The sequence below is a fragment of the Pseudochaenichthys georgianus genome, chromosome 5, assembly GCF_902827115.2.
Source record: "Pseudochaenichthys georgianus chromosome 5, fPseGeo1.2, whole genome shotgun sequence".
Taxonomy (NCBI): Eukaryota; Metazoa; Chordata; class Actinopteri; order Perciformes; family Channichthyidae; genus Pseudochaenichthys; species Pseudochaenichthys georgianus.
Window position 1 is genome coordinate 6,915,988 of NC_047507.1, and position 285,930 is coordinate 7,201,917.

Genomic DNA, 285,930 nt, shown 5'->3' on the forward strand with positions numbered 1-285,930 from the left:
GCTCTTAACATCCCGATAGCAATGAATATCTGAAGTGCTTTGACAACAAATCCATAAAAAATGTCATCTGGAGAAGCCGTAATACTGTAAAAAGTACAACCAATCCGTTTAGTCGGCCCGGCTAAACGGATTGGTTGTACTTTTTACAGTATTAATTGGATGGCCTACCTGCCTGTCAGCCTTCCATCGGGGCACAAACTGATCTCGTGCCCTCATTGGTCATGTGCGCGTTCGTGTGTGTTGGAGGAGGGGCTCTATAAGAAAGTGGCAGATTTTCTCCGGTTGTGTATTTTCAAATTCTAGCGATCTCGAGCCGGTTTCTCAAACTTACCTACCCCACCTTTAAGGAAGTAAACAAAGGAGTCAGGGGGGGGGAGTGTGGGAGAGACATTTGTAATTTTAGCCTTTGCAGACCATTTACATGCACACAAACCGACGTATATACCAAACGGAAAGGAAGGGAAAACCCAAAACGGTTATTAGGGCCCCTTTAAAGAGCTGCATTACATTTGAAATAGACCCTTTGATTTGGTTCTCCTCCCAGGTGAGCCGGCCCCTCGCCATGAAGAAGGAGGGCATCCAGACACGCAACAGGAAGGTGTCCAACAAGAACAAGAAGAGCAAGAAGGTGGCCATGTTTGAGTCGTACTCCGATGGGCCTCAGCCCATGGACAACTGCGGGCCCTACTCCCTCGGACCCGGTTCCCTCCTCTCCTACAGCCACGCACCCCACCTCATGCCGACACCCCAACCGCTGCACCCCTCACACTCATTTCAATACACACACCACCTCAACACTGGTATGATGCCCACAATGGTGTAGAGACAGGCCCCTGGGGGCAGTAATATATCGAGCAATTGGCCAGTTATTTGTGTGAATTTGTACATATCCGTTTCTACATTGGTTGTGAAGTTTTCTGTTTATTTTTCACTGTATTTTATTTGTTTTTATCTGATCATGTAGGTTTTGTTTGAAGTCAGATGCAATCACTCAGCTGAGGTTGCTGCGCATGTAAACACACTGATAAGGGAATGAAATCAACTGTAAATACTCATTTGACCGCTTGATCTCTTCTATTATTCATGATGTGAAATGATTCATGAAGCTTTGTGTCTGTTTTGTATCCATACATTCATATTGAAACTCTACAGTCCAAAATAAAAACCGTGTGACTTATTCAGCCGGGAGTTATGAGGGCTTTTGTTTTGGATGTCATTTGAATTCTCACTTTATCCGTTTAGCGCGGTGAGCCGACCGCAGAAAGTTCTCTGTGTGGGTGCATTGTCCTCCTCTGCTCAGGTGGATACAAGTCTCTTTGTGCAGGAACGCTGCACTTTGACAGAGTGATTGAGCGTAGCGGGTTTATGCTAATTCTCCATTCTGTGGAAAGGAAGAACATTAAACTGAAGTGCTTAAACACTTTGACCTGGGTTTTAAATGTAGTGTATCAGTGACTGAGCTTCAAGCACACACACACACACACACACACACACACACACACACACACACACACACACACACACACACACACACACACACACACACACACACACACACACACACACACACACACACACACACACACACACACACACACACACACACACACACACACACACACACACACACACACACACACACACACACTCTCTCTCATGTTTGCTTTTGCTATTACTGTTTAGGGGATTTTTCATGCGTAAAATGTCCACTCTCGTGAGGGTCACTCTACAATGTGTCTTGACATGACAGATTCTGACATCCATTTTTGTTTCTTCCTCACAGAAGTGGAAAGTTAAAACTCAAAAACTGTACTAAAGTACAATTTTAATGTAAAGTATTTCCATGTATTCTAACATTATACTTCCACTATGAGAGAACATTTTTACTTTTACTACAACATTTATACAAAGTTACAGATTCAATTATTTAAAAAAATAATAATAATAATAATAATAACATTACAGCATCGTATTAGGTGATAATAGCCCCACATTCATCACCAGACACTTACACATTATTGTGAACTCATTATTAATGAATGAGATGATATGGCCACAAATCACCATGGACTTGAGTATATTGGACGTTCTTTAGATTCTTTATTTGAGTAAAAGTAGCAAAACCACCATCACTTTGACCACATACTGTAGTAAAACAATAAAATAAATAAAAATGTCCTGCAGTAATTAGAGGACACATTCAGGTTCCAGTTTCCATTATTATAAAAATAGATAACTGTATCATACTGATCAAACTTGAGCATGTCTTACTGTATGATTAGATTACACTACATAGTGCACGCTTTTTCACAGGATTTTGCAACATAAAATAACTGTAAATCCATAAATGCAGAGAAACATGTTTCTTGTCCTTGTATACCATCTCCTCAGTAAGGTAGTGTATTTCAGATGCATGAGTGCAGTGTGTTGTGCTGAGCTGCAGGGCTGGGGTTGCCACTGAGCTCTGCGAGATGACTGATAGGTTATCACCGAGGCCACAGACCCCCAAACATCCACCTGCTGCTGGCAACACCACCCTCACCCTCCCTGACGGTTAGACAGCAAGGAGCACCCTGTCCTCTTTAGGACATGATACCAGATGCAATAAATCATTTGGTTTTATCTGCAGGCACATGAAGCACTGCTAGGTTAAATTAACTCTTTTACAGATAGCTATCTTCATTGGTTTTAAGGAAGATGTTATACAAGAAAGCATATAGATTTACTTTCAAAATAAACGAGTCATGTTCGGGTCAGATGAACTCTCGGTCGTGTTTCATGATCTGTGGGCACACACTGAGAGTGTTTTCATATTCAGCAAATGTGTACACGCTTCACTGCAGACCTCAAGAAGAAATAAGACTTGCATTCATGCACGGCCCTGCGAACATCTGGGCCCGACACACACACACACACACACACACACACACACACACACACACACACACACACACACACACACACACACACACACACACACACACACACACACACACACACACACACACACACACACACACACACACACACACACACACACACACACACACACACACCAGATCATCATCAAAATATCTTGATGATCAGCATTTGTACGAGTTCATTACCAAACGTCTAACTCGTGATCATTTCTCGTGCAGCATAGTTTTATGAGCAGTCCACTAACCAACAGAAGTGTTGTCATGCATATTTCCCATGATTCCCTCGGGACTGTGGTGATGGGAAGTTAATGTATTGGTGTCATGTGATGTAACAGGGTGAAACGAGGGGTGTTCTATTTGATTGTATTTACCAAATGTGCCCAAAGTCGACCCTAAATCACGACAGGTGAATATTGTACTGATACCTCCTCATGAAACTTCCCCAGTTCATATCTTTCACTAAGATAATTACTTTTTCTATTGCACGTTTTCTAAAGTGTCCTATTTAATTTCTAAACAAGGCTTTATCTTATCTAAATAAGTGTTTAAGTGTAAATACTTATTTGATTTTTCCATTTTATTAATTACATTACAAGTTACTTGTTAGACGCTTTTATCCAAAGCGACTTACATACTCAATACTGTGGACAATCCTCAGGGACACAACGACATGCTAATGCGGTGGGGTTTGAACCTGATCCGAACACCAACGCACAACCCACTGCACCACACGCCTTAATAATTAATTGAATTTATTTTAGTGCTTTACATTACATATTACATATATTAGCCATGTAATATATTGAATCTGTGGACAATACTCACAAGAGGAAACTACGTAAAAATTAGATAAGAGAAAAGTATTGAATATTGTTATTGTATAAGTTAGGAGAAATCTGCAGAAGCTCAGACACATTTGTACTTTGTTTGTTTTCTTTCAACTAGTCTTAGAGGAAGAATCATTTTCAGTTTCTTTTTTTCATAGATAACTTTTGGGGGATTATACGTTGATGTGAAGTGCATATCATTCAGATTCAAATGTCTTAGAAGTCATTCGTAATAATATGAAAAGAAATATGTAACATTTGTATTAATAAAATAAAACCTATTTTCCAACATTTTAGATGTAAATATGCACGTGCTAACTTCTTGTGGATTAAGTAGAAATCTAAAAATGCTAATTTAGCGTTTTAGACGTTTACTTTTCTAATCTTATGGAAGAAAAATGCCCAAACTTGCAAAATGGACCAGTGCATGAATACATTTGAAGTTTCTCTTGCTAGAGAAACATTCAAACTATAGTGAGCCCAAGAAATAAAATGGTAAAACTTTCACAAGAGACACAATACATTGTAAAAGAAAAGACATGAAATAATAAAAATGAACGGTCTCAATCCGCTGTTTATCTGCTGCTGTGACCGCCAGCTCTGCTCTGGGGAAATGGCAACAAATGACGGGGAAAGATTAGGAACCACAGGCCGCCAAGTTCACTCACAAACCGTCCGTTAGCGCTCCTCTGCTGCTGAAGGGTTTTATTATCTTTTATGATACGTTGTGAGACTATTAGACAGATCATAACCACCTTGGATATAATCATGATGTGTTTGAGAGTCATATCCAACAACAGTCTTTCTGAAAGGGGAAACAGAGGCTTGTCTGAATAACAGAACACATGTCAACACTACTGTTATAATATAGATTTGAATGCAACTGCCTCAGTTTACTGTGCAGGCAGCATGCTTCTTTTGAAACATGTGGTGCATGTGCGCCCCCTGAAGGGAAGGAGACAACACTGCAGCTCCACTTTCTCACCAACTGACACAGAATGTCCAACTCCACACACTGCAGTTTGGAGATAACACTCTTTTATGTGTGCGTATGTTGTCATGTCCATTGATGGCTCATATTATGATAGCATACTGAGCTGAATATGATTACGTTTTAGACACAGCGGGTAACATCAAGAATGTACACAATAACATTACTTCTTGAAGATGCTCGAAATGTGATTCTTGATTCGCTTCAACAACGACAATCGTGTCACGTAATACAAAAGAATATGTGTTGAATTAATCTGGTAAAAGCTTTATTTATACAGGCTTTGGGTAAAATACATTTAAAGTGGATTCCCTCATTAAAGATATTTGATCTATCCTTTCATGTAGATCAGAAATATTTGGGATACTGTTTATGAAAACATTTATGATTGCTGTACTTAATAAACAAGTGATGTCTATATCAGAATATTGGTATATAATCTGATAAATTGGTATTCAGTGGGCACAAAAACACATCTGCTCTTGATTAGAATAAAATAAATGTTCCTGTCAGGCCGAAGCAGCAGAATTATCTTTGGAGCCCCCTAGGCATGTAAAACATAGATACAGATAATGTAAACATAACATTTTTGGTATGTATGTAGATATAAATATCTTTCTCTGCACCAAAAGAGGAGATTATTTGGGTTTACGATGGTGTGTTGCATTAGAATTTTATTTCCTTCTACAAATTTGAATCGCTGAATAAGTCTGAGATGTGAGATTTGTAGTCTTTAGGAAATGCAAAAAATGGTCCATCCCAGTTGTTGCTTAAAGTCTGAGGTGATGTCTTTGAATGTGTTGTTTTTCTCAGTCTGAAACTAAAATAAAGGCATTTTAATATCAGACTAAACGGAAAATAATCTGCAGGTTATTACTTAATCAATTATCAAAATAAGGATTATTTTCCTGTCTATCAACTAACGGTTTACTAATTCACCTACATAACAACAAAAAAAGACACAAGAAAAACATAAATATATTTATTTTTTTAAGCATGCCTAACACTCCAGTACAGCCAACAAAGGAGCTGAGCATTACACAGTGAAGAGGAAGTATAACGTATATTCTATTTGTCAGTTTGTAAGTAATAAAAGTTTGGTCCTTGGAAAACGCACAAAGGAGAAATAACATAAAATAAGCAGTCTCATCAAACCAGCTGAATCTGTTTCACTTAGCTTATCAGTTAAAGCACTTCCAGTCCGGACGTTCACACCCTTTAACAACTGAAAGTCTTGGCCGTGTGTTAAAAATAATAAAAGTTACAGGACAAAGCGGGGTGAGAGGTGTTCCGGCTCACAAAGCTACATTTTATAGAGACTCCCGCAAACTGCTGTCAGCCAATCCACATTCTGTCAGTGCACAAGCAGACTGGGCTTTTTGTAAACATCAACTATTTAGTTTTTAACTTTTTGTTGGCGTAGCAATACACAGGGGGGTGCCACGATAAAGCACATTCACCGTTTCTTAGTGACGACCACACCGACCAGCATTCCCATCAGCAGCGCCACTCCAGCCAGCAGCCATCTTCTCATCCTCTCCTGAGAGCGCCTCACTTCTGCAGCGCCGTCCTGCCCGAAAATCTCAGCAAAGCAGTCCTGGAAGACAGAAATGATTCAGACGGACAAAACAAAAACGAGAGGATTTGCCTAGATCCGTACCTATTCCTATCAAGGGTTACTTCACATAAAATCTACAGTTTGGGGTTAAAATATTACTTTTACACCTATGAACAACATGTATGTAATTGCAACTTTAAAATTGATGATCTAAAAATTGCAATAAATGAGAAAATGTGTGTGTATTTAGAGTATTTGTATTTTCTGTTTGTTTTTCTAATAGACATGTATTTGTTGTATTTTAATGTATTGTCACTAATATATTAATGAGGAAAGAAAGACATTTATAATTCGCTAAACATTGAAAATTGTTGGAGTTTAATATACCTGTTTTTGTTTGCAGATGACAACAAGAAAGATGATAACAAATGTTTGTTGATATTTTTAAATACTGGTTAATAAAAGTACCTTTCTACGGAGCCCCCTAGGGGACATGGAGAAGAAGAAAAATAATATTTAGAAAAAAAAAAAAAAAATGGAGTGGTTCATCGATTTTACTTTGATCTTGGCCTTAAATATAAAGATATAACATCAGTGCTTGGCAATAGGCACGGGTTTCACACATAGACTGTATATATAAAAGGGTTTCACATAAGTGAAGACACCTCAAGAAAACACTCGGAGCGAGGGACATGCACGTTCCTCTGAGCTGAGTTATTGACAGATTCGAATTCCGCGGATCAATAACTCATGAACATAACGTTGTAAAAATACAAACAACATGACTTTACAATCATAGCAAGGTAGACAACGAGCTCCAGAGTCGTTTTTATCAGAACAGTTCGATACGCGCCGTCATCCGAGCTAAACATCAAGAATTGGTCACAATCTGCAGCTGGAGGAGGGAGAGGAGGAGTGCTTAGGGACCGTCTACAAACTGCAACGGGGTTTTGCGAGATCTCGCAAAAGTATTGCGAGATCTCGCAAAGGGGTTTTGCGATATCTCGCAAAAATATTTTATTTAAAAAAAAAATTCAAATAATTTTTTTCTTCTTGTCCATGTCCCTTAGGGTGCTCCGTACCTTTCAGATGTTTTAATAAATAATATAATGAGGCATGAGTGCACAAATGGCACAAAAGTGCTCCATGCTGCAGGAGTGGTTGGAGAAGTGATTGATATTTTTCTGGCCACTCCTTGGAATAAATGCTGTGACTCAAAGCTGACTGGATATAGAGCCTCTAGGCAGAGAGTTTCCGATACCAAAATCTGATTATTTTTCTTGTGTTATTGCTTTTTAAATCACTAGACACAGTGAGGGATGCACTGATTAAACTTGGGAATAAAAAACAATAATAGAATTCAGTGAACGGATTTCTTGGACAATATATCTTCAAACAAAAGTAGTTTTCTTGATATGCCTACAAAGGCGATCTGCTAATACCGAGTATTGATTTGCTGTTTTTATTCCCACACTTTTACCTCACTGTGTGCCACTCATTATCTGTTTTGGATAGACTCAGTCAGTGCCATTAATAAACCTGCATGTTGACTCCCTTCCTCCCTGCTGACTCACCCATCCTCCCTGGCTCTGGATCCACGGACTGATGTTCTCGTCCAGGTACATGGTCATCCAGTCTGCGATGCGGGACACCAGCTCGCTCATATCCTTCTCCACACACTCCACACACAGCACGCCGCCGAATGCAAACAGGCCCACCACACGTCCCCAGTTGACCCCGTCCCTGAACACCTCGTCCATCACGCTCTTAAAGCTGTGGTAGGCTGTGTCAGGAGTGATGTCGAGCTGCGAGGAGAGGTCACTAAACGCTTGCGTGAAGCGCAGTTCAAACTCATTGGCCGAGTCCCTCAGAGCCTCCTTGACCAGCTCCATATCACCCGGGGGGGGGGACGCCGTCCCAGGCTGGCCGCCCCCGTTGACCGCCAAGCCGTTGCTGGCGGCCGAGCCGGCCTTTTCTCCCTCAGTCCTCCTGCCAGCGTCCTCTGTCCTCAGCAGAGAGCATGGGTAGTTCCTCAGAGACAGCTTGTAGCTCACAAAGAACTCCACCAGCTCTCTGTTCCTGTGCGACATGATTTCCACAGAGTGATCGTCCAACACACAGACAGGCTAATCAAACCCCATGGTTTCTCCTGCCATTCCTCTCAGTCTGTGCGGCGTCACATTAGAGCGTCTTCTCCTTATGGTGCAGCCTGGAAGCATACAGAGAGGGGAGTGAAGTCCATGCAGTGGTGCAAAGTAACTAAGTACTTTAATTCAAGTAACACACTCAAGTACAATTTGGAGGTACTTGTACTTGAGTATTGAACGTTTTTTTGGCTACTTTGTACTTCTACCCCACTACAATTCAGAGGCAAATATTGTAGTTGTATTTCACTACATTTTTTAAACCTTTGCTTTAGTTACACCTGGACTCAATTAAAAAACCACCCAGGAATAAATACAACTGTCACAACTATCTGCACCTTAGCCAGCTTTGATAAACACATTAATGCATCAATAAATATAATCAAAACATGCACTTTTACAAAATACTTTTGTACTTTGACTAGAGTAACATTTTGAATGCAGGACTTTCACTTTTAACAGAGTATTTTAGACTCTGGTACTTCTACTTTTACTTAAGTACAAACTTCCACCAATAGGTACATTCAGCAACGTTTAAGTGTTTTAGCACCCGTTGGTTTCTATTCATTACTGTACGACATGAATATGTAACTGGAGACTCATAAAACATTCAAGACTTGTGTAATTCATCACAGAAAACATCAGGCATGACATTCAGTCACAGTCTGAGTAATACTTTCAAATGAATACAAAGTATTTGCTCTGCATTAGTACACAATAAAGTGAACATGTTGACTGCACGGGTAAGCAATCTGCTGATAACTTTCACTTTTGTTATTATATGAATTCAAACTAATGGGTGTCTGGAATGGCAGAAAATATGTATGAAAAAGCGAATAGTGTCGCAAACATTTGAAGCTAACACAAATAATCAAAACAAAGCACCCTCACAAGCTCAACATTAGGAAATACAACAGCATTAAACCATTACGATGTACATGAAGACATATATGTGCCAACCTGCTACCTTGACAGCTTTAGTTACACGTCACGAGATATAACTAGTTTTAGCTTAACGTGCTAACTAGCTGTTTATATTTAGTAAACGCATCTAAAACCGACCACAAACTACATTCACGGGAAGGATATGAGGTAATCATCATTTGACAGTTATACTTACAACTGCTAAAAAGGTTGTTTTCCCTTTCAGAGTGCAGCTATGGACTTACTAAAAGCTGTAGTTGTGAATAGAAACAGACTATGGACATTTTTGCAGCTGCACACTATGGTCTGGACTATGATGCACGCTGGCGGTTGGCCAATTCGGCTACTGTACAGCCAGAAGTCCCGCCTCCTTCGGCCGCTGGACCAATCAGCGTCTGAGAAAGACCGGAAATGAAGGGGCCCGTTGAAATACATTTATTAGAAAAGCATTTACGTTTCTTTCCTGGAGAAATGTTCGTTATTTCCTTTTCCAGAACGAGCAGTGGTGTAAAGTAACCTACTACGTTTACGCATGCACTTTAATAACTAACATTTTGAGAGACTTGTACTGTACCTGAGTATTTCAATGTTTTGCTGCTTTGTACTGAATACCACAGACTACTCCAACATTGATTTAGTTACTTTGAAGATTTTGATTAATGATGTGAAATATAATTACAATACAATCAAGATTTTAGTTACACCTGGAGTACATTCACAAGCTACCCTGCAATGTGTACTTTTACTTCTGGTACTTTAAGTATATTTTGATGCTAATACTTTTACTTGAGTAATATTCTGAATGCAGGACTTGTAACTTAGTATTCCTACACTCTGGTACTTCTACTTTACTTAAGTACACAATCTGAGTACTTCTTCCACCTCTGAGAAGACATGGATAGACCCCAAACCTGATTCAGAGTTATCATACCAAAAGAACAATTATAATTAAAGTCAATTATAATTAAATGACAAAGAAAAAAGCTGGGGAGATATTTTCATTCAAATCTTATGTCCTTAGTTCTTGTCGTAAACAAAATGTGATCTCGTTCATTTAAGATTAATTCTGTGAATTAAAAGTTCAGTAACGTATGAGCTCTAGTTGACAACATGCACTTAACCTACATTTACTTACAAAGTCTTTTTTTTTTACAATCCTTTTTATATCACTTTCTTTACATTTAAGTACACACTAAACTTAATCCAAATAATATTAATTTTTTTCGATTGAGAATAGACATAACTACATTAAACCTTCATACATAGCTATGTAGCGTCCCTATTACACATGTAAAGCTCTATTATGTTCTATACATGAGAAAATATCTATTTCCATAAGACCTGAATCAAAAATGGTAACAGACTTCAAATGTTTTTATTTACCAAACATATTTATTAAAACATGTACATGAGCATTTAGCATATCCTACACGTTCTAAATGTGAAATAACAATGTGATAGTTTTCTGTCCCAACAAAGAAAATATGTAAGAGGGGAAGTTTGAATAATCATTTAACCAATCTTGGGACAGTTAAGGTGAATAACATAGGAGGAAACTATCAAAAGAATAATGGCTAAAATATATACAATGTCAATTACATATGCCATATATTTATGCACTACATGTCATTCCCCCCCACCCACAATCTAAATGTTTCGTTTTAGTCACTCATGCCATTTGACCAAATATGTGTGATTAGTAACCATCTTTAGACCTGTTCTTTTTGTTTGCCTTTCATACTGTTTACAAGGCACACTTCCAAGCAGCGACACTAACACAAAGTCATCATAGCATTTGCTTTCTCATCTGGCAAAGAGCTTTCCTTTTCACTAGAGGGGTCGTCAGTGTTCAAAGGTTCAGCCTTTTCTGTCAGGTTTGCTGGCGCCTCAGATGGTACATTCTCATCTTGGTTAGAGTCAGCATCTCCATTCTCATCTTGGTTAGAGTCAACATCTCCATTCTCATCTTGGTTGGTGTCAGCATCTCCATTTTCACCTTGGTTGGTGTCAGCATCTCCATTTTCACCTTGGTTGGTGTCGGCATCTCCATTTTCACCTTGGTTGGTGTCGGCATCTCCATTCTCACCTTGGTTGGTGTCGGCATCTCCATTCTCACCTTGGTTGGTGTCGGCATCTCCATTCTCACCTTGGTTGGTGTCGGCATCTCCATTCTCATCTTGGTTGGTGTCAGCATCTCCATTCTCATCTTGGTTGGTGTCGGCATCTCCATTCTCATCTTGGTTGGTGTCGGCATCTCCATTCTCATCTTGGTTGGTGTCAGCATCTCCATTCTCATCTTGGTTGGTGTCAGCATCTCCATTTTCAGTAGGTTTATCTACTGTTTCTGTTTCACTGTCTGAGTCAATGGAAATAGTCTCTGTGCATGTACTGAGTTTTAAGGTACATTTTAGTGTCTCACTCGGCTTGTTTTGGTCTGTGCTTGGAGTACCAGACTTGAGGCCTCCAGATCTCCCCGTGAAGGTGCCAGTAATCGTGCTTTCCACAAACTCCAAGTCATGCTTAACTTTCTTTACAGCGTGCATGTCAAAGCCGAGCAGGACAGACAGCTTCTTGGACTCGCAGTGTCTTTCGCACATCCTTCGCTTGCCTGAGAAGTGACTAGCAATGTCAGATTTCCAGAGCCACAGACTTGCAGACAGCGTCTCCTCTTCCCAAGTAGAGAGGTATGGTCGCTGGTTGAAGTAGGCCGTCAGAAAATCTTTCCGGGCCTCGTAAGTCTTGTGCTCGTAGCTTCCAGGATCCAGAGCGAGGCCGTGAAGTATGGACTGATTTCCAACAGTTGTGGAGGACATATTTGACTCCTTGCTCAGTTTCATCTTCTTGGGGTCGGTTGAGGCCTGAGTTGGTGGCTGCCTCTTGAGGAAGCCAGCCCCGGAGGAGTTGAGCGTCAAGGCGGACTTGAAGCCTTGGCTTACCTGGTTCCTACCAACAGCTCTGCACTGCACAAGATGCAGCGTGATTGTGGAAGCCACCATGTTACTGGTGTACACACCCAGGCAATGAATGCACTTGTATGTCATCTTTCTTTCAACAGGATGCATTGTTTGGAGCACTTGGTGTCGCTCCCTCAGATGCATGGCCAAAGCCTCGGAGATGGGACCTTTGAGGATGGTGAAACAGAGCGGACACAAAGTCTTCCCGACCTCAGCCTTCTTGCTCTGTCCGGCAAAGTTTCGAACAAGTTGTTCACTTTTCTTTTCAATCATTCTCGGATTAGTTAGCTTGGCCAGCTTTGAAACTTTCTGAGCAGACTGATCTTGACCATTACTCGATTCCTTCATGTTGAACGTGAGCACAACAAGCTGTACGTTGATGGACTTATCTTGTTTAATGGTGAGATCAAAAGTTAGAGGTGATGCACCTGGGGGTCCAACAAAGTCTTCAGGATGAGCCTGGGCGACGTGTTCAATGATCTTCTCAACATTGTGGAAAGCAGCGTGGCACTGCGGACAGGTGAGCCCGTGGATTAGCATGTGGTTAAGCAGCGTGTCACTGGGCAGATAGCGGTTGCAAAGCAGACACTTGCTGGTGAAGTTGTGGATTTTCATGATGTACTTGGCCAGTGCCCATACTTTCTTTGCCTTGTGTGCATTCTCAAAATGAGCACTGTAGAGGTTCTCAGGAAAAAGCTCATTGCAAACTGTACATATCTTCCACTTCTGTGTCTGCGATGTGTTTACACCAGCATTACTTTCAGCCACAGAGCTATTCCCAGGAAGTGTGATACGCACCTTGCCGGATGCGATGGAGTACTGACTTTTAACAACAGGGGCCATTGGCTTTAAATAGCCAATCACTGATTGCGCCATTGGTTCAATTCTAATTGTTTGGCCCCTAATGATCACAGGGGACTTCTGAGAAGCAGCTGGCAAGGATTGAGGCCTGGAGACAATAACATTAGCATGTCCAATCATAGTTGTTACTTGAGCACCAATGCGCTCGTGGTACTCTACAACATGCTGCACTAAAGCTTCATAACTACGAGTGGTAAACGGGCAGCGTTTACAGAGGATGTTGTTGCCATTGACAGAATTAGCACCTTTTTTGACAGATGAATCAGAAACCATACCAAGATATGGTGACACAATATGCTGAAAATGTTCCCTGTAGATGTGCCGTCTCACAACATTGTAAAGAGCGTCCCGGAACGTGCACTTTTTGCAAAAGTACATTGCTTTCTCCACACCATCTCCCTGTCTCACCCTATCAATTTGCACTTTGTTGTTCTTTCCCAGCACAGCTCCCTGTGGATTCCCATAACTTTGCTGTGCTGCTTTGGGTATGTGGAATATTTTAACATGAGTCTCCAATGTCTTTTTGCTTGCAGTGAATGAGCAGTAAGGACAGTTGAGCTGAATTTTACCATCAAAGATTTTTCTGTGTACATTGCGGAAGTGATTTTTGTAGCCCGAGTAGTACTTGGAAGAAAACGGGCACTCCGTGCAGCAGAATGGCTTCGATCTGTATTCCTATAAAACATCAGGGGGAAAAACAATGGTATTAAGACAAAAATAGTTATTTGTGCATAAGAATGTGAAAAGGCCTTGGACACAGAAATCACTTTTACCTGTGTTTTAGAATATGATGGATCCCATGAGCAGATATTAAGGCACATACTGGCCTGTACATATTGCTCATCAGGGCAAAACTCTTTAAACTCCTGTGGAAAGATTTAGGATTGTTATCGTACACAATAAGGATTAGTTCATATTAAATCAGGCACATTTGACTGCATACAATATTTTGTAATTATCAGCCAGACCGGTAGGTTTAGATACACACCTACACACACTTATAACTATGTTTAAACAAGAATGAAAAAGATAAATAAGCTTTAACTTTAATGCAAATAAAATAGACTCACCTCTGCTGCCTCCTTACAGTACTCTAGTCCAATGTCGCCAAGTGCTCTTTTCACATGTTTCCTAGCTTTCCTGAGCCTTGCAAGGTTGTTCACTGGAAGTTGATACATCTCTCCTGAAATCAAATTAACAGCTCATTAGTCTGAGGCAAACTTCAATTGTATTCAAGGGAGGAATTAGTACTAGTATATGTTAGCTAAGTAAAAGTAGAATTAATACAGTACAAAAAATGTACTGTTACATTTAAAAAGCCCTGCAGTAAAAATCTTAAGTAAAAGTACAAATCTATAAAAGTATTGGCATGGTGCAGCTACTTTTAATGCTGGATATTTAAACCTAACATTATATAATCATAGTTTATTTTTTAGTTTATTATATATAGTTTTAGCTAGTAATCTGAATCTGGAAAGTAACTAGTAACTATATCTGTCAACAAAAAATTAGTGGAGTAAAAAGTACAATATTCTAATTTTAGTGGAGTAGATTACATTAGATTCAACTTTGTCATTTCACAGAGTACAAAGAAATGCAGTTTGCATCCAACCAGAAATTGCAAAGAGCGGTAAAGTGCATGAGTTTCCTATGAATTCACATAACAGAACAATGCTGTAGTAATGTTAGTAATGTAAATAATGTATAAATAAATAAATATATTTGTATCAGATGCAGATTTAGAAGCATATACGTATACGGTGCAGGGTTTATGCATGTAGTTACATTCCTATGTAATACATAGTAAATACAGATGTTATACGTAGTAGAAAGACATCGTTAATGAGTCACAAGGAGTGAAATGTACCTGATTTGATGCCTTATTTATTATGTAATCAGAGTTACACCACATGTTGTTAGCTTTCTGTGCTAGCGCTAGTTGGTTAGCCAACATTAGCTCTGTTGCCCGCGTATGTCCGTAGGGTTACTTAGCTAAGCTAGCGTTCCATAGCCGGTTAGCGTTATTTATTTCTTCATTTAAACTATCAGTTCAATCACATATTTACTCACCTTAGGATACGACTGTAGGCTAGCTATCGCCGGTTGCCTCAATACATAAATGGCCAACAAAGAAGTTGATCGGCTGATCGGGACGGGCAGATGAGGTGATGTTCGCTCTCCTCTGAGCCCGGTGCTGATGCTCCACAGCTAGCTCACTAAGCTAGTCTGCTAGCTATATCAGCTACAGTTAGCCAACTTAGCTTGAGGAGAGAAGGGCAGGACAGAGGGGTGCACATAAAATGAAAACAATATACAAGAATAACTGTCAGGACCACCCAGTTCTCTGGCTAAGTCAAGTTAGTCTTGTGTTTGATCTGGTGGTCAAGCTAGCCTGCTAGCTAACGCTATCCATTACAAACAAGCCAACTCTCAGTCGAAAATGGCGACGATAAAAAGACGGAAGTCGTAGCAGGGAGCTGGGCAGGCGCTGGTTGGATGGGTAAAAGTTGGTCTATTGTGGTTGTTTTGGAAAAATGTTTTATTTTCAGCATTGGTGTAAAGTAACTGCGTATATTTACACAAGTAGGCCTACTGTACTTTAGTTCAATTTCGAGGCACTGCTACTTTGTACTTCTACCCCAATACAAATTAAAGGTAGGCCTAGGCCTATTTAGTGTACTTTCACTGCATTTGTTTTAGGATTTTAGTTACTTTTCAGATTAGGGTGCGAAATGTAAACAACAATTAAATAAGACTTTAGTTATACCTGGAGTAAATTCACAAGCTACCCTGCAGCATACAAAGTCATTCAAACTAGCTGCACATTAACGAGCTTTGAAAATACTTTAATGCATCAATAACAATATTCAGAACATGTTTTTCATATCGGCCAATCTGCAAAATGAGCACTATATGTATATTTTGATGTCAATACTTTTGTACTTTCTTGTGAACACATTCTGATTGCAGGACTTTTACGTGTAACAGAGTTTTTCTACACTGGTATTTCTACTTTTACTTAAATACTTAAGATCTGAGTACTTTTTCCACCTCAGATTTTCAGTCATACAAAGCAAACATGTATTGCTCATTAATTCATGAGAACACTATAGACACACAATCATTGAGTTTAACTCTTGCTGCGACCATAACCATGTTCAGTGATTCCAACCCCGACCCCAGACAATGTAGATAAGAACTCTGCCAGTCTGTAATTGGGGGAAATACATTTTACAAAATGATCCTCCATTTCCAACAGAGCAGTTGTGTCTGAAACCAGAAATATGTTGTCATTCCAGTGGTTCCATAACTTCCAGTACAACGGTGCGAGGCCCTGTCATCACCATCCTGGAGACTGTCCTGTAGTCCAGGTAGAGAACACACTGTCCATTCACCTGGCACAAAAACTGCCGCACCTAAAGAAGATAATGTGAAGTACACAGGTCTTAAGAGTCAAATATGTGATGTTTTTCAAATTCCTTTGAGGGTATTGCACTTTTTTCTGTGCCATGTGTGAAACATATATCTAACCTTAACTCCAGCAGCGGCTGCAGGGCTTCCAGGGTCAACAGCCTGCATATAACAGGGAGCCATGCCTCTGACAACAAAGCCCCAGGCCAGGTCATCTCCTATCACCTGTGATGAAGGTGAGTGACATTACTTTGTGCAGTAATTAAATGGATTATATTGTATCAATGTTAAGAAACAACATTATTATTCCACATGGAAGAATAATCTCTCAAAAATGCATTACATCTTGTTCCTAGGCAACTTTGAAGTGATTTAATTCTCCACTTAATTTAGGAGTATTGTTGTTAAGTTGATACAGGAATAATGCTGTTTACACACCAGAGATGCCTCCAATGTTAGCACTTAAAAATCAAAAAAGTTATAACAAACTCACCGTCAACACTTTCTTCATGAAAGGCGCACCAGGTGCCAATAACTCTTCACATGTATAACTTCTTCTAAGTACTGGAAAAAGGTTTAAAAACAAATCAAGAACATTCACCATTTCCAGTTTTGGACCTCAATAGAACATTTCATTTATTTGACACATGAATATTAATTACACACTTGCCTGATTTAGGATTACATATTACTGAAGTTGAATTGAGCTGGACAAAGGGTGGAAATCCAGCAGAGTGAAGCTGAGAGGAATTCAAGCTGCCTTGACGCCCACTGGTAACCTGTTCCAGATATGTACCTGACCCCACCGTAGTTAATTAGTAGTGACTTTTATACTTGATCATTAGTATTCAAAGTTTATAAAATAGGCAAAAAATAGGGCAAAAATGGAAAGAGATCAGTTTTTACCTGACTGGAAAGCACTACTGCCCTCTTGAGGATGGCTTTTGTGCAAAACAAATGGACTTTCAAGATGGTTGTCCTCTTGTGTCAATATCACCACATCTTCGCTGTCCTCTTCACTTTCACGCAAGAGTTCAGATAGGTGGCGTTTGCGACGAAAATTGATGCAGAACTGATACAGCAGTCCACTGTCAAAGAAATCATACTTCTTTGCCACTAGTGGTGGGAAAGGGACAAAGAAAGACACAAAACAACACGTTTTAAAATGTATGGGATTTAAAAAACAAAACTCCATGAGGGTTTTTTCTTCAGATTTTAAAAAGTGCCAGCCCTCCCCACTGCCAACAACAGCTCACAGTCCTGTTGCTATACATCAAAGGGAAAGTAAAGACTCCCCTCACCATGCTGAATGATGCCATGCTCCTGCAATATGCGGCACATATCCAGGGCCTGACGCCGGCTTTCTGCCTCCTTGTTCTGAAGGAGCCAGTTGATCAACTGGCAGCCAGGAAAGGAGCGCTGATAGGTAACGCCATGCTCCACTCTCAACTGCAGAATGGAGTCCTTGTCCCCTATGAGACTTGAGAAAGAGACACAAAAACCCTAAGTAGATTCGTCATGAAAATGCTGGATATAGCATTTCAAAGTTACCAATTTGGGATCCCAACTAGTACACTCTTAGGTCAAAGAAGAGTATCCCCGCACCAAAACGAACTGTAGCTCTTACTGTTCAAAAAGTTGTTGTCCTCGCATGAAGATTTTCACCTCCGTGTTGAAGGGAAAGGTGCCGTCATCCTTCCGGAAACGGTACAGTAGTTTGGCATCCTTCAATACTGACCTCTTATCACAAACTATGAAAAGAAAACATACGGTTTCAAATCACATTACATGTCACTTTACTGATGATCCAAAGCAATTTAAGTAAACTTTAATACCATAAACATGCCTACGAGAGTAAATGTGGGTTAAGTATCTTGCTCAACATGTCAGCTGCAGGGGCTGGGGATCAAACAATTGACCATCTAAATTGGTTAGCTCCCCTGAGCCACATCTGCTCCATTGGATAAGTTTTGAAATAAGTCTGTCTTTTCATAAAAGTTCAATAGAAAAACATGAATTCAGAGAAGGTCTTCATATATCCCCTTTCAATCGGCTTCATTGTTACCGTGGTGAATGATGTCATGATCCATGAGGTGCTGCATGAGGCAGACGGCTGTCGCTCGATCCGGAGCTTCCTTATGGCTCACCAGCCAGTCTATAAGTTCCTGTGCCACAAAGCAGTTTGGATACGTGCGCAGGTGGTAGCGTCGTTCCTTGATCAGTTTTCCATCGTGTAGCCTCAACCTTGAAATTAATCAGCCATATGTTTGACCTAACACTTTGAATCCCCCATAAACCGGACCAAAGACATGTCATACATCCACTCCAGCTCTCCGTTCTCTCTTCATACCTGAGTTGTTCTCCAGCAATCATGACCTCTCCTTTATGTTGTCGGGCCATAGCTTTTCTCGTAAAGCTGCTTGCTCTCTCCATGTTTGTTTTATGTGGACTGGAATGAAGCTAACTTTCCAGTATGGCCCCTGTTGTGTTTACAAAATAGCGTTAGAAACACACAGAACCCCAATTGCCATGTGGGACAGATGTTGTGTATACAGAAAGAAAGGAAGACTAGGCCATGGTACATTTCTGTCAGGCATGCCACAGACAGAATGCAGAAACCTGTCAAACCTTTTGTTTGTATCGTTTCTTAAGGCTGAACTGTAACTGGCTTTCCTCTTGGCTGTTTTTGACGGTGCATAGCGCATCTTGGAATCTTTTTTTTTATTCAACTTTGAGAGAAACAAGTGAGTGACTGTTGATATCCACATGATAGTCCTTTCCTAATTGCTTCCGTGCTGCTTATGCACTGACGACAGCCAGTTAATGGATGCTGTGATGTTGCAACCCGAAATGGAACAAAACTCTGGATTATCTAGGGTGCTTCATGGATGTTAAAGCTTCTTAGAAGACTTGCTGTTACATGTCAGCCTTCTAGCATTGGATGAACTTGAAGTAGGTCACATTTTAAATATGGATGCACTGATCCAACTTTTTTTAAGCCTGCATACTGATACTCGGGCTTTGACTACCAAACTGATACCGGTGTTAGATTAATAAACTGTATGCCTTACTGTGTGTGTGGAAGTGACTGGGATCCTTGTTGCATGTTTAAAATAAAATCAGGCCTGGCTTAAACATTGCTTTGCTAACTTTGCAAACCTAAAGGTCACACATAAATACAAAGTGTATTACTGAATTGTTAAATAAAATATGAAAACAATATTGTATGCACCAACAACTTGATGAAAATGAATATCTTCCAAATGAACAGGAAGTTCTGAAAAAAATGGTCAGGATTGGTAAATTCAGTATTTAACATAGTTGAGTAGATCGGCCCCATTTAACACAACAGGCAGTGGCGTTTCTATATGTACAAAAGTGGTGGGGCACAAAAAACTCAGATGTCTATATATAAGCTTCTGCAGAGAGGTTCATGGCTGGTGAGGCACTGGCACTGACTCTTCAGGTTTACAAATATATTAAATCAAAATATAATATTATTTTCAAAAGCTTTTTTTGTCTGATGCTTCAATTACTTTTAAACAGACAGTTCAACAGAAGGATACCCACAAAAATGTAATTTTATCATTTAAATATTGAATTGTTCTCTCTTAGTAAGATCCCATTTTCAATAACATTGCAGTCTTACCTTGACTTGAAGATTGAGTCCATTTGCCTATCCTTCTGGACAAAAATCTCTATTACTTTTTTTGTAAAAGTCCTCCTTATCTTCTTGTAGTTTCAAAAGTCTATCATAAATCTAATCTAATCAATAGATTTTTGATTCGAAAATGATAAAAGTAGGGTAGACATGTGGATATTATCCAGCTGAACAAAACGTACATTTATCTAACAGCTACGTTTCCCACAGATCTTATTTTGAGCTGTTTTCTAAAATCCTATGGAGAAATCTCATTGCTTTTAGGTCGAGGGAAGCCATGCGCAGCTTACTTCCTGGTTTTAGGACGCCTCACTGCAGCTCTCTCGTCTCCTCTTCACACAGCACACTTTTCGCGGCACACGTACTGACAGCCAATCAGCTCTGAATTATGTGAGATGACGTATGGTGGGGATGGCAGCACTTTGCCCCTATGGTCATTATTTTTTGCCACAAAATACTCTGAGCATGCGCAGTGTAGTTTTTGCAGTCACCGTTCACTTAGACAGTCAGAGGGAGGGGCAGGATCAGATTTTGTCCCACATGGCTCTAAACAGCTCAATAGGCACACACTGTAGACACTAATTAGAAGAACACATACTAAAACAGCAATGTACAGACGAATCAGATGATTAAACATGATCTTAAAATATATTTAATATATTTTTTAATTAATTTTTTGCATTTTGTTGTAATCATTATTTTAATACTTTCTGCTGACACTAGGTGGGGCTGTGCCTGCCCCTAATGACCAGTCGCCACTGACAACAGGGGATAGTATTTTGACGTCATCAGCAGCAAGTCAGCCATTTTTGGAGTATACCAGCCAACGCAACCTCTTAACTTAAGACTTAGGGCCTGCAAAGCAAGCCTTATTTTTCACTTTAAAATGTTTTATACATGGTCAGTAGGCACTGCTGTGTCATGTCAGTAACAGCCAATCCCACAACAAGCAAACAAACAAAACAAAAAAGGACCATGCGGTTACATTTTATTATTTCTAACATGGACAGTTAACCACTGATGTGTAGCAAGAGATGCCAAATGGCTTTGTTGGCAGCTTTCTGCTGACTGTTAAGTCAAAATGACAAAATCCAACTAATTGAGTCTGTATCGACCTGATCCGTATTGGTGCATCCCGACTTCAAGAGTTTGCATATTGCGACAGAAACATTTGCAAGTTACAGCGGTTGTCTTCTATGTAATGTGGTTTCTGAATTAGTTTTGTAATCAAGGACATCACCGGTTATGTAAAGTGGGTCTTTGGGATGTGAAAGCAGCATCCATGCTTTCAGCCTCTCAACACACAAATGCTGCCTACTTTACAAAAATGGGCAGATCTAAACCCGTACTATAGCCCCTACCTTAACCGCCTATAAAGAAGCTACATCATTAGTGTAGTTTGTAGGTGGTTAGGCACAATTAATATCCAACTAATATCCATTTTCACTTAATGGTCTCACTCCAAATAAAGTGAAACCCTATTTACAAGAGCCGTTGATGCTTTATGGGTCAAATCAATGTTAGTGTGTTACAGCATGTGTTTTTGTAGTGAATTATCCGAGTGCACTTGGGCTGTTAGCATCTTATCATTAGCATAACTTATACTACATACTTCCCCCCCGCCATGCTGACGTAAATCCTACTGTGCGTCCCTGAGCCATCCCCACTCAGTCACACTGTCTCCTCTTTTCCTTTATTCCCAGCAACTAAACCTGACTGGAAAAATGCCTCTGCGTCCTCGGACAGCACTTTCTATTGGTTTTGGCTCGAGTCCTCTATCTTGTCAGTGAAGCTTTTCGCTATCTTTGGAGGAAGCGGTGCCTGAGAGGGTCACCTCAGGGCAGGAACGTCGATTAACCCTTTGATTTCCTGTGCGGCCGTGTCACTTCTGGACACCGCTAGGTTCCCTGGATCAGACCGTACATCCTGGAACATGCCAGGTTTTTTTTTTTTTTATTGTGTTAGAGATGTTGCTGAGCTGGGACTGCAGATGAATACGAGCCTTTCAGCCAACTCCGGTTCAAAAATACATTAAGAAAGAATATATTTGTCAGATGCTTTGCCTTTTCCTTCCTGTCAGGGGCTTAGGGTAGAGAACATCTCTGTATTCACATAGTAAATACATGCACAATGCTACATGAGATTAACCAATCATTCTTAGCATTTTATCTGTCAAAACAGCAGTAATACAGCCTGAACACATCCAGAACACAAATACAATTAAGAAAATAAAGAATTATATGAAAAGACCCGACCACTGATAAGCGGGAGAAGATGGATGGATGGATGGATGGATGGATGGATGCATGAAAAGAGTTTTCTAACATGTTTTTACCCGACAACACAAATATTCCTCTTACAACACTTTACTGGCTCAGAAACACACTCGTTCCCTCTTATGCAAGTCTGTGATGGTGCACACTTCATATCTAAGGGTAGATATTAAGATTGGGATGTCTGCAGTGTAGACTAGAGGCCACAAGGTGTCAGTGTTCTCCTGTGTGCTTACCACAGAGCATGGCCACAACAACAGTGTGAAATAAAGTGTCCTGCAGCCTCCTTTTTGTTGTAGTTTAAGTAAAATCAGGCGTGTGTACATGACCACAAATCCAGATATAAATATAAACCAACTTAAGGTTGAAAGAAAAAAATGATATCAAGCTAGTTTAATATTTAGGCAAAAGTGACTATTATGTTTATTGGATTTGCTTAATGAAGATAAAAACACTGCCTCGACTCAGTGTGTAGGTATTTGACTATGATTCATCTCAAGATTCATAGACTCATAGGCTTTTTTGTCATATGCACAATAGCTACTATTGCACTATCTATACTAGATAGATAATGTTTTTGTAAGTGTTATGCTATGACGTTTGTATATGTTTTTGTCGCTGCTTTTTTTTGCTTTCGACAGCCCTTTGAGGCATTTCTTATGATTTGGGGCTATAATACATTTTTCATTTGATTTGATTTAGATGCAGAATACTTTTGGCAATGGAAATATAAGTCACAGGCTCCTCCAACAATGCAACATCAAATGTACTTCACTTAAAACAAATACAAATAGTGCAAGTAGAAATAGAAATCAAAGAAGAGAAGTGAGGAGAAGAAGTGCAAGTATAGTACACATTCCTGTGAGATAAATAGGCCTAAATATAAAATAGAGGACAAGTAGAATATACAAAAACATATTGTATAAGATAGTGTGTAGCTGTGCAGACATTTATAGGTTTTGGTCAAGTGATCATCACGAAAAGCTCGTGGGGACAGACTCGTAGCAGCTTTTATGCAAATTGCCTCCTCAGCGTCTTTTCATTGGAGTGCAGCGTGGAGGTGTAGCCTGGAAGGCGTGACATCACAGCAATGCAGCTTTATGAAGAAAGTGCGCTTCTCCTGAGCAGGCAGAGGTGCGTCCAGCTCGCTGGCATCAGTGTGGAGTCTCAGTGTGTAGCGAGTGAAAGCAAAAAAGGCTGCGCGGTGCAGAATTTCCACTTCAGAGTTTTGGACGCTTTTTACGCACGCATGTCTTTTCCCTTTGTGAGCTGAAATCAAAGTTTGGAATTACTGCCATTTTTCGAAAGTAAGCACGTTTTTGCTGACTGTGTGAAATAGCGTCGGACACTCAGAGCTCTTTGAAGAGACCAGCTTTGTCAGTTAACATGTCCGCTGAGGCGCATTCACATTTGGGACTTCAGAAAAACAACATGGATTTCGTCGGCGACTTCGACTTTGCGAAGTTCGGCGTTAAGAAAGAATCGATGCAAGGGATGGACCGCTCCTTTATCGGGCCATGCAGCCAGCTCCAGAGACCGGACTCGGTCTCCTCCACCCCCGGCAGCACACCTTGCAACTCGGTACCCTCGTCACCGAACCTCAACCCCAGCGAGCCGAGAAATAACCCCGGGGGCGACCAGTTCTGGTTACCCAACAACGGGGGTTACCCTCAGCAAATGTACCCCCAATCTTTCGGTCTGACACCCGAGGACGCAATGGAGGCCCTGATCGGAGCCACGGCACAGCAGGGACACCCATCTGTGCCCCACGGCCACCACCAGCCACCTTTCCAAGCTGAGTACGATGGGTACGGCCACATCAACGAGCCGGTACAGCAGTACCCGGGACTCCCGGGTCACCCCGACATGCAAGGCATCCCCGGCAGTCACTGCGAAGACCCTTATATGAAAGATGACATGGGGTGCGATTCCCCTGATTCGATGGATGACGAGGAGTCGGACCTCGGTGCGCACATCCCGCACAGCCGCTACGACCGGCGGTCCAACGCGGACAGCAACTTCTCCGACGACCAGCTGGTGTCCATGTCCGTCAGGGAGCTGAACCGGCTCCTCAGGGGCCTGGGCAAGGACGAGGTGATGCGTCTGAAGCAGAAGCGCCGGACCCTGAAAAACAGAGGTTACGCACAGTCCTGCCGCTACAAGCGCGTCCAGCAGAAACACGTTTTGGAGCACGAAAAGACCAGCCTGGTGGGACAGGTCGAGCAGCTGAAACACGAACTGAACAGGCTGATGCGGGAGAGGGATGCATACAAAAGTAAATGCGAGAAACTGTCCGGTGCGAACTGTTACCACGAAACCGGGTCCACCAGTGACAACCCCTCCTCACCCGAGTATTTAATGTGAGTTTGTCCATCCCGCAGAACTGACCCATCTCCATGGCATTGGAGGCATTATGTTGACAGATCGCCCTGCTCTTTAACAAACAGGCCCATGGATTCTTCAAATTGTAATTAATGTTGGACTTAAGGATATCTCTCTAATAATTGTAATAGAAACAACTAGACAACAAGTTATACATGGAAAATCACAATGAAGCATGCATGCAGGACATGTATGAGATGTTTTTATTTTATACAGGCGTATCTGTATTTTGTCTCACAGGAGATACTTGAAATCAGAGAATATTCCCTTTTTATTAATATACTACTTAATCCTTTAGTTACGCTTCAATACTTTGGTGATTTCTTTTGTTGCTTTGCTTAGTTTTTGTAGCTTCAATTATATTTTGTGTTTATGCTTCATTAAAATAGAAAAAACATACAGAAGTTAATTACGCTAGGATAATGACTATTCTTTTTTATGAAGCTGATTCTGCTGGACAGATATGTTCCTCATTTGCTTTTCTTTTTAAGATAATATATGATTATGCAAATTGTTTTCACCCACTATGTTTTTAATTTGTTATGGATCAATAAACCTATCTTGACTTTTTAAAAATTGTGTCTCATCTGCTGATAGATTTACTATCCTATATAAAAACATCCACACAGTGAAATATTTAACACGCTTTCAAATGTTCATACACCACACCAGTCACCTGTATTAGTGTCATAGTGTGTTATCATATGAGTGCTATGCCGACATTTTAATACTTATATACTGAGTAATAAATGCTAAAAGCCCTAAAAGAAGTGCAATAACGTTATCTTTGAGAACTCTTTAACACAATATATAATTTATAGAAATAAAAGTGAACTCACTCATTGAAGTGCAGTGACTGCTAAGACAAGTGCACAAAAACATTAGCTCAACTTTATACTCGAATGATGTTCTCTGTACACACATTCACAGTGTGCGTTTGGAGAGGTCATGTTACTTCATCGTCGTGTCATAAGTATTAATATTATTACAAATAGACGGCCAGAGGAACTGGGACTCCCTCAGTGTTGTGTCTGTGTTAGTTTGGTGGAGAATGAAAGGCCGAGTGGATTTACTTTATCGTGTCACAAGTATTAATATTATTATGATCGGACGGCCGGAGGAAGGAGTGCCAGTTTGTGTATTTATTGGTTTGGCCGAGAATAAAAAGGCAGAGTGGCTTTCTCTTCTCCTTCTCGACCTTTGCCCTTCATGGAGAGCTGCTTCCTGTGGGACCCCTGCATGTGAGAGCATAAAATGGAGTGGAAATCAGGCTTCCCCTCCGCTCTCTTCCTCAGACAAACACCTCTGCATTCATTAACGGAGGAAGAGAGAAACAACGACCACGTCGGCACAAACTGCTGCTCGTCTTGCCGATTTTTTTTTTTACCTCATAGGCTTTTTTTTTCTGTCCTGCTACATTTTTAAATCCTCTTGCACATTTCCCTGACAACAGATCGTTTTCAGTTCAGGACTACAATAATATTTGGATAACCGTAATAGCTCCAAGGCCATTGTGATAATAATGTGTGATAAGTGGACACATTGTAAATGGAGTTTACAGCAGTCTCCCAGTCTCTCGCTGTCAGAGGAGACTTTCTCTCTGTTCCCACCCTTAGTGAGAGCTTGGCAGGTGGCTCTGTTAACGGCCCTACCCTTTAGCCTGGAAACCAGGTTCTCTTTTCATGTGTGACCCCCTGACAGGTTTGACCTCAAAGCAGCTCTAAAATCAAACCACAGGTGCAAAAACACTTTCCTCCCTGAGAACAGGCCGAATCCCTGAAGGTCGGCGCGCTGCACCGGAGTGCGTGACGTAAATGCGTGCGTTTGTGAACATCAAGGATATAGCAGAAAATAAACCAGATGGTTATGGCAATGAATAAAGCTCCTCTATATTTTAATGTTATCGGGACAGGCTCGTTAATCAGTGGCTCTTATATATGGCACAAGACTTTGTTTACAGGCACAGTTCAATTTTCTTCTAGTTTAAAAGTGTACTCGTAAAATATCCTCATTAACAGTAAACCCGCTCAGATGACCGCGATGCAGAAAACTCTTCCCAGTTATTATTGAAGAATTTTGTTGTTCAATTAGTTCACATGTTTTGTTGATTTGTGTTGTTGTTTTCAATAAATACAATTGAACATGTCTTTATGTAATTTATGACACAATCAGGCAAATTATTAAAACCTTCCAAAACGTCTACAGCCTTTGAGATTGAAGAAGGCGTCCTCAAGTAAAATAAATAGGAACGATATAGTATGTGGACATGGGGATATGAGACTAAATACTGGTTTATAAGTGGGATGTTTTCAGGTGACACAAATGTCGTCCTTTCTTGGTTTCAAAGACTGATATTTTAGTAAAGTGATGGCGTGATGTCGCTGGCACATTGCTTGTCTCTAACCACTTAGCCATTACATCCACATTACTGATAATTATTCATCAAAAACCTCATGGTGTAATTATTCTAAAAGGCCAAATAGTCAACCCAATACTGATATCCAGCTATTTGATTCAAACACGAAGATATTAGCTTTGTTCCATGTAAACCAGCTTGAACCTGATGTGTACATGTATATTAGTAAATGCACAATTGGAACACAAGGTACAAGGTGGCATGTATGTGAATACTTGCATATATTTTACATTGCATCAGATGTGTTTTCGTAGGTGTGGTTTTTCAAACAGGGCATTTCTTTGTTCGGTGCGGTACGTTTGCGCACTTATACATCACATGAGGATTTCTAAGCTACGGCGGAATAATACAGTAGAAGTGTTGGCGAGGAGAGCAGTTTGTGGTGCTGTGTGACAGTGTGCAGGGTGCCATTGTAGAAACGATTAGCCAGCTCTTTTTCCTCGCATGTGATAGGCTGCTGGGCCTGATGTGGGAGCCTCACACTACCCCCACTCCCTCTCTGCCTCCCTCCCCCCTTCCCTCCCTCCTCCTCCCCGCCACCAACACCCCCAGCCCACAGCGCCTGAGGCTGGCTACTGAGTCAGCAGGAGGGAAAGGTGTCTGCACGGCTGTGGCATCGGAACAAGAGAGAAAGCAAAAGAGCTGGAGAAGGATAAAGAGCAGTGAAAACGATTTAGAACAGACGTGCTTGCATTTTTTAAAAACAGATGGAGAGAAGGAACGATTGCACGGAAAAAGGAGATGATGAAGCAGGGTAAAGAGGAAGAATCATCATCTCTTAAATTATTTCCAAATCACTTCTGCAGAGGCCTTTTTTTATTACATCGTGACTAAGATGTCCACTCTCGATGTAACCACGACACGCTCTTACACGATAAATAACGCCTATAGTCGACTGGCCTTTCAGTGAAGACACTCAAACGTGTCCATCACAATCTGTTAACGGTGGTGCCAACCTCTCGGCCGAGTGCTGGGGTTCGCCAAGGCCTCGCTGCGTCTCAGACAGCGGACACAGACAGAGGAATGCTGCAGATACTCACCATTGTGTGGGGAGAGGCAGAGGAATGCAGGCTGCCCGGCTGCGTTCACTGTCACCAATGAACACAGCCGGAGGCCTTGAGCCACGAGGGACACGCCGGGCCAGCGGAGCCTATGGCCAAACACCACTCACCACCTCCATCGGTGATATCATAGCCATCTTCTTGGACAGTGTTGGTTTGGCCCAGTTCCACTGTCTAAACACTGGGTATCTTGTTGCAGAGCACCTGACTGACTGTCCGAGGAAAACACCAGAGATAAGATAGAAAATAGTCAAATAGGAATCAGCTGAGCAAATATTCATTTGATTCAAACAAACCCCATTGATCAATCAGTGAATTCTGCGTTCACATTAATGATTGGCGCTAATCTCCTGTGGCTAAATGTCAACTGACGAGACATTTGACCCCCGATAGCGAGACGTTTCCAGCCTCAGCCAGTTCTTTCACGCGGTGTTTTGCAACAGTTAAAGTCTCATATTGTCTGCAAGAGTAGCTTCACGTGAAGAGTAGAGCTGAGATTGGGATGGAGGACAGGATGGACGAGGGGCTTCCTCTTTCACTTCCTATATGAGGGTCCAGTCAAGTGACTCTCTGTGAGAGTGTTGGGTTGTGTGTTGCAGGAAAACGCAGCTTCGACGGCTGCGGTTTCCGTTCAGGATGTCCAGTCGTTTCTGTGCGCAGTTGTGACACCGTGAATCATGCAGAGGCCACACACGCACACAGACGTCTCCATGGACATGGCACACATACACACACGAGCAGACATGGCAATGCGAATACAGACGATCGTGCACTTTCTTCCTCTCTTGCACAAAGCCACACATTCTTATGAATATCATGTGATCCTGACTGTTAATGTTTGTCACCTTCTTTTTTGATTGCCCGAGCTGCTGTTTGGACTATGGTTGCTTTTTCTCAGTGTAGCCACATCCTCAAAGATTCCTCTGTAATTATGATTGTACTACTGGTAATGAGTTAGTTTATCACATGATGGGCTCTGCAGGCTGCAACAGAGTGGATTAATGTGTAGCTTCAGAAGTACAATAAAGCTTGTCTTGCTATCTTATTGGCCGTAATAAGGAATCTGGCTTGCTGTGGACGTTGTGTTCAGCGTGATCTCCTGGCGATCTGATTGGAAGGCCCGTTGATAAAGTTCTTGTCACGTTTCAGTGGACACCACTGACAGAGGTGTGACAAAGTCCTGTCACATTACGGACCCTGGACTTCGGTTACCGAGCGAAGGGCAAACCACTGTATGTAATGATTATACACGTTGCTTCCAGCGTGAAATACACAATAGCAAAACAGCCTGGGGTAAAAAACAGAGGTGTTGTACTCGCATACGAAACAGGGGTAACACTAAGAGACTAAGAGACTAAACGGTTAAGATTCATTTCAGGAACAGCACACTCGACACCTCGACTTGCTTACGTACTTGGAGCGTATTCTCCAGTTTTACGAGTGACACTGCAGTTTTGCAGCATAAACAAGAGGCCAAAGAGTAAAGGAAGGTTCACTGAAGAGAAGATTAGAAAAAAAAGAACAAATCTCTTTTCCTTTCATTCCCTGCTAGGATTTCCTGTTCTGTTTTATGGGGGTCATGCAGCTGGCAGGCGCCCTCCTGTTTCTGTCCATAACGATGACAGGCGTCCATTAGTGCACAGTAGAAACACGAGCCACAGAGGTTAGCTCAGGCTCTCCCCCCACCTCCCCTTTCCCCCTGACAGGCTCTTCCCTTTCCACAGCCCCTGGCCCCCTGTATACAACCTACCTATCTATAGGGCAGATAATTGTGGCTTTCAGTTGCTGTTGGCAGCGCTTCGCTGATTAAGGGTCAGCTCCTGCTCAGACGCCAGCATGTGCGCCTTGGCGAGTTTAACACAACCTGGAAATCAGGTCCAGGCCTCAGGGACCGTGTAATGTCTCTGGTATATAACAAACTCGCATCCAGGAAAAAGTAATGGTGGGACTGAAGAGCCCTGAGGATGAGAAAGTAAACAGTTCTTGCTAACTTTGAGGAAACTAAAGGGAAGAAAAGCATGTTTTTATGGTGGGTTTAAATGTAGGAGATAAATCAGGAAACAGATAACAGGTTGCCCCGTATTCTCAACGATAGATGAAGGATGTGTCGGGTGCGATTGGAACAAAACAGGATACATAGGAAGGCACTCCAAAATGTAACAACAAGTATATATTATGTATACTTACAGTAGTTAAATCATAAAAAGGACTACATGTTTAGGGCAAAGTAGGTCTTCGTTTCATGTTAACATCTCCCTTGTGTCGTATTATTTTGTTTTTAATTGTTTGATGTGTTATTGCCGATGTAAAGCTCTTTGAATTGATTTGTGTGTGAACATGTGCTTTATAAATAAACTAACCTTAACCTTCGTTTGGCCCTAATAACTTTAAGATGTTTTGGTGGGAATATGTTGGTGTTTTTTTAGACCCAATTGTTATAATGAAGTCCTCATGGTTACTTGCTCTTACATCGGAGCTTTCAAAAAGCAGGAACCGCAAGAAGGTATCTGCAGAAAAACTATTATCTTGAGCAAGTTTAGTTGGTGAACTGATATTTTTGTTGACACACCGTTAGTTTAGAGTCTCTCATAAAGACTGAGAAAAGTAGACATGAACATTTGAAAGGGTTTGAAATCAAAACGGTCACTGCCCACGTACCATTCGACACCCTTCTTTATAAGTTTCTGCGGGTGTCACTGACATGAGAATCTGTCATACGTTCTGCTAAAGTCTCGCAGGCCTCCTTGGAATTGGGTGTGTCGCTCTCCCACTAGTGTGTCATGTTAACATCTCCCTTGTGTCGTAACTCTTCCCTCGTGTTTCTCAGAAGGCCTGTGCTGAACTTAAAGCCATATAATCTTTTTTCTTTAAGAGGATTTTAGCACAGCGGTATCTGTCCCTGCGTCTTTGGCACAACAGTTGTTCACACACCCATTCTTTGATTTCGTGGCCATCTTTGTCATCATGCGCGATGTTGAGGCTCCGCTACAACAACAGAGTAACAACCATCTGTGCGCTGTGGTCGGACTGTCGGGGAAGAAGCGTGTGATTGGCCACGATGGAGCTTATAAGGCGTCTATTTAAGGGGACGACTGCCTTTTATACTAAAGTGAACCCATGTACTTGTTTGCTCTTTTTGTGGTCAAGATACAGGAAGTACTTTGTTCTGGGATTCAACGGCAGAAAAAAAAGAAACACTTACTTCTCAAAAGAATGAAATGAAAGGTTACGGGAAACAACAACGTTTATAGAGGGTGTGATACGTTTTCCCACTGAATTTAAGATAGATAGTTTGTGAACCAAATCCTTTGAACCTAATGCCAGTCACATACATCTTGATTGTTGCAAACAGAAATAAAATTCTCATGGTTACATGCAAATAATGAACGTTAACAAAAACAGTACATGCTTATACCTGCTATACAATACCAATATTATTGATCATATATTCATTTAAACCTGCTTACAAAACTGTTATTTGGCCAAAAACCAACTGTAGACAAGCAACTGATGATTCGTTACCGTTTCAAAGGATTAATTGTACCGTTTGCTCTCTTGGCTCCAAGAGAGCCGGTACACGGTGCACGGTAGAACATCTACACATCTTCAATTGCAGACTGAAATCTCATCTGTTAAGACTACACTCAAATAAAATCAATATCTGTATATTTGTAGGGGTTGTACCTACTATATTAGAATACAGTGGCTGTAAGTCGCTTCGGATAAAAGCCAAATAGATGTAGCGTTGTGTTTTGGGAGCCGGCAAGCAGCAGCCACTTTGCTTAGCTTAACCAAAAGACTGGAAACGGGAGGAAACAGCTAGCTAGCTCGCCTAAAGGTTGAAAGGAATCTTCTTCCCAGCCCCTGTAGAGCTCACTAATTATCACAGTGTGTCTGCCGTTGTTTATTCAGAGCTTTTCATGTTGAAAAAAGCTGAGAGCAGCAAGAATGAACCAACACAGTAAAAGTAAGAGTGCAAATTTATGCCTTAAACATAAAAAAAAAGCTTAAAGATTTTAAAGGCTTCATAAAGCTGGGAAGGGTTTTCAAAGTTGGATGAACATTTTCTTAATCTTTAAACCCTTCATTTGATCGATTTAATTTATAAAAAGGCTTGTTATTTCAAAAACAATGTGTTCCATACAATAAGACTAAGTGTATTCAGCCATGCCATGAATCTATTCGGCTGTACCAGGGCTTTGAGTTGAATGCTAACACCAGCATGCTATCATGCTAGTAATGACAATAATGACATGTTGACACTTAGCAAGTATAATAATGACTCTCTTTGTTTAACTAACACTTCACCCTGAGAGGACAATGTCACATGACAATCCATCCTTTAACCCTTAAGACATATCTTTCAAAACCAAACGCATATCAACCTCATGGTGGCAAGGAGAAGAGGAACAATATGAAAATCACCAAAGTCAGAAGGATTCTTCCTCTGAGGTACATTAATATCTGTACAAAATGTAATTCTATTTAATTTGTGTTGAACTGTTATAGTTTGTACCACAGTGTCCAATAATTGATCAAAGCTGCTGTAAAAAGTGTCAATCTAGTGCTGAACTGATTTGTACTGTGTTATTTGTAATATTATCATGAGATACAGCTGGTTATTAACTCACTTTACAAGTCCTTATAGTCTGCAAAAGTCAAAAAGTAACTGGATGATTTCACCAATGTAAAACTGCAAAAAAGCAGTCCATTGTGAGAGAAGAGAAAGTGAACAGTGTGAAGCAACACACCGCCCACACGTGGCTGAGCATTGGTCTGCAGCACCAACATGTCCGGCCTGCAAAACAACACATGTAGGTGGCCTCTGAGCTGCGTCCCGACCAACTCTGACCTCAGGCTGCACATCAGGTATTGAAAACCGTTCCAACTGTCCAATTGTTGTGGGAACCTCCCATCTGCCTGCCTCCCGTCTTCTGATGAAACATCAGACACATATCTGACATGTGTGAGTGAAAACAAAACCATGACACCCGATCAAGCTGATAACGCAGAGGCTTCAAATGCGTCTCTGCCTCTGTGTGGCTGCTCTGGTGAAAAACATTTCGGAGTGTTCATGTCAGTTTCAAGTCTCTTTTGTACAGGCCAGGTCAAAAGGTCGCCATAAGTCTGTGAGTGACAGCAGTAACGGCGAGCGGGGCTATATTTAAATCCCGCAGAGAGGAACAGCTTTGACTCATGTGTGGACCCTGCGCATCCTCTTTCCGGACTGAAAAATGAATCTCCTCGAGTTTCCTAGCATCAATAGGACTAAACGTCTAAAGACCCTGATTGTGTAATGTATTGCTAAATTAGCAGATATTGTCAAACAGCAACCTTTGACATAAAGGGGGGAAAAAAGAATTTTCAACAATCCTTTCATGTCCCCTTTAAAAGTTATAAAGTAGGTTATTGGAGGGAGTGTCACTGCCTGGCTGCAATAGATTGAATTGATCCGTGATAAAGTGAACCCTCCCTTTAATGATTATTTCCCAATGCTAGTTGAGGAGTTCAGCTGCTTTGTTGTCTGAATAGATCTGGAGTCTAACTGCGTTGATTCGTCGGAGGTGTTTAGTAAATGCTGTTGTTGTGGTTGATCGGTGGAAGGAGTGGAAAGCAGGAGCGTCGGGCTTTCCCACAGAATCCGAGGAGGAGACTTTGAAATAGGAGCAGCCTCTCTGAAGCTTTATCAAGCCACGATCACCTGATAAATCTGTCAGAAGCCACAGCCATAGGAAACCTGTTATTCATATGTGCTAGTAAAACACATCTTTGAAGGACTAATCCCTTAATCCTGATGCATTGTTTCATCAGCAGAGGAAACACTTGTTATCTCGAGCCGTAGTTCCCAAATAGTGTCGCATAAATGTTTGAGATTAATGAGGAAAGTGTGGCAGGTGGATCCCATGTTATCCCTTCACTCCCTGTGTTTTCCGAGCGGCTAACCCCCGGGGGCTACTTTGACATGCACATGCATACCTATCTGTGCCGCTATCTCTTTACAGTATATCTGTGTCAGCAGCGGGCCGAGGCAGGAGCATGAGAAATGGAGGCGAGCTCGGTCCTCAGTCCCACGGATAGGGGCTGTGCACTCAGCTGTAAACGGTTTCTGTGTGTGTGTGTGTGTGTGTGTGTCTTTATTTCCATCTGTTTTCATCACCTCTGGAAAGGTGGCATGACGACTCTTCCCACAGGAGCGGCGAGAGCGTTGCCGTCCCGCACCTTCCTCCTCTCCTCACCTTACTTGATGACATGGGCCTTATCGCTGCATCTGCAGGGCCAGTTAGTCCTTCCCCTTTGTTTGAGGATTAGGGGACGCTACTGCACCCATTGTGAGCTCCGCAATGTCAAAATTGCGAGGCACAAATATCTTCCTTCTTTGAGAAGTCGACACTCAGGATCAAACGATTACTTCAGATAATCTCGAGCATAATTGAATAATATTCGCAGCTGCCTAAATGAACTCTCTCTGACTGCTCAATATGCAAATGTCTTCTTTTACTCCACATTGCATTAAATCATCATTTTGTTTGGCCTTGAGCTGTGGGGGAGAATGTGTTTACATCCACAAGTCAGGCATTTGTCAAGGTGCGTACCTGATATGATGCACTAAAAAAAGAGTTATCTGCAATATCTCTTCTCAAAATAAGGTCAAAATAGACTCGGCGTCACTTCAGGAAGACTCGGAAATGTTTTACAAAAGTACTGACGGCATCAAAGAGGGGATGCCTTTCACTCCATAGCGAGCCACCGTTACAAAGAGAGTTGACCTTGCCTTTGGCCTCTTGGCTGTCTGACAAAGCAATCCCCATGCTCTAGTGCAGTACGGCTGTCCTCTAAATGAAAGTAGCTGAGAGGCGAAGGGCAAAGAGGCCTATGGAATATCAATGTGCGATGCTCTCAATTAAGATTAAAGCTTCAAATGGAATCCTATGGAGCCCCTTCCCTAAGAAATGCTTGACATTTTACCCTTGCTGACTCTGTATAAAAAAAAACAGTCCTGCGCCACCAGTACCACCACCACCACCACCACCACCTCCACCACCTCCGCGGACGCTAACTAGCTGCCCCTCCTCGGTGATTCACTGAATTCATTCTGCAGATATTGACTTGGGCTACAGTCACACTTCTAAGAAATAAGTGAAATGGATCATCTTACTGCCAGCGGATGATAAGAATACTGAAATATGGAAAAGCGTCTGGATCAGCAAAATGACAAACTGGGGTGGTGGGGGGAAATATGAGGCAGTCATGATAAACCCTTAGAGACAAATTCCCTACTGCTAGATGGAGGAGAGGAAAGAGAAGGGAGGAGAGGTAAAGGAGAAAATAAAATATACTGCAACATGCCCGTTTTAAATGCATGTTTTAAAGGGGGCCTCGTTAATTTACAGTACGTGCATCCTCTCTCTGAATGCCAAAAACACGGACAGACTGCACGTCGTAAAAGTATATTGGCCAATCTCATCAAGATTTAGTCATTTTCGGAATAAGCCTTCTATATTTTCAGTCTTGTAAATTCATCACCTTTTGTCTGACAATAGCCTCCAGTATTGTCTGTGTATTTTCAAACACTCCCTATTAATAATAAGCAGCCAATTAGAAAGCAGCAATCTATTCCCTATAATTAGTACGATGTTTGAGGTTTATTTAGCATTTTTTTCTGGAGATTCAGCAGATGTCGTTTCTGGGCCAGTGGCTTTCCGCTTGAGTATAACAACACAAGTCAGTATTTACTCGGAATATGCGGCATATTTCCTGGTGATTTACAGAAAACGATGTCAAATGTTTGCATCATATCCTGTAGATTAATGCGGATTATAATGTTGTTTACAGACTGTGTATCTGCCAGAATGGAAACATGAGCTGTGCAAGCATTTCCCTTTTGATGAATTTGGTGCAAAAGACACCGAGGAAACCAACAATGTGTTTCCATTTAAATCAAGACAGTAATTCAGTAAAAAAAAACACATGTGCTCATCTTATTAAAGCATGTCAAACTCAAGGTGGGGCTCAGTTATATGTTTAATAATGAGCTTACATCTTATGGCGGAAAGTAAAAAAGGGAGCAGGGACTGATTATGAATGTGATGTAGAAAATAAGATCAAAATGGAGCCTATCGTGTAAACTCCACCCTTGATAAACAGAATTCCACATCACGCTCCAACTCTGCAGTTAACTGAATCAATGCAATTCCACTTGTGCTGATCTTGCAGACTGAGGCCCTTCCCCCATCCTCCCTCACTTCCCCCCTCCCTCCCTCCCTCCCTCCCTGCCTCCCTCCCTCCCTCCCTCCCTCGCTCTTTTTCTCTCTCTCTCTCTCTCTCGAACACACACACACACACAAAACCCGTCTCCCTCCCCGTGCAGGTCTACCCATCGTAACACATTAGCAGTAGAAGCCATCACACAATCAAGACAAGGCAGTGTATGAGACGTCAGGCCAATTTGTTTCCTTCTCGGAGCTACATCACATTAGCAGGGTGGCTATACCCTTGAGCTAAATCCAAGTTCACACAGAGGGAGCGGGGCTGCCGGACAGGAGGGCAGCGATGTCAGCACTTTTCCGACGGCTGCTGACATGTATCCAGCAGACTGACATGTATGAAAAAAACAGCTTGATAGTTTGAAATATGGCCCTTTGGATGTTTTTTTTTGTGGGGGCATTTCCTGAGGCATGGATGAGAAAGAGTGCACTGTCAGAAAATTAAACCAGAAAAAGTTCTTCTGTCAGTGGTCAGGACATCTGTCTAGAAAGAAAGAAAAAGACTGGATCATCACAATCTCATACCTCCGAACTAATTTGATATGATTTTCCGCATTGCCCCCCTCCCTGAATCAGAAGACAAATGTGACTCGGAAAGACCAGTCAATAGTTCAATTATCTGATGTCTCACTTGCTTAATTAAACATATAATTGACTATCTAAAGAGTAATGATAGCCATCCCATTACCCATGAATCCGATGGATTTGGCATAACCACCACTTGACCCGGCGGTGGATTGACTGGCCTTCGGTACGGGGTCAGAGTGTATCCACTGTTCAGCGCCGTAACACTCTTGCTCTTCCCGTCGCACGTCTATGGATGTGGCGCTCGAGTCTGCCATAAACAGTTGGAGGGAAAAATGCAATTACTGCGAGATTATCATACTGCTTCCGTTTGACTTTTCTGACTGAATTCATGAATATATATGAATCCATCTTGCATCTCAATCTGGAATCCCCCACATCTTAGCCCCCCACATCTATGTTTGGCTGGTGGCATTTTCTTTGTTTCCTCAAAGTGTGTCCTCACAGGAAGATTAAAGCGTTACCCTGGAAAACCTGGATAATTCAGAAAAGTACAAAACATCAAACATTTGAGCCTACGTTGCTGTATAAAAGAAAATCCCTGTGAAATAAATTCCCAGAAACGTAAAGGTAGAATGCATAAAGGAAGTGTTTTTCCTAAATATTCAGTTAAAAACCTTGAAAATGTAAACTTTTCGTAAACGAAGACCGTTTTTATTTAGCTTCATGACCAAGCAGTTTTTTTAGTTTATCCAATTGATATCTGAAAGTTTTCATAAGTTTCAGGTCCGTAGAATTTCTTCAAAACATTGAGGACTATTTAAAATGTTGAAATATTCAAACACCTTTATGGTTCTCTCGTATCTCTCCGTTTAGTATGAAACTATGAGATAATTAGCTTAGCTGTAGCTAACTCCTTAGCCATAAGCTAGTTTCAGCATGTAGCATCATGTTAAACTACACATTGCTGTTTTAATTATTGAATGTGTGTACAGAATAAAAGAACAATCTAGAAGGTGTTAATTAATGACTTGTTTAGGGGTTGGTAATTATATTTTTCCACTTTGGACCGAACTAAGCTAGCTGTTTCCCCCCTATCTTTATGCTAAACCTAGCTAAGCTAACTGTTCCTTGGCTGTTTCTTAATACTTAACAGACATATTTAACAGAGTTGTGGTTATTGCCACTCATTTGGTAATTATCTAATCCCACAAATGTTGTGTTGCACTTGATAATGTTACCCTATGATAAATTATACTTATGAGATCCACACCAATACCAAAACTGTGTTCATTTAAAATGATTGAATACCTATAAATGCCTGACAATACCTTTACCCAACCCCCAAACACACACTCAGACACACACACACTCAGAGCACCATCTCTCCCTGAATGTATCACCAACCTTTGGACTTCACCACTACTCCCCTTAATAGCTCAATCTGACGGATCATTTAAAAGCCAGCTGAAACAGACAGATGGATAATGGATTGCCTGGCAAATCAATGCCTGGATCAATGGAAGACATGCATCAATAAATGGATAGAGAACTGCTGAAATAGACACCAGAGCTAATGTGGAACAATGTAGAACATCATTGTGTGGAGCTCACAGCGGGGAAGGCTAAATACGAGTCCCAACTGATAAGGTGTCCTTTTGAATAATGGAGACAACAAACTGAGAGTGATAAGCTAAACTTAAGCTTAGCTGCTATAGTGAGGCTGTGGGAGCTGCGTATTTAGCGCCCATCCCCAACACACACACGCACGCACGCACACGCACACACTCTTATAAAGGTTACCACCACCAGGCCAATTTCTCTGCCGTAGCTCCATAGAAGCTTCCGGACAATTTACACGACTGTAATCATGTGACGAGGCTGTGAGCTGCACTGTAGATACAGTATCAGGGGGACAGTCATTAACAAAAGGGCAGATCTGAGTTTTAAACAAAACACAAAGTCCCAGGAATCTTTCCTCCGTCCTCTCCAGGGTCGCGTGAGCAAACGCAGCGTCACCTTCGTCAGGGACAAACTAAAATGTTGTTTTTCAGATGCGCACGTACAGAATGCTGAGCTAACATGCAGGGACACATGGTGTTGTGGGGGAGCAGCTCGCCACAAGTGTTGAACTTGTGTTGGACCCAGGTGGCGTTTGTGACCAGAGCCTGACTCATTGCTGCAGCACCGGACGCTCCAATCTTGTGGTTTTAAAACGTTGGATTGCGTGAGGCATCCCACTCACTGATAGCCACATGTAATACTGCCTTCAGCTGTTGTGTATACGCATACACAAATTAAATACAATTCTTATTAAACCACAGTTCGCACTCCTTACACAAGCAAGTGGCAAGACACTACAGCTGTTTCTCATGGGCCCGTGCCATAAATCTCTGGTGAATGGCTGGTTTAAGGGTGGGTGCTAAGGAGCAGCTGTACCCGTCTAAAAATAGCGGCAAGGCTGCTTCTGCCGGACAGTGTGTTAAAGCTCAACATGCAGTATAAAGCACAAAGAGCCTATCAACAATACCTTCCACCTGCATTAGCCTAACGGCGGCCTGGCGTCAGCAGAAAAACGCAGGAAGTGACTGACTGCCTTGCAAACTGAACGTCCTCGTCTGACTCACACATCCAAACAACGGACAGATTCATGAGCACATAATTCAGACACGCTTTATTTTTCCAATGAGCTGAACATTCGTTACCAGTGCGTGGTGGCCTGAGGCAGAACGCTCCCTCTTCGCTGTAGTGACAAGCACCGGCCGCCCCGATGGAAAAACAAATCCAAGATGGCACAGTAAACACAAAATCATTATGACAGGCAACAATGTAGGACTCAGCACACTAAGCACATTTTATCAGTGTTTTCTTTTAGTCAGAATTAAAAACACAGCCTGAAATGTCTACATACAGTGCTTGTTCAAGGTGATAATAAAAAGTATGAGTGTACAAACCTGATCCTGTTCGTGCGTGGGTGTGTGGGGGGGTGTATTTGGGGCGCGCACACCTGTTTGGGTGTACTGTAGGGTAAATGTAATTGCTAAACACAGAGGCTGGCAGTGTTTCGAGATACAAAATTGTGCCTCTGGGAGTCACTATAGCTCACAATCTGACTAATGAAGGCCAAGTAATCAAGCTTCAAACTCATCAAGCATGTTTGCAGTAATTAAAAGGTTTATGTTCAGCACCAGGAGAGCCGTTTGACTGTCAGTTGGTGTCAGGAGCCAAACCTGATGTTTGCTCTTTTTAGCAGCCCGAGCCCAAATCTGAACATTTCACACAAAATGCACCGCTTGTTTGTTTGTTTGGGAATATACTGCCATAGCACATTCTTTGGGCCACCGCTAGAAGTCCAATCTGCCAATTAACACCCAAGCACATAAACGTACACAGTGATGGATATCAGTCCAATAATCAATTGTTTGACGAGTGTTGTCTGTTTGAATTATCCTGATCTATTGTGTCTTGTGGGACTCTGAGGGGCTGGTCATTTATTTATCTTATTGTTCATTTAGCAGGGACAATACACAATACATAAATTGTCCCAGATGAAGCTTGAGGTTCATTTTAGGTTGATTATAGTGAGATAGATAGATGCTCATCCAAAATTCTGAATTGTCTTTTGTCACTGCAGCAATCTTGTCAAGCATTCAGTACAAAATATTTAAAAGATAGAATAAGATACACATCTGATAAAAGATCAACAGCTAATATACATATTTACAGTAAAGGACAAGTGTAATACTCTACATTAGACAGTTTCACCCTGCAACAGAACTATATAGAAACAGAAACATATACATTGGGTAATATATACACTATAATTGTGGAAAGTAGCTGTTGTGCAAATTGTTCTGGGTTATAGATAAGGAGGATTTAATTGAAATCAATACCTTACACTCACAATAAAAACACCATACAAAAGAAACGAGGAAAATAACAACCACCGTGAAACAAGAACACACGACAGATACTGAATGCCAGCTACAGAGCATAGTCCAACATCCCAACAGCATTAAGTACAATACTTAAAATAGTAAAAATACACTTAGTACCAATACTGGACATGTTGTCATATCTACATTGCACATTGCACGTATCCACATACAAATCTGCATGTGTACTGGACAATCACAGTTGTTGCTATACATTCCCATCTTCATCCCTTTGACATTCAGCGTGTACTTTAACCTCTGCTGGTTTTACACCTGCACAGAAAAGGCTGCTCACATCTGCATGGGTGCGATTTGTCATTATGCACAACAGCATATGCGTGCTGACTAACTGCATTAGGCGTTAACACAATATTTGGGAGGATATAACGTTACACCTTCTGCCAGACATGCTGACATCCACAAGGATTTTACCCAGCATGCAGCAGGAGAGGTTCCACCACTACATCTCTGGGGACCACAAGTGACCTGAAGAGGACATCAGGCGGCGGCTGTTTGTCTCCTCACTGTGAGGCCTCGGCAAAGTTAAAAATGAACATTTCACAGTTAATATCAGAAACAAATAATAACAAATAGTCTAAAATATGTATTAACTCGTGATCATTAAGCATCATTGTGATGAAAAAGACAGATAGGTTGCTGTTTTATTCTAAGATATAGCCTACATAAAGGGTATTTCCGGAGTTTATTATAAAGGAAGTAAATAAAACGAGGCAGTGAAGTTGTTTAGCTGAGGACAGAGCTCCCTCTGGTGGCTGAGTGCTGCTAGTGCTACAGTCAGATTACTGTGAAATGTAATCGGTAACTGAGTACAAATTACATGGCTGTTGTTATCATTAGAAACAAAAAACATCAGATTACAAAATTGTAATCTTATCGAAATACTTTTGGATAGTTTTAAAATCAAACATTGGCCCATGTCATCAACATTGAAAAACATTTTAAAGGCAAATAAAATGCCTTTTGCATAATTTCAGCATTCACTCTTTGTACCAGTACTGTTTTCGTACATGTACAGTCAAAAAAAAGTATTGGTACAAACTCCAGGTGTGCTGGTTGTATTCTACGACAAATGGGATGCTGTTTATTTTAGTTTGAATGTTTTTTGTTGCTGCTTTTTAATCAAAGGCCACACATCCACTGCCCAGCATGTCGGTTTGAATCCTGCGCCCGCGCGACATTTCATTTATATTATCATTAAAACATGCTTAAAAATGTATGTAATGTCATCAATTACAAACTTGCAATCTTAGAAGAGTGATATACAGTAAAACATTTCCCATAAAAATGTAATATTTGAAAGACCTAAAGAAAAATGTTATGTTAGTAACATCTAGTTTCACATTCTTTCAAATATAATGTTTTAATGTTCTTATTTTTTGTGCTCTGATTATTAAATCATGTATGATCCAACCCAGATTACAGTTAAAGCTAAACAAGTACAAATATTAACTTTCAACCAGGGTAAAACAAATCAAATCATTTAAAAAGTAAATCACAGATATGTTTTTTTTAATTGTCTCACGTGAAGTGGAGCATGGAGCTCTTCTGTGTAGCAGTGAGGGTAATAGGTGCAGTTTGCGGTCTCGTGTTTTATCCCCCACTGCTTCCTTCATTACAGGCGGTGGTTGCTTTGCAGCAGCCAATTAAAAGCAAATACCGTTCTCTCACATTTCACCACCATTGTATTTACTTGTGGATCAATTCCCTTTAGTTGCACCATTTCACATAATGAATGCAGAGGCTGGTGATGTGTTCGCACCGCAGGAGGGCGGCCTGCTGCTCGCACCTTATTGCCGTGTACAGTAGCAGTTAAAACTCCAGGCCATGTGAAGTCTGCATGGTAACAAAGCGGCATCTTGTAAATGAAAAACATTCATAACACTGGTTGTTAAAGCTGTCGTTAACTGCAATTTTTTGTATACAGTTAGTGGTTACAATCATGGTTCATTATGAGCATTCAGTACATTTCTCTTTAAAACAAACCAGAGGTTATAATCAAAGATTTAAAGGCTTCATTGTCATATGCAGCAGTTGTTGGCTATGTTAAATCTCAGGCTCCTCCAACGGTGGAAGTAAACTAGTGCAATAAAACAGAGCAAGAGACACAGAATACTTGTAAATGCTACTTTTTGCATATCATGTATTTTGTTTTTGCCATGTTTGTAAAATGTAAACTTCTTAAATGTTTTATGTGAGGGACTGCGGATGGAAATGAGCTCAAAGCTAAATCTGGCACTGCTACGCTTGACACATTGTAATGTTTTAAGTGTTCATCACTGAGCGTTGTCCCCGCCAAATAAACGATTAAACAAGTGATGCAAGTCAAATGCAGGATTCTGTAAACGGAGAACATGTTACACAGCATGAGATAAAACTGGATCTAAAATGAAATACTGTACAGTGGAATACAGTACTACTTATTGTAATAATATATAAATATGTGGACTGTAAACAGATGTATGTGCTATAAACACGAGTACGTGAATACACTTCTCAGAGTTATTCAACAGACTATCGGCATGGTAACACCAATACAGGTGAAATACAACTAGCCAATGAGTCCATTGTTGTGCCATCTCTATAGCCTGTGCAGTACACGGTATACTTCCACCTTTAACACTTTCACCTGGCTGCTGTTTCTCTAAACTGTTACTCGATGTGTATTTTATAAATATTGTACTTTTATCTTTAAACCTTTGTATGCATGCTTCTTAATGAATAATCAAGCTATCGTTGGCTCTTTACTTGCTGTAACAAATGTAAATGTCCCCTCTGGGACGAATAAAGGTTACTCTGATAAGGGTTATTAGTGATTTTACTATTCCTTCAAACGGCAGGCTGTTAGAGGCGATTATTTGATAAATCAATCAAATGAGCGATAGACAGATTTGTTGAAGCCCTTTATGATAAAATCCTCTCATAATGTGTCTAAGAAACTATAATAGATAGTTGTCAGAATAATGAAGTATACATTCATTATATATTTTGTTGAGTTGTGAACTTACATTATTCCAAATGTTTCCAACTATTTTAAAACTTGTATTCAAATTGGTGTTGTCTGCCAGAAGCTGCCATGAATTGACTTCCAAGTACAAACCATAGACTGTATTTACAAAGAACAACACCTCAAATGTGACTTAACTACAGGTCGTTTAAGTAATGTTACGTCTCTTTCAACCGGTCTTAGCAACCACACAAAGCACTTGTTTCACTTAACAGGGCCGACAATAATGGCCGACTTGATTCTGAGATGTAAACCTAAGTAAAAGTACACATATACAACATACTACTTTTGAATTGTAATATGAAGTATATAGTCTGTAATATGAAGTATATAGTCTGGGAGGCGTGTGGCGCAGTGGATTAGTGCGTTGGTGTTCGGATCACAGGTTCAAACCCCACTGCAGTCAGCATGTCGTTGTGTCCCTGAGACACTTCACCCCAAGTTGCTCCTGTGGGGATTGCCCACAGCACTGAGTATGTAAGTCGCTTTGGATAAAAGCGTCTAACAAGCAACATGTAATGTAATAAGTATCAATGTGACGAAGGTGGCTTCGTCACTATGGACTGACGGCTTCAGGCCGGGTGGTATGGCACTTTATTAGCGTGATTGCACAGTATATGTTGCTGTGGCTGATGGTTGTGGGCACCTGGTGTCCTGTGTTGTCTCCTCCCCCCTCACCTGTGTCTTGTTGTGATGATTGGAGTGTGGGTATTTAGGCTCTGTTGCCCTGTCTGTTGAGAGGCTGGGTGTGTGTGAGATCCTTGTGGCTGCAGGATGTGGACGAGGAGAACAGCAGGATTGAGGCGGTGAACTTTGTGCCCATGTTTTAATAAATGCCCACGTCGGGTTATATTTTTGGACGTTCTGCCTCTGCCTCCTTGCCGGGTCTGGGCCGCTCAACGGTCAGCGTCACAATCACCATTTAAAAAAATACATTTATATTGTGTTTTAGGCAGTTTATCATTAATTATCTGTGTGATACTTTGAAATGTGGGTAAAAGTGTGACGGCCTTAGTTTAAAACTACTGGACTGCAAAAATACATTTACTAATAAGTAACCTTTCATCTCGAAGAATGAGATAATCAGAGAATCACGTTTTACAGTCGACCAACTACACCCACCATCTTCCATTCACCTTTGGATCCCTGCTCCGCGTCACGGACTGGAACCACACTCAGGTCTCTGCTCATAAAGCTACCTGTGCATCTTTATATCAACTACACCTTAATCTCCTCGATACAGTTAAACATTAGTCACAATAAAGGTCGGAGTGACATTTATAACTCGAGTCATTCAGAGCACACGTCCCACCAGAGCGACGACGTGTGTTCACCATCTACAGGAGGACCTTTGTGCTTCAGAGTGAGATATGAAGACGTAAACACAGCTTGTGCCAGGCTCAGCGGCACATGGCGCACCTGTAGAACCAGAATCACCTCAAGTAGGTTATTAATAATATACAGCTTGGCATGCTCTCCAAATCACTTGCTTCATTACAAATAGCTATGTATCTAAAATCACAGACTCCAGATATATACATTGATAATAGTGCGGCACAATTTGGAAGAAATAACTGTGTTTATTTTAACTGAAATTGCAAAAGCTATATTAGTTAATTTTTTTCATTTTTGAAACATTGTTGATTTCTCTTGTGTTTTCTGAACTTAAAGGTGGGGTAGGTAATTCACTTCAGAAACACTTTGTTATATTCCATGGAATGCTCTTCCCGATAGCAATGAATACATAAAATGCTTTGACAATAAATATATAAAAAAAATTCCCCTGTGGAAGCCGTGGGCGTGGCGCTGTAAAAAGCACGACCAATCATCTGATTGAACTGGATGGCCTACCTGCCTGTCAGCCTTCCATCGGGGCACAAACTTATCTCGTGCCCTCATTGGTCATGTGCGCGTTCGTGTTGGAGGCATAGCCTGTATATATAAAAGGTTGGAGGAGGGGCTCTGAAGGAAGGTGCAGACTTTTTTCAGTTGTACTTTCAAATTCTAGCGCACTCGAGCTGGTTTCTCCTTTCTTACCGACCCACCTTTAACACGTAATCAGAATATACTAAAATATGATAATTTAATATGTTCCGATATTCTGTCTCATAGCAACTCTGGCACTTACTCCATATTGCGGTTTAAATTAATTGTGCAGCCCTAACTGACAAGAATCTGTGTTGAATGTAAAACAATAAAAGCACATATAACAGCATGTAATCAGTGGTTTTAAAATCCATAGTGTGTGAAGAAGTGTTTCCTTAGCATTCATCCTAGTTTCTTGTTTGTAATCTGTGATGGCGACTCTTCTCCAAACCCACCCTGGACAGGAACAGTGATTGGCTGAATCATCAGCAGCGGTGCCAGCATCACAGATGTCTTCTCTCAGCTAATTGCATGAAGGCACTGCAGTGCACAAAGCACAGGTGCTCCGTCACTGGGCTCCAACTTCTAAACACATTTCGCCGTGAGATAGTCCTCAGACTCCTCACAATGATTTAATGATAAGTAGGAAATGTTAGAAAAGACAATAAACACTCATCTAGCAAAACACTACTTTGTTTATTAGCAAAGCGCAGCGCGAGCCAGCCGCCCCCAGGAATGTTGTTCAGAAGCAGAAACAGCAGCCAACTGTGATGAAACAACCAAAACAGCACTTTTCACTCAAACTACAGCAGATATTATCCAGTGCTAATCGCCTGTGCTGTGTAAATGACTTTGAATTAAACTGAGACGTTTTAAAAACAGTTATCTTTGGTTACAGTTCTGCGTTACACAAATAAAGCTTTAGACGTGGAAAAGACAAAAGTGAGCAAAGCAGACTACACAGCATTCATTCTACATTCTATTTTTAGCTTATCTTATTCTATTTTAGTTGCATTTAGTTCTCCTGCATTACTTGCAAACTAGTCTTGCAATATTCTCTTGCACTATTTTATTTGGATTTGTTTTTTGTCTTCTATATATTCATGTTTTATTGTTGGAGGAGCCTTTGCTTGCATATCTACACTGTAGCAGTGCATATGACATTACATTACATGTTACTTGTTAGACGCTTTTATCCAAAGCGACTTACATACTCAGTACTGTGGGCAAGCCCCACAGGAGCCATTTGGGTGAAGTGTCTCGCCCAGGGACACAACGACATGCTGACTGCAGTGGGGTTTGAACCTGTGACCCCCTGACCCCAACACCAAGGACCTTTCCACTGCGCCACACGCCTGTGACAATAAAGTCCTTTAAAAAACCTACAAAAAGAACAAAAGAACCGACTGCATAAACCAGAACCCTTCATTTAAAACAGAGGATCCTCCAGAAACCTTGGCACAGCTCTTCCCCCACCACCTCCTTCTGAAAAGTCCCAGAGGACAAACTAGTGCACACATCTGGCTCTTGGCCACGTGCCCATGCCCGCACTTTCACCACGCAGTCGGGGGTTTGGTTCCTGCTCGCTGTCTGTGTGTTCCCTCTGCTGGCTGTGAGCTCCAGGCCCCCTGAGTCATGTTGGTGACGTCCGCCAGCTCGCGCCTCTGGGACAGCGCGGTCACCATGTGCTCCAGCTTGCAGCGGATGTTGGAGTAGTGGTGCTGGCGCTCCTCCTTCAGCTGGTTGAAGCAGTGCCTTACGGGGCCGTCTGCTGCCGAGCTCTGCCTCGGAGAGGAGAGAGAGGCGTTCTGGGTTCGAGGCGTGATCTGTTGATCGGTCTGCGTGTCGCTGTCCGTCACCGACAGGCCGGTCTGAGTGGAGGCGTGGCAGGTGATGGAGCGCGCCGGTTCTTTCTCCGCGAGCTGATCTGCGGGTAAACGCTGAGTTGTGCTTCCTGCCAGGATCTCCTCCTGCGTGTGCGGCCCCTCCGCCCAGTCCTCATCTAAAGCGGAGGTGTTGGACACCGGGTTGCCTTTGTGGTGATCTGGAGTCGAGGCTTCGCACGGGGGCTGGACAGAGAGATTTAAGGCTCTGCGGCTCGGTGTGCTGGTGAGACGTGCTGCCTCTAGAGGCCTCTCTCTGGCCAGGTGCGGGGAGGAGGCCCCCAGCTTTTTGATGAGGAGCTGCTCGAAGATGCCGCTGTTCCGGACACTCGGAGGTCCTCGAGTGTTCACAGGTTGAGACTGAGCGTACAGGATCCGAAACTCCTCGTCAAATTTCTCCGTGACCTGGCCAGAGAGCTCGATCAGGTTGCTGCTGTTCAGTTTGCCGTCGGTCCAGTTGTACCTGCACAAGAGCGGGATTTAAAAACATGTATGCATTACAGAAATACACAAAGTAATCAAGGCTCATATAAACATACTTATAATGCATTTTAAAAAAGGCTTCCTTTATAGCTAATAAGTTATATTTACTTTTTTAAATAACATTTGGAATAAATTGTTTATGCGATCTTTGGATTTGCATAATGCTAATTCAAGGCTTTTAGATAAGAGTTTATTTTTACTATTATTATTAATTATAAATATTTCAAATAAAAACTAAACGAAATACATAAATACAAAATTGTAATCTCTCGAACCGAATATTGATTTAAGACATTTTTGTACTAAATCTAATGCCCTTTGTTTAAAGACTTGCAGCTGCAGGAACCCTGTGTTACTCTGCTTATAGCCGTGTATAATTATAGTTAAACCACCTTTAAATATTCATAATGCAATACAGGACCCCGCAAACGATAACGGCTCCGTGTGTACGTCCTATACGATCATTTCCTGATACCGATGAAGCCATAGCCCCGCCTCTCCCCACCCCTGCTGCTCACTGCTGTAGCATGCTTAGTAGCTACTGAGCATGCTACTGATGTTAGTGTAACATCTACAGCTCCTCTACCACAACCATCAGCAACAAGTGGACATGGAGAACTACATGAACTACATGTTGCTAAGTCCACCGCGGGGCATAAACAGAAGGGCAACCATGGCAACCATGCACGGGGGGGGGGGGGGGGGGGGGTCTTCTTCGCTGCTTTTGGTGTATTTTGTGGCGGAAGTACAGCGCCACCTACAGGCCCGGCATATGTACTACAGCGTCTCCAGCGGTCTCGTGTGAACGGACAAGTTTCTTGAGCTGATACCGTGTGAATGAAGACTTTTTTTATATTGATTTTGGTTAGTTTGCGTTCCATGAATCCATAATAATAAGTATTATGGACATTCCTTAACGCTCATTTCAGATTTGTATTAAACAGCTCTATAAGCAGATTATAATGCATCATAAGTATGTTTAAAATACAATATAGTGTAGGGCGTCATAGAAAGTTTCATTTCATTACTCTCTGTTAGATGTGGAGGCATATCCTCGCTGCACAATACACAGCTTAAGCATTTGCCTTCAGATAAAATGCTTAGCAGGCGTTACCTGTAGGAGCCTGTCGCCACCCTGTTGCCGTCGATCAGCATGAACCTCTCGTGAACCTCCCCGGTAATCCTGGCTCCTGATCTCATGTAATAAGTTGTACCGGTTATGGTTCGCACTTTCATTTGCTGAACGGATTATAAAGGGAAAAAAAGAGAAGAACAAAGGGAGTGCATTAGTGCAGACACGACCAGACGTATCAAATATTGAAGATTTATTTGTATGGTATTTTTTTTAAACTAGTTGCAGCTCAAAGTGCTTTAACAACATTGCATCACAAATTAAAAAAGAGAACAAGAAAGTAACTGCAGGTCAAACGCTTAAAGCTCATGCACACATAAAAAGCATAGTATAACAATTCAAGGGACACAACGAGAGATAATAAAATAAATAATGATCCTTCTCTGTAATAAATAACAATAAAGATTATTCTTATTATTTATAAAGACCTATACAATAAAACAATTATTTAAAAAATAAGAATACAAAAATTTGAATAAGAATTTAAAAAGGGGGATATCGCTAATAAAACAAAAATAAATAAATAGAAACACAGTTGGGGAGCGTATTTAATAAAAGCTGCTTCACCCATTTCATTTTGGGTGGATTCTGTTCAAGCCATCTGAAGAGGACGTCGGGCTCGTCCATTACAGGGCACATTTTAATCTGATGCCATCTTGATGTTATTATTGTGCACACAGCCACACCCAGCTCAACTGAACCAACCACATACCCGAAGGTCGTCCAGGCGAACGTTGACATTTCTGCACATCTTGAGGAAAGCCGGAGCACACGATTGGTCGAGCAGGATGTAGACGGGGACTTTGCGTAGGGTGCAAGCCTCCTGAAGATCCTTAAAGATATCCAGGTCTGTCAGGGAGTCTGTAACTATGGCAATCACCTGCAGTGGAAAATTACAGAGGTAATATAATAGAATTCCTTTTAGGAGCTGCAGCAGCGCCACACTCAGCACATGACTGTGTTTTATTATTATCAAATGATAAAGACCTTATTCAAACAGAGCCGTGAATCTGTCCCCTAATGTTTGTGCTGATGAGCTTTCTATTGACTGTGGTCTGTTACCATGGCGATTGGCGGTAACGCTTGGTCAGCAAACAAGTTATACTTTCATGCAGGAGACGAGCCTCTGTTCTCCACAAGCTCAAATGGAGATTTCTCTGTTTTTTTTAGCAAGGACGAGAGGAATTTCACACGCCGTGGTAAAGGTTGTGTGACGTGTCGAGGATTAGACATGGATGTTTACATAGCTCAGATTTATTTCTTTAAACTGTGTGTTCTCCACATGCAGCTTAGTCAGGAGTTCCCTGCTTATTTTTAGGGAAATGTGTAAAAAACAGTCACATTTTTGTGGAATACAGGAGCAGGCTGTTGCTCGTCAGCTGCCTCGTATAACGAATCCTGTGTGTGCCGCGAGCGGTTTGAGATTACAAAAGGACAGCCAACCGTAAACCTGGACGAGAATATTTGCATAAAGTTTTTCGACTTGAGCGGCAAAGGTTAATCGATTAGTTGTCAACTATTAATTTTAATTGCCAACCTTTCTTTCTGATCATCATTTAAGTATATTTTTAAATAAGGTACACAAATCTGATTCTAGCTTCTCAAATGTGAATATTTTCCAGTTTCTTTGTACTTTGTAGACTTTGTAGACGTAAGAGTTGTGGGTGACAGAAATACATTTTAGGAGGTCAACTTGGGCTTTGGAAAACTTTCTGACTTCTTAGAATCCAAACCAATGGAATATTTGTGAAAATAATCGTCCAATTTCTCTACAATGAAAGTATTCTCTAGCTGCAGCGCTGGTTTAAACTGTCTGCCTGCACACCATCCTTTCAGCCACAACCCACAGAGGCAAACCAGTATTTTAATGGCTCTGAATGAAGAGGGAATGCAAACTTTGATAGAAGGGAGCACAGCAAGTCGAGGCACATCTGGCACGCAGGCCCGAGGTGCTGCACACACTCCCTCCATAAAGGAATGTTTCTTTAATAAAAAACATGCCGGACTGACAGCTCACAACAGGAAGCGTCACCATGAATATTCATGGCCAGTTTTTTGTGTTAGTTAGATCCTTTTGGTCATTACTTTCTGTCTGATCAACACATCAAAGACCTTCCAAATCTACTCACTGATCAAGGGAACTCCCTACGGACAATCTGGCATGTATTTTAAGGATGACAAAGAAGATGTAGAAACTTGATTTCCCCTCCAAAACAAGTTCAATAAGTGACTATATACACTCACTGATTTTGTGACTGCGGGAGGCATTTTATACTTGAATTTGACACATATTTAAAAAAAGAACCCTGTTTTAGGATGATACCAAAAAGCAATTAAGCCTAATAAATACCATTAGAAACTATTGTAATGTTATTATTATAAATATGGATGAGTAGAAAATACAAAAATTAGTAAAACTGGATATAGTACACCATGTTCCCTCATGTACCTGCAGGACATTTCTAAAGGAAATAATATAATCAGTTGCCAAATCGAGTATTTTTTAAAGGGGGCAGCTGTGCTTTTAATAGTTTTTACAAACCTCTGGCACTTTTCCAATACAATGAAGATACAGAAACTAGATTTTCCCTCCAAAAAAGTTTAATAAGTGTCTATACACTCACTCATTTTGTGACAGGGGGGCATTTGATGTTGGAATTTGACAAATATTAAAACAACAGTTTTAGGATGATACCACAGACCGTACTGCCATTACTGTAGCAGTCAGGCCTACTAAATACTATCAGGAACTATTTGGAAAAGTAATTGTAAAAATATGGGGGAGTAGAAAGTACAACATGACTATAACTACATACTGCACAGCATGTTCCTTCAGATATTTCTAAAGGAAATTAAGCAGTAAAGTCATTACATTTTTTAAACGTGGTAGTTCGATTTTTTTTAAACTGCAGCTATGGTTTTAATAGGTGTTTGTGCATACCTCTCTGGCACTCTGGATCATCCGCCTAGCAGCCTCCTTGCAGCTGTAGATGCTCTCCCCGTAGCTCGGCTGGAAGTGCGCCACGGCCCGCGTCACTCCCCGGTACGAGCCTGCGGTGAAGCCCGGCCAGCCGAGCTCCAGCACCGGCGGCTCCACGTCCGACACCTCGGGGAAATACGTGACGGAGGAGCAGTCCAGCGAGCTGCTGAGCTCCCCGCCCTGCTCCTCCCCGAGGAAAGAGACACACCGCGGAGGAGGAAAAGCAGCGCTGCGGATCCGCTGCATCTCATCGTCCGACAGAAAGTTGGGGATCCTCTCTTTCCCGAGGAACTCCAGAAAGTTGTCTATTCCTCCCGACAGCAGCTCCTCCAGAGCTAGCCGGTGCCTCTCGTTGTACAGCTCCTGCAGCTTCAGCTCGTCTCCCCCGATGAGTTTGGTCCCTAACCGGAGAGGTGGGTCTTCAAGGCACTGCGACATCGCCACGATGTATTCTCCTTTCTCCTCCAAACGCTCAGGTGAGGTGACAGGTAACGTTTTCGACTTTACAGGAAGCCAGATTCGTATTTGGATGTTTTCCCTCCGTTCCTCTTCGTATTGGCTGTCTGAAAGTTGTCAGACCAGATTGGCGTCTCCCGGCTCGATGAGGCGGGCTGTCAGTCTAATGTAAAGCCGGTCTCATTGGCTCGTTTGGAGGCAAACAATCCTCCGGTCCGACCCTCTCTCCGGCCTGATCCGGTTACAGAGCACATCGCGGCTGGGAGCAGGGAGGCTTCACTCTGACGCTTTATCCGGGCACCATGAACTCTGTGATTCCTTGGGACCAGGATCCTCTATTCTCAGTCTAAAACAAACAAAAAAGAACATTTAAAAACACCCACTTTCTGCCAATGGTTTCTCGTTCACTTAAATATCAGTGGTGTAAAGTAAATAAGTAGATTTACTCAAGTAGTGTACTTAAGTTCAATTTTGAGAGACTTTGTATTATACTTTGTACTTATACCGACTACAATTCAGAGGTATATCGTGTACTTTCAATCAATAACATTTATTCAATACCTTTAGTTACTTTACAGATTTTAATTAATGATGTCAAATATAATTAACACTTAAATCAGACTTAAGACCTGGAGTCAATTCACAAGCTACCCTGCAGTAAATAAAACTAGCTGCGGGTTTCCAGCTTTGATAACACTTTAACGCATCAAAACATTATAATCAAAACGTATCATATATATTATATATATATATATATATTATATATTATTATATATATATTATATATATTATATCCTACACATATAAAACATGGTTTCTCTTTCACTTTAGACGAAATTAGACGCATAGAAAGTAGATTTCCCATCTGCTCACTTGGCTGTCATCTATCATAGTAAGGAAGATTTTTATTATCAAAAGCACGCCAAGAACAGAGAAGCAGTCGATAGAAACTAAAATATCAGAGGCTCCCTCAAGCATAATAAAAATGTTAACATAACCAAATACAAACATGTAATAAAGCTTTAAGGGCAAACTGAAAGTGGGAACAGCGCAGCACTCAAAGTCAATACATCTTTACAGAGTTTTCTTGTGAATATTCAGGGTCAGAGAAACTGCACGTTAAGATGACATACTTCTTTTGTAAACCAGTGCGTAAGGTGCACACACTGGGTAACCATAGCAACAGTATCTACTTGTGGTGGATGCTGTGCATGAACTTGAATTGACTACAAACTACAGTAAAAATGGTCTATGATTTGCAAACAGCCTCGCCTTCATCCAAACCTGGACAGCTAAATAGAATTCCAGAAAATTCAAATGTAGAAAACGATTATACACCTTAAATCCTAAACAAACCAGCATGTTATTTTTTACAATTAGAAGATAATCAAGATGAAAGCATTCCATCTTGGCAACCTCTAATCAGTATTCAAAAAGGATAATGTCCTGCTGTGCATAAGCCTACGGGGACAGGAGGCAGATAGTGCCAACGAAAAGGAACGCACACACACTCCCCCAAAGTACACAATATAATACAGAAACTGTGTGCTAATAAGTACGAATATATATCGTATTGAGCCATGACTGCTGGTATCCTTTCCATAACTCTATACAAGCATATATGTGCCACAAACTGTATCAAGAACATCTTATATTTTAGCAACGCTTATTTTATTCCTACTAGTACGATACCAGTTAATGCATACTGCACATCTCACTTTGTTTTTTACCATAGAGTGATCCATCTTCCTGCTAGAAATCTTTATTTGTCCTGACGGTACACAGCTACAGGCAGCGTCTGAACCCAGTCAGGACAAACTGGGAGGGAAGAGCAAATCCGCGTTTCCTTAATAATGGAGGCCCGTAGTAGTAGCCCTATATGTCCATATTTACACAAGGCATTAAGGACGTTGTAATTGTGTTGCTCGTGCTGTCGGCCTCTTACTGTGTAGTCCCGCTACCTGTTACACATACAGGTAGCCAAGTACACATATTTATATATCCATAATATTCCAATGATATCTCTATTAGGCTTCTCTACAAAAACCTGTAGTACTCTACTTTATGTTTCACACTTAATACTTTTTTGTGTACTATTGCTGCACTAGTCCACTTCTCTTTTTGTAATGACTTGTTGATATGTTTTCTCCATATGTTTTAAACATATTTTACCACCTTTAATTAAATGTTTCATTAGACCCTTACTGCAAACTGGTTTAGGGTCTCTGCACGTTCCCCCGGCCCGGCACAGAAGGCCAACAAGGTCACGAGGGTCACAGCCGAGTAGCCCCTATTCTTCAAAACGAGACATAACTAACATTGGTCATTTGATTTCGAGGAAAGATATTCTTCTCATATTCAACTACGATAGTGGAAATGAACCACTAGGTTTCATTTACTGTGCACCTGCGTAATCTACCACTTTTACGCGTGTGCGTAAAAGTCTATTTAAAGCCTTTGGGCTAATAGGCCTGTGCTTCAAATGGCAATTCCCACACCGATTAATATTCAGAGTAGCCTATCAAGTGTTTTTTTCTTTTCTCAAAACGTCAGCAGTATTTTGAAAACACAACAACAATGGGACCTAATTAAGAGGAGCTTTTGGAGGATGAAGCTCACTCAAACGGCCGATCACGAAACTCCTGTCAATTCCAAATGTACACAATACATTGCATCTGCTCTGCCTGCTCCGCGGCGCCATTGTAGCTATGTATAACCTATGTGTATAACCCAATCTGCAGCTAGAGCTCTGCCTTACCCCTATAACGACATACCCAAATGTGCACGGGGCTCAGTATACGTACCCCCTCCTCCCCTTCTACACACACGCCCGCACACACATCTCCATCTCCTCCCCGCCCCTCTCCAACATTTTACATGAAAGAGCTTTTGGATTTTGGATGACGCTCCGAATCACGTGTCCATAGGAAATACACTCGCTATAATTTTTTGGAGCTGCCTCGTCCTGCGCCGCCAACCGTAGTTGTTTTGCCGTCTCCATACAGTGTGGCTGAAGGGTGGAAAGGTAATATAATGTAATGTACCTTACCGTGGTCACTGACGGGTTCACGCCAGTTCACCGGGTTCACTTGAGGAGAGCTCCCACCCCCTGCTCGCCTCCTCTTCTTCTCCAAACGCAACGATCGGAGCTAATCCAATATTATTCATTTATATATTCATGTCGGATTCAATTTTTTCCCACCGACTGTTGAGGTAAGGATCTACTCTTCCAAAAAAATAATACCTCTCTCTGTGTTGGCGAGGGCGCGTTCTCTAAAAGTTGTTTACTGAAATTAAGACTCGCTATTGAATATTGCATTTTCATCTGGTGCTGTTTAGTCAAGGCAGTTTATATGAAGTCGCCAATGTATAAAATGGCGACAGTAGGTGGAGGAGGGGGGTGGAGTTTTTTTTGGGAATATTCATAGGTTATATAGAGTGCCAGATCGGCTTTGGCAAGTACACTTCGAGGCGGTGTGTTGCCCCACAGCCGTGTGAATGGAGAGAAACGGGTTAACTCGTCAGTTTGTTACAGTTACAAGAAACCGAGCCTCCGTCTGGCTGAATGTGCGCTCCTCCTTGCGCTATACAATGTGGCGTATCTGCTTATTCTATTGCACAACGCTCTGCATTTCCCCCACTAGGCTGTGTGAGTGTGAGTGCTTATTTAGTTGTGAAAGACTTCCAAAAGCAGTGCTATAGCGGGCGGTACGACTGATTTAAGAGTCCTTAGATGTTCAGAACTGCACGCCAAGTATCAATTTCCATCTATTGATCGCTCTCACTCTCTCTACACATTTCTTCCTCTTGCCTGAGCAGAGAAGGTAGGCCTGTATCTCTATGCACAGGACTCTTTTCTTTCATTTCCTCCTCTTGCTCCTGCCAACATGTGCTGCTGCCCTACTAACACACGCACAGAAACACACAGAACAGTAAAGCTGCTGATTTCAGGAGATATTTTTGCAATCTGTGGATTATCGTATTTAAAATACCAGCTCAGTCTGGTCACATTTTCTACCCATACGTAAATATTGTGCCAGCTCTGAATGCCATGTGTCTCCCTCTGCCCTCAGCGGCAGGACCTCGGTGCTGACTAATGTGTGAGTGCACTGTCCATAACACAAGAATCAACCCCAGAGTATACGAGCTAGACAGCCATGAATCATGGGCCATCTTTGGAATGTTTTTTAATTATTTATCCATTAAAGCTTGTTAACATGTTGAGGTTTTCCTGAGAGAGTGGGTGTTCGGTCTGTGGGGAGTGACTCCAAAGTGTGTGTGGAGTCCAGGGGACATTTCTGCTCTCCGAAAGTTGTGTGTGATACAAAGGTAAATGAGCTCTTGCTGGGAAGATCGGGTTCTAGGCCCGGTGAGGTGAGAGTGTGTGGAGGATTTCACTCCGGCAGGACGCTTACTCTGGGGGAATGTCAATTCCCTTTGTGGATCCCTGGGAACAGTCTTCCATCTCCCTTCTCGGAACTGCTCTAATGAGGCCAGGCATATTGCCTTTCATCCGTCTCTCCCTGCAATTAGGCACAGCTCACAGTTTTCGTTATGGCCACAGCGCAGTGTTTGTATACACAGACACAATGTAGCGGGCCAAGACTGCCCACTGCTCCCCTCAGCGAGAGCTGCGTCTCGGCACATGCCGCCCCTCGTATACCTGGAACACTGTACTCTTCAGCATTTGGTGTTCTTACTTCCAACAACACGGTGTATGTTGTGTTTCTGCGTGCCTCCCACAGCTCAAAGTGAATCCGCTGCCAGAGCATACAGAGGAAGGTCATATGGTCATGATTTGTAGATTTACTTGACATGGAGTGTAAAACATTCCTTGAGTTCAGAGGAGAAGAAAATTTAATCTAACACCAACCAGATCTATTTTCCAAATCGCTCCTTTTTAACACAAACAAGCATTCAAGACCGCGGCATACCTCACGATCCTCACAGAAAATGCCGAGTCCTATTTTTCTCCGACAGAAAGGACGGCGTTCTATACGGGTTCAGTTTTATGTGCGTCTTTCATCCTTTTGGTATTGCTTTTGTCACCGGACCAATGCCGTATCGAAGCCCGGACCGCTCGAAGCCTCACTAAAACAGCATGTTTGCACAGTTCCAAGCAAAAGAAACGCTTGAGCACCGTGAGGGGGGGGACCTTGGGGCGAGCGGGGAAAGAGCCCCTTCCACTTTCTCTGTCCCATGCAAGAAAGGTTTGGTCAGCAGGAGCTGGCATTTGCCAGTCTTTGGCAGTTACAGGAGGCTGTGATGTCAGCCATTTTAGGATGGACAGTACAATGTGCGGTGCGCCGCCATCTTTCTTCCTTTTCTCCTTAAGTTGCCAAATGAATGCCTGTAGTCTTGGCTACTGAACTGAAGAAGTTATTCATCAAAAGTGATTTAAACGGATGCATGACTCAGATTTTATTCTTTCGTTCTCTGCGAACCATGGTTTGTTTGTCTGCCATTCATCTGGGCCACAGATAAAACAATGTAAGATTTCATCGGTTAGCGTTCGCCCTAACTCAAAACAGGACTTGGCTAAAAAAGAGGCTCAGACAGCCGGAGTGAATGTAGTGAAAGCGCCTCCCCATGCAGGCTTCTGCGCTGATTTACTGAGACAGAAACAGTGTGACAGGAGGTCATCTGTACGCCCGCGATATTTCTTTCATCAACCTCCGTCGTGAACACGAGAAAGGCGGCGCTGATTGAGAAAGAGGAAAAAGCCAAGTTGTTGTTGCGGACCTCACCCAAAGTTATCCGAAAGAGACCATGAATAGACTTCTAAGGGACGGCAGCATGTGGATTAAGTTTGTCCTGCACCGGATGCAGTCCAGGGAATTCACTGTGTGTGTGTGTGTGTGTGTGTGTGTGTGTGTGTGTGTGTGTGTGTGTGTGTGTGTGTGTGTGTGTGTGTGTGTGTGTGTGTGTGTGTGTGTGTGTGTGTGTGTGTGTGTGTGTGTGTGTGTGTGTGTGTGTGTGTGTGTGTGTGTGTGTGTGTGTGTGTGTGTGTGTGTGTGTGTGTGTGTGTCTTTTGAGGTTGTGTGTGTGTGTCTTTTGAGGTTGTGTGTGTGTGTCTTTTGAGGTTGTGGGTGTGTGTGTGTGATTCGTGTGTGTGTGTGTGTGTGTGTGTGTGTGTGTGTGTGTGTGTGTGTGTGTGTGGCGTGGTGTGGTGGGCAAGGGGAAGAGAGGGGTTGCCATGGCAATGTTAACACAAGAGTGGCACCACCGACCGGTCTCCCAGTGGACGGGGCTGCAGTCATGGAGGTAAGGGGGGAATGTGTGTGTGTGTGTGTGTGTGTGTGTGTGTGTGTGTGTGTGTGTGTGTGTGTGTGTGTGTGTGTGAGGCTGTCAACACCTGCATCTCAGGCATTCAGACACTAATAAGCACACAAACACACCCATGGAGAAATAAAAAAGGGTCCGTGGGGGAGACGGAGGAAACACACTGAAGTAACGGCGTGTGTTCAGCTGGACATTGAAGACGTGTGTGTGTGTGTGTGTGTGTGTGTGTGTGTGTGTGTGTGTGTGTGTGTGTGTGTGAGCACGAGCCTCGTGCTAAGGAGGCTGATGAGTCTGAATTGTGTTTCAGCACACGTAACACTAGAGCCTGACACTCATCTACTCTGGCACGCGTACCGTGCCGTTCACACCGAGATGTCCCCATAATTGAAACCTGTCCATCTTTACTGTCAATAAAATAGAAGCTCGCACGACTCCTCTGTGTCGGCGTGATGGACACAGGAGACACCCAGGGAAAAACAGAACAATCACAATTCTTACAGTCACGCTGGATCCCGTTCTCCCTTATAAATGAGGCGCCATTGTTCCAACCTCCCCTCTGAGGAGGACAGGAACTGCTCTCTGGCTTATAGCCGGGTGTCCAGCTGATCCGCCCACATGACGTTAATCTATTTAATGGACATTTGCTAGAACATTTCCCTGCTAAACGGATTATTTTTGATCATTCAATGTATCCATCAGGAGTGCCCCTCCATGCCCAAACCCCGAGGCAGGTCATCTTTTGGCAGATATCTTTGGAAACTCAAGACAGCGGCAGATCACTTTCAAAACAAATGACATGCAAAACTAATACTACGATGTTATGCCGCTTCTTCTTCTCTTAGCTCTTCTACGACATCAAGAGACTCCGTGCCAGTTATTCATTTCAAAGAGGAAGATTTTCAGCACGGTGCTGGAGGTGAGGTGAGGAGGGAGTGTGTGTGTGTGTGTGTGTGTGTGTGTGTGTGTGTGTGTGTGTGTGTGTGTGTGTGTGTGTGTGTGTGTGTGTGTGTGTGTGTGTGTGTGTGTGTGTGTGTGTGTGTGTGTGTGTGTGTGTGTGTGTGTGTGTGTGTGTGTGTGTGTGTGTGTGTGTGCCTGCGAGGTGTCAGCGGGGAGGGATATTGAAACAGCAAGCCTGTCATCACCATCAGTCATCCTCTCACTTCACTCCCAAATGTATGAGTTGTGTCTTCCTTTGTCCTTCTTCCTCCTCCAGCCTCCGCATTCTCATTCATGTGACAGGTGACCCAACAATCTGGGAGTGTCTGAATCACTGGGCTGTTTTGAATTAAATTGTAATATTTAGCAAACCACTTTGCCGCCTCGCCTCCCCGTCCGCTGGCAGCAGCTCCCGCACATCGAGCGCGTTTCTCCGGTTGTAATATTGTAATTACTGCAGCAGCAGTTTACGAGGTGATGAAAGGGAATACACGCTGCTTTCTTTCAATTGGTTTCTCGCTGAGACGGGAGCAGCGCACTCATCTGTTTGCCATGTAAAAGTATAAAGAATATAATTAAATATTAATGAGATGTAAATATAATATTGTTATGGAAATGACGGGTGTAAGAGCGCATAAGGGAGGCCCCTCCTGTACATCTTAAAGCTGCTGTTAAATGAGGCGGAGCGTATAAATCCCATCAGAATGTAAACCCTAGCCTAATCCCATTTGTTTTGAAACGCTTATTTTTGAAAAGTTGAATGGCGGAGACGTGGCGAACAAGGACCCTCCGCTCAGCGTGGGTGGTGGAGTCTGAGAGATCTGCCACGTTCTCCCCCTCCTCGCCTCCAATACGACCTCCAATACCCCCCCCCTGAAAAGAGTCCCCCCCCCCCCTGTGCCGTGGGTCCAGTGCGAGGACACACAGGGGACACACAGGGGACAGCGATCATACCTCGAAACACAAGGCCCGGCTTCTAAGCGACACCATTCACGGCTCCTGTCTGGGAAGCCCTTGTCTCGTGTCCGATCGCGCGTCTCGCTCGCCAGATAACGCAGCCCCTTCTTTTCACAGGTGACCTGATTCTTTCCGTAACCTTTCTCCACTCTTGGCTCGTCCCGGGGTTTCTCATGCCGGCATCCCCTCTGCTGGGTTAGAGGGCTTCTGCACCCTTTCACCGCTTCGCTATCACCTTATGTTCTGCGACTTACGGCGTGCTGCGTGTGGCACGGTTCCACAGCACAGGGGCATCTCTCACGCCGGTGTTTGAGATGTGCACGTCTCGCTCACAGACAAAGCAGCCAGTTCTTTTAGGTGACTTGATTCTTTACGTAACCTTTATCAACTCATGGCTCGTCCTGGGTCTTAGTTATCATGTGGGGGTAGGAGAAGTACTCAGATCTTGTATTTATATATGAATACTCTGTTACAAGTGAAAGTCATGCATTCAAAATGTTACTCAAGTAAAAGTACAAAAGTATTAGCATCAAAATATACTGAAAGTACCAAAAGTACTCATTATGCAGATGGGCCCATTTCAGAATAATATATATTATATGTTTTGATTATAATTATTGAGTGTTATCAAAGCTGGTAACCATGGAGCTCATGTTAACTGCTTTGTATGCTGTAAGGTAGCTTGTGAGGTATAATTATTCATCCAAATCTGCCAAGTAACTAAAGGTACTAAATAAAAGTATATAATTTACCTCTGTAGTGAGGTAGGAGAACAAAGTAGCAAAAATGGAAATACTCAAGTAAAGTACCTCAAAGTAAAATACTTGAGTAAATGTACTTACTTACTTTCCACTGCTCTGTGGGACACACACAATGCATCACTGATCTGTTCCATAGCATAGGGACATCTCTCACACAGATGTTCAGATGTGCCTGACTGCGTCCCTCGCTGTGTGAAAGCTGGCTCCTAAATCCCTCGTTCAGTGGAAAAAAACTCAATGAAAGCCGTGTCCTCAACAGGGGTTAACCGAGGGAGCCGTCAGAGGATATCATGACCTCTCTGGCGACAAAACATACAGCACTCGCACGTGTCTGGATGCAGTGAACCGGGATTACTGCATAAGATGCTGGTGGCCTAGTTTTTTGTTGTTGTTTGTTTGTTTTGTTATTTTTCCCGTCAGCCAGTCAGTATAAATAAAAAGATAAGGTAGGTAGGTAGGTATGAGGATGTGAGCCTGTCTGGGATCGGCGGGCAGTCATTTGAGGGTTTTAATTCTGGAACAGGTTCATCTTTTATTTACCATCCAGCCGGCCGCGGTGAACACGCACGTGGATGCAGTGACGAAAGTCTGTGAAAGTGCGTTCCACTGGGTTCAAAGGCAGCATAACAAAAGAAAAATGTGAGTTGGAAAAAAGTACGAGATACGGTTTTCATTGTAAGCGACAGAATGCAATGCAAGATGTCAAGGTTTGCTTTTGGGATGATGTTCGCTGATGCTTTCTATTTCCAGAATGATAGGCTTGCAGGAGAGGTTAAAGCCTGGGTGATATGGATAGATGATGATAGGCTGAGACTAGTTTTCTGTCGCACATCAATGCTTCTCCAGCTTCAGAAAAGAAGAAAAGAGTGGCATTCGGAGGCTGTGTGGGTGTCAGAAGTTCATGCGGAGGGCAGAGGGTGCAGAGCACCACTTTGATATTCTCTCTCATCGTTTCTATCACATGTTTTCTACTTTCCAGTGATTAAAACGACTATAAAAAAACAGCCGTATCGCGAATGAAACACTTGGCTGTAGTCGTCGCATTGTCTTGTCCTAGAAACTTTATTGAATATTTGTGGCTCTGTGAGAGAACAGAGGCCTGTTTTCACTTTATAATGCAGAGTAGAAAGAACAGCCTGCAGAGACAATCCGTATCCATCCTCATGACTGCAGTGTTATAGGAAGTGAAAGCCTGTCGATGTGGTTTGCTAATGGATTTGTGCACCCAGGGATCTGTGTATTGTGTTCGTATGCATGCGGGCGACGCCATGCTGTGTGTTGAACACGTGTAAGATGAAATGGGCTGATCCTGCAGCTGGTGAAAAAGCTTCAGATGTTTTTAGCTTCTCAGATCCTATGAAAACCAGTGGCGGTTCTAGACCAATTTGACTGGGGGGGCCAGTTATTTTCTGAGGGGGGCACAATAAATGCAGGACGAAAAAGAGAACTAGACAGTATGAAGTAATTGCGCATAAGAAAACAATGCAATACAGTTATTGGTATTTGTTTCAGTACACTTATTTATTTCAGATAGATCTTATAGTTATTACTGTTAGCTTCAGCTTAAGTTATAGTGCAATGTTTGCACTATAACTATTTGGGGCGGTGGTGGCGAAGTCGATAGGGACTTGGCTTGGCAACTGGAAGGTCACCAGTTCAAGTCCCGGCAAGACCAAGTGCTACCGAGGTGTCCCTGAGCAAGGCACCGTTTCCTACACTGATCCCTGGGCGCCGTTCAAAATGGCAGCACACTGCTCCTAACACTAGGATGGGTCAAATGCAGAGAAACAATTTCCCCACGAGGGATTAATATGCTATCCATTTTTGTCAGTGTTAGGGGGGCACTGGCCCCCCCTAGAACCGCCCCTGATGAAAACTGTTGTTAGCTGACTGCTGGGACACACACACACTCTTACACACACACACACACACACACACACACACACACACACACACACACACACACACACACACACACACACACACACACACACACACACACACACACACACACACACACACACACACACACTCTTACACACACACTAGTCACCTGATTTCCCCTCTTGACATTACATTATGCTGGGAAGGATCACTGTAACGTCCGATGGCTGCCATCCAAACGTGGCAGTTAAACGCTCACACTCCAGTGCAGTCATGTCGCCTTCACATGTCTTCTTTATAACATAAAACCAAAGACTGCACAACTCAGAGCATGTGACACTTTTCTATATATTATTTAAGTCCCGATTTCTTTCCACGAAAAATAAATGCTTACCCAAATATTTTTTTGTAGACAAACAGATACATGCATATTTTTGCATATTTTCGGTTGATGCAGGCAATGTGTGGCAGCTGGTGAGGTTAAATACACCCGGATTTATCAATTTGGAGTGAAGTGCCTCCCACTCAGTAGGTACAAAATCCCCAAGGTATTCTGCGGATGATATTTATATACTGATATTAACTCTTTCCAGGAGGCGGTCAGGTGGCATCTGGTGACAATAATCCACAAACACTGATACAAACATCACGTTTATAAATATGATATTAACTTTAGCTTTAGCTTTGGTGCCAACCGCCATTTTTATTACATGTTTTGTTAATATCATGAGGCTGCTCTAAAATGAATTCTGTGGATTGGTGCCAGGGCTAATAAGGAGAGCCAAACCTACGGCAGCCGTGAATTAGCCGTTTCTGTCTCTGTCGATTTACATGCTGTTTTTTCTGAATTCATAAAAAAGACTCAATCTACAATAATTACTAGAACCTTGACAGGCTGAGTTGATTGACTGAGTTTAGTGCCCTGGATTATTGTTTTGTAGATTTACTTGATATATTTAATACGTCCAATATTAATATTAATGGTGTACACACTTTGCCAATTTAAAAATAAAAACATTTGTCTCGAGAACGAAATCCACTTTCATAATTATAGGCATAATGTAAAAGGTTTTTTTCCAAATACAAGCCCTAGACTCTTTTCATGTTCTGCTATAATTGCTGATAAATACCACCTACACGGAAAGGATGTAGACCAGTGTGGGGGTTTTATCTTTCATCATCTTGCTTACTTAAATACATCATGCATGAATTTAATATTGGATTCTTCTTAAAGCAGAATTATAAACTGCCTTCCATATAAAACAGTTTTGTATCTGTAATTGTGTTGATGCTCTGGTGCCAGATCCTGCTTTTTATACCAGATTAAAGATAAAAGAGTCACATGTCTGTTTTTTGTCCTCTTTCCCCACAGGTTCCCTTGGAGCTGTTAAACTTGTCCATGTGACAGGAGTCCTGCAGAGGGCATGAAGCAACACTGTGATATCATAGTGGCTGGTCCATGACACTAAACTTCATTAAACCCTCTCCACCCGCCCTCTGTTCTCATCACACCGGACAAGCAATCACTCACTCTCCATCAACACAGAGCTGCACCATGGCCAGCAAGAGGAAATCCACGGTACCATGCATGATACCATCCAAATCCAAACATGTGCGTGAGGAAATCATACTGGGCTCGCTACCAGAACTGCTACCAACCATCCCAGAAGACAGCATACTCAGCATCTCCGGAGAAAAGTCTGGCCATTTCTCTCACAGCTCCTCCAAATCCGACAGTGGCAGCGAGATGCAGAGAGGAGGCGCGTACAGCTGTCCAAAGTGCCGTTTCGAGTCCAGAGATCTAAACTACTTTTTGGATCACATGCACAACTGCCACTTAGACTTCAGGGCTCAGCCCACTTTCTACTGCCTGAACTGTGAGGTGTCGGTCGTCCGCTTTGAGGCTCTGGCGCTCCATAATGCTACCGCCCACCCTAAGATAATGGAGGGCTTGGTCACTGCCTCCCTGACTGTCAACAAGAGGGATGGAGTAACCACAGTGGAGCAGAGCCTCTTCCCCGAGGGCGGAGAGGACTACAGAGAATGCTCAATCTCCCTCACAAAAACACCAATTGCAAAGATGATGAAAAGCAAGGGGGAGCACAAAAAAATTGTGGTTTCTCACACCGTGGAGGTACGCAAGATCGACGCTGGAAAGGATGTGGACCCCAGCATGATGACAAATGTGCCTGAACTCCAAAACGGGGCTCTCAGTCTTTCTGCCGCCCCGGCTATGCCGAGGACAACTGTCGCTCACGTGACGAGGACGACAGTGCCCAACCAAGTCTTTCACCAGCACACTCCCTCCCTTTACTCCTCCCCCTCTGATTCCAACGGAGACCTTCCAAAGGTGATGATCCCCCTCAGCAGTATCCCCACCTACGATGCCGCCATGGACACCAGCAGCTTTCTCAAGACATCCTTTGGCAAATTCCCCTACCCGACCAAAGCCGAGCTCTGCTACCTAACGGTGGTCTCAGAGTTCCCAGAGGAGCAGATCAAACTGTGGTTCACCGCCCAAAGGCTCAAGCAGGGCATCAGCTGGTCTCCGGAAGAGATCGACGAGGCCAGGAGGAAGATGTTCAACACGGTGTTCCAGGGTGGAGCGCCGCAGAAGCAACCCGCTGTACAACGGCACGTCAATCACATTGTAACCCACCACACTGTCCACGCAGGCTCAAAAGGACCACACTTTCAGATGGCCAAAGTTCCCTTTGGTGGTTTGAAAAGGCCTGTCGGAGCCACACAGACAAGCATGTCAACCAACCCCAATGTCACCAGGGTCTCGTACTCCACTCCAATTCTCCCCCCAAGGTTCCCATCTGCTGTCAGAACAACGCAGGTACTGACCAAGAGTGTTCAACCCACTGTGGAGCCACACAAGAGCAATGGCCTGAGCTTGGATATGGCTGGAAGAGGCGTGTGTGTGAGCAGCACCAGCAGCAGCCGGAGCAGCAGTAGCAACAGTAGCTGCAGTAGCAGCAGCAGCATCAGCAGCTATTCCAGCAGTAGTAATGGGGTTGAGACTCACAACAGGAAACCGGTGCAAAACAGCATCCCAAATAACGTCTTTGCCACTGGCTCTACCAACATTAGCAATAATGATGAGCACGAGCACGGTGCTGCCAACTCCAACAGGAAAGCAAACGTCCAAAGCAGTTCGCCAATCAGATTGGGAGGTTCAAACGGCCCCAGGAGTCAAGTGGTCATCGACAGCACCAGCAAATTCACCATCACCTGTAACAATCACAACAACGGCATCATCGGTCCACAAGAGCAGGGCAACGGCGCTGAACCGAACGACGATCGCGTCAACAACAAGACCAACAACGGCAGTATTATCAATGAACACCCCAGAACTCCCTGTATCGACGGTGTCCCTGACCTGAACCATGCCAGCAAAGCCCCAACTCAGAGCACCAGCACTTGTGTCATTGAGAAACCCTCTGTTCTAGACGAGGGTAAATGCAACAGGGACGTTCCCATCAAAGGCATGTCGATCCTACAGCAACTAATCAACGACGAGAACCCGTATGATGGAGACAGAAGCGGCCCGGAGCTGAAGATCAATCCCATCAAGATCAACCTTAAGAGGCTGAAGATTAACGAACCAGACACTACGGCTGAGATTGCACATCGGGATCATAAGTCCAAGATAGCCGAGGTGCCGTCTTTCTCACCGCCCTGGGCCAACAAGACCCCCCAGCAGCTGCACATCCTCCGCCAGGTGTTCTCCACCACGCGCTGGCCGAGCAGTCAGCAGTACGAGGAGCTGAGCGGCCAGACGGGCCTTCCCAAGTCGGAGGTGGTGCGCTGGTTCAGCGACAGCCGCTACAGCCACAAGAACGGGCAGCCGAAGTGGCTACCACCAGTGACCGAGGAAGCGAGGAGCCACGGAGAAGCGGGTGACGAGTCGCAGAAGGACGCTCCGGCGGCCAAAAAGAAACTTGTTGAGCTCGCCGTGAACAAGCACCTCGAAGGAGAGGCAGGACTGAACGCGCGGGTTGTGTGGCAGGATTCATTCTCCCCGCTGCTGGGTCTGATGGGGTCCGAGGGGAGTGTGGATCGAGGCCGAGCTGAGGAGGCAGCGCAGCCCGTAGTCCTGCAGGACCCCTGGGCCCAGAGGGCCGAGGACCACCAGCAGCCGGAGGCCACGCAGGCACTCATCGAACAGAGTGACGCCAATCAGGCCAGGTACGTCCGTCTTCAGTGACTCAGTAGATGTTCTATAGTATTGTACTTTCAGTTTTGAGATACTTGTACTTTACTTGAGTATTTCCATGTTTTGCCACCCCACTATAATCCAGAGGTTAATAGAGTAATTTGAATCCACTACATTTATTTAATACCTTTAGTTACTTTGCATATTTTGATTATTGATATTAAATGTAATCGACACTTAAATAAGACTTGTGTTACACTTGGAGTAAAATCAACAAACTACCCTGCAGTGTACAATAGTATTCACCAGCTTAGATAAACACATTATTGCATCAATAATTACAATCAGAACATAAATATATATTATATGAAATGGGTATATCTGCATAATGATTACATTTGGTACCTAATACTTTTACTTAGAGTATTCCTGCTCTTTGGTGGTTTTGCTTTTACTTAAGTACAAGATCTGAGTACTTCTTCCAACTCTAGTAAGATTCTCGTTCACAGCGCCTTCTGATCATTTACAGTCGCAGCGCCATTTATCAATCAAGGAAAACAAAACCAACGTAAGCCAGACGCCGTGATGAAAGCCTGACAGCTTGTTGTTTGTAGTGATGTACAGTAACAAGGAGGCAGGAGAAGAAGTGTACAGGTACTCACGCTGAGCTGCTTCTTCAGGCAATCAAAGGTCTGTGTTTAAGACGCTATTTTTAGATAAGCAGGAGTCTGGCCTGCTGAATTATAGATCGAGAGCGCATGCTAATATATGTGAATAAATCATGACAATTGTCTTTGATGGGATGGATTTCCAAGAGGCGATTTAACCCGTACGCAAGCCTCCCTAAACAGGAAGTGTACGATCACGACCTGACGATGTGTTGCATGTTTCCGACAGGGATCGCCTGAGGATGGAGCTGCTGGAGGTGTGACGCCGCCGGAGGAACGAGAGGTTTCTAAAGGCTCGCTCCGCCGGACGAGGTCTAAACAAGAGTGTTCATAATGACAGCAGATGTGATTGTAGCTGGACCGATGGACTCTGACTGTAACTGTGAATACCCCCCAACCCTCCTCTTCCTCCTCCTCCTCCGCCGCCGCCGCCTCCTCCTCCATCTGCCATCACTTCCTGCCATCGTCAAAAGAAAGAACTTCTCACCTTTGAGTCCTGTGATGTTTAAGCCTTTCATGCTTCTTTGTGGTAGTGTGGGGAGGGTGCACAATGAGAACGAGACGAGACGCACACTGACTGGAGAACTGACTTGAATGAGCGAAGATAGGATAGGGCCGCGAGATATTGTGTTTGGGTGAGAGGGAGAAATATATATATATATGATTGAAACTGCACTAAAGAGGGTTTGTACTGACTGGACAAACAAAAAGACGTGTCAAGGAAATGTTATTGTTGGCTTTGTGATATTTTTTACTTTTTTAGCAACCAGTACTTCAGCACTGCCTTGAATTTTACTTTTTCCGTTATTTGGTTTTTCAATTCTATTTACTCTTCTATAGTCACTGTAAGTCCAGATGCAATCGAACATGGTTTATTTAGATCTGTATAAATGTTAGTGATCACTTTGCAGAACAGCTACACGCAAAAGACTATATACAATGCACTAATGAAGACAGCAATGCTACAAATCACACTGCCCCACGGCAAAGGTATTGAGCGCTCGCTGGAGATCAATACACGACACTGCCCTGCAAACTGAACAGAGAGAAGCCTGCCACGCTAACGTTGCCTTACTCCGCTCTGTCCATGTGTTTATATGACCTGTCTGTCCGTAAACTTGCTTTCCAGCTATCGTGCTGTCCTGAAAACAGACAAAAAAGACAAAAAAATATGCCAGTGCATCAATGGTCACTGTTTGTCTATATCTGTGAAAAGAATCTTGTGCTGCTTTCTGTACACTTGGAGATGTTTAACTTTAAGCTGTAATTGTATCAAATATTGTTACTGGCAAAATGTTGTTTAACGCGAAATTATCAATTTGATCCCTAGACACTGACAGAGTGAGATATTGTGCTAGCTAGAGAGCCAAATGAGGATTGCTCTCCTCTGAATTTTCTTGTGTTCATATAAACATACAGTCACTACATGAATCCTATGAAGCTGCATCTTTGTCAAGCTGCTAATAGCTAAGAACGGTGCTATACCATCCAAAGTGAAATTGGAGGTCAATCTCCTACCAGCAGTGTATGCACTTGTGTCGAATGTTACAAATTTATTTTGGTTTGAGATACATGGAATCTGGACTTACGGTGTTATGATCATTTAAAAAAAAAAAAAAAAACTTTTATGAAATAGTCTGATCATAAAGCACTGTTGTATCATCCTTTCTACACTTCTGAATCTTTACAGAATAAACTGAATACTCACCAAGCAGTCACGCCTCATTATTTTTGTTTCAGCACCTTGCACCAGGAGTGAATATGAATGATGTCGTCGTGCATGGATAGCAATCGAATTATTCAGCGATGATTGAGCAAGTAGCAGGTAATCCACTGGAGGAATGCACACAGCCTCCCCTGCTGGAGAGCAGCTGGCACTACAGGTAGTGCCAGGAGCTGAGATAGAGGACATATTTAAACTCTACAGACCGAAATACCCTTTATTTATCGTCTGCGAGGTATATCATGAGGCACAAGGCCGTATGTATGAATGCATGTATGAATCCGTACGTATGTATTTATTTAATAAAGTGGGCAAATAATATGCTTCACGCCTGCCAGATGTTACCAGATTTTCAGCCTACTTCTCACAGGAATAAGTACACCAGACATTTTTTAAATACCTACATCCATCCATAAGGAGAAGTTCAATTATTAGGATCGGATATAATTTATTATTGGTACTGTTCATTTGTCTTTAAATGCTGTTAAACCCACCTGACAATCTCAGTCCTCTATGCATGTTTTCTAGTCATATTATGCTAATGATTGGGGAATCATTTCTAGGTTCATATTTGTAATATGTGCCTGTGACTATGTTCAAAAAGCTCTTTATGTGTACCTCATTCTGCCTGTGCTGAAAGCACCGCTTTTCACCCTCTGTCTGAAACCAGAGCCCATTGGTCACAAACTCAGATGTCCCACCCCTTAGCCAATCACATTTAAGGCACGGTTACAGAGGACAAACAGTCCAATGGAGGAATTTCAGACAGGTAATGGGAGAGAAACAAGGACTGTAACCTTTGCAGAACATGCACAACATGTATCTTAACACACTACATGAAGGATAATCCCAAAAGCATAAAAGGCCTCTATAAACGGGGGCTATGTATCTATATCACAGAGATGGTATTCGGGTCAATCTGACCCGGCAGTGAAAGTGGAGGCTGGAAGGGGTCAGAGGGGCTCAAATGGGATACACGGTGTATATATATATCGTAATTTTCCACACAGACAGGCAGACACCCCGCACCTGGCAGTGAAAGTCGAGAAGGGGACACACTACCCCACTCAAACACGTTCTTAATTGCTGTTACAATAAAATACTTTCAATACAAATCCTTATGACTCATTTGGCTCGATTGTGAACGGGTCAATTTGACCCCGACCAGAAGAGGCGTCTCGTCTCTATCAACATATTGGAAAACAAGTTGGAACATTTTGAAAGTAATTTAAAAAATGCAAAGCAAAACTAATGTATTTTATATCAAGGTTTTTCCAATGTAAAAAAGAAAATAGAAACATGTGTTTGAATGTGACTTATTCTAATGGAACCATGATCTGTGAGATAACACAATTGCACTAAATATTGATTTCATTGATAGTAATAAAAAGGTACAAACTATGTACAAAAACATATCTGGATGTTGGGGCTTCTGACCATTAGTTAAACATGCACTGGGTCAAATTGACCCACGGAGGTTATTGCCGTTACAAAACACAAATATAACAGGAGGGTAAAGAAAGAAAGCTATTTCAAGATTATTTGACCAAATGGTAAATGGACTGTACTTATATAGCGCTTTATCCAGTCTTTAAGACCCCTCAAAGCGCTTTACATACTACATGCCGTTCACCCATTCATACTGAGCAGTGTATGTTAGGACATGCACTGACATACAGACACATGCACACACCGTTGGCCATCGGGAGCAACTCAATAGTTTTGGAAGCCAAGCCAGAGACGCCAGGTAGTTCAGCTTGGAAGCACAGAGCAACTTAGCTTGTTGCCCTCGTGGTCGGAGGCCTGGACAAAAACCAAACGCTGCACAGGAAAGGAAACACTTGAAAAAAGCAGAACTGGGCTCTTAAGGTGAGAAATAAAAATGTATTGTGTGAGAAAAACACTTAAGAATCAACTTTCTATAAATGTACAAACTTAAGATAAATTGAAGTGTGAAAGTAAATAAATCACAAGTGTGTTTAATTGTAGGATTTTATTCATTTTTCAACCTACAATGAGCATAAAACTCAAATAAAACATGATCAAAGGCTATGACAACAGGGTAAAACAGGAAAAGGATGTTCTGACTTTACAGCTACAAACATCAAATTTCCTATCATAAAAAGTGGAATAAAATGAACTGATAATTCACATTGAATGTTACATTATTATTTCATCCTCAATCTTTACACAATTAAAAAAAAACCTGCCTAAATTGTAACAGATTGGTGATTTTTTTTTTTTTTGGCAAAGTTGATATCCCTCACATATTCTTTTCTGGGAAGAAAACACTTTCCATTTAAAATGACTTTAAATACATTATCATAGCATTATCTTCAAGTAACATATGCGGGCGTTTGTGTTTTTTAAAATGTTGAATTGTTAAATTAAGTTAAAATCAGATGTAGACAGAGCGCTGCAGATAGATTCGGAGGATGCGTACAAATGATTGGTTCACATTTACACTGAAAAACAAGTCCCTGATGGAGGTGGTAAAACTAAATATTCACATTCTGCTTGCTTAAGTAAATATTGACATGGTTGCAGTATTTCCTCCCCTCTGCCTGCCCAGACATCCTCTGTCATGCTAAACAACAACATAGTCCAGTTTGAAATATTCACCCAAACAAATCCATGGCCGAACCCCTCATACACACACACGCTCATGCACACACACACGCTCATGCACACACACACACACACACACACACACACACGCTCATGCACACACACACACACACACACACACACACACACACACACACACACACACACACACACACACACACACACACACACACACACACACACACACACACACACACACACACACACACACACACACACACACACACACACACACACACACACACACACACACACACACACACACACACACACACACACACACACACACACACACACCTCAAGCTCACATTTCCATTTCCTCGAAAGGCGCGTGGGTGTAGTTAAGGAATTCATTTGATTTAACTTTGTCTATCAAAATATAGAATTCATTAATAATACATGGGAGGGCTAAAATACAAAGCAAGTGAACAGAGAAAATTAAAATTATACAAAGCCTTTTTTTTGCTGAATACAGTAGCTATAGGACCACAGAGTTCAGAGGTCAGGCATCGTCAGGCATCGTCCCCGCGGAGGGAGAGAGACAAGAAGGTAGAAAGATCTTCCACTTACGGGGGCTAAAGCCTTGGTGCTCGGTCGAGGGTATAGTTCAGCCTTGATGCCTGATCTCAGATCAGGCATTTAAGACTACCCACAACCCCCTTCTGCCACGTCATGATGGCCTCCTCCTCCATCGCTGCTTTCTCTGCTCAAACTGTCGGAAATTCCTGATCGGGGTCTGGCCATCGAGCGAAGTTCGGTTAAGCTAAAAAACAAGTATCCGATAAAAAAAACGAGTGTGTCATAGATAAAACCACATTTTAAAACGGATTTTAAAATTCATAGTCCTCCTCTGCCATGTCCATGGCCCAGGCAAACTTCTCGCGCTGGGTTTTGTTGTAGATCTTCTCCACGGGAATGTCCCACTTCTTACACCTGGGAGACAAAAGAAAAGGTGTCTTATTAAAAAAGGAAGCAGGTAAGGTTGAATAGTTTGGGTCATTGTACTGGGGCTCAGTTCATGCTACAGCAGACGTGGGTTTGATCCCGCCTCTGGTCCCTAACCTGACAACCTAGTGTGACCTTTCACCTTCATCTCCCCTTTTCAAATGGATCTCTCAAGGCTAACGTTTCAGAAATGATCTTAAAGATGAAATAATACTGCCTTCTTACAGCTTCCTATTTGTATTTTGTGCCTCTGCTGTGACATGTTTTCATGCTTTAATGTTCAAAAAGGGCTTCATCTTTCTCATACTGCTTTTGTCTGAAACCAGAGCCCAGTCTGCTCTGATTGGTTAGCTGGGCCTTAGACTATGACGTACAATTTGTTGGAGCGCTAGCCAACACCGAACTCTGGGATTTCAGCCTTTGCAGACCATTTACATGCACACAAACCTATATAACACTCTACAGTCCAACTCAAGGGCCGGGGGCCAAATCAGGCCCTTGGTGGATTTAATTTTGGCCCGCAGGATAATTTTTAATTACTATTAGATCTGGCCCGCCGGTATATTGCACACCTTCCCTCAATCCTGAGGGTTTCCTCAGCTCAGAGCCTGAGCCAAAACATTGATGAACTTGCACCAAGATGAGATGCCAAGTCTCTGGCTTGAGCTAGCATCACAGAGCAGCAAACTGAGTTCAATGGATGTTTCCTTCTGCACTTATCTCATCTCTTTCGACTCCACTTCGAGCGATAGAACTATTAACAAAGCACTTATATACTAATTAAGGACTGGCTTATCTAAAGCCAGTTGAGTAGCACTTGAAATGTTTTTGCTCTATGAAACCTGATGTACTTTATGATTCTGTTTTCTTCAAGTTTGTATTTTGTTGGTCGAATGCACTTATTGTAAGTCGCTTTGGATAAAAGCGTCAGCTAAATGTAATGTACTTTTTCTCTCACGACAACAGGGCATGTTTGGTTTGTTCTTTGAGGGAAATGTTTTGTTGAAGCTGTTGTTGGCCTGTGGAAAATGTAATCATAAGAAATGTCTCCGGAAAAGCTGCAGATAGAGCCATTAGAAATGAATGCAACTGATTATTTAATGTTTAATGTTGTTTTTATAGGCAATAATTTAAGCTTAGTTAGTTCTAGGTTCCAATAAACATTGAACCAGTCCGGCCCTCGACTAGTACCCATTTTTTATTTCGGCCCACTGTGTATTTGAGTTTGACACCCCTGCTCTACAGGAAGAGAAAATAATAAGGACTCTTTAAGAACAACTTTTCAACATTATCTTACCAAGCCACGGAGATGCGAGGGTCCAGGTAGTTGAGCTTGGAGGTGCCGAGAGCGATCTGCTTGTTCTCCTCGCGGTCGGTCGCCTGCACCTCCAGCTTCATCAGCTGGTCCTCTATCCGCTCCAGAGCCTTCTTCTTGGCCTCCACAGACCTGCAGAGCAACACAGGTCAGGACTGGAGAACAGGGCTGAGCTGGAAGGAAGACGTTTGACCAGAGAAAACATTTTAGAGTCTTACTTTTTGGATTTCTCATCTCTCCGTACTTTAGCGTCTGCCTTGGAGCTCTTAACGTCTCTCTTGGCATCAACGAGCTGGTCCCTTTTAGTATCGATCTAAAGAAAAAAAAACGGATTAGTCTCAAACAGAAAACTAAAACAAGTGATGAAACAGAAAAGCAGGATAACTCTATAAAAAGATTCATACAATTTCTAATCATTTGGAGATGGAAAATCCTTCATTTAACTTTAAACTATTGACAAGAGACATTTCAATGGAACCCACAAATAAAGGTATATAAAGATAGTGGCTCAGTCAGTAGGGGATTGGACTGGGATCTGTGGGGTCGCCGGTTCAACTCCCCGACCAGACCTAAAGTATGGAGTGTGGACTGCTACTTGGAGAGGTCCCAGTTCACCTCTTGCCCTGCCGTGGTGACACCCCCCTTCCCCCCTCACTCCCATTGCTCCCCGGGCGACAGCTGCCCACTGCTCCTGGTACTAGACTAGACTCCTGGTACTAGATTCGAATCCTGGTACTAGACTAGACTCCTGGTACTAGACTAGACTCCACTAATAATAATACATTATATTTATAAAGCGCTTTTCCTGGGGCTCAAAGCGCTTACAAGCTAGTAAAACAAAATAATAACAAAAGTAGAAAGTGATAAGCTAGGAGGAATAAGGGCAAGGGGTTAGTTGATTAGGAGTTGTAGGCAAGAGTGAAAAGGTGAGTTTTGAGGGATTGTTTGAATGGTGTGAGAGTGTTGGCGGATCTGACGTGGCTGGGGAGGGAGTTCCAGAGTGTGGGGGAGGCTGCTGCGAAGGCCCTGTCACCCCAGGTCCGGAGGCTTTGTCCTGATGGGCTGCAGTAGGTTAGCTTCAGCAGACCTGAGGCGACGGGTGGGGTTGTGTCGTTGGATGAGGTCACAGAGGTAGGGGGGGGCAAGGTTGTTGAGGGCTTTGAAAGTGAAAAGTAATATTTTAAAGTCAATGCGGTGTTTGATGGGGAGCCAGTGGAGGTCATGGAGGATAGGGGTGATGTGGTCGGAGCGTCGGGTGGAGGTGAGCAAGCGGGCAGCTGAGTTTTGGACATATTGAAGTTTGTGATCATGTGATCCAAAAAGTATGCTGTTGCAGTAATCCAGTCGGGAAGTTATAAAGGCATGGATCAGAGTTTTAGCAGCGGTCGATGAGAGGGAGGGTCTAATGCGGGCAATGTTCTTTAAATGGAAGAATGCGTTTTTTGTTACCTGGTTGACGTGAGGGTGGGGTCGAGGATGATGCCAAGGTTACGGATGTGAGTGGAGGGGTTGACAATGGAGCCATCGATGGTAAGAGAAAAATCTTGGGTTGAGCGGGTAAGTGAGTTTGGTTGAATGATTATAAGTTCCGATTAGTCACAGTTAAGTTTTAGAAAATTGTTTTGCATCCACATTTTAATGTCAGTGAGGCAGGTGCTGAGCTGAGAATGTGTGGTTGGAGAAATGTATTTTGTTGAGAGGTAGAGCTGTGTGTCATCAGCATAACAGTGAAACTGGAATTGGTGTTGACGGAGGATTTGTCCAATTGGGAGGATGTAGATGATGAACAGAAGGGGACCAAGTACAGAACCCTGAGGGACGCCATGATTGACGGTGGGCTGTGGGGGATTTGGAGTTGTTAATGGAGATTAATTGATGTCTGTACGGTATGTTTCTTTATTGTGTTAAGTGAGAAGTAAAGCTGTGCTATGAAAGTTAGCTTTTTCTACATTTAGATCCATAACAATGCAAGCTAAGTAGCCTAACAGTTAGCTACATAGCTAGCAGTGAGTGAGCGTTCAGACACCGGCGCACACACTCGTTTGCCTGACTCTACCAACAGGCTTTCATGATTCTGTTTTGATATGCAAGTATAAGCAGGGCCGCCCCTCCCTACAGGCCAATCACGCAGGCTGCATGGGGCCCCGCCCAGAGGGCCTCAGCTGCTGTGCGCAGTTCTCCGCTCACTTCTCCCCCCCCGCGAGAGTGTGAGGTGACAAGGGGAGCACGTCTGTAACCCGACACCGTTGCAATGAATCGACATCTGACCGACATCTGACCGATCACGGCTTTGATACGGCCACTAGTGCAGGTGAAGAGATGTCGGTGAAAAAACAAAACATGAAGAAACTAGAGCATCACTCGAAGGTGGGTTATTGTATGAGTCAAATGTACAACTTGTAAATGTTGTATAAGTCAAATTGCCAAATTAAAACATCAGCTGCAATTCACGACATGAAGAAGGCAGTCTCTGCAGAGCATACAGGCTAATGGAGATGCAGTTATTTCCAGCATTCTTTATTTAACATTCATTGAAGTATGTGATGCCTTTTATCTGCTAATGTAGAGGAGGAAGAGTGATACACTGTCTGTCTAGTTGGCTTACATAACAGTTAAAGTTTAGAGCTTAAAAAACATGGAGCATTTGTTCCCCTCTTATGCGGCTTTCACACCAGCGCTTTTCAGTTTCTAGCTCCGAGCGGGAGCTTTTCTGGTTCAGCTCCAGTTTCCCTTTTCAGCTCCCGCTCTGTGCACACCGCCCACTGGCGCCCCAGAGCTGCGTCATGACGTCACCGTTTACATCGCTGATTTGCCCCCCAACGGCAGCTCACAACAACAACAACTGCGTCGGGTCGATGATCGTGTTGCTTTTAATCACACGAAGCCAGAATAAATTGAATAACGACTTCTCCAACCTTATACTTTTCTCCAGAGTGCCGTGGTTCATTGTTTATTAATGTGTTTCTGCAGCATTTACCGACCGCTGCAGTGCTGCTCTTCCACGGGAGTTTATTCTCCCGTTAGCTCCCGGTTAGCTCACACTGCAGCGGCCGCTCTAAAGTATTCACGGTCCGACTCACACAAGCAGCTGATGCATATCCCCAGTTCCCCTTAGCCTAAGTGAATGTGTGTCAGTCTGAATTGACACTGTTTGGTATCACAACGCTGTTATGAAAGTTTCTCTGGTATAAAACGGGTGATGTTAGCATAGCAACCGAAGCTAAACTGACTACTTGCATCCGATAGCTGCAACAAAACAACACGTCTGCCTCTCTCCACAATGATCGATAACAGCGAACGGATGGTCAAAGTAAGGTACAAATAAACAGAATCACACGAAGCCTGGTTAGTGTTGCCTGACTTTATAAAGTGTGTTTATAGGCACTACTGCTTGTAGGCAGGCATGACAGTCGACCCATGGGAGGTGGGTTTAGTTTCCTGCACGCCTCGACGTAAGAGAGACGTAAGCGACGTCACCTCTTAGCTCCAAAGCTCTTTCCTCTGGACCGACAATTTTTTGGAGCTGGAAATGAAGCGGATTCCGGAGCTAAGAGCCGGCGCAGCTCCGGTGTGAACTGGAAAACCCGGCGCTTTTCAGGCTCTAGCTCCGAGCCGGAGCTGAAAAGGCGCTGGTGTGAAAGGGGCATCATTCATTTTTATGTCAATTTGCACATTTCATGGTGATGCTCAGCCTCTCCCCTTAACTCCTGCAGTCATCATCATGTCAACCACAACACAGAGAAATACTGATAGAAATGTGTGTGTAGTTGTTGATACATTGCTGACAGAGGGAACTAGAATACAGATTTAAGCAATATCAGTTTTTGAGCATGTCATAAGCATGTTTTGTCTTGACTATATTACAATAATAAAATATAGTATTTATATTATTGAATTGATTACGATTATTATTAGAAGTAGTTTATTTGCATTAATTATATTTTAATCTTTTTGAGGCTAGTATTTGGCAGGAAATGCAGACGTATTCACCTGTAAACGCATACATGCACATTTACCATTTACCTCACTGTATAAAAAAGTAACTGTTGATAATAATAATAATAACCAGGAATTATATTTGCAAAGTAGCCTACTTTGTTTCCAAAAAAAATGTTTTCACTCCTGTCGGTTGGGGGTGGCCTCATCTCACAATGTCGCCCCAAGTTGGCCAGGGGCGGCCCTGAGTATAAGCCATGATAGCTTATTTTATTAACACGCTAATTTTATATGGAAATCAATGGAGGCTGAGTTAACTTTGTAGGAAAACCTACAATGATGCCCCTGAGCTGTGTTTTATTTGTTAACTTCATATTTTTAATTTCCTAAAACATTATCTTCCTCTCATATTCACAGTGTGGATCATTGAGACAGCGTGGCGTCCAGAGTCTTATCCCGTTTTCCCAATTCCTCTGAGGGGACAGCACGGAGGGGGGGCATGAAGAAAGACCTGCACCAGCTTCATCCACGCGTTGTCATCACTGGCTCAGTGTCATTTCATCAAATGTCTTTACATTACATTATTCTGAGAAAGTGTTGCTTTATCTTTATGATACAAAACTAATCCCATACTCAACCCCATGATAACATCTCCAACTCCTTCACCACCTCAGTGTGAATGCTTCCTCTCAATCCTCCAAAGCAAAATTGAAATAATACACTGCAACTAGGGATGGGAATTTGAAAGCAAATGTATAATAATTATAATGTAACCAAATGTCTTTACATTTAATAGATTTTATTATTATCCACCTTTTGGTTTTAGGTCCTTTTATTTAAAGGTGACATGTCATGCTTTTCCGGTTATTACCCGTCCCCTTGTGTGTTATGAAGGTTTTTATGCATGTAAACGGTGTGCAGAGTCAAACCCCTCAAAGTACACCATGTAGCGAGTAAAACTCTAACACAGAGAAGAACTCCCCAAAACGCCTCGTTGGTGAAACATCATCATCCATTTGATTCTTCCGGGTACATCAGGACGTCATGTTGCAACCGGAACGAAATGGACCAATCCGCGGAGCCGTTACGTTAAGCCCCCGCTGATTGGTCCAAATTGAATATCCACGGACTTCCTCACACACGCAGCTCAGCTGATGTCTCCTCCGGGCTGCTGCTGATAACAGACAGTTGGGATCGCGGCGAAATTCTCTCTGCAGACCCATTCTCACAGCGTTTATCAACCTTTCTCTTCTCAATATCAAGCCACACTTATTGTTTTTACTTCGGCTGTGACTTTGTGTGTGCTCAGGGTGAGTTTGGCTGTGTATCGCTAAACAAGGAAATCACACCTCCACGGAGCTTAGCGCAATTCACAACGTGAAACAATCGGACGTTGTGAATCACCCTGAGCACACACAAAGTCTCAGCCGAAGTAAAAACAATCAGTGTGGCTTGATATTGAGAAGAAAAAGGTTGATAAACGCTGTGAGAATGGGTCTGCAGAGAGAATTTCGCCTCGATCGCAACTGTCTGTTATCAGCAGCAGCCCGGAGGAGACATCAGCTGAGCTGCGTGTGTGTGAGGAAGTCTGTGGATTGGTCAATCGGAGCACACTGGGCTCACAGGGAGGGGGGCAAGAGCTCCAACGAGCCGTTTAGTGGAGAGAGTGAATACACGTAGTTTACAGAGATGCTGTATGCGAAACAATGTGAGTTTGGAAAATTGCACAGTATTTTTCTATTGTAATATCCCTCAACAATGGTATTATGATCAGTAGAAAGGACCATGACATGTGACCTTTAAAACATTCTTTGAGACTTCATCTTCTGGTTCAAATTTCAATAAATGTAATTTGTATAATCACTCTCGTCTTTATTCTACATGAAAATGGTAGAGATTCCATTCAAATCTGTTGATTATTCATATCTTCCTCAGGAATAGTATGTCAAATATATCATTTTCACACAGGATATAGAATGAGACAACAGTTTTTATCCATTGTGTATGAATGCTTCAGCTCTTCAGACCAACATAGTAAGATGTGAGCTGGTATGCAGCCTAGGTCTGGTCTGTTTAATAAAGCAAATCTGCCACTTTTATATTGTATAATTTGTTCAATTAAAGCAGTCTTTAATTGTTTGTCCTAAACATAGCAATAAATGCTTCTGAAATGTAACATGTTTTTGAAAAAAAAAATAATAGTATACAGTGTGTATCACCTTTAGCTTGAAAATACATGTATTCAGGTATTAAAATATTAGTTATATAAATATTATAAGTTGGAATAAAGTATAATGCACAGCAATCCATAAGATAAGTCCGATATTTTCATGAAACTCCCCAGGAGACACAGACACCAACGTGGCCGAGTGGAATCCGGAGTTTGCTGCATGAGTTGCACTGTATGATCTGTGGTGTAGTGGGCTGTCACTCAAAAACTGAGTAGCCAATGGTGACGCACCCCTGAAAGTCACACCCACCTGGGATGTTTGTGTCAGAATCGAAAACAAAAAATGAGGGAGCGCATAGTTTTTGCTTTATTCTGAGAAAGTGTTGCTTTATCTTCATGATACAAAACTAATCCCATAGTTGAGGAGCTTGTTAATAGTTGAAAAAGGGGAGTAGTGGAAGGAGCGTGCACAAACACAAACTGAAAGTAGGATAGCGGTGGAGAAGCGGCGAACAAACCACGCCAGCGTCCTCTCCTATCGGCAGAACTTAGCTATACTAGACTCCTGGTACTAGACTAGACTCCTGGTACTAGGATGGGTTAAATGTAGAGAACACATGTCACTGTGTGCGCTGCATGTGTGCCCATTGAAGAGGGTTTCATCCCTCCCAATTCTAAACTAAGCTCCATCTCAGGATTCATACACTTTTTCACCAATGACTTTTCAATGATCTTTACCTAATTTTCCATGACCAAAAAAAAATTACCACTGAAAATGTTTTATTTTAACATGGAACAGGAAAATAAGGTCTGCATATGAAACATGTTGTGCCCATCTAAAACAAATCAAATAGTAGGCTTACTAGCTTCTAGACGCTAAAGCAACTGTAGTCAGGGATGCAAACTCATCAGGTATGACAAAGGTGACAAGGACCCGAGCCCTGACCCCACGGAATATCGGCTCTAAAGCAGCAGGTAATAATAACAGAAACGCCAAAGAGTCACATCTAATAGAAATATATAAAAACATTTATTTTAATCGTGTAGCAGTCAGTTTATAATTTTGGCTGCACTGTTGAGCATTTTGAAAATGTAAGTGTAATGTAACTAAGTAAACTCAACAAGTACTATACGTGGGTACAATTTTGAGATACTTGTACTTTATTTAAGTATTTCAATGTTTTGCTACTGTGTACTTCTACTCCTCTACAATTCAGAGGTAAATGGTGTACTTTTCCTCCACTACATGTATTGAATACATTTAGTTACTTCACAGATGTGAAATATCACCAAGTGTTAAATCAGACTTTAGTTCCACCTGGAGTAAATCCACCAGCTACCTTGCAGTCTACAAAGTCATTCAGACTAGCTGCACCTTTACCAGCTTTGAGAACACTTTCATGATCCATTATAAAACATATCATATATATTATTCTGAAATGGACCAATCTGCACAATGACTACTTTTACTGTCGATACTTTAACTATATTTTGATGCCGATACTTTTCTACTTTTACTTGAGGAACAGTTTGAATGCAGGACTTTTACTGTGACAGAGTATTCCTTCACTCTGGTACTTCTACTTTTACTCAAGTACAAGATCTGAGTACTATACTTTTATTAAGTACAAGACTTGAGTACTTCTACTAAAGTACAAGATCTGAGTAGTTCTACTAAAGTACAACATCTGAGTAGTTCTACTAAAGTACAACATCTGAGTAGTTCTACTTTTACTCTAGTACAATATCTATCCTTATACCACCTCTGTTTATAGCCTATGAAAAAAAACTATTAGAAAACGAAGGCTAAAGCTAACGTTAGCAGATAGTGACAATGTATGCTAGCTAGCTAGCTAGCTAGGTCGCTCGCTCACTCACTCAACGATTCCTTAAAGGAATGGTATGACACTCATTTTTAAATAATTATCATCCGATAAAACAGACCAGTCTCTGCCAGTCTCTCTCTCTTTTTTTTTAATCCGATGACATTATCAGTGATTTTAAACTGATTATATACCGAAATAACAACACTGTGGGCGCCGCCATTTTCCGGACGTGACGTAAACCATGCGTTTGGTTTTCGAAGACACGTTGATCTCCATGTTATTTACTGTAGTTTCTCTCTTCAAATATGCCTCACTGTATCGCGAAATATTGCCACAATTCTGATAGGAACAATCCACGGAATGCTCGGTTCCATCTGTTGCCAAAAGGTAAGCGTAAGAAGTACATTCGGAGGCAGTGGCTAGCGAAATGTGGCCGGCCCGAACCGAAAGATTCACAGGCTCATGTATGCAGCGAACATTTCAAATTTCCGGACGACTACTCTGAGAGTATGATAAAACATAACATGGGATTTAAAGAACAACCATTACTCAATGGAGATGCAGTACCATCGGTCTTTCTGGTGTCATCACCGACCAGGACACCAGTTCGGCCAGTTGAGAAATCGCCCTCTGCAAGTGTGAAGCGACGGAGGAGCAGAAGTAGTGCTCGGAGTAAGAATAAGGTATGTTATAGCGCATTTCCATTGCAGCGGCTAGCCCTGTTTTAACGTCCTTTAGCGTCCAGGCCAGGACAGTTTTTGGTGGCCTTTCCATATAGCGTAGTACCGGCTAGTGTGTATTTTACCCCAGTTTTTTCCGGCCCCATAAAATCGTGATTCTATGGCCAGGGACAACGAAGCTGAGTATGCTAAACTAGAGAGGGAATCGCTAGCAAGGGTGGTACTACATGCATACATATAGTATCTTATATCATCTTCCCATTATACACACATGCATTTCCAAACATTTGGACTACCTATGTTGCAAATGTATTATCTTTTCAATTTACACACGGCATCTATTGCACGTCTGTCCGTCCTGGGAGAGGGATCCCTCCTCTGTTGCTCTCCCTGAGGTTTCTCCCATGTTCCCTTTAAACTGGGGGTTTTCTTCGGAAGTTTTTCCTTGTACGATGTGAGGGTCTAAGGACAGAGGGTCTAAGGACAGAGGGTCTTAGGACAGAGGGTGTCGTATTGTCATACTGATATGTATGGATGAATTCCCCCATCCAATCTCTTCACATTGGTCAAAACTTGTTCCTCTGCTGACGAGTCCGAACTGAAATACTTCACCATGTTTCCGTGTGTTGACAAAGTGAACGCATGGATGACGTCACGACCATCACGTGACTACTGAAAATGGCAAACATGGCGGCGGCCAGACGGAATATACAGGTCTTGATAAAAAAGAGCTATAAAATCATTATTTACCGGGGAATATCGCTGATTTCTTCAGGGTATGGTTTAGACATAACGTTTCACTAAATACTGAAGTTTTGATTAATTATCTAATGAGTGGACCATTCCTTTAAATGATATTGCTCTGAACGGCCCGTTCTAACAGCTGTTCACCAGCGGCTCAGTCTGTGCCGCAGTGACTCCGCACAGTTAACGAACGCACCGTAGATAATGTAGCTGACCCTCATCCCGGAGCTGCAGAGTTCAGCCGGCCCGACAGGCAAGAAGACTCGAGCACACAGCTCGCGACCGCAGATTATTTTGGCGATTAGATAAAATGTAAATTATATTTGACGCAACTTTAGTTACATTTCCATGACTTTTCCAAAACTTTGGGAAAAATATTGTTTTCCAGAACTTTTCCAGGGCCTGGAATTTGCATTTTGAATTTCCATGACTTTTCCAGGTTTTCAATGACCGTACGAACCCTGAGGATTAGTCTTTAAGAGTATTAGAAAAATAACTCATATTAACCTTAGCCTGCAGGTTCTGCATGGACTTCTCGAAGGTCTTTGGTGGAGCCCTCTGATGGTTACACAGGATGGCCACAGCCCTGTTGGCCCTGTTGTAGGACAGGATCTTGGCCGTGGGGTTCTCATCAGCTAGAGAGAGAGAGAAAGGATAAGGAGTTTACTGGATGCACAATGACTCCTAAAGTAGTCACATGGTTTTAGAGAAACTGGGAGCAGGTGGAGCCGTACCGCTGGTGAGCTGCACGAGCTGCTGCTGCAGGGTGATGGAGGCGTTGAAGGTACGGAAGACTTTGGCGGTCAGTCCGTCCATCAACTCCTGAAGGTGCTTGTTCAAAACAGAAGTCTGGAGGGGAACGTTAAAGAAATTATAGTCATTAATTCCCACAAGAACACCGTTATCGTCTTTTTCTATATGCAATCAACTGGCAAAAATAAATGTATACAGCGACGTTTTTACAGTTTCATTTCACACGTTGTTTTGCTTACATTCAGGCGATCGAACAAGTCATCATCCTTCTCCTTGTTCTCCATGAACAGCTGGAGATTCTTGAACACCTAAAGAGGAAGAAAATAAATACAACATGTTTTACTCAAGGTTTTCACACTGAATCTGGTTAGGAAACATGTTTAGCTTTGATGGCATCTATTAATGAGACGTGTAGAATAAAGTCATTTTGATAAGCCATCACACTTCTAAGCTTTGATCTTTTACTTCTATAAGCACACATTAACTTCTCATCTCATGATAACATTGATTATTTAAAAAGAAAACATGATTTTCAGATCCTTCTGGTTGTTTCTGGGTTCAGAGTGTTGTCCTTACCCTCTTCTCCACAGGGACTTTGTTGTAGTAGCGGATGGAGTCTTTACCCAGGAAGTCAAACTCCACCACGAACTCCTGTCCGTCGTTCTCTGGGTAAAGTTTGATGTGCTCGACTCTCAGAGAGCAGCAGCCCACGGTGTCGGCCGTCTCTCCTTCCTCCTTCTCGTTACCCGCTCTCAGCGCCAGCTAGAGCACATCAGGACAGCCGGATTAACAAAAGACATTCCCTCCGACTGCAGGCCAGCGTTTAAGCACCTGCTAAACCCCACTCACGAGTATTTAAAAAGGAATTACAGGACCATGAACTCCCCAAAGCTACATAGAGTACAGACTATGTTAATAGTGCTCGTGTCGCTCACCTTGTCGATGAAGTAGAGTGCCACGGCTCTCTGTCTGATCCTCATCTCCTTAGACTTCCAGTCCTCGCGGTACTGGGTTCGGAGGCGTTCCACACATTTTTTCAGCCTGCGAGCCGTCTCATACTTCTGCCAGTCCTTCTCGCCCTGTAGACAGACGAATGAGTGACTAATGAATTAGATGGGGCCATGTTTGTGTCGACAGTCACAATATGAACACGAAATGTAGTTAGTAGCTGCTGCACAGCACAGCAGGTAATCATTGTAGTCTCACTTTTTACAGATTGAAGTGTCTCGAGTAACGGCAACAAACTCTATAGCGACTACATTTCATATAGCTGCTAGGAGGCTACATTAGGGCTGACACTGGGACAGGTTTCAAATAAGTCAGCACTGTAGGGATGTTTAACAATGTTTATCAAAGAAAATAATGAAATCACTGAAGAGGGACCTGATAGTCAATAGACCATTTCCAAGCCTAGCTCACTTCCTTTGTCTCAAAGCCGAGCAAACCCCTTAGCAGATGGAAGAAAGGCCATAAAATGGATTCTTGGAAGTGATGATGAACAATAAAAAACAGGCTCAATAAGCATTTTGTCTCCTACACTCCGAGGACTCGATGCTACTTAAAGTTGAATAGTGTACGTCGTTCAGCTCACAGAGGACTGAATTATGAAAACGCCCTTAAAGTGCAGCACCCGGCTCACCTTGATCCTGGAGCTGGGGTTCAGCATGATGTATTTGATGGAGCCCTGGATGTTCTCCGTCCACGACACCAGCCAGGTCACCTTGTTGTCATGGCGAACCTCTTTCCACTTGGTGCCTGGAGGGGGATGGGGGTGCTTGGAGTCCCTAGGAGGAAAGAATAAACATTTAGTCGTTGCACTCTCGTAAAACATCCCGCAGCAACAGCAGCCAGGCGTTCGCTCACTTGCTGCAGTTGATGATGATGTCTTTGGGCCGGGTGCGGCGTTTGAGCATGCCCATCTTCGGGTGGTCTCCACGGCCTCGGAACAGACCCGGGGGCTCGATGCGGAAGTTAGCAATGCGCTCCCTGTGGTTGTCCATGATGCAGAAGCCGTACTCCTGCAGGAGGCGCTCGTTCTCTTCCTTTAATTTCTACAAAGACCAAACATAAGAACCATCGTTTTATCTTGTTGACAAAACTAGAATGTTGATGAACATATACGGGTCCAAAATTACTTGGAGAAGCACATTTGACACCATTTATGACTTCATAGATAAGCAATGTTTGATGACCACAAAGAGACCATAAAGTCCTTTACAAGAATAAAAATAAAAAAACCTCCGTGTTCATCGACAAAAAAAAAACCGAGTTTACCTTGATGTAGGACAATTAAGACTTAAACTGGATTGAAGTTGTGAAAATACAGGGAATTTAATATGGACATCTAAGACAAGACGAAGACTTGGGGGTAAAATACATCTAGTTGGTGAATTATTTATCTTGTGGATAGTAGGGCTGTCTCCGGATATTCGGTAGTAATCAGCAGCGAACCGCTTCAACACGTGTATTTCGGTTTATTCACGGCATTCATTTTGTTATTGTACAGTATTGTTGTTTTATAGTCATTTGTTAATGTATACAACCCAATTTGTGTTCTTTGAAATTGAAAAGGATATTGCATCGCGTTTGTTACTTTCGTTGCGGTTGTATATGTCTTAAGTGTAATTTAGCTTGGCTTCCTATTTTGTATGGGCATTCTTTTATTTTGAAGGAGAGTAAGCACGGTTGACAGGAAGTTGTTGCTGCTATGGAAACAACGTGACGGAGAAAAGTCATATCTACAAATAAAGACGGAGAAAGTAAACGATAAAGTTTATGGTTAAGTGTTAGCACCCCCCGAAGAGGCACAAGCTCTTACGTTGATATTGGAGATTTCAATAAATTCAAAAAACGAAATTGAAATAGTACTCCAACGAACGAATATTCGGATACAGCCCTAGTGGCAAGCTACCCTTACTGAATCCTCTGGTATTCAAAAAACATGAAAAAGTGTGGCAGATGTTGAGGTCTGCCAACTTCACTTATGTGTAGTTATTGTTGTTATGTACCATGTTTGAATGGGCGCCGTTTGAAAGGATTTACATTTTTTCAGATCTCCAACCCTCAACTGTCGATGGTGTGATTCCCATGTAATCAGATAGACAACTATGTAATTAAACAAGTAGTAACGAAGGTGACTGCCTTGTGTTTTTAGTTTAATCGACCTGTACTGTTGACAAATATAACAAATGCTACTTTGAAACATGTAGTAGCTTACCAGTTTCTGGTCCTTTGTCTTGGCCTTCCTGGCTTCAGACTGAGCCTTGAAGTAGTCGTTTATCTCGGAGAAGTTGCACTTCTTCAAATCTGTTATCTTAGCCTTTTCCTCTGCATTCATTTCCTGCATCAGCAAAACATGACGCGCTTTAACAACAGATTTATTTTTCATTTACCAAGATTTTATACAGATTATACTTCCATTGAATTCCTACCTTCTTCCAATCTTTAAAGAAGTTTTTACGAAAGATTTCCTTTGTGGTATAATCGTGGTCGAGCATTTTGCCGAAGAACGTGGCCACCTCTTCTGCCTCTGGGCTCAGCTTCATGTGCTTACCTAAAATATGCAAACATAGGTGCGTTTGGTACCACGTTGACATGCTATACAGGGTGTATGCAGGAATCCTGAAGACAAATTTAAGACATTTTTTAAGACCCTTCCCATACATAAGATAAGATGGACTTTTATTAATCCCTCGTGGGGAAATTATTTCTCTGCTTTGACCCATCCTAGTGTTAGGAGCAGTGTGCTGCCATTTTGAACGGCGCCCGGGGAGCAGTGTGGGGAACGGTGCCTTGCTCAGGGACACCTCGGTAGCACTTGGTCTTGCCGGGACTTGAACCGGTGACCTTCCAGTTCCCAAGCCAAGTCCCTATCGACTTCACCACCACCGCCCACAACATTTTAAGACCTCAGCGCCACTTCGAGTTTTAACCGGTTACATTGGTGACACACTTTACTATATACAGTATTGATTGTCCTTCCTCCTTATCTTCCAACCATTTGGACGCAAACTTTCATTTCCCCATAACGATGGCGTAAACGGACCTTCGCGCGCCATCAAGCAGCGAGCGTGCGATGTCCGGTTCAGATGATGTCAAATCCAACAGGATGCCATAATTAAACTACACAGAATCACACTACACACCTACGCAATGATTACATTCAGGCAGACTGTAGAATACAACCTCTTTGGACAATTTATATACTTATTGGAAACAAGCTACAAAATGTAATACCTTGGAAAATGCCGTTTAATAGCCTTCATTTTCACTAAATAGATTTATCAACTTTTAATACTTTTTTAAAACCCCGCGGACACCCTGGCTACAACATTCCTCAACAGTGCAGCTGTTAGAGTTCAATCTTACCATCATAGTAAAATTTGACATTATTAGGAAGCGGGTCGTAAGGCGGAGCGAACACGGGCCCACTGTGTTCAAGAAACTTCCATTTGCTGCCGTCTGTGGCTCTCTCCTCTTCCCACCTGGGATCAACCAAACCAGCACATCCAATCAGGCATTTGAATATAGCACAGAACCAAAACATTACTTTATCCAAAAATAAGACGAAGTACATCCACATACTGATGAGTGTGCAACTGTCGTACAGCTGGCAGAGACAACTCACCACTTCCACTTCTCCTCTGGCTCGTTCTTTGCTTTCTTTTTACCATCAGCAACTCCTGGCTTGTTTCTTGTTTTTTTGGGCTTGATGTCCTTAAAACGAAAAAGGGAAGAGAAACTCAAGTTATTTTTCTCACATCTTGAGAGAAAAATAAAAGCAGGAAAGATGTTGTGCTTTGAGAAAAAGGGGATTCATTGTTTTTAAAGTTAGAGAGAAAACCCAAGCTGGCCTTCTGCTAACCTCGTCCTCCTGTTTCCGCTTCTTTACCTTCTTGTCATTTTCAATCTTCGGTTTTTTGGGCTTGAATTCAGAGCTGGGGGGAAGAAAAAAAAAATACACATGTTACAGGTGCGGTCAAAGAAAAAAAAAACTACACTTTTGAAACAGAAACATGGACATCCAGGACGTGTAATCTGAAAGAACACTCACTCAATATCAACATCACGTTCTCTTTTTAGGGTCTTCTCAATTTTAGGCGAGTGGTAAAAATCTTCCTCGGGCTCAGGCTTTACTTGAGGGCTGCAAAAAAGAAAAGAAAAAAGAAAAAATGTGATGTGGCTTCATATTACAATGCGTCAGCATAAATATAGTACTGAAGTGAAATGTCTAAGCATACCTGGCAAAGCCGTTCTCCTTTTTCACTTTACCGTCAAGCGACTTCATCTGAAAGGTCAACACAACGATGTTTGTATAAATGTTTTATAATAACAGTCTAGCTGTTTGCATATGTTGTTATTTTGTTGGTCAGTCAAATTTAGTTTTATAATTACGAGTTAACTTTCTTATACATAAAAATCATTCCGAGTGGTAGCAGTTTATGCATCTTTACCAGTTTGCTATAGTGGACCAACAAGCCAATCTAGGTCACTATATAAGACAAACATTATAATAATAATAATAATAATAATACATACAAGTACAAGTGACATAATTACACGTCACTTGCTAGACGCTTTTATCCAAAGCGACTTACATACATTCAGTACTGTGGGCATTCAATTGCTCCCCCACAGGAGCGATTTGGGGTGAAGTGTCTTGCCCAGGGACACAACGACATGCGGACTGCAGTGGGGTTTGAACCTGTGCTCCCCTGATCCGATCATCAACGCACTACTCCACTGCGCCACAGCCTCCCACAATAATAATAATGACAAAAGAATCTGCCACTATTCAACAGTTTCCCTCAACATTCACCATACTTGCAGACCAATTAAGTATACACTTAAACAAAAGCAGTTACCAAATCGTATTGCTGTTTCGCTGCTTTAGCCAAATGAAGCAACATGATCCAAAAAACAATGTTTACGCATGTAGTGATCCAGTGTCTATAAAGGCATTCTGATTGCTATGTCCTTTCGATAAGATCATAATTCAAACAGAAGATGCACGGACAAATGTATGTTGTATATTTTTTTAGTAGTTTAAATAGCTTCAGGCCACGAGTGTATGACTTGACAGAGCTTAATATCGCAGAATAATTCATAATGATGAAACCTAAAAGCACAGCCCCATGTGTATTCTTCCATTAATTATGTGCATGGCAATTCACCTTCTTCTCCTTGTGCTTGTCCTTGTGTTTGTCTGCGCTGCCATCTTTGTGCTTCATCTTTTCCTTCTCCTTGTCTCTGTGCTTTTTGTCAGAGGATTCCTTGTGATCGCTAAAATAAAAAAAGCAGAACTATTAAATGTAGGTCGTTTCACCTTCAGAAAATCAATACATAAAATGTGGTTATGACAATATTTTTTGCTTTGAGCCGATATCGACAGAAATATGCATTTATGAAGCACGGCCTGTACCTGTTGGCATGCTTCGATTTCTCTCGTTCCTTGTCCTTCTTGTGGTCCTTATGTTTGTGGTCCTTATCTTTATGCTTGTCTTTATGCTTGTGGGAGTCTATGAAAGGAAAAACATTTGTCAACTTCTTGAAATTAAAAGATAATGACAATAACAATGGACTGATTACATGGTACGCCTGCCTCGTGCTGAAACCATTATGAAGCTATTAGCACACATTGAACAAAGTGCACTCTTCTAAAGCAGATGCTAATGTGGACAGGCTGAAAAACTGACAACCAAAATAACACTCTGTCCCCCCACAAAGCTGATCTAAGTTAAAACGCCAGGTAAATTGCTACAATTGGTCTGAACATGCACCACTATCTGAATGTCATGCACAATGTAGACTGAGAAATGTATTACACAGTAGTACAGCACCACCTACTGCCCATATAAGGGTAATTGTTTGAGACATCATGAAACATCTGACAGGTTGAAACATGCCAGTGAACAAAACAGTCTCTTTAATTTGTAAACCACAGCAAAGAGAAATCTCTTATTGTATGAAAAGAAGGCAATTACCCAAATCAAAGAGCCCACACCCAATCTTGACATAAACACCAAATCAAGTCTACCAGCTTCAGGGGTATTAGGCAATACACAGTCTCGTCTACTAAACGCACTCCCAAAAAATGTCTATTTTGTCCTGGAATGCCAGTGTAGGACAAACAGTTTCTAAAGAAAGTGGTTTGACAAGTGACTCATTCATTCGCAATGAAACTTTTACTACCTTGTTTATTACATGCATTATTGTAAAAGATTTTGCGGTTTCCTTTTTTTTTTTTTTAACGACAGAGATAAGTTGGGTCGTCATCTCAAAACTAGACCAAATCTCGTAGAGACCATTTCAAAGATTTGATCGCTCCTACTACACACTGAAGAGAAAATCTGACAGACTTTTGGCCAACACTACACTCTACAGTTCACAGCTGAAAAACTAAATCTCAGAATATATGTTTTATGTGGTAGCAGTTTCTCCCAAACCATCCAAAATGAATACAAAAAGTACAATTTGTGCTAGTTAATCCGTTTAGCAGATGCACATGTTATTATCTTTTCAACATGCCGGTGTTATATTCTTTAAAAAACACACAACATTGCACTCTGAAGTTAGAAAGTCCAGTCCGAGTGGAATTTATCCAGCAATCTCTCTGATAATTAGAAGAAAATGCAGAGTCATTTAGGTCCCAGTAGTTTGTTTTCCAATTGCTGATGAATGAAAACCAAATAAGTGGATTGGTGATGTTTAGGTCATTTCTTAGTAGACTTGTTAGCCCGAGATTTATAATGCTATGTGGCTGGATTCATTTATTTGCAAGGGGCCGAATAATATTACTGAAACACATAACTAACTTGGACAATATTTAGAGTTCATACCCTAAAACAATTAGACAACATCAACAGGACTAAAAATAAAATGTTTTTTTCTTTGAATGACATATGGTGATGCTTTATATAGGTTATTAGTTGAAAAACATTCTCGTAATAAAACTCCCAAAACATGTTCATATCCTCCAATATTCTCGTTTAGCTTGAGATACAAAGCATTAAAGTTAATGAAATGATGTGCTGTCTGTTGAAATGAGAATCCAACTTAAAAAACGGTCCACTTTCTCCTAGCATGTGGGAATTTGAAGTCGCAGTTGCTATAATAAAAAGTTATGCTATAAAAAGGAGTTAACGATCGTATATTAAAAAACTGTAGACCCTTTCTAGTCTCTACGTGGGATCTTATCGGAGCACTGTGCCTTCCCATTTCTCCTGTACACAGCCATCTGCACACTTCACAGCCTGGGTTCAGCTTGCAGCAGACAGGCCGCTACACTGAAAAAAGAAAATGGCGCAGAGACTAAGTCCTCAACCCCCAAACCCTCACTTTCAGGTGGGAAATATGGCTTTAAAACCCTTCCAACAAACAAATCTGACACGGGAAACTAATAAAACACCTCGAGGTGTGTACCAATAATGACTGAAATTGAGAAAATAACTGGCGGAAATGCTTTTATTAGACCTCCCTTTTGAACAATAGGCGCCTGAGAGTGAGACAGAGGACTTAGTCTCTGGACGCCATTTCTGCCCTCTGCTGAGAACTACCATTTAATCAGTGGATACATGTCAGAAACCCCTCTTATAACTTGTTAACAACGTGTCACACACTTACCATTGAAACGAGAGCCACCGTCAATCTGAAAAATCAAAAACAGATTGATGTTTAATATGGTAGAGGCTAACTAGCCGGCTAACTAACTTTGAACTTGCTGGATTGGCATAGGGAGTTTGTTAGCTTCCATGCTAACTATGCTAGCGATGCTAACATGCTACGCTGACTGTTAACATGGATCAACGGCTGAAACCAGAGCCGCTAAGGGCTAGCAGCAGCTAAAGCTAACGCCAAATCAAATGTGGCGTTACCCCCACTTTGTCTGGCAGTTCATACGTAGCCAGTGAAAGCTGAGAGCTAACCAGAGAGGACATGTCCTTAACAATACGTATACAGACATGATGAGACGTGTCAGGATGCTGTTATAATCACAATAAGTTGTATTATCGTTACAAACACACTCGGGCTAACGCGCGCTAGCATGCACTATTCACAGTTAGTCAAGTTATCTTGTCAAATCAAGGCTAATAAAAGGGTGCCCATTAGCCACCATAGATGACATTACCTGGTCCTCATTGTGGGAATGGTCCCCACTCATTTCCTTAGCGTGGTTTGGTTAAAAATCTAAAATGAGTAAACGTGTAGTGGTTTCCACACACCGGCGAGGAGAAGCAGGCAGAATGAAGAAAGGCACAGTTGTGTAAGAGCTGTAAGTCCCGATTGTAGACTACTGCGCATGCGTTTAAATTTAAATGGTAGGGAGCAGTGTGGCTCCTCCTCTTCACAAAACGTGTTGCTCTGCTTCAGGCCCACGATGGTCACACAGGAAAGGAACACATGTACAGAGAAGGGAGAAGTACGCAGATATTGTACTCAAGTAAAAGTAGTACCAATAATATGTATCACGCATTGCTGGAGGGAGCCTGACATTGCAATTGATATTGACTGCTTCTCTGTATTTGTTGTGCTTTTAATAATAAACAATCTTCCTTAATATAATATATTGTGTCTCTTTTCCACAGGTGGAAGAAGTACTCAGATCTTTTATTAGTAGAAGTACCAGAGTGAAGCAATACTCTGTTATAAGTAGAAGTCCTGCATTCAAAAATGTTACTCAAGTAACAGTACAAAAGTATCAACATAAAAATATACATAGCCTACCCACAGTAAAAGTACCCATTGTGCAAATTGGCCCATTTCAAAATAATATTATATGTTTTGATTATAATTATGAATGCATCAAAGTGGTATCAAAACTGGTAAACATGGAGCTAATTTTAACTGCTTTGTATACTGCAGGGTAGCTTGTGAATAAACTCCAGGTGTCTTATTTAAGTGTTGTTTTTATTTCATAGCATTAATCCAAATATGCAAAGTAACTAAAGGTATCAAATAAATGAAGTTGAGCAAAAGTATGCAATTTACTTCTGAATTGTAGTGGGGTAGAAGTACAAAGTAGCAACAAAATAAAGTGAAAGTCACTCAAAATGGTACAGTACTTGTATCAGGAGGACAAGCTGCTTCCAGCCCTACTTGTTTATCTGTTTTTTCTTTGTAATCACTCTATGATGAAATTATCTCTTTGTATTATGATAAATAATATCATTAACATCACGTCCAAAGAAGTATGTCCTTTCAGATGTATGTCCATCCCTGTATCAGCTTATGAATATGCGCATTAAGCTATATGTCTAGAGCGTTAGACACATAAACAGAAGACCATCCTATCCTGCACATCCTTGAGAGCCAACAGGACCGATCACATTACAACTCAAAGGCAGACAGACTCAGACTGCAGCTGACGAGGAAAACTGAAATTCAAAGGAATGGTTCAGAATAATAACTACCTGACATGTCTTTCAAAGTAGATTTCAGTCTCATACCAACTGGTTTAAGTCTAAATTATTTTTTTTACTATATTGTGTATCCAAAATACAGTATATCTTTCTAGCATTGATACTGTTTGTAAAGTTATTTGTACTCCTGTGCAATGCTATTTAACCTGCTGCCAATGTAACACAAACATTTCCAATTTGGGATCGATCAATAATAAGACATAATGTTAACAAACGCTTTACCATCAAATACAGAATAGAACAACAAAACAAGTAAAGCCAAGAGGGAGAAAGTGGAGGTAAAGGATTAAAGGTTAAAATAGTGAAAAGGGGAGTTTTGAGAGTTTTTTTGGAGGATATGTGTGTTGGCCTTTCCAATAGGAGGAGGGGGGGGGGGGGGGGGGGGGTCTGCAGCGAAAGGCCTTTTCTCCTCAGGTCTGGTGCTTAGTCCTGATGGGCTACAAAATACTATCTCTATTCAAGATTAAAAAGCTTTATTGACATGATGTGCACAATAGCTACAGCATAACTTTTGCAATGACAATCTAGTATTTAAAAAATATTCCTTAATCTAGTCATAAAATAATACAATGATAGTGTAGCTTTGTTTTGCTGTGTTTTTATTTTTTAATTAATATTTATTCCACCAGTGATAAGAATAATGTTCATTTTGGTCCGTTTGGATCGGCCTGCAGTACACCGTGTGTTGATAAGAAAATAGTCTTTCACAGTTAAGGACGATTGCCACAAGAGGGCATTGCAGCCCATAATGTATCCTGAAAAGGCTCACCCACCCTCAAAGTACAGTTCAATGCACCACTTGTATTGCCTCGTAAGATTAGATAAATATTCAGCATAAAAAAAAGGCTTTAGATGTGGTGGATTGAATGGATCAAAATATACATTTTCACTGTAAACGGCTGCTAAAACCACAATGATAGGTCTCTCCTTAAGGAGATTCTGTGTGTATTCCTTGTACAATAACATTCTGTGATTCACCGATATCCAACTGGATTTATTTACACTAATGATAAAAACTATATATTACATATCTACTAAAATACCCTTTTCAAATCTGCACTCAGTGCATTAGTTTACAGTAAAAACCATAGAAAGTACACACTGTACTTTTACTCCAGTCTTCTGTTTTTCAAGAGACAGCAACTAAAGAAGCATGTGGGCTTCAGTGTTTAAAGTCACAATGACAATCCAAGTTTAAATAATGTAACACATGTCACGTAGTGTTTTAATGGACTCTAAATAATAAAACACATTAATTTGTGTGTCTAATGCTATGGTCTAATGTCATAATTTCCTTTTGAGAAATATTGGAATGGATAATTACAGTGTAACAACAGCAAGACATTCAAGAGATAAAGTGGCGTTCAGAGTGTTATACATCGACTGCTCTCCTTCTTTACACATTTGCATAAAGTTTGCCTCTGATTGGAGAGCCTGTGTTGCTGCTGTGGTTATGGCACCATGCCAAACAGCGTCCAAGGTTAGAATCAGGCATTTGGACCTACGCTGTCCTCCTTCACATAAAAGGCAAAACCGCCCAAAATATCATCTTAAATTCATAGTCAAATGTCTGAACAGGCAAATAATATAGACTTCCCCCATGATGTTAAAGGCATCCGTTTAGCCCCTATTGTTTTGATGCAATAACCAACACAAAATCTTGCAGATTAAGCAGAAATGCAAGGTTATGAAGGCACTGTTATAGGAACGTATTGTCCCCGCTGTCAAAATCAGTTCAAGGGCTCCTCGTGGTTTGACCTAGAAAGTGGCGTGGCTGGGTTTTGGTATAAAAACATGTAGGAGTCACACAGCAGCCTGCGCACCAGCTCAGGCGTCTGGGAGGGGTGGGAGCGGGCCATGTCCTCCTCCGGCTGGGACAGGAAGTCACCCAGCTCCGGACAAGCTCGGACCTCAGGAATGTTGTAGCCATGTTGATCGTCACCTGGTACGAAAAGATTGTCTTTAAGATTAGAGACATCAGCTGACGAAGAGATAAACGCCAGTCAAAGACGTCAGAGAGAGGCCTTATCAGTAAAAAGGACAGTCCATTAGAAAAACAACACAAGTCTGCACGAACATCAGAATAAAATGACTCGTTTTCTTATTCTGCAATGCCACTAATGGAAGAAAACGTTTCATGCCATCGCAACCAAATCTGTTCTTTCAAATTGTTTCTTCCCATCTGCTACTAAGGCCGGAGACATTGACTGGTACCCACTACCACACAAAACACTGTAGGGGAAAATCAAGAAGAAAAATTGTAAAACCAGATAGCAAATCTTACATCGGGAAATGAACCAGGAAAGAACATCCTTTGTGTAGAGTATTTTCTGCGTTCCAATAATCCAAAAGTACAACAAACAATGTTTTTACCTCTCCTGCCCGGCTGCCTTTCCTGAGGCTTTACCTGGTCAAAAAGACATTTATTTTCTGGTGCACCATTACTACCTCCACCATTCTCCAATAAATACCTAATCACCCGGTGCCCAAAGCTGCCTTCCAAATAAAAGCAGAAATAACTACACTAAGGATTGCTCCATATACAGAAAACAGTAAGATGTTTCACTTTTGAATAAAACAAATCAATGTGTAGCCCCAACAAACACCATGCATTACATTAATGCACATCATGCGTGCTACTTGTGCTCATATTAATACTGCGAGCCCTGCATATCCCTCTGAGTATTTTGCACATTTCTCTATAATCTCCTCCTTTCAAATCTGCACAGCTCTCCATTTTAAATGTAATAAACTGTATTACATGTATTTTCACTGTACTTAGTTTTTGTGTGCATTTATTTTTCCTGTAAATACAGGAATCCTCTTGATTGATTTGATGCTCACACCAAGAGGCAACATATTAAATAAGCTGAAATCTGTCATACCATGTCTGTCTGCCATGCAGTCAAAGAAGAGCCAGGAGTGAGGGTCAGGGCCGTATTTGAGGAAGGACACATAGTGGCTGGTTTGAATGCAGAGCACGGCAAACAGCTGCATGGTGTGTCGGGGGACCGGAGTATCAGAGGCCGCGGGGGCCGGCAGGGCTCTGGGGGAGTGGGCCTGCCGAGAGGGGTGGCTGTGGACCTTTAGGAGAAATAAAAAAGGTAGAGGTTTGGATGGTAGGATACCTGACATCTATGAGAATCAGAATCCGATGAATTGTCAAGTTTTGAATTTGTACTGGTTTAAGACATGACTATAGTACGATAAAAAAAAATCAAAACCAAGAATTACAAACATTTAATTTATCGAGAAACTTGTGCAGAGAAAGAAAAAAAAAATGCTCAATAAATTGTGGAAAAATTATAATATAAGAGGAATACAATAAATACATTTATAAAAAAAAGAATATAATAAAATATATAGGAAATAAATAAAAAATAGAAATAAATAAAAAATATATATAAACAATTATAGTATATAATAGAATACAAATACAATAAAATAGAAATAAATGACTATAAAGAATAACATTCAAGAAAAATATCTATGTGAAAAAAAAAATAGAAATAATAAAGGGCTTTGTTGCTGACCTGCGTGTTACATGTGGAGCAGAACGGTTTGATTCTCCCCGGCTGCATTTTGGGATCTGGGAGACACTGAAGACACTCGAACTCAGCCAGATGCCCACAGAGGAAGCATTCCCTCGGAGCTGTTGGGAAAAGAAAGCGATTAGTAAACATCTATCAGCTCAATGAAAACACTTGATTAAACGAAACCAGTCAGTGCTTCCGTCTGTTCCTCACAGTTATAAAGGAGATCTGTGATGTCCAGCTCAATGGAGGGGATTATGTGAGAAAACATCTTGTACTTGTTTCCAAATCTGGGCATCTGCACCATTAGACAGGAGGGCGCCTGAGGGACGAAAAGGAACGGAAATAACATGACTGTATAACTTGATAATTACCACAGGGTTTCTTTAAGACCAACACACACACACCTCTTCAAACTTGAGGTCCCCTGACAGGCAGGATGTGTCCAGCAGCTGTTGGACGGAGGGCATCTGTCCCATCTGTCCTTTTTCTAGAAAGATCTGGAATGTGTAGGCCCCCTGACATGTGTCCTGTCCTGATCTAAAAACAAACTCAATTTCAGTAACTTGATACAGTAAAAAAGGAAAGCATATTTCAAAAGATAACTCGTAAAGTTTTGTCAGGTTGGACCGTTTTATGTGTGACTAATTGGTACAACCGTTTATCAAATCGTTTTAAGGGGGAAAGCTGCCTCACTGCAAGGCAAATTGCTCAGTGAAATTCCAAAACGTCACTGTAGCTCAACTAAAACTTCTTATCTTTGCCACTGAGAGCATACTTGCCAACCCTCACGATTTCATTGCCCTCTCCCGGGGTCATATTTCTCCCGCATTTCTCAAGATTTCTGACAAAATCAGATTTACTCAGGACTGTTTCCACTCGGACTTTACTACAGCTACACCATTGTTTGTTTCCATGGTAGCGCGTCTCTTTAGCAGCGCGCGCAACTCAAAGTCTGAGAGGGTGAGGAAGATAGTCACAGAAACTGAACAAGAATCGACAACACGACCCCCTGCTCACTCCTTTCCTGAAAAATACAGGCCCGGCCCACACCTATGCTCCATCAAGGGTGGTGCTACAGGCCTCAAGGCAGTGCACTTACCGCTACAATAAGCATGTTAATGTTAATCTAGTACAGCTCCGGCGATGATCCACTAGCACCCCCCGCGATGGTTTTGAAATGCTCCCGATTTCTGGGGTCTCCAGGTTGGCAAGTATGACCGAGAGGCCTAATTCCAAACCCACCTCCCCACATCAATTTTGAGGGTCCGCGACATTAAGTGCTGCTCCAAACCAACAAGTGGGGAGTAAGTGGGCTATCAAGCCCTCCAACAGTGAGTGTGCATCGGTCCCGACTAACCACCTGCACCACCTGACCAGAAGCAATGCTGTTTGACGTCATGAAACACGCCGTTTACAATCAATCCTGTGCATACACCGATTAGTAAACTGAACAAATTAAAAGACATTGGTTATTGTCATACATGTGACTTGATCACGCATCGTATCATATCAGTCTAAAAAACGGCATTTGATTCTAGTTCTGCAAAAACCAAGCAGCTCATAAACACCCGATGGGAAACAAAAAGACGTTTACAAAAAAGAAGCGTCACTAAAGTGTGTTGGAGTTGCATTATAATTATTATTTGCTGTCCGAGGGGTGTTGATGAGAGGGGAGTTTGTCTCAAAGCTTCCTACGGTATTTACACCGTGCACCTGAAAGACGGGAGCCCCAATCAGCCGAGAGTGCGACTACACAGTGGAAGTGCGTAGGGGTCGGTTTGGTTTTGGGCCTCAAATTTCGGACAAAACTATCAGGAAGGACTCTACAGAAAAATGTAGAAAAATTTGCATTTTTTGATAGAAGTCACTTAGGGATACAAATTGAAAAGATAGGGTTCAAGTAGAAATACACCAAAGTCACCCTTTATACCCGTTTGGCTTTAATCTTACCGGAGCTTGATCAAAGGGCCCATGCGAAGCACTTTCTGAAAGAGGACTGTGATGAACTCCTCCGGGTCTGCGGTGAGGCAAAGCATCAAAGGTTGGAACAAAAGGCTTCAGTATGTTATGCCGCAATGATTAAAGACCTTCTTATGAAATATGTTGTTGCGTGATAAGGGTGTGTACCTTTCTCCTCCGTTCGGAATGTGTCGCAGCCAAGTTGTTGTCTGAAGTTCATTACACTTTGAGCCGGCACAAATCCTTGCCTGCAATATATTCATTAGCTATCATTAGGCAAACACAAACACTCGGAACAATGAAATCTACCATAACAATCAGAGCGGACACACCCTAGTGTTAAGCACACTGTGCGTTAGCTAGTGTCCCGTATCATGAGGACGCAGAGTCCTTGTTTACCACTCAAGCCGATGTAAAATGTCATTATGTTCTTGTTTTTCAGAGTACACGATAATGCAAGGCGTTGGAAAAACAAAACCTTGAGTTCATACCTGCGCAAACGGTTGACGATTTCTCTGAAAGTGCACATTATGGGTCTCTCCGTGTCGGCAGGCGTCTGGTAGATATTATCCAGGGTCACCGAGGAGCTGAACAAACTGAAGGAAAAGAGATGAACACTTTGTTTCATCAACTTCTCTAAATAGAGTTCAGCATGCTTTTAAAATGACATTCAAGTTCATTTGAGCTGCACTGGGAACAGAGCGCGACTTGAGCATCACACGCTCCGAGGGGAACTGGATTTACCTGAAGAGTGTGACATCAAGGTAACACGAGTTGATGTGACCCTGAATCCCCTTCATTTTCCCCACCAACAAAGACAAGGCCTCCGATTCAGGGAATGGAGGGGCGTACTCCTCAGGGTCCTCGTACAGAGGAACTGAAACCAGCAAGCAAACACACATGTTCACTATCATGAAGGGGATGATGTTTAAACCCACACATCATCATTTCACCGGCAGCTTTAGATGTGCGGAACGTAGTATTCTGCAGCAGCTTCTCACCTGGCGTAAACACGGTGGGATAATTACAATTTGTGCATAATTATTAGTTAATCTGCGTGTTCCAAAGTGCACCGGACTGTCATAACAGTCGCACTGACTAGTGACAGTGCATGCATTGTTACAGGCTTGACTTAACTTCTCTTTAATAACTTCTGCCAGAGGCATAAGGGTGTGAAGATAAAGTCAGACGACTAGTGTGGCGTGACACAACAGGATAACGTTTAGCTTCCTTTTCGCTAACACTCTATAATAAAACCTATATCTGGGTACCTATTTTCCATGTATGATGTTTAAAAAACTTTTATTATCTTTTATCTTTTTCACCTGGTATGCCATTATCCAGATTGCCTCCCATTGGCTGTTGCTATTATATATATATATATGTCGGTTTGTTAATAGCCCTTACAAAATCAAAATGCTCTATGATGTAGCCACTGCATTCAAGGCTTTTCCATCCGTTGGTACTCCTTTTTTTTTAAGAGCACATCGTGGTTCTCAGGTTGGTTTGTACAGACCAAACATTAAACTATTTTCCAAAGATGAAAACCCCCTCAAAACTGTCTCTGTTGTGAGCTGTGTGAAATATAAAAAAAGAAAATAACACATAGAGTAATGCAAAACATCCATCGCTGAAGCTTTATGTAATATCTTCACGTAATACTGTAACCTCGAAAGATGACAGTTTGCAAAGTGTGTCATGTTTTTCTTGTATATCATGATGACCGAAGCTTCAACTGTATTTCGTTGTGCTTCCCTGTGTTGCAGAATGTAAATGGATATTCAAATCCCTGACATCTTACCTAGAAGTGTGTCTGTGGGTTTGGAGGTCCCCCTTCCTGAGGAGGAGCAGCTGAACCGGCTGTCGGGGGTGCACTTTGTGACGGGAACAAACAAAGCCCTGCTCGCTTTGCAGGTGAAATACTGCTGGCTTCCATACTTCCCATCAGAGCAACCGCTCACATCATAGTCCTGAAACAATGCGTAAACCAATCAGTAATGAGAACAGAAAACAAACCGTCCACAATCTTAAAAACGTACCAGTTCGATTCCAGCCCATTCATTAGTCTTCCCTGCAGGGACCCCCAACCACCGGATGACTCCGTACACCGTGACCCCCGAGTTGGACACCACCTCCACCAGGGACCCCACCTCCAGAGGCACATGAGATGCACTTGGACTTTGGCCCTGAACGGTATTCTGCTCCGCAAGGTTCTCCCTCGTTTGTCGTGCATGAGTTCCAATATTCGGCATGGAGTTGATGCGCGTCACCGCTTTTCTGTTCAGACCTGCGGCGAGGTATGAAGGATGAAAGTCACACGTCATTTCATCACTCATCAGATTGACCTCCGGCTAACACTGCAAACGTTAACGTAGGAGGTATGCAGACAGCTCAGAGTTCACCATGTGCCTAAATGCCGGACCACGTGATCACTGATGTTTGAAATACCAGAGGAACAGGACCAGTTGTTCCTGTTTATGCTGGGAAAGCTTCTTCTGCACCGCTGTGGGAATCACATGTGTCTTGTGAGAACTCTCAAGCGCAGCTGATTGGAGGGGAATGGATGCTCTTTTTCATACAAAAAATATTTATTGAAAGGAATTCAGAAACCAAGTAACTTGTGGTTAGGTAATGCATTTTGAAAGAGGTAGTTAATCTGTGATCGCTTTATTAACTTACCCCCAGATTGTCCGTCCTTCCAGTGCAGTCCGAGGGGAACCGAGTACGACGGGACCACCTGCACAACGTCCGCCGCGCTGAACAGGGGCAGAGGTTTCTTGGGGGACAAATTCTGATCACTGTCCTACAAAGGAAGACAAAACAGAAACTCAACACCCTTATGTACAGAATGCAGATAACGTATCATGTGTACTCAGGTGTACTTGTTGAGTCATGCATTTATCTAGGACATCTTCAATCTAAGAGACATAGATCACCTGAACTGATACGGGCCTGCTCGTCTCAATACATTTCTTGAGGTTATACAAGCGAGTGTGCACTTACTGTATAAGCACCAGAGAAACCAGATTGGCCCATTTCATAATAATATACATCACAGCTGGTAAAGGTGCAGCTAGTTTGAATTACTTTGTATACGGCAGGATATTTTGTGAATTCCTCCATATGTAACTAAAGTCTTATTTAAGGGTTACTTTAATTTCCCAGCATGAATCTAAATCTAGCAAAGTAACTAAAAGGTATAAAATAAATGTAGTGGAGTAAAAGTACACTTGTCACCTCTGAATTGTAGTAGAGTCCCTCAAATGTGCCCCTCAGTAAAGTACTTGAGTAAATCTACTAATGGCGCGTTTCCACTGCAGCGGGTAGCTCGCTTTAAGCGTGCCGAGCTGTGCGGGGCCCGTTTTTGGTTGCGTTACCACTTGTCCTAGTTTTGGCCCGGGGCTACTTTTTCACCTTTTTTCTGGCCCGACTAAATCGTGGTTCTAGGGCCAGGAACAACCAGGCTGAGTCGGGCTGAGTATGTTAAACTAGAGAGAATAGCTGGCAAGGGGGCTACAACTACAACAAGATGAACATATTTGACAGGGATTTAATTGTAATACACGTTTCAAAATGATGCCGAAGTAACAACATACTGATACCAGTTAGTAAAAACCATGAATTAATGCTTTGACAAGTCTGCAGACAGACGGCAGGCGAAAAACCCTTTTAAAATGCGTGTTTTCTAAATGTAGCTTGGCTAAGCTAACGTTATATATGCTCCGACCGTCCACACTCACAACAACGGCCTATACAGACATAAATAAACCAGCGACTGTATTCGCCATGACACAGACAGTCTGTGGTTTGTACTTGTTTAACTTTTGTCTAGTTTCTGAACAGATATGAGGAGCTGTGAGCTCTGAGTGCTAAGAGCTAACGGCTGTGTTGTTTTTCTGGGGCTCTCATTGAAGATGACGTCACGGCTCCGCCTACACTGCGTTACTATAGTAACTGCCCCAGTTCCTAAACTGTAATGGAAGCGCAGCATTAACGTGAGCCGGGCCTAATAAGGCCTAACCAAACCGAGCGAGGCCTGCAGTGGAAACGCGCCATAAGTTACTTACATCACTGGAAACTAGATAACTCTAACCAATGTTGCAAATAATAAACCAGACTTTACCCACCACAAACTCCACCTCGAAGCCGAGCATGTGCAGGTCGTCTTTGTGCTCCTTCCTCCCGATCTGCATCAGGTTCTTCACCAGCCCCGGCAGGTATCCTTTCTTGTGCTTCACCACCACCAGGTCGTCCTGAGACAGCTCGCAGATAGCAGAGAACAGCTGGGGGTTGCACAGCAGCTCCAGGCGTTTGCTCACAGAGGAAACGAAGAGCAGCAGCTGGGCCTGGTGGCGGGTCAGAGAGTAGGTGTCCTCCTTCCTCACGGTGCCTCCGCTCTTGGGATTCAAAGCGTTGCTCCCCCCGCAGTACAGCAGCCCCGTCAGCTCCCCAAGCGGCGTCTCCGTCTCCACACGACCGATACATCCCCGGCAGAAGCCTTTCCTTGACTTCCCTCGTATCACGATGAAAAACTGCTCCTTCACTGCAGCTCTGGGCTCCATATTCCCACTAGAATAAACCGTTTCGAAGCAGCCGATGTGTGCTGGTTAACCTGTAGGAATAAAACAAGAGTAGTTAGTTCATAGCAAAAGGCTAGTTAATTACAAAGTAAGGAGAACATGAATTACAGAAACATATCAAATAACACATATAACACATTCCTGTGAAACAATACTCACTTTGTCATGGAAAATACAAACACAATGGCATGTCTCACATCAGCTACAACCACCAGATGACCATATTTACTCAAGTACTGAATTTAAGTATTTCCATTTTTCGCTAAAGGTTAATGGTGTACTTTAACTCCACTAACTTTAGTTACTTACAGATTTGGATTAATGATGTGAAATATGGTCAACTCTTAAATAAGACTTTATTTATACCTGGAGTAAATTCACAAGCTACCCTGTCGTATACAAAGTCATTCAAACTAGCTGCACTTTTACTAACACATTAATGTATCAATAATGAATCAAAACATATACTATATTAGAAAATGAGTCAGTATGCAGAAGGAGTACTTTTGAACTTTTACTTGACTCACATTTTGAATCCAGGACTTTTATTTGTAATAGTGTTCCTACTCTGGTACTTCTACTTAAGTACAATATAAGAGTACTTCTCCACTTCAGATACTAGTTTTATTATTGTTTACAATATAAAAGTCCCTGCACAAATCATGGTAATGGGCAAGAGTCAAGACACTACACCCCAAATTGCTCCTGTGGGGATTGTCCACAGAACTGAATGTATGCAAGTCGCTTTGGATAAAAGCGTCTAACAAATGGCATAATGTAATAACTAAAGGTGCGTCACCCTGAGCATCGGAGCACTCTTTGGCACAGGAGGAGAGGGAGCACCAGTGACTGTGTGACAGTTACTTGTTAGCAAAACTATTCAAGCTAGCAAATTAGCTAACCTTTGTTTAAACTCTTAACGTTAGCCACTTAAAGAAACAAATGACATATTGTTAAGAGACTGTCACGTCGCATCATCATCATGTTACATTGTCATCCTGACTGACAAGCAAGACGCATTACATGTATGTTGTATTCTACGTATCAATAAAGGGGTTTTCTCTCATGTATTTAAAGGTACCCGTTTGTAAATGTATATTAAAAATTGTTTCTAACTAATTTTAGTGTAGTGTCAAATTTGATAAACGAACGCACCCCTGGAAAACTCGACCCATTTAAATGTATAAACCGAACTTCCCTATAATGCTGCTCTAACAACTTTATATCAATAATATTCATTAGAGTTTAGCTCGACTTACTTACTGTTATGAGTTACTCCGCGAACAGTTTCGCACCATGAAGAAAGTCGTCAGGAAGCAACAGGTGTATGCGGTGTGAAACCTCTCCCTCTTCCCTTGTGTTGGAGAAGTGACAACCTGCCCGTTTTGATTCTGACTTGCATGTGACCGAACCTCCCACTTGGCAGATCCCAATTCCTCCCCCCCAATCTGTCCTCTGCACGACATTTCCTCAACAAAACATGACTGATAAAAAGGGAGGATATTCTTGACTATATCCTTAAACTCAAAGTGGCTCCTAATACAGCTAGCCTACTATTACATGATCACTGGGGATGCATGCACTGATAAACTATCTGTAAACTCGTGTTTATTTAAAAGTACCACTACCACATAAATACTGTTACAAGCATGGGCGTCGCAGCCATTATATAAGGGTGGGACAAGTCCCCCCCACTTTTTCAAATGATTAGTTTAGTCCCCCCCCACACTTTTACCATGTGGAAAGTCCGTGAATCGGTCTATCCACTCGCCACACTTTGTAGAGCGCTGTGTCAGTGCTTCACTATCAAGTCCATTCCACTTGCTTATTGAGAGAAAGCCCAAATCAATGAAACTCCGTACAATGTTTTCACTGCTACTTTGTACCAAGGCAGATTCTCACATAGCGCGCGCATGTTCAAGGTGTGTTGTCATGACAGCTCAGATATGTTGTATGAAACGATGCTGGTAGCGGAGGTAAGGCACACACACCAAGTGTTCAGGACATTGTTAATACAGCGAAAATCAAAACTGACGATCTCTTGGTTTGATATGTTTTCTCCCCCAGACAACATGGACATAAGAACATTTCAAAGAAGAGGAAAGTAAGTCATCAGCTGGTAGCAGTTAATCAGTTAACAGTGATGGCGGCGGCAAAAACGGCTCACTTCTGGAGAGGAGTTTCGTCTTTGTGTCATGATAGAGAGATACAAATACTGAATAGTTTAGATGAGAAAAGGCATCGAAATGCCAGGTTACTAGTATTTATCATGTAAACAGGGAACATGAATAACCCGATCTCTCTGTGCTCATGTAAACACCATGTCTGTCTAGTTGTGATTGGGTTTGATTGATTGACTCCTGCCTAAACTTGAAAATGGCTTGATTCTTTCCAAAAGGACACATGGTTAGCCTCTTGATGCTCATTTAGTCATTTAGGTTGAAAACCTTCAACACAAAACATATTTTCATTCATTTTAGGCAAATTAACATTTCAATAAAACCATGCCATCCTTTAACAAGCACTTTCTTTCCTGCTTCATAATCAAGTTTACAATTAAACTTAACATCTAATCAAAAGTAACTGCATCTCAACAAAGTAAATTATATTCCAGCATCTTATGTTAGCTTCTTACTTAATAAGACTAGAAATAATAATACATGTAATCAAACCAGACTATATTCACCAGCAGCGTCTTTGGTCGAGTCCCTGAGTCTCCTCTCCTCTCTCACAGCAAACCGTGTGTCCTCTGCTGAGTGTGTTCCCAGGTGTGCTGCATTTAGCTCATTAAATAGGAAGCTCACACTCTTCCTTTGAGCCACATTCTCAGTGAAATCACACCCCAGGCTCCCTGTCTCCTCCTGCTGGACTGGAGCCAGATGTGAATTGCATTTCTCAAGCTCTGACAAAACAATGTCCACGTAGACGCAGTCAGTGTGTTTTACTGGAGCCTCAGTTCGATAAGAGATTCTTTTCTGAGTTCTTTAACTTCGGTACTCTCTCTCAAAATGGTAATGTGCATTATGTTTTAATTATACTTCTTATCATTCAGAAGCTTTTTGTGTGTGTTTATGTTTTACTGAGTGCTTAGAGGCCATTTCCATCCCAGTATTCAGTTAACTGTTTATTTTCTGCGCACATTACATAGACTAGCTAATATTCTACCTACTGCTGCTTGGGACTTTGAGTCTTCAAAATGTCCAATGTAATGTCACAGACGGGGACTTACTTTAGAGTCAGTTGTTTACATTCAGTATAGCTTGTTATGGTTCAATGTGAAAGAGTATACTGCTCAATAAATAATGATCACTTCACCACCTCTCTTGACATCTAGGCTCTTGAGAGTGAGTCAGAGGCAGAACACAGGGACAGTGGAGAGAGGTCCGTTGCTGAGGTGAGTTATGAAAGGGAAATGACAGTTCAGAGTAAATTGTGATGTGGACTCTCATCCCAGAATGTTAAGGAAATCAGTGGGGATATTGAACAGGAAGCATTTCAGTCAAGGGGCATCATATGACCAATATAGACAGAAGAGCAACATCTATTTGAACATTTAAGTCAATGATACCATTCCTAGGTGAACTTAACATCTGAATGGAGTCAGATCAGTCTCAATATTAATAAATGCTCACAGAAGGATTCACAAATGTATTTTGCGATTTATATGTAAATGACTCTCCACAACAATATCTCTCAACGCACTCACACATATTTATTGTTGTATATAAATGTACAACAAATTGGCATTTAAACTGCTTTTTATTAATTCAAAGACGGCTCTGAATTAATAATCAAATATGTTTCCCTTCTTTACTACTGGGTGAAATTACAAAATGTACCCATCAATTTCCTCATGCTAGTATAGCCACATAAAAGTATCAAACCACCTTAAAATGCACCAGAATGGGGGGGGGTGACCCCCAAACCCCCCGTTAAAAATGCCCCCCCCCCCCCCACATTCAGGATGCTTCCTACGCCCATGGTTACAAGTGAAAGTCATTAATCCAATATTTCACGAAAATAAATATAATTGTTAGCATCAAAGTATCATAGATAAAAGCGAGTCTTCTCATTATCATACAGAATGGCCTATGTTCGAGTAATGTATATTACAATTATTAAAGGTGGCTTATTTATTTTTAATTATATTTAATGCTGGGTTGCTTTTCAATTTGACCAAGGGATCAATAATGACATCTTATCACATTTAATTCAAGTTATTTACTGATTTGATTAATTAATTAATTATTGCTGTTCTAAAATAGTACAGATGTGTGTATCACTGGATTATTGTTTTAAAATATGTGTCATTTCTTTCATAAAATGCAGTTTATGATTCAAGATTAAAATAATCCCAAATCGTCCTGTGCAGATAGTCACTTTAAATATTATTTTATGAAGACAAGAGTCCAATTGTTCCGTTTGTTCAGATTTCATTGTCATTTTACAAACATGTAGAATGTCATGTTTTATGAACCCTGGAATGTTATTTAGAAGAAGCTGCGGAGAAACAGTTTCAAAAGATAGTTATAGGTCAAATGTTAAACCAGTGGCTCGGATACAACATTTTGAGTGACATGTTTGTCTGCGTGTTTGCACATAGCCTTGTGAGTGACATGTTTGTCTGCGTGTTGGCCCGTAGCCATAGGCGGCGCGTGAGGCTCAGGTTTGGGAAGGCTAAATAACTTATTGTACCTGACGCTGCCCGCCTCCGCCTCCGGTGTCGATAGAAAAGAGATCAACTCAGTGTGCGGAGTTTAAATCTCTCAAGTCATATTACAGGATAAAGGAAATACAGTTTAAACTGCCGTATGCAGAGAAGACGCCGACGTGTCGCACTTATCATTCATATCACATCATCAATCAGATCATCGATCATATAATATCATAATATATCATATATTTCCTTATCTGAGTCAGCTTCTCCAGCCGTATCTGGCCGTGCAACACTTACAGTGTCACATACTGTATGCAGAAGTATTATTTTAAGCAACACATTATGTTGACGAAACATTCGAGTCAAATGTAATTAAAGTCAGATCCACTCGTGTCTTAGATGTGGCAGTGATATCATAAAACTATACGCTTTCAAACACTCGGTAGGCCTAGTTATTGTTTAACCAGTTGTTCTGTATTCACCTTGCAGGTGCAACTCTGTGGCTTGTATCCTGGATTATATGTTTAAATCATGGATGTTTAAAGCTAATATTTGTCTAATATTAGTTTACTTTTCATTAATGAAGTATGACGCTGCGCCGTAGGTACACTTGTCCCTGTTTGTGATTGGTCAAATGTAGCTAACCCCGCCCTTTCACGTGAACGCGCTCTCAGCTGATGATAGAAACCCTAGCTTGATTTACCGAGTTGATAACCTGCGTCGTAGGACCGCTTAGCGAGATCTCGTTTGTTAGTTTGTTGTTAGTTAGTTTGTTACTCAAACATATCCAGGGTATGTTGAACTGGCTTCGTAGTACAGGGCAAGCGCTAATGTCAAAGACACAGACATTATACATTATATTTGTATTTTACCAGGATGCAGTGACACAAATATTTGGGAAGGCTTAGCCTTCCCTAGCCTACAGCACCCGCCGCCCCTGCCCGTAGCCTTGTGAGTGACATGTTTGTCTGCGTGTTTGTACGTAGCCTTGTGAGTCACGTAAAGGTATATTACAAAGTAGATTCAGTTAAGGCATGTGGTGCCATGTAGGTTTGAGGATCGCAGAAAAATAAATTTGTAGTGAATCAGAAAGAAAAGCACCGTTTAATAAACAAATACCCGAGGTGAATCTCTTCTTATTCTACCCCAATTTATTTTTACAAATAACATTATCTTCATAATATTGTAAATGTCTTATTTCTTCTTGATACTTTCATCTGTGTTGATATTTAATATATATATATATATATAATAATATGGTCGCTGTCTTGGCTGGCTAGTACTTCTACTTTAGTACAGGATCTGAGTACTCCTCCCACCTCTGTGTACATGCAACACATTTTAAGCAGAACCTAAATATTAACGACTCCACCTGAGAGGATATTAAAATGAACTTGTTGCATTAATATTGTGAAAGCTGTAGCACTATGTTTCCCAGTGCTAATAAACACTGATAGGTTAGTGCCACCTACTGGAAGAAGTGTGTGTTTTATTGACATGGCTGTAAAACAGTGCTGAACAAAATTCTGAACACATAGTTTACATTAAAAAAAATTATACATCTTACTCAGTCGTGTTGGTCACAAACTTGGAAGGTCAACAGAATTCAGACTTAAATAAATAAAATCATTTTCAGGGAAAAAGGGAATTGAGATGGAAGTGGAAACTGTCTGTGAAATAATATTAAATATTGACTTGTTATTACTGATGTATTACAGTACGTACAGCAGGATGGAGCTTCTTAAAGACTATTCTTAACATAAATAAAACACTGAGAAGCCTTTGAAGTGATAATCTTGTGTAAATGAAAAAACAAAAAACAGTCTCTCAGGGGCCTTGTTAACCCAAGGTGACGGAGCCCACAGAGTTTAATCCTGAAAAGGCAATAAGAAGGAACATAATAACTGGGCTTGCAAACTGTTCAACCCCACAGAGCAGATCGTACAAAAACTGTACAGATCTCCAGGTAACGGCAGCCAAACCTACACCAACGAAGAAATGTGGAGCTTTCAATATCAGGCTGTTTGTCCCAAACTACTTCCCATAAACGTCTGAAAGCTAAAACACTCGATCGAACTGCTGCTGAGGCATGTGGCCTCTCCGTCTGGGCGGGGCCAGGTACTCGAACATAGAGGTGTTGTGTGTGGAGAGCATGTTCTTCAGGTCTGAGGGCATGGCGTCGGACCAGAAGAAGTCGTGGTTGAGCGCGTCGTCGCTGTCTATGCGCTGCGGTCCAGAGCGTACGGGTCCTTCACGTACAGGGAGTAGAGCATGGGGCTCAGCACACAGCCTTGTGGTGAACCGGTGCTGAGTGTGAGGGTGGAGGAGAGGTGAGGGCCTATTCTCACTGTCTGGGGCGGTTAGTTAGGAAGTCCTTAATCCATTGGCAGATGTTTGGGGAAAATCCTAGGTCAGATAGCTTGGAAACCAATCTTGAAGAACAGTGGCGATGGCATCCTCTGTCGACCTATTTGCTCTATATGCAAACTGATTTGGGTCGAAGGTGGGTGGGAGAATAGTTTTGATGTGCTGCAGGACCAGCCTCTCGAAACACTTCATGATGAGCGGTGTGAGTGCTACCGGACGGTAGTCGTTGAGGCTGGAGATGATGGTTTTTTCGGCAGAGGGATGATTGTGGCAGATTTCAGGCACGAAGGGATGATGGATTTGGAGAGTGACAGGTTGAAGATCTTTGTGAAGACCTCCGTAAGTTGGTCTGCACACTCCTTCAACACCCTTCCCGTCACGCCATCAGGGCCTGCAGCTTTCCTCGGGTTCACCGCTCTGAGCACACGCCTCACATCATGCTCCTGCACCGTGATCATATATTTTAAGCTAATTCTTCTTCAACATTTGATAATTCATTTGCATCAATATGTTTGTTTCCAGGAATTTGTATTGCTCCTTTCTGTTGACATGTTTGTCCTCTTGACTTTAACTATGGGACGACTTGCATTAAGCTCAACAAGTTGAAGGGTCTGCGGGGTTAGGCAGAGGGGAGGACTCTGAACTAGGGATGCATATTGTTGACTTTTGTACGATACCGATACCACTGAACGATACCGATACTCAACCGATTCATATCGTGATACTTTGAAAATGTATCATCCCACAATTACTCCCATGAAGCGCTTTACGATATAGTTAACATGTCAAATGAATATTAAATTCAATTGTGGGACTTCTTGGACCTTTTAGTACTGAACAAACAATGAAAAATACATAACAAATATGAAGAAAACCGATTATGGAATATCTTTTATAACACCCGCCATCAGGTGTGCCGCGTGAATAGCACATCTTGTCAATGCAAACAGACCGTTATATTTAATGTTAAACCTGAGATTCGATTAGAGAACAAATAAATAATAGAATAAAGGTCATGAGATCTCGGCATTCCACAAACAAACAAATCTCATCTTTAAAATCAACATTTGCCTTCACTGGTGAGAGAAAACATCACAGTTCATTTTACTGACTTTTACCTTTCTAGTATTGAACAAACAATGAAAAATACATCAAATATGAAGAAAAACGATTATGCAATCTAATTTATAACAATTTATAACACCCGCCATCACGGGCCACGGACTCACTTTTAAAATTACATTTAAAAAAATGGATTTTTTTAATTAATTTTTTTAAAGTATCGAAATCGGATCTGATTCCGGTACGGTATACCGTAGCCACCAGTAACCGGTATTTCGGTAATACCGACCGGATACCGGTATGCATCCCTACTCTGAACCATTTTCACGGTTCTATTTATCACCCCCGAGGACATGTCAGATACATGCACTATCACACACACAGAAACACGCACAATGGTGGCATCCCAAGCCGCCAGGAGCCAGAGGAACAGCTGTCTGTGACAGGACACACACTTCAAACAGCAAACGGCTGGCTGGGGGGACACACACACTCCCAACATGCACACGCAATCTTGAAGGAAGCGTTGCAACACAGAGAAATACGTTTTCTGACGATTAAAAGCCTGTTAAATTAAGAGTTGCAAAGTTCATTTTATTTATCAATTAAACAATTGATGGAAATAGATTCACTGACTCATTTGCAAATAGATTAAGCAGTTGTCATTTTCAAGCAAACCTAACAAATATAAAATGGTTTCATGCTCTCAAATGCAAGATTAGTTGCTTTTATTTGTCTTAAATTAACTATTTCTCGGATTTAACTGTTAATTGGACAACAGAAGTTTGTTGTCATCATGGAGGAAACCATCAAACATTTACATTAAAAAGAAAAAAGCATTGTTTTAATGTGTACCTCTCGATGGTGGCTGAGGAGTCTCTCCAGACCGGCTGCCATGTTGTTGTTCACCTGTTGTAGTGCGGCCCGTTCTTCCCTCAGAGAACTGGGGTTACAACCAAAAACAATGAGAGCAGATCTCAGGTTAAATGAAAAAACATGACTGTACTTACTGAGAGTTATTCATTTAATGTTCTAGTTACTTAAAAGGGTTCTGTGAAACATGATGACGTTTATCAATTCTTAAAGACAGGGTATTATTTTCTCTGTAATAAAGCAATATACCCAAACTTGCCAATGGCATTATTTTGGTTTACGTTCAACAATAAATGCTGGCTATAAACCAATCAGCCAAGAAAAGACAGCACTCGTGTTTAATAGCACTCGTGTTTAATAGCACTCGTGTTTAATAGCACTGCATGTGACCATAAATAACTGGCATGAAACCATCAACCTTGAAACTTTATTAGGGCTTTATTCTCTGAGAAACTCTTCAGCACTGTTCAAGTGTTCCTTCCTGCGGCTGTGAAACATACAAGCAGGATCCATCCTTGTGATGGAGGGTGCTTTCAAGCAAATCATCTTGAAACTGTAGCAGTGTCACCACTCCGCCTGAGATCTGCTGAGACACTGTTTTGGCCACTTTGAATATCACCAAACAAACTGAATACAATGATTACTCTCACTGCACAGCCACACTTCAATATCTCTGTCAGGTGGGGAGATTTGAGAAGCTTATGGGGATGTTAAAGGATTGTTTTTCGCTCTGCGGCTTGCCCCAGGTGAGCGCTCAGTGGTACTGTCAGTTTGCATATTTCTCAGGTTCACAGAGGGGGCCGGGGGAGATTAAGGTCAGTGCCAGGAAGCTAAATGTGTGCTGATGTGAAACACTCACTTGATGGGCATAGACACATTCTTTGTATGGTTTACATAGGCAAAGTCTTTGTTTCTTTACATACACAGGCTCTTGCACAATCAGCTTTGCACGAAGACAGAAAGAGACAGATGTGATGTGGACAAACAATGTTTAAATGGAGGTTGTTATAAAGCAGAGATGCCCAAGGGCGAATAGTTATGGCCTGCTGGTGACTTTCTTTTCTGTTCAGTTCCTTCTTTTATAGAAGGAAGTGTTTCTCTTTATGAACGGCGTGTTCGGTACCTGACTTCGTCCTGGAGCGAGGAAAGACGCTCCTTCAGTGTGTTGATGTGTCTCTTTGTCTCACTGGCTCTATCAGGTAACTATAGGGCTGCTGCGTCTGCTGGTTGGCTGCCAACCACTGGGGAACAACACATTATGTAAATACTTCAGAAATTATAGAAAACAAAAATACTCCATCTAGTACTGTCAGTGTGAATTAAGGCGGCTGTTTTCCCCCGCACTTAATGATACACCTGGGAATCAGGTCTTCACTGTGTGCGGTACATGAACTCAGCCATGCCCATGTATGATGCAACAAGGGCCTAACCGTTTATCCGTTAGATGTTTATTAACCTGAACATGACTTAGTTTAACAATATTTTCACTTTAAAACTATTTGTACATGTGGTTAATATTTGAGGCTATCTAAAAATACATGATGTTCCTCAGTGTTGTATTGTCGTGAGTGTGTCATTTCAAAATGACAAAATAAACTAATATTTTCGACAAGTCTGATTATTATATAGAAATAAAGATTAACAAACTTTAATCGACAAGATGTGAAAAATAACAATGTTAAAGTTCTGACAACTGTTAGTAAGCAGTTGTCAGAACTTGACTGATGATGATATAATAAGTAAAACAATCAACTTACACTAACATTCGCCACTTCTGGTGACTCAGATTCTGCAGAGAGGAAACATTTATTTAATAAAGTTGCAATGATAAAACAATTAAAATGTAACACCAGTGCATATCATACGATCGTTTAACATGTTCAAGGAGTGAAAAACACCAGATCAGCAGTATTCCACATTTGGTGAATTGGGATTTTGGTTTGGTTGGACTAATGTCCAACTGTTTTTGTCTTCACTGTGAAACATAACAGAATAGTTTTAGCTTACTCCACTAGATTATAAAGAAGCTAACATTGTCTCAACATTGACAAACTACACATTTAAAATGCCCAGTGTTAGGGAAATAATTTGCTTAGGTATCCCCTCACTGTCTCCTTTCCCATGGCATAGGTCTACGGCCTTGGGTATTGCTGCTATCTCTCTTAAGGAGGGGCAGCTTGGGCGTATTGTTGTTGCCGGTCTGTGACAGAGCACAAGCCGCCATGAGGTAGTTTACTGGTCAGGGACGAAGGTTCCCTGGCACACATTCTTTCCTATGGACGAGAGCTCTAGTTAGATTCAGGGTCCATATTTGTTTAGTCTCACTGATGAAGAATGTTGATTATTACACTCCAAACTAGTTAAAACCTCGAGCTGCAGAATAGTTCTTCAGAATTGGTTTGGCAACCGCTGTGTCAACTCGTGACACACCACCTGTCTTGTCAACTCTCCGGCCGAAACTCCAAATAAACCATCAGTGTTTGACATCAAAGCTCCAGCTCATCCCGTGTCTCCTTCATGAGTCGGTGACTCCCACTGCATTGCTACACAGAAGTTTCCTCCACACCCAGTTGTATGAAAATTAACCAGTAAAGATAGTCTTATACTGTATTATCCTGATTGATCAATAATATAAGCAGATTCAGATTTCATTTATTGTACTGGCATATATGTTAACCAAAGATTTGAAAAGCTATCGCTTTACAGCAAGGTCTGAGGTATAGATAAGAAAGGAGAGAAGAAGACCACTGCTTTCTTTATTTTTCAACTTTGTAGGGTCAGGGCAAGTACAAACCATGATCTACATTTTTTTTAATGACTTAATAACATTGGTATTTTTTGTATATAGATTCAGAAAACAATTATCCAATATTCATCCATTGTTTCGTGTCAATATTTGAGACTCCCTCTTAAGGCGAGACACCCCAGGTGAATAGGGTAATTTTTTTAACTTAAAGGTATCAGCTAGAAAATTCTCCAGTTAATTACTTACAATAAGGCAATTGTTTTTTGTATTACAAGTTTTCTGAAATAGCATGTTTAAATATGCAAATTACCCATCATCTCATTAAATATGCACATATTTTAACACATTTCAGGAATCGAAATCTGAACTTTGGATAAAGCCAGGTTCAAAATTCTTGTTTCATTTTGTAGTCATATTAGTATATATGGCTTTTACAGAAGGGATATTGGATATCTCTTTTTATCACTCCATAAATCTGAAAATACTGTCAATAGCCCTAAAATATCAATTTTCGCCATGTTTTTAGGTATACAATATTGTATAATTCAGGCTATGAATGATATATGAACAAACCCTTCTGTACAAGCCTTCATAATATTGATAGGAATATAACTGGAAGGTTTGGTGTATGTACGTGCCACTGAAGTTGACATTTCAAACTCATTTTGAGAAAACGACCTTTAAAGATTGCAGTGAGGCGCTAGCTAAACCCTCCTGTTCTTTGGATGACAGCTTGCGCCTCAACGCACTCCGTGAAGGTATTTCATGTTCGGGGTCATTTGTTTTTTGTATAACCTTGCTTCGTGACAATTGATGTTGTCTTCTCGGTGAACGTTTTTTTCGCCGTTCTTTTGCCATTTTGAGATTTAAATTTCCAGCAGAAAGCTAACCAGGAAGTGTTTTAGCACACCACGTGACACATCTGAACGAATCACGTTGTCAGAAATTGACACCAGCCAATGAGATTTCGTTTCTTGGTTTAAGACCTCTTTGTGCTTTCACGATTGGTTGCTGATACAAAGGAAATGACCATATTTTGATCTGATGAGATTGTGCAGGAGAGACACAGCTTTCCAACGATATCTCTGTTGACATGGTGCACACAGCTGTCGCGGTACTTTATGTTACGTTAGAAAGCTAACTTTTGGCGAATTTAGGAGAAATCTTCAGACGCAAATAGACAAACTATAGTAAAATAAACACTTAAATGTGCATTTTGTATGTTTTCCTTCCAAAAGCCTGAAAGAAAAGAGTGTGTGTGTGTGTGTGTGTGTGTGTGTGTGTGTGTGTGTGTGTGTGTGTGTGTGTGTGTGTGTGTGTGTGTGTGTGTGTGTGTGTGTGTGTGTGTGTGTGTGTGTGTGTGTGTGTGTGTGTGTGTGTGTGTGTCCGCATCTGTAGCCTGGTATTGTCTCATTATACCGCACTCTCAATGAATTCAAAGTAAATATGTGGGGGAACAATGTTCAGCTGATCTAACAGAGATTATAAAATATGACAAAACACTCGACAGTTGGTGCAGCTGTTGCCACGTAATAATGAACGTACGTCGCTTTAATATGACCGCTCAGAGGAGAGGAGTTCTCATTTCTTTAAACGTCTGCTGCTTCCCCTCCTCGGTCCTCCGCTCGCATCTCCTGTGGGCGAGGAGGGGAAATTTAAGAATTGAGAAGCCTCTTAGGTAACTTGGCGGAGCAGTCCCGAGCGCTTTCAAACATCCAAATCTCCAACACACCGCTCAGAGACTTTCCTGACCTGGAGGAGCGGCTGCGTTTCAAGTAGTGATGTGTCGGTCGTGAACGAGCCGGCTCTTTTAAGTGAACGACGGGAGCCGGCTCGCGCCCGCGAACGAGCCGTTTATTTTTGTGTTTTTAAGTAATACAAGACAGAATGATATGATGATCTCCGTGCTACAGCTGCTCCGTGCATGCATGCATGCAGTGACATGGATAGAGACTGTTGGATGCTGCTGGTTTGAGCATCGCAATACATGTATTTGTATTATGTTTTTTTATGATTAGAGACGGTTGGATGCTGCTGTACTGAGCATTGCAATATATTTATTTTCACTATGTTATTTATTTATGATTATCCTTAGGCTCAGCAAAGATTTGATGTCAGCTGTTGCTGTCTTTGTTTCTATAGTTAATAGTTACTGAAATAGAGCCCTGCTGTTTTGTCAGGGCCTTTTCTTTAAATATAATTTGAAAATATCGATACAGTAGCCCTTTAAAAAAAAAAAATGTCTATGCTTAAGTTTTTATAGGTGCTGCTGCTCCCTGCTTTGTGTAGCGTGGTTCTACAAGCAAGCCAGTGCATTCTTTGGGTGGTATCAGAGAGTTACACGGGTCTGTAAATGCAATGAAAACATTTGGCCACAGCAAATCATTGATATTAAACATATCATTTTTACTTTTGAATACTTCAGTGCAAATGATGTATTGAATAATTTAAGTGATATATGGGTACACATATAAATCATTAGTCAAAACAGGGCTACATTTGATTTAATTATAAAAGTTATAATATGTGGTAAACTGAAGAGCCGTTTGGGAGCCGAGCCAAATGATCCGGCTCACCAAGAAGAGCCGGAATTCCCATCACTAGTTTCAAGCTCCAACTATCCACGGATACAGTGCTGGGAAAACTCAACGAGAATATGTAAGTGACTGGGTAAATGGTGCAACACATATAAAGACTGTAAAACCGTAGTCAGCAAGGACCTCCAAGTCAGAGATGCTGAAACGTAGCTGATGGCATGCCACTCATTTTATGTGATGCACTATTCAGAGGGATGTCACTCATAGTTATTGGTATCAGGTTATCTATTGGTTTTTAGTTGGTAGATTTAGATGCAGATATAAAGACAACAGGTCCATCCTGACACATATTCTAAAAACAACACAGAAAACAGACACATCTCTAGTAAAAGTACACCCTGTTCTGTCACATCTAATAACTAAGATCAGTAGTAAAAACATTGGCATTAGAAGTTAATAAATTAATAAATAGGCATCTGTGTGACACTGCTACGACTTATTCCTTTGTGCGATGGCTGCCGGAATAAAGCTGTTTTATACCGCTTTGTTCTACACTTTGGGACAACTAACCTCTGGCCCAAAGGAGGAAGCTTAGGCCCCGGCCACACGAGGACGAAAACGGCTAAACGCATAGGATTAACGCAAACGCAATTGCAAAAAAGCTTCCGTCCACACGCAATAGTCATCCGGATAGTGTCTGTCCACAAGAGACCGCTCAGTTTAGCTCTAACCGCTGGAGAAGCTGCAGTACATATGCAGGAGCCTGTACGTGGCGCTGTAACTTCCTCCACAAAAGCAGCGAAGAAGCATGGTTGTCATGGTTGCCCTTCTGTTTATTCTCCGCGGTGGGGGCCGAGGGAAGCGAGCAGAGTTGTTCGCCAGTCAACGTGTATTAAAGTTTAAATCTTCCGGACAAAATTATAAAAGTGCCGGTCAAAGGTCTTCGTTGTTATTTATTGAGCTTTAAAACAAATGAATAACGACTCTATATAATATAATGATAAAATACACGGAGCCTCTCTTTTTCCTCCCTCTCTTCGGACAGCGTCAGTGTCCGTCTCATGCAGCAGCTGATCCAGTAATCAGTGACCCGGCCGACAGTACAAATAAACATATTTATTACTAGTTTAGGGAGTTTGAGAGGTGTCTCCGTCCTGTCAGATCAGACTTCACTCGCGTTTAGGTCCATATCGAGAGAAAGATAAATAATCTGAATTCAGTGTGCAGTTTACTTTGACGCGGGGGTGAGCAGCAGAGGTGGGGAGAGGCGGGGCTTTTGCCTCATCATTATCAGAAAATGATCGTATAGGGCGCACACACGGAGCCGTTTGACCCCCCAGAGCGTTGCGTATGCCGTTCTATCCACCTTGGGACCGTTATCGTTTCCTCAGTCGTTTAGTGCCGTATTCGGTCGTCCTCGTGTGGCCGAACGGTCTATATGACACTAAACAGTAACGCAAACGACCGTTTTCGTCCTCGTGTGGCCGGGGCCTTAAATTCAGAATGCAGAGGGTGGGAGTCATCATTCAATATAGAGCTGGATCACTGCCAGAGGTGGTAGAAGTACTCAGATCTTGTACTTGAGTAAAAGTAGAAGTACCAGAGTGTAGTACTCTGTTACAAGTAAAAGTCCTACATTCAAAATGTTACTCAAGTTAAAGTACAAAAGTACAGCATCTAAATATAGTCCCAAAGGTAAAAGTACTCATTATGCAGATCTGCCTCTTTCAGAATAATATGTATTATATGTTTTATAATGATTGATCATTAAAGTGTTCTCGAAGCTGGTAAAGGTGCAGCTAGCTTGAATGACTTTGTATACTGCATGTAGCTTGTGGATTTACTCCAGGTGGAACTAAAGTCTGATTTAACACTTGGTTATATATTTCACATAATTAATCCAAATCTGTAAAGTAAGGTATTAAATAAATGTAGTGGTGTCAAAGTACACAAGTCTTAGAATTGTAGTGGAGTAGAATTAATGTTACATAAGTACATTACTTGAGTTACTAGTTACTTTACACCACTGACAACGCAGGTATTCCTCCCAGATTCCCATAGCAACACAGTACTACTGTTGCATATTTGCTTATAATAAAAGACGAAATGCAGTATAACAGCTAAAAAGTAATAAGGGGTTTAAAACCAGGTTTGGGGTTGGGACACATGTAACCCGAGAATAATAACGATCCATCCCTTTTCTCACAGGTCTTCTCGACAGTCTGTCAGAGGCTCCATCAGTAACCAGGTCTCCGCGGTGGTCCATCTTTACGAGCAGAATGCAGACATTCTGGATCTGCTCACTGTGACGGAGCGATCTGCCACCGGACCCTCAGTGTCCGACATGATGGGGTGGCTGCACGATGCTGAGCGTCACTTTCGGCAACAGTATCCTTTATGTTACTGTTCATGTTTGAATTTGGTTAGCATTATGTTTTGGGTCTTTTTTCTCCTTAACTCTTGTTCAGATTTCCGAGGAGGAAGACCGTGCTGCAGACTCTGAGGCCAGATGATCTCTCCCTTTTAGAATCTGCCCCCAAAAGATGGACAGCTTTGGAGTGTCCCAGTGCAGGAGATCATATCAGAGGTAAATTGCTTTATATTGAATGTTGCTCTGTTCGGATAATAACTAATAGTTAGTTTATGATTGCATTCTCGTAAAATAAACAGTTAATCCAAATGTAATTAGTTACTACTTAAATGTAATTACTATTGTACTATCGCTTTTATCTATAGTTGGAAGTTAACTTAGTTATTATGTACCATTATGATTGTCTGGAGCTTTCCGAGCTGACAGGTTTAGCAAATGAAGATAAAGAATCCATGGGAGAAGCAGGCCAGTAAGCTCGCCATCGAGCCCAAATGATCTATACACTGCCCTGAGAAACCAATGGCCACAGTTAGAGATCATAACTTTGTCCCACAGGTATCCAGTGAGGCTCTTTCCAACATCAGGACGATTAGAGACTTAAACAAAGAGACCTTTTTTGTGGAATCGTATGAGCAGAAACTGGAGCTTCCATTTATATCTGCCATAAAGAAAGCCAACATCCATGGGCTTTGTTTTGCTTTTTCCCAGTGTGTCCTCTTCATGGCATACGCTGCTTCCTTTAGATATGGAGGCTACCTGGTTAGCTCTGAGGGATTACTGTACACATGTCTTCAGGTTGGTACAAATAATTTCTTTCAATGGGAAATCTGTATTCTTTTATTCCTTGTTTGAATGTACTGTATTTGGTGTTTTGTGATTACCCGGGTGATTCTGGCTGTAGTGATGAGTGGGGCAGCAATGGGCAAAGCTTCCTCCTTCACTCCAGATTACACCAAGGCCAAAATAGCTGCTGCTCAGTTTTTCAAACTATTGGACAGAATTCCCCAAATCAGCACAAGCCATGCAGTTGGAGAGAAATGGGTCGGTGAATTCAATAATTAAGACATCAGAATGGGATGCCATGTTGTGGTGATGTTACCTTGAGATGATTAATCCCATTTGTTCATATTTAGGATAACTTCAAAGGTGAAATACAGTTCCTTAATTGTAACTTCATCTTCAAGAGTTGAACATCCTGGTTGTGTCTGTGAAGCCTGGTCAGACTTTGGCGTCTGTTGGAAGCAGCAGCTGTGGAAAAAGCACCAGTGTTCAACTGTTGGAAAGGTTTTATGACCCTGATCAAGGGCGTGTGGTATGTTTCAGTGAATGTTTTTAAGGCACGTCTGCACGAGATGCTTTCTGACACTATGGGTGTTTGTAGGTGTTGGTGAATATGTAAATATGATGTCCTCTATTGTTTGTTTTTATGTTGTTTTTATGTTTCATGTGGAACTAAATTGATGCAGGTCTCCCTTGTAAAAGAGATCCATGATCTCAAGGGACCTATCCGTCTAAATAAAGGTTTGAAATGAAATGAACCATTTCAGATATTTATTTTACTAATCACAAAATGAGTTTATCCAAACCAAAGTCCTAATTATTTCATTTTCAGTTGATTGATGGCCGCCCATCTCAAAATGTCAATGTGCCCTTCCCACGCTCCCAGATTGGCAGTGTCCCAGGAGCCAGTATTGTTTGGCTGCAGCATATTCAATACGGAAATAACACATGCAGTGTCAGCATGGAAGAGATTGTTGAGGCTACTAAGAAAGCCTACCTTCATGACTTTGTGATGACGCTACCACAAGTAAATTGTTAAAGTCTGGCAATGTAAGATGGGTGCTAAAATGGAGCATTTAGGACAGAGTATACTCAGTCAGACAGTATGAAAAAATGAATAGGCTAAAAATGTTTTATAACGTTGAAGCATGTAAACATCTTCAATTATGAAATTAGGGATCAAAATGAGCACAATATATCCATTTTAAATCTCAACTGTCACCCTAATCTGAAGCATGTATGCAGGACTTGAATGTATGTGACTTTGTCGGATTTGTCACCCAACTAGAAAGTCAAGTTTACGGAAAATTGTAACAATAGAAACCATTTTTATTTTATTGTACATTTTGACCAGAATGTTTACTTTGTGACCTTTTGCTCTCCCTACTTTTCTCAACACATAAACAAATCTTAAGAAATACGAGACTCAGGTCGGTACCCAGGGCTCCCAGCTGTCAAGAGGACAAAAACAACGCATCGCCAGGGCCTTCGTCAGAAACCCAAAGATCCTGCGAGATGAAGCTCCATCTGCCCTGGACACAGAGAGTGAACAGGTAACACAGTTATAAACATTAAAACTCATCACAAAGCAAGGTGTTCTCTTGTATGAGTATTTATTTGTGGGATCTAAATCTTCACATACTTGCATAAGGGTTCCTGACTAAGCTCTGTTTTCATGCAGATCGTGCCTATTTTCATCTGGTCACAACGGGTGCTCCTAGCAGCTCGACAGACGGAAGGATGAGCGAATAACAACAATTATTTTTGAATGGGTGTTATAGTACAAGACGACTTTTTTTCATTTGGCAGGTAAAGATTATAAATATTTGAATAACTCGTTTTAGTGATCTTGTAGTTTATTATTCAAAAATGTAAAAATTGAAATAACAATAAAGTAATTTTTTTGTTTACAAGTAGTTTCTTTATACAAAAAGAATATGGTTCTGTTGTAGCATGATAAAGTGGCCTTAACAATAATCATGATATCCTGCTCTGTGTTGAAAACTACCAAATTCTAATCTGTGTAGCTCTACTGTAGTTATTTTATTTCAACCGCAGCATTGTTTTGAAGTAAGCTAGAATGCAAAGTTGAATAAGATACATATATATTTGTGACGTGGGTATGTCTGACAGTATCTCCACTGCTCGTCTGCTTTTCATTACCGTTGTTTTTCTTCAAAAAGACATTATTCATAGTTGCTTTTATCTTGTTTTTTAATCCATGACAGAATTGACCTTCAATGTGGAGCTTGAGTATGATGGGATTATTCAATTTCAAGACAATTAACAGACCATGTTCCCTTCTCTAATATAAAGTACTGCCCTCTTGTTGACTTGTGATCACAATATCACTGGAAACAACAACAGTCAACCTTATAATGCCAACATTTCTAAATAATTGAACTCTTTGAAGACATTTATTGAAAAATGAAGTTTATAAGAATCCTTCAGATAATTGAGGTACATGTATGGATCTAATTATATCTCTGTTCCTCAGGATCCCCTGAACAGAGTTTGTCTTCCCTCTCTGAAGTGCGTGGCCTTCTTCATCCAACAACTGCTCGCCCTCCTCAGGAAACTCCGCTGATAATGGAGATTTAGAAAAGGACATTACTATTACAAAAAATATAAAAAAAATAATAGCAATAGAGAAAACTTACAGTCAACAAGAGGCTTATTTGTCAGGGAGAGGCTGTCATGTCTCTCTTGATGTGAGGACAGTGCACTGATCAACACCTACAACACAAAGAGTGTACACTGTCAATGTTTTTGTATTAAAACCTACTTCCAGTGAATCAGACCCTAATCTTTTCTATATGTGAAGTCACACAGCATTTATATTACAGTTTGCACATCTGTTCGATCTATACAATAATCCATCTTTTACATTTGTTCCAGTATATTAATTACACAAAGCTAAATAAAGAGATAGAAACAAAAACATGTTAATTGGTCAAACCTGGGCGATCACACTCAAACTCTGTTGCCCCCCCGAGCTGCTGAGTGCCATGTAGACGCCACATGTATGCCCCGCAGGCATCACTATCACCGGCATGAGAGAGGAGAGGATCCTCTTTCCTGGCTGGACTTTGGTTTTCTAAAGCAAACAAAAGCACAAACAGTGAGCAATAGTTTAAGAGACACTATACTGCACATTTTCAGGTTCATATTTGCATTTTCAGACTCGTCTGTTTACATGTTTGAATATTCTCTTTCTCATACTGCCTATGCTGCAGCACCTCTTGGTCAACCTCTTATGGATGTCCCGCCCCTTAGTCTATCACGTTATGTACAATGTGATGGAGCGCTAGCCAATAGAAGTGCGAGTGTTACATAGTGATGTCAAGAAGTTGGAGGAAAACAAAGGAGTCTAATGAGGAAGGGAAACTCCCTCTGGACGGAACTGGGGGATGTTAGCTTCAACAGACCACCTGCCCAGAAACCTAGCACATACGGGAAGGGGAAACCCAGAAATGCATAATAGGGCCTCTTTCATAAAAACAACTTTGGAGATGTCTGATTTTCTTTAGTGAGATGTTTCTAAAGAAAGCAATGCACCTGGTTCTTTGAGAGTTGCCCCCGGGCTTCATTTGTCCAGGAGGAGTTGAACATGAGGCTGTTGAGAATAACGCCTGACGCCGTGACGATTCTGCTCCCGAATGGCGTGCTCAAAGAACTGAAGATCACAAAGACAAGAGATAAGATGAGAGAATGTCCTCGTGCCCAGCAGCACATACCACACCTATCCTCCTCGCAACAGTCACCTGGTGACCGTCACCATCAGGTCGTCGGGTCCCATGACTGCAACGTGTCCAGCCATCCGCTCCGTCTGCAGGGAGGGGATGGAGTCGGGTGCAGAGGTATGGGATGAATTGATCCTCTGGCGAAGCACCTCTGCTTGAGTCTTACTTTTGCAGAGAGGAATTAAAAGGATGTTAGCTGCTTTTGAACTGATTTGTTTTTGCAGAACAGTGGCTATCGATTAAGGCAGAAGATAAGTAACAGTTACATATGAAAATATAAGGATTCATGACGACAGAACACACATTTTGCTCTAACTTTTACTCTTGGAACTTGAGGATAAATGTGTCATTTAAATGAACTTGCCCTGCTTCATTTGTTTTTAAATCAAATAAAACAATACATTTGGCATGGGCCCGAGGTTTATCGTGAAATGTACACGTTTCATAGACGAAATAAACTTATTATGAAGAAAATATTGTTATTGATTATTATTGAATTAATTGTCACAGTTGTTCGTCCCTAATGTAGTTTACCTCAGCATGTCAGACAGCAGCTGAGTCACTGAAGAGTTATATTTAGGGTCGCCCAAACCACTGGTCAAAGTTTCTTTCAGAGCCTTAAAAAGGGAGACATAAATCATTCTTATGACGGAGATTTACCATCAAAACGGCTGGTATGTTAAACAAACAACAACATTGTGATATTTAAAGGTGGGGTAGGTAAGTTTGAGAAACCGGCTCGAGATCGCTAGAATTTGAAAATACACAACCGGAGAAAATCTGCCACTTCCTTACAGAGCCCCTCCTCCAACACACACGAACGCGCACATGACCAATGAGGGCACGAGATAAGTTTGTGCCCCGATGGAAGGCTGACAGGCAGGCAGGCTGTTGTACTTTTTACAGTATCACGGCTTCCACAGATGACATTTTGTTATGGATTTTTTGTCAAAGCACTTCAGATATTCATTGCTATCGGGATGTTAAGAGCATTCCATGGAATATAACAAAAAGTGTATCTCGAGCTGGTTTCTGAAACCCCACCTTTAAGCTTGGCAATGCAGTACCTCAGCAACCCAGTGGTGCGTTTGATTTTCAGTGTTATTGTTCTCGTTGAGGTGGAGGCCCTCCAAAATGTTGAGTGCTGATATCAACGCTGCACCAGCAGGTTGAGGAGGAACTTGAATAATGGATTCTAAGACAAGAGTAACACAACATGGAAAAGGGTATCAAAATGAAAAAATAAATATATATGGATATTATTGATGAATATTACCATTGTACAGGCCTTCCAGTGGCTGCTCCACTTGTACGCTGTAAGCACTGATGTCCTCTCTGCTCAGGACCCCTCCATTAGCTCGCACCTTTGAATGAGAACATAACAAAATATGTTAAAACAGTATCATTGTAACTGTTAAAGAGACCCAATCATGCTTTTTTGGGGATTCCCTTTCCTGTAGTGTGTGATATGGGTTTGTGTGCATGTCAATGGTCTCGAAAGGCTAAAATCCCAAAGTTTCTCTCCAACATCGCCCCCCTGACTAAAACACCTCCATTGGACTCCTTTGTTTGCTTTGTATCGTGATGATGTCCCTATATAACACTCGTGCTTCTATTGGGTAGCGCTCCAACATCATTGTAATGATAGACTAAGATTGGAAAGTCTCTAAGCAGTTGACCAATCACAACAGAGTTGGCCAGCAAACCAATCAGAGCAGACTGGGCTCTGGTTTCAGACAGAGGGTGAAAAGAGGCAGTATGAGAAACATAAAGACCTTTTTGAACATTAAAGCATGGAGACATGTTCCAGTAGACTAGAGACACAGGACACTAATAAGAACTTGAGAATGAGCAGAATATGTCCTCTTACAACTTAAATGAAAAGCAAATGACAAACTATAATTTTGACACATTTCACACCATTCACCTCATCCTCCATCTCTTTTGAGAAGTTTCCATCATAGAAGTTAGACAGACCGGCCTCTAGGACTCCAGCCAGACTGGACATCATCAGAGATGAACCAGGACGCAGAGCTTGGCCATCGGGGAAGAACAAGTCCCTGAAACGTTGTGACGCCCTCTGACCTTTTACCTTTGATATAGCCTCAGCTGTAGAATAACACAAATGAGTCACTTCCTGGTATCACATCCTGAGGCGACATCATCATCTTGTAATGTGGTAAAGTGACTTTTGATTTTACTCACCAAGACTGAAAGACACATTGAAACCTTCTTTGGCCACAGCAGCAGCTCTGGCGACCACATCCTCCCATGGCAGACTGCACAGATTTCGTGGTGAGACATTTGACTTAAGGATATAAATAAATGGACTGAACATCAGAGTGAACTCTTACCTCCCGTACAAGCTGTGAGCGCGGTGTAACCCTCTGAGCATTCCTGGCACCCCCACCTGCAGACCGGCCTGCATGGACGGAGTAGATTATTACAGATTGTCTAATAACCCATTTTTTACAAGACTGATATAAAGTATTTTAGTTCCAGTGTTTAGGACTTTAGACGTAAATTGGACGTGTTGTCGGCAACCGTATACAATGTGAAATTAATGTCATCAAATGTTAGCACAATATTATATCTTAAACTCAGAAAAGACATTTTACTTGTGCATAGAATGTTTGAAGGTCTGCCCCCAATTAAAATACATGACAAAAGTGTTACATAACTTGCTGATACACAATATATGCAACTACCTTAAGGTTTTCAGTCCTATTTTGAACATGGGGTTGTGGTGAACTTTGACCTCTTCTGGTCCAAATGAGAATTACAACGACACACTAAACTTATTTACAGATACACAAAAAGGGACATTAAAATATTATCCTGGCAAAACCTTTGTCGTCATCCGTTCTTATGTCGTTAACCCAGAAGATAAAACAGTTTACAGAAGATTTTTTTTTTTAAATATCCACCTTTATTTTTTCTGATCCTTACTTTCCTTTCAGGGACTTTTGTATACACTCGCAAAATCACCTTTACTTCTGAAACATTTTGCAGCATCTCCTCGTTCAGGGTTTTCGGTGCAGATCCCTGGAAATCGATCACCCTGGTTTTATTCTTCCGGATGTCATGAACCAGCATCACACCACCTCTACACAACAAGGACGAATTTGTGATCGAATACATCGATGTATATTTTAAACTATGCATACAAACAACAGGTGAATCACATACCCACCGACCCCTGACACATGTGGATGCACAACACCCAGACACAGGGCGGCAGTGATGGCAGCGTCGACACTGGACCCCCCATCACGGAGGACTCTGTGTCCGAAGGCAGAGCAGAGCTCATGATCCGACACCACAGCACCTTTTGCTAACACCTGGGGAATAATGAGAACAAATAACTTGTGGTTACAATTGGTAGTGCACATATTTGATTTGATTATTCTGATTATGTTGTCATAGTATACTGTACGTAGTCTTTGTGTATATGTGGGTGTCCGGTGCCTTGCTCAAGGGCACCACGGCAGGGCCAAGGAGGTGAACCGGGACGTCTCCAAGTAGCAGTTCACACTCCACATTTAGATCTGGTCGGGGAGTTGAACCGGCGCCCCTACGGCTCACAGTCCAAGCCCCTGCCGGACCACGTCTGCTGCCTAAATATGCTTTATGGTTTTCTTTGGGTCATTTGTTCTTTTTTTAATTCAGTAGTTGAACCTGTCAATAGGATCGTGTGTGAGTTTATGTATTAAATGATAACTGAGCATTTTCTGTCAGCTCAGAATTGATTTCTGCTGGTAGTATGTGCCCATGCGTTTCATTGTTGGAGTATAGGCTACTGACGGAATATGCTGAGCAGAAGACACTTTTTGTATCCTTACTATCATAGTTTGATTGATTGAGGCAGAACAAAAAGAACATAATCAGATTAAATTAGTTTTATATTATGATACTCAGATGAGGTTAGTGATTACATTTATCCACAGGTAACTAGTAATTGTAACAGAATACATTTCCTAAGTAACCCTGTGCTTGACCTACCAATCTTTCACCCAGGTATGTATGCAGGATCAAGGCAATGGTCACTCCGATGGCGAAGGTGATAGAAACAGCATAGAGATGTAGGAGTGTGGCCTGATTGGTGCGGTCCTCGTCTGTCTCTTCGGGGCCGGACACTTTTCGGTCAAACACGTATGGGCTTCCAGATACCAGCTGTTTCAGAGGGACGTCCTTTGGGTGATGGTTGAGGTCTGTGGCAGCAGCAAGGAAAAGGTTAACATTTACCACAGTAAAGAATATTCAGGTCAGGTTGATATAAATCCTGCCTGTCCCCCCACTGACATCTAATAAGGTGATTTGCAAATGAGCAATTATGAAAGGCTTACATATATTTGTATCCACTTACCACAGCTTCCGCTCAAGGCACAGAAGTCCCTTGAGCGATCAGCCAAGTCAGAAGGATCAGCAAAACTTTTGTAACCAGATTTGAACTGCTTGTTAAGTTTTGTTACAGGGGATAACATCCTCATATATATTTAAGAGCTCTTCACAGACACTAACCCTCCTGATTGTAAAAAGCCCGTAAGTTGAAACCTTCCCTCAGGTGAGCTTGTAATCAAACACAGCAGGTGCAATCATCTCCCAACCAATGAGATGTCAGCATTCGGACATGTCAAACTGTGAGCTCATAAACAAAGCATCAGCTGCATATTTCTCGTTTTTATTTGGCAGCAGATAAAAAAGGTTTGGTGTTTTTACATACAGGTAAATAAAAGCTAATCAATACACACATTACAACACTTTGTCCACAATCTTAGAAAGGACATGCACTCATCCACTTTAGCAAATACAAGAAAACATGGTGTGTTTCATTTCATCAGGCGGACATCTTCATATCAATTCACATCCAGTACGAAGTATAATGTAGCTGCCTGTTGTAGTGATTGGTTACATCAAGATGAGATGTATAGATTAAATATGACGAGACACAATTGAGTGTCGATGTGTGTACATTTCCCCTTTGAATAAAGGACTTCTGATGATGTGTATTTAGCGTGATACATGTTGTACGTTTATTTAAAAACAGAGCTTCAGTGGCTGAGGTTGCGATGTGCCGGCTGTTGGAGGTGAAAGGCGTGATGTTGGACTCCGGTGCGAACACGGTTCTGCCGTTGAATGGCGTTACGAGACATGTGGTGTGGGTCGACCCAGGTCTTCTTGTTGCAGGGTAGTTGTGTCACTTCAAGCAAATCTTTAGGGTGAGGAAGAGGGGCGGTGACGGCTAGACTGCTGCTCTGAACCGCAAGCTCTGGATCCAACACACTGGAGAGAAACACGAGGAAGTATGTGAGTCTAACAGCCTGAGACATTGTTCATCCACCTGAAGTTAAAAATAAATGTAATATATTTGGGGGTTTGAAATGGTCCCTGTTTATTATTGTAAACACTTACATTTTTTCCCGTTCAAATGTAATGTGATGTTTTGAAAGGATTCCTCACCTCATGTCACTTTCCATGTTCACAGCTACGTCTTCATGGAGAGCAGAGTTTGATGGCTGTGTGTCGGCCGGCTCTGTGACCTGGTTCGCTGATGAGCTTGGCTCTGCGGAGACAGAAAGGATTTACGTCATATCATTGAGAAATAATTCAGTATACAGGAGGTTGGTGGTCTTTCTGTAGTGGTGTTTAAATGGATTTTTCCCGGATATTTTAAAGTAGGTTAGTATGAGGTACTTATCCATAGTCAGCGTTTGGTAATATGATTTCATTATTTGAGTTTGTAGTTTGCCTTCATTGGATTAAAGGCAGCCTCCAATCACGGTTATGAGTCCACATAAACATGACTTTTGGGAATTATTTAGAATAAATGCCGGGTTATGATTTAAGATAACATTTAACAATTTCCATCAAAATGATTGTGCCCTACTTACACTCCATATTTCTTTATATATTGGGACATTGCAGATAGTTAAATTAAAAAAATGACTGACCTTGATGATTCACAACAAGCCATCCTTCTTCCACCACTTCTCCAGACTTCACATCTTCAGGGGTCTCCTCCTCACCCCCAAAAAACAGACGGGTGATGGTTTTGAACATATTCTAACTTTGTCTTAGTCTTCCCTTGAGGTGTTTCTCTATACTGTTGATTCCTTGCTCAGGCGCTGCAAGAGTCTATATCTGCTTGAGACAAGAAAAGAAAAGGGCTCATCAAATCATATCACACATCTTCAATGCTTCCTTCAGTGATGCTAATCCTATTTTGACTGTTTGGGAGTGATGCCAAGAAACCCTTGCTTCATTATTATTTCAAAATTCAAGAAATCTGGGTCAGCTGACCAGGATGTCCAATGAAATGTCTTGTAATAAAGTGGTTTGAATAATGATGCCCACTCCCCAGAATGTCATTGTTGGTGTCCATCTGTTTTGGCTCATATGGGGGAGGGGTTTCTTTTATGGAACATTTTGTCAGTGCAAAAATGCCTGCTCTGCAACTTAGACTGAGGAAGGTCCATGTTGAGCCATTGCTCTATTGCATTCATTTCTGCAGTGCAAACACTTTTAACTGCCTGATGTCATCTTGCTTTCATGCAACAAGGTATAATAGACTGTATAAGGGGCATATCACTGAATTATTAAAACACTACTGCAGGCAGAGGGATCACGTCTCTGCCGAATCAAACAATCAATGTATTGCTCACTGACTTCCGTTTAAATATATTTTTGGACATTGTTTCGGGTATTTGGGTCACAGAGTCCTCGGTGGTTTGCAGCCAAATCACGATATAGTATTCCTTGCATAGCTAATTAATTAAATTAAGAAAACCAATGACAGCCTGCGGTACACGTACAATGCATTTTTGGGAGGATAATATAATCGGACAAATTGTGTCTCTGGTGTCAACAACAACTTAAATGGGTGTTTTAGCATTGTCTAACGTAATGCATTCAATGAATTTGCAGTCGGCTTGCTTTTCTGTGTCCTTACCTGCTGTAGTGTTTCGCAGTTTCTCTCGCAGACCATTGTTTGGTGTAAATGCTGCTAATTTTCACAGCAGGTATATTAATGTGTTGCCTGTTAATGTTAACTAACAGCCTGTTATTGTTCTGTAATTCAAATCTGCAACCGACCCCTATGAACCGACCACAGACAACAGAAGCCCCGCCCAGAAGGAGACAGCAACCAATCAGAGGCTGTGCATCGCGCATGCGCTTTAATTAATTACTGTGAATTCAAACAGTGAATTGTTATGTCTACTGTACGTCTCTTCTTCGCATGAGCGCCCAGCCGTCTGAACTACAGCACTGGTGAATATTCGCCGCAGTGATAGACACATTAAGTTATTTCTCAATATTTGGCTGTTTAACAAACATAAGTAGGAAACCCGGAAGTAGGCAGTAAGATGCTCTGTTTATCCATGTGCTAATCGGAGGATGGCAATTCAATCCTAAACGTTCAAGAGAAGAAAGGGACTCTTGCTACGATGACGTGTATTTGTGTGTGTGAGCTATAGACTGGTGTGAGCAGAAGCAGAACAGCTGGTTTTGGTAAGATTATTGTGCTCTGTCTGCAGGGCGTCACAAAAATTCAACTGGTCAGTCTTTGTCTCCCCCTAGTGATTGATCAATGATAAAGCCAAACCTCTTTAGAATCAGAATCGGTTTTATTAAAAGTAGGTTTACACAGGAGGAATATGTACCTCTAGTTGCCTACTATAATGTATTAAGTAAAGGTGAAAGGCCTACTTGAGTAAAATAAAAAACAATCTTAAATCAGAATCAGGGATGTTCTGGGAAAATGTCTTATACTGTGTAAGGCCACACATTGGCATCACAACAATCTAACTTCAATGACCCTGTCCTTGTTTGACTGCAAGGACACATGAAAGCAAACGCTTTTTTTAAACTGATGCATATTCACTCTTAGATATGTGGGCAATTTATCGAGAGTAACCTTTGTGTATTAAGGCTTTTGGGGAAGGATTCATTATCTGCTAGACACAACACAAACAAACTCCACAAAAAAGGCAAGAAACATAAACTGTCACTCAGCCTGAGGCCATAATCCAACTGAATATGTACTGCACTTGTACTTATACTAGGCCTGTGTATGATAATATGTATGGAAATATGTGTGTGGGAGGACAACATATATATGATTTTCTTATTTATGGTGTTTTATTGTTTACAGTTTAATCTGCATTCCAGATATGTTTCTAATAATGCTAACATGGTGGCTGTTGATTTGAGCATTGCCCTGAAGTTTGCCATGAATTTGATGTTGGCAAACTTCATTTTGCCAGTGACTTAAAGCTTCTCATAGTTTGTACAAAGAATGGCCGTTTTCATTTTATTCCTGCAAGATACTCGCAGTGCTGAGTGTATATTTATATTGCACATAAGTATTATACTGCTTATTAATAATATCTAATTAACAAATTGTAACTTGAAGATGTATCATCTTAAATCGTCTTGTTGTGAAATGTATATCCCCCACACCTTACTGCCCTTCAGGCCGTATTTGAATGTCTTAAAAAGTCAATAGTGGGACAAAAATAGCTCATTGATTTTTTTACTGTCGCAGTTTGAGGAACAAGCGAAGAAGAAGGTCTTTGGCAGGACAGAGGTCACACAGCCATCAGTCACAGGGTGTTTAAATCCCTCATTTCACAGGTGACACAGTTTTGGAAATCCCTTGAAATGATACCTGTCTCTGCTCTAAATGTAAAGGAACCTCTGTAAAAGCGCCACCTAGTGTTCATTGGAATGATCTCGTGCTATGTCATCACTGCCTTTATTCCACAAGATGGCGCAGGTACTCTACTGAAGTACTCAAGACAGACACCCTGTGTATCAAGATGTAGCTTTATTTTTTAAATGTATTTAATAAAGTGTGGCAGATCTGATGACCTCATTATCACAGCCTGAGAACAATAATCCTTTCATGACATATTAATTCATACAAACATTTTAACCTTAAAGTAATACACAACTACAATTTTGAAGTTTGAATTCATGATATAATCACTTTGAGACGTTGTTTCCTTCTAAATTCACCAAATGAGGAGACACAGTGAGTGACTGATAACTAGACAATGACCCTAAGTGTTAAAAAGACATACTGTCATAGTAGGAGACTTTGATTATTACAATTACATTTATATTGGTTTGAATGTAATGTTGAGCTATGTACTGTGGCGGACTATCGACCAGTCCTTAAGGCTGCAGTTGTAGTTTGATATATTTTCACAACATATCCAGGTATCTGCTTAATAGTGTCCCAGTATGTGGTTTTAATGTATGACACTCGCGCAGTTGTAATAATTCGCTACTGTCTCTTCACCTTTTCGTGTCTGCAGGTCAACACCACTGGGGTCCCTCCCTTGTCTCAAGGCTGCTGGTGTTTTTGTTGTTGCAAAGTGCATGGAGGCTTCATGCTGAGCACTTGATCGGTGACACGGGAGGTGGGGAGGGCCCTCGGGGCGAGCACACCCCTACCGCCTGTGTCAGAGTACTTCAGAACAGAGGCCAGTATTTAGTCATTCTGCATGAACGCTGCACACACACACATACACACACACACACACTCACACACACACTTTTCCGCTCCAACTTGAGGACTATAGGAAGACGTTTCCTGCGGATCCGAGGACCAAGATTTGTGTTTTTTTTTACTCTTTGTACAAACTGTGCGTCGCGACCACGGGATACTTTTACGCACAGTTCTCTGACGCTCACAAGGACAATGCCTCGATCTTTCTTGGTCAAAAAGTACTTCGCGAAACAAAAGCCAAACTACAGTGAACTGGTATGCCACAATGGTGAGTTGAAACTTTTTTTATATTTCTGTATGACTTATGAAAGTTGTTTAACTGAATGCGTAAAATGCACCTGTTTTCGCGAAGTTGAGCTTTGTTGTGACTTTTAAGTTGAAGGTGGTTGTATTTTGGGAATCAACAGTGCAGTGCTTTTTGCGTCTGGTTCAGCAGCGAACCCGGCTACTCCCCGTTCAAGTCGGGGCCCGTTAGATGCACTTTCCCCCCTTCCTTTCTGCAACCAGACAGAGCACCATTCATGTTACAAGCCCTTGTGAATACGTGGGAGGAAACGGCCCATGAAACCTTCCCATCGCTCCAACTTTATGCTCAGTTAATGTTGAGGAATTATGAGTTTATCTCCTAAGAGAAAACAGACGGGATAGGAGTAGTTGGGGAATGTGTTTAAGACACGTTGTGCTGTTTTACTTCTCGTCATGTATATAGTGTGCATTATGATTAAACCATCCTCCTCCTTCTGCCTCAGACATGTCACTGGAGAGGTATCCCCTCGCTGAGCTCCCCTCAGGGGACAACACCTGCTTCACCACAGGTCTGGTTTGGGACCTGAGCGTGCTGCCCGCCCTCTACCTGCCCATCTCCCAAACAGAGCCCTCTGCCACCCCAGGGCCCCTGGACCTCAGCTCCCCCTCCAGCCTCAGCAGCAGTGCCAGCAGCTGTGGAGAGGAGGACGAAGGTCGCACATCAGACCCTCCGAGTCCAGAACCGGTCCACACATATGCCCCCCGCCAGCGGATGAAATGCACCGGTGTCATGCCTCATATCAGCCCCCCTGAGGAAGAGGAGGAGAGGAAGGCCCCCTCCACAGCAGCCCGGCCGGCCTTCCTCTGCAAACACTGCCCCAAGGAGTACACCAGCCTCGGGGCCCTGAAGATGCACATCCGCTCACACACACTCCCCTGTGTGTGCACCACCTGTGGAAAGGCTTTCTCCAGGCCCTGGCTGCTGCGCGGCCACATCCGCACACACACAGGTAAAAACAACACATTTCTTCATGTGCTTTATTTAAAGATTCAAAGGTTTTATTGTCATAGAAGCTACAGTGTAGCTATGGCATTGAACAACTCAAGTCCCAGGCTCCTTCGACAGAGCAACCTTGATATAGATAAGACCATAAATAGTGCACAAAGAAACAGAATAGAAATACAATACTGAGAGAGGATGTTGCAAGCGACCAATGTGCAAGTAATGCAGGATGAGTAAACTATATACATGTGAAATGGAATAAGACGAGTTTTAATAATGTTGATAACTGTTGAGTCAGGAGTGAAGAATTAGTGTGTAGAAGCTGTGAATCTGCATTAGATGCGAGTCAGCAGGTCCCTCCTTCCTCACAGAGCAGCATACCCATGACAATCAGTTTGATGAGCTCAACACTTGACCAGAAGATGTTATCACACGGGGCAGCCGTCTGCAGACCAGGTGCTCAGCGATCGCTCATTGTGTTTAATGTCCCAACAACAATGACTCGTCAGCTAATTGTCTTATCACGGCTGCTGGGGAACGACAGCAGATTGGGGACACACAGGAGGGACAAAAGGTTTAAAGGAATGCCTGAAGGCTCTGCTATCACTGAGCACTTTGTAACGGCAGCCACTTGTTAGCGTGCTGATCTCATTTGGCTCTGATTGAATCATGCTAATTCAGTCAGGCTCTGACCCCACCAGCACACCATGTGCTTCTTCATTATCTGCAGTGTGTGTGTGTGTGTGTGTGTGTGTGTGTGTGTGTGTGTGTGTGTGTGTGTGTGTGTGTGTGTGTGTGTGTGTGTGTGTGTGTGTGTGTGTGTGTGTGTGTGTGTGTGTGTGTGTGTGTGTGTGTGTGTGTGTGTGTGTGTGTGTGTGTGTGTGTGTGTGTGTGTGTGTGTGTGTGTGTGTGTGTGTGTGTGTGTGTGTGTGTGTGTGTGTGTGTGTGTGTGTGTGTGGTGTTTATGGACTGGTCTTGTGAACTCTGGCTGTCGATCACCTGACATTTACATTTCATTTGTTATTCCATGCACACTTAAATAATATCCTGCTTTAAAATTGTGTTAACGGTAATTGGCCCTTTGTCTACAGATCTTTATCCCCTCTGTCAATATCTAAACATTTTACTTTTTAGTTATTTTTGAGATATTATTTACTCTTTTTCCTTTTTATGTGCAATGCCTTGTTTTAACATGCTGCTGTGACGAAAACACGTCTCAAGTTGGGATCAATAAAGTATATCTTATCTGACATTGTCCGATGTGTTTTCTCCTGTCTCTCCGTCCAGGCGAGCGTCCGTTCTCCTGCACCCACTGCAACCGGGCCTTCGCCGACCGCTCCAACCTGCGAGCTCACCTGCAGACTCACGCCGAGGTGAAGAAGTACCAATGTGGCGTCTGCTCTCGCACCTTCAGCCGCATGTCGCTGCTGCAGAAGCACAGCTCCTCCGGTTGCTGCTCCTCCGCCGTGTGACCGCCACAGCGAGAGAGACAAGAGGGGGACAGTCAGAGCTCAGGGGGGTCGAGGGCCACGGAGAGGGGGTCCGCACAAGCTGGCCTGATAATGACCTGCGAGGCCACAAAGAGCATGAAGTGGCTTCCTTTTAAAGACCTGGAGGGAATTAAGCCTCATTTAAAGATCTGACTTGACAAGCCAACATGACTTTTTAAAACATCTGAAGAGCAGATTCTTTTTCTTCCAATCTAGACTCAGGTTTTTATGGCCGGACCAAATTTGAAACCGAGCAAAGCCGACACTCACTTGATATGAGCCCCCTTTGTTGCTTTTCTGCCCGTTTCCTAAAGACCAAATATGTAGTGAACTCATCGGGGTAAGAGGTGCTCTTTCCTGTCTCCGTCCTGGTGCCGGCCAGCTCAGGATCATAGCCGAGACACAGCTGCTGAGAGTTGGGGTGCGTGGGTGGAATAAATCTCTCAGCATGCCTCAAAACACACACACACACACACACACACACACACGCAAACAGTCACACACACAAAAAGCAAATGCACACACAGCTGTCCCTGGTACTGTGGTGTAGATAGACGAGGTGCGAACAGGTGCTACAGCCATGACCTTCGGCGGCAGATAGCAGGTGACTTCCACTGCCCTTGGTTTGCTTAAGAAAAAAAAGAGGAAGCATGTCATCACAAAAGAATGGCATCAGTTAAGTCCTTATTTTTTCGCCGGTGAGGATCACTTTAAGCCTCTATTTTGTCTACATCCAAACCTTCTCTTTTATCTGATGATTTTCACAGATAGGAAAAGCCATGCTGTCTGTTATTTTCCAAAGAAGCTTCACTTTGCAAGCGCCGCTGCAACGCGGAAGACAATGCAAGCCATGCACTCAAGGTTACCACAGTGTTAATAATACAAGCCAAAAGCCATATTTTGTAACTTAAATGAATTTGTGCCTTGATATTGTGTTACTTTGAAACCAAAAATGTGCCTTTTTTTACCTCAGTTAGTATTTGTCGATATAAAATTGAATGCAGTATTAGTAGAAATTAGCGCCAAAACAGTTTGAAAACGCAAGAAGGCTGGGACCAAAGATTTTAAGGTTTACACCATGGAGACATGGTAGACTAACATGTGATCAGAAGCCTGTCCAGTACAAAGCTGCATTTTTAAACTTTCCTAAACCTTTTTGTTTTATCGTGCAATGTGCAGGTGACTTTGTTATTTCAATTTTTGTACCATGCTTGTGTGTTCACTCCTATTTCTTGTATGTTATAACTGATGAATTTTCATTCAATAAAGTAATTTATGTTTATTAAAACTTGATTTCTCCTTTGCATTAGAGTAAAATATCTCCGCCTGTACAGTTGAATCTGGGCGCAGTCGTTCCGTCGGTTATGAAAGGTGTGTTTGATCATTAACTGGGGGTTGTCAGTTCAGCACCTTAAGGTGTGTGACGACGAGTGACCGGACCATCGTGGTGACGCTGCAGATGTGCAGGTGAACACACTTTGATGATGGACGGGAACAACTGACTGCACCTGCTTCCAGTTTCCACCTGCCGTCTACTTCTCGCTGTCACTGTGCAAACACTGCTGGATACGTTTGCGTGTAAAAGAGAACTTCGCTGAACTTCTGTTTTCAATCTACCCCAAAGATCTACCATGCTTTCTCCCTACACTCTGAAGTGACCTTACGGTGGAACTATAGTAGGCTGTGTGTGTACTTCTTTCGTCCTCTGGGACAGTATAGCATTCTCCTCTTCCTCCTCCGACCAGACAGTGAGTCAGAGTCTGCGCAGGCTGGAGCTGGAGGTTCCCATGGCGGCTCTGCTTCAGTCGGCACGTCAGGCCACTAGTGAGTGAGTTATCGAAAGAGTGAGTGAGTGAGTTAGTTGGTGTGCGTGGGATGAGACCCATCATCGTGAGGTAAGCTGTTCCACTCCACAGTTCCTTATTTCCTACTGAGTCAGCTCACAGCTACCAGGACGACCGCTGCATCATCCAGCGGTGACTCACCCCGCACACTCAGTACTTTACACCAGTGGGCGAATGTAACCAAGTTCTGTACTTAAGTTTAAGATACTTTACTTTGCTTGTAAGGCCCCTTTCTACCTTCACTCCACATCATCCCAGAGGAAATATTGTACTTTGTTCTTAATAAACCGTATGTGTCTCACTATCCTGGCTCCAAAATAGTGGAATGACCTCCCTACATATCAGCATAGCAGAAAGTCCACACATTTCCGTTGCAGACTGAAACACCGACTTGCTTCGACTGCACTTTGGGCCAAAGAAACCCATTTGTAGCACTTTATTTGAAGCGAATGCACTTAAAGTGGTCTTGCGATTTTGTTATTGTTTCTTCATGGTTGATTGCACATTCTGCGTCACTTCTCAAAAAAAGTTCAGCTAAATAAAGTGGGATGTAATTGAATGGATACAGGAAATGTATTTGTAACTATTTATATTATTGTTTAGTCATGTTCACCCCAATATATGTCCTGGTTCCAGCTTCACAAATACAAAGACTCCCTGCTTTACCTTTTTAATCATTTTGAGTGTGGATGGATGGACGGCAATACGCAGATTAACCCATCACTAAATCACCATTAGTTAAACAAGAATCTAATGATATAACATATAACATTAAAATAGGAACCTTTTCAGTTTTGAGCACTTTTAATTTGAATGGAAACACATATTCCTCCATATCCTTAAGTACTTCAGTTCCTAAATACTTTCCTAACCACCGCTTAATAATAAATCTCTTGAACAGATTCCCAAACATATGTGGCACGAACATGAACCAGGTCCAATATGGAACTAATGTGAGACTGCTTCGGTCGTTATGCCCTCTATTGTTTTCCTCAGGATGCTCTTGGATAAAAGGGCTATTAAAATCTCAGCTGTTGGAGGTTAGTTGAGGACTATTCTGACGATGTCAGCTGGTATGTCCTGAGGTTAGCGTGAGGCTCTGCTCGCAAAGACGATTGACAACCGCTCATTTAAAAGTTTGCTTGTTCTTCGAGGTTTTTCTTTTGCTTGTTCCTCAGTACATTCTTTCTAGCAACCTCCTTTTTGAAGCTTCAATGAGGAGGTGCTTTTTCTCCATGGAATAGATGAGCGGCATTTGAATTTGCTTTATTCTTTTAGATCAACATCTTGCCTTGTTCCTTTCTAGTCTTACATGTTCACCATAACCGCAAAGTCCCAGTTAAAAAAACTCCTACATTCAAATCTTTGCTGCATCACAACTTGCTCTACTTCTGTCTGCCTTTTTATAGAGAAATGAAAACACAACATGCTCCCATACTTGTTCCTCGGGAGAGTACAGGGCCTGGATCTGAAACCTGAGAGTGTTTTCCTGCTGTGTGCTTTACAGTGCCAGAGCACTCACTGTAATTTACCAAAAGTGGCTGCTATTTATGCCATAAAGCATGTGTTTAACATTCCTGAACCCCACTGTGTTTGTGTATTCCTCGCTCTCTCCCTCGTTCGCTGGCTCTCTCCCACTCACTCCCTTGCCTGCCTCTGCGACTGTATTTCTATTTCTGTGTGTGTGTGTGTGTGTGTGTGTGTGTGTGTGTGTGTGTGTGTGTGTGTGTGTGTGTGTGTGTGTGTGTGAGTGGAAACGGTCCCTACAGAGCAGCAGCCCTTTCCCTCTTCACAGAAGGATCATCTCTCCCCCTCTGAGACGAGGCCGACAGGAAGTGGGAGTTTACATTGGCCTACTTTACCCAAAGAAAGCAGCCTGGGCGGAGGAGCCGCTGCAGCTCGAGTGCTGTTTCTGCTGCTGCTGTTCCTGCTGCTTCACTTTGCCACGGCCAGCGCCATGTCCCATCCCCCCATCAGCTGTCCCACCCATGCCTGCTCTTTTAGCCAAGTTTTCGGGGTGGAGTTGGGTGGCCGCCGGGAACTAGAGAGTGGCCTTCAGTGCAGCAGCAGTTAGGACTCAAGGCCTGGGAGACAGGAAGGAGCTGTCAGCCTCTCGTAAACAGGACTCATCCTGCACTCATGACACACAAGACCTGGAGACAATTCTCCCAGGAAAAGCCTCCAGGCTGCTGTTAAGTCAGTGATCTGCTGAACAAGAACCTCAACACAGACACTTGATATGCGTGAACCTCACACACTTGTGACCATCACCTGAGACTCAGTAGTCCTTCAACTGACACGTTACAGTGACTTGATAATAAGATGATTATCAGCGGCGGCCCATTCACATTAAGTGTGACTGCATCGCCTTGTAACTTGTGAATTGCGTTATTATAACCTCCATCGAGGAGTCGGTGCTACGAGACGGCTGTCTGCGGCTGTGGAAGCAGAGCAATCCTCGTGCTTTATGCTCAAGAATAGAAAGACTGTACTGGTCTGATATCAATTAAGCTATCACCCTATCCTCAGTTGTACTCCCCAAGCACCTCTCACCTCGTGTATTACTTCCTTGGCCTCCTCTTCCGAGATTAGCACCTCTCAATGTCTGTCACCTTGCTCGAGGACACTTCATTACTCTCTAGTGTTTTGGTGTGAAACACTTTTGTCAGCAGTTTGGAGTGGGTTCTTGTCATCTCTCTGAGATCTTCTTCAGTGCTGTCTCGCTCTTAACGTGTTATCTTCCCGTTAACTTTTGACCTGGTTTGACTGTTTATAATATTTATTTAATCGTATGGGTTAAACACAAAAGTTAAACCTTAGTTTCGAGTTCAAAAAGACACACATTTGAGATATTTTGACTAGATCAGAAGAGAATGTCTTCATGGATAATCACAGACTGCATGTTATATGTCAAAGTTTAGTGGCGTTACTGTTTGGAAACCACTTCAAATATTTAATGGCAGCACATATGACACCAGATGCTATTCATTTAAATGAATCACAGACAATCTGATGATCATTATTTCATTAGAAACACTTAAAACAGCTCAAACTCATCCTAAAGACGACAGGACAGTTACGCACAAGTGTGGAGTCCTGAAGTTAATGTGAGAATGCAGAGCTAACTCTTTTCCACTGAGCTGCAAACAGGCCTGAGACGCAACCGCTGCATCTGGTAAATAAGAAGGCCAACAGCGGTAACACCACAAGTATGCTTAATGATGGATTTGATCAGGCTGTGGAGTTGCCCAAAGGCTGGATTGGAGAAGTGGTTGGGTGGGTTAGGGATGGGGGTAGGGGGTGCATATTAAAGAGTAATGAATCACACACTCAGTCACAGGGTCGCCGGCTATGAATGTGCTCTCTGTTGGTTTTCCTGGAGCCTGGAGTTTACTAACTGATGACGCAGGCTGGACTTGATCAGAGACATGTGTTGCTGCGGACTCGATGCCAGTGAGAAGCATAGCGAGCGAGAGGAGAAGGGGGGGAGAGGTAGAAGGATGGATGGCGCCGGGGTTCTCTGCTTTTCCTCTGTGTCCTTCTGGGCATTGCCTCACACTGGGGCTGGTGCGATAGGAGAAGGAGGGAGAGAAAATAAACCCGACTCCTACCCTGAGACAGGAAACAAGGGATTCTCAGAGAGACCCAGCTTTCTTAACTAACACAACTCCCAAATTCTTGTGTGGCATCTGAGCTAGCGAAGGAGTAGTCTGCTGCACTCAAAAGCAACCAAAGCGGATATTACTCTGACCTCAACAGAATACAAAATAAAGACAATCCTAAATCTTATGTGACTGCTGTTTAAAAAAAGAAAGTCCACTTAGAAGCCAGTAGCTCTGAGGCTGTACAGTAGAGGAACTGAGGTCTGTAAAGTTGATACCTCTTCCAAAACTAGAACAAAGCACAGCCCTTTTTTTACATTACTTATAGTTGTAATAATAATAATTAATAATTCCTTACATTTATTATAGCGCTTTTTAAATACAAAGTTGTACTGTTTTCAAGTTGTACCGTTACTAACAATAGCTTTGTGTTGCTGTGAGCTAAATGATGAAAATGGTCTGCATGCTAACATGCTCACAATGACAAAGTAAAGCTTACACGCAGAATGTTTAGTCCCTTTCATCTCGGTTTAGCGTGTTCGTATACTTACATTTAACACAAAGTAGCTGATGGGGAAATCCATAAAAGCAAAATAAATAAACCAAAGAACTGGATAAAATAGACTTGATGAATAGTTAAAGGTTCTCAATCACAAATCCAAGCAGCAATCGTCTCCTCGCGGTTGTCAACACGTCCAAGGCTGAGTTGGTAGCCTGAAGCTAACGGTTCTAACAGCGTCAAAAAGTAACAACAACAGCCGCACAGCTAACACAGCTAACACAGCTAACACAGCTAACAAGAGCTAACACAGCTAACACAGCTAACAAGAGCTAACACAGCTAACACAGCTAACAAGAGCTAACAGAGCTAACAAGAGCTAACAGTGTAAACTAAAGGGAGATATGGAGGGTTGCCTCACAACCCTGTGAGTTTGGAAGACATTATTAGCAGTAGGAGAGCAACCACCATTTAGCTAGCTGGCTAACACTCGTGTTTATGAAGAGAGGCTTGGATTACAACACACACAGGGAGAGTTACTTCGTTTTCTTCTTTGGTAAATACGACTTCACTAGACATTCAAATAGCAAGTCATTGTTGTTTTAAGGAACAAAGTGATTAGTCAATCTTGAGGGGGAAATGGATGCTTATTTGTATGTCAATCCAAATAACGGTTGTGTAGCAATTAAAACAATTCACATAACAGAACAAAGAAGGGGATCGCCAAAATTAGTAGGATGTACCCTCTAGACACCGTGACTGTCTTTATTAAATGTATGGACAACCCTAATATCTGTATATTTCAGTGTGTGCAGTGGTGAACAGAAATACAACAGACATTGCTATCCACGCCTCTAGCATGGCTAAAAGCAGAGAGTCACCCCCACAAGTTAAGCACTTCCTTTGACCTGTCAGTGGAGGATGGATCACCTGTTTGCCAAACTGGAATGCACCTGAGCATATTTTCCCAGACAAGGTGCAAAAGGACGTTGAAGCTGTTGCCGGAGGCCCTGAGAGTATTATGAAAGAGTGATGCAGATTTGTTCCCACCTGCCAGGACATGTCATGGCTTTGCAGTTTGTAAACAGTGTCAGGTGGTGTGCTCGCGATTTCTAAACGTTTAAAGGTTTTTGATTTGCTGAAACGTAGAAAGTTGTGTGTGAAAAAGGAGAAGTAACTACCCCGGGCAAGCTGCATCATGCCATGAGTAACTCTGTTGCTCACATCACTAACCGGCAGAGATGTACTTATTGAGTCACTATAGTGTCTGTTGCGTGTCATTTCCCATGAATAGCCTCACAAAATTCACAGATTCTTAAAACCACACCGGTATGAGAGATACAGTTGTCGAGTGCTGCCCCTTTGTTCCAATGGAGATCAAAGACCGGAGGTAGTGTTCACCAGGAACAGATGCGGATAGTAAACAGCAACAATCTGCTTCATGTACCCTCACACATTCGACAGCTGTCATATTGCCATAGATCACCACACATGCCGTCACACCGTCTCCAGATACCATCACACAGATGTAGGTGACACAGGCGTACACACTGAGGAGGGCTCTTCTGTGTGGGAGGCCCACAGTGTATGCAGCAGCTTGTTATGATGGAAAACACCCAGCACTCCCACAGACACCCCACAGGCCGTCCCTGTCATTGTGACACACCGGGGGGCTGCTGGTTCTCCAGACCCGGGGGAGAGCTGGTCTATTCATCAGCGGTCCAGCTTTCAAACAACTGCAACCAAACAGAGAACCAGTTGATTCTGCACAGTCAAACAATAGACACACACACAGTCGAGCGAGGAAGCACTCGCGCAATCCCAAATCTATGCACGCACACATGCAACCAGTCCGGCACATGTTGAAGCCATTATCCCGTTGCTTGTTAAGTCATTACTCTATAGCTTGTTATTTTCTCAAGCAAGAGAAAGCAATCTATCCACAAAGGAGTGCTGAGAGATTTGCCACCCGACTGAGCCCTGGGATATGGGAAGTTACCCTGAAATTTGAGGAATGTGGTGAGGTCTGAAACCTAAGGAACATAGGAAAAAAACCATCTTCTGGAACAGTGAGGCTTCTTTCCCGGGGTCTCCAGGTCGTATCTGCAGCCAAAACTGTAGGAGATATGCACAGGGAGGGAGTATTATAGATATTACTGATGACAGTGCAGAAACGTTTCTGTCCACCAATGGGATGTGGAGGAACTGACATAGTCTGAGGGCTTTGACATATTCACGGTGGATCTCAGACATCTGGTTTCCATTTCCCCCCCTCTCCTAAGACAGGGAGTGCTGGCAGCGGGGCTTTTCAATGAAATCGTCTATTCCACTTCCTGTGCTATCAGTTTAGCATAAGTGTGTGCCGTGCTCAACACATATTATTAAAGCGAACTGCTCTGCTTTCCTTTAAGGTTTTTGTTTTCTTTCTGCCCCCCCCCCCCCCCAAAAAAAACCTGACGCCACCCTCAAGGTTTATGAGCAGGAACACCCCACGAGCAGCCATTTTCACAGCATCCTCTACAGTGTGCTAGGAAAAGCTGCGAGCCAGCACACTCTCACCACACTGCTAATGAGTGACACATGCCCCCTAGCTCCGCCACCGACACCTAAGATCAAAGCCCCTGGAAGAGAAGGGGGCTGGTATAAACATTAAACTCCTCATCCCCGTCCACCTCCTCTTTGACACCCATGCGATACGTCTGAGGGAAAGCCAAATGGTGACGCACCTGTCCTTCCTTTTTTACTTTTAATACAAGCAAGAGCAGCAGCCTTGTGCTTCTATTCACAGAGGCAACGTCAGGGTGCAGTGATTGATATTCCAGATGCAGTCATGTAAAGTATCTAAGTACATTTACTTGAGTATTTGAATGTTTTGCTAATTTGTACTTCTACCCCACTACAATTCAAAGGGCAATCGTGTACTTCTATGCCACTACATTCATTTAATACCTTTTGTTACTTTGCAGATTTTGATTAATGATATGAAATATAAACAACACTTAAATAAGACTTTTCTTACACCTGGAGTGAATTCACAAGCTACCTTTCAGCATAGAAAGGATCTAAATTAACGGCACCTTTAGCTTTGACAAACACTTAAATAATTATGATCAAAACTTACAATAAAGTTATTCTGAAATGGGCCAATCTGAATACTTTTGGTACTTTAAGTATGTTTTGATGCTTATAGGTTAGTACTTTTACTGAGTAACATTTTGAAGGCAGAACTTTCACTTGTAACACAGTATTCCTTCAATTTGGGACTTCCACTTAAGTACAAGGATCTGAGTACATCTCGGGCCTCTGTCCAGATGTGTATGATAAGAGATCAGATAACATTCAGACATGTCAACGTGAGCGACGGGAACGAGAGTGTGCAGTCAAAACTCTCCACTCACGCCTGTAGCTGGATAGATTAATGGAGGGGGTGGTATTATGGAAACTCAAATTGCAAGAGTCTGGATCAACACCCAATCTCTCGCCCCTCGATCCCCGCAGCCCTTTTCATTAAATCAATTACTCCAACCATCTTCCAGCTGAAACATTGTCCGAACAGTTTCCATACTGCTGAAGGGCGTCGAGAACAGAGTAGACAGAAGAGGGAGTGGGGGGGGGGGCTAGCCAGGGCAAAGGCAGGAAATCCCAGTGCAGCAGGAACTATTTTCCTTCACCAGAACAGCTCTTTGTACCACTGCCCCAATCCCCTCTATCAGGCCTCTGACAACCATCCACTGCTGTTCGACGAGGCAACCGCCCCACCAGCACCACCGTGGAAAAAACAATCCAAACCTCTGTCAAACACACACGGTTCAGTTGTGGGCCGTTACTCAGCAGTGCTGGGGTTGTTGAGACGGGATCAAAGCTTGGGGTTCCCCTCCATCTCAGTCCCACTGCGGTTAGACCATAGACAGAGAGGCACCTCACTTTACACAGAGCCCCCAAATGCCAAAAACACTCATGTATACAATGGAAGAAAGTGCACTGCTTCCCAGTGGTGGAAAGTAACTAAGTACATTTACTCAAGTACTGCACTGAAGTGTACATTTGAAGTACTTTACCCAAGTATTTTATACTACTGTTGTACTTTTTAGTCCACTACGTTTATTTTACAGATTTACTTTATAAAATCAGTTTCTGACACAAAATACTTACGAAAAACTCTTAAAATGAACAGAAAATGACCCAAAAATATCAGTTTGATAATATGTTTTTTGTTTAGAATATCTCACAGTTCCAGCTTCTTAAATCTGAAGATTTTCTGCTTTTGCTTTAAAATATTTAAAAATGTTTTCTTACCGCAATGTTTTCTACAGTACTTTTAGTCGTAAAACTGTAAATACATTTTTCGAATCGTACTTATACTTTTACTTCGATGCAGTACTTTTACTTGAAGTCAAGTATTTTTAGGGTGAGGTATTGGCACTTTTACTCAAGTAAAGCATCTGAATACTTTCTCCACCACTGCTGCTTCCTACACAAATTCGCTACAGGAGGGAAATGAGGATCTGTGGCAAATCAAGGCTTTTTTCTTGTCAAACATTCCTTGGCAATAAATCTCGATCCCCTCACAGTATCACTTGATCGCTGAGGATGCACATGCTCCTCATGTGACTCCAATGAAGAGGACTCTCGTTTCGCATTGACACACATTCCTCTCATTAAGGCCGAGCGGTTCGAGGAATGGGAGAAATTCAGGTCAGTGACACTAGTGAAGAAACCTGGGAAAACACATGTGAGTGCTTGACTCCCAGCCACAGCACAATTCTCTGTGTGTTTCCATATTGCAACATCAAATCCAGACACAGTGCTGATTTGTTGCAGAGCAGGAACCAAGCCTGTGACTGGATTTATTCCTCCAAAAAAGCCTTCAGCCAGGTCTTTTTTTTTTATTTCTCCCTCCCTCCTTGAGACAAACTGTGGAAGAGGCAAGTGTGAGTACACTGGGTGGGAGCAGGCTAGGCACCTTGCAACAGCTGGTCTGAATTATCCGAGGGGTCGGGGGTAGTCGGCTCTGGGAGGTGGAGGGGAGGCGTGGAGACTCTTGGCGCCAGGATCGGGCCAGCAGGTCAGGGAGGATGACGATTACCAAAATACTAGCAGGCAGCCATGGCCCTGCAGAGAGGGGGAGTTCCTGGCTCACCCGCTCACAGCTACAGGATGGGAAGGCAAGTGGACGACCGTGGGGGTGTGAGAGAGAGAGAGACAGAGAGAGAGAGAGAGAGAGAGAGAGAGAGAGAGAGAGAGAGAGAGAGAGAGAGAGAGAGAGAGAGAGAGAGAGAGAGAGAGAGAGAGGGACGCTCCTACTTCCACTTCCTATGAGATAGCCCCTTCCTGTCATTGAGAAACACCATGTTAATGACTGTAAGGTGCATAACCTTTATTCTATTAGTGAACACAAGGAACGTGTATCAGGGTCTATGTGAGCTCAACACTAGTTTATAATCTGCTGATATACTATACGTTTTCTTTTCATAAATGTAACTTGTCTTTTGTTTCTGTGAAAGTCGTAAATCCAGCTGCTTGCAAGGTGCAGTTCACTCACAAGGTTCCTTTTGTGCTTCCTCTCACACTGAGCTGACCACATGTGCACAGATTCAAAACATCACAAACAGGATCAGGGCTCCCTCTGCTGGTGAAGGCTCTGCACCATAAACACATGATGATGCAGAAAGTCATGAGAGGTTTCTCAATACTCAAATGTCCCCTCCTCGACTCCTATCCTCCACACTTGGTGCCGCCCACAGGAGATGCGAGCGGAGGACTGAGGAGGGGAACCGAGGAGAGAGGAGGGGAAGCAGCAGGCGCTTAGGCTGAAGTCGAATAGTCCATTTAGCTTAGGAACCTTCCTAAAGGAGTGAAATGACCCGGAAGTCCCTCAGTGGCAGCCATGATAAGTGCCGTTCGAATTCTCTAGAATGATGAGAATGATAGGAAAGGAGGTTTCAAACTTCCTTTATAACCTCCTTTAGCTTAGGAACTACTGGACCTCCCTAACCGACAGGAGAGGAGAAAGTGCTGCCCCACAATGCCTTGCAGCCGCAGCATTTGCCGTCACTCAACAGTCGGCCGTTCACGGAAACAACCGATTATGACCGAGAAATTATATCATGAAAGTTACGGTGCTTATTAAGCTTTTTAAAACATAGGTGGTAAGTTGCCAAAGTGCTTTGTTTTGAACGTTCATCAGTATTATAATCAAAGAGAGAAATATGAACCTTAGTTTTCACTGAAATTATCAAATAAAGTCAACATTTCAGTCTTTACTGAGCTGTGTGGAGTTTGTTCAACTTTTAAAAGATGTTTGAATGGTGATATACACAGTGATAGATGTTAAGGACTAACGTTTATAATAAATACATCTGTATTGATTTAAGATCTTTAGTTCATCAATCATACGTATTGGGATCATTGGTATTACTGTGGACCGGAGGGAGAGGGTGACGAGCAGAAGTTTCACTTTCCTTTTGTATTTCAATTCCAGCTTTGGTCCTGAAGAATATGTTTCTCTGTTGTCCACGTTCATAAAGCAAAGCAGCAGCATCAGAGCACGGTGCAGAGTCTCTAGATGAGTTCACAGTAGTCCCTCGTTCTTATAAAGGCCCTGACACACCAACCCGATTTTGGGAGTCAGAGGCCGTCAGAGGCTGTCGGGCATTCGCGGGCGCCGTAGTCAGGTTGGTGTGTCCCGCACCGTCGACCGTGACACGCCTTATTTGGACTGCCAGACCCGATGCATGGCCGATTCAACATGTTGAATCGGCCATGCATCGGGTCTGGCAGTCGGACCAAATAATCACTCTGATTGGCTGTTCAGCTAGCAAATCAGTGCATGAGAAGCGAAGCGGAAGTGAGGGACGTAAACAAACGATTTAAGAAGGCACACACAGACTGATATTCATTTTCATCTCATCATGGCGATCTGGAATGATGCAAACGAAGACCTGCTCATCACCTTGATCCAGGAGAGGCCAGCTCTGTATGATATTACGGAGAAAAGATACTCTTCTTCTTCTTCTTCTTCTTCTTCTTCTTCTTCTTCTTCTTCTTCTTCTCTGTCTTCCGGTTGTTGCCTCTTTTGAATGACGAATACACACTACCGCCGCCTGCTGGTAAGGAGAGTTATTGCCACTCATGCACTGAAGTCGGTGCGGTGTGTTCCCGTGCGACACATGGCCAAAACGCAGGAGAACACGGCCAGGCAACAGCCGACTTCAGCGTCGGCTAGTCCTCTGGTGACTGCTTGGTGTGTCAGGGTCTTTAAACATCCATGTTGTCGTCCGCTGTATAGAAAACTGTGGTTTCCATGGTTTCCCCACAGCAGCAGACGCACACAATGACGTCCGCTGGCGCATCATAAACACGTCGGATAGTGAAAGTGCATTAGGATTTTCTAAAGTACCGCAGTCTCTTCTCCTAAGTCCTTTTGAATTCTCCTGTCCACTATCCCTTAACCCCGTGACGTTTCACTCAGAGGTCAAGGAATAGACGATAGGGTTAGAACCTAGGAGCTGATTTTTAAACTATCCGACTGCAGCCTTAGAGAAATGAGAACTCCTCTCCTCTGAGCGGTCATTTTAAAGAGACGTCCATTAATGATGACAGGGGGCACAGCAGCCCTCCGTCTGATGGACAGATGTGTTCATGACGACTTATATATTTACTTTTAATTCATTGACAGTGCGGTATAATGAGACAATAACAGGCTACAGATGCGGACACACACACACACACACACACACATATTTATATAAATATATACAATTTCAGAATCAAACAAGTATGAGAGCACTCTCATAATAACGTAACACAATCAGAGACTGGATATATCCACCCCCCTCTCTCTGGTCGCTGAAATGGGGAATTGAAATTACGGCCAACATTTGTATTTACAAGTATTAAAAGTAAGCATAGGACACCAAACCAACTGAGACCCGTCTGTCCGCCGCATCTACACACTGTACCACACACACCTACAGCTCCTAAAGCATAATCAGGCTACAGCCGTTGTGTATTTTATTGTGAAGCACTAAATGGTCTTAGAAAAATATCGACTCTTTGTAGATATCTACTAAACTAAAGCATACAAATACAGAGATTAATGTAGGCCTGTTATACTGAGTGATATATATTTTACACACTGCTCTGCTTTCTGCACGGACCTCACAGCTGTTCTCACTGTAAACATCGCGTTGCGATCATAGACTGTATATATAAAGGTTGCGATGAAAGCAGTTTCTACAATAATATCCAGGGGATGCATGCAGAGCTGTCATTGGCTGAGATAAGTCCGGCCTGGCGTCACGCCTCCACCGTTCCCGGAAATGCATCCGTGGAGGAACCATCAGTGTCTCCTCGGTTAGAGCTCCTCCAGAGAGCCTCCTCGATGCTCGGTCCGCGAAGTGCATTTAGAGAAATGAGATGTCCTTCAAAATGGCGCGCTGAAATTCATTTCCAGGTCACCGGAGGACCGAAAGCTGTTGGAGCCTATAGGACCAAGTCCGCACTCCGCGTAGATCGTTTGGTTATGGCCAGAGCAGGGTCTGACCATCCCTCAGTTCCGGTGAGCCGTTCCTGGGAAGTAGAGGCAGTATCTAGAAAACAGATTATGCTTGTAAAACTAATTGGACTTCGTACTCCGATCTGATTTGGTATAAATTTGGTACTTTAATCACAGTTCAGCAAAGTACATTCAATTTGATACAATACCACAAAGCGCTTTGGACTCCTTCTTGAGGTCTCACCGTGACAGGCAAGTCAGCGTAAGATCCCAGTTGAAGAGAGCCCCGAGTACTGAATACATCCTGCATATATACTGTTCCTAGCGGACCCCCGCCTTCGCTGCTCTCTCTTGGTGTAAGCGGAGCCCCCACCTTCGCTGCTCTCTCTTGGTGTACGCGGAGCCCCCACCTTCGCTGCTCTCTCTTGGTGTAAGCGGAGCCCCCACCTTCGCTGCTCTCTCTTGCTGTACGCGGAGCCCCCACCTTCGCTGCTCTCTCTTGGTGTAAGCGGAGCCCCCACCTTCGCTGCTCTCTCTTGGTGTACGCGGAGCCCCCACCTTCGCTGCTCTCTCTTGGTGTACGCGGAGCCCCCACCTTCGCTGCTCTCTCTTGGTGTAAGCGGAGCCCCCACCTTCGCTGCTCTCTCTTGGTGTAATCTGCCGTTGCTACCCTAGCAACACCCAGCTTAGCCAAGGTCAGAGCCAGCGCCCAACTCCCTCTTCCTAGTTTCGATGTGTCTTTGTTACTGCCTTATCTGGTTTTCGCTCACAAGACAGTGGCGCCTTTTGGTCGGGTGACACATACTCGTAACATGGTGTTCCACATTCTTGTGGTTTGTAGTTTTGAAGATAACAGGATGCACCCGGCCAACTGCTGAGGCTTCTCAGCAGTTGACTTTATCAATCAATCAATCAATCAATGTTTATTTATATAGCCCAATATCACAAATGTTACATTTGTCTCAGTGGTCTTCACAGTGTGTACAGAATATCAGTATGACAATACGACACCCTCTGTCCTTAGACCCTCACATCGTACAAGGAAAAACTTCCAAAGAAAACCCAGTTTAAAGGGAAAAATGGGAGAAACCTCAGGGAGAGCAACAGAGGAGGGATCCCTCTCCCAGGACGGACAGACGTGCAATAGATGCCGTGTGTAAATTGAAAAGATAATACATTTGCAACATAGGTAGTCCAAATGTTTGGAAATGCATGTGTGTATAATAGGAAGATGAATCCACGAGGATATCCATCCAGGACCGATGATCCAGGACCACAGCCACGACTCAAGATCCAGCGCTCGCGATCCAGGACACAGGACCGCAGGATCATCCATGACTCCGGATCCCAGCGTATATAGACACCAAAAAGAAAGACATTTGGGGAAGCTGGGTTAATCGGAACATGAGTACTTTAACACAGTACTTTTCCACTCAGACAGCTCAATGTTTTAGCTTTTCCATAATAGGTTTACTATATCCAGTGATGTACCTGAACGCGTTCAATGAACGATCGTTCATGAACGCGTTCATATTTTGGGCGAACGTGAACTGAACGTACTGTATTTCCGCTAGATGAACGTAATTGAGAACGCGTTCATTCTCAGCGCTGTATAACGGCGTTCAAAAGTGCGTTCATTCTCAGCACTGTATTATAACGGCGTTCAAAAGTGTGCCAGATTTCATATGCCTTTCAGCCGAAAACCCAGTTAAAACACACCGTAAACAGGCTTCAAAATAATGCGGAAAACCACCCAATCTGGCAACAGCAAACTGCCTGTGACGCGTACGCGCCTGTCACCCCTGGCTGTCGCACTAAAATATAATATAATAAATATATCAGACTCCTCACAACAAACAATGTGGAACCGCGGAACCGGCGTGCATTGAATGAATGAATGAATTAGTATGGACGAAGCCGAGAGCAGCTGCAGCAGCACTTGCTCAGAGACTTTCCGGCAGGGGTCGGCAACAGGCGGACCGCGGTCCGGATCCGGACCCAGACGCCGACCTATACGGACCCGAGCTATAATCAATACATTAATAGGGGATTTTTCGGCGCCTCCCGCTTTTTTAACGCTGATTTGGGTGACTTGTGTAATTCGTGGAGAACCGAAGAGTTTTCGACTGACGGACAACTTCTCACTTCACAAAAGAAGAAGAAATCTAGACCGCAAAAATAATTAAACAAGCGAGTTCCTGTTTTTCCTGGCCAAGGACAGGTTCATTGAACACAACACGAGCGTAACCTGTCTTCACGTGGTATATGTCTCGTCTGAAAGGAGTGCTGAGCACCGGAACGCCGCTCCAGCCCTTAAAATATTACATATAAGGATAATAATCCACAAGGAGCCGTACACATGCCGCAGTGTTTGCGTGGCTGTGTCTTTAGTTGTAAACACAGTGGCGATCTGTTGTTGTTAGCATCTGGTTAGCTAGCTATGCTAACGGATTTAAAGAGCTTTTCTACAGCCAGGTGGAAGAGAGCTCTCCTGAGAGGCTCAAATATCCTCAGCTCAGTGAGGTTAAGGCACACCTTGATATGATCATTATAGTTATTAATGAGACTAAATGAAAAACAGGTATAAAATACTATATGACAGTAACAAAAAAGTTGTTAAAAATAACAAGAATAGAGTTTAAAAGGGGAGTGATTTGTAAAATATCCAAAAAGAAAAATATGCTTACAGTTCTGTTTCATATGGGTGTTGAGAGATGTATCCATAGATCTCTTAATGTTGCTCTCAAAGTGTACCAGATTGATGCATTTAACTTCAATATTTTAAGCAAAGGTTGAGTTCAATAATTTGTACGACCCTCGGAGGATGTTGTAAAAATTGAAAGGAAAAAGGTTCCCCACCCCTGCTGTGAATAATAATAAAAACCCTTGATTTTTAACTTAAAGGTGGGGTAGGTAAGTTTCAGAAACCGGCTCGAGATACACTTTTTGTTATATTCCATGGAATGCTCTTAACATCCCGATAGCAATGAATAGCTTAAGTGCTTTGACAAAAAATCCATAAAAAAACGTCATCTGTAGAAGCCGTAATACTGTAAAAAGTACAACTTGACTCCATGTCAGCCCAGATTTTCAAGCTCAATTCTCACACTGAATTTAACAAAAGTGAGTGGGGGACTGCAATATAAGAGGGACAGAAAGAGAAACTTTGAAACTGTTCAATTGTTATGATGTGTAAAGACTGATATTGTTCTATAATCGGCTGAAACTGTTAAGTCATGATGTGAAACGGTTAACAAAGAAAAAGGGAAACTCAAGCTGCCGCTACACTTTATTTTATTTATCTAAAATTAAGCACTTTTAAGATGCATATATTTTCAAAAGCTATTTTATTTATTTTCTCTAGTTTATTTGTAAATGCAGCCCGAGAGGAACATTACACATATCCACAGTATTTAATGTTAATTGACAATATATATTGTTGTTTTTGAATTGTACTTTCTTTATTTGATTGGCAGTCAGCTGTTGATTACATACAGATGTTGATAAAGCTACAGGCTACTTCAATATATATCACACTAATTCATGAAGCAAGTTAGACATTTTGATGTTCCGGACCTTTGCATGGGGACATTTTCTCTAACTGGACCTCGTTGAATTTTAGTTGAAGACCCCTGCTCTACGACGTCGGCGTATGATCATTTTAAATAGTTTTACGTTAAAGTCAGTACTGACTCGGACGGAAAAATCTAACGTTTGCCTGTAAACTGTGTCCGCCCGGTTTGAAAAAGCAAGTCCGTACATCGACGACGTCGACAACAAACCTTAAACGGCACATTGAGAATAAGCACACGACTAGCCTTTCACGGTATGTGCGAGTGGCGAATAAAAAAGAGCGCCAAAACAGATCCACTACCACCCAAATCCCATTAACATCGTACAGGAGACAAATAATAGCTCGCAGCAACGTATTGAAAAAAGAACTATAAACTATAAATTAGTTCATTTTTGAAACCATGAACTTTAGTTCAACATTTTGAATTATGAACTGAACTAGTTCATTTTAAAATTTGTGAACTGTGAACTGAACTAGTTCATGTAGAAAGTGAACTTTCCCAACACTGACTATATCTTATATTCACTGTTACTTTTGCCTTATCTTTATCCTTCAATCCCCCTTTTGCCCCATTCTAATGATTGGGGCAACATAGCATTATTAGTAGATTAGTAGGAAATAATTATCTCAGACTCCTAGATGTGACATACAGGACCAACCTTGACGTCTATTGTTCCTGTCCTTTAAGGACACAGGCTGCTTCAGCCAATAATGTTATTGTTCCTGTCCTTTAAGGACACAGGCTGCTTCAGCCAATAATGTTATTGTTCCCATTCTGTGACCGGTCAATACTAGGTCACAGATGGTCTTTGTTGTGGATGCACTGGGACACTTCCTTCTTTGTTGTTTGTGGACTCCAAGGTATGACATCTTCGAGGCCATAAGTGGCGGAAGCAAGTGACTCAGTGTGCCCAACTGTCTAAAGCTATCTTATCAAAACATGTTGACGACTCTCTCTGAAACCAGTTAAATGGGCTGACAAGAGAGAGGCGCTCCAGAATTGACGTGGCAACCACCCGTGCAGTCAGACTGTGACTGCTGTGACTTGTGATGTGAATTCTCCGGCCGTACCTCCTAATAAATCATCAGTGCTCTGACATCAAAACTCCTGCTCTACCTTGTCTCCTTCCTGAGTCGGTGACTCCTCGAACATTGCTACACAGAAGTTTCCACTACAAATTGGCGTCACGAACAAAAAAAGGACACCAACAAATCGGCAGAGCTGGTAAGTGATTTTCAAATCTACGTTTGAACATTGCCTTGCCAGAATCTGTGATTTACGGTGTCCTAAAATTACCTGTGAAACTGAGCAGTTGTGTTTCGTTTTGGTTACTCATGTTTGGAGAATAGCCTTAAAGACACACCTCAGCAAAGTGGAATTTCTGTATAACAGCAATGTAGAGATTTGTATTGAACAAATCGCCGAATTCTGGGGTTTTTAGCGGTCCAAAACAGTCGGTTTAACATAAGCAGCTTAGAGATACACCTCAGCCTAAAATCACAGTCTTGTCTATATCTTTCACTCACGTCACCACCATCCCATTAAAAAACGGGATGGTTTAAAAGCCCTCGCGATTTGTAAACAATTTCCTCCTACATTACTGGCTAAAAATTGGGACAATCACGAGGTGCGTGTAGTGCTGTGACGCGTCACGGCGCTCTACCCAGCTGGTTGGAGCAAGTCGGTGGCGGTCCGGGAGGCATACACTAGCTATTGCTTTTGGACGATACGATCTTAGCAACTTGTACAAGGGTGGGGCGCGCGCAGGTGCCCCATATACATTTTCTGCCCCCTCTGAAAACTCCTAAATTCGGACTAAATTGAGCAGAGTCAGTTTTGCTGGGACGCTGGTATTTGTTGAGAGTACATGTTTGTTTGTCCAAATTGCAGTGTTGATTTTATAACTAACCATAAACAAAATGGGTAATAATCAGTCCACAGCCAGGGTAAAATGAACTAAACTTTAGTTATCTCACCAAAAGTAAATGACTTGAGAAAATAAATAATATAAAGATGTAAAGCAAAACTCTGGTCGTATAAATGTGCTGCAAAATGAAAATAAATAGAAAAAAGAGTGTTTTGATGTCCTGCCTCTCAGTGTGCAGAGGAAAATGTAAACAAGAAGCCCACTGTTCAGGGTGTGCGCTGTAGGTGTAAGAAGAAAAGAAGATTATATTGCTTTAAGAATCCATTCTTAAATGGTATTGCTGATATGTTAAGATATGTTTGTGACCTTGCATAAACCCTATGCCCCGTCCTGTGCCCCAAGACCCTCAGAGACCTGCCTGAGGAGATCAGGGTTGCAAAATCTGTTTTTGTAGGTCAATGTTGTATTATTTGTTTCATTAATTGTTGTTGAAACCTTTTGTGCTGTTGCTGCAAAATGGAAACTTTATTGATTGTCTGTTCCAACTGGCCACTGGAATCAGATAATTAATATAAGTTGAAGTTCAATTACAGTTTTAAAAATAGTCTAACATTCTTTATTAAACTGCTTCAAATTATTTCTCGTATCAACCAATTGGTCTCCATAGACATTACTAAAAATTAAAATAGTTGTTAAACTACTGACAAGTTTTCTGAAACCGAGCTTATGAACAACAGAGTGAAGGTCGCTGGTTAAGCCAGGATCAATATATTCGTTGAAGTTTTTTATTGTGTGCATAATAAAATGTGTTAAATTAATTGAGCAATACTTTAAAAAGTATAATGTTGCAATCTCTTTAAAATAAGTAATTACAGTTAAAAAATAGATGTTGTTTTCCAAGGGCATCTTTCACAGGCCCACGCTTTGAATCATAACATGTCCAAGTCCAACAGAGATCAGTATCACTTTGTGTTGCAAGCCAAATTCAGGGGTTCTACTCGAGCCCAATTTTAAATACCATAAAGAAAAGTATTGAACCCAGCTCAAGCTAAATGTTAAATGTATTGAATTAATGTGCAAGCGTTTTGATTTATTTAAAGTGTTCCAGTCTAGCTTCCTTCGAGTTTAGTGTAAACAACATATTGGTTCTCATAACATTCTCACTGCTGTGCTGTCCCAAATGTTTTAAACCTTGGGAAGACAAACACACACACACACACACACACACACACACACACACACACACACACACACACACACACACACACACACACACACACACACACACACACACACACACCCACACACACACACACACACACACACACACACACACACACACACACACACACACACACACACACACACACACACACACACACACACACACACACACACACACACACACACAGGATGAGTTTTCACTTTATCCAAATTGTAAATTGTTGCCTTCTTTAAAGTTATTAGTCATTTTGTTCACAACATTAGACCTTGTCCTCTAATCCAGTGGTTCCCAAACTTTTTGTGCCCAAGGCACACCAAAGGACAAGTAAAAATCTCAAGGCACACCTATTGTGCAAAATAGCCCTGATAACACGTGTTATCACTCATATCATGTAAAATATCTGTAAATGTGCATAATTATTTACCAAATAAAAAAATAAAAACTATATTACTCATGAAATATTTATTAACGAAATATTTCAGAAATTAATTTGAAACTTTATCAAATTAGGCTTCATCAAAGCAGCAACACACTCATTTAAACCAGACAGAGAACGCCAACTCCAGAGATGGGGTCGTTACTACAAAAATGTAATATATTACATATTACTTTTTTTTTAAAAGTAATATATTACACTACTTCGTTACTATCTACATAAAGTAACTCACCGAGCACGTGCGAACTGCGCATGCGTGAGTGGCAATAACTTTCCTTACCAGCAGGCGGCGGTAGTGTGTATTTGTCATTCAAACCAGGCAACAACCGGAAGACAGAGAAGAAGAACAGACTCCGTGATATAAACAAAAAAACATGTGTTCTTTGCAGGTGTTTGTTGAGGTTTGACGTGGTGTTTACAGCAGTGGATAACAGCTTCTGGCCTGGACACAGTTTGCATCTCACCGTCACATTCCTGTCTATTCTTCGGACGAACTCAAAAATAATGGGCATACCTCCACCCCTCGAAAGTTATCGCTGACTCAGCCATGTTTATGCAGCACTGCATGTGGAGATGTGGACGCGCAAGTCGCGCAGATTACGTACATATAAACCTACAAAGTACTGATACCCTATAGTAAATTAAAAAATAATTACTTTGTTTAGTTGTATATCGCAATAATAACGTATGGTTGTCACAAAATCCCACGGCACACCCGGACTTGACTCACGGCACACCAGTGTGCCGCGGCACACCGTTTGGGAACCACTGCTCTAATCTCTACTAGAATAAGATAAGTGTGCATGTTTGGGTGTTTTGAACACTCCTGTATACCTAATCTTGTTATCCTTTTCATTACAGAGCTGGGAAAATGGTGTATTGCTTAGATTCTGATCCGTGCAAGTCCAATTTGGACTGACTTTAGTTCTAAATGTTAATGTTAATTTGATTTCAACCCATAAGTAATTATTTAGATTAACTCAACATTTCACATGATGGATTAGTCTTCCACATTTTTCCCCCACTCATTTATTGTGCAATTAGGCCAATGGTAAAGAGAGACATTGATGACCTTGTGTCCCTTTGTTGGTACGTGGTTCTATTTGGTCTATGGCCTTGGACGGCTTCAAGAGTCACCCAGTTCTACCCTGCTACCGCCCGGCTGAGTGCAGTCACAGAGATGCTATGGCTGCTCTACATGAAATGACATTAATGGTCTGGTCCGAGAATGGACACCATTCCCTGCTCCCAGAGACAATGCTCCTCAAACTGATACTGTCTCACGTGGGCCACTCCCCCCACCAAGCCATGAACTGAAAGCTTGACATCTGCTTTGAACACCTGGAAGCCTCCCGGTCACACCAGCACCAAACCCTTGGGTCAGTCAGATGGGACTAACGGCTTAACTTAGGGCATTTGGTTCAGAAATATGACTCTCGTTACCGTAGAGTGGGTTGTTTTAAGGCTATTCATACTGCTATGCAGAGGATGCCTGTAAAGTTGGCAAGCTGTTAAAAGCCCCTACTATTATAGGCCTAATGTCAGGGGCCTCTTAGTTCTACATGTATTCACATTATATGACCATGTTTGCACCTGGTAAAACTAAAGGCTGCACGGTACTCAGGCTACAATACGACCATTCTGTTCTGCTCTAACGATTCAATTGACAGATTCTACATCAAAACAATTAGCTTTTATTGTTTCCAATGATAACGTCGCCTTAAGTGGAGGAATGCAAACCTGTTTTCAAATGTAAGGTTTTGAATTTGTTTGACATTTCTCAGTAATAACACCCTCAGACACCACATTCCATTCATGCTATGCCATCAGTAATAACTCAGATGTTAGGGGGGATGAAGCTTTTCCTCCCAAATCAGAGATGCTTTGTTTTTCAACAAAGGTATACATTTCCTGCATAATATATGTTTCTCACAATTGTTTTTGTTGCAAGCTGCACACAGGTGATACTGAGTCTTCTCGAGTAATAGATTACACCATGCTTAAATAGACTCCTAAGTTATTATTTCATATGTGACATATGTAAGAAAAGGGAGGGAAGAGTCAATTATATTGAGTAATTAATTTTATAATGGAACATTTATTTCTCAAACCTGTTTTATGGAAGAGGAGAAAATATATATTTCTGATAAACTAATATTTTATCAAATGGTGAATTAATATAACATTTAGAATAATTGAGAAAGGGTTATATCCACAGGGACTAGCTCACCTTTAAATTACAATAACATTTCTCTGCTTTGGACTGATGAGTATATGATTCTTGCATGTTAAATGACTAACACAAACCTTACATTTATGCATGTGCATGTGTCAGGAAGGCTCCCAAATAATTCTGAGGGGCCTATCCTATTTTTGTAATTAAATGATAATGTGCTAATCCATTACTTTGAGTTGTCTGCACTCAGGAAAACATCCCTATCAAGTGTTAACCCAATAACTAGGACAGCTCTGAAGGCCAAGGGTCAGAGAGAGAGGGTCATGCTCTCCGGCTGCAGAGGGCACCACGGGCAAGGAGGCACGAGGTCGTTCGAGATGAGAGGATTCTAATCTTCAACTATCTGAGGAGATGGGATGCTTCTTCACCATTCTGCTCGGTGGGCTCAGGCAGACAACCCTGCGGGACGAGCGAGGACTTCAGAGGCTTCATACAAGATGTCTTCCTAACCTCTCCCATCACGGGGGGAGACCTGGATGCGCCACTTGGAATACGCAGTTTTGTCTGGCACTGCTCTCTAGCAGATAGCAGAAGGAATGCAGGCAGATGAGCCTCCGTTTCACTGGGGGGATCAACTACAGTGCTCACTGAATGAGCCACACAAAAAAGCAGAGCAATTGGGGGGTTTAAATATGGCGCTCTGATGAAGAAGAGTTTGAGCCAATCAGCACCTCAGTGCTAATCTACAGTATCAGGATGCTTTTACACACACCACACACTCTTTGTCATAAAGAGAGGAGGAGAACGAGTCAGAAAGACTGAAGGACACGTTCTTCCAGCTCCCGTACAAAGATGAACTTTGAATTGATTTTATATCTTGGATGTTTACAGATGTACAATTAATGACTGTCTTTATATTTCCAATGACCAGACATGTGTTGAATAGTGGTGATTAATATATTTTGCCGGATCAGATTACACTTTCGCACTAAACAAAATTAATTAATTAATATTTTCAGATTGAATAATAAGATATTTATACTATTATCACAGATAATGTTAATGTCCTTAATCGTCCAGCAATCAGGCTTAACAACACTACTCTTTAAAGTATTATCCATGCACAGAAAGACCTACAATGATGTTTCAAGTACTGGATTAATTTCAGTTTTGGCCCAAAACAAATATTTATAATATTTCATATAAACAATTATGTAGCATATTTGATCCTCAAATTAGAGAAATATAATTTAAAGAAATTGATATTCTATATTCAACATTAGATAAACACAGAAGAATCCTTTCCAAGTACCATAAGTAGATGCTCAGGTAAGTATGGCTAATAGAAATAATTGATAGACTTAATTTGGTACAGATCAGTGGTAGCATTCACAAATGTAATAATTCAAGTTTTAAGAACGTTTAATCCTTCCTTTCCAGGTTTTTACAAAAGTCTTTGAATATTTGCCTAACTTTTCCTTTTCAGATTTTGAACAATGTACTTGACTGAAATTAATGTATTGATTTGACTAAGTGCCTTACTCTTGACTAAAGCGTATTTAAGTAAAAGTAATTCTAAAATTGAGGACACTGCACTTTTGCAGATTACAGATTGATCAAATCACCATTGTGAATTTTATACCCTAACTGTGAATTTTTAGCTGGATCTCTTTCGATCCTAAGTTTTAAAATGCTTTTGACTAGTGATTGCCTTGGAGTAAATCTTTAAAGCGGCAAGCTGGTTTTGATTTTATAGTTTGATAAATGAAATTAACTAATTGTAAATGATAAAATATATTAGTTTAAAACAAGTATTTTTGCTATTTATGCATCTGTGTTATTATGTGTGTTCATTATTATGCTTTTGACAAAAGATGATCAAACACTGATGAGAGATGATTTTTCCTATTATGATTGGCTGTATCAATCATTGTGATTGAATGTTTCAATCGTATTCTACTTTGTGATGTAAATAATGTAAGGTGAGACCACACTCGAATCTGGAGACGCCTATTGAGTTAATTATTGACCAAATTATTATTAGACTAATGTTTTAGGTTATCATAAATGATAAAAAGAGAGGAACTGTTAGGGAAATAATTATCTCAGACTCCTAGATGTGACATACAGGACCAACCTTGACGTCTATTGTTCCTGTCCTTTAAGGACACAGGCTGCTTCAGCCAATAATGTTATTGTTCCTGTCCTTTAAGGACACAGGCTGCTTCAGCCAATAATGTTATTGTTCCTGTCCTTTAAGGACACAGGCTGCTTCAGCCAATAATGTTATTGTTCCTGTCCTTTAAGGACACAGGCTGCTTCAGCCAATAATGTTATTGTTCCTGTCCTTTAAGGACACAGGCTGCTTCAGCCAATAATGTTATTGTTCCCATTCTGTGACCGGTCAATACTAGGTCACAGATGGTCTTTGTTGTGGATGCACTGGGACACTTCCTTCTTTGTTGTTTGTGGACTCCAAGGTATGACATCTTCGAGGCCATAAGTGGCGGAAGCAAGTGACTCAGTGTGCCCAACTGTCTAAAGCTATCTTATCAAAACATGTTGACGACTCTCTCTGAAACCAGTTAAATGGGCTGACAAGAGAGAGGCGCTCCAGAATTGACGTGGCAACCACCCGTGCAGTCAGACCGTGGCTGCTGTGACTTGTGATGTGAATTCTCCGGCCGTACCTCCTAATAAATCATCAGTGCTCTGACATCAAAACTCCTGCTCTACCTTGTCTCCTTCCTGAGTCGGTGACTCCTCGAACATTGCTACACAGAAGTTTCCACTACAGTAGACATAGCCCCTTGATTTTCACATTTTTTACCCATGTAACTGCTCCAACCTGTGCCCGTCCTTTTCGGGTTGCTTTTTCTTATGGCTCTGAGGTTGAACATGGTATGGTCCGCCGTTGGGTACCCAGAACTTTAAACTTTCTTTTTCAGAGCCTCAGCAGCCAGAACACACGATTTTATCACATACAGGTTGGAGGAAGGTTATACATTACATTTTATTTTAATTCGTTTTAAGCAGTATAAGTGTCCATTTCCCATCGTCCATACGATGGTGCGCTAGGTGGAGTGGGGAAGGAGTCTTCCCCAGCTAGGGCTTCCTCATCATCTTCCCCTTCTGCGTCTACTAGGGCCATTTGTTGAGTTGGTGTGGGTGACGTTATTGCGGCGCCGATCAGTCTCTCAACCAGGGATCTTAAACAGGGAATGCAACAGCATCCGCACAGAGTGAGGACGGCTGCAAACACCGCTATGGATACTAAGGTCGAGGTCACCAATCCTTTATAGTTACCGAAAACCGACATCCATCTGTCCCACCTGCTCTCATCAATCCCAGACATTTCCTTCATTTTGTTGTTAAGGGTTTTCAGCCCGTGTAAAGCTGTTTGTAGAGACCCGTCAGCCGCGGTGTTGTTGGGGATGAAAGTGCAACATTGGTCCCCGAACATGGAACAAACCCCACCCTTCTCGGCTAACAACATATCAAGGGCCATTCGGTTCTGATAGGCCATCAGAGAAGTAGCCTTGAGTTGTTCGCTCACTGCCTTCAGACCGTCATGGGTCAGATTCCCTAAACGTTGAACATTGTAATGGATGAAATTGATTCTGTCAACATTTTTGTTCATGATGCACCATGGACAGACAATTGAGGCCCATCCATCGGCCACCTGATTTGCCAATTTAAATTCACTAGGGACTCCTCGAGGGACACCTATAGCATCTATGTATGTGGGATTACTGTCCGAGGTGCTTCTTTTGGCTATTCCAGAGAATGGGTAAGCTGCGGTCACTTTAGCCAAATCGGCAATGGTCATCTGGAACGTGTTTACTGGCAACAGTAACGTTACCAGGGCACAGAGACCGCTAGCATTTTTTGGTATTCTGTCATACAGTTTGTTGGCCCCACAGTGATACCATATATCTGCTCTGGGTACGCCGTGGTCACTGGCTTTGGTGAAAATGACGATCGCGCATAGGGTTTTGCTGAACCCGGGCAGTGGTATCCCGCCTGTTCCATTTAAACAAGTGTAATTCATTTGTGGGATGTGCGACGAAAATAGGGGTTTCTTCAGTTCCGGGGAGGTAATGGGGAAAGCCCTATCATACTGAGAACAATTGGTACCGGGGTTGTCCGCCATCATTAATTTCTTTACGCATTCTGGTTCAACTGGCGCAGGTACAAGCAATAGTAGGGGTCTGGCGGCCATACATACCAGGCAGTCTGTGGCCGTACTTAAAGCCGCTTGTTGGGCCATTAGTAACCAATTGTTGCTGCTCAGGGAGGTTCCTGATATACCGGTAGCCGCTTGGAATTCTAGGTCTACTGTCCAGTCCGACGTTTTATGTATTATCACGCCTTTCTCCCTTGTGACCGCGTCTGAGCTAGGTCTAGGTATTCTACTGGAGATACATACAAAGACTGGGAATTTAGGGTCTTGTTGGTTCGAATAGGCCCAAAAGTAAAATGGAGCACAGGGTGTGTTGGGGTCTCGTACTGATCCTGTGGATGTAGCGGCCGTTATGTTGATTTTGAAAGTGAATCCGGTAGGTGACATTTTTAAAGAGATAGTTTTTGCTATGGCTATAGCCGCGCCCTTGGACCACCTTCGCCAATTCATTCCCGTGTCACCTCCCAGGTCGTCCCATGTATCTCCTATGGTCACATACCATTGATGCCTATCTCCCCATCCTCCTCCATTTTGCCCGCGGTTGTTAGTTAGACTAGTGAATGGGATTACCGTTGTGGTGCTGGAGTTCTCGGGTATGCATAAGGTAAGGGAGACTGCTTGTAGGGAACCACTTTGTCTACATTCAGTAAAGTTGGCGGTATATACCGTAGCTGGGCGTCCTGTGGATCTTTTTGTGCGTTTTACAACGGTGTTGGTGGCATTGTCAGAGGGATTGGTGGAATTCTTCCACTGATTCTCGCTGGCTTCTCTTTGTCTTTCCCGAGAAGGATAATCAGTACTCCGATCATGATTACCCCTGTTAGGACCAGTGCGAGCCAGTAGAGTCGGGAGCTTGAACTCCCCCTTTGGGCCTTACCCATTATCCTTAATGTTTTTTAGTCCTGTTTTTCAGTGTAAGTGTATGGACGTGTGGGTGTGTGTATGTGATGCGTGTGGTGCGCCGCCTACTCAGGGGGTGCGGTCCCTTGTGGTGCCTCCTCGCCGGCTGAAGTCTCCTGGGCTGGTGTGCTGCTTCCCGAATGAAGATGAAGATCCCCCAAGTCTTGGACGGTGTCCTCTAGCGATCTGGTCGGGGTTGCGGTGGCCACACAATGCGACCAGTGGTACCAGGTGGTTCCTTTACCTTCGAGTTGCACCGCGTGGTTGGTCCTCCGGGTTACTTTGTGGGGTCCAGTGAAACGGGGCGAGCACCACTTTGGCTTGACGACTTTTAGTCTGACGTACTCTGCTTCCCGGCTGCCCTCAGCCTCCTCTGTATGTCCTCTGGCTCTGGCTTCCGTGGATTCGTCTGCGAATTCTGCAACAAGGTGTTTTAGTTGTTCATAATAGCCTTTGTGCCCCACCCGCTCATAGAGTTCTGGGGAGACAGTAGCTCCAGCACTGGGTCATTTCATAAGGGCTGAACCCAGTGGTCCGGCAGATTGAACTGCGGATCACCATCAGTGCTAGGAGCAACCCATCGACCCAGTTTAAGCCTGTCCCTGCGCAGACTTTTGCCAACTTTTGCTTAATGTTCTGGTTCATTCTTTCTACCTTGCCCTGTGATTGAGGATGATACACTGCCCCGAACTTGTGTCTTAGACCTAGGGAAGCTTCCACTGTAGCTAGATCATGGTTTTTGAAATGGCTTCCATTGTCACTTCTGATTTTCTTTGGGAACCCATGTCTTGGGATGTATGTTTGAACCAGGAATTTTACAACCGTGTCTGCGTCTTCTTTAGCACATGCTATGGCTTCTGGCCATCCTGTGTAGGCATCGACCACCACTAGCAGATACCTTTTCCCTCTGTGTCTGTTTAACATGTCTGTGTAGTCTATTACTACCTCTTCTCCCGCCATTGTGGCAGCTGGGAACTTGCCTTGGTGTGGTTTGATTGTGGCCCTTATGTTATAACACCCACAGATGCTACACTCTTCCAAATGGTTGGCTATTAGATCTGGTAGGTAGGGACAGTGTTGGGAAAGTTCACTTTCTACATGAACTAGTTCAGTTCACAGTTCACACATTTTAAAATGAACTAGTTCAGTTCATAGTTCATAATTCAAAATGTTGAACTAAAGTTCATGGTTTCAAAAATGAACTAATTTATAGTGCATAGTTCTTTTTTCAATAAGTTGCTGCGAGCTATTATTTGTCTCCTGTACGATGTTAATGGGCCATTTCAATTTTTACAATATCCTCAGAGGGGGATAAAAAAAACTAAAATCAGAACTCATTCATTTCATTCTGTGCAAAGAAAAAGCAACCTCTGAATCCAGATATCTCACCATGACTCACGTATGGATGCACGTGCAGGGTGTGGCGTGACCACCAAAACAGAAAGATATGGACACAAGATGTGTGCAAATGTATTTAGTTTCCTATCCATGTGAACATGATTTAAGTGGGGGGGGGGACCTAACCTCCTCTAGGGGGGTCCGGAGGGCATGCTCCCCTGGGAAGATTTTTTTTTAAATGTTGAAGTTAAAAGCATCAATCTGGTGCACTTTGAGAGCAACATTAGGAGATCTATGGACACATCGCTCAACACCCAAACACAACTGTAAACAGATTTTCTTTTAATTTATGGATATTTTACAAATCACTCCCCTTTCAAACTGTATTCTTCTTTATTAATAACTGTCATATAGTATTTTATACCTGTTTACTTTATTCTCTTATTTTTTTGATAACTATAATGATCATATAAAGATGTGCCTTTACCTCACTGGTTGTAGAAAAAGCTTCTTATATTCGTTAGCATAGCTAGCTAACCAGATGCTAATGATAACAACACAGTTATTGACTGTATGACAGATGAGCAGATCGCCACTGGGCTTTCAACTAAAGACACAGACACGCAGAAACTGCGGCATGTATATGGACTTATCGGTACTGCAATTTCTGAAGTGCTGGAGTGGCGTTCTGGTGCTCTCCGTCAGAACTGCACCCTGTCAGTCGAGACATATACCACGTGATGACACGTTAGGCTCGTGTTGTGTTCAAGGACCCTAACCTTGGCCAGGAAAAACAGGCACTCGCTTGTTTAATTTGTTTGCGGTCTAGATTTCTTTCATTTTTTATTTTTTGCGTGTGTTTATAAATTACCTCGAGAGCCGTACCAAATTGTCTCGCGGGCCGTTTACGGCCCGGAGGCCGGAGGTTCCCCACCCCTGCCGTAGAGTCTCACTCTGAGCGAGTGCTGCTGCAGCTGCTCTCGGCTTCGTCCATACTTCATTCAATGCTCGCCGGTTCCGCGGTTCCACATTGTTTCTTGTGAGGAGTCTGATATATTTAGTATATTTATATTTTAGTGCGACAGCCAGGGGTGATAGGCGCGTACGCGTCACAGGCAGCTTGCTGTTGCCAGATTGGGTGGTTTTCCGCATTATTTTGAAGCCTGTTTACGGTGTGTTTTAACTGGGTTTTCGGCTGAAAGGCATTTGAAATCTGGCACACTTTTGAACGCCGTTATAATACAGTGCTGAGAATGAACGCACTTTTGAACGCCGTTATACAGTGCTGAGAATGAACGCGTTCTCAATTACGTTCATCTAGCGGAAATACAGTACGTTCAGTTCACGTTCGCCCAAAATATGAACGCGTTCATGAACGATCGTTCATTGAACGCGTTCAGGTACATCACTGGGTAGGGATGCCACCAGTGTGTCAGTGATCTCATCATTTGTGTTCTTCCCACATGTCCTGGAGTGTGTGCTTCTTTCATCATGGCTCTCACCCACCCAGGAGGTATAACTGGTCTGCCGTCTGGTGAGTACCAAATGTCTCCCGCCCCCTTTCTAGCCCCTTTGTGGTGCCATGCTGTTCTTTCTTGGGGCGAGGCTTTGTCCTGCTCCCTCTTTAGGGCGTCGTCTGTTCTGGCCTCTCATATGCCCTCTGGTTGGGGAGTCTGTATCATCTGGGCATATGCTACCTCGTATCCTGCCGTTTGCTTGGCAGCTCGGTCAGCCGCATTGTTCCCATTTGTCAGATGTCCTGGGGTCTTTGAATGCCCTTTGCATTTGATTACGGCCACCTTTCTTGGTTTCATAATTGCTGCCTCTAGTTCTTTTACTTCTTGGTAATGTTTGACTGGTACCCCCGTACTTGTGATAAATCCTGCTCTCAGCCATCGTTTCAGGTCATAGTGTACTACGTTGTATACATAGGCTGAGTCGGTGTATATATTTACAATTTTTCCTGTGCTTTTGGATAAGGCGGCGGTTACACCTTTTAGTTCAGCCAGTTGGGCTGACACCTTTCCTGTTACACGCTCACTTTCTACCGTCTCGTACAGTCCTGTGTTTGTGTCATGTCTTACTACCGCGTAGGCCCCTTTCAGGCCTTCGTGTGGGTGTCTGTAGCAGCAGCCGTCAGTGAATAAGTCTTCTGCCCCGGGGACCGGAGAGTCTTGCATATCTGGTCTTATTTTTATATCTTGGACTATCTATTCTTCACACATGTGTGGTTCACCCTCCCCAGGCAGGTAGTCTGCCATGTTGATGCCATCATGTGTGTATGTGATGTGTTCTTGAGTTAAGACTTTTTCTAGTCTTGTCTGTCGTGTTGATGTCATTGTGAATGCTGCTGAGTTTACAAAAGACACAATGCTATGGCTGGTAAGTACTGTCAATGGGTACCGCATGACTATGTGACCAATTTTTTTTATAATCCCTGCCGTGCCTTCTGCATGTCTTACACATGGTGGTTCTTTTGCTTCCGCTTGGTCCAAAGAGATGCTGGCATAAAGCAAAATTGTTCTTCCCCCTGCACCCCCCTTTTTCTGAAACAAAACCCCATTCACCGTGTTTTGCTTTTCAGAAATATCTAAAAAGAATGGGTATTGGTAGTCTGCTGATGACAGGGCGCAGACCGTTGACATGTCCTGTTTGAGTGAAATAAACGCTTTTTCTGAGAATTCATCCCATTTTAAACGTGCTGTCAGGTTTCGGGCCCCCAGGTCGTTTACCAGGGCTCGCAATGGGGCGGTGCGGGATTTGTATTCTGGGAGATACATGCTGGAATATCCGCAGAGACCAAGGAAAGACAGCATGTCTTTGACTGTGGATGGTTTGGGATGTGATAGGATCGAATCCTGGTGTGTGGTTGACATGCCTGTGCCGTCTTCTGTCAGTAGCCGTCCCAAAAACGCTACTTCTCGTCTTGTACATTGTACTTTGTTTTTAGACACTTTAAATCCTTTCTCAGCCAGTCTGTTTAGGACAGTTTCGGTGGCTTTCATGCAGGACACTGCGTCTGGGCTTGCCAACAATAAGTCATCTACGTACTGGATCAAGATGGTGTCTGGGGGGAGGTCTAGGTCAGTGAGTTGTTCCCTCAGGACTTTATTGAAAATCCCCGGTGAGAGGTTAAAACCTTGTGTACTGAAGTCGCTCGCCGTTATGTACAAATGAGAATATGTGTCTTAGTCTCTGGGCCAATGGGATGCAAAAGAAAGCATTGGCCAAGTCTATGACGGTAAACCACCTGTGGCCGGGCCCAATTTGGGCCACAGCCACGTGTGGGTTTGGAACTGGGATGCAAGGGGTTGTTACTCGTGAATTAATCGAGCGTAAGTCGTGGGCCATTCGGAAAGACTTTCCCCCAGCCTTTTTTACCGGAAGAATGGGGGTGTTCCACTGTCTGTCCGTTGATGGCTCTAAAACACCTGATCTTTTGAGCCCTAGGACAGTTTGGTCAATTCCTTCTTTGGCTGCTGGGGACATTGGGTATTGAGGTCGGTACACTGGTGGATCTGGGGTGTATTCAAATATGACTGGGGCGGTGTTGGTACAGTGTCCTACGTCATAGGGGTCTTGAGACCACAGGGCTGGAGGTACACGCGCGTATATAGCCTCTGTCTCGTCATGGTCTTGTTTGTCCCTGTGGTGGTCTCGAACTACTGGGGTCTCGTCATATAGAATACTTTCCTCTGATGAATGAGCAATTGAGTGTGCCTGAAGGGAGGGAGAGAACTGTACATTAGGGATTTGGGTGGGTTGCCAATCCCTTGCTTGTTGAGCCCTTTTTACAAAGGGTCCCAGGGAACGAGCCTCTGCTTTGGGACCTAACAACAGGGTGATGTGTGGCACAGATTCGGGTCCCATCTTATACCAATACATTTGTTCATCTGTGAGGAAGACTTCGGCCGCCACTCCTAAAGAGGAGAGGAAGATTCTCCCTGTGTCTGCACTATCATTGCTGTCATATTATTTGTGGTCCCACTCGTATGCGAAGCTCTCGTCAATGGACTGCGTGAGTATGAAAAAGTGATGTGTGGTGGGTCACGTGTGGGTCCATATGGTGCCATGGCTTGTAAAATTTGGTGTATAGTGACTGCTTTAGTTCAGAATTTACTAAAGGTCTTTCTAGAAGTCCCCAATATATGATAGTCTGTTGGAAAGGGTCTGGGCGTGTGGGCCTGGCCAACAACATTTGTGAGGATGCTCCTATGGGTGCCGAGCAGTTAAAGGAAGTTCCGTCCGGGAAACTAACCCTGAGTCCATCCGGTGAACACAAAATGGAGGCGTTGGTCTTTATAAGTATGTCTCTTCCTAACAAATTTGCTGGGCATTGTGGCGAGAGTAAGTAGGGGTGTGAAAACCTTTGTCCTGCTAGTACAGAGGGAAGGGGATGGGTGAGCGGAAGGTATTCTGTTTGTCCTGAAAACCCCACCACTGCCACAGATTCCGGAGAGGCATGGGCGCGGTATTTAGGATCTTTTACCGTCGAATACCGTGCTCCCGAGTCAACTAGAAAAGGTAAGTTGTCTCCGCTTACTGCGACATTAATGAGGGGTTCCGACAGTCCCCTCATTGTGGAGCGTCCTAGGACTCCCTATGTTTGGTATTGTCCTTCTTCTGGATACCAGTTATAACCCGGTTCTCCGAACACTGGGAACTGTTGGGGCGGGGGTTGGTTCGGAGGGTACCCTTGACTTTGTGAATGTGCTTCTGGACGCTGTGTGCCCGGGTAGTAGCCCCCTGGACCGCCCTGTGGTGCTCCATATCCCCCTCTAGTTGGCCCTCCTCTGCTTGGGTGAACCCCTCTTGAAGGTGCTCCTCTTCCCCTATAGCCCCCTTGCTGAGGACGTGGGTGTGCTGGTGCATGCAGGGTGCCCTGTTCTTGGTCTCTTGCTCGTGACCTACATGCTGCAATGAAATGTCCCGCTATACCACAGTAGTGACACCCTCCCTGTACCCCCGGAGTTCCTGGAACGTATCCCCCCGGGTTACCTCCGTATGGTGGGGGTGGATATGCCTGGGCGTATCCTGTCCCTATGGGATAGGTCTGATTTTGTGGAGGGGCTTGGGGCATGGGGAGTGGTTGGAGAGGGGCCATTATCTGTGGTTCCTGAAGTGGCATTTGTTTTTTCTCACTGCGTTTGCTGTCCTTTCCCTCGGTTTCTAGTCTGGTGGAGACCGCTAACTGTGACTGCAATAGTTTGAACCTTAGCTCCTCCATTTTACTGGCCTGGGACACCACCTTGTCTGCTGTTTTCTTGTGGAAATGCATTATGGCTCTATTCCATTGTATCATTGTTTGGTGGGGGGTCTCTGGATTGTCGTCCATGGCGTCTTTGACGCTTTTGGGGAGAGCTGCCCACACCGCCGCTTTGTAAAGGGACCTGTGTGTGGGATCGAACCCATGATGCACCCCAGTGGTGTCTCGGTATTCTCCTTCTGCTCGAGCTAAAAATGCTGCACAGGTCTCGTCTGGTTTCATGGCGAACGCAACAGTTGTATGAACTGTGGGCCATTTGACTGTTACCACATCGCCTAAGGCCGACAGGAGGACAGAGGACAATTCTGTTCTGTCTATGAAGGTGGAAGTTCCTGCTCTTGTCTCGACTTCTGCTAGGTCAAAAGGACTAGTCTGGCTGGCTAATATCCTCCGGAAGTCCCCAAGGGCCAGCTGCTGGCCTGAGCCTATGTTTGTCCAGACCCTCATCCACGGGGCGCCCCCCTCAGAGAGAGGTGGCATCTGGGCAGCCATGGTGCCTACGTCAGTGAGGCTGAATGGCCTGTATATGTGTCCTCCCCCTTGTGTTGGTATCAGTGGCATTTGGGCAGAGGGCTGAAGGAGGGGGTATTGCCCCCCTTCCCCACCATCTTCCGCCTCCTCTGGGACTATTATTGCATCACGTAGGGTTTTCCCCCTGGTTTGGGGAGGGGAGACCTTGGACTTCATTTGTCCTTTCTACGAATTTACGTTTTTTCTGTTTTGGCCTTGGTCTTTCTCCCTGTTCTTCTTCTTCTTCCTCCTCCTCTGACTCAGATTCTGACTTAGGGTTCTCTCGAACACCCCGTCTTTCCCTTGCTGCTTGTTCTTTCTTTTTATTTTGAATTAACAGTTTCCCAAATTCTGTCAACAAATTCTCCTTTCTTTCATGTTGCTCTATGACGTCCCTGCCTTCCCTCTCCTCATACTCCTTTTCTTGTTCTGTTTCCCAGCTCAAAGGGCCTTCCCTCCCAGTGGCCCCCTCTCTGTCTCTACCTTGACTCTCACGGATTGTTCTAGCCCCTGGTTCACTATCCTGGGCTTCTGTTGTCGATCTCATGCCTGTGACGTGTCTTCTGTGTTCCTGTGCTATCTCAGCGCGCCTGTTGGCCTCAGAATAATCCCGGAGGGGTGTGGCGCACGCTCCGAGGTCGTCCCACCGTCTGCTATTTGACAGGGGCCCCCGGAGGCTAGGCTCAGTGGGTGAGCTTCGGCCTGAACCAAAATCAGCGTGCTGTGGCGGTGGCGCACTGGGGGCAGCAGAGTTGCACTGTTCCTGATATGTCAAACATGTCACCGGTCCCTCCTGGGGGTCCTGGTGTTTTTACCGCCACTTGAGGAGCTTGCAGAAAAGGGTTCCCTGGCCCCATGCTATATGGTGGGGGTTGTGCGGGGTCTGGGAGGGCCGGGTATATTAGGGGTGTGGGGACCGGGGGAGGTGTGACCGCTGTGTCTATTTTTTCTGCTTCTGCTTCTTTCGGAGCTGGCTGCGCTACGAGTGGTGCCTGAACGGCGGCTGATCGTGCTCCAGCCATGGCTACCGTGCGTGCGGCAGCTGACAAGCCATAACATGTACGGGCTAGTTCTTCTAGGTCTTCCCTTTTGTCTTGGTGTTTTTTCCGTCCTGTCCATCCTACTTTTATGGTTTTATGTCTGGTCAGTCTCTCCTCCACATTGTCTTGTCCCTTTTTAAACATTTCTGTTGGACTTTTTCCCCCTAATAGACGACCTAGACTATCCACCTCTTTCTCCCGGAAGGCTTTCAGCAGTCCGCTGTCTGTCATGTCTCGGTACACTCTGGCTACCCTACCTTCCCATTTTTTATGATCCTTTTCTTTCATTCCTTTCTTCCCTTCGTCTACCCATGTCATCCATACCGCCAGCCGGGTTTCTGGGATTACAATTCCCTCCTTTTTCTGTCTTTCAAATTCACCTTCCATTCTGTTTTTTTTTGTTTTGTTTTCTTTTATACTTTAACTATGTTTTCAGCTGCTAATGTCCTTACTAGGCTTATGCTTTTTACTGCTAATCTTTATTAGGCTGACGTTTCTTCCGTGCAACTAGAGTCTCCTATCTAGGTTTACGCTTTGTCCTTGGCTGCTGACACGGCGGTCAGGCTGACACCCCCCTTGTATTAGTAGGCTACGGCGAGCCTTTATAAATTTCGGGTTCCACCCGCTTCTTATCCCACAAATATGTTATGCATCTGCTGAAATGTTCAAATCTACTGATTTTTCTACTTTTATGATTTTGCTACTATGTTTTTTGCTTTTTCTTTCGTCAATCTCTAACACAACCCTAACATGTAGCTTTCATCAATCACAACATTTAGTTTTAACAGGCAGCTGCTCACCTCGTTATGTTCCTACCCGGGATTGGTTGTATTTTTGATTGAGAAAAGTAGTCCCTCTGCTTACTCCCAGAAGGTCACCGGTGTCTGATCGTCGCCTGCCCTGACCATCACGTCGGGGTCACCAAGCATCATGCACAAGCTTCCGCACCAGCAGCCGCCGCAGCAGCTGGAACGAGCCGGCGCAGTGTGACGCATTTCTGAGAGGATTAGCGGATTATATGAGAGATGAGCTGGTTTCCTATGATCTCCCTGCTTCCTTGGATGGGTTGATTGAGCTCACCTCTCGGATTGACAGACGAATCCAGACCCGGAGAGGAGAGCAACAGACGCGAGCGGCGGGCCGCTGCTCGCGACAACAACTTCCGGTTTCTGGGAGATTTCGACTTCCGGTTTCGGCGGAGAATTCCCATTCCTACTCTGACTCACGGTACGGGGAGGCCGAGCCCATGCAAGTGGGTCGTACCAGTCTTACCTCTGAGGAGAGGGAGTTACGTCGAAGAGGTAATCTTTGCCTTTACTGTGGTCAGGCTGGACATATGGTTTCCCGTTGTCCGGTAAAAGGCAGAGCTCATCAGTAATGGGGAGTATACTGGTGGGCCAAACCTCTGAGCTGATCCCCAATCTAAGACCCTTGTGCCATGCTCAACTCCTCCTGACAGGCAAATCTCAGGCTCTGGCTGTTTTTATCAACTCCGGATCAGATGTCAGCATCATTGACGAGGAGCTCGCACTACAGCTGGGCATCCAACAGGTTCGGTTGCTCCAGCCGGTACCGGCTAATGCTTTGGATGGTCACCTACTGGGAACAGTGACACACCAGACGACGCCGGTACATATGCTCATGTCGGGGAACCACCATGAGACAATCCAGTTTCATGTGCTACGGTCCCCCCAAATCCCTCTGATGTTGGGCTATCCGTGGCTCCGCCGCCACAACCCAAACATTGACTGGGCAACTGGGTCTATCTTAGGTTGGAGTTCCTCCTGTCATCAGGTTTGCCTCAAGCAGGCTTCCGCACCTCAACTATCTGTGGATATGGTTCTGGATGTTACTGGGGTTCCGGCAGAATATTTGGACTTTAAGGAGGTTTTTAGCAAGGCTAAGGCGACATCTCTCCCACCTCATCGGCCCTATGACTGCGCCATTGAGCTACATCCAGGAGCAGTTCCACCCAAGGCCCGGTTGTACTCGCTTTCGGCACCAGAGAGGAAGTCCATGGAGACTAACATCAATGACTCTCTGGCTGCAGGAATTATTCGTCCTTCCACATCACCCGCAGGAGCAGGTTTTCTTTTTGTGGCGAAGAAGGACAAGACCCTGAGACCCTGCATTGACTATCAGGGCCTGAACGACGTCACGGTGAAGAATCGTTATCCCTTGCCACTCATCTCGTCAGCATTCGAGTTACTACAGGGGGCTACAATCTTCACTAAGCTGGATCTACGAAACGCGTATCACCTGGTACGAATCCGTGAGGGGGACGAATGGAAGACCGCCTTCAACACCTCTTCAGGACATTACGAGTACCTGGTGATGCCATTTGGACTTACCAATGCCCCTGCAGTTTTCCAAGCATTGGTGAACGACGTACTCCGGGACATGTTGGATCGTTATGTTTTTGTTTATCTGGATGACATTTTGATCTTTTCAAGGAACCTCAAGGAACACGTCCATCATGTCCAGACGGTCCTCCAGAGACTTCTGGAGAACTCGCTGTTCGTCAAGACGGAGAAGTGCGAGTTTCACACTTCCTCGGTCGCCTTTCTCGGCTACATCGTGGGTCAAGGAAGTGTGGAGATGGATCCTTCTAAGGTTTCTGCGGTTACTTCGTGGCGGGTTCCTGATTCCCGGAAGGAGCTGCAGCGTTTCCTGGGATTCGCCAACTTTTACAGACGGTTCATCCGTGGCTACAGCACCGTGGCCGCCCCGCTCACCGCCCTGACCTCGTCCAAGGTGACGTTCCGATGGTCCCCTGCAGCCGAGGAGGCTTTTCAGGACCTCAAGGGCCGGTTTACATCGGCTCCTATCCTGCAGGTACCAGATCCTGCTGGTCAGTTGGTGGTGGAGGTGGATGCTTCTGACGTTGGGGTGGGGGCCATCCTGTCGCAACGTTCTGGGGAGAACCAGAGGCTCCATCCCTGTGCTTTCTTTTCGAGGAGATTGAGTCCGGCGGAGAGGAACTATGACGTGGGGAATCGGGAGCTTCTAGCAGTCAAGTTGGCGTTGGAGGAGTGGCGACACTGGCTTGAGGGGACAGAACAACCATTTCAGGTTTGGACCGACCATAAGAACCTGGAATACATCAGGTCGGCCCAAAGACTGAATCCCCGACAAGCCAGGTGGTCGTTATTTTTTACCCGGTTTAATTTTTTCCTCTCCTACCACCCGGGCTCCCGCAACGTTAAGGCCGACGCTTTGTCCCGGCAGTTCGAGAGGGGGGGAGACAACTGGGGTATTCCGGACACTATTCTCCCTGCTCCTCGGGTGATCGGCGTCCTCACGTGGGAGATTGAGGAGAGGGTTAAGACCGCTTTGGTGGACCAACCCGGTCCGAGTTCTTGTCCTCTCAACCGTTTGTTTGTGCCTCCAGACTTTCCTGCCACCCTGGAATTCAACGTACCAAGGGGAGGGTTCTAGAACGGTTCTGGTGGGCCACGCTGGAGGCTGACACTCGGGAGTTTGTGAACGCCTGTCCTGTGTGCAATCGGCACAAACCATCTCATCAAGCGCCAGCGGGACTCCTTCATCCATTACCGGTCCCACGTCGCCCTTGGTCACATATTTCATTGGACTTTGTGACTGGTCTACCACCGTCCCACGGACATACTGCCATCTTGACGGTGGTAGATCGGTTTAGTAAGATGGCTCATTTCGTACCCCTGCCTAAGATCCCGTCAGCTAAGGAGACGGCAGAACTGATTCTTATCCACGTTTTTCGCATTCACGGACTGGCGACTGATGTGGTTTCTGACCGGGGGCCCCAGTTCACCTCTGTGTTTTGGAGGGAGTTTTGTGAACTGATCGGGGCGACGGTCAGTCTCACCTCCGGGTTCCACCCACAGGCCAATGGCCAGACCGAACGGAAGAATCAGGAGATGGAGACCACTCTCCGCTGCATGGCTTCCGATCATCCCACAACCTGGTCAAAACAACTCCTGTGGGTGGAGTATGCCCACAACACCCTCATCAGTTCTGCTACTGGTCTTTCCCCTTTTCAGTGTGCATACGGTTTTCAACCCCCATTGTTCTCTGCATTGGAGAAGGAGGTTACCTGCCCGTCTGTCCAGGCTTTCATCAGACGTTGTCGGAGGACTTGGAGGCAGGCTCGAACAACTCTGCTTCAGTCTGCTAACCGGTACGCCACATCAGCGAACCGCCGACGCACCAAGGCACCTGTGTACCAGGTAGGTCAGAGTGTGTGGCTTTCCACTCAGAACATTCCCCTTCGGGTGGAGTCTAAAAAGTTAGCACCCAGGTTTATTGGACCCTTCGAGATTGTCAAGGTCATTAACCCTGCAGCAGTTCGACTGAGTTTGCCCCGGAACATGAAGATCCATCCCACCTTCCACGTTTCCAGGATTAAACCTGTCCGGGAGAGTCCTATGATTCCCGCCGCCCCTCCACCACCACCCCCTAGGATGATCGATGGGGGTCCTACCTACACCCTTCGTCGTCTACTCCGTTCCTGTCGCAGAGGAAGAGGGGTTCAATATTTGGTGGACTGGGAGGGCTATGGTCCCGAGGAAAGGCAGTGGATTCCTGCTCGCCATATCCTCAACCCTCAACTCATCCGAGACTTCCACCTGCGTTACCCGGAGCAGCCTTCTAGGACCCACGCTCAACCAGGCGTTAAGCCAGGGGGCATTCGTCCGCTACAGACCAGAGGCTTCGTCGAGGGGGAGGGGGAAGCGTCGTCAGTCGAGGAGGACGAGGATTTCCAGGAGGGAGAAACCGAGAGAGCATTCTCAGATGAGTATTAGCCTTTCCCCATACCTCCACCTTCCACCCTTTGTCTGTAGGGTTTTTGTCTATTCTTCTTAGATATATATATATATATATATATATATATAGTTTTTCTTTTTTTTTTTCTCTTTTTCTCCTAGAAATGTTCTTAGACGTCAGGAGCCGTCCATTAAGGGGGGGGTTCTGTCACAGTTTGCTTTCTCACTCACCTATTTTCTGCATTAACTTTCCTTAGTCACCTGGTAGTCACACCCTGTCTCTCTCTCACTCTGTTGCACCCATCAGCTCCATTAGTATTTAGGCCCACTTCACTTTCACCTCAGTGCCAGATCGTACTTTGCAGCATGCCAGTCTTTCCCGCATTACCCTTCAGATTGCTCTCCCGGTTTCGACCCTGCCTGTCCCTGACCAGCCTGCCTCGCCTGCTCCCTGACCCGTGCTGTACCTGCGACTCCCGTCCTGCTTTCTCCTGGAACCCTCGCCTGTCCCCGACCAGCCCTTTGCCTACTATCTGCCGTTTTGTCTCCTACCAGCCTATTGCCATCAATAAAGCTGATTACCGACTATCCCTGGTTTCCCGTGTTCTGCACTTTGGTCCTCAGCTCGTTTGTGACACATACAGTGGTGGGGCTCAAGTCAGTATTTGTAATGTATTACATACACGCTATATCGCACCCCTTGACAGTAAAGGCCAAGCATGAGGCTTTTATTAGTCTCCTTTTATCAGCTAAATTACATCGAGAACAACAGGTGTGAGTTAAACAATACAATAGCCTATTCTGCTAGTTCCACGTTGTTACAACATGCTACGCAGCGGCAGAAACAAGAAAAGTTGACATATAGAATTGACACGGAGAGGGAGAGAGTGAGGGAGAGTGAGGGAGAGAGAGAGGGAGAGAGAGAGAGAGAGAGAGAGAGAGAGAGACAGAGAGAGAGAGACACACAGGTAAACAGAGAGAGACTGACACAGCACACAACAGGTGGCCTGTGTCTCTATTGTCATACAAAAAACTTTTTCAAATTACTATTACAAAATATATTCAAAACTCACTATTCACTCTTCAGGTGGGTCGTGTGACTCTGGCACCTGTTCGACTTGTACCTCAATGCGAGGGCGTTTAAGAACAAATCTATCCATCCGTCTATTTTGGCCTCTGACATTGCCTTAAATGGTTTTAATGTGTATCGTACCGACCGGCCTATAAGGTGGTGGCGTTGCAATTTATGTTAAGAATAAGTTCAGTGTAACCACATTAGTTTCCAAATCGATCAGTAAGCAATTTGAATTTTTAGCCATAAATATAGAAGTGGCAAAGGGTCAACAGGTCATGGTGGTGGGCCGCTACAGACCCCCCTCAGCTGTCAAAGACTCCTTGTCTTCACGAGCATATCTTTTATCACAACTAGACTACAAGGAAATAGTGCTACTTGGAGATTTTAACTGGGACTGGTTAACTGCAGTGTCAGAGGATTTTAAAAACCTTTGTATCTCTTTGAATGTTACTCAGATTGTGGACAGTCCTACTCGCCCAAATATTAAGTCCCCTAATAAATCCTCCCTAATTGATCTCATTTTAACTAATGTTCCCCATAAATACTCATCTGTGGGAGTATTTGCAAATGATCTGAGTGATCACTGTGTTGTAGCCACAATTAGGGACACAAAAGTCCTAAAGGGTAAACCTCGCATTATCAGTAAGAGACAAAAAGCATTTTGTGGAGCACGGTTTTGTGCATGATCTGTTTGATTTTGATTGGGGTAAAATCGATCTGTGTGCTGATGTAGAAACCGCATGGTCTTATTTTTATCTTGGTTGTATGGAGATCATTGATAGACATGCACCCCTGCGTACATTTAGAGTGAAGGGACGAGACAATCCTTGGTTTTCTGCTGAGCTGTCCAGTCTCCTTCATGAGAGAAACAAGGCCTGGGCAAAGGCTAGGAAATCAGGCTCAGAGGTAGAGTGGCTGCGTTTTAGGCAGCTAAGAAATAGCTTCACTTCAAATGTCAAAAGTGCAAAGTCGAAGTACTATTTGTCAGTTACCACAGAAAACCTAAATAATCCTAGGAAATGTTGGAAAGCAATAAAATCGATATCAACCGGTGAGATCCGTAATGAGCTACCTCCGTGCATTACCACAGCATCTGGCTCTATATCGGACAGGGCCACTATGCTCAATTGCTTTAATGAGCATTTTGTGTCCTGTGGTTCTCTATTTGATTCGGTCACTAACTCTGCTTCTGTAAACACCACAGTCTGTGACTCTGAAAAACGTGGTCTGGAAAACCCTTTCAGTTTTACCCCTTTTACTGTTGATGTTGTTCATGAAGCCTTATCTAAGCCAGATCCTAGGAAACCGGCTGGCCCGGACAACTTAGAACCTTTCTTTTTAAAGATAGCTGCAGACTTTATTGCTCCACCTCTTACTTCTCTTTTTAACCTCTCCCTCAGCACGAACACAATTCCAAAAGTATGGAAGTCTGCTTATGTCTTGCCTTTACTGAAAGGAGGGGAGGCAACTATTTTAAATAACTATAGGCCAATCTCTAAATTGTCAGTTCTGGCTAAGGTTCTTGAACGCCTAGTGAGTCAACAGGTAAAGGAGTTTTTATGTACAAATGACATCCTGTCTAAACATCAGTCAGGATTCAGAAAGAAACACAGCGCCATCACTGCCACAATGAAAGTGGTGAATGACATTACTAGTATTTTAGATAATAAGCAGAGTTGTGCAGCTCTGTTTATTGACCTTTCCAAAGCATTTGACACCGTTGATCATCGCATCTTAAAGCAGAGGCTACTCAGTATTGGCCTATCCAGCCTTGCAGTGGGTGGTTTGTAAACTACCTCTCTGAAAGGTCCCAATGTGTTCATTTTGATGGACTGTCTTCTGAGTGGTTAAACATTTCTAATGGTGTACCACAAGGTTCTGTTTTAGGACCACTTTTATTCTCCATATATATTAACAGCGTAGGTGATAATGTGGATGAAGCTACTTTACATTTGTATGCGGATGATACTGTGATGTAATGTGCCAACTGCTAGGACTGTCTTAGGGAAGACAGCTTTTAGATGCGCAGCTCCTCTGTCTTGGAATAGTCTGCAAATTAAATGGAAACTGAACAATCTGGTGCCACTAAATGTTTTTAAAGCTCGGTTGGATGCTACTCAATCAGAAGCTATTGGTACCTGTTTATGTGGATAATTATGTAAATGATGCTGGATGATGTCCTTTTGTTGTTCTGTTTATGCTTTTATGTTTCATGTGGAACTACTTGAACAGGTCTCCCTTGGAAAAGAGATCAATGATCTCAATGGGATTTATCTGTATAAATAAAGGTTTGAAATTAAATGAAATGAATCCGAAATATACAATTAATCCTAGAAGTTCCGCTGCTGTCTGCAATTTACTCTGCGCGAGTTTCGGGACTTTTCACTGTGAACGTGACGTATCAGTAATGCATGACGCAGCAGACCCAACGTTGCGTTGCTCTGATTGGCTGTCGGACTATTCAAATTGCATTCGGAGGCATTTTGATCTGACCGCGGCCGCGCTGATTTCCACACCTTTAGTTTATAAAACTCCCCCACTACTTAGACTATTCCTTGCACCCCTCTAGCATAAGCCCGAATGGTCTCAACCATATTGCGTCAGTAACGTGCACTTGTTGTTACAGCAGGATCAGTTTGTGTGTTGTAGACACGACCGGTAGATTTTCGCAATCCATGTTCTCAACATGCTTACTTTAACATCATTTTTCATAGTCGGCTAAGGTAGGGCTAAGCCATTTCTTGGTATGGCTGTAGCCTACCCCAGCCATACCCTGGCGACGCCACTGGCTTAGCCTGGTCGACCCAATCTCCATTCAGAAAACAAGCATTCTAAAAGGTTTTTCGCCTGCCGTCTGTCTGCAGACTTGTCAAAGCATTAATTCATGGTTTTTACTAACCGGTATCAGTATGTTGTTACGTCGGCATCATTTAGAAACGTGTATTACAATTTAATCAAAGTAAAATATGTTCATTTTGTTGTAGTTGTAGCTCCCGAGCTCGTCTTGTTTGAATGATACGAGTAAACACGGCTGGCAGCCGCGGTGAAACTCGAGCGACTAGAGCGATGCGATAGGAGCGTTTAGAGCGAAGCGAATATTCGCATCGCGTCCGGTCTGAACGCAGCATTAAAGCGAGCTCCACGCTGCACTGGAAACGTGCCATTACATCACCAGAAGTCCTAATTTAAGGAGTAATTTCTCCCAAAAAAAATTGTTTTACTCACTATACAGCCCCACCAAAAATATTTTCCACCAGCCGCCACGGGTACAGGATATACAGTCCCATGACAAGACCAGCTATGTTATGCTATGTTTAGAAAGTTACCTATGGAAACTATGAAAATGGTGCTGAGTCTTTTCAATCAAATCTGGAGAGAAGGAGATATGCCAAGTGTGTGAATCGTGCTACCATTCAATAAGCCAGGGAAAGATACAGTACAGCTAACCTTAGTAACTATGGACCAATAGCTCTTACATCACACCTATGTAAATGGATGGAAAAGATCATCGTCCGTAGGCTCTCACATGTACTGGAACAGAAAGGGCTGCTGAGTAGTTTTCAGAGCGGATTTCGTAAAGGGCGGTCCACAATAGATGCATTAGTAAGAGTGAGTAACGATGTGGAAAAAACATTGAAAATGAAAGAGATAATGGCAATAGTGTACTTTGACATTGAAAAGGTGTATGACTCTATGTGGTAGATCAAATTGATCAAACTGATCAAATTGAGTAGAATGGGTATTGGAGGGAGAATGCACAATTGGGTAGGACCTTTTTAACAGACAGGACATTTAGAGTAAATGTTGGAGCAGATATTTCCAATTATTTTGAAATAGAAAATGGTAGGTGGTCATATAACTGGGGATTCAAAATGTCAGAAAGCAAGTCATGCTACATGGTATTTACAGACAAACGCAAGATTGATGGCCAACAGCTAACACTATATGATCGTCCAATGACAAAGGTGAATGAGTTCAAATACCTAGGACTGTGCAAAAATGCATATTTATCAAATGGAAACAAAATGCTAAAAAGTATTAAATGTATTGCGAGCTGTAGCTGGATGCAACTGGGGCGCAGACAAACAAGCATTAATAGACATTTACAGATCAATTATGAGGTCCACAATAGACTATGGTTGTATAGTCTATGGAGCAGCAGCAAAAACATCGCTTTTAAAAATTGATAGTATACAATATAAAGCATTGAGGCTATGTATTGGAGCGATAAAGTCATCCCCTATCAATGCAGTTCTGATAGAAGCAGGAGAGACACCTCTGGAGATCAGAAGAGAGAAACTTGCTCTGTCATACTGTGTCAGACTACAAGGAAGTGGAGAAGAAAATATTTCAAATAGAATATTACAGGATTGCTTGGAATATGCAAAATTCCAGGGACGTGGGTTTGGCTGGACGAGTAAGGAGAGAACGAGGGCATATGGAGTGGAGAATATCACGTTTGCCAAAGCAACCCCATTTAGCAGTGTTCTCCCATGGCTTTCCCCAGAAGCTAAAATAGATATGAGTATTGTAGAAAGGAAAAAGGAGTGGCAAATAAATGAAGTGGGAATTAAAACAAGTATGTATCTGAACGAAAAGTACTACAATTTCCTACACATTTATACAGATGGTTCTAAGAACAAGGAAGAGTGTGTTGGAGTTGGCATATACATCCCAGACTTTAAAATATCTATTTTAAATAGAGCCTCTGATCAATTATCAGTGTAAACAGCAGACATGCTGGCTGTAATAATAGGATTGCAGTGGGTTGAAGAGGTCAGACCAGATAGGGTGGTTATATGTACAGATTCATTTTCCATATTACAAAGCATACAATCAACAACAACTGCCAGAGAAGACATTCTCATAGAACTGAATCATAGCCTGTTAAGACTGCACATAGGCGGTATAGATCTTCAGTTCTGCTGGGTGCCTGCACATGAGGGAAGGGAACGAGTGTGCTGATAAATTAGCAAAAAGTGCACTACAAAAAGTGCACTACAAAAGCAAATAACATTACCAGTTCAACTTGGAGAAGGAAAAGCAATCATTAAGAAAAAAGGGATGGAGATCTGGCAGAAAAGGTGGGAGAAAGACCAGAAAGGACTATCACAAAGTACAATTACAATTAATATTCATAAAGAAAGAAACAGAAGGGAGGAAATCATGATGGCTAGACTCAGAATAAATCACACAGCTTTGAATAGTACGCTGTATATCATGGGGAAAAGTGACAGTAACAAGTGTGGGAACTGTGCAGTAAAAGATGATGTAGAACATATCTTGTTACATTGTGACATCTATAAAGCGGAAAGAGAACAATTAAAGGCTAAAGTTTTAGAGGCAGAGGGGGAATGGAGTGTGGTTGGTGTTTTGGGAACAAAAGGAGAGGGAGTAAGAGCTACCAGTTTAAATTATTGAGTGAAACTGGGGTAGGAAAAATAATTTAACATTAGGTCAGGAAAGAACATAGATTTGTATTTTTGTTTTATTTATTTCATGGTTTTATTGATTGATTGATTTATTTCAATTTAATTTTGTTTAGATCATAGGTTAAAGAGTTGGAATGATGATTCATACTCATGTACAGTAGGTGGCGGTATGCACCTTTTTAAGTTGTTTGCAATCCGCCAAAAACAAGAGAAGAAGAAGATATCACCAGTTGTTCGTCCCACATTTTATTCGGTAACGGCGTCTCGTCGCTCCGGTTCTCTCTCTCTGTGTTCCTGAGAAAGTGTGTGTGAGCTCCAGCACTACTGAGCCATCATCTGTGTGTCTGGATAAACCTCTGAATGGACTGTGTGCGCTCTTTTTTCTGGAGTGTTTACCTCGGACTATAGGAGCTAGTAGTGATGGCGAGATGAAGCCTTATGAAGCTTTGAAGCTTTCCAGCCAATTGGTTCGCAAAAGGGTTCATCTCATGAGGCTTCATCATGGGCTTCATTTGAACACAAACCCCCCTGTTGGTGTGTAAAACAGGCAGATTGGACTTCTCAACAGTGTGCTCTATCTCATACCGAGTTCCCATTGAGTAAAGCCTTAGGATAACTCTAAACAACGAACATAAAATCATATTTTCATGTTAACAATATTGTTTTTATTCCAGTTGAATGATTGTGATTGAAAAGCCTAAGGAGGCTGGTAAACATTGCAAAGAGGGATTTGTATTCCTTAATAATATTCATAAACGTAACCATGTTGTAGCCTGAGAAAGGCTAAACCATATCAAAGAATACATTTATTAACTACATTATCTCATTTAGCTGTAGCTTTTATAAACAACAAAAAAGACGTATTGACGAGTCGTTGAACCAGGGACCCTGCGGTCATGAGTCAACTGCTTTCCAGCTGAGCCACAGCGCACACACTAAACGTCCCGGAAAACACTGTAACATCTGTATTCCTGTATTTATTGATGTTTTTATTCCTACATTTATTTATGCTTGTATCTATTTATTATGACATGTTCCGACCTCTATAAGTGAGGGTCTGAGCTCTCTTCATCCATCGTGTCCCCGGGCCCGCCGGGTACAGGAGGGGTAATATGGTTCTTATTATACATCCATGGGTATTATGAGCGTTGTGGTTCAACGGTTCAACCGATCTGAATCGCTTCCTGAAGCAGTCACGTGGTATCGACAGGCAGCGAGGCTTCGTTTGTCATCGGTGACGTCACTGGCCCAAAACGATACAAGCCTCGAAACAAGCCTCAGTACATGCTTCACAAAAAGCTTCGGGGATTACTCGACACACGCTCCGAAGCCTCGGCGCAATACATAACTAGGAGCTAGCTTAGCATGCTAGCTGGAAACACGTTAGCAACGCCAGTCAGATTGAGAGTTTGATAGAGAGAGAAACGGTGTGTTTAACGGAGCTCGCAGGAAAAGGTGACCTAGTAAACATGAGTAAAGTCCAAATGCTGCTGTCGTTGAAGAAGCAGCGACTCACTGCTGCTGTTGAAGAGACATTTGCTTTGTTTGAAAAAACCATAGCCGAGTACGAGGAGGAGCTGTCTCTTTCCAAAGAGGAGAACAAGAGACTCCAGAACCTTCTGGACGCTGTTTTACAGCCTCAGCTTCGGATACCCAGAGCAGGTCTGTTCCCTTTACCCTTAATTAACACTTTACACTCTTCAGTAGCACTTTATTATCACATTAATAACACTTTAGACCCTTTATCAGAACTTGCTGCAGGTAGTAGATCCTGAAGTAAAAGTGCAAACACTAGTGATGGCAGTTTGACACGGGAGCTTCAACCCTGGACTTCCTATTCCATAGAAGCAGTGCTTCGAAGCTTGCTTCAAATCACGTGACATGTGACGTCCGAAGCAGCAACTGCTTCAAGTCACGTGACATGTGACGTCTGAACCAGCAACTGCTTCATTTCCTGAATGAATCACTTGACTGGTTCACGGTCCATTCACGCGATTCAATGCACTGCCTCGTCTCGATTCTGACAGGTGACAGGTTGAAACAGTTTCAAACTTGAGCGCTTCAACACTTTATAACCGCTCTAAACAATGCGCAATGTGTGGGTTGTTGTTGCTGTTGAGTTGTTGTTGGCATTGCATTTGAATTGGATCATTGTAGGGCAGGGGTCACCAACCTTTTTTAGGGTGAGGGCTACTTTCAAAAAATAAAACAAGTCGAGGGCTACTTTTACTCCTCTTTTTTTGTTTTTTGCATATATATTTGTGTATATATTTAGCCCATTTTAACATTATTATATGCTGACCTTTAACCTTTGTGTGCTGTTTGGGTCTGTGGGACCCGTTTGCAGTGTTTACTAAAACAAAATGTTTGCAATTTAATTAATGTAACCTTTTTTATTTGGGGGTGGACCTCACCTCCTCTAGGGGGGTCCTCACCGCCTCATGAGCATGCATGGAAGATTTTTTTTTAAATGTTGAAGTGAAATGCATCAATCTGGTGCACTTTGAGCACAACATGAATTGATGGATACAGCTCTCAACACTCTATGAAAGGGAGCTGTATTTTCAATAATCCAAACATCTTTAGAATATGATCACAACCAATAACAAATCATTTAAACTTGTTTATTCTTATCTTATGTTACCTATTAGCATTCTTTCTTTTTCTTTATGCATATTTTACTAACCACTCCCCTTTTAAACTGTTTTTTTTACTGTCCTATAGTACACATTGGAATTATTTCTTACTTTATCTATATTAAATAGATAAAGGTGTGCTCTCCCTAGCTCTCTTTCTCTCCGTCTCTCTGTCTCTCTCTCTCCCTCCCTAGCTCGCTCACTCTCTCTCTCTGTCTCGCTCGCTCACAAAGGCTGTGTGCTCCTCTGTGGCGATGACGGCTTGCGTTAAAAAATAATAATAAACATATTTGTAAAGTGGGGACACAAAGGTGATTTGAAAAAGTGCGGGGGACATGTCCCCAGTGGAAATTACGCCATGCGTGTGTGTGCGTCAAGTGCAATAAATATATAAGTTACAACACACAGAGTAAAACTCTGCCCCTCATGTGTTGTATAGGCTGGCATGATAGGCTGTTCAATGGGGCTGATGTGTAGTGCAGATTCTGCCAGAAGGAAAATCAGCGGGGAGGTGCCACATTGGTTTTCTTCCCGACTGCAACGCTGGTCCCGCAAATCAAGCAAGAACGTGATTGGTCGATATTCATTGTGGGGTGGGGGGAGGGGTGTTATAGAGTTGTAGTAAGTAGATAGAGTTCGCTATGATTTAGGTTTCGTTTATGCATAGGGTAGATTCCATTTAATTACATTTCCTTTTTTGTTTTGTGTATTTTATACATTTTGGATTTGCTTGGCGAGCTATTTTTAGAACATGCCCGGCGGGCGACTCACGTTGCCCCGGCGGGCGACTAAGTGCCCGCGGGCACCGTGTTGGCTACCCCTGGTCTAAGGAATACATAGCCCAGTGGATAGAGCCGGCGGCCAGGGTGCAGCGATGTCCTCCGCGCAGCTGGTTCAAAGCCCGGAATAGTTACACTTTTAATCATTGCTTTTCAACTGTAATAACTGATAAAAGGCCCTCTCAGCCCAAAAAAATGTCTAGCACTCTCTAGTCTCTTCTCAATAACCCAATACACACAATTATCAATCTTTAATTGCAAATAGAACATGATAATCAGTCTTAGTGTGTGTGCATCGAATATTTTTCAAGGCAAAGATACGTTAAACCCACTGCAGCCTTGCACTTCGCCAGGAGAGGTCGCTGTAACTGAAGCTTCGAGAAATGAACCTATTTCCGACACAATTGTCCAAGTGGTTCGACGCTTCATTCAAAGCTTCATTTTGCCATCACTAGCAAACACCACACTGTGAAAATACTCCATTATTGTTTTTAAAGCCCTAAATGGGCTGGCTCCGGTGTTCCGGTTTATCTGGTTCCCCGATCAACTGGTTGACCGATGTGGAGGCGTGGCCTTCGACTGAAATACACATTTCGATCGCTGCTTCTGTCGTTTACATAAATCTTTTGGTATATTTGGCTGGATAGGAACACTTTGATGCACATTCGGTATCAGTGTGTGAGGTTGTGGTTACGATGGCGATATCCGGACGCGAACAAGATAAAAATCATATTCTTGATTTTTTAACACTTTTTTGTTAACTAGATAATTCCATGTGTTCTTTTATAGTTTTGATGTCTTCAGTATTAATCTACAAAGTAGAAACATATTAAAATAAACAAAAACCATTGAATGAGAAGGTGTGTCCAAACTTTGACTGGTACTGTATATAAAACACACATTTTAATATTTAGCAGGTTCCCTCATCAATAATCATTTATATAAGCGCAACTTTGAACATGTACAGCAGTAAAATGCAACATACGAAACATCATACATTAAACACCGACAGGGAACGTTTTACTGCACCATCATTACTTACATTACATTACATAAGAAGGTGCCGTCAAATGTTCTGTTAACCTGTGAAGGATAAAGATACGGCAAATGTGGCAGTGAATATAAGATATAGTGGGCCTATCATGGAAAAGCTAAGACATTGAGCTGTCTGAGTGGAAAAGTACAGTACGGTGTTAAAGTCCAACTGCTGAGGAGCCTCAGTGGAAATATACGCGGGGTCAACCAGATTAAGAACAGAGGCATCCTGTTATGTCCAAACTGATAAGCCACAAGGTTGCAGAACTCATTGTTCTCACACTAAATCACCCACCAAGCAGGCGCAACAGTTCACAAGGGCAGTCTTGTGAGTGAAACCAGATAAGGAAGTGAGTGAAAGCAAATAAGGAAGTAAACAAAAGCGCGCCGAAGGCTAACCTAAGAGTTGCTAGGGTAAGTAACGGCAGATTACACCACAAGAGAGCAGCAAAGGTGAGGGTTTGACTTACAGTGAACTCAGATCTAGGAGATAATGAAGCTAAGCTACTGTGATTGGGGAAACTTAAGAAGTGAGGTGTTGGTGATATTTGGGCAGCCAAAGGCCAAAGGCCTGGAAGGGAGGCTCAGATAACTCCTCCCATTGTTAGCGATGTATAAAACACAGGAACCAGGCTGTGTTCAGTCTCTTTCCTCTGGCTGGCTCACGTGAGTATCAGGTAAATGTGGGATCCCACAGATAACTGTATTGAATTTGTACTGTATTGATTGTATTGCATTGTCATATTACCATTAAAGTGGATTATTGTTAAACGGTTAATTGTATGCTCTGGATTCCTTCCTGTATGATAACCAGCTTGTTAGGGACGCGCAGAGATTTGGAATGCGGACTAGTTGTCCCACAAAATCTCTTACACCTGTTAAGCCCCAAGGACCCCCTCGGCGGGTACTTTTTTTTTCACTACACTGTCTCAGGGGATCTTAATATTTAAGAACCTATTAATGTGTTCTACCAGATTAACGGGAATAATCTCAGCTAACTGACGATACAAAAACACTTGTGTTTACCAAAACACAAGTCTCATAAGAAGCATCTAAATGACCCCTGAGAGAAAAATGCTAACGCACTTTGGCACAGAACTCAAGATAAAGATACCCTTATTACTTATCGTAGCTGCACATACAAGATATCCGATTAAAGCTGAGTTTCCACAGATTATGTAGCTATATAGTATCATCACTGAGTGATCCAAACTCGCGACAGAGGAAGCAAACACAGACATCACAACACGTACCTTTACGTAGCTTTTACGGGAGATCGTCTCATCTTCGCTGTCAATCTGATCAAAAGACTTGTTCAGTGGCATTAAAACGGTTAATCCATAGGTTGATAATGTTTCTGTGGAATATTTTTTAATTTATAATCCATAATTCCATTTGTATGTAAAAATCGAAGAGTAAAAGTTAGCTGCTAATGGTAGCCACCAGAGTTATCGCAGCTTCCGGTTGGCTATGTGTCAGTCTCACACAAACACAAACACACACACACACACACACACACACACACACACACACACACACACACACACACACACACACACACACACACACACACACACACACACACACACACACACACACATTACCAAATAAGGAGTATGTGGGAGTTCCCCTCGATTCCATTGGCTCTTACGGTTAGAAAGAGATGTCATTCAGCAACATCGAGCAAGGGGGGCCAGAGATAGGTCAAATCCACCCAATTGACCCCAGAAGTGCTTTTCTTTTGCTAAATCTTTCTAAAAAGGTCAAATTTAACTTGTTTTGCATCAATCTTGATACAGGGTACTTATTATATGTTGTAATTTGGATTCCTAAAGCTTTTAGTCTACCATCCCATCATTCAAGGGTGGTTTCACTAGAAGTAATATATTTTTTTTTCTGGACGGACACAATAATTTTTTTTTTTTTACTGTGTTCAATCTGAATTTACTTTAAAATATAAATATCTATTGATTCTGACACTTCCACACCCAACTCGCAGGTGTAACCTTGCTTTAGGAACGAAGATTATTAATGTAACCCTTTTAGAAGGGAAGATATGGTCATTTGTTCTGGGAATGTCATTTTCGAGCCTGAGACCTGAAAAACAGGCTCGGGGCTTAACAGGTTAATACTTGCATACTTTTACTTAAATAAGGTTTGAATGCAGGATTTTTTATTTGTAACCGAGTATTGTAATTCTCTACTCTAGGCGTAGTGTATCTGTGAACGATCCCAAATACAATGCATTGTTTACATTGCCGGAAGAAGAAAAAACGTTTTCATTTTTAACTGGAAGTGGAAAGGGGCGTGCCTACATAAGGTGAATTGAGCCAACACAAATACACAATAGGTGGGACTAAGAAAGATAATGTGAAAATATAAAAACAAAGGCATTATTTAGGGCTGCAAAATGTCTCCCATTGTAATGGTGATTAGATTTTTAAATGCTAACACTTAAGAGTTTGTTCTGACAGTGTGTTTCCTGTTTCCTGCAGATGTCCAGCTGCTGGTGGTGGTTAAAGAAGAGTTTCTCCCTGACCAGCAGGAGTGGAGCACCAGTCTGGACCCGGAGGACCCAGTGCCCCCCCCACACATTAAGCAGGAACAGGAGGAACTCAGGATCAGTCAGGAGGGAAAGCAGCTTCAGGAGCTGGAGGAGGCTGAGATCACCAAGTCCACTTTCACTCCTGACCCTGTGAAGAGTGAAGATGATAAAGAGAAACCTCAGTCCTCACAGCCTCATCAAAGACAAACTGAACACATGGAAACAGAAGCTGATGGAGATGACTGTCGAGGACCAGAACCAGCCAGGATCTCAGATCCAGAGAGCAGTTTACAACCAAAGACTGAGGACGACACTGGAGACTCTTCTGAATCTGACACTGAAGACAGTGCTGATTGGAAGGAGACCAGAGAACCTGCATCAGGCTCAAACTCACTGAAAAATAGACATGAATCTGTCAGTGATCCACAACGTAGTGCTGAAAATAAACAATTCAGCTGCTCAGTCTGTAAGAAAGCTTTTTCACGGAGTGGAAATGTAAAGAAACACATGAGAGTCCACACAGGAGAGAAACAATTCAGCTGCTCAGTCTGTAAGAAAGCTTTTTCACGGAGTGGAAATGTAAAGAAACACATGAGAGTCCACACAGGAGAGAAACCATTCAGCTGCTCAGTCTGTAAGAGAGCTTTTTCACAGAGTGCACATTTAACGGCACATATGAGAGTCCACACAGGAGAGAAAGCACACAGCTGCTCAGTCTGTAAGAAAGCTTTTTCACAGAGTGCAGATTTAAAGAAACACATGAGAGTCCACACAGGAGAGAGACCATTCAGCTGCTCAGTCTGTAAGAAAGCTTTTTCACAGAATGCAGATTTAAAGAAACACATGAGTGTCCACACAGGAGAGAAAGCACACCGCTGCTCAGTCTGTAAGAAAGCTTTTTCACTGAGGGGAAATTTAAAGAAACACATGAGAGTCCACACAGGAGAGAAAGCACACCTTTCTGACAGACAGCTGCTCAGTCTGTCAGAAGGCTTTTTCACGGAGTGATAGTTTAAAGACACACATGAGAGTCCACACAGGAGAGGAAAAATAGAGCTGCAATGTTTGTGACAAAAGATTTAAATGGAATAATTGTTTCAAAAGACATAAGTGTGTTGGTCGTCAGCTGCTTCTGTAACTGTCAGGGAATACATTTGTCTATTTTGTATCCTGATGACCTAATGCCGTTACATGTAATATGTTACTCCCTAAGCCTGATTTCACCCACCTGCAACCGATTCGCTAATAATCACAAATCTTCATTTTCTTTGACCCCTTGACTCGACTATTTCTTGTTTAATAATCATTACATCTCCTAAGGACCAAGTTCCCGTGTCCTGCCTTTCACCTGCTGATCACCGACTGCTCATTTAACACTAGAACCGCCAACGGGTAAATTTTACCCGCAGCTGTTTTTTTATTGTATGTAACTTTTTTTCAATAAAATATTAACGTCTCCCAGTCCGTGACTTTTCCTGAAAGTGTGTTATGTAACACCCTGTGTTGTTAAAAATGGTCAATATGAAGTCAGATTGAAAAAATCGCCAAAAAAATGGATATTTATACCTATTTCCGCCAGCGGGTAATATTTACCTCATAGAAATGCAGCGCTCCTCGCGCTATTGATTTTGCGATCAAAATGATCAAAATACTACGGAGGGAAGATATTTTCAGGGAGGGGGGGCGGCGCTGCTGGAAGAGCAGATTGCGAGTGAGAGGTGCCTGTCTTCGTCCCTTTACAAGCTTCAAAAATGTATTTATCGTGTGATTTTGGAAATAAAAGTTTCATATTCTGAAAGCCAAGACTTTGTTTGTTTAAAATCAAACAAAACACCCGAACCCTGAAAAAAATAGTTGTTTACGTAAATCCACGTTTACTCTGAAATGAGCCGTTGTGACTTCCGACTGATTTTGATAGAGCGGGTCACATAATATGAAAAACTGAGAGTCCACAGATTATATTGGTATACATGTCATCCCTGTGCGATCAAAACTCACCGTTCTGTATGGTACCTTGGAAATCAATAGCGGGTAAACTTTACCCGTTGGCGGATATAGGTATACAGCGACCTCTGGCGGTTCTAGTGTTAAGGTGGACTCACCTTTACAAGTGACCAGCTAGTCTTATGGCGCGTTTCCACTGCAGGCCTCGCTCATTTTGGTTAGGCCTTATTAGGCCCGGCTCACTTTAATGCTGCGCTTCCATTACAGTTCAGGAACTGGGGTAGTTACTATAGTAACGCAGTGTAGGCGGAGCCGTGACGTCATCAATGAGAGCCCCAGAAAAACAACACAGCCGCTAGCTCTTAGCACTCAGAGCTCACAGCTCCTCATATCTGTTCAGAAACTAGACAAAAGTTAAACAAGTACAAACCACAGACTGTCTGTGTCATGGAGAATACAGTCGCTGGTTTATTTATGTCTGTATAGGCCGTTGTTGTGAGTGTGGACGGTCGGAGCATATATAACGTTAGCTTAGCCAAGCTACATTTAGAAAACACGCATTTTAAAGGGTTGTTCGCCTGCCGTCTGTCTGCAGACTTGTCAAAGCCTTAATTCATGGTTTTTACTAACCGGTATCAGTATGTTGTTACTTCGGCATCATTTTGAAACGTGTATTACAATTAAATCACGGTCAAATATGTTCATCTTGTTGCAGTTGTAGCCCCCTTGCCAGCGATTCTCTCTCTGGTTTAGCATACTCAGCCCGACTCAGCCTGGTTGTTCCTGGCCCTAGAACCACGATGTTATGGGGCCAGACAAACTGGGAATTAGGATCCGCTAGCCGGTACTAGGCCAAGTGGAAACGCAACCAAAAACGGGCCCCGCACGGCTCTGCAGGCTTAAAGCGAGCTACCCGCTGCAGTGGAAACACGCCATTAGTGTCTTATTGCAAATGTTTTGTAAAGTGATGCTAGACCAAAAACGTGCTGTTAGGTAGTGTGCTCTCTGCAGGACGGTGTCTGTACTCAAATATCGTTTATGAAATGAGAGCTTCATTCAATTTTTGTTGTCTAAAAAACAATGTCAACAGTGCATACATGTTACATCATCCAGTTCAACTGTCATCCACATATTAATGATTCAAAACAGCAATGTGTAAGATATGACTACTAATTGACCATTTCAACAGAATATGAAGAGGTTACAGTCTTGAGGCCATGTCCAATATGTTTGTGTTTTGTTTGATTAAATAAACTGAAATGAGCATCCATCCATCCATCTTCTCCCGCTTATCTGTGGTCGGGTTTCGGGGGTAGCAGTTCCAGCAGAGAGCCCCAAACTTTCTTTTCCCTGGCGACATCAACCAGCTCTGACTGGGGGGTCCCAAGGCGCTCCCAGGCCAGCGAAGAGATATAATCCCTCCACCTGGTCCTAGGTCTACCCCTTGGTCTCTTCCCAGCTGGACGTGCTTGGAACACCTCCCTCGGGAGGCGCCCAGGTGGAATCCTTACTAGGTGCCCGAACCACCTCAACTGGCTTCTTTCGACGCGAAGGAGGAGCGGCTCAACTCCGAGTCCCTCCCTGATGACCGAACTTCTCACCTTATCTCTAAGGGAGACGCCAGCCACCCTGCGGAGAAAACCCATCTCGGCCGCTTGTATCCGCGATCTCGTTCTTTCGGGCATGAGCATTCAATGACTAAATTATTCTTAATTACTGTCATTACATCATGGGTTTGCATTGCAATACTAGAACGCATAAAACCCAACTTCAGTTCTTCCAAGTTGCGGGTGTTCATTGTTTAGAAGTCTGCTGTGTTTCATCCAAGCTTCCACTTTGTGCTCCGATAATGCTGAAAGTATCTGTTGTATGCTTTACCTGCTCCAGTAACAAAAGTGTAATTCACTGGACAGAGAGAAGAGATAGTGGATGGATCCAAAAAAGAACCAGAAGATAGTCCGTAGAGCCTTCAGGTTCTGATAATGATCAGGGACAGAGCTAGAAAAAAAACTCCAAATATCTGAATAGAGCTAGAAGATAGCCAGTACAAAGCCAACAAAGACCAAGTAGAAAGACAGGAAGGAGCCAAAAGAGTTTGTGTTTTTTAATATTCAAACTCTTCTCTTAAGATATTAGAACTCCCTATCTCAACATGTATCCTTTTATGTCAATTATAAAACCCTTACATTTTTACTGCGAATTATTGAGATTGTTTCACAGCTTTATTTTTATTTTTTCCTGGTATACATAGCAGGTTTTATTCATGGTTTATGAATATTATTTTGAGATTTTATTGTAGAGGCTACAGACACAAAACATGGACATTACAATAACAAAAAGAGACATTCCTATCTCAGACAAAAAAAAACAGAAAATAAATAAATAAATTACAGTCAGTTGGTCACTTCAACATTTCATAAACAAAACAAAAAATAGGTTGACAGTCCAATATCATCAAAAGCATTTATTATTCCTTTTTATCCCACTCTTCACTATAGCTGATTGTTTCCCATTTCATGGTGTGTTGAGCCATCCTTTGATTCTTTGTGGCAATCATCCTTTCCAAAATAAATTTTGTTTTTAAATCTACTTTGCACACACCTTAAATTCAGATTTCCCCTTGATTGAGCTTTAAAAATAAGTACTTTTGCCAGAAGAATAATTGTATTCATCAACTGTATTGTCCTCATCCAAAAGCCCAAACAAAAGATAAGAGGGAGTAAATGCAAAATCAATATAAAGTGTCTTAAGCCCATTTTTGCAACATATGGACAATACAAAAATAAATGCATCTGGTCTTCCTCTTCCTCCTCACAGAATCTACAAAGTGGTGACGGTTCAATATTAAAAGTGTTGTGTTTTTTGTAGCGATAATCTTGTAAAAGATCTTCAGTTGGAAGATTCTTGAATAGGAATCAATTGTTGTTTTGTATATGGTTCTAACAAATTGTTTCCAGGGTATCAGAATATTAAATTCTTCTTCCCAGAAAAAACAGACCGCATGAGGAAAAGCAGTAAGGCACTTGCTCTGTAAACAGTGATTATAAATTATTCTATTTATTTTCATTTTTGAAAGCCATTTCTGACTTCTTGTATGAGGTGTACAGACCTGTTGTCGGTTTCCATCGTTTTTAATTTGCGTTTCCAGTTTGTGTGAATAGCTGAAAGCAGCTGGTTAAAGTGAAGGAAATCACATATCTGACCATACATACAGCGAAAACACTGATATGAAATTAAATTACCTGTGCTATCTAGTAAATCATTCATGAAAATAATTCCTTTTCTCAGGAGACTTTCCCATAATAGTGGTTTTCCATCTAGTAAAACTTCTGAGTTCAACCATATTAATTGATTTTGGATTATCTGGAGTAATACTGGAAACTCAACCAAGCCTTCAATGCATCTCTAACAAATGGTGATATTTCTACTAATATTTATTTGAATAACCATCACAGTGGTGAGATTTTAATTGGAAAAAGGGAAACAGTTTACAGTAAAAAAATAAGTGCCCTGAAAATATGTTCTGACTTGTTCTCCAAAGACATCTTATTAATCCAAGATACTTTTAAGGAGGAATTCATTGCTGCCACATTTTTTAAGTTTAGTCCACCATTTTCAAGAGTATTATATATGTATTGCCTTTTTATCTTGGCAGGCTTATTATTCCAGATGAACTTTATCAAGTTCAGCATTTATCAAAGTTAGGCCTTAACCCAGCTAATTTTGAAAAGTTATTTAAATCATGTGACGAAAAGGGAGCTGAGCCAGAAAGCAAAGCTCTCTGTCTACCGGGCCATTTTCGTTCCTACCCTCACCTATGGTCATGAAGGATGGGTCATGACCGAAAGAACGAGATCGCGGATACAAGCGGCCGAGATGGGTTTCCTCCGCCGGGTGGCTGGTGTCTCCCTTAGAGATAAGGTGAGAAGTTCGGTCATCAGGGAGGGACTCAGAGTTGAGCCGCTCCTCCTTCGCGTCGAAAGAAGCCAGTTGAGGTGGTTCGGGCACCTAGTTAGGATGCCACCTGGGCGCCTCCCTAGGGAGGTGTTCCAGGCACGTCCAGCTGGGAAGAGACCAAGGGGTAGACCTAGGACCAGGTGGAGGGATTATATCTCTTCGCTGGCCTGGGAGCGCCTTGGGACCCCCCAGTCAGAGCTGGTTGATGTCGCCAGGGAAAAGAAAGTTTGGGGCTCTCTGCTGGAACTGCTACCCCCGCGACCCGACCACGGATAAGCGGGAGAAGATGGATAGATGGATTTAAATCAACTATGAGGGCATCTAATGCAGTTTTTTCAGGCTGTAGAAAGAAAGCTGCATCATCTGCATATAATGTTACTTTTGTTTCAATACCATTTGATCTTAAGCCTGTTATACATGAATTGTTTCTAATTCTGATGAATTTCAATGCATAATAGAAACAGATATGGAGACAGTGGACACCCTTGACGTACGCCTCTTGACAGGCTGAAGCTTTTTGATAAATATCCATTATTAACCATTGTACTGGTAGGTTGGTTATATAAAACCTTCACCCACTGTATAATGGTTTCCCCAAAATTAAAGAATTGGAGGGATTTTTGAATGAAATCCCCTCTTACTGTATCAAAGGCTTTTTTAAAGTCATCAATAAATAAAAGTATTGGTTTTCCATCCTCTTCATGACTAGCTATCATATCAAGCAGATGGCGAATATTATCTCCAATAAAACGCCCTTTTATAAAACCGTTTTTATCATGTTTTATTATATTCCCAATCACTATTTTGATTTTCCGTGCAATACTGTGAAGCTGACAATTGAGCGGCCCGACCAAGCAAGGAGGCAGAGGCAGAACGTCCAAAAATACAACCCGGTGTGGGCATTTATTAACTCATACATATGATATGACACAGCCTCAATCTGCTGCTCCTGTGCGCACAGTCACCATGCCACCACACTACCAGCCTCCAAACAGACAGAGCAACAGAGCCTAAATACACACCCACACTAATCAAACCAACAGGACACAGGTCAGGGGGGAGGAGACAACACAGGGCAGCAGGTGCACGCCACGCGCGTGGGGAAAAACTTAGGGAAAGCCAATAATACGTCCTTTCTTTTGGGTCGGGGGTGTGGTGGTCAATGTAATAACGTAACCAGATGAGTGATTACAGCACCCGGTATCATTTTACACACATTTGTATCAGATGCAGGACTTACACACGCCTGTTATCTAACTGACAGGTCCGCACGCACTCTCCAGCCGAAACTCTAATAAGCATTCATTCACAAACTAAATCAGGAGACCTTTAACGTTTTACGTCCGATTCGCTCCTTTTTCCCTCGCTGTACACAGCTCCAGTTTGGGCATCGGCCTGTCATCAGATTGTATTTGTTGTTGCTGCTGTAGCGGAAGTTTAGTACAATTATTTTTGATGAAATTCTCCAAATCTCCACCCTCCATAATTGCACTTGCTTGCTACTTTCTAACGGCGGTGAGAGTGATGCAGTGACGCTATCGGTCTTCTATCGATTAGATTTATGATTCGAAAATTATAAAGTAGGGTAGACATGTGGATATTATCCGACTGAACAAAACTTGCATTTATCTAACAGGTTCGTTTTCCACTGACCTTATTCCGAGCTATTTTCCTAAATTCTATGGAGAAATCCCATTGCTTTTTTGTCGAGGGAAACATGAGGGAAACCGAGCGCAGCTTACTTCCGGATTTTAGGACGCGTCACTGCAACACTTTTAGTTAGTTGATGCGATTTGATTGGATTGTGAGGCAAGGGAAGCCAGCCGCCTCTGGCTTCCCTTGGTATGGCCCTGACCAATCACAGGTTGGCAGGGGCATCACGTGAGCCTCATCTGATTGGTCAATCACTAAAAAAAATTCACCAAGGGAAGCCAGATTCGGATGGCCTCCTCTCGCAACAGTGTATGTTTCACCATAACATCTAGAGGGGCGCTGTTTGTTTCACTCTTTGTAAAATACTCAATGAGAATGGGGGGAGACGGGCCGGCAGAAACACACAGCAAAGGAGAATTATCGAAACAAAACAAAGTGTTTTTATTTATTTATTTAAATTATAACTACAATCCAAAAAAACAGGGGAAGCCTGGCTTCCCTTGGCCTCCGGGAGAAAACGCCACTGTTGGAGATAATATTCGCCATCTGCTTGATATGATAGATAATCATGAAGAGGATGGAAAACCAGGACTTTTATTTATTGATGACTTTAAAAAAGCCTTTGACAGCCTGTCCAGAGGCGTAAGTCAAGGGTGTCCACTGTCTCCATATCTGTTTCTATTATGCATTGAAATTCTTGCTATCAGAATTAGAAACAATTCATGTATAACAGGCTTAAGATCAAATGGTATTGAAACAAAAGTAACATTATATGCAGATGATGCAGCTTTCTTTCTACAGCCTGAAAAAACTGCATTAGATGCCCTCATAGTTGATTTAAATAACTTTTCAAAATTAGCTGGGCTAAGGCCTAACTTTGATAAATGCTGTATTATGAGAATAGGAACATTAAGAGGCACATATTTCAAGCTACAATGCTCAGCTCCAGTCAAATGGTGTAATGGTTAAGTGGATGTTCTGGGAGTTCATATTCCAGAAAATGTCAAAGATCTAGTTAAGGTAAAGTTTGAGAGAAAAATGCAGAAAACGGAGAAAATAATTCAACCTTGGAAAGGGAAAGCTCTCTCATTACAAGGAAATATTACATTAATTAATGCTCTTGTGATTCCACAGTTTGTTTATCTCTTAATTTCACTTCCCTCCCCAAAGCTTTGAACAACGAATGTTTAAATTCATCTGGAATAATAACGGATCGGGTAGTGACAGTTTATGGAAGCAAACAAGAGACATAAGTATTTGAATTTGATCAGACACCGAATTTATAGCATTGAAAATAATTACTTTGAAAATCATGTATCTGAATGTTTTTTGCTCCGAATTTACCTATGTGAAATAAAAATGTTGAAATTCAGATCCCAAAAATTCAAGTGAAAAAAATTCGAAGTCAAATATTTCGGTGTTTAAAATTCGATGTAAAAAAATTCGGTGTATAAAATTCGACGTTAAAAATTGCTATGCAGCATCATCCGGGCTACTCAGACAGGATAAGCAATCGAGCCCGAATGCAATCAACCCGACTTCTGGGGGACAGTGCTGTGAAGCTCAATGCTGCAAACTGTAGGCGATGGATGCATATGGGAGCAATTCTCGTAGACCCTATGTTAAAATGTCCAACTTAACATCAGAAAATGAACATGTTTATAGCCTGGATCCACAAAAACATATTCTGTATATAGTTAGATTCCCCCTTCATGACAACAGGGCTGCTTCTCCTGGCTCCTCTGTCTCACTGCTAGCTCCGTTAGCTCCATTGGCTCCGTGACGCTACAGCGGCTCAGCTCATGAGGAGAACACTACTTGAACTCGGCCGTGTTTGTTGTGTTGGCTCCTGGTGGACTATTCGTCATGCAAATATAGGATTTATCTGCGGTTAAAATAGACCGACCGTGAATGCAGTTTCTTGGGTAAGTCAACCCTGCATAAAGTACATAAAGTACTTATGTTATGTTACTGGTGTTTTTATTAAGCTAACGTTAATGAATGTTTAGAGTTGGGTTAGCATTTGAGCAATCGTAGCTCCATCTGTGCTAACGATGCTATGCGTAGCATCCCTGAGTGTATACCATTAAGTGGGATGCTACTGTATACCAAAAGGCTTCTGTGCGAGGTTGCTAAAATAAGGTCATCCTTGTACGTTAGATAGTTAGGTTACTGTATGCATTGTTAAGGTTCGTTTAAATTCGCTATGCTCTACTATAGCATACAATAGACTAGCTAACGTCAACGTATTGTTGAAGAGAGGCTTAGTGTATATTAAATCAACCTCACAATGAAATGTGTGTATCTTTAAAATATGAGCGTCACATTTCAAGATGGTCCAGAAATAACGCTCCCTTAGATATTGTAATATGGTTTGTTGAACTGGAGTTATTTATTGCAGCTAACCGCCTATCCGACGAACGACACAAACATTGTTGTTTTTAATATTATTATTACCAATGCCTCTTTTAATTGTATTATCCTCACACTTGAGAAACAGCCTCATCGTGGCTGTAGAACAGAACATGTAACTTAATGCCTGCATTTAAGGATGATGAATAGCGTAGTCAATGCTTTAGTGACAAGGAAATTATTTGTTTAAGTATTAGATATGACGTTATCTGTGACTTCAGTGAAAATTAAGCTTATCCATTGCATTTGTTCAATAGGTGTGTGTCTTACCCTTACGTGTGTGATACATATGAATATGGCATATGAAAACAAATTAATTTGACTGACTCATGAAAAACTCATCCAAAGTAACAGTAAAATAAAAAGGACATACACAATAATACTCAAACTGATACAGTATAAGGACTGTGATATCCAGCAATTTCTTAAGTATAACAATAAGATTATGACCTGTTTTTAAAAGAAGATAAAAAGTAGTTTGTATGTAAAGAAGTCTGTAACCCACGCATGTAACTTTACATCTGTTTGTTCAAAGTGTCCTCAAGGTGATCCAGACAGGCTGGACCAGAGGAGGAGAGACAGATCTGGACTCCTAGCAGCAGAGAACTTCACCACCGATTCCAAGGTACACCTTTTTCATACTTTACAAAGAATGCATAAAGTAATGACTCTAATACACTGATAGACACATGACTAAATACTAGACCACCTGCACATCAGTGATGTTGAGTGTACTTTCTTAGAAAAAGGTACATTTACATTTTACCAAGCAACATCACTTTTTTGTTCAACTTTCACATTTCAATGTATTTAAGGAAAAATTATTGAACATAGTGAGAACTATGACCCTTTGTCTCTGCATACTGACTGTAAAACAACATGTTAAAAGTGATTCTTTCAGTGAGACAACCAAACAGAGCAAGCTTCTACAGTTGCACTAAGTTTTGATAACAGTTAAATATTATTTTAATAATACATTTATTTCAATGTTGATGAATTTAGAACGGTTTATTCATAATCTGATTATTTTTGTAATACACTGTTGGATTTAAAAAAACACATTAAAATAAAAAAAATCATTATATTTATAGCCCCTGAACAAACAAACACACCTCTTTCTTAAATAACACACTTGCTCTGCAATAATATGTGTTTTGATATTTCTGTTAGGAAAGGACACGCCTGAGAGACAGGACTGCTTCACCATGTTCTCTTTCTCTGAGGGTCCAGAAGAACATCCAAGAGGGAAAGGAGAAGCTGATATGATGAGATTTAAGAGCAGTACAGGACATTCACTAAGAGACACTTAGGCCCTTTCTCATTTCACTAATTGCCCTCCTCGAGACTTAGTCCCGCCCACAGGAGATGCAAGCGGAGGAGCACCGAGGAGAGAGGAGGAGAACCGAAGAGAGAGGAGGGGAAGCAGCAGGCGGTTAGAGAAATGAGAACTTCTCTCCTCTGAGCGGTCATTTTAAAGAGACGTCCATTAATGATGACAGGAGGCAGCAGCCGCTGTCTGATGGACAGATGTGTTCATGACCACTTCTATATTTACTTTGATTCATTCACAGTGCGGTGTCATGAGACAATAACAGGCTACAGATGCGGACATATACACACACATAGCCTATGTATATATTTATATAAATATATACAATTTCAGAATCAAACGGAGCACTCTCATAATAACGTAACACTATCAGAGACTGGATATACCCAAATAAATGGTGCCAATCTTCAGTCAGATGTGAATGTGTAACTTAACATTTTCAGTAAGAATAACGGACAAAAGGAGTGCAAATGCAAATACAATTTATTGAAATGTGAACTAAAAGTTATCAAGCATGAACCATCACAATTTTTTTTAAATAAAAATGAAATAATATACATAAGTTACACTAAATGTTAATCTGTTAATTGATTAAGTAAACACATTTTGTCAAATAAAGTGACAGGCTAGGCCTGTGCAGGTGGTAACAGCTATGCCCAGCATGGGCTAAGTTCTGTCGGTGCAGCTGGTGCAGGTCCTCCTCCCTCAGGCCGGGGGCCTGTACTACGAAGCTGGTTCAACCTAACCTGGATATGTTTGAGTTAAACTCTCGCTAAACGGTACTACGACTCTGGTCATCAAGTGAATCGCTCAAGCCAGCCGTGTCCTATCTAGTTAGGTGCGCGTTCACATGAAAGGGGTGGTATTTGGAGCATTCGACCAATCACAAACATGGAGAAGCATACTGACAGCGCAGCATCATACTTCCTGAATGAAAAGTCAACTATAATATTAGACATATGAAGAAGTTAAACTTTAAACATCCATGACTTAAACACTTTATCCAGGATCAAAGCCACAGAGCTGCACCTGCAAGGTGAATACAGCTGGTAAAAGAAAAAGTGTTTGAATGCGTACATTAACAGGTTTATGATATCACGGCCCGTCTAAAACACGATCTGACTTTAATTACATTTGTCTCGAGTGTTTCCTCAACTTATGTGTTGCTTAAAATAATACTTCTGCATACAGTATGTGACACTGAGTGTTGCACGGCCAGATACGGCTCAGCTGACTCAGATAAGGAGATATATGATACATTATGAAGTGATATGCCGCGGACTGTACTTAATGTACTCTGATCCGGTTACTTATGTTGTGGCCGATATTTAAGTAAGCTTTCTTAACGCTAATGTTATAACAGTCAGATTGCTCTGAAGATGGAGGTGATATTCTATTGATGTTCACGTTCACACAGTCGGTGATTTTTGCCGGCCGTCTTTCCTGCAACGGCAGCTTTTCTGTATTTCCTTTCTCCTGTAATATGACTTGATCGCTTTAAACTCCGCACACTGAGCTCTGATTGGTCAGCAGGCGGTGCTTTCACTGAGTTGAGCTCTTAGCCGCTAAGCATAAGTTACCATGGAGATCTAGCCTGCTAAAAAGAGAACCAGCTTCGTAGGACCGGAAACCCAGAGTTTTCCCTGAATTTAGCCGGCTAAGCGAAAATCCTGCTTCGTAGTATACCCCCCTGGTCCTCCTCGCAGGGAAAGACCCTCAGCCCTCTCTGGCCAAACCAACAGACAGGACGTTCATAAAGCTGAGGTCTCCCCCAAAGTCTCTAATCATCCATCCTGTGAATATGAGAGGGGAACAAATAGTGTAATAGATGCTTTAGACAATAAGAAATATAAAGTTAACTGTTGAGTTGCTCAGTTGTTTTAGATTGACAGGGTTTAATAATACAAACAAAAGGAGAGGCACTGTAACATAAAGATTGGTCTTTCAATAAATTGTGTTGATTTTGTCTTTTGAATTGTTTGTCTAAAGTCAAGTACAGAACTGTTACTTATAGTTTGAATGATAGTCTGGTTATAATGTTTGGAGGAGGCATCACAGGTAAGAGCACCATTTGTTGTGTTGCATCCACAACAAATCAGATGTGTGTGTATTTATTTATCTACTATTTCTTGAATCATTACTGTCAGTCCAAAACAAGAGATTTTGTTTTAGTAAACATTTTTTCAAACATTCTCTTTTCCACTACACTATCTTGAATATTTTAGTTTTACATCACTACATTTATCTAACAGCTTTAACATTGTAAAGGTGTCACTTCGGACTCTGGGTAATTATGACAGCATGTCCTACTATTTTGAGGGTTTGAACAAACCAGACCTTCATCTATTAATGTAGAAAATAGTCAGCACATTAAACCATTATGAAAGTAATCATTAGTTAGCTCATTGTTCGAAATGAGCTCCAACTACAACAGTTAAGTCAACTCGTGCATCGGTAATAACAATAAAACAAATTATATAATAGTATAACTTGTGTCGACTTTAACAACACTTTCCTAATTATACTAGCATACTTTTACTAAAGTAACATTAACATGTTTAAATGCAGGGCTTTTGCAAGAGAGTATTTCGTATAGTGTAGTGTCTATAGTGTCTACTTGACTTATCTAACCGAAGTGATCGTTACGTTACTTTGCAAACCGTCACCCCCCCACACACACACACACAAAAGGACACAGTAACGTTGTGATTCACTTCAATTAATGATAACTACGGAGCTTGCTAACAGCAAGGCACAAGGCTACTTCACTCATGTAGCTAGCTAATGTAAGATACAAATGCTGTCGAGCCCTCACTGCTTGTAAAATAAAGAGCACAAACTGACTACTTACCCGAGCGGCGAGCCCTGCTGTTCTCCGTCATTTTTCTCCCGGGTTGTTGTGATCACATGACTGACAAAGCCGTGCTCTGATAGGCCAGAAGTCGGTTTGATTGCATTAGGGCTCGATTGGTTTTCCTGTCTGAGTAGCCCGGATGATGCTGCATCGCAATTTTGGACATCGAATTTTATACACCGAATTTTTTGACGTCGAATTTTTTTCACTTGAATTTTTGGGATCTGAATTTGAACATTCTAATTTTTTTCACTTGAATTTTTACATTTTTATTTCACATACAAAAACATTCAGATACATGATTTTCAAAGTAATTATTTTCAATGCTATAAATTCGGTGTCTAATAAAATTCGAATACTTCTGTCTCTTGTTTGCTTCCATACAGTTGCCTCTTTTGAAGAGTAGCATGAAGCTGCAGACTGTAGTTTCTGGACCGCGGTTTCTGGACCCTTCTTCTCTTTTTTAAAAGGCGGATCGCAAACAGCTTTTAGTTACACTAATAATAATAATATATTAATTTTATATAGCGCTTTTCTGAACCCAAAGACGCTTTACATTGGGGAGGGAGGGTAGACAAACAAAACAAAAACAAAGACAGAACCAAAAAGAAACAAAACACAACAGAAAAGCAGTCAGGAGGAAGTTGATTGAGAGGGGGGGGGGGCTTATGGATAGAGAGTTGAAGAGGTGGGTTTTGAGGCAGGACTGGAATAGGGTGAGGGACTCAGACTCACGGAGGTCTTGGGGGAGGGAGGTCCGGAGCTTCGGGGCTGCCACAGAGAAGGCTCTGTCCCCGAAGCTCCGGAGTGGAGTGCACCAGCTTATGCCCAGCTGGTGCACTCCACTCCCGGAGTTTGGCCTTGGGGATTGAAAGCAAACCGGCTGAGGAGGATCTGAGGGACCGGGGTGGTTGGTAGAGGGTGAGGAGGTCAGTGAGGTAGGGGGGGGGCAGATGGTGCAGGGCTTTGTAAGTGAGGACCAGGAGTTTGTAGTGGATGCGGTGTGAAAAGGGGAGCCACCTAGCGAGCAGGAGACATTAATATGAATGACAACCATACATGACAACGCACATGTGAGTGTGAGTAATGTGAAGTGCTTTTAAAGTTGTATTTGTTTAACATTAATAACAATTTCGGTGTCTTGAGATGAAGTGTGATTAGCTAACGTTAACTATGATAGTCTTAAAGCAATACAAACAATCACCTGTTAGCTTATTATAGCTTCCAACCGTATTAAAGGCACTAAAAACAATTATTTGTTAGCTATAGCTTTCGGCAAAATAAACTGTTAGCATATTTGATTATTTGTTTAATGAAACTGTAGGGTGATTTTGGCAAGCCCAACTAGATGTCCTACATTACTTGTTGATGTAATCACTAATTACAGTAAGAGTGTGAGTAATGTGAATTGTGTTGTTTGTTAAAGTTAACAGCAATACAAGCAACACGTGCTAAATGTGAGTCTTACAGGGAAACAGTAATCTGTTAGCCTAGGCCCCAGGGCCGGACTGGGACAATAAATCAGGCTGGGAATTATACACCCAGCCAGGCCACTACCAGTTTTTTGTGCCATTTTGCTGGATTTATTTGTAAATTTTTACAGCGTTGCTGCCCATAGTTTTAGCCCTCTAAATCTACTACCCAAAAATAAACATATGGACATGGGTTACTATTTAAAAAAATGTGCACATTTATTTAGGAACCTATGTGAACAGATTTTTTTTTTAAATGTTGGACTTAAAGGTGGGGAAGGTAAGTTTGAGAAACCGGCTCGAGATCGCTAGAATTTTAAAATACACAACCGGAGAAAATCTGCCACTTCCTTACAGAGCCCCTCCTCCAACACACACGAACGCGCACATGACCAATGAGGGCACGAGATCAGTTTGTGCCCCGATGGAAGGCTGACAGGCAGGTAGGCCATCCAATCGATTGGTTGTACTTTGTACAGTATTACGGCTTCTACAGATGACATTTTTTTATGGATTTGTTGTCAAAGCACTTCAGATATTCATTGCTATCGGGATGTTAAGAGCATTCCATGGAATATAACAAAAAGTGTATCTCAAGCCGGTTTCTGAAACTTACCTACCCCACCTTTAAATGCATCAATCTGGTGCATTTTGAGGGGGAAATAAAGAGACTACACCCATATGAAACATAACTGTATACATTTAAATAATCATAAAAACATGGCCATAACCAATACAATACCATAGGCAATATGAAAAAACATTGAAACTTGTTTATTTATTTTTGGTTCATTTATAGTTGTGAGTGTGTCTGTGCTCCTGAACCAGCCTCACCTGTCTCCCTTCTCTCCCCCTGCTCCACTTTGAGGCAGAAGCAAAGACTAGTTTTAGCTCTCAACAAGTTTAATAGTTTATCTTACCTTTTTTCTCCTAGTTTTTTTAATTATTATTCATGCATATTTTACTCATCACTCCCCCCTCAAATGGAAATATGTGTTTACATAAATGGTGACCAAACCGTTTGAGACCCACTGGGATAACTTAGACCAGTGGTTCTCAAAGTGGGGGGCGCAGAGGCATGACAGGGGGGGCGCAAGAGACCAGGAGGAAAAATGGTTAATAAAAGAAAAAAAGAATCATAATTAAAGGGAAATGGAAACACTTTTCAAACTGCTTTCCATGCGACAATATTCCCATTAGGAAATGTATTTATCTAGTCTATTTCCGATGTAAACGATCGAGATACGCACATTTATTTTTTGAAATACGCGCCTAATGACCTTGGGCGCTTCCATCGATTCGGGACTTTCCCAGTGACGTCACTGTGTGGGTACGGCTTCCTGGGCCAAAGCTCAATACAGCTGCAAACAACATGGCGTGCAATGCACCAGTGGTTTCCAACAAAAGAAAACGGTCGTCGTCAGGAGCATATTGTATTGCCCCAGGCTGCACACATTTTTTTATACAAAGAAGGAAGAAGTACATTTCCATAGGCTGCCACTAACGGATGAGAAGCTGCTCAAAGCATGGGTTATTTCCATGAAACGGTCCGATCCGCCGCTGAATCAGTACGCACGTGTGTGCAGCGAACACTTTACAAATGACGATTATGTCCACAAAATGATGTTTGATGAGTCTGGATGCCTGGTTCAATACTGTTGAGAGTAGGTGAGGTCCTGATAATTTATTCCGGTAAATTACTCTGACCTACTATTGACCTGACCGAAATTATTGAGTCTATGTAAGTTTACTGCTTGGCTCAGATCCACCAACGTCAGCAAGATCTCACCTCTATTAACTCCCCGAAGAACCAGGTTCAATTAACTGCTGTTTCAATTCAGACAACTCTCTTAAATCTGTTTAAGCGATCCCGAAGGATTTTGATGTCAGTAAATGAGGTGTGTTACTACCTAAGTGTGAGTGTGGCAGGGTGCAGTCTTACCTTTGAAGCAGGAGAGGAGAGCACAGATGTCCTTTAAGTTGTCCAAAAGGTGGGATCAGTTTATTTGAAGAAAATAGGTCCAAACTAATACAGGGTTTTTACCTTCTCTCTTTACAACATTATAATCATACTAAACAAAATGATGCTGTGATCATGTTCAAATATGAAACTCTAATTCACAGTCTTACATTTATTACCAAAATGTTTCACTTCAACTGCCCAATTCAGTTGTGACATTTAAAATCTCCCGATAGAATTTAGAGGCATTTCCTCATAAATGACCGGTGATAATAAAAAGCACATTCAACTTTTCATTCACCAAATCAATTCACATCGATTCCATACCTTTTTATTTTCCGTCACAGATGGCGGGTACTAACATTCAAAAACCCATACCTATCCGCATGAATTCGGAGGAAGTTACTCACGGTGGCGGGTACTAATACTCACAAACGCTTCTTTCCGTCACAGATGGTGGGTACTAACATTCAAAAACCCATACCTATCCGCATGAATTCGGAGGAAGGTCCTCACGGTGGCGGGTACTAATACTCACAAACGCTTCTTTCCGTCACAGATGGCGGGTACTAACATTCAAAAACCCATACCTATCCGCATGAATTCGGAGGAAGGTCCTCACGGTGGCGGGTACTAATACTCACAAACGCTTCTTTCCGTCACAGATGGTGGGTACTAACATTCAAAAACCCATACCTATCCGCATGAATTCGGAGGAAGGTCCTCACGGTGGCGGGTACTAATACTCACAAACGCTTCTCCCATCAAATCATTCCATTCAGCATTCAAAGAAATTCACTCAGCATTCCAACCAAGAAATTCACTCATTCAAAGAAATTCACTCAGCATTCCAACCAAGAAAATCAAGAGATATTTACCAAGTTTGAGAGAACCTTACCGAGAGCTATTAACCCAGCTCTGAGGGCCAGAGCTTACCGGGAGAGAGTATACCAGGGGTTTCCCCCTCTCTCCCCCCCGAAATCCAAAAAAGCCAGTCTTTATATGCTCAAAAAACCGGATAGAAAACTCCAAAAACACCTCCTCTATACCCAACCAACATATTCTATTGGCTCTGGCATAAGACACACCTTCCCAAGTTTGTGTAAAACAAAACATGACTAGACATATTCTATGGCCATGACATAACCACCTTTTTGAGGCCTCAATGTGTTTCTCCTTAAGTCCGGAGCCCCCCTCCCTGCTGTGAGAGGAGAGGAAAGAACCTGCCTACTCTCTTATCAGAGAGTAAGGCTTAAATCATTTTAGGCCTTACACTCAACTTAACAAACCACTTTGTTTTATTTATGCTGTAAATATAGAAAAACCTAAAATATGAAGCATTTTCATTGTGGGTTATACAAGAATATAATTGATTATATTTGATTATAACTAACTTTCGTTTTAAGTATTCAACATACTATGAGGCTCTCAACACCCTCTTTTTAAAACGCAAAGTTATCAAACAGCAACAACTACAATTGTAAGCATACCTACATATTCAAAAACCATCAAGAAGCATTCTCATTATGGGTTCATACAAGAATATGATTGATCATATATGATTTATAATTAACTTTCGTTTTAAGTATTCACTTCATACTATGATCTCAACAATACAAAACATCGGATTTGAAGCCAGGATCTGTTCCCACAATATTCGATTTCTCATCGTATGCAGTCGGGAACACCGACCGTCCCAGCATGTCGGCCGCGCAAGACAATGACACCAGTGTCAACAAACGTGAAGTTCGAGCCACCAAACGAGTTGCCGAGAGAGAGGTAAATATTGCAGCACTACCAGATTACAAGCTCACACATGTATTTACTGACACAGTGTGACCTTATTAATTTATCAGGGGAAAAATATGTCGTATATATGAAGTCAGCCCGTGGAGCTCTGTGTCTGTGGTATATGAAGTCAGCCCGTGGGGCTTTGTGTCTGTGGCATATGAAGTCAGCCCATAGGGCTCAATGTGTCTGTGGGATATGAAGTCAGCCCATGGCGCTCAATGTGCCTGTGGGATATGAAGTCAGCCCATAGGGCTCAATGTGCCTGTGGGATATGAAGTCAGCCCATGGCGCTCAATGTGCCTGTGGCATATGAAGTCAGCCCATGGCGCTCAATGTGCCTGTGGGATATGAAGTCAGCCCATGGCGCTCAATGTGCCTGTGGGATATGAAGTCAGCCCATGGCGCTCAATGTGCCTGTGGGATATGAAGTCAGCCCATGGGGCTCAATGTGTCTGTGGGATATGAAGTCAGCCCATAGGGCTCAATGTGTCTGTGGGATATGAAGTCAGCCCATGGGGCTCAATGTGCCTGTGGGATATGAAGTCAGCCCATGGCGCTCAATGTGCCTGTGGGATATGAAGTCAGCCCATAGGGCTCAATGTGTCTGTGGGATATGAAGTCAGCCCATGGGGCTCAATGTGTCTGTGGCATATGAAGTCGGCCCGTGGAGCTCAATGTGTCTGTGGCATATGAAGTCAGCCCGTGGAGCTCAATGTGTCTGTGGCATATGAAGTCGGCCCGTGGAGCTCAATGTGTCTGTGGCATATGAAGTCAGCCCGTGGAGCTCAATGTGTCTGTGGCATATGAAGTCAGCCCGTGGAGCTCAATGTGTCTGTGGGATATGAAGTCAGCCCATGGGGCTCAATGTGTCTGTGGCATATGAAGTCGGCCCGTGGAGCTCAATGTGTCTGTGGGATATGAAGTCGGCCCGTGGAGCTCAATGTGTCTGTGGGATATGAAGTCGGCCCGTGGAGCTCAATGTGTCTGTGGCAGAGATGTTCACAAGTCTTTTTTTGCAAGTCCAAGTCTCAAGTCTTTGGTCACGAGTCCAAGTCAAGTCTCAAGTCTTTGTGGGGTGAGACTTGATCAAGTCTCAAGTCTTTGGTCACGAGTCCAAGTCAAGTCTCAAGTCTCTAAAAAATAAAAGTCTCATGTCTCTTCTGGTTGTAAACAGGCTATTGCAATGCAATATGAGGACAAACATCACACTTTAGCTAAATGCAAACAACTTATAAGCAAAACACTTCAGAATTAGAAATCAGTATCACAAATACTTTATTAATCCCCCGCAGGGAAACTGTGTTAAAAGTACTTAAAAGCGGGTACTGATTAACGTTACCGACCTTTTTTATGTCATGTCAAGAGTTGGATGTCAACGCCACTCAACTCAAACAAGTGTGACAAGCAATTCACTAATCTTTTCAAATATTCAGTTACAAAGCTAGCAGCAAGTTAACATGACACAGCTGATGCTGAGCTAAACATGTTTGCTAACCGTCCATGCGTTAATGGGACTGACCTCTCCGGGTGAGTTTCCAAGTGCCTGATGAAATTCGACGTTGTTGCGCCAGCATCCTTGATTTTGATATTGCAGACTTTGCAGTGTGCGCTCCTTTTGTTGGTGCCGCCGGCGTTTTGTTCGAAGTTGTTGTAGTTGAACCTAATTACACGCGGTACAGCCGCAGGTGTGCCGCCGGTCGCCATGGTGTTACTACGAGGTAGTAACAGAGGCGCGCACGTCTGCGTAATGAGCCCGGCTAAAGTAACTGGATGGCCTACCTGCCTGTCAGCCTTCCATCTGGGCACAAACTGATCTCGTGCCCTCATTGGTCATGTGCACGCTTGTGTGTGTTGGAGGAGGCGGGCTCTATAAGGAAGTAGCAGCCTCTAGCAGATTATCTCCGGTTGTGTATTTTCAAATTCTAGCGATCTCGAGCCGGTTTCTCTCAAATGTACCTACCCCACCTTTAATACGCCAAAAATAGAAAACACAATGATTGTTCACGAGTCCCAACACACGAGTCCAAGTCAAGTCTGAAGTCTCTGTGTGTGCGACTTAAGTGCGACTCGAGTCCGAGTCGCAGACTCGAGTCCCCATCTCTGGTCTGTGGCATATGAAGTCAGCCCATGGGGCTCAATGTGTCTGTGGGATATGAAGTCCGCCCATGGGGTTCTATATTCTATATTCCTCCATCGCTGCCATATCTGCCACGTTGTGTTGACTTCCGGTATGGATACCCGGAGCGAGGACCCACACAGTGACGTCACCATTTGGGACTCCCTAATGGCAGCGGCCTGGTCCCGGAATTCCCCACCCGGCCGGCGGATAATTAATTTTCTTTTGGCGAGTAATATCATATAATAAATATTACGATCAATATCCATTGTAAAATGAATAAACTACCAGAATATTATAGCTGTAATGGTGTTTCCTTTCCCCTTTAAAACAATTATTGATTCGAAAATAATATGATACAGTACAGTACTATTACGTCTGGGTCTCTGTGTTTCATTAAAGCTTCCGGTGCTCGCGAGCTACGCTAATGGATATAATCCTGGGACCCGAGGAAAAAAAGTGTCTTCCAATTTCCTTTTTTTGTGATTTCCTACCTATTTAGGGTTAAAAAAACATCTTGCAATTTAGACTTTTTTTATTTTATTTTAAAATGTTACAGTATGTCCACTGTAGAGGACGTCGGGACCATATTAGTTTGAAAAGACAGCCAAAATGAACAGATGTGGGGTCATCTGGACTAGTTTTATGGATGTTGTCTCCATTTGACCTGCTCATAGAAACAAAGCTTGCATGCCTGAGGCAATTCTCATTTTTCATGGCTCCACTTAAAATAAAAACAACAATAAGACATACGTGCTACTCTTGGCCCACAGAGGGCCATGTCTTTCCAGCTCGTCCCTATCTGTCTCTATGTATCCATCTGTGCGCTCATGGAGCCTCCTGCATCTTTCCCCCCCTTCTTCTTGACCCTCTTCTATCCCAGGTGTGAAAGCCTCATCTCTCTCATCACCTGAGAGCTCAACATCTGAATCTCCCTGAACTTTCTGGTACAGAAAATGTCTGCTTCAGTTCCGTCTCCTGCGACAATATTGAGTCATAAAGTCCATGAAGACGGTCCTGACGTCCACTAGAATGGACATTTATGAAAGAGCTGTTATTTGAAAACTTGAATTATTTAATTGCTTTCAGAACTAATGATATAGTTCCTAACATGTTAATAAACAAGAACATATATGATTTTCATGGTAAAAAGGACAATTATTCAACAATATTTGACTTCTCCTCCTGCTTCTATACAATTTAGTTTTTCGTATGCCAGCCATTTTGGATGAAAAGAAAGAGGTAGGTAGCACTGAATGGTTTAGGCCCAAAATACATTTCTGACCTCCTGCTAAATGATGAACCATCCAGATCTCTCAGGTCTTCAGGGACTGGTCAGCTTTCTGTCCCCAGAGTCAGAACTAAACATGGAGAAGCAGCGTTCAGTTATTATGCTCCAAACATCTGGAACAAACTCCCAGAAACCTGCAGGTCCGCTGCAACTCTGACTACTTTTAAATCCAGGCTGAAGACTTTTCTTTTTGTCGCTGCTTTTAATTGAAACTAAGCCGTTGTGTTCATCAGTAAAGTGGAACTTCTGTGTGAACTATTCATATCTTAAACTGCACTGTAACTTTTTATTCATGTATTTTTTCTTTTAATGTTTCTTTTATTATCTTTTACTGTTTTTAAATGCCTTTGTCTGAATGTCTTTCATTTTTGTAAAGCACCTTGAATTGCCTTGTGTTGAAAGGTGTTATATAACTAAACTTGCCTTACTACATTTCAAAAGTAAACTTCCCAACCCTGATCCTTAATTATAGTCAGCTAATTAATTAAACTGCAAAGGATGACAAAAGCATGTCAATATGATCGGTCTGTCCACTACATTAAATCAGCAGTAGCCTAAGTTCTGTCGTCGGTGTAAATGCATCTTTAATAGTCATTGTATTACTATTTGAACTCATTGTAAATAATCTTAACTGTGCTGACTGCCTGTTTACTCCACACTCGTGTTATCAGACAGTCTCATCATTTTGACATGTTTTGTAATATTGCACGAGGTGTTTTGGTCAGTTATTATGTCGGCCTATTCTGTGGGTTAGAATCTGTCGTGTGAGAATCTAACAATTAGGCCTAATTTATGATTTATGTCTGTCTGTGAAATTATTTCAAAATGTTCAGTTTGACCAATTAGGCTCTTTCTTTTTCAAGATGCATATTACAATCCGAGAGGGGAGATCCTTGCCCGACTTACAGCGATGTACTACATGCTGCAAAGACTTTCACTGCCCGTCATGTGCCTCAAATGTGTTCCACCCTGCCAAATTGAACAAGGTCCAAGCCCATTTAGAGAGCCTCTTCAACCGTGCAGTTCTCCATGAAGGTAACGTTTGAAAACAGTCTCTCGTGAAATGCAAATGGAGTTGCAATGTGTCTGCATTGAAAGCAGCCTGCATGTTATGATCAGTTCCATTTGAGCAATACATCAAAACAAGTCCTTCTATGATTTGTTTGTGGTGAGCAGTTACTTGATTCAGATGTTTGGTATTCATAATTTACACTTTAAAATAATATGATCACAAAATAATAATACTACAATTCTATGTTCTTATGTTTAAGGCTATACCATTCACAGATGTGCATACCACGACAGAGTGCCAGAATGGATATCTCCCAGGAGAAGGTGGCCATTGGCATATTGCAGGCATGTATTTACAATTGCTTTAGTTTTGACAGTAGAGACAATAACAATAGAGACCTACAATAATATTTAGCTTGAAAGGATTTCGACGAGTCGCATATAAATATATATATATATATATATATATATATAGCGAAGCTTGCAGCATTTTTATAAACAGCATTTTTGTTAAGAGAGGATCAATAAAAAAATACCCCTCTCATGCCAATCACTCCTAAACAAGGATTTTCTGTTTATAATAATCACTCTATTGTTCCATAAAGTAGATCCATGAGGAGAAGAAATTTGGGGAAATATCATTTTCCAATAATGAAGTATCTGCTTATGAAAATTTGGTCGGAATCTTATTAACCTCAAAATCACATTTTAAAAGAAAATCAAACCCTCCTAGACGTTTAAATATGGCCTTTGGAATATGGAACCACGTGGATTCTGGCTGGGACAAAAAAGCTTTCAACCATTTTATTTTAATTGTTCCAATCATCGATTCAAAGTCTAAAGCTTTAATTCTTTTTTTTATTGCTATAAAAAGTCTAATTTCTTCGTTTATCTGGTCTTGATTTTCAATAGTGACATCATTAACATTTCTTTTTCACTTGACTTTGCTTTTCAAGATTGAAGAAATAAGAAGTGTTTTTCTCTCCTTGCTCAATCCATCGGGCTCTCGAACGAATACAAGCTCCCTTAGCTTTTTCCAAATACATATTGTCCAATTGAGTTTGTAAATTGTTCAGTTGAATTTGCTCATCCAATGATAACTCAGCTTTAAGGCATAAATTATTAATTTCACTTGTCATCTCTTGTTGTTTTTGTTTCTTTAATCGAGAGGAGTATTTACTGGAATTGATCGCAATCTGTCTCACACTAAATTTAAACCATTCCCATTTACTGAGAGATGACATATCCAAAGCCAGAGTTTCTTTTATCAGTTGTTTGATCTTTTTACAAAAATCTGCATTCTCCAAAAGACTATTATTGAATTTCCATATAGGTTTAAGATTGGGACGGAAGTTGCATAGTAAAAAGGACAAAGAGAGGACACAGTGATCACACTTTGAGACATTATTAGTGAAACTAGAGATTAACCAATAATCGAGCCTAGAACACTGACCATTGTTAGAAGAGTTAAACCAGGTATATTGTGACTTTGAGGGATTATTTATTCTCCAAACATCAGTTAAATTAAGTTTAGAGGCCAAGTGAATAATAGAATCATTAAAATTATGACAATGTCCCCTTAAAGGAAGACGATCTAACCACTCATCAGGAACTACATTAAAATCCCCTCAGATTATAATCTATCAGTCATATAAAGTACTTTCCATTCCTCTAATTTTTGGCACAAGATTGAAAGAAAATGATTGTTTTTAATCTTTCTGTTATATCCATAAACACACACCAGTATGTAATTAGTCCCATTAACATCAGTCACAACCATTAGCCAATGACCGTTTGTATCACTCCTGTGGTCAATTATACTTCAAGGTAACCTGTTAAATAAAATCATCACTCCAGCCGAATGTGATGTTCCATGGCTGAAAAAATGTTGTCTCCCCATTGTACTTTCCAGAACTTAGTGGCTGCCTCTGAATGAGTTTCTTGCAGAAAAACACAATTTGCCTTTTGTTCCTTACAAAAAAGAAAAATTGCCTTTCGTTTCACATTGTTTTTTAGCCCCCTAGCATTTAAGGATACGAACGATAACATTGAAAGAGCAAAGATAGAAACCTTAAGAAAATGCGCAAAGAATGCTACATCGATGCGCAGGAGTGAGTAACGTAGCCCTTAACGAACATATTTAGTGCAATAGCTCGCAACATTTTGAATATAACCTGAGACAAGTCCATAAACTAAAATAAACACTCAAACTGAGAACTTCAGCATGAGGACCGAAAACCTGCTCCCTGTCCCTCCAGTTAATTACTGCGGTGTTTTTCACGTTATTCCGGGTCCACTCTTTTGTTGTCAATCAGCGCGAAGCCTTCCTTCAGAAAAGCTCTCTTCCCCTTTCTCCTGGCTTCTTGAACCAGTGGCCACAGCTTGGAGCGAGCCTCCCGGTCCTCCTTGGAGAAATCCTCTTTGAACCGAATGTGCATCTCGCTGCAGACTCCGCATCTTTGGGCTTTTTCCAGATCTCGTCACGAACAGTCCTCATCCCGAACTGAATGATGATTGACCTCGGTGTGCTGTTGGAAGTAGCTGCATTACCCTTCATACCCAGCCGATGGACAGTGTCTACTGAGTCACGCAGCTTTTCCACAGACAGCGGAACAACTCTTGTGAGTGTCCCGATCACAGCTTCTCTTGTGTTTTCTCCTTCTATTCAGGCAGACCATTCATCCTCAGCTTCCACCCGTTTGTAGCGGGCTTGCTCCTCGCCAGACTTACGTAGTAAAGTGTTATCTTTCAGAAGATCATCAAACTTTTTCTGAAGAGCAGAAATGTCTTTCTTATTTTCTTTAGCTGCTTCAGTGTTTGCTTCAATGCGTTTTTTAACAGCTCTGTCTGTTCATCCATTTTTCCGGATAAGACTTGTATTGCCTGGAGAATGGTGCTGCTGCTATCCTCTGCCATTTGTGTTTCGCCATGAACCTTTGATTTCTTTGGATTCGGTCCTTTAGTTGGTGTGTGGTCCCAATTTATTTTGTGTCCCTTAGAGTTGTCCGCTTCCATGTCCTCAATATCCGAGTCGTCACACGCCTCACGGAGAACTTTGAAGTTGTAATCGTGGTCGGCTGCTAGCAGGCACTTTATGTCAAAAGTGTTGGTAACTGAAGAGTTAAAGTAAAATGTGACTATTTAAGCTTCTATAATAACTTAAAGTGTATCATGAATAAAAGGCTTACACACCTTCCGGCGCAGACTGAAAACTCATCTCTTTCGACTCCACTTCGAGCGATAGAATTACTAACAAAGCACTTATATACTAATAAAGGACTGGCTTATCTAAAGCCGGTTGAGTAGCACTTGGAATGTTTTGGCTCGAAACCTGATGTACTTATATGATTCTGTTTTCTTCAAGTTTGTATTTTGTTGGTCGAACGCACTTATTGTAAGTCGCTTTGGATAAACGCGTCAGCTAAATGCAATGTAATGTCATGTAATAAATAAGCTATTGCCTGTCGGATTTGCAGTCAAGGACTCAAATCTAAACTTTTTTTACGAGCCTGCAAAGTTGCTGCTTCTCACTCCGCCATCTTGAAGTCTTATCCTCTAGAGATGATAGGAAAGGAGGTTTCAAACTTCCTTTATAACCTCCTTTAGCTTAGGAACCACTGGACCTCCCTTGACGAAAGGAGAGGAGAAAATGCTGCCCCACAATGCCTTGCGGCCGCAGCATTTGCCGTCACACAACATTACATTACATTACATTGCATTTAGCTGACGCCTTTATCCAAAGCGACTTACAATAAGTACATTCGACCGGGAAGACACAACCTTGAAGAAAACAGAATCATATAAGTACATCAGGTTTCATAGAGCCAAACATTTCAAGTTAACAGTCGGCCGTTCACGGAAACAACCGATTATGACCGATAAATGATATCATGAAAGTTACGGTGCTTATTAAGCATTTTAAAACGTATGTGGTAAGTTGCCAAAGTGCTTTGTTTTGAACGTTCATCAGTATTATAATCAAAGAGAAATATGAACGTTAGTTTTCACTGAAATTATCAAATAAAGTCAACATTTCAGTGTCTTCACTGAGCTGTGTGGGGTTTGTTCAACTTCTAAAAGATGTTTGAATGGTGATATACACAGTGATAGATGTTAAGGACTAACGTTTATAATAAATACATTTGTATTGATTTTAAGATCTTTAGTTCATACAATCATACGTATTGGGATCATTGGTATTAATGTGGACCGGAGGGAGAGGGAGACGAGCATAAGTTTCACTTTCCTTTTTTATTTCAATTCCAACTTTGGTCATGAAGAATATGTTTCTCTGTTGTCCACGTTCATAAAGCAAAGCAGCAGCATCAGAGCACGGTGCAGAGTCTCTAGATGAGTTTACAGTAGTCCCTCGTTCTTATTAAACATCCATGTTGTAGTCCGCTGTATAGAAAACTGTAGTTTCCATGGTTTCCCCACAGCAGCAGACGCACATTCAGGACGTCCGCTGGCGCATCATAAACACGTCGGATAGTGAAAGTGCATTCGGATTCTCTAAAGTACCGCAGTCTCTTCTCCTAAGTCCTTTTGAATTCTCCTATCCACTATCCCTTAACCCCGTGACGTTTCACTCAGAGGTCAAGGAATAGACGTTAGGGTTAGAATTTAGGAGCTGATTTTTGGATAATCTGACCGCAGCCCTGGTTTCTCCAAAATGACCTATACCCCACCTTTAACTATCTTGAAGTAATACAGCAGTGTAGAAAACACTGTTACAAATGAGAGTACTGCATTCAAAATATACAAAAAGTACAACAAATAAAGGTACAGCACAGCGGTCCACTTCAGAAAAATACGTATTTTACTGATATAAAATGAGAAATGTTTTAATGTATTCATCACTTTAAAGATGTTGGCAAAGCAGAGGCTTGTTCTATTTTACCACACAATGTATCATTTCAGAATAGGAATCAATAAAGACTATCTGTATACATGATGATATATTTGGGATCATTAATATTCAATCATAGTAAGGTCTAAAGACAAAATAATGTGAGAAATGATTTAAATGAATTCCACTCTACCTGCAAGGGCACCATCACTGCATACTGGGCATTGTGTGTGTACCATAATACATGAATCAGTTAAATGCAGAAGATTTAAACTAATGTTCGGAAACCCTGAGCTTCTGGTGGTCCTGTGGAATGCTCTCCCCGACCAAAAGAGAGCACCACAGACCTGGAGGCTTTTAAAAAAGGCCTCAAAACCCATCTCTTCAAAAGAGCCTTTGCCTAGACCTTTTTATCACCCTTTTATTTTGTATTGCTTTTTTATTAATTCTACCGTGTTGTGTAATGTTTATTTATACTGTTCATGCTCACTACTTGTAGCACTTCGGGATTTGAATTCAAATATGAAGTGCTTTATAAATGGAACCCATTATTATTATTATTATTGTCCATTTTCTCTCCGGTGTTAATTAATTAAGGCCATGTGGAAACATAGTGGTAAGGGTGAGATTAAAGTCACCGGATGGAAAACATGAATGAGATGTACATGGGTGGTACACAGCAGCCTCTTGTGGCTGAACATATTATTACAGCAAAACTTGATAAAAACCTATTTTAACTTGTGGAATAAAGAATGAAAATGGTATAGGGGGAGTATCTTTTTTCACGTGTTTCACAGATACAATTGGAAGGAGGAACTTTAGGGTCTTTTGGGAAGATTATCTTAAAACATTGTTTACATAGACACAGGAAGGAAAACAACTTGTGTTCAGACTTGAATGGATCACCAGAGTTGTTTTCTCACTAAGCTCATCTGTACTAATGTCATCATAGAGGCAACAATGTGAAGTGCACATTTCAGAGGACGGGGGTACTTGTACATGTCATTATCACTGTGTGGCAGCAGAGGGTAGCATTGCTCAGCAGTTTCACCAAAAGGTCAATTTCCCTGACATACATTTGACATACGGCCCTGTATCACTCCCTCTACTAAACGCCTGCAATGTGTGTATGGCACATTCAGATATCCTGACATCAGCTGCAGGTTTGAAGACTCCTCTTGTGACTGCAGCTTCTGATGTTCACACTATTCTGATACTGCCAATTAGCAGATGACAACAGACTGCTTACACACTGTCGTATTGTGCGCTAAATGCGGTGTGAGAGAAGAGGAGGATTGAGACACACACTCAGTGCCAGCTGTCCGAGTGTCTGGCCCGATGCCGGGAAGTGTCTCCGAATGCCAAGCTGATCCTCCTGTTACGTCTCGGAGAGGAGAGCTTTCCCTCAGGACTGTGTTCACCTGCTGCTGCTGCTGCTGCTGCTGCAGCTTCTCACTGCTCAACATCCCGGGGCCCACATAGCTGCGACTAGCTGTTAAATGTTGGCAGGATCTCTGAGAGGCCTGTGGTGTGGGCTGGAGGCTGAGGCCCTCTGCTGGTAAACCTACTGGAAAAAACTAGAGCCAAGCAGTAAATCTGATGGAAGCAACACTACATGTAGATTAAAGGGGACAAATAATGCTAACTTTCAGTTCATATGTGTCTGTTCTGCCTCTACTCTGACATGTCACATGCTTTAATGTTCAAAAAGCTCTTTATTGTTCTCATACTGCCTGTGCTGCAGCACCTCTTTTCCCCCTCTGTCTGAAACCAGAGCCCAGTCTGCTCTGATTGGTTAGCTGGCCAGCTCTGTTGTGATTGGTCAACAACCCATGATCACATACAATGTGTTTGAGCACTACTGAATAGAAGCAACGATCTGCCCCTGCACATCAGACAGGCCGCCACACTGCCTGCTTTTAAATCGCTTCTTAGAACCCACCTCTTCTCCTTAGCGTATTAACATCTTTCAGAGCGTTGATTTTATTGCTTTTAAATTGTCTTTTGTTTTTACTTGTACTTGTTTTATGGTGTGCGAGCTGAGTTACTTTTTATATGTTTTGTTTTGTTTATTTGCCTGTACAGCACTTTGGTCTGGAGGTTTAAAGTGCTATATAAATAAAGCTGTAATGTATTGTATAAGCGTGTGTGTGACGTAGTGATGTCACTATGTTACGGTAGTAAACAAGGGAGTCCAATGGAGGCCTTTTAGGCAGGGAGAGAGGAAACTGTGCGATGTTAGCCTTTGCAGACCATTTCCATGCACACAAACCTATACAACACACTACAGGAAAAGGAAAACCCCAAAAAGCAGAATAAACTTTATTCTCAATGGCTCAAAAAAAGAAATCAATAAATGAAGGGAGGAAGTAAAAGGAAGAACACATGGCGATCGCTCCTGGCTGGATCTAAACCCAGAATCCTTTGCTAGCTGTCAGCTGTTGGCGCCTTAAACCAGGATTCCCAAACATTTATATTTTTCAGACCCCCCACATTCATGTCTCAATATGAGCCACAGCGCAGGTCACGTTTGTTTAAACATGAGAACACTTCAAAGTAAGTCACCTATAAATAAACCTATTTCCATTGTGGTCTGTAGAGTAAGGCTACAGGTGGCATCAAACAACCAAACAATCAAATACATGCATCAATATCATTTCTTAAATATATATATGGTTACGGTATTTATTGTTGTTTGTGGACCCAGAGAAGTAGTCCCGTTCCTAGTGTCTGTGTATGTATATTATATTCATTTGGAATTTTAAATTATTTTACATTAGTTTGGATTTTATCTAAAAGTGTTTGGAGTTAGTTTTTCAGAAATGTTTGGTTATAGCTTTTACACATTTAGTTTTACTGAAGTTTTAGTTTGCATTTGTCAGGGCCTTGTGTGAAATCTCAGAAGTATAACATGCATGGCTTGAGGACTGTTTAGAAATGGCCGTAATGTCATTAAATACAATAAATAAAACGTGCGTAAAGTGTTAGCAACCGGTTTCCTGGAAAATTAGGGTTGGTTTTAATAATTCAGCAGCAGAGAAAGCTATGTCTAAGTGAGAATACATCCCGGCGGTACATTTATGCAACGAATATAAGCAGTGATGTACCTGAACGCGTTCAATGAACGATCGTTCATGAACGCGTTCATATTTTGGGCGAACGTGAACTGAACGTACTGTATTTCCGCTAGATGAACGTAATTGAGAACGCGTTCATTCTCAGCGGTGTATAACGGCGTTCAAAAGTGCGTTCATTCTCAGCACTGTATTATAACGGCGTTCAAAAGTGTGCCAGATTTCATATGCCTTTCAGCCGAAAACCCAGTTAAAACACACCGTAAACAGGCTTCAAAATAATGCGGAAAACCACCCAATCTGGCAACAGCAAGCTGCCTGTGACGCGTACGCGCCTGTCACCCCTGGCTGTCGCACTAAAATATAAATATACTAAATATATCAGACTCCTCACAACAAACAATGTGGAACCGCGGAACCGGCGAGCATTGAATGAATGAATTAATTAATTAATTAGTATGGACGAAGCCGAGAGCAGCTGCAGCAGCACTCGCTCAGAGTGAGACTCTACGGCAGGGGTGGGCCGGAGGTTCCCCACGCCACGCCACTCCAGCACTTCAGCACTTCAGAAATTGCAGTACCGATAAGTCCATACACATGCCGCAGTTTCTGCGTGTCTGTGTCTTTAGTTGAAAGCCCAGTGGCGATCTGCTCATCTGTCATACTGATCAGACAGTCAATAACTGTGTTGTTATAATTAGCATCTGGTTAGCTAGCTATGCTAACGAATATAAGAAGCTTTGTCTACAGTCAGTGAGGTAAAGGCACATCTTTATATGATCATTATAGTTCTAAAAAAAATAAGAGAATAAAGTAAACAGGTATAAAATACTATATGACAGTTATTAATAAAGAAGAATACAGTTTGAAAGGGTAGTGATTTGTCAAATATCCATAAATTAAAAGAAAATCTGCTTACAGTTCTGTTTGGGTGTTGAGAGATGTGTCCATAGATCTCCTAATGTTGCTCTCATAGTGCAACAAATCTTCCCAGGGGAGCATGCCCCCCGGACCCCTCTAGAGGAGGTTAGGTCCCCCCCACTTAAACCAATAACTTGTACGGCCCTCTGAGGATATTGTAAAAATTGAAATGGCCCGTTCACATGGATAGGAAACTAAATACATTTGCACACATCTTGTGTCCATAAATTATCTTTCTGTTTTGGTGGTCACGCCACACCGTGCACGTGCATAACATTAACATCGTACAGGAGACAAATAATAGCTCGCAGCAACGTATTGAAAAAAGAACTATGAACTATAAATTAGTTCATTTTTGAAACCATGAACTTTAGTTCAACATTTTGAATTATGAACTATGAACTGAACTAGTTCATTTTAAAATGTGTGAACTGAACTAGTTCATGTAGAAAGTGAACTTTCCCAACACTGAATATAAGTAGGCTACCACGGTTTCTCGACCCTCACCACCAGCACGTTGTTTAAGTCCTTCGGTCCCTCTCCCTCCGACACATGCAGTAAACTCTCAAATCCTTCCTCTCTAATGTCTGTCGGCTCTACTTTCACCAACTGTACGTCCCCACGAAACCCTCCTCTCCTCTGAAGTGCAGTGTGTTGATAAAACATGGTTTCACCTCCAAACTAAAACTGGAAAGATGTTCACTGAAATGTAAGAAGAAGCATTTTGTAAAAAGCATTCTCTCCGTTTGGTTTGAAAAAAGCAGAACATTAATATATTTTGAAAATGTATGAATTAGTGTTTGACCAAAGGCTGTCAGTGTACATTTTTTTAAATGAACAATACTTATCTTAATAATAGTTTTATTTGCGGAAAACAATTAATCAAATGATACTTTTAGTTCAGTTTTCAACACTATTTCTGTCGCCAGGAAAACATTTGTTTTGTGGCAGAATTATGTTTTTCCAATATCGTCTCTATTGTTGTTAATTCATGCTATTATTCAAACTGATTATTGTTTGATGTTAAGTCGGAGAGCAATGGGACTATGGGATTCACATTTCTGAAAATGTCATGTACTTATTGGGCTTCAGGGCTGTATTTCTTAAATTAATATAAGGGCTGCGTATCAATTTAACAAACCCTGAAATTAAAGGTAGGGTAGGTAAGTTTCAGAAAGCGGCTCGAGATACACTTTTTGTTATATTCCATGGAATGCTCTTAACATCCCGAGAGCAATGAATATCTGAAGTGCTTTGCCAAAAAATCCATAAAAAAATGTCATCTGTAGAAGCCGTAATACTGTAAAAAGTACAACCAATCGATTGGATGGCCTACCTGCCTGTCAGCCTTCCATCGGGGCACAAACTGATCTCGTGCCCTCATTGGTCATGTGCGCGTTCGTGTGTGTTGGAGGAGGGGCTCTGTAAGGAAGTGGCAGATTTTCTCCGGTTGTGTATTTTCAAATTCTAGCGATCTCGAGCCGGTTTCTCAAACTTACCTACCCCACCTTTAATAGTACTTTTCATTTGAAAGTGAGCAATTTATAACTGTTTGAGAGTTTCTAAATTCATAATAAGCCATCATGTGTGCAGTTTTAAAAAGTCATTGGTATATTTCATTGACACTAACTTTGCACTGCAAACAGTTGTTAACTTTAATTAAATTAAACAATGTTGTACTCAAACCTGCCTTTACATAACTTATGTATATGTCTTATTAAACCTGTGTTACATTGTCAATTTTAGTATTTTTTCTTAAGTAGTAGTATTTTCTAGGGGGTTAAATAACCTGTACATTTATTTTCGAATGTGATGGAAAATGGAAACTAAAGCTGTTGTTTCAAAGATACTTTTTAAATCTTTTATGAAACCAAAAAAAGTATATTTGTGTTGATGTATGTTGTCCATATGTGGATTTGGAAATAGGAATGATTGTGTTGAGTTAATTAATCAAAGTGTATTTATATAACCCGATATCACGCATGTGCATTTGTCTCAGTGGACTTCACAGTTTGTAGAGAATATGAATGCGACACCCTCTGTCCTGGCCCCTCACATCCGACAAGAAAGAAACCCCACAGTAAACGGGGGAAATGGAAGAAACCTCGTGAAGAGCAACAGAGGAGGATCCCTCTCAAAGGACGGACAGTTGGGTAATAATAATAATAATAATAATAATAATAATACATTTCATTTATAGATCACACTTTAAAAACATCGTCATCTCAAGTTGCTTCACAGTCCTATGAGGACAAAATAAAAAATAGATGCTGGGTGTATATTAAAAAGATAAAAGACGGTTCATCCATCAACCATCACATCACTGACAGTGTTTTCTTTCTCTCTGTGTGTACGAGCTGACCGTCACACCCTAAACAGTTCAGTTCACACACAGATTATTTTGTAATCTCTGGTGTTGAGGCTCCTATGAAAGCAGCGTGGAGCCATGTTGCTCAGGGACTTTAAATAGATCTGGAAGGGAAGCCGGTCTGCCTGTTGGAAAGTCCTTCAGTTAGTGACCTACACAATCTGACTGTCAGGGCACACATAGCTCCACCTAATTTACTTTGGGCCCGCGGGGGGGTCTGAGGGGGGTCAGGGGTACAGGTGCAGAGCCCCTCTGACCAGAACTGCTGTTTAGACAGAGCTGCTGTCACAATGAGAGGCATTTCAGCGAGACGCGTGGCGGCTCTTTCACAGTTTACCCACTCCAGGCGTCCGAAAGTTCCTCATACACACATGCAGAGCCCCCATACACACATGCAGAGCCCCCCCCCACACACACACACACATATAATTCCCACCTCTCGTCACCTGTCACCGGTGTCAACTGCTCGGACACACAGCGAGCACATGTCGCACATCAAACTGAGAGTTCAATCTTTTCAATCACACACACCGAGGAGAAACCAGCACTGACTCTGAACTCTGATCCAAATCAGCCCACGTTGAGATCTGGCAATAATCTGAATTAAAATCCGGGTGAAAGACAAGTATCTTTACTCATAACGCATTATGCTGTGGTGTATAACGGTGCATACAAAACAAGCAAATATAAAACTGTAGAAAAACTATTACCAACATTTAAAATAAGAGGAAATGCTCATGAGAAATATATAAAGAAAAGTCCATTCAATGATAATATGACAAGTTACTATGGAAACGAACATTTGCTCAGGATAATTAATTCACTATTTAATTCATTTTACCAATGTATTAACAATACAAAAAACTATTCATTTCATTTAATGCCCAAATTGTTCAGTTTCTGCAGTCAACACGAATACATTAAAAGAATGTAACTTTACTACTTGAATCACTACGGGAATGTAGTTGGACTACCAGCAAGCTACAACATGTAATTAAACAACTAGTTTTATTACTGTACATGTAATTTACTGACTATTTCTCTTTCTCCTGCTCCAACAGCCCAGAGTCTGTGTCAAAAGCTGCACAACTACCGACAAATAAAAAGGTGGACAAACTTTTCACTTTGTTCCTGTCTGTTATATACATCACATAACGAATGTATTTGTGTACATCACTTGTACCTTGGCTTAGAACCCAACAGACACACACACAGTTGCTCCTGATGGCATGGCCAACGGTGTGTGAATGTGTATGCATGTTAGTTCCTAGAGTAATATACACTGCTCTGTATGAATGGGTGTGAATGGGTGAATGACATGTAGCATGTAAAGCGCTTTGAGGGGTCTTAAAGACTGGATAAAGCGCTATATAAGTACAGTCCATTTACCATTTACCATTACACACACACACACACACACACCATGTATACATCACTTCAGGGGACATTACATTGACTTACATGCATTTCCTAGAGACTTACCCTAACCCTAACCAACACATGCCTAACCCTAACCCTTAACCTTAACCCTAACCAAGTCTTCACCCTAAAATGAATGATCTCCCTTATGGGGACCTCCAATTCGTCCCCATAAGGGAGGCGAGTCCCCACACGTGACTGTGTAAACAGATGTAGGTCCCCACAAGTATAGTAATGCTAGGCCACACACACACACACACACACACACACACACACACACACACACACACACACACACACACACACACACACACACACACACACACACACACACACACACACACACACACACACACACACACACACACACACACACACACACACACACACACACACACACACACACACAGATTGTTGAATTGATTATATACCTGCACATTTGTGTTGTTCTGAGTTTGTATCGTTATGGTTTGTTGCACTAATTGTGAGCTGTTTTGTATAAAAGAGTTGTCTAAATGCAAAGTAGTATGTCTCCCCTCTTCACGGTGAGTAAAAGGCTCCTGAGCGATGTCTAAAGTGTCTCTGCAGCCTTGTTAACCCTTTGCTGGGCTGCAGCGGGCTCTCTGGGATCCTGGAGTGCGTCAGATTGTCTGCAGGCCTGTGTTTGGATAAGGCAGCATGCGCCCATTGTCTCTGATGCCCCAGCTGGGCCGAGGTATGCCTCCGGCTCCTGAAATAGAAAGACAGCTGAGGGCTGCCATGCATTCTGAGGGCAGGGCGGGCCGGGCCCCCGACCACCACTCAAACACAAAGAGAGCCGGGGTATTGTCTGGAGCCAGAGGCTAATAGCCGAGGTATCAGAGCCCCACGCAGCCCGCTAAAAGACTGATTAACTCTCTTAGTGTAGTGTGGATGTCAGGGGGGGGGGGGGTAAATTGGGGCTTTAGCGTGTGTTGGTGGCACGCGTCAGGCCGTCTCCACTCTGATGAAGCGGTGCCTTAGACCTGAGCCTGCACAGTTGCTGCAAGGTATTGTGGGCAGGCACGAGGCGATTACAGAAATATCCACCCTCGATGAATGCTTTGATCCAAAACGAAACGCTGCTCCAACGCCCATTTTTAGGTGACTGCTGCACAGAGAAGCAGGGGTCTTAAAGGGGACCTATTGTGCAAAATCCACTTCTTCATGTCTCTTCTCTTCTGTTGCAAATGTATTATCTCTTCAATTTACACACGGCATCTATTGCACGTCCGTCTGTCCGTCCTGGGAGAGGGATCCCTCCTCTGTTGCTCTCCCTGAGGTTTCTCCCATGTTCCCTTTAAACTGTGGGTTTTCTTTGGAAGTGTCTCCTTGTACGATGTGAGGGTCTGAGGACAGAGGGTGTCGTATTGTCATACTGATATTCTGTACACACTGTGAAGACCACTGAGACAAATGTAACATTTGTGATATTGGGCTATATAAATAAACATTGATTGATTGATTGATTGATTGATTGATTGATTGATTGATTGATTGATTGATTGATTGATTCTCCATCAGCATGTGTCCCCTCTGTGTAAAGAGACTCTGAAAGTGTCAGGAAAAAAGATTCTCTCTCTTTTTGATCCATTTCTATAAAAACCTGTCTGAAAATGAGCTGATCAGATTTTGGCCACTTTATGATGTCATAACGATGTTTTGGCTTGTGTAACCATTAGCCAATCAGCAACCAAGGGGCTCCTTATTTTCATCTAAAGTAACAGACAGAGGATCGGCACTTTTCAAACAGGGCTGAAACATTACATTGCATTGAGCTGACGCTTTTATCCAAAGCGACGTACAATAAGTGCGTTCGACCAACAAAATACAAACGTGAAGAAAACAGAATCATATAAGTACATCAGATTTCATCGAGCAAAAACATTTCAAGTGCTACTCATGGCTTTAGGTAAGCCAGCCCTTTATTAGTATATAAGTGCTTTGTTAATAGTTCTATCGCTCGAAGTGGAGTCGAAAGAGATGAGTTTTCAGTCTGCGCCGGAAGGTGTGTGAGCTATCTGCCGTCCTGATGTCAGTGGGAGCTCATTCCACCATCTTGGAGCCAGGATAGCAAAACAGAGGGGATTATATTGTTATTATAATAGGGGACCTTTAATGTTTGTTCTGATAAGCAACCAAGCAAACGTACATACAACTTTTAATAGAGAGGGAAAAACTGAGGTTAAATAAATAAATGAAAAGAACAAGATAAAAACTGAGAGTGCACAAAGCACTTTTTATTAGGGTTAGGGTTTTTTACAGCAACATATTCTAAGCTGCTGTAACTAAATGTGCACTGATTTGGCTTCATGAGAGTGTGTGTCAGGTTTAATGAAAAAGATCTTGATACAAATGATATATTATAAATATGTTACAATAATGATGAAATTGACTGAAAGAATAATAGCAATGAAGATAAATAAAAAACAGAGAGTGCGTAAAGAACAGTTTAAGCAATTACAGCAACATTTATTTTTATATAAACAAAGTATATTGGTATTTATTTGATTGGAGAGTTTGTGTTAAGCTCAACAAAAGATAGAGCAATATGTTTCAATAATAATAAGTGTGATACATTTTGTCGAACCAGAAATGCTTCTCGATTGGTTTGAAACGTGAAGCAGGAGTGAGAACAAGTGTTTATATATAGAGCAGACGTACTGCAGCTCAACGTGCTTTAAGTCGCACAATAAAAGACGAAAGGAGATAAGAGAGATGCTTCTTTCTAGACAAAGACATTTAAAAAGCCACAGGTTGAAAGAATAACAGGGTGCACAATATAAGGAAACTTTAAATTGTTTTATGAAAATAAAAAGTTTAGAGAAAATAGTGATAAAAATAGTGAAATTGTTGTTCAAATGTAATCATGTTAAAGATTCCGCCAAGGTTCAAATCTAAGTTCCTGTTTTGTTCAATAACTAAAAGTAGCTTCAACGTGTTTTGTTCCGAGTCTGTGAACAGTCAGAAAACATTTTCCAGGTGACCTCAGAGGCCTGCCGGGTGCATCGGGGAGACGAAGAAGGTCAGAAATGTGGCAGCAGTCGCTTTAAATCAATTCAATAACTAACCGGTGGCCAGAGCAGAGACCTCATGTCATTTCTCTGGATCCAGTCCGTGATATAACCTCCGAGTGCTGCTTTATTTTTAAGTCATGACAGGCTGACTTTGTCACTGACTTGATATGACTGTTAACATTACAATTAGAATCATAACATTGATCATAACTTATTTGCAGAGCAATACAATGAACAGGCCTTCATGTATTTAACAAGGCATTATTAAAACATCATTACATGAATGCCCATCATGCGAACAATATATTGTTATTTAAATCCTGAACAACCCTTTGAACATGTTGCACATTTCTGCTCCACACTTTGTGTCATCTTTTATTTTACTGTACTCTTTTTCTTGTTTATTTATATTTTGTGTAATATTGTCTTTATTTTCAATGTATTACAATAGTACTATTTTTGCTGGTTTAAAAAACATCAACAACAACAACAAATGTAATAATAATAATAATAATTTCAATTTATATAGCGCCTTTCACGAAACCCAAGGACGCTTTACAATGGGAAGTATAATAATAAATAATAAATAATTAAAATTAAATTGATTTATAATAATAAATGTAATCTTCTTTCTGTGTCATATGCAACATTTACACCAAAGCAAATTCCTCGCATGTGAAAACCTACTTGGTAGTAAACCCATTTCTGCTTCTGAAAGCTGTTCTTTCTACTGAAGTCTTGTTTGCCTTTGATGAACAGTCCCACCTGTGCAGAAGCCGAACACAGAGAGACAGAGAGGTGCGGGATTAAAGTCAGCCGAGAGAGACTGCACTCATCATTTTCAATCTCTCTCCATCCCGCTGCCTAAGCCTGCTGGCATTCTCCGCATGACGATCTAAAACAACTGTGACAGACCCCCAGATCAAGCCCTGATGCCCAAAATGTCGGCTCCTCGCTTTGCACATCACCAGATCCACTGCTGTGAACTGCGATCATGGAGCCTGCATTTCGAGGGCCGAGGCATGCAGCTGGGCGTCGGTTTGGTCAATTTATACTTGGAGGTAATTCAAAGCCGAACAAATGTCCAATAATCAAAACATGAGACTTAATGGGTCTGGCCACATTAGGGTCTAAATGATTTTAAGGAACACAGGGGATGTAAGGAGAGCTCTGAGAAGTCAGCTGTTGCAGCGGGCTGCAGCGAAGCAGAGAGATGTGCTGAGGGACGACGCCATCCATCACAGCATGCACTTCCCTAAGTGTGTGTGTGTGTTTACGTGCCGGTCGGAGTATGTGGACTTATTTAAAGCCAGTAGCTCTAGGGACTTTTGGGATTCATCTCCTCCTCCTCATGTGTTATCAGCATTCCAGCTTTTTTTTCAAATGGTGCAGCAAGTGGCATAGTACATAAAGCAGCCTCTGCTTCTCTGAAGAGCCCCTTGTCCCAGAATAGCTCCGGCCCTCTCTATCTCACTGATGCCCGAGAAAGTTTGAGCCATCACGGAAACACCTCTCAATCTGCCACGGCGACAGATAACGGCATCAACAAAGACAACCTGATCTCACCAGAATGCGTGACTCCACCACGACTCCTTTACACCACAATGCGTGGTGGAGTCACGAACTTTGTTACATTTGCGTGTCGGCACCACGCAAACAACCCCAATGTAAAGTGAATGAGGCTCCTTTGTCGTGGTGCACACACGCATTTCTACAACGTCCCGCAGTGAGCTTTTATTCTATACAACGTTTTTTAAATCTACTTTATAGCGTGTAGTAACTCACGGGAGGCTTCTTTTATTTTATTTGTATTCATAATTATTTTTATTTTTCGTCAGAATGTAAAAATTACATTAGTTACGAATTTGTGTTCTCAAAAAACAGTGCATTGTGTGTAATGCAACTGTTAATTTTATTAAATTAGTTTGTTTTTAAGGAAGGCCAGAGCTTCAGCTGTGTCAAATAGATTGTTCCCTTTAGTTAACGTTATTTAAAAGATAATGATCATGTCCTCTGTATTGTATTACGAGCGTCCATTCCCATTGGATAACAGAGAATTTTACACCCGGAAGTAAGTAGCCTATTCTCCTTACTGTCGATTGATTTTACAGTGATATCTGCACTACTCATCGACTAAAAAACATCAGATTATCCTTGTTAATTACACAACATTGATTGGTTTGAATTGTGTGCAATGCTTTTGTATTTTCCCCCTTCGATTCGGAGAAACAAATATTTTTTCGGAGTTTTTGGACGGCAGAAGACACTACACTACCCAGAATCCTCAGCTATCGTTTGGGACTACACCATGAACCCCGTGATCAGCCCTCAAGCTCTTTGATTGGTTGACCTCCAACTGCATTCCATATGAAAAAAAAGTTTCGTAAAAGAGAAAATCATACTTTATTCAGCAGTGCTTGCTTTACTCTTTGATAGTCATCACATGAATGCATAAATGGTTTGGCTGCATTAAATATTACACATCTGTCTTAGTTCTTTATTTATCTACAGAGATCGGGCATCAGAATAGACCAGAAACTATTCTTTTACCGTTCTGTTTTAATTTCACAATAGAGTTAGTAGTAATATTTTGTTTTGATATTATTGTTTTTTATTAACTTCTAGACGACTGGGTCATGTTAAGACCATCTTTTTTTGGTTGCTATGGGTTTTTCCCATCGCTTTTGTGTTACAAATATCAAAACAATAACAAAATAATATTCGTCGTAAACTAAACCGGAAACAGCAGTATATTTTATTGTGTTAACACTGTAAACTTGACAGCCTTTTAACCCAAACCACCTACTGGTCAAAGCACGTTATTACACGTTTAGAGTAATTGCAATGCAGGAAGATTGTGTTGCTTTTTAATGACTGTTTAAAATGCCTTTTTCTTAATGTCTTTCATTTTTGTAAAGCACTTTTGAATGTGTTATATTTTATGAAAACATTCAAATATTAAGAGTACATATAAAATAGTGGGAAAGTAGAAGGTCAATTATATAAATATAGAATAGAAAATATCAAGAAGATACTCAAATGACATCTAGAGTAAAACAGTTTATTGCCTGATAGGAGGATGTGCTAACTAATAAGGCTTTAATTAAAGAAATGTGCAGAATACGACAGTGTAATGGTGGAAGTATACACACATTGATAGATGTCTTGTAATGCACTGTTGATGAACCTGTGACCCAAGTTTGTCATTCATTGCTTAACTACGCTATTGTGTATATGATATGTCAATAAACCTTAGAAAATCTTGAAATCTTGAAAGGGATGTGCAAAATAGCCATTATATACAGTCTTTAATGAACTATTAGAGAATAACGAGTAATGAATTTGCTTTAAACGGATCTGCAGATAAATATTTAGTCTTCTCAAGCACCAACTATCAAATATCTCGCCTGATTGTTGGCACTTGACAATCACCTTCACTGAATTTCATTCAGGTGTAACTAAAGTCTGATTTAAGGGTTGTTTATATTTCACATCATTAATCCAAATCTGTAAAGTAACTAAAATAAATGTAGTGGAGTAAAAATACCAGGTTAACCTTAAAGAAAGCCCTCAGGATTATAAAAGACCCCCATCACCCCAGCCACAAACGGTTCTGTCTGCTGCAGTCTGGCAGGCGGTACCGCAGCATCCGGACTAAAACCACCAGACACAGAGACAGCTTCATCCCACAGGCCAGAAGACTATTAAACACCTGAACTTAGAAATAACATTCATCTGGCTGCTACTTAGAAATTATTTATCTAATATATCATATTCCAATCACTTGTATATAGACTCTTATTGCACTATTTCACTATTTTTTCTGTGTATCTGTTTTATTGCGTAGCACTGTTGGAGGAGCCTGTGACCTAAGGGGGGGAGGGGGTAGGACACGTTCGATTCCTGTTTTGAATAGTGTGCCGTCGATGGGTTTCATTCCATTTCAAAGTCCTTTTGGACGCTCTGTGTAAACATCGCGCATCCAATCACAGAGGTTGAGGACTGATCACGGGGTTTGTCAAGCTAAGCACATGGTGTAGTCCCAAACGATAGCTGAGGATTCTGGGTAGTGTAGTGTCTTCTGCCGTCCTAAAACTCCGAACAAATATTTGTTTCTCCGAATCGAAGGGGGAAAATACAAAAGCATTGCACACAATTCAAACCAATCAATGTTGTGTAATTAACAAGGACAATTTGGTGTTTTTTAGTCGATGAGTAGTGCAGATATCACTGTAAAATCAATCGACAGTAAGGAGAATAGGCTACTTACTTCCGGGTGTAAAATTCTCCGTTATCCAATGGGAATGGACGCTCGTAATACAATACAGAGGACATGATCATTATCTTTTAAATAACGTTAACTGAAGGGAACAATCTATTTGACACAGCTGAAGCTCTGGCCTTCCTTAAAAACTAATTTAATAAAAATCAAAGTTGCATTACACACAATGCACTGTTTTTTGAGAACACAAATTCGTAACTAATGTAATTTTTACATTCTGACGAAAAATAATTATGAATACAAATAAAATAAAAGAAGCCTCCCGTAAGTTACTACACGCTATAAAGTAGATTTAAAAAACGTTGTATAGAATAAAAGCTCACTGCGGGACGTTGTAGAAATGCGTGTGTGCACCACGACAAAGGAGCCTCATTCACTTTACATTGGGGTTGTTTGCGTGGTGCCGACACGCAAATGTAACAAAGTTCGTGACTCCACCACGCATTGTGGTGTTAAGGAGTCGTGGTGGAGGCACGCATTCTGGTGAGATCAGGTTGAACAAAGATGGCCGCCCTCCCCTTAAGTCAAGACGCCATTTCTTGTTTCTGTGAAAATTAAGCTTTCTGTCGATTAAAGTAAGCTTGTAAAAGTCTACATTGGAAGTAGGCGGCCATCTTAAGCTGATCTAACGTGGCGTTTTGCAGGTTCGACGCAGCCAACAGTCAACAGTCAATCTCCCTATCAGGAATGCTGGACTCTGGCTTTGTCTATTCTGAGAAACTCTGGTCCCCTTCCCTCCCCCCGGGCTGCACTGTCACCCTGCTCCCATACCAGGCACCAACCTCTCCCCTTGCTCTGAAGGTCAGATCTTGTGGAGCCAGAGTGTGAGAGGCGCAGTGCTAATGCCAGAATGACTGGATACACAAAATCACAGCAGCTATGTAACACAGCGTGCTACCAGTGGATATTTACCATCATACTTTATAACTCATCCCAGTCCCTGGTGCCAAAGCTCCACTTATCGCTGGCTGACAGCTTCCAGAAACTGAAAAACTAGAATTAAATGAAAGATCTTTCATCACATACCTGGAATGACTCGTCGCTCGTGTTTATTGCTTTTAAATTCATGCGAGGCACTTTATTGTGTGACATGAGCCACGTGCCATGGTTCTCTCTATTAATATAATGTAGTGTATTTATAGTAGAATGTTTAATGCCACACAGCTCCTGAAATAATCTCTTCTAAGGTTGCATCCTCCGCGGCCACACACAATAGCAAACATCCCTCTGGGCACATAACAACAAGAAGGCTGCATGACTATTACTTAGAGGCAATAAGCATCACAGTCACCTAAAGTGGGAAGAGTTCAGGAGTTTAAGTGAGAATAAAATCAATAATCCATTTCTAGATTTGTACTTAAACTGAATCATCTTTCATATTCTTTAATTTGGGGCTTCATTTCCTTGTTGTGTGAGGCAATGATGTAGCGCCCTTCAAATTCTACTGAGTGAAAAAATTCTCCCCTGCAGGGATGCTCCGAATGCAACTCTCTCCCACTCCCCCCAGTGTGTACAGTGCATGAAATAACTGGGATACAAAAATAGCCGGCTTGGGTTTAGCGCAATGACAAAAACGTAGCTTTCCTTTTGTGTCAATTGAGACAGGCGCCCAGCACCAATAGGCGTGGGAGGAGGTGGCATATGCTAATGAGGGACAAATGTTCACTGACCGTGACCTTGAGGAACACAGTATAAAGGAGGGCACATCTCAGCAAGTTGTCATTTCGTTGTGATCTTCCTGAAGTCAGTGGACAGCTTTTTGCCTGTTTGGTAGGTTGATTACGCATTTTACGCGCGGTTGGCTGCCCTTTAAATCGTCTTGTTTAGTTATAATATCCTTAAAGTAATGTAGTGATACTGTTTATCTCTGCTGGCAGGTGTCAGATAACGCGATTTCAGTTTTTTTTCTTTTGTTCTCACTTGGTGGTGGTGGATTTGCGCTTTTTACGCACACGTGTCTCCATGGCCACTCTGTTTTTCATCAAGACTGAAGTTTTAAAGAACTACTCACCCTAATGCAAAGTTTTGTTTTCCCACAAAAGGAATTCCTCACCTCGTCTGAGTCGCTGGTCCCTCCGGTTGTTTTCGGACCGGGAAGCAGCTGCCACCATGTCGCGCTACGACACGAAGGAGTTCGGGGAGGCTGCTCAGTTTTTACGCAAATCTGAGCTGGAGCTGATGGCGTCGCACACCGTGGCTTTTGACGGTAGTTCTATGAGACTTCAGAGAAACGAAACCTTGTAGGGCAGATCACATGAAATACAAATATTCAGATCACAGGTTGACTTCGTTTTTAATTCAACGTTTAATTAGTTTCTGTTTTTAAATATGGCAAACAATCAGCAGATTCTATTGCATTTTGTTTTTTAACACAATACGTAGTAATATAGTGTGTAAAAGCGCCCTAAGTTATCAGAATGTATAGTTATTTGGTGTTAGAAACACCACATGTTAAATAACATCACTTTATAAAATGAATATCACAAGGTTTTTAGCTTGTGGTAAAATAAGTAACACAATATACAAACGTAATATAACTTTATAAAACGAGTTAGATAATACCACAAACTTTATTTTTTAAAGTAAAGCCATGTATCATTATTTGATCATAACATTGTTTTGTTAAAGGAACTACATAATTAAAGTTTTAAGATTTCCATTTGAGTATATTTGCAACATATGTAACTGATTTTTTGTTGTATTTCTTTAAATATATTGTTTTATTTATCTCTGCCAACATGTGTATTATGGAACGTTTTGTTGCTTCCACCCTCACACTGCCCCCCCTCTGCTGTCCTGTTAGGTAAGAAGCGGGCCTGGGTCCCGGATGAAAAGGAAGCGTACATCGAGATCGAGATCAAGGAGCGCAGCGGTGACAAAGTCATTGTTGATAGCACAGATGGAAGGGTAAGTAGCCATCACTGTGTATACATGAACACTTTAAACTCCCATGATCCCTTTCTCATGCCCGTCTGTGTTCGTCCCTTCAGACTCTGACGGTGAAGGAGAGCGACATCCAGCAGATGAATCCTCCGAAGTATGACATGATCGAAGACATGGCCATGCTGACGCACCTGAACGAGGCCTCGGTGCTGTTCAACCTGCGCAGACGCTACTCTGCCTGGATGATCTACGTGAGTATCCCGTTATGGAGCGACGGTACTCCCCCATCCCGTGTTCCCGTGTTCCCGTGTTCCCATGTTCCCGTGTTCCCATGTTCCCGTGTTCCCATGTTCCCTAAAGAGGCATCATTATCCAGATGAAGTCACACAGGTCAAGCCTGAGCAATGTCAGCCTGTCACCTTGTATGTTGTATGATAATGTGGTGTCTCCTCCTCAGACGTACTCCGGGCTCTTCTGTGTGACGATGAATCCGTACAAATGGCTTCCCGTCTACAGCGCCGCTGTGGTCGCCGCCTACAAAGGCAAACGCCGCTCTGAGGCGCCACCGCACATCTACTCCATCGCAGACAAAGCATACAATGACATGCTGAGCAGTGAGTGCACTATACGATATTATAAACACACACAGTACACACAAGCAGTGGTGGAAAGTACACTCACTCAAGTACTGTACCTGCGTAAAACATTTGAGGTTCTTATAATTTATTTAAGTGTTTTAATGTAATGCCATTTACTACTCACTTACTTTTAAAAACCTATAATCCATCCATCCATCCATCTTCTCCCGCTTATCCGTGGTCGGGTCGCGGGGGTAGCAGTTCCACCTATAATGACCATGTGAAATGCAATGAATTGTTCCAGTGAATTAATTGGAAAATAATATTTAAAACCGTTAAATTGCAGCCAGCTACCTTAAAATGTATCTTACAAGTCACTGCATCAATAATCATGACTTAATATTATAATATATAATAAAAAACAATGAGTTGACTTAAGCAACATATTTTGAATGCAGGACTTGTATTAAAATATGGAATAAGTACTTTAGTAAGCCAAAGCTTTTAATACTTTTTCCATTTTAGCAAACCAACACATACGCACCGATACAAAAATATAAACGCTCACGTTTGTCCGTCAGTTGTTAAAAGCCTGGTGTTCTTTTCTCCTCCTCAGACCGGGAGAACCAGTCCATGCTCATCACGTAAGTAGTTACTGCTTTAGATCTGTATAAGCAGCAATACAACAATACAGATCGTCCACACACAGCAGCTTTAAAGATTTCATATTTTTTCGCCAACTTTTTGACTTTTACTGAAATCTTTATTTTTGACTTTTCCTTCCTGTTTTGTGATTATTTTGCTGCACAGCTTTCTGACCGGTGTTTACCTGTTGTATATATACACTGTGTTATTTTTTCACACTCCTATAGCGGAGAATCCGGTGCTGGCAAAACTGTCAACACGAAACGTGTCATTCAGTATTTTGCCAATGTGGCAGCTATTGGAGAATCAACTGCCAAGAAAGGAGTAAGGCTGATGTGGCAACCTTTTTTTTTTGTTCCCAGCTTTTTTTTTTGTGCTGTATTTTCTTCATTTTTGGTCCCAGGAATCCCCCTTAAACCGCTCCTTACATTTCCCTCATGGTGAATCTGAAATTACATTCATGTCTTCACCCTCATTGTTGTGAAGCCCTTTCCAGCCACTTTACTCTTTCTTATTGATTTTTTAACTATTTTTATTTTTCCCTTTCCATGTCATCTCCTCTTTTTGTGGCTCAGATTTTTCCATTTTCTTTCCCTTTGCTTTGAGTTTTGACTTTCTTGTGTTCATTTTTCCTTTTACCTTTTATCTCCCCGCGTTCACACCATCATATAAAACAAGGTGGCCATTGTCTTTTTTACCACAGCTTTAACAATCACTATCTAATTCTCCAGTTGGTCATAATGTCCCCCTTTCCTTGTGAAAGCATTATTCAGTCATGCCTCATGAGACCTGACACTCACAGGCTTCTTCCCTTCCCCTTTACAGCAAGGTCCTGCCACCAAAACAGCGGTAAGTTTAAAATACAAAACAGCGATTAATAATTAATTATGTCATACAAAATAATATGACTGAGCATTTGACTTACTTAACATTTCTCTTGTCTGGCCCAGGGGACTCTTGAGGATCAGATCATCGAGGCGAACCCCGCCATGGAGGCGTTTGGAAATGCCAAAACGCTAAGGAATGACAACTCGTCCCGCTTTGTGAGTACCTGGAAAACCCCCTTCATATTGTATACAGTATAAACATTAATGTGAAATAAAATACTGCTATTTATTTGTCTTTATTTGGCTAATTGACCTTTCCTTTCCCTAACAGGGCAAGTTCATCAGGATCCACTTTGGACCGACTGGCAAACTGGCCTCCTCTGATATTGACATATGTGAGTTAATATTCAAAGAATGAATTCCTGCTGTATTTCTTCTCGTTACACGTCTAATATGAACTCTCCTATCTGCTGTTTAGATCTTCTGGAAAAATCCAGAGTGATATTCCAGCAGCCCGGAGAGAGGAGCTACCACATCTACTACCAGATCATGTCGCAGAAGAAGCCCGAACTGTTAGGTGAGTGATTCGGGCTGCGTTGGGATATCTCCACACGTCCCTCTGCAGGCCTCTGAACGTGAGCCTGTAAACGTTGTGTTTCAGACATGCTGCTGGTGTCCTCCAACCCGTACGATTACCACTTCTGCTCCCAGGGCGTGATCTCCGTGGAGAACATGGACGACGGACAGGAGCTGATGGCCACTGATGTAAGAGCCCTCATTTTGCAGCGGAGGAAAATATATGAACATGTTTTAAATGATCAAAAGGGCGAATTCCACATGGGATTATGTTTTAAAGTTGTAACATGACTTCCCTCTGTTTCCTCGCAGCACGCCATGGACATCCTGGGCTTTCTGTCGGACGAGAAGTACGGCTGCTATAAAATAGTGGGGGCCATCATGCACTTTGGAAACATGAAGTTCAAGCTGAAGCAGCGCGAGGAGCAGGCGGAGGCCGACGGCACTGAAAGTAAGACACCGTAACAAAGACAGGAATAGATTAGATAAACGCAAGTTATTTATGCTTTCTTTCGTCCCGTCTGATAACAGGTGCGGACAAGGCTTCGTACCTGATGGGCGTCAGCTCAGCCGACCTCATCAAGAGCCTCCTGCACCCGAGGGTGAAGGTGGGGAACGAGTACGTGGTGAAGGGGCAGAACGTCGAACAGGTGAGGAGATGAAACGTCCAAAGTTTCATTATTGATGTAAATATCTGTAAGACAATGATGAGGCACAACATGATACACACTTTAAATCAGATCAAACATGTTCCTGGTCTGTCAAATGTTTTCAGAGTAGAATACAATTCAGTTCTGCCTGATGGACGGGTCTTAATCAATACAGTCAATACACTTGCCACTCCACACACACTAGAGTTCGGTATCTAAGCAACAGAGGCTATTCATGTGAATGACAGCTGTGTGTGTGTGTGTGTGTGTGTGTGTGTGTGTGTGTGTGTGTGTGTGTGTGTGTGTGTGTGTGTGTGTGTGTGTGTGTGTGTGTGTGTGTGTGTGTGTGTGTGTGTGTAGGTTAACTTCTCCGTCGGCGCTCTGGCCAAAGCCACGTATGACCGCATGTTCAAGTGGCTGGTGGGGCGGATCAACCGCACGCTGTACACCTCGCTGCCTCGCCAGTACTTCATCGGGGTGCTGGACATCGCCGGGTTCGAGATCTTTGAAGTAAGTTTTTTTTTAAATAGATTTCTCTCTTTCTATGGCCATATTTTGGTTAAGTATCAACAGGTGCTTATTGGTTTCTGATTGTGATTAATTATGTTCTGCAGGAATGTGTTTTTCATGTTTCTGAATCTCCCTCTGAACACCTGCTCCTCTCTCCTCGCAGCTCAACAGCTTCGAGCAGCTGTGCATCAACTTCACCAATGAGAAACTGCAACAGTTTTTCAACCACCACATGTTCATCCTGGAGCAGGAGGAGTACAAGAGGGAGGGCATCGAGTGGACCTTCATCGACTTCGGGCTCGACCTTCAAGCTTGCATCGATCTCATCGAGAAGGTGAACGAAGCGTTTTATCCTCAATTGAAAATCATGAATGTTTCAAAGACACGTATATGTGACCCTCTGTTTCCCTCCAGCCGCTGGGCATCATGTCCATCCTTGAAGAGGAGTGCATGTTCCCAAAGGCCACAGACAGCAGCTTCAAAGCCAAGATGTACGATAATCACATCGGCAAGTCGCCTAACTTCCAAAAGCCGCGGCCGGACAAGAAGCGCAAGTACGAGGCGCATTTTGAGCTGGGGCACTACGCCGGCGTGGTGAGTGTTCTCACTGAAGCCCTTTCAACCGTCATCCTTAAACACAGAATGGAATAATAATGGATGTCACTGTTTCTTCAATAGGTACCGTATAACATCGCTGGCTGGCTGGAGAAAAACAAAGACCCTCTGAACGAGACGGTGGTGGCTTGTTTCCGGAAGTCGTCTAACAAGCTGATAGCTTCGCTGTACGAGAACTACGTGAACTCGGACTCAGGTACAGTACCCCGGTCTCTGGCAGAAGGCTGTGGCGGAAAGAAGGAAACCAACCGGAGTTAATCAGTCTGTGTTTCACCTCGCAGTGGCTGAACCCAAAGCTGGCACCAAGGAAAAGAGGAAGAAGGCGGCGTCTTTCCAGACCGTGTCTCAGCTTCACAAGGTGAGACTGACTCCAGGGTGAAATGATGCGTTACGGCAGACACACGTTATTCTGAATATCTTTCAATGTTGCGAGAAATGGTGTCATTGGACGGCTGGGACGGAGGCAGTTAAGACTTGCAGTGATGTTTAGGGCAATGATCACATGAACATCACTTTAAGTCTGTGCTGGCTCTCTCCTCTTTACATCAAGGAACTCACGTGTAAGGAAAGTCCTGCAGAATAATAAGATTTACATATTTAGCTTTAATTGTTCAATAGTCGAGATGTTATGAGTAATTTAACTTGATTTGCTGTCCCTGTCCTTCCCTACAGGAAAACCTTAACAAGCTGATGACCAACCTGCGCAGCACCCAGCCTCACTTTGTGCGCTGCATCATCCCGAATGAGACCAAGACTCCAGGTAACTCTCCTCATCATCATCATCATCATCATCATCATCATCATCATCATCATCATCATCATGCTTCATGTCTAAAGAGCCAAAAAATAGGACTTGGCCAAAGTTTTTTTTACCTGTTTTTGCAGGGATCATGGACGCCTTTTTGGTTCTGCACCAGCTGCGCTGCAACGGCGTGCTGGAAGGCATCCGGATCTGCAGGAAAGGCTTTCCCAACCGCCTCCTCTACGCTGAATTCAAACAGCGGTACAGATAAGATCACTTCTGCATATTCTTACATGGATCTTAGGTCCCATTGATATCCTAAAACGCTCTTTTGTTCATCGATGCAGCTACCGCATCCTGAACCCTCAATGCATCCCCAATGATAAGTTCATGGACAGCAGGATGGCTGCGGAGAAGCTGCTGGCCTCCCTGGACATCGACCACAACCAGTTCAGATTTGGACACACAAAGGTAGGATTGCAAAATGTATGGTGTCGTTTTTGTTGAATTTCAGTTTGAGTTGTGTCACGAGGTTCTTTTTTGGTGAGGTGTGTTTTAGTTTTCTCAAAAGACACTCATGTCAAACCCTTAATCCTTGTTTCCTCTTTCCTCGGTGTCTTCCTGTAGGTGTTCTTTAAGGCCGGCCTGCTGGGTGTCCTCGAGGAAATGAGGGACGAGCGTCTGGCTAAAATCCTGACGCTGCTGCAGGCGGCCGCTCGGGGCAGGATGATGAGGAAGGAGCTGAATAAGTTCTCAGATATGAGGTAAGAAGAGACTAAATCAAACATCTTTATGAACCTGGCTGAATAGGGAATGTATTAACAGGCGGGGAAAAGCTTGAAATCTCACAGGGAGGTTAAGACCCCCCCCCCCCGACAGTTGCTGAACAGGTTCAATAGAAACACAATCACCCCGTGTTACTCTACACCTCAGTGTTCACTCCCTTGCTGCAGTATGCGTGGCATGCGAGGGCAGTGTTATCGGCGTGTGTGAGGCGTGTGCTCGCCCATGTACGGTGACCAGGCATGTGTGTGGCCCTTCAGTTAATAAGGGCCCCGTCGGTCTCCACACACACACTCCTGCAGGTCTCCGTCCATTCTCTCCATCCCGTCTCTCTCTGAGTCAAACAATGCTGACGATGTCCGCAGAGCCAGGTGGCGACATGTGTCAAGTGGCAGCTGCTTTGAGGCCCTCCCTAAAAATACAACCCCCGCCCCCGCCACCCCCCCCCAGATGCCCCATGGCCCCTGGACCCTTTTGTCCGCTGCGCCTGCACTTCTAAGTGAGTGCATTGGTGGGATATGTGGCGGGTGACAGAGGATTACCGTCGGTGGTTGGACAGAGGGCTTTAGTTTCTAAATAAACACAGACGCTCACCTTTTGAGAGGCACCCCGGCATGGAGCCATGTCAGAAATGCAATCATCAACCCCTCCCAAACACACACACACACTCACCTCCCACCCTGGAGTGTGTGCAAGCTCTCTCAAACTCACCCTCTAAAGACTGACAGGGAGTCCTTGACCGGGTCCATATTTAGGGCTGCGAGGCGCCATTCTACTGAGACTAAATCAAGACAAAATGTGGTAACCCTGTTTGGGCACGGTGATGAAACATCCAAGGTGTATGGTTTCATTTCCCCATCCCTCTGCGTATGGTTAGATACTAGAGGGTGGATAGCAGCGGGATCAGCGCCAACATGAGTTACTAAATAAATAAACAGGGAGCTCCACCATAAATCTTTCTGACCTTCTTCTCTTAAACTTGATCCGAACTTGACTTCCACTCGATTTAACCGCGATGAACTCCAGCAACATCTCATCAAAATGTAATATTCAAAATGTGTGGATTTCTATTTAGTTATTTTAAATTGTATTTTTTTTTATAGAAGTGGATGTTGATATCATATTTCTATGTTTAGTTTGGTTTAATTAAGTGGCAGAAGCCTCAAACTATTTATCCAGACTTGTAGCGGCCTAATTTTCCTTCTTCTCTTCAAGCAAACGATTGTCTCCACTTTTGGCCCAGTTAGTCTGTTTCATAAGAGTGTTGTGAGTCTATTTGAAATGACTACGTTAGCTACGTTAGCTACGTTAGCTAGCTAGCTTACAGCAGCCTAGCTAGTCATTTTCCAGTGACAGTGATCGTTGGCCAACTTTATAATATCATAACGCTGCGGTCCCAGCTGCGAGCATCACTTTTTAGTCGCTTTCATTAAACCCTGCGCATGTGTTTTCATCGTTTCTGAAATTACGGCGCGTTTCTCACAATGGAAATGTTTTGGGCCTTTGCACGGCCAACGTATTTATCCAAGACTTTTAGATAAAAATGTAGAACTAGGATTGCCACATGTTTTATTGTGGACCAACTTTGTGAAAAATATGAAGTCCAATGCCAACAGTAGCATCGTTTTCATCCAGTCAAACCGGAATACACCCGATGGGAACGGTTGTTTTCTGTGCCATTTTATATTTATTTTAAAACTCGACAAGAAAAAAAGGTAGAAAACTCTTTAATCCCTCCCGATTTATCTTTTTAGGGAGGCTCTCATGATCATCAAGTGGAACATCCGCGCCTTTAACGCCGTCAAGCACTGGCCCTGGATGAAGCTCTTCTTCAAAATCAAGCCCCTGCTGAAGAGCGCCGCCACCGAGAAGGAGCTGGCCGCTCTGAAGGACGAGATGACCAAGCTGAAGGACGCTCTGGATAAATCAGAGGTCAAGCGCAAAGAGATGGAGGAGAAGCAGGTCAGCCTGGTGCAAGAGAAGAAGGATGTCTCTCTGCAGCTGCAGGCAGTAAGTCATGCTCACACATTCAGCTTTTGAAAAGACGGATTGTCGCGTGGGAAAACACTCAACAAGTAATCCTGTTTCTTTAGGAGCAGGACAATCTTGCAGATGCCGAGGAACGCTGTGAGCAGCTCATCAAAACTAAGATCCAGCTGGACGCCAAACTGAAGGAGGTCACGGAGAGGCTGGAGGACGAGGAGGAGATCAGCTCTAATGTTCTCGCCAAGAAGCGCAAGCTGGAGGACGAGTGCGCCGAGCTGAAGAGAGACATCGACGACCTGGAGACCACTCTGGCTAAAGTGGAAAAGGAGAAACACTCCACCGAGAACAAGGCAAGGAGAGAGGAGTGACTGGCCTACAGAGGCCACAGAACGATCTAGATGTTCTTTAGATGTTCTCCTTTACGTGAGTCTAATGTGCTTATCCTTCTGGCTCGCAGGTGAAAAACCTGATTGAGGAAATGGCCGTGCTGGATGAAACCATCCTGAAGCTGACCAAAGAGAAGAAGGCTCTGCAGGAGGCTCAGCAGCAGACTCTGGATGACCTGCAGGCGGAGGAAGACAAAGTCAACACTCTGACCAAAGCCAAAGCAAAGCTGGAGCAACAAGTCGATGATGTGAGTGTATCCAAAGCACAAGATGGTATTACTGTTTGCATAGCATGTCAATGTTTTAACGTTCATTCTGTAAATCAGCTGGAGGGATCACTGGAGCAGGAGAAGAAGCTGCGTATGGACCTGGAACGGGTCAAACGTAAGCTGGAGGGAGATCTGAAACTCTCCCTGGAGTCGGTTATGGACTTGGAGAACGACAAGCAGCAACTCGAAGAGAAGCTGAAAAAGTGAGTGTTATCATATATATTTACAGAAATATCTTCTTGCTGTTAAAAAGCAATGATTAACGAAGATTGCCGAATGTTTTCTTACAGAAAAGACTTTGAAATGAATGCTATGAGTGCAAGGGTTGAAGATGGGCAAGCCTTGGTCAATCAGCTGGAGAAGAAGATAAAGGAGCTGCAGGTAGAAACTAGTCTCTTACCTTCCGGCATGAGCAGTCATCCTTTTGGCAAACTAACGGAGCATTGCTTTCCTCCAGGCTCGTACGGAGGAGCTGGAGGAGGAGCTGGAGAACGACCGGGCTTGCAGGGCCAAGGTGGAGAAGCAGCGTGCCGATGTGGCTCGAGAGCTGGAGGAGCTGAGCGAGCGCCTGGAGGAGGCCGGGGGGGCGACCGTGGCCCAGATCGAGTTCAACAAGAAGAGGGAAGCTGATTTCCTGAAGCTGCGTCGAGACCTGGAGGAAGCCGTGCTGCACCACGATGCCACGACCGCCACCCTGCGGAAGAAGCACGCAGACAGCGTGGCGGAGCTGGGCGAGCAGATCGACAGCCTGCAGAGAGTCAAGCAGAAGCTGGAGAAGGAGAGGGCCGAGGCCACGATGGAGGTCGATGATCTGGCCTCTACCGTGGAGCAGCTGTCCAAGGGCAAGGTAGAGGAGAGACAATCTGAACGTAGGGTGCAGCCGAGCTAGACCAATCCCTCAAACATCTATAAATGCATCTTTTGTTTGCAGGCCACTTCAGAGAAGACGTGCCGCCTGTATGAAGACCAAATGAACGAGGCTAAAGCCAAGGGGGAGGAGCTCCAGAGGCAGCTCAACGACACCACTACCCAGAAGGCCCGTGCTCAGGCTGAGAGCGGTAAGGAGCATCCATGTTATCATAAACCTTACAAACTGATTTGAAAGACCCGGTACTAATACAGGTACCTCTTTCTCCACGATGTAGCCGAGGTGGGCAGGAAGCTTGAAGAGCGCGAGTCCACGGTCTCACAGCTCCAGCGAGCCAAGAACTCCTACAGCCAGAATGTGGAGGAGCTCAAGAAACAGCTGGAGGAGGAGAGCAAGGCTAAGAACGCCGTGGCCCATGCGCTGCAGTCATCTCGACACGACTGCGATCTTCTGAGAGAGCAGTACGACGAGGAGCAGGAGAACAAGGCTGAGCTGCAGAGAGGTCTGTCCAAGGCCAATGCCGAGGTGGCTCAGTGGAGGACTAAGTATGAAACTGACGCCATCCAGAGGACCGAGGAGCTGGAGGAAGCCAAGTGAGTTGGATTTGTTTTCAACGTACAGAATTCGACGAATATGCCGTGATGCTTTGACCAATGAGAGTTACATGTGGCCTCAATAGGAAGAAGCTGGTGACGCGCCTGCAGGACGCTGAAGAAACGGTGGAGGCTACAAACGCCAAGTGCTCCTCCCTGGAGAAGACTAAGCATCGGCTCCAGACAGAGATCGAGGACCTGGCCATTGATCTGGAGCGCTCCAATGCTGCGGCTGCTGCGCTGGACAAGAAGCAGCGCAACTTTGACAAGGTATGGCAACTAATATCGAGGGTACATGTGCAATCACCCAATGTAGTCAGATACATTGTCTTCCATTGTTGCATATGTTTTGGTGACAATAGTCCTGGGTTATGGTCTCATGTGCAGCCAGGCCAAGTCCTCATGTGTTCATGTGTCTTCTCCCTCAAGGTGCTGGCTGAGTGGAAGCAGAAGTATGAAGAGTGCCAGTCGGAGCTGGAGGGATCTCAAAAAGAGTCCCGCAGCCTGAGCACTGAGCTCTTCAAACTGAAGAACTCGTATGAAGAGTCTCTGGATCATCTGGAGACGATGAAGAGGGAGAACAAGAACCTCCAAGGTACCCGTCGTCACATCATATTCACTTCCGTAGAACTCATCGTTACCTTGACGATATATATAACTGTTTATCTCTCTACTTCCCTAGAGGAGATCTCTGACCTGTCTGATCAAACCAGTCAGGGAGTGAAGACCATCCACGAGCTGGAGAAAATAAAGAAGGGTCTGGACTTGGAGAAAAGCGAGATTCAAGCTGCTCTGGAGGAAGCTGAAGTAAGCACTTCCTCTTTCTTATTTTTCTTTTCTGGCACGGTTGACCCACAAGACATATTCAAGCATGAAGCATCTGCCTCTCTGTCTCAGGGCACTCTGGAGCATGAAGAAAGCAAAACTCTGCGCATCCAGCTGGAGCTCAACCAGATCAAGTCAGAGGTTGACAGGAAGCTGGCGGAGAAGGATGAGGAAATTGACAGCCTTCGGTAAATTGTGTTGATTACTCGTTTCATCTTTCTTTGTAGTAAATCATCCCATTGGCCATCGCATGCTAACAATTCTCTCTCCATTATCTCTTTCAACTTGTAGCCGTAACCACCAGAGAATGCTGGAGTCCCTGCAGGCTAATTTGGATGCAGAGGCGAGGTCTCGCAACGAGGCTGTGCGCCTGAGGAAGAAGATGGAGGGCGACCTCAACGAGATGGAGGTGCAGCTGAGTCATGCCAACAGGCAGGCTGCAGAGTCCCAGAAACTCCTGAGAAACCTGCAGGTTCAGATCAAAGTGAGTCCATCTGGCATCCTCCTAATAACCCTAACCCGTGGTGCAACGTTCAGTAGCTAATGCCACACCTTCAACCCCTCTGACCGAACACTTGTGCCTCCAGGACATCCAGTTGGAGCTGGATGACACCACTCACCAGAACGAGGAGCTGAAGGAGCAGGTTGCCATGACGGAGCGCCGCAACAACCTGCTGGGTGCGGAGGTGGAGGAGCTCAGGGCTCAGCTGGAGCAGAACGACCGGGCACGCAAGCTAGCTGAGCACGAACTGCTGGAGGCCACCGAGAGAGTCAACCTGTTGCACTCTCAGGTAGGAAGGAGGATTTAACACCACCCTCAGGGCCTTTAGAAAGAGGAGGCCTCCATAAAAAGAATGGTCACTTACCTTCAGTCGATGGGTATGATGGGGTTCATTCGTCAAGCTAGCCAGTATGTGTGGTTGTTAGCTGAAAATAGTTAGCAGAAGTATGTTATTGTCTGGTTCAGCTGCTCTGGCTGCGTAATCCCAACTAGAGGTTACCAAATGACAAAAATCCAAATCCAAAACAAGAAACTGACATTTCAATCCTAACATTATTTGTTAAATCTCTCTCGCCGCAGAATACTGGACTGATCAACCACAAGAAGAAGCTGGAGAACGATCTGTCCACGCTGTCAAATGAGGTGGACGATGCCGTGCAGGAGTGCCGTAATGCCGAGGAGAAGGCCAAAAAGGCCATCACTGACGTAAGAAATGGAGTAAACATTTACACGACAGAAAGGAATGTATCTGAAGGGTGTTTGTAACATTCAGCTATTTGGTATTTATTCTCAGATTACTTGTAATGTTCATCTCTGATCCTTTGTTTGACTGTAGGCAGCCATGATGGCCGAGGAGCTGAAGAAGGAGCAGGACACCAGCTCCCACCTGGAGAGGATGAAGAAGAACATGGAGCAGACCATAAAGGATCTGCAGATGCGTCTGGACGAAGCGGAGCAGATCGCCCTCAAGGGCGGCAAGAAGCAGGTCCAGAAGCTGGAGGCCAGGGTGAGCGATGAGACGAATTCAAGAACTGTGAAGCCCCTATCACACCCGATAATACATGTAATGGGTGGTTTGTGTGATAAGTGGATTTCCTCCGCTCTTTCTGGTAGGTCAAAGAACTGGAGAGTGAAATGGAGTTGGAGCAAAAGAAGAGCCAGGAGTATCAGAAGGGAGTACGCAAGTACGAGAGGAGACTCAAAGAGCTCTCCTACCAGGTAAACAACACTGTTTGCACATAAGACATGCCACGGTATGGAAACATGAATGAATGTTTGTTACATACGTTGTGTGTGCAGGCTGATGAAGACAAGAAGAACCTGATCCGCATGCAGGACCTCATCGACAAAGCTGCAGGTCAAAGTGAAGAGTTACAAGAGACAGACTGAAGACGCGGTGAGTTGACAATCAGAAGTTTAACAATTCTGTACGCTCGCTGATGATGCTTGAATAACCAACGAGCCTCCCGTCTCCTCCTCTCTGCAGGAGGAGCAGGCGAAACACCGGCCTCTCCAAGTACAGGAAGCTGCAGCACGAGCTGGATGACGCCGCGGAGAGGGCCGATACGGCCGAAACGCAGGTCAACATAGCTCCGCGTCCGCACCCGTGACCAAGGAAGCAAGGTTCGCAAACTAAATACATTTCATATTACAGCATGCTTTCAAAATTGAATGACCTTTTAGAAGAATTTATTAAATTAGCCAGCAGGCTTCAGTACAAGAACATATCTGAGAGCAGACGATGTAATCCTCTGTCGAAGATGACTCATAGCCCTCTCATGTGATCGGGTGCGGTCATGAGTAACATGTGACACTGTGTATGTGGTTGCTAATAAACACCCGTGTCTTGTGTATTGCAGCACGCTGAGTGATGCGAGGGCGGACGCTGCAGCCAGACATTTCACAGCCAGCCAGCTGCAACAGCTGTGCTCCACCGTGATCCCAAATAAAGACTTCAAAAGTCGACTTTAAATACGACTGCTCTTGTTTTTTGTTTGTGTGAATATGTGATAAAGATAGAAATCCCACAAGGAAGGTCTAAAGAAGAATTTATTATATTATTAATTTGACAAACAGCTGTTAAATAAGAAAAAATGAAGTTAAATACCAGCATTAGAGGGGGAACGTGGGTTACAGAAGGAGTTATAGTCTGCTTGTTTGATGGTCAAACAGGGTTAGAAGGAGATTAAGACTGAAGGGTGCAGAGGTGAAATTTAAAACACAAAAACATGGAGATTTTATGCATAATTTAACACATGAAGAAAAACATAGGTTATCTAAACGGATTTAGATTTCACACCATGAATATTATCCACTGTCCGCATCTTGTTGGACAACACACACTATGGGTAAATCAGTGAGACACAATCATTCGATCAAAGAAGCACCTCGCCGTCCACGTTTAGGACCGGGTGCAAAACGTGTCCTCCTCGTTCCAAGCATCACATAAATCTCCTTTAAATAAAGTCAAAGCATCCGGGATCTAAAGAAAACCAAATAGTGTTGACACAAACACTGCAGCATGTTTTTGGCCAACGGGGAAAACATTTCACCATTTTCTAAACCAACAAAAAGGATGAACTCTAAGGCCTACGAGGAGCAGATCACACCACATACAGCATTAAGTGTTGAGAACCACATCGTTGTGCATCATCCAGAGGGTTCCCTCTCTCTGAACAGTTCAGATCACAAAGCTACAGAAGTCAGGATTGTTTAAATAGAGCGCTCACAACATTCATGTTTTATACCGATAGCCTCATTGACTTCCATGGCGAACGACCGGAGCGAGACGAGGAGATTGGGATCAAGGATAACACACGATCAGCACTAACGCCACCTCGGGCATTCAGCAAAAGAAAATTGAGAATTTTCTAAGAGAGAAGCACTTCAAAAGCACAAAAGATGAACTAATCCAAAGTATGTGCACACCCATCAAGAGATTTAAGACATGCTGAATGAAAGCTAGGGAAAAAACAGAGGAAACATTTCTGGTTAATCAGCTTTAAAGCAAATAAAAGGCTTTCAAAGTGGAAAAGGACGTTTGTGTTTGCATCCCAAGGCGGCATAGCACGAGCAACTCATGGCATCACCTGTAGAAATGCCCTTATACATTCACATGAACTATGACTCATGACATGCTCAGAGGAAAACTGTACACTCATCAGAAGTGGTTTTCGATCTGTACGGATAAAATATGAGGTAGCTCATCCATTTGTACTTATCGGTTCATTTGAGACACCAAATCTTTCCATAAAAACAGCTGCTCGTGAACACACCGTCGACACAGCTGTGCTCACGGCTTCATCGTTATCTAGCTTCGAGATCGAGTGGTGCCATGCAGGGAAAAAAGAGCCGTCGCATAGAAAGATTGTCATTCTCAGCGTGTCGTCAAAGGTTTGCCGAGCCCAGAGAAAGAAGGCCGATTCATAAACTCTGTGGACTGGAACAATGAAAGTGGTGTTTTAACACCGGCGCCTGCATAGTTTATTCTCTTCCCAAAGCATCTCTCTCAACATGGATACAAAGTCCGTTACAAAATGAAAAGGTTTTTTTTTTTTTAATCAACAAAAAAAGTGGTCAAATATAATAAACAATAAAAACAATTTCATCTGTGCAAGGTTTTATTCTACAGTTTAACCAGAAAGCTAAAAAGTCATTGTTTTTTCTTTTTAAACAAGACATCAAGGAAATCAACAAAATAATAAGAAGGAGTCCCTGGGTGAATCGTCTGAAGCCACGACAGAGTGGAGGGTTTCAGACGAGAGCCCCGTGCGTGTGTGCGACATGTTAGCCGGCCCACAAGCTACCTTAAATGTGCAGAGTAGAGCCAGAGAGCACAGATTAAAAAAAAAGCCACCTAATTAAAAACAGACCCATAGACGGGTTCAATGTAGATGCTGTTCATTGAGAAGACCCCTGCAAAAAAAGAAAAAAGGGCAGCAGAGGGTGTCGGTAGTGGGGGAGAGGGGGAGGGTCCTGGGTCACGGCTCAAGCTGTGGTCACTTCCAAAGCCAGTCCACGTGAAAAGGATACTTTTTTCGAACATATACTTTGTTGAATCATACATATTTTTTTCATAGAATTTTGTATAGGTTATATAAAAGGCTCTATTGGACCTAAAGCAAACAACCAATGCACGTGTCATTTTGCAATGTCCTTTAATTGTCTGTTAAACCATGTGTGGGGGGGGTGGGTTCCTTAGTGAGAAGGTGACAGCTGGAGCGCTTAATGTCTCCGTTCATACAGACGGGAAACAGGCGAGTCTTTTCATCCGGGACGCAGTGAAGCCCCCGGACGGCTCGGAGGAGTCGGCACCAGCTTCAGGTGTCCATGCTCCCTGTGACCGTCTGCACCCCCCCCCCCCCCCAACCCCGCCGCCACCCGGAGGTCAATCCTCCAGCAGGTCTTTGTCCAGATCCATGTAGGGCTCGTCAATGTAGCTCGCTATGGCACACAGAGAAGTCCTGTCGGAGCCCAGCAGCACCGACACCGTCTCCTTCCAGTAGCTGAAGGGGATGCAGGAGCTCTGAGAGGAGGGAGAACAAAACTCATTAGTTTACCCAATGCTCATTATTGACAGTATCTTTATCGCTAGCTAGCCACAGAGGGATGTAATAGATAGTTGCTGCAAATAGCAAGTTAGGCACACTCAGCAGATTACTAATCCATTTACCCATTTCTATTCAGTTCAACCAAAGTTAAATAATAAGCCAATACAAATGTGAAAAAACAGATAGCCAAACTATTAAAAAGGACAATAATTTCCCCATCGAAACCTTTAAAAAAAACATAAATTTAGATCCCACAGCCCATTCCCCGCATATTAGGCCGCTTTCACACCGAGTAACTTTGCCGTACTTAGTTCATCAGAACTCTTTAGTTCTGATGAACTAAGTACAGATCGCGTTCACACCGGAATAATCCCTGGAGGAACGCAAATGAAGCCGCTGACGTCACTTCTTCTTCTTCTGTTTTGGGTTTACTGGCAGGCCGCAAACAACTTCACGGCGTATACTGCCGCCCGAAGTCCCCGGAGTTGGGGACTTGGCTTCAGTAGAAGCTGCTGGGAGTCCCAGCAGCTTCTACTGAAGCCTTCCGAGTAAATCGCCAGAACGCCGACACCTCCTCATCTCCATCTCCATGTTTTATTTTGTGTTGCCATAAGTTAGTCTCTCTGCGTTTCTGTGCTGGGCTAATGCTAATTTGATTTTGATTTGATATACTTTATTAATCCCCGTGGGGAAATTGTTTCTCTGCATTTGACCCATCCTAGTGTTAGGAGCAGTGGGCTGCCATTTTGAACGGCGCCCAGTGTGGGGAACGGTGCCTTGCTCAGGGACACCTCTGTAGCACTTGGTCTTGCCGGGACTTGAACTGGTGACCTTCCAGTTGCCAAGCCAAGTCCCCAATCGACTTCGCCACCACCGCCCCATCCTAATCCTAATAATGCTAATGCGAGGATAATAAAATGGGCGGCTTCACAAAACATTTTGGGAGTTTTACGGGGCGTGGTTTGCAATCCGCCAGCCAATCAGACACAGAAACCTTTTTCTTCTACGAAAGTACCTGCTCTCTAGCAGGGACTGAAAAGGGGGTGGAAAGGTTCTCATCAACTAATATAAATTCAAGTTGCGGACATTTTCGGAACTATACTGGGAAAAATACTCCGGTGTGAAAGCTCCTTTTGTACCTTGAATTATATCTAGAATCCTGGAATTAAAATAAACATTTAAAGCATTTTCTACCAGATGAGTCCATGTTTCTATTGGCGCGTTTCCACTGCAGGCCTCGCTCGGTTTGGTTAGGCCTTATTAGGCCCGGCTCACTTTAATGCTGCGCTTCCATTACAGTTTAGGAACTGGGGCAGTTACTATAGTAACGCAGTGTAGGCGGAGCCGTGACGTCATCTTCAATGAGAGCCCCAGAAAAACAACACAGCCGTTAGCTGTTAGCCCTCAGAGCTCACAGCTCCTCATATCTGTTCAGAAACTAGACAAAAGTTAAACAAGTACAAACCACAGACTGTCTGTGTCATGGCGAATACAGTCGCTGGTTTATTTATGTCTGTATAGGCCGTTGTTGTGAGTGTGGACGGTCGGAGCATATATAACGTTAGCTTAGCCAAGCTACATTTAGAAAACACGCATTTTAAAAGGGTTTTTCGCCTGCCGTCTGTCTGCAGACTTGTCAAAGCATTAATTCATGGTTTTTAGTAACCGGTATCATATGTTGTTACTTCGGCATCATTTTGAAACGTGTGTTATTAAATCACGGTCAAATATGTTCATCTTGTTGTAGTTGTAGCCCCCTTGCCAGCGATTCTCTCTCTAGTTTAGCATACTCCCCTACGCACCTGGTTGTTCCTGGCCCTAGAACCACGATTTAGTCGGGCCCAGAAAAAAGGTGAAATAGTAGCCCCGGGCAAAACTAGGCCAGTGGAAACGCAACCAAAAACGGGCCCCGCACAGCTCGGCACGCTTAAAGCGAGCTACCCGCTGCAGTGGAAACGAGCCCTGAGGGGACAACACATGCCATATTCCTGGTTCCCTGCACACAAAATGAATACACCTCCAAAATCAATGTGGTGGTTCATTGACACATCCCAGAAAGTGATACATAATTCCGACTTTAATCTAGCTTCAAATTCTTAAAATGTATGGGTATAGGTAGTAATAATATAGACCTTTAACTCTGTGATGGTGGAATGTAATACAATTATTATTAAGTACTTTTAAGGTACATTTCTTATGCAGACATTCTTTCAGCCACTTGGGGGCAGCAGAACAAACAAACACTGTTGACATCACGATATAAAGCTAAATGATAAATGATGCAGATCTACTTAGCTGGTTACTAACTGTATCTGCTGTTTCCTGCTGGACCAGTAGCACACACTGAAAACATCTGCGTGTTACAGCTGGTGAGAGCCAACAACAGTGAAATAACCAAAATGGAAGATTCTTATCAGCTAATCAGTAATGTTTAGTTTCATCACAAAGGTCTAAAAGGATCAGGTGTGCAAGTTGCTTTTAAGCTCACGTGTCAGAATGACTTGAATATGCGACTGAACATAAACAGTCGTCACGAGGGGACTTCCACATCACGCTGCGACTTGTTTGTGTATCAGTTATGTTCATGAGAGAGGGACAGCACTCACGTTCTCCAGACAGGTGCTGTCTTTGTCCTTGTTGAGGTAGTGGCGCTGCCAGAAGCGCAGAAGGTTGTGGAAGTTGTTGAGCAGACAGCCCGGGTACTTCTCAGCGTACTCCTTCTCCCGCAGGGCGTTGAGGTAGAAGGGCAGTTTAGCCTTTCTTCTGGCCAACATCAGGACCACCAAACTGGTGTTTAAACAGCTCACATTCTCCTGCGGGAAACATGGGATGCAGGAATGGATGTAGAAAGAAACAAGATTTGAGTTAGTCGAATAATTCCTTGTTGAACACAAGAGTTTCTGTTACAGAGGCACTCTGTTATGCTTTTGGGGTTTTCCCTTTCCGGTAGTGTGTTATTGTTGTGCAGGTGAACCAATCACAGCAGACTGCGCTCTGGTTTCAGACGGAGGCTAAAAAAGAGATACTGCCAGTGTTTCCGCCAGACCAGGGCTGAGAGGGCGTCCACCCCGAGAACTGGGGGGGGGGGTTGTGACGTCACGTTGTGTCACGTGACTTGAATTTTGAATTGAGCCGTCCCTTAAAGGGATAGTGGAAATTGAACCCCAAATAGTTTCGTTTTAACTTATATACAAGCATAATTACGTACCAAAACAATCACACCTGATTAAAAAAATATAATAATTGCCTTACGCATGTTAGAAGCACTTTATTGCAGCTTCCCCGAACTTTTTAGAAACGAAATGATGAGTCAGCCAAACCGGAAGTGAGGAAAACTCAGGAAGACGAAACGATAACAAACCACGGCGTCTATGCAGAATGAACGTGGAAGGGCAAATATACCAGACAAAGAAGAAGGATTGTACGAGGTATCCAGTGATGATGGCGAGTCAGAAACATCCTCTCGGCTTTCCTGCGAAAATGTAGTTTTAGGAACTGAATCTGAATCCGGTTCAGTAAGCGACGATGGTGAGAATATTGAGCCAGACGATGGACCATTACGTCCTTATTTGTTCGAGCCCGAGGTGATGGAGTTAGTTCACGGCATGGGCAATGGCGAGGATGACCAGGACCAGGCGCCAGATGATGCACCCCTACGCACAAATAATCTTGACTGGTAGGTCCCTAAGCATAGCTCACGCTAGGCGCTATATTATATTGCAAAAGTTGGCATGCATGCACTGTAGGCCTATGGCTATGCCCGAGGATCACTGCATGTAGGGTACATTTCATAACATACCAGGGTCAGGTTCACATAAATTATCTTGTCACATTTATTATTGTATATGTAACAGCCTTATGGGCATTAATTACATGAATACATTTAAATGAATTGTATACTAGCATGATATACAGCTAGAGCCAATCGGTCTTTTGACGTAGTATGGTCCTAATCCTAGGCTAGCCAGGCTGCCTGTCAAGTGTAGGCTGTACTCACAGTACTGTTAGTCTATCATGTCTATATGATGACTGTAGTGTACACATTCGACACTGTGTACCGGATTATCGGATGACGAGGCCTCCGGTCGCCTAATCGACAGGCAATAAATGGCGTTGTACACAATGGTACAGGCTAACGATGCATTAAATCAGCCAGAAAACATAATAAAATACTCGTGCCTCGTCCAACGTTTGTGCCCGTCTTCCTTTGTTTTCGTCATCACCCGAAGATTCCCGAAGTATTTCGTTTCATTGAGAGGGCGTGGTCGGGAGCAGTAAAATTGAAAATAAAATGAAACTAGGCGCATGAAATAAAAAAAATGGTTTATTATGCTTATTTTTAATAAAAATACATAAGTTAAACCCAAAATTCGCGGATTTCCACTATCCCTTTAAGTTATAGATACTAGGCTTGTTTGAGACAAGCGAGACCTGCGCAGTTGCGATCCCCGTCTTGCTAGTGCGTTGCATGATGGTGAGTCATTTTGTCCGGCTTGCTCTGGAGGCTCGCCTACATGAGACGTTGAAATCTCGCGGGACAAAGACGCCCGCAGCCTTGAGAGCGAGGCGGCGCAGTTCCTCTCCACGAGCTGCGGAAGCGAAATGCTTGATGGGAAACGGCTCGCTCGTTATCTCGAGCTGAGCGCTCATTGGTGTTTTACCACGTGCTGCTGATGAAGCTCTCCAATTGGCTGGCAAAAGTTGTTGTTGTTTTGTGTCAGTTTTACGTCGCCACTTCCATTCACATTTTTCATCATTGTTCCACAATGTTTATCATCATGAAATTAATATCTATATATTTTATACTATACTGCTTACCGTTTTCATACTTTATATATCTTAGCATATTCATACACACTGTTCATACTGCTCACAGGCTGATATCTAGTGTATTCATGCCCCACTGTTTATTCATCATTCAATTAGTTCTATATGTTATTCTGTAGATTGTTAAATTACTTTCCACTTCACTGCGTGTTGCACCTGGTTAGAAGCTAAACTGCATTTCGTTGTCTCAGTACCTGTAATATGTGCAATAACAATAAAGTTGAATCTAATCTTGAGCAGGAACAAATGTATTTACTTAGTACATATCTGACATTAACGATTAAACACATGTGTGCATTCTTTATAAATGCAAACCGAGTCAAGCCGACTCCGGAGGTGGCGGTATGCACCTTAAAGTTGTTTGCAATCCGCCAAAAAACCGGCAGAAGAAGAAGAAGCCGACTCCGAGCTGTCCGACTTCAGGCGAGCTTTTTGAGACTTCCCCGGCTGAGATCGGCTATTCTCGTCTACTTTCGAGGCGAGCCGCAGCTCGTCTCAAACAAGCCTAGTATATCTTTACGTATCAGTGATGGGAATTCCGGTTCTTTTTAGTGAGCCGGATCATTTGGCTCGGCTCACGAAGAAGAGCCGGCTCTTTCGGCTCCGAAACGGCTCGTCATGTGACCACAGTTTACCACGGAGCCTCAGTTTCGCCGCTCCGAGGCTCAGGTGCTCGCAGTTCACGCGCGTGCTCCACTAGCACCCCCCGTCAAGGCTCGCCGGCAGTACACTTTCCGTCACAGGAACACGCTTTGCTGGCGGCAAAAATAATCTCACCAGACTCCTTCGCCCCTCCAACAGAGGGATGTCCTTTTTCCTTTGTCATTTCAAGCGACAAAAACTCTCGATCTTCTCTCAAATTATTTATTTTTTTGGACGCCATCGGCTCGAGTGCAGGGCGTCAAATGACGGCAAGGCGCCCCACTGGCGGAAACGCTGGGTACTGCAGCACAGGCAGTATGAGAAAATAAAACCTTTTTAAAGATTAAAGCTTGGAGACATGTCAAAGTAAAGGCAGAAAATAAAATGTTGACATAGCATAATATGTCCTCTTTAATAAAGGTCCAAGGAGAAAATGAAACAGACCTGTGTGAGCGTCTGTACGTTGATGATGTTGACGAGTCGAAAGAGGAAGGCCAGCCTGTTCTCAACCTTGGCCATGTAGGACAGCAGACAGCATTCAGAGAGCACCTCCACCACTGGGAAATAAAACACTTAAATCAACACTTGAAAATAATAGTAAATGACCTGAAACACTATTGTAAATAGACCTATATCAAACACAAGTTATCAGATCTACCTATGACTGGATCATTGTCTGCAATCACTCCCTGATGGGCATTTGTCATGTTCCTTTTCCAAATCACACTACCGTACTTTTCGGACTATAAACCGCGACTTTTTCCCCCCATTTTTTTTGTACAGCTAACGGCCACTAGGGAACCTCCTACATCTATGGATTTTACAGGTAAAATTAGCCACCTTAACCCTATGGGCTCTATGACCGGTCCCCGCCCGCCACCTTTAAGCGGCGGGCTCCAGCAGGAGAAGCTGGAGGCCGAAAAGAGTGAGACAGGTCGCGCGCCAAAGTAAAAGTGGAACCGAGAGACAGAACGAGAGCAAGGCAGACGGACAATTTAGCTGCTGCGGCTCATCAGGTGCAGTCCGGTACGGTAATTCTTTTTAGATAGATTTTTTCAGTTTTCAATGTCAAGGATGGAAAATGCTTCCACTGTTTTATTGCCTCGCATCACAAAAACATACACAAACTCATTCCCATACGGATCCTTCTTCAGAGCGGTTTGCATTATTTATATACCGTATAGTCCGAAAAGTACGGTAGTGTAAATTCGTAACAAAACGGGAATAAGGACCAGATATAAAAGTCAATATCAATGACCAATCAATCGAAACCCGGGATTTCTTTCATTACCCAAGTATCTTAACATTTATTTTCTAAGCGACGAGTCAACATGATTTAATTTACAAGCCCTGTTCACCTTTGACATCTTCAGTCTGGCTCTCGAAGCGGTCCAATGAGAGGGTGATGCAGCGCACCAGCATGTTGGAGTCCACCAGAGAGCTGTTGATCTGCGTCAGGAAGGTCTGAAACTACAGAGGAAACGAAACTATCAGACACATGTGTCCACCCACAACACGCAGAGAACTAGTCGTAACATTGACTTTGTAGGGACAGCGTATACATTTTGGTCATACTTTTTCTGGTGTGTTGACATATTTGTTGAATCTTTTGAAGGCATCAATGTTGAACTTCATGAGCTCTCCCAGCAGATCAAAGTAGCTCTGCAGGACGTCTCGAGACGTACAGCCGCTGTCTATGATGCAAAACAGGATGTGCTGTAGAGGGACAGAAACACGGAGTGAGCAGTCGTTCATTCAAAAGGTCAGAAGCAAAGACAGTCCGTGTCTTTGTGGGATGTGGTGATAGTCTTACCTCTAGTAGACCTCTCTTCAGGAGGAACATTTGGTCTGCATAGGAGGTGGCTCCTCTGAGAAAACTTTCCACTGCCCTTGCCTGCCAGAATCTGCACACACAACGGAAAGCTTCAATAATAAAAAAGCAGAACTAGAGAAACATGTTGAGAAATACTCTTAAGAATAGCAGGATTCTTGGAGCTAACTGCAGTATCCAGGGTTCATACACTCTTTCCCCAATGATTTTCCATGACCAAAAACATGACTCTTTCTCAGCGGTACCACTGGTTTATTTTAACATGGAACAGGAACATAAGGTCTGCAGGTTGTGCCCACCTAGAACAAAATCTCTCACCAGCAAAATACCTCGTCAGTTAAATGACATTTTACGTTTCATTACTATACAGTATTTATTATCATTATAGTATTACTATTTCGGCGATTAGATAAAATACAAATGATATTTGATGCAACTTTAGTTACATTTCCATGACTTTTCCAGGGCCTGGAATTAGCATTTAGAATTTCCATGACTTCTCCAGGTTTTTAATGACCGTAAGAACCCTGAATAACTCTGTATAACAAATCACCTCTGGCTGGCATAGTTTCTCTTGGACTTAAAATCACACTGTACATTTTACATTGATATATTCAGCTTAATATTCCATCCGTCACATACTTATGATAACAACTTGCTTTATATCTTGTTAATTTGTAAATTCAACATGTATATTTTCTACTTTCTTGTTTTTTTCTAGTCTTTTAATTTGTATTGTACAATGCCATGTCTTTTTATGCTGCTGCAACACAAACATTTACCAAATTGGGATCAACAAAGTAACTCTTATCTTAAAGGTAGGTAAGAATGGAGAAACCAGCTCGAGTGCGCTAGAATTTGAAAGTACACAACCGGAAAAAATATGCCCCTTCCTTCAGACTTCCTTACAGAGCCCCTCCTCCAACATACACGAACGCACACATGACCAATGAGGGCACGAGATAAGTTTGTGCCCAGATGGAAGGCTGACAGGCAGGTAGGCCATCCAGTTACTTTAGCCGCCCGGCTCAGATGATTGGTCGTGCGACCAAAGCGACTTACATACTCAATACTGTGAGCAATCCCCACAGGAGCAATTTGGGGTGAAGTGTCCCAGGGACACAACGACATGCTGACTGCAGTGGGGTTTGAACCTGTGCTCCCCTGATCCGAACACCAACGCTCTATCCCCTGCGCCACACGCTTCCCATGTGATGAACGTGAGTGTGTGTCCTGACCTGAATGAGGAGTCTGGGGGCTCCCTCTTCATGACGGTGAGCAGGCGTGTGAGGAGCCCCTTCTTCCCGTCACACACCAGGCTCCTGTCTGTGTTCACCAGCGCCTCCACTTCGGGGATGTTCGCCTTCATCGATATGGCGCTCAGTTCATTCAGCTCCTGGCTGTTCAGCAGGAGGTATTTGTTCCTGGAAGACACGGCACACGATTTAACACACAAGCTGTACAAGCTTGATTCATAATGTTGACAGATCAACATGCAGCGTCTTCACTTTTTAAATGTCTGTTTATGCCGTTTGAAGCTGGTATTTGCACAGATAAAGATGATCACTAATAAGATTTGTATAATGCTATTTGCAGAATTAGACTCAAGTGGTGGCTGTGTGACCCGTGAGATGAAAACATTTCCAAGAACTCAATGCCGTGTTCATTCCAACAGTCACAATGTAATAAACAAAGATGGATGTATACTCATTTCCATAATGTCTAACATGCAAGTTATTCTTTATATTAATTTGCTCTTTTAAAAACAACATTTTAACGAACATATTTTTGCACTTTATGCACACAAACTAATCACACAGCTGTTTAAACGAGGCGGTGTAGAAGTAAACACAACACTTATAAAACCACAACACAACATCTATGATTACAGCTCTACAAGTATATTTATAAAAAAAAATGTTTATAGAGTGACGCGTCCTAAAACCCGGAAGTAAACTCCTTCCGGTTCCTTCGACAAAAAAGCAATGGGATTTTTGGAAAATAGCTGGAAATAAGGTCTGTGGTTGAGACACATTTAAGAGACGGATCACGTTTTGTTCAGCCGGATAATCTCCACATGTCTATCCTACTTTTATCATTTTCTAATCGTAAATCTAGTCGCCAGAAGCAAAATGCTAACGTTATGCTATAAAGGAACTACAGCAGGGTCGCTGCTTCAACGTCACGCCGACTTCAGATCCATATTCAAAACTACCGGTTCTAAATTCTACGAGTTGAAGCGTTGTTTGAACAGTCTGCAAGAGGCAGGGACTGGCTTTCAAGCAGAACAGGGCAAACAATCTTAGCGGGAGTGTTTACGTGTTCGGCGTAATGACGTACAACGACCTCCACAACTTCTGTAGTCCTATTCAGCCACTTGGTAGCAACAATCGTTTTTCAGACACGTCAACTCTTCAGAAATCACCACTGCTGATGTATTTAATGTCGTAGAACAAAACGTTATCCGTCTCTTCAATGTGTCGAAACCACTCTCGCAACGAGGCTGTGCGCCTGAGGAAGAAGATGGAGGGCGACCTCAACGAGATGGAGGTGCAGCTGAGTCATGCCAACAGGCAGGCTGCAGAGTCCCAGAAACTCCTGAGAAACCTGCAGGTTCAGATCAAAGTGAGTCCATCTGGCATCCTCCTAATAACCCTAACCCGTGGTGCAACGTTCAGTAGCTAATGCCACACCTTCAACCCCTCTGACCGAACACTTGTGCCTCCAGGACATCCAGTTGGAGCTGGATGACACCACTCACCAGAACGAGGAGCTGAAGGAGCAGGTTGCCATGACGGAGCGCCGCAACAACCTGCTGGGTGCGGAGGTGGAGGAGCTCAGGGCTCAGCTGGAGCAGAACGACCGGGCACGCAAGCTAGCTGAGCACGAACTGCTGGAGGCCACCGAGAGAGTCAACCTGTTGCACTCTCAGGTAGGAAGGAGGATTTAACACCACCCTCAGGGCCTTTAGAAGAGGAGGCCTCCATAAAAAGAATGGTCACTTACCTTCAGTCGATGGGTATGATGGGGTTCATTCGTCAAGCTAGCCAGTATGTGTGGTTGTTAGCTGAAAATAGTTAGCAGAAGTATGTTATTGTCTGGTTCAGCTGCTCTGGCTGCGTAATCCCAACTAGAGGTTACCAAATGACAAAAATCCAAATCCAAAACAAGAAACTGACATTTCAATCCTAACATTATTTGTTAAATCTCTCTCGCCGCAGAATACTGGACTGATCAACCACAAGAAGAAGCTGGAGAACGATCTGTCCACGCTGTCAAATGAGGTGGACGATGCCGTGCAGGAGTGCCGTAATGCCGAGGAGAAGGCCAAAAAGGCCATCACTGACGTAAGAAATGGAGTAAACATTTACACGACAGAAAGGAATGTATCTGAAGGGTGTTTGTAACATTCAGCTATTTGGTATTTATTCTCAGATTACTTGTAATGTTCATCTCTGATCCTTTGTTTGACTGTAGGCAGCCATGATGGCCGAGGAGCTGAAGAAGGAGCAGGACACCAGCTCCCACCTGGAGAGGATGAAGAAGAACATGGAGCAGACCATAAAGGATCTGCAGATGCGTCTGGACGAAGCGGAGCAGATCGCCCTCAAGGGCGGCAAGAAGCAGGTCCAGAAGCTGGAGGCCAGGGTGAGCGATGAGACGAATTCAAGAACTGTGAAGCCCCTATCACACCCGATAATACATGTAATGGGTGGTTTGTGTGATAAGTGGATTTCCCGCTCTTTCTGGTAGGTCAAAGAACTGGAGAGTGAAATGGAGTTGGAGCAAAAGAAGAGCCAGGAGTATCAGAAGGGAGTACGCAAGTACGAGAGGAGACTCAAAGAGCTCTCCTACCAGGTAAACAACACTGTTTGCACATAAGACATGCCACGGTATGGAAACATGAATGAATGTTTGTTACATACGTTGTGTGTGCAGGCTGATGAAGACAAGAAGAACCTGATCCGCATGCAGGACCTCATCGACAAGCTGCAGGTCAAAGTGAAGAGTTACAAGAGACAGACTGAAGACGCGGTGAGTTGACAATCAGAAGTTTAACAATTCTGTACGCTCGCTGATGAATGCTTGAATAACCAACGAGCCTCCCGTCTCCTCCTCTCTGCAGGAGGAGCAGGCGAACACCGGCCTCTCCAAGTACAGGAAGCTGCAGCACGAGCTGGATGACGCCGCGGAGAGGGCCGATACGGCCGAAACGCAGGTCAACAAGCTCCGCGTCCGCACCCGTGACCAAGGAAGCAAGGTTCGCAAACTAAATACATTTCATATTACAGCATGCTTTCAAAATTGAATGACCTTTTAGAAGAATTTATTAAAATTAGCCAGCAGGCTTCAGTACAAGAACATATCTGAGAGCAGACGATGTAATCCTCTGTCGAAGATGACCTCATAGCCCTCTCATGTGATCGGGTGCGGTCATGAGTAACATGTGACACTGTGTATGTGGTTGCTAATAAACACCCGTGTCTTGTGTATTGCAGCACGCTGAGTGATGCGAGGGCGGACGCTGCAGCCAGACATTTCACAGCCAGCCAGCTGCAACAGCTGTGCTCCACCGTGATCCCAAATAAAGACTTCAAAAGTCGACTTTAAATACGACTGCTCTTGTTTTTTGTTTGTGTGAATATGTGATAAAGATAGAAATCCCACAAGGAAGGTCTAAAGAAGAATTTATATATTAATTTGACAAACAGCTGTTAAATAAGAAAAAATGAAGTTAAATACCAGCATTAGAGGGGGAACGTGGGTTACAGAAGGAGTTATAGTCTGCTTGTTTGATGGTCAAACAGGGTTAGAAGGAGATTAAGACTGAAGGGTGCAGAGGTGAAATTTAAAACACAAAAACATGGAAGATTTTATGCATAATTTAACACATGAAGAAGAAACATAGGTTATCTAAACGGATTTAGATTTCACACCATGAATATTATCCACTGTCCGCATCTTGTTGGACAACACACTATGGGTAAATCAGTGAGACACAATCATTCGATCAAAGAAGCACCTCGCCGTCCACGTTTAGGACCGGGTGCAAAACGTGTCCTCCTCGTTCCAAGCATCACATAAATCTCCTTTAAATAAAGTCAAAGCATCCGGGATCTAAAGAAAACCAAATAGTGTTGACACAAACACTGCAGCATGTTTTTGGCCAACGGGGAAAACATTTCACCATTTTCTAAACCAACAAAAAGGATGAACTCTAAGGCCTACGAGGAGCAGATCACACCACATACAGCATTAAGTGTTGAGAACCACATCGTTGTGCATCATCCAGAGGGTTCCCTCTCTCTGAACAGTTCAGATCACAAAGCTACAGAAGTCAGGATTGTTTAATAGAGCGCTCACAACATTCATGTTTTATACCGATAGCCTCATTGACTTCCATGGCGAACGACCGGAGCGAGACGAGGAGATTGGGATCAAGGATAACACACGATCAGCACTAACGCCACCTCGGGCATTCAGCAAAAGAAAATTGAGAATTTTCTAAGAGAGAAGCACTTCAAAGCACAAAAGATGAACTAATCCAAAGTATGTGCACACCCATCAAGAGATTTAAGACATGCTGAATGAAAGCTAGGGAAAAAACAGAGGAAACATTTCTGGTTAATCAGCTTTAAAGCAAATAAAAGGCTTTCAAAGTGGAAAAGGACGTTTGTGTTTGCATCCCAAGGCGGCATAGCACGAGCAACTCATGGCATCACCTGTAGAAATGCCCTTATACATTCACATGAACTATGACTCATGACATGCTCAGAGGAAAACTGTACACTCATCAGAAGTGGTTTTCGATCTGTACGGATAAAATATGAGGTAGCTCATCCATTTGTACTTATCGGTTCATTTGAGACACCAAATCTTTCCATAAAAACAGCTGCTCGTGAACACACCGTCGACACAGCTGTGCTCACGGCTTCATCGTTATCTAGCTTCGAGATCGAGTGGTGCCATGCAGGGAAAAAGAGCCGTCGCATAGAAAGATTGTCATTCTCAGCGTGTCGTCAAAAGTTTTGCCGAGCCCAGAGAAAGAAGGCCGATTCATAAACTCTGTGGACTGGAACAATGAAAGTGGTGTTTTAACACCGGCGCCTGCATAGTTATTCTCTTCCCAAAGCATCTCTCTCAACATGGATACAAAGTCCGTTACAAAATGAAAGGTTTTTTTTTTTTTAATCAACAAAAAAAGTGGTCAAATATAATAAACAATAAAAACAATTTCATCTGTGCAAGGTTTTATTCTACAGTTTAACCAGAAAGCTAAAAGTCATTGTTTTTTCTTTTAAACAAGACATCAAGGAAATCAACAAAATAATAAGAAGGAGTCCCTGGGTGAATCGTCTGAAGCCACGACAGAGTGGAGGGTTTCAGACGAGAGCCCCGTGCGTGTGTGCGACATGTTAGCCGGCCCACAAGCTACCTTAAATGTGCAGAGTAGAGCCAGAGAGCACAGATTAAAAAAAAAGCCACCTAATTAAAACAGACCCATAGACGGGTTCAATGTAGATGCTGTTCATTGAGAAGACCCCTGCAAAAAAAGAAAAAGGGCAGCAGAGGTGTGTCGGTAGTGGGGGAGAGGGGGAGGGTCCCTGGGTCACGGCTCAAGCTGTGGTCACTTCCAAAGCCAGTCCACGTGAAAAGGATACTTTTTTCGAACATATACTTTGTTGAATCATACATATTTTTTTCATAGAATTTTGTATAGGTTATATAAAAGCTCTATTGGACCTAAAGCAAACAACCAATGCACGTGTCATTTTGCAATGTCCTTTAATTGTCTGTTAAACCATGTGTGGGGGGGGGTGGGTTCCTTAGTGAGAAGGTGACAGCTGGAGCGCTTAATGTCTCCGTTCATACAGACGGGAAACAGGCGAGTCTTTTCATCCGGGACGCAGTGAAGCCCCGGACGGCTCGGAGGAGTCGGCACCAGCTTCAGGTGTCCATGCTCCCTGTGACCGTCTGCACCCCCCCCCCCCCCCAACCCCGCCGCCCCCGGAGGTCAATCCTCCAGCAGGTCTTTGTCCAGATCCATGTAGGGCTCGTCAATGTAGCTCGCTATGGCACACAGAGAAGTCCTGTCGGAGCCCAGCAGCACCGACACCGTCTCCTTCCAGTAGCTGAAGGGGATGCAGGAGCTCTGAGAGGAGGGAGAACAAAACTCATTAGTTTACCCAATGCTCATTATTGACAGTATCTTTATCGCTAGCTAGCCACAGAGGGATGTAATAGATAGTTGCTGCAAATAGCAAGTTAGGCACACTCAGCAGATTACTAATCCATTTACCCATTTCTATTCAGTTCACCAAATGTAAAATAATAAGCCAATACAAATGTGAAAAAACAGATAGCCAAACTATAAAAAGGACAATAATTTCCCCATCGAAACCTTAAAAAAACATAAATTTAGATCCCACAGCCCATTCCCGCATATTAGGCGCTTTCACACCGAGTACTTTGCCGTACTTAGTTCATCAGAACTCTTTAGTTCTGATGAACTAAGTACAGATCGCGTTCACACCGGAATAAATCCCTGGAGGAACGCAAATGAAGCCGCTGACGTCACTTCTTCTTCTTCTGTTTTGGGTTTACTGGCAGGCCGCAAACAACTTCACGGCGTATACTGCCGCCCGAAGTCCCCGGAGTTGGGGACTGGCTTCAGTAGAAGCTGCTGGGAGTCCCAGCAGCTTCTACTGAAGCCTTCCGAGTAAATCGCCAGAACGCCGACACCTCCTCATCTCCATCTCCATGTTTTATTTTGTGTTGCCATAAGTTAGTCTCTCTGCGTTTCTGTGCTGGGCTAATGCTAATTTGATTTTGATTTGATATACTTTATTAATCCCCGTGGGGAAATTGTTTCTCTGCATTTGACCCATCCTAGTGTTAGGAGCAGTGGGCTGCCATTTTGAACGGCGCCCAGTGTGGGGAACGGTGCCTTGCTCAGGGACACCTCTGTAGCACTTGGTCTTGCCGGGACTTGAACTGGTGACCTTCCAGTTGCCAAGCCAAGTCCCAATCGACTTCGCCACCACCGCCCCATCCTAATCCTAATAATGCTAATGCGAGGATAATAAAATGGCGGCTTCACAAAACATTTTGGGAGTTTTACGGGGCGTGGTTTGCAATCCGCCAGCCAATCAGACACAGAAACCTTTTTCTTCTACGAAAGTACCTGCTCTCTAGCAGGGACTGAAAAGGGGGTGGAAAGGTTCTCATCAACTAATATAAATTCAAGTTGCGGACATTTTCGGAACTATACTGGGAAAAATACTCCGGTGTGAAAGCTCCTTTGTACCTTGAATTATATCTAGAATCCTGGAATTAAAATAAACATTTAAAGCATTTTCTACCAGATGAGTCCATGTTTCTATTGGCGCGTTTCCACTGCAGGCCTCGCTCGGTTTGGTTAGGCCTTATTAGGCCCGGCTCACTTTAATGCTGCGCTTCCATTACAGTTTAGGAACTGGGGCAGTTACTATAGTAACGCAGTGTAGGCGGAGCCGTGACGTCATCTTCAATGAGAGCCCCAGAAAAACAACACAGCCGTTAGCTGTTAGCCCTCAGAGCTCACAGCTCCTCATATCTGTTCAGAAACTAGACAAAAGTTAAACAAGTACAAACCACAGACTGTCTGTGTCATGGCGAATACAGTCGCTGGTTTATTTATGTCTGTATAGGCCGTTGTTGTGAGTGTGGGACGGTCGGAGCATATATAACGTTAGCTTAGCCAAGCTACATTTAGAAAACACGCATTTTAAAAGGGTTTTTCGCCTGCCGTCTGTCTGCAGACTTGTCAAAGCATTAATTCATGGTTTTTAGTAACCGGTATCAGTATGTTGTTACTTCGGCATCATTTTGAAACGTGTGTTACAATTAAATCACGGTCAAATATGTTCATCTTGTTGTAGTTGTAGCCCCCTTGCCAGCGATTCTCTCTCTAGTTTAGCATACTCAGCCCGACTCAGCCTGGTTGTTCCTGGCCCTAGAACCACGATTTAGTCGGGCCAGAAAAAAGGTGAAATAGTAGCCCCGGGCAAAACTAGGCCAAGTGGAAACGCAACCAAAAACGGGCCCCGCACAGCTCGGCACGCTTAAAGCGAGCTACCCGCTGCAGTGGAAACGAGCCCTGAGGGGACAACACATGCCATATTCCTGGTTCCCTGCACACAAAATGAATACACCTCCAAAATCAATGTGGTGGTTCATTGACACATCCCAGAAAGTGATACATAATTCCGACTTTAATTCTTTAGCTTCAAATTCTTAAAATGTATGGGTATAGGTAGTAATAATATAGACCTTTAACTCTGTGATGGTGGAATGTAATACAATTATTATTAAGTACTTTTAAGGTACATTTCTTATGCAGACATTCTTTCAGCCACTTGGGGGCAGCAGAACAAACAAACACTGTTGACATCACGATATAAAGCTAAATGATAAATGATGCAGATCTACTTAGCTGGTTACTAACTGTATCTGCTGTTTCCTGCTGGACCAGTAGCACACACTGAAAACATCTGCGTGTTACAGCTGGTGAGAGCCAACAACAGTGAAATAACCAAAATGGAAGATTCTTATCAGCTAATCAGTAATGTTTAGTTTCATCACAAAAGGTCTAAAAGGATCAGGTGTGCAAGTTGCTTTTAAGCTCACGTGTCAGAATGACTTGAATATGCGACTGAACATAAACAGTCGTCACGAGGGGACTTCCACATCACGCTGCGACTTGTTTGTGTATCAGTTATGTTCATGAGAGAGGGACAGCACTCACGTTCTCCAGACAGGTGCTGTCTTTGTCCTTGTTGAGGTAGTGGCGCTGCCAGAAGCGCAGAAGGTTGTGGAAGTTGTTGAGCAGACAGCCCGGGTACTTCTCAGCGTACTCCTTCTCCCGCAGGGCGTTGAGGTAGAAGGGCAGTTTAGCCTTTCTTCTGGCCAACATCAGGACCACCAAACTGGTGTTTAAACAGCTCACATTCTCCTGCGGGAAACATGGGATGCAGGAATGGATGTAGAAAGAAACAAGATTTGAGTTAGTCGAATAATTCCTTGTTGAACACAAGAGTTTCTGTTACAGAGGCACTCTGTTATGCTTTTGGGGTTTTCCCTTTCCGGTAGTGTGTTATTGTTGTGCAGGTGAACCAATCACAGCAGACTGCGCTCTGGTTTCAGACGGAGGCTAAAAAAGAGATACTGCCAGTGTTTCCGCCAGACCAGGGCTGAGAGGGCGTCCACCCCGAGAACTGGGGGGGGGGGTTGTGTGACGTCACGTTGTGTCACGTGACTTGAATTTTGAATTGAGCCGTCCCTTAAAGGGATAGTGGAAATTGAACCCCAAATAGTTTCGTTTTAACTTATATACAAGCATAATTACGTACCAAAACAATCACACCTGATTAAAAAAATATAATAATTGCCTTACGCATGTTAGAAGCACTTTATTGCAGCTTCCCCGAACTTTTTTAGAAACGAAATGATGAGTCAGCCAAACCGGAAGTGAGGAAAACTCAGGAAGACGAAACGATAACAAACCACGGCGTCTATGCAGAATGAACGTGGAAGGGCAAATATACCAGACAAAGAAGAAGGATTGTACGAGGTATCCAGTGATGATGGCGAGTCAGAAACATCCTCTCGGCTTTCCTGCGAAAATGTAGTTTTAGGAACTGAATCTGAATCCGGTTCAGTAAGCGACGATGGTGAGAATATTGAGCCAGACGATGGACCATTACGTCCTTATTTGTTCGAGCCCGAGGTGATGGAGTTAGTTCACGGCATGGGCAATGGCGAGGATGACCAGGACCAGGCGCCAGATGATGCACCCCTACGCACAAATAATCTTGACTGGTAGGTCCCTAAGCATAGCTCACGCTAGGCGCTATATTATATATTGCAAAAGTTGGCATGCATGCACTGTAGGCCTATGGCTATGCCCGAGGATGACTGCATGTAGGGTACATTTCATAACATACCAGGGTCAGGTTCACATAAATTATCTTGTCACATTTATTATTGTATATGTAACAGCCTTATGGGCATTAATTACATGAATACATTTAAATGAATTGTATACTAGCATGATATACAGCTAGAGCCAATCGGTCTTTTGACGTAGTATGGTCCTAATCCTAGGCTAGCCAGGCTGCCTGTCAAGTGTAGGCTGTACTCACAGTACTGTTAGTCTATCATGTCTATATGATGACTGTAGTGTACACATTCGACACTGTGTACCGGATTATCGGATGACGAGGCCTCCGGTCGCCTAATCGACAGGCAATAAATGGCGTTGTACACAATGGTACAGGCTAACGATGCATTAAATCAGCCAGAAAACATAATAAAATACTCGTGCCTCGTCCAACGTTTGTGCCCGTCTTCCTTTGTTTTCGTCATCACCCGAAGATTCCCGAAGTATTTCGTTTCATTGAGAGGGCGTGGTCGGGAGCAGTAAAATTGAAAATAAAATGAAACTAGGCGCATGAAATAAAAAAAATGGTTTATTATGCTTATTTTTAATAAAAATACATAAGTTAAACCCAAAATTCGCGGATTTCCACTATCCCTTTAAGTTATAGATACTAGGCTTGTTTGAGACAAGCGAGACCTGCGCAGTTGCGATCCCCGTCTTGCTAGTGCGTTGCATGATGGTGAGTCATTTTGTCCGGCTTGCTCTGGAGGCTCGCCTACATGAGACGTTGAAATCTCGCGGGACAAAGACGCCCGCAGCCTTGAGAGCGAGGCGGCGCAGTTCCTCTCCACGAGCTGCGGAAGCGAAATGCTTGATGGGAAACGGCTCGCTGTTATCTCGAGCTGAGCGCTCATTGGTGGTTTTTACCACGTGCTGCTGATGAAGCTCTCCAATTGGCTGGCAAAAGTTTGTTGTTGTTTTGTGTCAGTTTTACGTCGCCACTTCCATTCACATTTTTCATCATTGTTCCACAATGTTTATCATCATGAAATTAATATCTATATATTTTATACTATACTGCTTACCGTTTTCATACTTTATATATCTTAGCATATTCATACACACTGTTCATACTGCTCACAGGCTGATATCTAGTGTATTCATGCCCCACTGTTTATTCATCATTCAATTAGTTCTATATGTTATTCTGTAGATTGTGTAAATTACTTTCCACTTCACTGCGTGTTGCACCTGGTTAGAAGCTAAACTGCATTTCGTTGTCTCAGTACCTGTAATATGTGCAATAACAATAAAGTTGAATCTAATCTTGAGCAGGAACAAATGTATTTACTTAGTACATATCTGACATTAACGATTAAACACATGTGTGCATTCTTTATAAATGCAAACCGAGTCAAGCCGACTCCGGAGGTGGCGGTATGCACCTTACAGTTGTTTGCAATCCGCCAAAAAACCGGCAGAAGAAGAAGAAGCCGACTCCGAGCTGTCCGACTTCAGGCGAGCTTTTTGAGACTTCCCCGGCTGAGATCGGCTATTCTCGTCTACTTTCGAGGCGAGCCGCAGCTCGTCTCAAACAAGCCTAGTATATCTTTACGTATCAGTGATGGGAATTCCGGTTCTTTTTAGTGAGCCGGATCATTTGGCTCGGCTCACGAAGAAGAGCCGGCTCTTTCGGCTCCGAAACGGCTCGTCATGTGACCACAGTTTACCACGGAGCCTCAGTTTCGCCGCTCCGAGGCTCAGGTGCTCGCAGTTCACGCGCGTGCTCCACTAGCACCCCCCGTCAAGGCTCGCCGGCAGTACACTTTCCGTCACAGGAACACGCTTTGCTGGCGGCAAAAATAATCTCACCAGACTCCTTCGCCCCTCCAACAGAGGGATGTCCTTTTTCCTTTGTCATTTCAAGCGACAAAAACTCTCGATCTTCTCTCAAATTATTTATTTTTTTGGACGCCATCGGCTCGAGTGCAGGGCGTCAAATGACGGCAAGACGCCCCACTGGCGGAAATGCTGGGTACTGCAGCACAGGCAGTATGAGAAAATAAAACCTTTTTAAAGATTAAAGCTTGGAGACATGTCAAAGTAAAGGCAGAAAATAAAATGTTGACATAGCATAATATGTCCTCTTTAATAAAGGTCCAAGGAGAAAATGAAACAGACCTGTGTGAGCGTCTGTACGTTGATGATGTTGACGAGTCGAAAGAGGAAGGCCAGCCTGTTCTCAACCTTGGCCATGTAGGACAGCAGACAGCATTCAGAGAGCACCTCCACCACTGGGAAATAAAACACTTAAATCAACACTTGAAAATAATAGTAAATGACCTGAAACACTATTGTAAATAGACCTATATCAAACACAAGTTATCAGATCTACCTATGACTGGATCATTGTCTGCAATCACTCCCTGATGGGCATTTGTCATGTTCCTTTTCCAAATCACACTACCGTACTTTTCGGACTATAAACCGCGACTTTTTCCCCCATTTTTTTTGTACAGCTAACGGCCACTAGGGAACCTCCTACATCTATGGATTTTACAGGTAAAATTAGCCACCTTAACCCTATGGGCTCTATGACCGGTCCCCGCCCGCCACCTTTAAGCGGCGGGCTCCAGCAGGAGAAGCTGGAGGCCGGAAAAGAGTGAGACAGGTCGCGCGCCAAAGTAAAAGTGGAACCGAGAGACAGAACGAGAGCAAGGCAGACGGACAATTTAGCTGCTGCGGCTGATATGCAGGTGCGCTTTATAGTCCGAAAAGTACGGTAATTCTTTTTAGATAGATTTTTTCAGTTTTCAATGTCAAGGATGGAAAATGCTTCCACTGTTTTATTGCCTCGCATCACAAAAACATACACAAACTCATTCCCATACGGATCCTTCTTCAGAGCGGTTTGCATTATTTATATACCGTATAGTCCGAAAAGTACGGTAGTGTAAATTCGTAACAAAACGGGAATAAGGACCAGAATATAAAAGTCAATATCAATGACCAATCAATCGAAACCCGGGATTTCTTTCATTACCCAAGTATCTTAACATTTATTTTCTAAGCGACGAGTCAACATGATTTAATTTACAAGCCCTGTTCACCTTTGACATCTTCAGTCTGGCTCTCGAAGCGGTCCAATGAGAGGGTGATGCAGCGCACCAGCATGTTGGAGTCCACCAGAGAGCTGTTGATCTGCGTCAGGAAGGTCTGAAACTACAGAGGAAACGAAACTATCAGACACATGTGTCCACCCACAACACACGCAGAGAACTAGTCGTAACATTGACTTTGTAGGGACAGCGTATACATTTTGGTCATACTTTTTCTGGTGTGTTGACATATTTGTTGAATCTTTTGAAGGCATCAATGTTGAACTTCATGAGCTCTCCCAGCAGATCAAAGTAGCTCTGCAGGACGTCTCGAGACGTACAGCCGCTGTCTATGATGCAAAACAGGATGTGCTGTAGAGGGACAGAAACACGGAGTGAGCAGTCGTTCATTCAAAAGGTCAGAAGCAAAGACAGTCCGTGTCTTTGTGGGATGTGGTGATAGTCTTACCTCTAGTAGACCTCTCTTCAGGAGGAACATTTGGTCTGCATAGGAGGTGGCTCCTCTGAGAAAACTTTCCACTGCCCTTGCCTGCCAGAATCTGCACACACAACGGAAAGCTTCAATAATAAAAAAGCAGAACTAGAGAAACATGTTGAGAAATACTCTTAAGAATAGCAGGATTCTTGGAGCTAACTGCAGTATCCAGGGTTCATACACTCTTTCCCCAATGATTTTCCATGACCAAAAACATGACTCTTTCTCAGCGGTACCACTGGTTTATTTTAACATGGAACAGGAACATAAGGTCTGCAGGTTGTGCCCACCTAGAACAAAATCTCTCACCAGCAAAATACCTCGTCAGTTAAATGACATTTTACGTTTCATTACTATACAGTATTTATTATCATTATAGTATTACTATTTCGGCGATTAGATAAAATATAAATGATATTTGATGCAACTTTAGTTACATTTCCATGACTTTTCCAGGGCCTGGAATTAGCATTTAGAATTTCCATGACTTCTCCAGGTTTTTAATGACCGTAAGAACCCTGAATAACTCTGTATAACAAATCACCTCTGGCTGGCATAGTTTCTCTTGGACTTAAAATCACACTGTACATTTTACATTGATATATTCAGCTTAATATTCCATCCGTCACATACTTATGATAACAACTTGCTTTATATCTTGTTAATTTGTAAATTCAACATGTATATTTTCTACTTTCTTGTTTTTTTCTAGTCTTTTAATTTGTATTGTACAATGCCATGTCTTTTTATGCTGCTGCAACACAAACATTTACCAAATTGGGATCAACAAAGTAACTCTCTTATCTTAAAGGTAGGTAAGAATGGAGAAACCAGCTCGAGTGCGCTAGAATTTGAAAGTACACAACCGGAAAAAATATGCCCCTTCCTTCAGACTTCCTCACAGAGCCCCTCCTCCAACATACACGAACGCACACATGACCAATGAGGGCACGAGATAAGTTTGTGCCCAGATGGAAGGCTGACAGGCAGGTAGGCCATCCAGTTACTTTAGCCGCCCGGCTCAGATGATTGGTCGTGCGACCAAAGCGACTTACATACTCAATACTGTGAGCAATCCCCACAGGAGCAATTTGGGGTGAAGTGTCCCAGGGACACAACGACATGCTGACTGCAGTGGGGTTTGAACCTGTGCTCCCCTGATCCGAACACCAACGCTCTATCCCCTGCGCCACACGCTTCCCATGTGATGAACGTGAGTGTGTGTCCTGACCTGAATGAGGAGTCTGGGGGCTCCCTCTTCATGACGGTGAGCAGGCGTGTGAGGAGCCCCTTCTTCCCGTCACACACCAGGCTCCTGTCTGTGTTCACCAGCGCCTCCACTTCGGGGATGTTCGCCTTCATCGATATGGCGCTCAGTTCATTCAGCTCCTGGCTGTTCAGCAGGAGGTATTTGTTCCTGGAAGACACGGCACACGATTTAACACACAAAGCTGTACAAGCTTGATTCATAATGTTGACAGATCAACATGCAGAGCGTCTTCACTTTTTAAATGTCTGTTTATGCCGTTTGAAGCTGGTATTTGCACAGATAAAGATGATCACTAATAAGATTTGTATAATGCTATTTGCAGAATTAGACTCAAGTGGTGGCTGTGTGACCCGTGAGATGAAAACATTTCCAAGAACTCAATGCCGTGTTCATTCCAACAGTCACAATGTAATAAACAAAGATGGATGTATACTCATTTCCATAATGTCTAACATGCAAGTTATTCTTTATATTAATTTGCTCTTTTAAAAACAACATTTTAACGAACATATTTTTGCACTTTATGCACACAAACTAATCACACAGCTGTTTAAACGAGGCGGTGTAGAAGTAAACACAACACTTATAAAACCACAACACAACATCTATGATTACAGCTCTACAAGTATATTTATAAAAAAAAATGTTTATAGAGTGACGCGTCCTAAAACCCGGAAGTAAACTCCTTCCGGTTCCTTCGACAAAAAAGCAATGGGATTTTTGGAAAATAGCTGGAAATAAGGTCTGTGGTTGAGACACATTTAAGAGACGGATCACGTTTTGTTCAGCCGGATAATCTCCACATGTCTATCCTACTTTTATCATTTTCTAATCGTAAATCTAGTCGCCAGAAGCAAAATGCTAACGTTATGCTATAAAGGAACTACAGCAGGGTCGCTGCTTCAACGTCACGCCGACTTCAGATCCATATTCAAAACTACCGGTTCTAAATTCTACGAGTTGAAGCGTTTAGTTTGAACAGTCTGCAAGAGGCAGGGACTGGCTTTCAAGCAGAACAGGGCAAACAATCTTAGCGGGAGTGTTTACGTGTTCGGCGTAATGACGTACAACGACCTCCACAACTTCTGTAGTCCTATTCAGCCACTTGGTAGCAACAATCGTTTTTCAGACACGTCAACTCTTCAGAAATCACCACTGCTGATGTATTTAATGTCGTAGAACAAAACGTTATCCGTCTCTTCAATGTGTCGAAACCACAGACCTTATTTCCAGCTATTTTCTAAAACCCTATGGAGAGATTGCATTGCTTTTTTGTCGAGGGGACCGGAAGTGGTCAAATGCTAACTTACTTCCGGGTTTTAGGACGCGTGCGTCACTGTGGCACTGTATCGTGATGACATGTTGAGATACGACAATAGACATTCAAAGCTTCCTTAGGAAGAACTTTGAAAGAGGCTTCAAACGCTTTCTCCACAAACATAACTTGAAAAAGAGAAATCAGGGTTACTCACTCGTGGTGATCACTGAAACTCTGAAGTAGCCTCAAGAACTGGATCTTAAAGGATATTTCCTGCACAATCAAAAATGAAGGGTTTTAATGTTTATGTTCCATTTTTAGTTTAATTGAATTGCTCACATCCAGTTTCAAAGGGATTTAAAGCTCATACTGGACTACAGTCGCAGTTCTCGTTCTGCCCGTGGACCACGTGGTTGGAGGCCGTGTATTTCCTCCAGATGAGCTTGTCGAACAGGTTGTTGAGTCCCGGGATGAGACGAAACTCAGCCAGCATCTTGTGGACCTGAACACACACACACACACACACACACACACACACACACACACACACACACACACACACACACACACACACACACACACACACACACACACACACACACACACACACACACACACACACACACACACACACACACACACACACACACACACACACACACACACACACACACACACACACACACACACACACACACACACACACACACACACACACACACACACACACACACACACACACACACACACACCCACACACACACACACACACACACACACACACACACACACACACACACACACACACACACACACACACACACACACACACACACACACACACACACACACACACACACTTTAACTCTGCCTTGATTTAACCCTCCAGTGTAAATATGAAGCATGGGAGGAATGCGTGCGGTTACCTGGTTCCTCTGTCGGCCCATCAGAAGGACACACAGCACGTACAGCACCTCCACTTTGTACATGATCTCATGGACGATCTTCATGGACTGAGGCAGTCGATGTCTCAGAGGACTGGTGGCCAGGGAACTCTCGTCTGATGACTCTGGAGGGGAGGAAAACATTACATGTTAGACGCTTTTATCCAAAGCGACTGGGCAATCCCCACAGGAGCAAGGGACATAACGACATGCTGACTGCAATGGGACTCAAATTTGCTACCCCCTGATTCGAAGTTCAGCGCACTACCCACTGAGCCACAGCCTCCCACATGTTTATATCAAAGTTCTTAGTATTTTGAGCAATGTGAAGAAGCATCGGCCCGCATTGGCTAATCCGTCGCTACTTCCTCACTGCGAGTGGGACCCAGGTTCCCTCAACAGGAACACCCCCGTTTGCTGTCCTGGCTACAAAATAAAGGGCCACCTCCCCATTGAATTCAGGAGAGAAGAAGCATTTTCTCTGAAACCCCACCTATTTTGAAAGCACCTTGGCCAATAATACATTTAAATTCTCACTTCTGTATGTGGCACTTACAGTTTGGCTCTTTGAAAGCTTTTGTACATATATTTAGCTTTTTGAGTTTGGATCTTTCTGAAGGGATCTACTGATAGACTTTATAAGGCCTGGCAGCCATTGATCACGTAGAGAAATGCAAGCTGGATTTAACACTTTGAAGATGTTTAGATTAGGGATGGGAATTTGAAAGCAAATGTATATTCGAGTATTTGACCCCCAAAAAAACGGTTAACCGATTAACCGAAATGTACATATCCTATAAAAAAATGTTGACAAAAAAATTAATTAATTTTGAAAAATAAATAAATAAACGTTCAAATAAGTACAGAAACCAAGTCGAATTTGTCAAATGTATTGAACTGGTGATCACACTTTGAACAGTTGACAGCTATAGGCCTACAGCTTTCATGCTTAAAACATAACTTGGTTTTTAAAGGAAAGAGGGATCACACACGAACAACATAACGGGTTAGGGTAACGTAACCCGTGACAACAGAGATCAACAACCTATAGCAGGGCCTGTGCACAGAATGCAGCTATTCAATACTCATTCTTGTTTAAGAATATGAGCTTGTCTACTCAGGGGAGAGGCGGGTGCGGAGGCAATTCACAATCAGGCCAGCTGTAGAGAAGACCCTCTCAGCTGGAATTTGGGCATAACATGAGATTTGAGTCTGCGTGATCTGCGTGTAGGGAGAGGCAGCAGCCATATCATTTGCAAGAACTAGCTAGATCTGATGGATTTGCAGGGTATATGCAGGAATCCTGAAGTCAAATTTAATACCTTTTAAGACTTTTTTTAAGACCCTTTCCATACATTTTAAGACCTCATCGCAACTTCGAGTTCTAACCGGTTACATTGGCGACACACGTTACCTCACATTTACTATATTGATTGTAAGATAGCAAAACTAAACAGAGTGCAGACAGACTACTGAAGCCTCCTCTCCACATGCACTTCAACCTCTCTGTGAAGGTCAGGTTTGATGCAGTATGTTGCTTCTGTACTCTGTGCTCTTTCATTCCAGTAGAACTCCTCAGAAACCAGTAGAAACCAATAAACAAAACAATTGACAAAACTTTGAACTATGAAATATATTAAACGTTGGTGAGCTTCAGCGGGCTAATGCCATATAGGAGCTCCCTCACAAATACCCAGGGGTTAAATTGGGCTGGGGCTGTCCGGGGCTAAGCCCGGCACATAGGACGATGCTCTGTCGTCATCACCCTCACACATTTGTCATATGTTTACAAAAAACGATATATATGTTAAGACTTTTCTCGTTCTTAATATAGACTATATTTAGGGTCGATATGTGTTGACCTTACTTTAAAATAGCAGATCTCTGTGACCGGATATAGTTTGGCTTAGACCCCGGCCCCACGAGGACGCATACAGTAAAACGCATACGCAAATGCAAAAAAGTCTTCTGTTCACACGCATTCGATTCATTAACGTGTCCGTTTACACTAGACCGCTGGAAATGCTGTAGTACATATGCCAGGCCTGTAAGTGGCGCTGCAAAATACACCAAAAGCAGCGAAGAAGACCCCGGAGCATGGTTGCCCTTCTGTTTATTCTCCGCGGTGGAAGGCGTGTTCTCCTGCTGCATATCTCTCCAGCAGATAACCGACCAACCACCCAACCAACCCCCCCCCCCCCCCCCCCCACCACAGAGCGGAGCAAGGCACCGAAACTTAAAATAAGAAGCAGCATTTTATAGCACGCTATGCATGGGGCCACCTTGAGGGGGTTTCAGTAAATTAAAGGGTGTTTCATGTTGTCGTTGCTGTGGACCTTCTTAATACCTTGGAAAATGCCGTTTAATACTTTTTAATAGCCTTAATTTTCGCTAAGTTGATTTATCAACTTTTAATACTTTTTAAGACCCCGCGGAACCTGATTTGGACATAAACGTGAGTGAAGCAGTGGCGAGCCGTGACTTTTCTACCTAGGCCCTCTGACCCCACCCCCCTCTTCCCTTGAAAAAAAAAAAAATGTTATTACGTCACAGCCTATAGTATACTTCTTCAGCGGAATATCAAAACAGCGGCCCAGGGTGCAATACGCAAATTAACACACACACACACACACACACACACACACACACACACACACACACACACACACACACACACACACCACACACACACACACACACACACACACACACACACACACACACACACACACACACACACACACACACACACACACACACACACACACACACACACACACACACACACACACACACACACACACACACACACACACACACACACACACACACACACACACACACACACACACACACACAGCCTTCTACTTGCTACAAACTTAAAAAAAAAAAAAAAGACGACGCACACACACATCATCTCGGCTCGCGCAGCACACACACAGACAGACATAGATTGCGCAATAATGTAATGCGCACCTTGGAGGTGCAGCGCAGGCATATTGTCACTCAAGAGATGCGATAGCCTATTTACCTCGTTAACGTAAATAATACTCTTTCATGCTATCCGTCATTACACTTGCGACAGCGCTGATCAGGTCATTCTGAATCCTTGAAGATGTGCCGGTAAAGACTGTTGATGTGGCGAGGTGTGTGTGAAGGTCGCTGTCATATTCTGCCACTAAATCCAGCAACTCTATGTAATTCCCCTTGTTTGATGAAGTTACACTCTCATCGTGACCTCGGAACGGCAACTCCTGCTTGCCCAAGTACACCACACAATTTATGAGGCGTTTCAAAATTCCTCGGTTCCTCTTCACCTTTTCATTATGAATGATGACACCCCGGCGTTGTTGCTCATCCAGCTGGAGCTCTATCCTGGTGTCCCCAAATGTTTTAAGCCGAATAGTAGCTCTGAGGTGACCTGAAGCATTCTGATGGCGATGTGCTGATTTGGATAAACTTCCTAAATCAGAATATCCATCTTTGGCCCATGACCCACTGTCCGCTCCAAAAAGCAAGCAATCCCAGCAGTACAGCTTTTGTTCCCTGGTTGATCCGGTCATCCAGTTGTATCTGGCGTAATTGCCGATATTAAAATGCCTCTCGAACCGTTTGGTTTTTTGAACCAAAATAAGCTGTGGTGTTGGTCGCCCTTTGGTAATTAACTCCAATTTATCCGTGTAACTCATTCTTGAAAAAGACTCAGTTAGTAGTTTCGCAACGATGTCA

At 42.7% G+C, this 285,930-nt stretch overlaps 18 protein-coding genes across 31 annotated transcripts in view; 8 read left to right on the top strand and 10 right to left on the bottom strand.

The window, feature by feature from the left end:
* gata1a (GATA binding protein 1a) overlaps positions 1-1,181 on the top strand; it is a 5,371-nt gene extending 4,190 nt beyond the window's left edge. The window contains exon 6 of the mRNA XM_034083362.1: positions 545-1,181. Within this exon, the coding sequence (XP_033939253.1) occupies positions 545-823 (279 nt within the window). The 3' untranslated portion in view covers positions 824-1,181. The remainder of the gene's footprint in view (positions 1-544) is intronic.
* Positions 1,182-5,707: 4,526 nt separating this feature from the next.
* LOC117447420 (bcl-2-like protein 1) lies at positions 5,708-9,703 on the bottom strand. Of its 2 annotated transcripts, none has more exons than XM_034084154.2 (3): positions 9,611-9,703; positions 7,872-8,506; positions 5,708-6,336 (listed from the first exon to the last, which is right to left on the bottom strand). In XM_034084154.2, exons 2-3 carry the CDS (start codon positions 8,385-8,387, stop codon positions 6,196-6,198), a joined length of 657 nt encoding a protein of 218 aa, XP_033940045.1. In that variant the 5' UTR covers positions 8,388-8,506; positions 9,611-9,703; the 3' UTR covers positions 5,708-6,195. The 2 variants fall into 2 exon arrangements, with proteins under 2 accessions (XP_033940045.1, XP_033940044.1); XM_034084153.2 differs by having other exon boundaries at positions 9,562-9,703.
* Positions 9,704-10,721: 1,018 nt separating this feature from the next.
* Positions 10,722-15,611, bottom strand: adnpa (activity-dependent neuroprotector homeobox a). Its single transcript, XM_034082310.2, has 4 exons — positions 15,251-15,611; positions 14,251-14,363; positions 13,954-14,046; positions 10,722-13,855 (listed from the first exon to the last, which is right to left on the bottom strand). Exons 2-4 carry the CDS (start codon positions 14,356-14,358, stop codon positions 11,138-11,140), a joined length of 2,919 nt encoding a protein of 972 aa, XP_033938201.1. The 5' UTR covers positions 14,359-14,363; positions 15,251-15,611; the 3' UTR covers positions 10,722-11,137.
* Positions 15,612-15,631: 20 nt separating this feature from the next.
* Positions 15,632-70,297, top strand: zhx3a (zinc fingers and homeoboxes 3a). Of its 6 annotated transcripts, XM_034082312.1 has the most exons (5): positions 15,632-15,680; positions 16,480-16,551; positions 16,723-16,827; positions 65,126-67,947; positions 68,813-70,297. In XM_034082312.1, exons 4-5 carry the CDS (start codon positions 65,213-65,215, stop codon positions 68,844-68,846), a joined length of 2,769 nt encoding a protein of 922 aa, XP_033938203.1. In that variant the 5' UTR covers positions 15,632-15,680; positions 16,480-16,551; positions 16,723-16,827; positions 65,126-65,212; the 3' UTR covers positions 68,847-70,297. The 6 variants fall into 6 exon arrangements, with proteins under 6 accessions (XP_033938203.1, XP_033938209.1, XP_033938206.1 ...); XM_034082315.2 differs by lacking the exons at positions 15,632-15,680; positions 16,480-16,551; positions 16,723-16,827 and adding exons at positions 55,841-56,146; positions 60,058-60,131; XM_034082318.1 differs by lacking the exons at positions 15,632-15,680; positions 16,480-16,551; positions 16,723-16,827 and adding an exon at positions 52,877-52,953.
* LOC117446244 (DEP domain-containing mTOR-interacting protein) lies at positions 16,471-40,092 on the bottom strand. 2 transcript variants are annotated; one of them, XM_034082320.2, is made up of 10 exons: positions 20,543-20,627; positions 18,942-19,071; positions 18,657-18,835; positions 18,219-18,342; positions 17,893-18,071; positions 17,498-17,707; positions 17,262-17,387; positions 17,085-17,155; positions 16,712-16,816; positions 16,471-16,596 (listed from the first exon to the last, which is right to left on the bottom strand). In XM_034082320.2, exons 2-10 carry the CDS (start codon positions 19,022-19,024, stop codon positions 16,471-16,473), a joined length of 1,203 nt encoding a protein of 400 aa, XP_033938211.1. In that variant the 5' UTR covers positions 19,025-19,071; positions 20,543-20,627. The 2 variants fall into 2 exon arrangements, 1 of the variants encoding a protein (XP_033938211.1); XR_011643204.1 differs by lacking the exons at positions 16,471-16,596; positions 16,712-16,816; positions 17,085-17,155; ... (5 more) ...; positions 18,942-19,071; positions 20,543-20,627 and adding exons at positions 36,684-37,132; positions 37,337-37,483; positions 39,879-40,092.
* Positions 23,636-27,052, top strand: mafbb (v-maf avian musculoaponeurotic fibrosarcoma oncogene homolog Bb). The gene has a single exon (XM_034082321.2). The coding sequence runs from the start codon at positions 23,912-23,914 to the stop codon at positions 24,887-24,889; it is 978 nt and encodes a 325-aa protein (XP_033938212.1). The 5' UTR covers positions 23,636-23,911; the 3' UTR covers positions 24,890-27,052.
* Positions 46,677-56,055, bottom strand: fam83d (family with sequence similarity 83 member D). Its single transcript, XM_034082319.2, is given in 6 exon segments — positions 46,677-47,633; positions 47,635-48,345; positions 49,480-49,604; positions 50,210-50,377; positions 52,439-53,279; positions 55,983-56,055. Coding segments are annotated over 5 exon segments (1,608 nt in total). The 5' UTR covers positions 52,916-53,279; positions 55,983-56,055; the 3' UTR covers positions 46,677-47,506.
* A 2,857-nt stretch (positions 70,298-73,154) lies between the features above and the next one.
* Positions 73,155-94,567, bottom strand: top1a (DNA topoisomerase Ia). Of its 2 annotated transcripts, none has more exons than XM_034083585.2 (21): positions 94,431-94,567; positions 93,926-93,950; positions 91,725-91,821; positions 91,477-91,585; positions 90,544-90,590; positions 90,357-90,446; positions 90,195-90,240; positions 89,931-90,019; positions 89,672-89,787; positions 88,735-88,856; positions 88,521-88,643; positions 87,167-87,354; positions 86,943-87,087; positions 86,239-86,382; positions 85,880-86,065; positions 85,543-85,611; positions 85,285-85,399; positions 85,058-85,185; positions 75,413-75,507; positions 75,177-75,326; positions 73,155-73,867 (listed from the first exon to the last, which is right to left on the bottom strand). In XM_034083585.2, the coding sequence occupies exons 1-21, from the start codon at positions 94,461-94,463 to the stop codon at positions 73,765-73,767; spliced, it is 2,220 nt and encodes a 739-aa protein (XP_033939476.1). In that variant the 5' UTR covers positions 94,464-94,567; the 3' UTR covers positions 73,155-73,764. The 2 variants fall into 2 exon arrangements, with proteins under 2 accessions (XP_033939476.1, XP_033939474.1); XM_034083583.2 differs by having other exon boundaries at positions 90,168-90,240.
* A 2,358-nt stretch (positions 94,568-96,925) lies between these two features.
* Positions 96,926-108,578, bottom strand: cyld2 (cylindromatosis (turban tumor syndrome) 2). Of its 3 annotated transcripts, none has more exons than XM_034084163.1 (14): positions 108,483-108,578; positions 105,344-105,828; positions 103,896-104,019; positions 103,256-103,503; positions 103,018-103,186; positions 101,961-102,093; positions 101,708-101,812; positions 101,385-101,464; positions 101,208-101,274; positions 99,662-99,794; positions 99,468-99,576; positions 99,255-99,373; positions 98,607-98,805; positions 96,926-97,663 (listed from the first exon to the last, which is right to left on the bottom strand). In XM_034084163.1, exons 2-14 carry the CDS (start codon positions 105,776-105,778, stop codon positions 97,452-97,454), a joined length of 2,133 nt encoding a protein of 710 aa, XP_033940054.1. In that variant the 5' UTR covers positions 105,779-105,828; positions 108,483-108,578; the 3' UTR covers positions 96,926-97,451. The 3 variants fall into 3 exon arrangements, with proteins under 3 accessions (XP_033940054.1, XP_033940056.1, XP_033940055.1); XM_034084165.1 differs by lacking the exon at positions 108,483-108,578 and adding an exon at positions 107,056-107,400; XM_034084164.2 differs by lacking the exon at positions 108,483-108,578 and adding an exon at positions 107,060-107,399.
* Positions 107,868-124,673, top strand: LOC117446080 (AFG2-interacting ribosome maturation factor-like). The gene is made up of 6 exons (XM_071203060.1): positions 107,868-107,900; positions 109,131-109,190; positions 122,247-122,426; positions 122,507-122,625; positions 123,118-123,204; positions 124,605-124,673. Exons 1-5 carry the CDS (start codon positions 107,869-107,871, stop codon positions 123,150-123,152), a joined length of 426 nt encoding a protein of 141 aa, XP_071059161.1. The 5' UTR covers position 107,868; the 3' UTR covers positions 123,153-123,204; positions 124,605-124,673.
* A 662-nt stretch (positions 124,674-125,335) lies between these two features.
* Positions 125,336-131,454, bottom strand: LOC117447095 (glutathione hydrolase 7-like). The gene is made up of 15 exons (XM_034083699.1): positions 131,299-131,454; positions 130,935-131,143; positions 130,122-130,273; positions 129,921-130,038; positions 129,287-129,354; positions 129,138-129,211; positions 128,860-129,041; positions 128,209-128,296; positions 128,000-128,127; positions 127,467-127,549; positions 126,954-127,097; positions 126,748-126,865; positions 126,149-126,286; positions 125,850-125,925; positions 125,336-125,772 (listed from the first exon to the last, which is right to left on the bottom strand). Exons 1-15 carry the CDS (start codon positions 131,420-131,422, stop codon positions 125,624-125,626), a joined length of 1,851 nt encoding a protein of 616 aa, XP_033939590.1. The 5' UTR covers positions 131,423-131,454; the 3' UTR covers positions 125,336-125,623.
* Positions 131,455-131,605: 151 nt separating this feature from the next.
* LOC139433811 (tumor protein p53 inducible nuclear protein 2) lies at positions 131,606-134,030 on the bottom strand. 2 transcript variants are annotated; one of them, XM_071203061.1, is made up of 4 exons: positions 133,882-134,030; positions 132,884-133,073; positions 132,393-132,495; positions 131,606-132,215 (listed from the first exon to the last, which is right to left on the bottom strand). In XM_071203061.1, exons 2-4 carry the CDS (start codon positions 132,990-132,992, stop codon positions 131,984-131,986), a joined length of 444 nt encoding a protein of 147 aa, XP_071059162.1. In that variant the 5' UTR covers positions 132,993-133,073; positions 133,882-134,030; the 3' UTR covers positions 131,606-131,983. The 2 variants fall into 2 exon arrangements, with proteins under 2 accessions (XP_071059162.1, XP_071059163.1); XM_071203062.1 differs by having other exon boundaries at positions 132,884-133,076.
* A 102-nt stretch (positions 134,031-134,132) lies between these two features.
* Positions 134,133-140,478, top strand: snai1a (snail family zinc finger 1a). Of its 2 annotated transcripts, none has more exons than XM_034083665.2 (4): positions 134,133-134,201; positions 136,253-136,714; positions 137,196-137,702; positions 138,983-140,478. In XM_034083665.2, exons 2-4 carry the CDS (start codon positions 136,639-136,641, stop codon positions 139,165-139,167), a joined length of 768 nt encoding a protein of 255 aa, XP_033939556.1. In that variant the 5' UTR covers positions 134,133-134,201; positions 136,253-136,638; the 3' UTR covers positions 139,168-140,478. The 2 variants fall into 2 exon arrangements, with proteins under 2 accessions (XP_033939556.1, XP_033939557.1); XM_034083666.2 differs by lacking the exon at positions 134,133-134,201 and adding an exon at positions 134,363-134,441.
* A 47,723-nt stretch (positions 140,479-188,201) lies between these two features.
* On the top strand, positions 188,202-195,848 carry LOC139433846 (zinc finger protein 664-like). Of its 2 annotated transcripts, none has more exons than XM_071203278.1 (2): positions 188,202-189,054; positions 194,338-195,848. In XM_071203278.1, the coding sequence occupies exons 1-2, from the start codon at positions 188,862-188,864 to the stop codon at positions 195,393-195,395; spliced, it is 1,251 nt and encodes a 416-aa protein (XP_071059379.1). In that variant the 5' UTR covers positions 188,202-188,861; the 3' UTR covers positions 195,396-195,848. The 2 variants fall into 2 exon arrangements, with proteins under 2 accessions (XP_071059379.1, XP_071059380.1); XM_071203279.1 differs by lacking the exon at positions 188,202-189,054 and adding an exon at positions 189,380-189,419.
* Positions 195,849-239,858: 44,010 nt separating this feature from the next.
* Positions 239,859-254,350, top strand: LOC117446439 (myosin-7-like). Its single transcript, XM_071203063.1, is given in 45 exon segments — positions 239,859-239,896; positions 240,169-240,332; positions 240,930-241,033; positions 241,117-241,260; positions 241,467-241,623; positions 242,204-242,231; positions 242,460-242,556; positions 243,058-243,081; positions 243,183-243,275; positions 243,391-243,454; positions 243,538-243,636; positions 243,721-243,824; positions 243,948-244,086; positions 244,167-244,285; positions 244,646-244,795; positions 244,959-245,129; positions 245,210-245,389; positions 245,474-245,606; positions 245,692-245,768; positions 246,083-246,170; positions 246,296-246,413; positions 246,500-246,623; positions 246,780-246,916; positions 248,690-248,945; positions 249,029-249,271; positions 249,379-249,555; positions 249,634-249,779; positions 249,867-249,957; positions 250,034-250,423; positions 250,508-250,634; positions 250,722-251,037; positions 251,124-251,307; positions 251,467-251,632; positions 251,720-251,844; positions 251,935-252,050; positions 252,154-252,346; positions 252,450-252,653; positions 252,944-253,069; positions 253,200-253,370; positions 253,478-253,582; positions 253,664-253,711; positions 253,713-253,760; positions 253,851-253,862; positions 253,864-253,987; positions 254,224-254,350. Coding segments are annotated over 43 exon segments (5,802 nt in total). The 5' UTR covers positions 239,859-239,896; positions 240,169-240,235; the 3' UTR covers positions 253,975-253,987; positions 254,224-254,350.
* A 2,400-nt stretch (positions 254,351-256,750) lies between these two features.
* LOC117446438 (short transient receptor potential channel 4-associated protein-like) lies at positions 256,751-265,632 on the bottom strand. Its single transcript, XM_034082596.1, has 7 exons — positions 265,453-265,632; positions 264,197-264,287; positions 263,959-264,099; positions 263,742-263,853; positions 262,828-262,940; positions 259,521-259,727; positions 256,751-256,889 (listed from the first exon to the last, which is right to left on the bottom strand). Exons 1-7 carry the CDS (start codon positions 265,581-265,583, stop codon positions 256,752-256,754), a joined length of 933 nt encoding a protein of 310 aa, XP_033938487.1. The 5' UTR covers positions 265,584-265,632; the 3' UTR covers position 256,751.
* Positions 265,633-266,711: 1,079 nt separating this feature from the next.
* Positions 266,712-268,840, top strand: LOC139433812 (myosin heavy chain, cardiac muscle isoform-like). The gene is made up of 8 exons (XM_071203064.1): positions 266,712-266,839; positions 266,943-267,146; positions 267,436-267,561; positions 267,692-267,862; positions 267,968-268,072; positions 268,154-268,249; positions 268,341-268,475; positions 268,714-268,840. The coding sequence occupies exons 1-8, from the start codon at positions 266,738-266,740 to the stop codon at positions 268,723-268,725; spliced, it is 951 nt and encodes a 316-aa protein (XP_071059165.1). The 5' UTR covers positions 266,712-266,737; the 3' UTR covers positions 268,726-268,840.
* A 2,378-nt stretch (positions 268,841-271,218) lies between these two features.
* The window catches only part of LOC117447276 (short transient receptor potential channel 4-associated protein-like), a 27,262-nt gene continuing 12,550 nt past the window's right edge, over positions 271,219-285,930 (bottom strand). The window contains exons 9-18 of the mRNA XM_034083967.1: positions 282,184-282,326; positions 281,628-281,759; positions 281,472-281,530; positions 279,961-280,146; positions 278,703-278,793; positions 278,465-278,605; positions 278,246-278,357; positions 277,317-277,429; positions 274,002-274,208; positions 271,219-271,367 (exon numbers count right to left, since the gene is read on the bottom strand). Of these exons, the coding sequence (XP_033939858.1) occupies positions 271,230-271,367; positions 274,002-274,208; positions 277,317-277,429; positions 278,246-278,357; positions 278,465-278,605; positions 278,703-278,793; positions 279,961-280,146; positions 281,472-281,530; positions 281,628-281,759; positions 282,184-282,326 (1,322 nt within the window). The 3' untranslated portion in view covers positions 271,219-271,229. The remainder of the gene's footprint in view (positions 271,368-274,001; positions 274,209-277,316; positions 277,430-278,245; positions 278,358-278,464; positions 278,606-278,702; positions 278,794-279,960; positions 280,147-281,471; positions 281,531-281,627; positions 281,760-282,183; positions 282,327-285,930) is intronic.

What these genes read in the sequence shown, in the direction of transcription:
- LOC117447420 (XM_034084154.2), bottom strand. Translation starts at nt 8,387, where the DNA reads ATGTCGCACAGGAACAGAGAGCTGGTGGAGTTCTTTGTGAGCTACAAG. An exon ending in TCCAGAGCCAGGGAGGATGG is followed by an intron (nt 6,337 to 7,871) that starts GTGAGTCAGCAG and finishes TCTGTCTTCCAG; the next exon opens with GACTGCTTTGCTGAGATTTT.
- adnpa (XM_034082310.2), bottom strand. Translation starts at nt 14,358, where the DNA reads ATGTATCAACTTCCAGTGAACAACCTTGCAAGGCTCAGGAAAGCTAGG. An exon ending in ACTGTAAGGAGGCAGCAGAG is followed by an intron (nt 14,047 to 14,250) that starts GTGAGTCTATTT and finishes ATCTTTCCACAG; the next exon opens with GAGTTTAAAGAGTTTTGCCC. An exon ending in CATCATATTCTAAAACACAG is followed by an intron (nt 13,856 to 13,953) that starts GTAAAAGTGATT and finishes GATGTTTTATAG; the next exon opens with GAATACAGATCGAAGCCATT.
- LOC117446244 (XM_034082320.2), bottom strand. Translation starts at nt 19,024, where the DNA reads ATGGAGAGAGCAAGCAGCTTTACGAGAAAAGCTATGGCCCGACAACAT. An exon ending in CAGTAGTGCTTTCCAGTCAG is followed by an intron (nt 17,388 to 17,497) that starts GTAAAAACTGAT and finishes CGGTGGGGTCAG; the next exon opens with GTACATATCTGGAACAGGTT. An exon ending in AATATGTAATCCTAAATCAG is followed by an intron (nt 17,156 to 17,261) that starts GCAAGTGTGTAA and finishes ACCTTTTTCCAG; the next exon opens with TACTTAGAAGAAGTTATACA.
- mafbb (XM_034082321.2), top strand. Translation starts at nt 23,912, where the DNA reads ATGTCCGCTGAGGCGCATTCACATTTGGGACTTCAGAAAAACAACATG.
- zhx3a (XM_034082312.1), top strand. Translation starts at nt 65,213, where the DNA reads ATGACACTAAACTTCATTAAACCCTCTCCACCCGCCCTCTGTTCTCAT. An exon ending in AGTGACGCCAATCAGGCCAG is followed by an intron (nt 67,948 to 68,812) that starts GTACGTCCGTCT and finishes TGTTTCCGACAG; the next exon opens with GGATCGCCTGAGGATGGAGC.
- top1a (XM_034083583.2), bottom strand. Translation starts at nt 94,463, where the DNA reads ATGAGTGGGGACCATTCCCACAATGAGGACCAG. An exon ending in GAACGTGATGTTGATATTGA is followed by an intron (nt 90,241 to 90,356) that starts GTGAGTGTTCTT and finishes TCTTCCCCCCAG; the next exon opens with CTCTGAATTCAAGCCCAAAA. An exon ending in ATCATCATCAACTGCAGCAA is followed by an intron (nt 87,088 to 87,166) that starts GTGAGCGAACGC and finishes CTTTCCTCCTAG; the next exon opens with GGACTCCAAGCACCCCCATC.
- cyld2 (XM_034084163.1), bottom strand. Translation starts at nt 105,778, where the DNA reads ATGGAGCCCAGAGCTGCAGTGAAGGAGCAGTTTTTCATCGTGATACGA. An exon ending in GCTTCGAGGTGGAGTTTGTG is followed by an intron (nt 104,020 to 105,343) that starts GTGGGTAAAGTC and finishes CTTCCTTTGTAG; the next exon opens with GACAGTGATCAGAATTTGTC. An exon ending in GCTCCACATGTAACACGCAG is followed by an intron (nt 98,806 to 99,254) that starts GTCAGCAACAAA and finishes TTTCTCCTAAAG; the next exon opens with GTCCACAGCCACCCCTCTCG.
- LOC117446080 (XM_071203060.1), top strand. Translation starts at nt 107,869, where the DNA reads ATGGACATAAGAACATTTCAAAGAAGAGGAAA. An exon ending in ACATTTCAAAGAAGAGGAAA is followed by an intron (nt 107,901 to 109,130) that starts GTAAGTCATCAG and finishes CTTGACATCTAG; the next exon opens with GCTCTTGAGAGTGAGTCAGA. An exon ending in GAGAGAGGTCCGTTGCTGAG is followed by an intron (nt 109,191 to 122,246) that starts GTGAGTTATGAA and finishes CTTTTCTCACAG; the next exon opens with GTCTTCTCGACAGTCTGTCA.
- LOC117447095 (XM_034083699.1), bottom strand. Translation starts at nt 131,422, where the DNA reads ATGAGGATGTTATCCCCTGTAACAAAACTTAACAAGCAGTTCAAATCT. An exon ending in CATACCTGGGTGAAAGATTG is followed by an intron (nt 130,274 to 130,934) that starts GTAGGTCAAGCA and finishes ATTATTCCCCAG; the next exon opens with GTGTTAGCAAAAGGTGCTGT. An exon ending in AAATAAGCCTCTTGTTGACT is followed by an intron (nt 125,773 to 125,849) that starts GTAAGTTTTCTC and finishes CTCCATTATCAG; the next exon opens with CGGAGTTTCCTGAGGAGGGC.
- LOC139433811 (XM_071203061.1), bottom strand. Translation starts at nt 132,992, where the DNA reads ATGTTCAAAACCATCACCCGTCTGTTTTTTGGGGGTGAGGAGGAGACC. An exon ending in GCTTGTTGTGAATCATCAAG is followed by an intron (nt 132,496 to 132,883) that starts GTCAGTCATTTT and finishes CTGTCTCCGCAG; the next exon opens with AGCCAAGCTCATCAGCGAAC. An exon ending in AACATGGAAAGTGACATGAG is followed by an intron (nt 132,216 to 132,392) that starts GTGAGGAATCCT and finishes GTTTCTCTCCAG; the next exon opens with TGTGTTGGATCCAGAGCTTG.
- snai1a (XM_034083665.2), top strand. Translation starts at nt 136,639, where the DNA reads ATGCCTCGATCTTTCTTGGTCAAAAAGTACTTCGCGAAACAAAAGCCA. An exon ending in TGAACTGGTATGCCACAATG is followed by an intron (nt 136,715 to 137,195) that starts GTGAGTTGAAAC and finishes CTTCTGCCTCAG; the next exon opens with ACATGTCACTGGAGAGGTAT. An exon ending in CCACATCCGCACACACACAG is followed by an intron (nt 137,703 to 138,982) that starts GTAAAAACAACA and finishes CTCTCCGTCCAG; the next exon opens with GCGAGCGTCCGTTCTCCTGC.
- LOC139433846 (XM_071203278.1), top strand. Translation starts at nt 188,862, where the DNA reads ATGAGTAAAGTCCAAATGCTGCTGTCGTTGAAGAAGCAGCGACTCACT. An exon ending in GCTTCGGATACCCAGAGCAG is followed by an intron (nt 189,055 to 194,337) that starts GTCTGTTCCCTT and finishes TGTTTCCTGCAG; the next exon opens with ATGTCCAGCTGCTGGTGGTG.
- LOC117446438 (XM_034082596.1), bottom strand. Translation starts at nt 265,583, where the DNA reads ATGAAGGCGAACATCCCCGAAGTGGAGGCGCTGGTGAACACAGACAGG. An exon ending in CCAGACTGAAGATGTCAAAG is followed by an intron (nt 262,941 to 263,741) that starts GTGAACAGGGCT and finishes TTTATTTCCCAG; the next exon opens with TGGTGGAGGTGCTCTCTGAA. An exon ending in ACAGCACCTGTCTGGAGAAC is followed by an intron (nt 256,890 to 259,520) that starts GTGAGTGCTGTC and finishes CCCTCCTCTCAG; the next exon opens with AGCTCCTGCATCCCCTTCAG.
- LOC139433812 (XM_071203064.1), top strand. Translation starts at nt 266,738, where the DNA reads ATGGAGGGCGACCTCAACGAGATGGAGGTGCAGCTGAGTCATGCCAAC. An exon ending in TCAACCTGTTGCACTCTCAG is followed by an intron (nt 267,147 to 267,435) that starts GTAGGAAGGAGG and finishes CTCTCGCCGCAG; the next exon opens with AATACTGGACTGATCAACCA. An exon ending in AGAGACAGACTGAAGACGCG is followed by an intron (nt 268,250 to 268,340) that starts GTGAGTTGACAA and finishes TCCTCTCTGCAG; the next exon opens with GAGGAGCAGGCGAACACCGG.